Source organism: Geotrypetes seraphini, chromosome 4 (assembly GCF_902459505.1).
Source record: "Geotrypetes seraphini chromosome 4, aGeoSer1.1, whole genome shotgun sequence".
In the NCBI taxonomy this organism is placed as follows: Eukaryota; Metazoa; Chordata; class Amphibia; order Gymnophiona; family Dermophiidae; genus Geotrypetes; species Geotrypetes seraphini.
Window position 1 is genome coordinate 131,137,770 of NC_047087.1, and position 288,358 is coordinate 131,426,127.

The window sequence follows — 288,358 nt, forward strand, 5'->3', positions numbered from 1 at the left end:
GTTGGTCGAAGCATCTGTCATGAGGACTTTCTGATGAGGGGGTGTTTGAAACAGTAAACCTCTAGAGAGATTCTTCGAGAGAGTGGGTTGCAAGCCTGCGCCCACTGAGACAGCCGGGTCCACTGAGGAATTCGGAGGTGAAGTCTGGCAAAACGAGTCACGTGAATTGTAGAGGCCATGTGGCCTAGTAGAACCATCATGTGCCTTGCTGACAGCAAGGGGAGAGATGATACTTTGACAGAGTTGAAGGAGAGCATCCCGACGTTGTTGAGGAAGGAATGCCCTGTAGAGCTTGAGAGGGCAGTAGAAGGGACTTTGGAAAGCTGATCTCAAAATCCAGACTTGGTAGAAAACCAAATAGTCCATTGGGTCGCTACAATAACCCCCTGCTGCGACGATGCTTTGATGAGCCAATCGTCCAGATATAAAAAAAACCTGAAGGCCAGGGTTGCGCAGAGCTGCTGCAAGTACAACCAGGTACTTGGTGAAAACTCGTGGAGAGGACGCCAGGCCGAAAGGCAGGACTCTGTACCGGTAATGAAGATTCCCCACCCTGAATCTGAGAAACCTGCGAGAGGCTGGTGAATTGGAATGTGGGTGTAAGACTCTTTGAGATCTAGAGAGCATAACCAATCTCCGTAAACCATCAGGGGATACAGGGATGCTTGAGAAAGCATTTGAAATCTTTCTTTGACAAGAAAGTTGGTGAGAGCTCTGAGATCCAGGATAGGTCGCAGATCACCCATCTTCTGTGGAATCAGAAAATAATGGGAATAAAATCTCGTGTTCTGTTAAGCTAAAGGAAGCCTCCTGAAGAAGGCAGAATTGTGACACACTGGAAAGACACTCTCTTGAAGGGAGATCAGGTGGCATTTGAAGAAATTGAATTGCATAGCCCTCCTTGTTGATGGTAAGAACCCAGAGGTCTGATGTAATCTACTCCCATCGTTGATAGTAATGATGGAGACGACCTCCTATGGGAAGAGGAGAGGCCGGAGGCATGAAGATCGAAATTATGCTCAGCTCCTGATTGTCAAAAAAACTACAGAGGCTTAACTACAGCAGGAGTCTGGGGTTTTTGCTGATGGTGTTGCTGAGGCTGTTTCCGAGGTGGAGGCTTGGAACAAGCCGGAATAGATGTCTGTGGATACCAACGTGGAAGAGACTTATAAGGCTTAACCACCGGCGGTTTAGGCTTAAGACGAATCAGAGAGGCAAAAGATTGCTCATGCACTGAAAGGCATTGGGTAGCAGCCTCAATGGATTCATGAAACAACTCATTTCCCTGGCAGGGAATATTGGCCAGTCGGTCTTGAAGATTGGAATCCATGTCCACAATCCGCAACCAAGCCAGATGCCCCATTGCCACAGAAAAGGCAATGACTCTGGATGAAATTTCAAAAGCATTGTATGCTGCTTGGACCATGTGTACTCGCAACTGGAACAGGGTATGGTGCAGGTGTTGAAACTCAGGCAAACGATGTTCCAGCAAGTCTGAGAAGAAATAGGGCATGGTGTTTATGCAATACTTTAAAATAAGAGGTGAAGATAAAGTTGTAATTCAAAAACCTAGTTTCCCTCATGGAAGTTTGATAAAGACGACGGCCAAATTTATCCATGGACCGTCCTTCTCTCCCAGGAGGGACTGCAGCTTAAACTTGAGTGGGATGAGTCTTCTTGAGAGAGGATTCCACCAGTACGGGTTGGTGGGACAACTGAGGCTGTACAGGATTCCATTTTCGAGGGTATAGCCTGGATGGAATAAGGTATCTCCAAATTCCTTAAGAAAGTCGGACACAAAACAGGATTCAAAGGAGTCCGGAGCCTCGAAGAGCCTCGAGGTGGAGTGGAATGAGTCTGACGAGGACGTCCATCACAAGACCCTGTCTGGGCCTGGAAGGTTCCCCCAATAGCCTCAAAGCACGAGGAGGTGTGAGATCCATATCCTGCCTCGAAGAGAGGTGCCTCAATGGAGAGGAGTACTTCGAGGAGGAAGATCAAGGCTTCTTGACTGCATCGAAAGCTTGACAGCTAGAGTACGAGGCCTGGATTGACGAGGCGAGGACTCACTTGCGGACGAGGCTCACAGGCTTAGCAGGTTGTGCCTCGAGTACATGCTCAGACTGGCTTGCAGAGGGCAGGGTCGAGACCGGAGCATATTGAGCAAACATAGTGCTAAGCTCCTTGTGTAGAATAGCTTCCAGCATGTCCTGGAAAGTGGCATCGTAACTAATGCAACTGGTATTGAAGGTGCAGCAGTGCACTCCATAGAGGGCGACCTCGAGGATGAGTATTCCCTATTATTGGAGGCACGCTTTGAAGGAGGTCTTGTAGAGGCCGGCACGACTGCACTCGTTGCCTGGATTGCCTGAGACTCTGGTTGAAGGGTTGGAAGCTTCCTAGTCAGTGAACCTGATGAGGAAAAAGGAAACTTGCCTGAGGACAAGGTCTTCGGAAGAGCAGGAGATGATGACTTCCCCAACGAAGGAGACTTGCCCGAGGTCAAGCGTTTTACCAACGAGGCCGCTGATGGGGTCGAGGACGAGGCCTTTTTAGCAGACGGTTCCATGACCCCGAAAAGTTGCTGAATCTGGACCTCACGTCTCTTGAGAGCCCGTTCCTGAAAAGTAGCACAGCGGGCGCAGGACTCAGGACGGTGGTCAGGTCTTAAGTAGTTAATACACCAATGGTGTAGCTCAGTGAGAGAAAATGCATGGTTACACTGACTACAGCGTTTGAATCCCGTAACAAGCAGGGACATGAAAGAAAACGGCTGCAGCCGAAACGAAGACTCACGGCTAGGGTCGCAGTCCAAGCCGGTCGACGGAAGAAAGAAGAAAAAAAAAGGTCTTTCTTTTTTTTTTTACATACGCTACACGACGACTTGAAAACAAAAGAAATAAATAAAGAAACAAAGCTGCGGTGTGAGAAGGCAATGGACAATGGGGCAGAGCTAGAAACAGGTGCTTCTCAGCTCCGCGGAAAAATAACTGAGGAGACGAGTGCCCTGACTCGGGCGGGAAGGCACTTGCACATGCGCGGTGTAGCACTCGCGAACTTTGAAGTTCTACAAGCAAGTTGCTTGCGAGGCTCTCCACTATGGGGCTCCATGGATGACATCACCCACATGTTGATAATATGCTGCCTGCTTGTCCTGGGATAAAGAGGGCACATGATGGAAGGAGAGGATAAATAAAAAGAGGGCACTTGATGGAGGGAAGAGGATTGAGTTAGTAAAACACTGGAGGGGGTGAGAGAAAGAGGTGGCAAGCTGTAGGTAAACAGTGAAAAGGGAAATTGATGGCAGGGTAGTAAAAACAATCTAGACAAATGCAGAAAATAAATTGAGAAGGAAGATGAGGGAAGAAAAGGAAAGGGAACATAAGAATTGCCGCTGCTGGGTCAGACCAGTGGTCCATCGTGCCCAGCAATCCGCTCACGCGGCGGCCCTTAGGTCAACAACCAGTGCCCTAACTGGTACCTGCGTACGTTCTGGTTCAGCAGAAACTTGTCTAACTTTGTCTTAAATCCCTGGAGGGTATTTTCCCCTATAACAGCCTCTGGAAGAGCGTTCCAGTTTTCTACCACTCTCTGGGTGAAGAAGAACTTCCTTACATTTGTACGGAATCTATCCCCTTTAACTTTAGAGAGTGCACTCTCGTTCTCTCTACCTTGGAGAGGGTGAACAACCTGTCTATCTACCAAGTCTATTCTCTTCATTATCTTGAATGTTTCGATTATGTCCCCTCTCAGTCTCCTCTTTTCAAGGGAGAAAGAGCCCGGTTCCTTTAATCTCTCACTGTACAGCAATTTCTCCAGCTCCTTAACCATTTTAGTTGCTCTTCTCTGGACCCTTACGAGTAGTACTGTGTCCTTCTTCATGTACGGCAACCAGTGGTGGACACAGTATTCCAGGTGGGGGTGTACCATGGCCCGGTACAGTGGCATGATAACCTTCTCCGATCTGTTTGTGATCTCCTTCTTAATCATTCCTAGCATTCTGTTCACCCTTTTCGCCGCCAGGAAAGATGGTTGAGACATTGATAAAGGACCGCATCATTATCACCTTGACAGACATAATCTGATGAGGACCAGCCAGCACGGCTTCAGCAAAGGGAGATCTTGCTTGACGAACTTGCTGCATTTCTTCGAGGGAGTAAACAGATAGACAAGGGTGACCCTGTCGACATTGTATATCTGGATTTTCAGAAGGCGTTCGACAAGGTCCTGCATGAACGACTACTTCGAAAAATTGCGAGCCATGGAATCGAGGTTGAAATATTCATGTGAATTAAAAACTGGCTGGAGGATAGGAAACAGAGTAGGGGTAAATGGACAATACTCTGACTGGAAAAGCATCATGAGTGGAGTGCCATAGGGTTCGGTGCTTGGACCCGTGCTCTTTAACATATTTATAAATGACCTGGAAATTGGTATGATGAGCGAGGTGATTAAATTTGCAGATGATATGAAGTTATTCAGAGTAGTGAAGACACAGAAGGATTGCGAAGACCTGCAACGTGACAAATATGCACGAGAAAGGGGCCGCAACATGACAAAGGAGGAGTGTGTGGCGCAGTGGTTGGATCTACAGCCTCAGCACCCTGGGGTTGTGGGTTCAAACCCCGCGCTACTCCTTGTGACCCTGGGCAAGTCACTTAATCCTCCGTAGCTCCAGGTACGTTAGATAGATTGTGAGCCCACCGGGACAGAGAGGGAAGATGCTTGAGTACCTGATTGTAAAAACCGCTTAGATAACCTTGATAGGCGGTATATAAAATCCTAATAAACTTGAAACAAATAAAATTTAACGTGGATAAGTGTAAGGTGATGCATGTCAGTGACAAAAATCTTATACACGAACACAGGATGCCCGGTGCAGTACTTGGAGAGACCCCCCAGGAAAGAGACTTAGGAGTTTAAATAAAAGAAAGCAGATACATTTTATATTAATGTTTAATTTGCTGATTGAAACAAATCATGGTACAAATATACAGAGGAGTAGCAATACTGGTTTCTTTTTCCATTTTCTCCTAGGCACTTATGGTACTAAATTTACAGTATTTCCTTTCATTCTACATGTCTAGCCAATTAACCCCCTCCTTTACTAACACGTAGCGTGGGTTTTAACGCTGGCAGCGGCGGTAACGGCTCCAACGCTCATAGGAATTTTATGAGCATCGGAGCAGTTACCGCCGCTGCCAGTGCCCCACGCTACGTGTTAATAAAGAAGGGGGGTAAATGTTATCACAAGGTATTTGTATGGAACGATAGTGTACATATAAAAATAAAAGCTTCAATTGTTAAGGACAAACTGATTCAAATTCACCATCTCGGTACTTGAAGAAACAAGCCTATGGGAAAATACTGACACTTTATAACTGTATAATCTGTAAGGGTATTTCTTCAATACACAACTATTCAATTGATTTAGCTGAATTTTTTTTTTTTTTTTAAAGATCCAAATATCTAATTATGAAATGAGTCCCATTATTTAAAATCAAAATAGTAGACCCTTAAAAACGCTGGACATCAACCCTTTTAATTATTGTAACCACTACCAAAATTTAACTATTTTTTTTTAATGTAAAAGAGCCAGTAATTCAGAATTAGTTATGTCCATCTGCATTGGTTTTCTTGCTGTAAAGAAAGTTTGCATTTTGGTTCAGATGCTGCACATTAACAATAAGCCTTTCCTTAATAGTGCTACCAATGTCATATCAAAAAATAAATGTAACTAGCAGCAGTAAAAGGAGACTACAAACACCCGCATGCTCCCTACTGTCAGTCTTTCAGCATCATTCCTGAGGAATAATACAGTGTTTGAAAACCCTCTGTTTTCACTTCTTATTATGGCTTTCAGTGAACTGAGGCACTACTGTGTTCATAATGAGAAACCCATGTTACTCCCATCCTGAGATATCCAAAGTATGAATGTGTCTCTCAAGTTCAGCCTCAGAAAAAGGAGTGGTTTTAAACCAAATTACTACAAATCATAGCAAAAAATGTGCAACTGTTTTTAAAAATCACAAAGCGTGTAAAGACTACAGAAATTAAATAATTTTGTTAAAAAAATTTAGAACACATATTGGTAAAACAAGAACAGCCAGCAGATGTAGAGTGGGGGGGAGGGGAGGGACACAGATTGCTTAGAATGTTAGAAAAGTAGGATTTCATGGATCCTGAGGTAGTTATGTAGCAAAATGCAGAAAAATGGTCAGTGCTATTCATAGAAGCAGAATGATGATGAAGAATATCAAGGCTCAACCAACAGAAGAATCAGTGCTCAGTTGTCACCCCTCTATCTCCACCTGAAACTTTACTTTTATAATAGTGCTTATTAGACTATATTCTAAGGTCACTAGTCACCCATAACACTGATGATTAATTTTATGTCTAGGTAACTTAGCCAGAAACCTCTCAACCCTTTCTAGCAAGCATACTTAGCCAATTAGTTTTCCAGAAAAACAACCATGTGCATGCCTGAGATAGATACTCATACAATGGATCTTTACTGTATACAGATCTCACTAATGCATATTCATTGTAGTAGTCCTGGTGAAGAGGGCAACCTGCAATCAGATGGCTGGACATGTTGCAAGCAACCACCGAGATGACGCTGGAGACCTTACAAAACCGATTTCTTTTTAGATCGGTAACTCATCAAGTCACTAGGACACAAGCATGAGTCGATGGCACTAAAAGTAGTAGTAGTCCTAGAAAACCCAAATGGCTAGTTATACCTCCAAGAGAGGGTTGAGAAGCAATGGCCCACTAGATTGCAATATTGTTTTCTGTTTCATATAGAAGTACTGCAGTGCACCATCTTTGGGAACGGTTATCAGTGTGACTGCTAGGACCATGTGGTCTCAAACACCAAAAACTCAAATCCTAGAGCAGGGGTCCTCAAATCCAGTCTTTGAGGTCTACAACCCAGCCCGGCTTTTAGAATTTTCACAATGACTAGGTATGAGATCTATTTCACACAATGGAAGCAGTGAATGCAAATAGATCTCATATATTCATTGTTGAAAAACTGAAAACTGGGCTGGGTTGTGGACCTTGAGGAGTAGATTTGAGGACCCTGTCCTACAGTGTCATCTTATATGGTAGTGTGTCCTTCAAGGATTCTAGTTCTCAAGGACAAAGAGTTACCAGTTCTCTGCTCGGGTTACAAAGTGTATGCATCACTTAATGATTGGCAATTTGTATGTAAAAGCCTCAAAATTTACACTAAATAGATGGGTGAAGCAAAAACCTAAATAAGGGCTCAGTCTTTCCTCAAAGGCTGCTTTTATGTTATAAAGCAGTTTTTAAATGTTAGTATCCATCTTTTAAATGTTAAAAATCTTTTTTACTGAAAAAATACCACTTATGCTACACCCACCTGTTCGGGTTTTTACCAAGCATAGATTTTTGTGCTTCTGTATCCAAATTGCTCTTCATTAGTGACATGCCTAGAGACCTGGGGCAGTGAAGTAGAAGATTGGTACCGGTGTGTGCTGGTCAATGCAGTGAGCTATTCCACTGTGGTTACCAAGTGAGTGCTATAATTTGGAACAGCCTGAATTGGTCTTGATTTTAACTCTTTGCATTTTTAGAGCCAAAGATCTATTTCCTCTAGATAAAAACTATGCTTGAACTTACAATGGGATATTAAAAAAAGGCCATCTCCTGACTTTTCCTGCTAACCCAACATCCTCCTAATAAACTTGCTTCGAGACCTGCATCAGTGTGATGGAGGAAAACCTCATTCAATCTAGTTTCTGAACCTCCAGATAAATGAACTGTGGAATTGGTGGTCATTCTCAGCACTACAAGTAGCATGATGTATCAGAAAGAAAGGAGTGTCAAAAAAATTACAGAATTAACCTAAAGCCTCTATCTCAGCATCTGGATCCAATTCCATTTATGCACAAGATGCATTTGTTCTGTTAACATTCTCATGTACAAAGGACCCTCTGTTTGGATCATATTCTACCACCGGAAACTTTTATACCTTTCACTTTGGAATGTCCCCCAGTTGCATAATTTCATCTCATACAGATGAGCTCTTGGTTTCCTTATACATTATTTAAAATAAATCTTATAAAAACTTTGTTACTATCCTCTCAAGGTAAAGATTTGATGACACTTAGGAGTCCTGTGCTCAAAGCAGGTCAGGAGCAATTACTACAGAGTTATAAATTTTTGTTTTCAGTCACTATAAAAATGTAAAAACCTAAAAATGCTACGGTCAGAAAACAGAGTCAGTATAATTTGTAAAAGCACACAGTGGTCAATAGCCTTTGGTCAACAGCCTTGGAAAAATTGTTGAAAGTCACACATTAGCCATCAGCAGCATTTGGAAACGGGACCAGTGTCGAAAAATCCTCCACATCCAGTTTCATCTGTTTGCCTGTTAAAATGGCAAGAAATGCAGAGCTTAGTTTTAGCCACCCATGTGAAAAATAAGATAGGTAGCGTCATAGAATATTACAGAATAGAGAATGGCAAAGTACGCTACACTTAAGTACAACAGGAATTTTCTTTTCCCTTTAAGGGCTTGCAATTTAATGGGAATATTCAGCTTCCACTGTCAGCATTCTTTTTCTGGCTCTGACAATCGAAGAATCTCTGGATATTATGTGCCACTATCTGGGCAGTGACTAGTGGTGAATATCCAGATAATATGGGTCCTTGTCAAAATTTATTTGCAATATTCACAGACTGCTATTCAGAGAACTTACCAAAGCAAAAAGGTTGTCTTAAGTTACCTGGATAAGTTATCAGGCTAGCAAGCAATATTTCCACTATTCAGAAAGCACTGAGGCAGTCTAAACAAATATTCAGATGTATTATCTGGGACAGTGCTTCTGAATATCCATGTTATACATATATTGCTATCTGGATATTTGCTTTTGAACACAGACCCATAGGTTTTGTATCTGAGGCAATGGAGGGCTAAGATCAACAGTGGGATTTGAACCCTGACTTCTCTGCTTTTGCACTCACTGCAGTAACGTTTAGGCTGCTCCTCCTCCTCCAATATGCAAAAGGACTTCTGCAGCTGGTGACAACCATTATCAGTCCTTGTGATGGATTTCCCCATTCATGGGATGTCAAAATGTTGGCCCTATGTTGATCAAATTCTTTTATCAAACGGATTGGGTATATCTGGGATAGTTTTGGATTAGATTAAAAGGTTCCTGGAAGAAACATCTTATGTCAGTAAAAAGGAAGATATTTTTCTCCGTCATGGAGTCCTGTATGTGGGTCCCCCCCCAAGACTCCCTTTTATTGCCTATGCTGTTTAACATTTTCATGCTGTCGCTAGGTGCTATTATGAAGGGAGAAGGTGATTCAATTCTTTCCTATGCAGTTGATAGTCATATCTATGATGTTGACAGCCAGTTCTACCATTAATGAATCTTTTGCCAACATCTTTAACAGCATTAGGAATGTAGAACATTAGGCCATATCTAATATACCAAAACTGAATACTTCCAAAACTAAAATATGACGACTGGGTAATGGCCCTAGGCTAATACCTGATACTTTGCCATTAAACATTTAACAATTCATTTAAAACTGAGCATTCCACCAGAAGTATTAGAAGCCATGGAGGACTCCTCACTGACTGATTCTCCAGTTAAGAATTTATATAAAATATTTTTCTTTAAATTTAAACAGCTGAGCTAATTGATTGATTGATTTTTTTTTAAATTAGTTTGCTTCATTGGTGCAGGCACTAATCTCAATCAGATGGATTATTGCAGTGCTTTCCATGCTGGCATTTCTACTACTCTAGTAAAAAGGACCCAACTATTACAAACCACAGTGGCCAGCTTAATCTTTAGACAAAAGTTATTATCCCTAAATCTCCACTTACATCAAGAGATGTAAGGAAATTCTGTTGATACCACAAGACTCTATACCTCCGATCACTCGAGTTTATTATCTACCCCAGTGCATCAAGGCTTACTAATGTGCCTCCTAAGATTTCAGGTGTGCTGGGGCATACTGGGGTTGAGGAGACTGTAGGCTGACTGCCTATAGGAGGCGCCTCTCGCAGCAAGAGGTACGTCCTGTAGGCAATCAGCTGGCACTAGCACCTCTCCTTCTCTCTGGCCCTTTTCCCTGCTTGCACCTCCCACTGGCATCTTGGGGCCCGTCTGAAGGGCCTTTGCACATGCGTGATGTCTTCAGTGATGCCTGTGCACTTCAGGGTGCCTCAAGCTGCAATCACTACTTTAGTGTGCCGCAGCTTGAGAAAGTTTGCGGGACACTGCAAATAAAAAGAACTTTTACAATCTCAACCTGCTTTAGATCCAGCTCTTGAGACTGATGTTCTAAATGTTTTATATTTTGGAGACCTCGGAGACAGTTGGTGATTAAAGCAACTTTGGTGGTCTCTTTGGCATTGCCATCTGATCAGGAATAGCTTCTATGATTTTTTTTTTTTTAAACAGAGGTATCCTTTTGGGGGGGCAGATGTTCAAAAGCCTACCATTTGAGTAAGGCTGGTTTTAGCCAATCTTGCATGCGAGTTAGTTCAATCTCCAAATGAGCATAAGGGTTCTCAGTGGTTTTTACTGATAGCGGTATCAGACACTGAGAATCTTATGCAAATGCATTATAAGGAACTCAGTATTAAAATAAACACAGCAAGGAATGCTCACCTTTTACTGTACAAACTTTTCACGGCAGTTCTGAGCTCTTGTAGCCTTACTTTCCTGTCAGTGCCTGTGCACTGATTAGCTTTAATGCAAGACTTCTGGAAGGGAGCTCCAGGATGCGAGTCTACTCTGGAAAAGGCTTGTTGATAGGTGCCTTAAAAGAAGCTCTGCATTGAGAGGTCATTGGATAGACTCTGCAGTAATTTAAATAAATATTTATTTTACGGAAAGGGTGGTGGATGCATGGAACAGTCTTCCCATGGAGGTTGTGGAGCTGAGACCTGTAGCTAGGGAGAGGGATTGTAGAAGTTAGATGGGCAGACTGGTTATGCAGTCATTTTCCATGTTTTACTTAAGGTCTGGAGTTATTTTTATACTGGAAAAACAGAACAAAATCACAATAAAGAACATTTTCCTCTAAAGGGGAGATTTTAGATATGTGAAAGACAAGCTTACCTGCATCTGTTCATAAATCCAACTCAAAAAGTAGGTCACATTCCCATAAACGCCAGGCTTGTTTATACTGGCACAGCCAATTCCCCAGCTGGTATCACCTACCAGCCACCACAAGGAGTTTAGATCTGTAACCAGGGGTCCTCCACTATCACCCTATGCAAAACATGAGAGAGGAATTAATGGCACCGTTAGTAAAAGGGAGACCAGGTCAAACATATCTAAAGCTGGTTTCTAGTAGAATGGATGTGAACATCCTGACTCCCTCTTCACCCATTAGAACAGAATTTGGAAAACCACAGTAATAACAGGCAAAGTGAAGTTGTCTAAATCCTTTTTAAGCCCAGCTATACTAATCGCTCTGACCACATCTTCTGGCAACAAGTTACAGGACTGATAAAAATCTACCACCAGAGGCTGGATCCCATCCCACAAACTGTACCTCATATAAGGTCCTCTTGTAATCTGCATAGATTTGGGGATATATGGAATATAAATGCTTTAAATAAATAAGCTTTATTTGAATTATATTTCTCTGTTTTGTTAATGTTTCACTACTGGAGATTTAAAACCTTCACTTCTGTCAAAATACTATTTAAGATGAAACTGCACAAACAGTTCTTGGTTTTCTCATACACTAAACAGTTTGCATATTGAGTTAAATAAGATACTTACTCTAAATTCACTACCTGTTTCATCAAGTGTTTACTTGTCATAAGTATATTTAAAAGGGTACACAATCATGCAAGCCTAGCACTTCCATTAGGCAAATTAGATGGTTGCCTAGAATGCTGAAATCTGGGGTGGGGGACGGGGAGCAAAAGTCAGCAGCAACTTGGACAGGTACAGTACTTAAAATTTTGTTCCTCTCTATTTTCAATGCGCATGACAGCCAGAGCTGAGCAGATAGACTGGCAGCTAAACAAGGAAATGCAAGGCCTTAGCCCCATATATGTTAAAGGTCTGCCACGTCCCTTATCCACCCACTCCAAACAAACTTACTGTTATAGAGAGGGTGGGGATGCAGTAGGCCTTCAGCATGTATTGAAGCCCCATGCTTCCTTGTTTAGCTGCTGGTCTGCTACTGATCTCCAGCTGTTCTACTCACAGCGATATCAACTGAGCAACAAAAGACAAAAAGGAAAAAGAGGAGCTGCTGGCCCTCCAGATGAAGAGACGGGGTATGCTGGAACATGGGCGAGATGCTGCACTGGTGGAGGTAAGGTGAAAGGCATGAGAAGAGAGGAGAATGCTGGTGCATGGGTGGGTGAGAGAAGAATAGGAAGATGCAGGACTTTAGGGGCAGGGGTACAAGTTTAACAGTTCATCTAGGGCAGAGGTGTCAAACTCAATCACATAAGGGGCTGAAATCTAAAACATAGGCTAAGTCGCGGGCTGAATTTTTCATTAAGATAATTTAGGGTCATTTTATTAAGGTACGCTAACTGATTTAGCGCAAGCTAAATGCGCACCTTAAAGACTTTTCCTCTCTCTTTTAGGGCCTAGTTCATGCTTGCTGTCTAACACCAGCTCAGGCAGGATACACATTTCAAATCAGATGTATTGTAATCACAAAACAGAAAATAAAATTATTTTTTCTACTTTTTGTTGCCTGGTCATTATTCAAATCATGTTGGTCCCAGGCTCTGGCTGCCTTCTGATAACTCGCTTGCCAGCATCTCCTACCCATTTGTCGTCGTCTTCTTTCTCCGTGCTAACCATCCATCTTCCATCTCTGTCCTCCCCTTCAGTTTCCCTTCCCTCCCCCGAAGTCTGATTTTGTCTCCATCCCCGCAGCTGCAGCGATGGATCTCACCATCCCCAGATCCACCATCTCTCCTTTTCACAACTACCCTTTCATCAACATCTCTCCCTCCTTCCCCGCCACCCCAGGGTCCACTATCTCCCCATTCTCTTCCCAACTACCCTCCTATCCAGCATCTCTATCCCCCCTCCACACCATCCCTTGTGTCCAACTTTTCTCCCTTTCTGTTCCTTCCCTGGTCTCCTCTTCAAAGCAGTCTGCAGAGGATTGCCGGTCGGCTGTAGCGAACCTCACAGGCTGCCTCGGCCTCTGTAGCACATACCCTCTGTCACGATTCCTTAAAAGTTCCCGATATAACATTTTTCCAGACAATGTTGGAATAATTGAAATCAGCAATTCACAAATATATACACACACTCAGTTATTTAAACCTTAAATTATGAGTTTTTCTTACTCTGCCAACAAGCCCTACTAAAATACTTTGAAAGACCACTACCACAATTTTAAATAAAAAGTGGAGAAAAAGATCTCGGTTAAACTCCACTTCTTAAAACCTAGTAATATTAAAGTATGGCTGGCATTAAGGAGAAAGCTCAAAAGCTAGGTCGAACCTCGCAGGCTGCCGTCCACCTCCACAGAAAGTTCCCTCTACCACGATTCCATACATAAGAGGATGTGCGGGACCACAGCAGAGAGAACGTGCTGCGGAGCCGAGGCAGCTTGTGAGGTTCGCTACAACCAATTGGCAATCCTCAGCAGGCTGCTTAGAAGAGGAGACTGGGAAGCCGGGATGAAGGGAGGGAAGGAACAGCGGGCCAAATCTCGGGATAGACCACGGGCCACATTTAATTGTCCTGCTGGGCAAATTTGTCCCGTGGGCCAGAGTTTGACATCCCTGATCTAGGGTGCCTTGGATCTTTGCACTAGCCCTTTCTACCTGTTGCACCCCATTCATGCTTTTTGTAAAACTTAATCATATACACTTCCAACCTTCTCTAAGCTGGAGCTCTAACCTTAATTAGCCTTTGTTTCATGGGGATGTTATTCCATTTTCTTTATCATTTTGGGTTACCTCTCTTTTCCATACCTTTCCTAATTTCACGTGGATGTCCCATCTATTCTTAAAGTCAAGCACGCTGGTGGCCCTGATCACCTGTACCGGAAGTTTGTTCCAATGATCCACCACCCTTTCTGTGAAGAAGTACTTCCTGGTGTCACCACTAAATTTCCCTCCTCTGAGTTTAAGCGGGTGCCCCCTTGTGACCGAGGGTCCCTTGGGAACGAATATGTCGTTTTCCACCTCGACACGACCTGTAACGTATTTAAATGTCTCAATCATGTTACCCCTTTCCCTGCGCTCCTCTAGAGTATAGAGCTGCAATTTGCCCAGTCTTTCTTCATATGAGAGACCCTTGAATCCGGAGACCATTCTAGTGGCCATCCGCTGGACCGACTCGGCTCGAAGCACATCTTTACGATAATGTGGCTTCCAGAATTGCACACAGTATTCCAGATGAGGTCTCACCATGGTTCTGTAAAGTGGCATTATGACTTCAGGTTTGCGGCTGACGAAGCTTCTCTTGATACATCCCATCATTTGCCTTGCCTTGGATGAGGCCCTCTCTACTTGTTTGGCAGCCTTCATGTCTGTACTGATGATTACTCCCAAGTCTCGTTCTTCTGAAGTCCTAGCTAGTGCTTCTCCATTCAAGGTGTATGTTCTGCGACACTCCACTAGACCACCAGTTAGGATTACCAGATTTTGTCCTCAATAAAGAGGACATGTGGCCCTGCTCCGCCCCCAATCCTGACACCACACAAACCTCATTTTGGGGCCGCATCTGGAGGGTATCTGCTTATGTGTGGATGAGATGCGATGATATCATGTGCATGCACGTGACATCATCATGTCGCATCTGTGCATATGCAGATACCCTCTAGACGCGGCCCTGAGCGCAATGGTTTTCAATAAGGGGACATGTCTGGGTAAATCCAGATGTCTGGTAATCATACCACCAGAACTGTTTTTACACTTATTGAAACATTTAGGCAGATAAAGACCAAATGGCCCATCTAGTCTGCCCAGCCGCAGTAACCATCGTCTCCTCCTCTCTCTGAAAGATCCCACATGCCTATACCAGGCCCTCTTGAATTCAAACACAGTCTCTGTTTCCACCATCTCTTCTAGGAGACTGTTCCACCCATCTACCACCCCCTTCTGTAAAAAAAGTATTTCCTCAGATTACTCCAGAGCCTATGTCTTCCTATTCTATCAGCTCTTTCTTCAGGTTCGCCCCCATTTTACTAAAGTCCGCATGTTTAAAATTCAGGACTTATTGAGGTTTGTGTGGCTGCTTTCCATTTTAGATGTTATATCAAACCAAACTGTTTGATCACTACCTCCCATATGGGCACCCACATGGACTCTAGAGACACTTTCCCCATTTGTGAGCACCAGATCTAGTATCGCTCCTTCCCATGTGAACTGTCACCATTTGTCCAAGCAAAACATTTTTAAAGGCATCCACAATCTCTACTTCTTTCCAATTCTGCAGATGGAACTTTCCATTCAGTATCCGGCATGTTGATATCACCCAACAGCACCTTCCATTCCTTTCCTAACATAAGACAAAAATTGTTTCCAGGTATATTAGTGAAAGAAGGAAGACAAAAAAATGGAATTGTGAGAGTGAAAGAAGCTATGAACCACTATATAGTGTGTTATGAGGAAAAAGTAAACTTGCTAATCAAATACTTCTATGTTCACAGAAGAAAATTCTGGAAAAGGGCTATGATTGGCTGGCAAAGTTACACATGAGAATGGAGTAGATAAAACTGCACTGTTCACAGAAGAAAGTGTTTATAAACAACTTGAAAAATTGAAGGTGAACAAAGCCACGAGACTGGACGGGAACCATCCCAGGATATTGAGGGAGCTCAGAGGTTCTGGTGCGTCCTCTTAAAAGATTTGTTCACTAAATCCTTGGAGACAGGAGGGATTCTATGGGATTGGAGAAGAGCAGATATGGACCCTCTTCACAAATGTGGTCACAGAGATGAAGTGGGAAACTACAGGCCAGTAAGCCTCTCTTTGGTTATTGGAAAACTAAAGTAAGCGTTGCTGAAGGAAAGGATAGCAAATTTCCTAGAATCTAATGGGTTACAAGATCCAAGACAACATGGTTTTACTAAAGATAAATGCTGCCAAACCATCTGATTGAAGTCCTTGACTGGGTGGCCAGAGAATTAGATTGAGGACATGCGCTAGATGTAATTTACTTAAATTTTAGCAAAGCCTTTGACATGGTTTTTCATAGGAGGCTTTTGAATAAACTTGATAGGCTGAAATTAGGTCCCAAAGTGGTGAACTGAATTAGAAACTGGTTGGTGGACACTGGACCGACGTTAGAGGGTGGTGGTTAATGGAATTCACTCGGAGGAAAGGTGGGTAATGGAATGCATCAAGGATTGGAGCGGGGGTCAATTATGTTCAATATATTTGTGGACAACATTGCCAAAGGGTTAGAAGGTAAGGTTTGCCGTTTTGCAGATGATAACAAGATTTGTAACAAAGTGGATAACCCAGAGAAAGTGGAAAACATGAAAAAGGATCTGAAAATGTTAGAACTTTACAAAATGCAGGCCTTAGATTATTGGGTAGGCTTCAGCAGAGGGATTCTGTTTGGCCTATATATCTGCAATATTATTGGCTTCTTCTGGAGTTTCAACCAATCTATAAGTATTTTTTTTTAATTCATAGGGTCATTTATGGTCTCAACTCCCCTATCTGGAAAGTATTTTAAAAGCTTATTTGCTAGTTAGATTTTTGAGATCTGCAGATTTCTATCTCTTAGCTTTATCCCTAGCTAGGATGGCGAGATTAGTGGCTATAAGAGAAAGGGTGTTTTATTGGAAAGCTCCTATGAATGGGTTACCAGTGGAATTATGTAAAGAATAGTTATTGGTTAATTTTTAAAAAGTTCAAATCTTACCTTTTTAAACAAGCACTTGATAGAAGGAACTGATCTGACGTCAGCCATTCTCTCTCTTTCTTTTTAATTACTTGAAAATCGTATATTATGTGTTATAAATGTATTTTAGTGATTTGTACACCATTCTGATAAAATTTTAAAGGGTGGCATATTAAATGTATTAAACTATTAATGCTTGGCAACTAAAATTCATTATAAATAAGTGCAGAGTGATGCACTTGGGGAGTAGAAATCCAAGGAGGTTGTATGTGCTAGGAAGTGAGAGGCAGATATGCACAGATGGGGAGGGCCTTTGGGTGATAGTGTCTCAGAATCTGAAGGCATCAAAACAGTGTGACAAGGCGTTAGCTGTAGCCAGAAGGATGCTGGGCTGTATAGAGGTATAACCAGCAGAAAAAAAAGAGGCATTCATGCCCCAGTATAGGTTGTTAGTGCAGCCCCACTTGGCTCAATTTTGGAGGCCGTATCTAGCTAAGGATGTAAAAAGACATGAATAGGACCAGAAGGTGGTGACAAAAATAGTATGGGGCTTGTGCCAAAAGACATAAGAGAAGAGACTGGAACATCTGAACATGTATATGCTAGAGGAGAGTGGAGATATAATACAGTATTTGAAAAGTATTAATATAGAAACAAATCTTTTCCAGAGAAGGGAAAATGGTAAAACTAGAGGGCAAGAATTGGGGTTGCAGGGCAGTAGACTTAGGAGTAACAATAGGAAATTATTTTTCACAGAGACAGTGAGGGGAATGCCCTCCCAAGGGAGGTGGTGGAGATGAAAATGGTGATGGAATTCAATAAAGCATGAGATGAACACAGATGATTTCCAATGAGAAAACAAATGGTATAAAATGAAGAACTAAGGCTGGTACTGGGCAAACTTGCATGGTTTGTGTCCCATATATGGCAATTCGGTTTAGGATGGGCTGGGCAGGGCTTTGACTCTAGTAATTTGCAACTCGAGGACAGTGCTGGACAGACTTTTATGATCTGTATCCCGAAAATGACAAGATGGTTTGAATAGGCTGCAGTGAGCTTCGATGGCCAACTCCAGTAGTTGGAATTTAAGAACAGTACCAAGCAGACTTCTATGTTGTATGATCCAGAAATATCAAAGAAAAGGAGAGACAATGTAACCATGAATTTATAACGTGAGTAACTATTGGGCGGACTAGATGGACCGTACAGATCTATATCTGCTGTCATTTACTATGTTTGTTCAAACATGTGGTGGAGCAATTCATAAGGACTTTCTGGATGTGGAACTGCTGCCATCGTGCAATCTGAGGTTCTTGGAGAAGTGCTGCAGGGGATGAGAAGACATGAATGATTTCAGGCAATAGAGAATAGAGTAAAGGGCAGGGCAAGGCAGAGCAGGAGAGGAGAAGCAGGGAGCAAAGAAGCTCAAGCTGGTAAGTAGAGCAAGTATGGGGGTTTTAGGCACCCTGCTTCCAAAACAAAAGTCAAACTATACATTGGGAGAAAGAAGTGAAGAAAAAAGATGCGAAGAGGAAGACGATATTAAAGGGAGAAGAGAAAGTGTATGGCATGAGCAGTTTAGGTAGAGAAGAGGAACAATTGAGGACTGGCTGGGAGAGGGATAATGTGGGTTGAAGAGATGGGCCAGGATGGACTGGAAGGCATGGCATGAGTGTGGTGTAGATGGGCTGGGAGAAGGTTGGTAAGCTATATGGATGAGTTATGGTTAGGGAGGAAGAGAGACTAGTGGGACCTGTTTCGCTTTTTCTAGCAAGTACTTCCTCTGTGTGCACCAACTACTGTGCTCTACATCCTTTTAGATTTGGTAATATGTGCTGTGTTGAGCACCCCCAATCATTTTGAAAGTTGACTCCTATGGACCAAGGTATACTTAAGGTTACCATATGGCTCCAGAAAAAAGGGGATGGATTGAGACATCCGGGTTTTACTTTCATTGAAAGCAACCAAGATGTCTCAATCTGTTCTCCTTACTTCCATTGCTTTCAATGGAAGTAAAACCTGGATGTCTCAATCTGTCCCCTTTTTTCTGGAGCCATATGGTAACACTAGGTCAGGGGTGTCCAATGTCGGTCCTCGAGGGCCGCAATCCAGTCAGGTTTTCAGGATTTCCCCAATGAATATGCATGAGATCTATTTGCATGCACTGCTTTCAATGCATATTCATTGGGGAAATCCTGAAAACCCGACTGGATTGCGGCCCTCGAGGACCGACATTGGACACCCCTGCACTAGGTATACTTGCAACTGGTTTATAACTCCACACCTTCTTACTTGAATTGGTGTCAAGACAATGCTACCTAAGGCGTTCAGAAAATAAGTACAAGCTAAGCCCAATCAACAATCTATCAGGGAGCATCTCCAATTAAAAAAAAGGGGAAACATAGTAACATGGCAAATGTTGCCAGATAAAGATCTGCAAAGTTCATCTAGTTTGCCAAATAAGGTGGCCAGAGTTGAATCTGGTACTCTCCACAGGTTCCACTTAATGATTTAATTTGGGACACCTGGTACCGGTCCTACTTCCCAAAGATAATAAGCAGGCACTGCACCTACAGTTATACAGAAGCAATACATTTGATTTGCAGGTACTTTCTCTGTCTCTCAGTTTTGTACCTGGGGCAAAGTAACTTGCCCAGGATCACAAGAACTAACAGTGGGAACCCCAAGTTCTCAGCCCATTGCACTACATTAGGCTACATAGATAAAAATGAAGAAAATTTCTAGAGGAACAACTGTTTTGAAAATCAGCTGCAATCACCCTGTCAAGGCATCATGCAGCAGGAAACTAGTTTGCTCTGAGGGGGAAATTCTGTATGGGATGCCTATTTCTGCAGCCACCTAAGCAGCGGCTGAGAATTGCACATTGGCCTCCTATACAGAATCACGTCTGGCCTAAGGGACAGACACCTAACCCTGCCCGATTCTCTAACCGGCTCCCATGTCACAGGTGTTGGTTAGAAAACTGTGCCTGATCCCGGCAAGGGAATCCCCCTGCCGCGATCAACTGAGCGGTTGTGGCAGGAAACCTCTGACTCTCCCCCCCCTCACGAACTTGGCTGGCAGGAGAGATGCCCAATTCCTCCCACCACCACCCCGAACCCCCACCTAACACTGTCCACAGCAGAAGGGATGCCAAATCCCTCTTACCGCCACCCCTGAACCCCCCATTGAAGTCCCCCGGCAGGAGGGATGCCCACTCCCTCTTGTTGCTGGCCCAATCAATCCCCCCAAACTCCTGACACTCCCCAATATCCACCTGACATTCCCCAATGCTCCCTGATACTCCCCAACACCTCCCATGGGAGGGGCCTTTGATATCTGGCCAAAAAGAGTCTTAAGCCACTCCCAGTGCATCCCAGAATGCACTGGGAAGGAGGCCTGACTCCGGTTGGCTCCTATGGGAGGGGCCTTAGGCGCTTGGGCCACTTTGAGCCTTAAGCCCCTCCCTGGTGCATCACAGAATGCACCAGGAAGGGGAAGGCCTGCCATTTTGGAAGAGGCAGGCCTGCCGGCAAAACAGAGTGGGCATCCCTCTTACCGGCCATCTCCTAAAGGTACTGGGGGGGGGGGTTAGAAACATAGAAAATGATGGCAGAAAAGGGCCACGGCCCATCTAGTCTGCCCACACTAATGACCCACCCCCTAACTTCCTCAATGAAGAGGTCCCACATGCCAATCCCATCTTTCCTTAAAATCTGGCACGCTGCTGGCCTCAATTACCTGTAGTGGAAGATTATTCCAGCTATCAACCACCCTTTCAGTGAAGAAATATTTTCTTTTGTTGCCATGAAATTTCCCTCCTCTGATTTTCAACGGATGCCCTCTTATTGCCGTGGGTCCTTTAAGAAAAAAGATCTTCTTCCACCTCGATATGGCCCATGACATATTTGAACATCTCTATCATGTCTCCCCTCTCTCTGCTTTCCTCGAGTGAGTATAGCTGCAGCTTACCCAGCCGAGATGTCGGGGAGTGTCGAGGGCTGTCAGATGAGGAGTGTTCGGGGGATCGATGGGGCTGGCAACAGGAAGGAGAGGGCATCCCTCCTGCCAATTGGATGTGTGTATGTGTGTGCACACGGGGGGAGGGGGTGTCATCAATGTCAGAGGTTCAAGGGATCGACGGGGTTGGCAGCAGGAGGGAACGTGCATTACTCTTGTCATGGACAGTATCAGGTAGGAGTTTAGGGGTATTGGCAAAAGGGAGTGGGCATCCCTCCTGTCAGCTGACCTTGCAGGGGGCAAGTTCCCTGCCGCAGCCCCCTGCAATTGATCACAGTAGTGAGATTTCTTTGCTGTGTTCAGCATAGCGGCCACGTCTATTTGAATTGTAGACCAGTTTTTTGTTGGCCTACATTTTAGGTGCTTATCATGGCCCTAGGGAAACACATAATGCAGCTTAAGCTTGCCCAAGGCCACTTCCAGGCAAAATCATGCCCACACCTAGCCTTGGACGAGCTTAAATGTCCCTAGGTGCCTCCCCACACCCGTGACAGATGTAGGTGGCCTGCCTCAGTGTTTTTTTAAAGAAAACATGCATCCGCGATTAGATGGTTAGACAGCGGTAGGACGCCTACCGCTCCCTACAATCGGGACACCATATATAGAATTTGCCCCCGAGTGTTTATTTTGTCTGACTTTAGATTCTTGTTTCATCTTCCGTAGAAGCTACAAGGAAGGACTATGTACAAGGCATACATTGCACTGAGTATTTCCCATTTCTTCCGAGTTTGTCATGGTGTCTGTGTGTTTCATTCACTTTCAACGTATTGTTTCCCAAAGGATTCTACAATATCTCATAGTTACAAAACAAAAATAAGAGGCTGAGGAACAATCCTTAGGAGGCATCACTGCAGCAACAAGTAGTAACCTGGCAACACAGGACAGAAAAGTAGGCTTAGCTCAGACCCAGGAACTCAAGGGACGCTTTTCACCTTCAACTGAAATATTACGTTGTAAAAGCTTGCAAGTTTAATTTCAATGGCACTGCATCATTATCTTTCATGCCAGAGCACTGCAGGTGGCGTGGAGAGGAAGGGCAGAGGGTGATGAAGAATTATTAAAATATTAAAGGCAATCCATAGGAGGATAGCTCATTTGGATTATGTCTAAACTAAACTATAAACCCTTGAAGAGAGACTTAAGAACCTGAATGTGTATGCTCTAGGAACAGAGGTAGGCAGATTGTGATAGATTATATAACTGATGAATAAAAGCTTTGAAGAGGTAGACCCAGGAATAATGCCTCAAAAATGTATTCCAACATCACTATCCAGTGTATTGGGTAAAGGGCAAATGGGATTTGAGACACCATCTTTTAAAGGTACAATCAAAGCAGTTTACATTTATTATATGCGGATACTTTCTCTGTCTCTAGAGTGGAATACAAAATTAGGTTATTCGCTTATGATGTGATAAAATTGATGACCAATCCTGGATTGTCTCTACCTAATATTATAAAGGATTTTGAAAGGTGTCAGAATTAAAAGTTAATTACGCAAGTTTGAGGTTCTAAATGAGTCTATAGGAGAGGTATTAGCTACTCTATTGGGGGTCCATCCCATTTCACTGGACAAAGAAGAGTTTTAGATATTTTGGAATCTGAGCCTCAGCTAGAATGTTATATGAGGTTAATTATTCCACACTGATACAAGGGATATGCCAAGATCTGGAGGTATGGAGTAGACTGTTCATCTCATGGATTGGAAGGATTCATGCCTGCAAGGTACTAGCTCAAATGCAGAAGAAATTGCTCTGCTTCATTTGGAAGGGGAGGTTTTCTAGTGTGTCCTCTAACTCTGAGACAATGGGTGTCCTTAAAGTTGAATGTCACTGTAAAACATTCCAGCTGAGTGCTATAGTGGAATAGGATAACTAATGGCTTAGGTAGGCGTTTAGAGGTTAAGATTCACTTGGATTTGATTCCATGGGTGCTAAAGGGAGGGGTGGTATCTCATATCCTTTGATTTAGACTACATATAAGGTCTGGGGGAACAAAGAGGTATCTTGGAAATAATCATTTATATCAAGGCCTTCCCTTGAAGTTATATAAGCCTAACTACTACTACTACTACCATTTATCATTTCTATAGTGCTGAAAGGCATAGGTGGTGCTATACATTTAACATCCAAGAGACGGTCCCTGCTCAGAAGAGATTACAATCTAATTTGGACAGACAAGACATCTCAGGGTTGGGGAGATTCTGGTATTAGAAATGATACAATGGGTATAGGTATCTGACAGCAGTGAGTGGGAGTTAAAGATTTTAAAACAGTTTAAAAAAAATTGGGCTTTTAGCTTGGATTTGAATACTACTAGAGCCTAGAGAATGACACGGTGAGCAAACTCTGTGGGAAGCCGTAGTGAGCTGCGGTTTGCCTGAGGGCCACGGAGATGCTACAGCCTGAATCGCCGCAGATGCGGGAACAAAACTTTTCACTGCCCGCAAGAACGGTCAAAAGCTTTGCCCCATGGGTAAATGCACCCCCTCCTTTGTTCTCGTATTTTACTGTGGCATCAACTGGTCTTCAAGTTCTGGCGGCCATATTTTCTGTTGTCTTCATTGCCAACTCGCACCATTTTGCTGTTGACTCTGCCCCCTTTAGTGTGCCTGCTCCCAATTGGGTCTTCTTCTCCTGCTCAAGCAGTGAGGGAGCCAATCGCTACTGCCACACACGATCTTGAAAACCCCATTTAATAAGTTTTAATAAGTTTAGCTCTATCCAGCACCGTAAATGGGGACAAGAAGGTCAAATTTAAATAAAATCCAACAGCCCTACACTAAAAACCAGGAAAAGACTGTACAGGCTTACCATCTCCAACTGCTGGAGACTGAGAGCAGACTGATTGTACTTGGGATTGCACAGCCCACTTATACTAAAGCCAAAAGTTTGTGTCTCAGTGTCCACCTGCTGGTCATGGTGAGCTATTACCAGTCAGTTTCTGTGCCAGTCTGGAGGGAAGATAAAGAATGGACATGTTTTCTATTAGATTTTTGTGTGTCTTCTGCAAAATGTCTACACTTGGATTTAAGCAAACAAACCAAAACTGCAGACTTGTACATGGTGCAGGCAAATTTTATTTTGACAAATAAATCTTAACTAAAAACCTTTTACCAGACAGGGGACCCAACACAGTCCGTGTTTCGGACAAACCTTCATCAGGGGTACTAATAGGTACAAATACAATATTAAAACAACCATATAAAAATTAAGATAATAAAAGTGCTATATATGAATATTGTATGTTTTGATGATCCTACTTATATTTAAGATAGGTGTTTGGGAAAAAGAATTATAGATGTGTGGAAAGAAAAAATGGAAGAGAGAAAATTCATGCATAGTAAAAATGTAAAAAAAATTTTTGAATTTAATATGCATAAACATGTTGAATGTGAAAAACAAATGAATATAGAGTGAGACCAAGATTAACCAAGTGTGAGAGAAAGGGTGAAATGTAGAACAATATAGGAGAAAGTAAATATCCTTGAAATGTGATAAAGACAGAAAACTAGAGTTAGAAAAAGAGAAAAATAGAAATATATTATAAATAATCAATACATACCATGGTAATAAAGATAAAAAGAAATATATCACAAAAAGAAGCCTGGAAAAATAGCTATCAAGGAACATAAAAAGGAGACATATAAACATGAAATAATCTTAAACATATATCATAAATAAAAGAGTAAATAAATGAATAAGAATAAACAAAACTGAACAAAATGTAATATACAACTTGGTGATAAGCAAACATCATGAATTTCTATATAAATTTTTCCAGTAATTTAGAAACCAACGATACATATCAAGTGATGTCTGTAATTTACAATAGAAAACAACACAGCCAATAGACAATTTGAAATGCCCACCACATTAAAAATGTAAATGGTGTGAGATATAAAAGGGCTCCCCAAAGGCTATTTGCAAAATAATACTTTAAATAATTGAATGCAGCAAAAAAGAAATACCAAACAAGGATATAAATTTATAAATTTAGGGCTAGCTCCAAAGGATTCTTAACCCTGCAATTGTAATCAAAGAAGGTTACCACATAAATCAAAAAAACGCTGAGCATTTTATAAGAGGGAAAAGAACAAGAGAAAAGAGAGCATGTAATTTTTAAAGCTAGCTGCAAAAATTGCATTCATAGTTAAGAAAAGGGGGGGGGCCACATGGATCAAAAAACGCCAAGCAATAACCAGAGTGTTAGGGCAACAGCCAGATAAATCAGGGGGAAAAGGCAGAAAAGTAAAGAGAAAAGTAAAGAGAAAGTGAAAACACCAATTTAGACATCATATTGAAAATGCCCCTCATCACCAAAGTGAAACAAAGTTAAAAAGGTTTGCAGTAACCTGGTTATTACCCGGCAGGAGTCTTTCCCTCCCTGAAGGTAACCAGCACAGATCATGGAGGCAGTGATGAGGCCATCATACACAGATCTTGCATTACATCGTGAGGGACTGATCAGTGGTACAGAGACAGCCAATAAAACAGGAGAGCCTTTGTCTGTGAAGATAAATCAGAGCTATTAGCTACATATCACAGCTACATTTATTAAACACAATCCATCAAACCAGAAAAGGCTGAGATATGAACATGAACTAAGACCATGTATTTTTACTGTTCATTATCACGGAGACTGCCAATTATCCGGCTCAGAAAGGAAGACTCAGTTGTATTGGGTCATTAGAATTAACACTTAAACATTTCTGCCATCTAGAAGTTTCCTGCCTGAAATGCACCTAAACATCTGATGTTGAAGAGCAAATGTGCCTCCTTAAAAATTGCTTATTGCGTATCTAAGCTTTCACTTGAGGTGTTGGACTGAAAAAAGAAATGTGCTGATAATTAGAGAATACATTCACCAATTATATCATCTGGATAAATGCAAAATGTTCAAATATTTTTGGGAAGCCTCAGTCCCACCACTCCACCGCTAAATTATCTTGTATCTGTGGGAAGAATTATGTGGTGCCTCATCATTGGCCTTCCATTTAAATATAGTTCAAATGTCCTTTGTGCAACTCCAATATTAGTATTTAAATGAAGAATAAGTATCCAATTATTAACGACTCCCAGGTTTCGGCTGAACATTAAGTTAAGTACTTAAGCACTTTACATTTATATATTTATAAATTGGATATTTATTCTTCATTTAAATACTAATATTGGAGTTGCACAAAGGACATTTGAACTATATTTAAATGGAAGGCCAATGATGAGGCACCACATAATTCTTCCCGCAGATACAAGATAATTTAGCGGTGGAGTGGTGGGGCTGAGGCTTCCCAAAAATATTTGAACATTTTGCATTTATTCAGATGATATAATTGGTGAATGTATTCTAAGTATAAGCTGGATAAAAATCATAGGTTATAAACATATTGCCAGAGAGTGTTATGCTTTAAGTGAAGATAATTAGAGAATGACACAGGAAAAAAATCTGTCCCTGTCACTGCCCTATCCCTGGACCACCATCCCCTTCACTGCCTCGTCCCCACCATCCCCTTCACCGCCCCATCCCTGTCTCCGCCCCGTCCCCATCCCCGCAGCATCCATACAAGCCTCAGTACTGCAATATTTAGCTTATTCCTTCCTTATAAATCAAAGTTCTGGCCGCTGAACTAGAGAAAGATGTTCAGCTGGCAGGGCTTTGTTTATGAATTTTTATCAACACAACTAATATAATACTTTATCCTGAACCGCAAGGTAATGGCAGAATAGAAATCACAAATGTAATGTAATGTAAAGCAAAAAAAATAAAATAAAATAAATAAATAAATATAGAAATTTTTTTTCTACCTTTGTTGACTGGTTTCTGCTTTCCTCATCTTATCATTCAATTCCTTCCATACACTGTCTGTCTTCTCTCTGCATCTTCCATTTGCTCTGTTATTGTGCCTCTCCCTTCACCCTCACCCCCAACTGGTCTAGAACCCATCTTCTTCCCTCTGTTCCCCCCCATAGTCTGGCATCTCTGTCTTCTTCCCTTCCAGCGTCTTCTCCCCACTCTCTGTTCCCCATTTCCCTTCTGTGTCTTCTCCCCACTCTTTTCCCCATTTCCCTTTAGCGTCTTCTCCCCACTCTGTCTTCAACATTTCCCTTCAGCATCTGTTCCTCTCCACCCTCCTTCAGCGTCTGTTCTATTCCTTTCCACCACCACCCTTCCCTCTCGCCATCCTCTTCACCATCTGTTCCTTTCTACCGCCCTTCAGCACCCCTCATGCGGTCCGACCATCTCCCTCCCTTCCTCTTACCTTCGTGGCGCATTACAATGTAATTTATGCAAGCCACTGGAGCCTGCGAGCTTGGTCCCCGTCCCATCCCCACAAACCATCTCGCTTCTGTGTTCCTATTTTCCCCATTTCTAATATCTCCCCTATGTATCTGGCATTGCCCCCCCCCCATGTCCATATACCAACCCCATGTATGCCTCCTTTATGTCTCTGCCCCCATGCAAATAATCTCCTCCCCTCCCCATTTCTCTGTCCCTATGCCCCATGCACATAATTTCCCCTCTGTTTCTGTTACCTTCCTGTGTCCAGATTTCCTCTCTTTTCCACTTCCACACCAAAGTGTCTCTTCTCTGCAACCCCATCTAGCTTCTTTCCCTCTTCCCCCCCCACTGCTACCAGCATCTGGCTCACCTGCCTGTCCTCCCCTTTCTTTCCTACTGTGGGTTTGTTTATCTCCCTCTTCATTCCCTTGGTCCAGAATCTCTTTCCCTTTCACTCACTCCTTCCTAGTGTGAGCCGGGAACATGCGCGATCACGACTGTGCGGTCCAGCAGCCCCCTCCCGCCCGATCACAGCATTCCGCCATCTCCCTCCCTCTACCTCACCTTAGGTGCCGCCTTTAATTCTTTTTCTCCCAGCCGCACGTGCGGCTGCTTGAATTGTTGAATTTTCTCCTCTGACGCAACTGGAAACAGGAAGTTGTATCAGAGAAAAAGATTCAACAACTTGTGCGGCTAGGAGAAGAATTAAAGTCAGCACCTAAGGTGAGGTGGAGGGAGGGAGATGGAGGAACGCTGCGATCGGGCGGAAGGGGGGTGCTAGACCGCATGATCCGTGATCGCGTATGTTCCCAGCTCACACTAGGAAGGAGTGATGCGACTATCGGGTGGGGATGCTGGACTACGCGATCCGTGATTGCTTCAATGTGGAGACAAAACCATTCACCGCTCCACGAGGTGGTGAATGGCCTTGTCCCCGTCCCCGCAGCGACCACTATTTTTTCTCTCCCCGTTTCGGCAGGTTATCCGTGGCTAGCCGCCGGTAACAACCACCGTGTCATTCTCTACTGGTAATCTAGTATCTAAACAGCAGCTTTGCCTTGTGCTTAGCAGCTGAATATTTTTAAAATCTCAGCAAGTGATTTATAGTTTATACTGTCTTAACTGCTGGAGCAGAGCAAAGTGGTACACAACCTAAAACCAAGAAAAGGGAAAGAAACTACAATATAAATAGGACAGAATATCATGTATACAACAGGTAAAGGATAGAGAAAAGATAAGAGAAAACAGGCAATTCAGGGGCTGGTCACTCTATGGTCAGAATCAGCAGATGTTATTACATGCTTAGTTGAATAACCAAGTTCTCAGCTCTGACTTAAAGCTCTTAAATGATGCATTACTGCAGATGTGAAGGAGAAGATTGTTCCAGATGTGAGGATATAGGAAATAAAAAAGACACAGTGCCTTGTAGATTCTAACAGGGTAGCACTTAGGATGGGTAGTACTGAACGTGGACACTGAGGCATCAAAACTCGGTTAGGAGTATAGGAAGCCATGGGATTTGATAAGTAACCAGGATCTTCAAGGCTTTAAAGGTAAGGATCACAATTTTGAAGATAATTTGTTGCTCTAGTGGTAACCAATGGTAGAGTTTCAAAAGAGGCCTAACATGATTAGTTCAGCTTGCATAGCAAATAAGTCTGATGGCGATTATTTGTAAAGTTTAGAGTTTCTTAATTGACACTTGAGGCACATATAATGTTGCAATAGTTGAGTCCTGAGACAAAAAGAGAAGATAAGTGTGTGGAAATTTTTCTGTGTGAAGAGACATCAAATGGCACGCAACCGGCGGAATAACAGGAAACTAATTTTTGACAGATTAGATATCTGTGGATGAAATTACAGCACTGAGTCCAGAAACACTCCAAGATAGCAAAAACTACTTACTGTTGATCTGAGTTCTAAAAAGGTTAACAGAGATTATGGGATGTGAAAAGGTATCGTAAACCAGCAAGTGATTGTTTTTTATCTTGTTCAAAACTAGTCTATGATCTGAAAGCCAAGCTGCTACCTAATTTCAACAAGCTTGCAAAGGATACATAAAATGGTTGGAGATCTCTTCAACATCTTTATAAACGATCTGGACATTGGTACAACGAGTGAGGTGATTAAGTTTGCGGATGATACAATGTTATTCAGAGTAGTGAAGACACAGGGGGATTGCAAAGATCTACAAAGTGACACAATCAAGCTCGAGAAATGGGCAGCGACTTGGCAAATGAGGTTCAACGTGGATAAGTGTAAAGTGATGCATGTCGGTAAAAAAATATCTCATGCACGAATACAGGATGTCCAAGGCAATACTTGGAGAGATCTCTCAGGAAAGAGACTTGGGAGTTCTGATCGACAAGACTATGAAGCCATCTGCGCAATGTGCAGCAGTGGCAAAAAAGGGCGAACAGAATGCTAGGAATGATAAAGAAGGGGATCACGAACAGATCAGAGAAGGTTATCATGGTGCGCCCTCACCTGGAATACTGCATCCAGTACTGGTCGCCATACATGAAGAAGGACACGGTACTACTCAAAAGGGTCCAGAGAAGAGCGACTAAAATGGTTAAGGGGCTGGAGGAGTTGCCATACAGTAAGAGATTAGAGAAACTGGGCCTCTTCTCCCTTGAAAAGAGGAGACATGATCGAAACATTCAAAATACTGAAGGGAATAGACTTAGTAGATAAAGACAGACTGTTCACACTCTCCAAGGTAGGAAGAACGAGAGGGAACTTTCTAAAGTTGAAAGGGGATAAATTCCATATGAACGTAAGGAAGTTCTTCTTCACCCAGAGAGTGGTGGAGAGCTGGAATGCTCTTCCAGGGTCTGTTGTAGGGGAAAACACCCTCCAGGGTTTCAAGACTAAGCTGGACAAATTCCTGCTAAACCGGGACGTACACAGGTGAGGCTGGACTCATTTTAGAGCACTGGTCTTTGACCTGGGAGCCGCCGTGTGAGTGGACTGCTGGGCACAATGGACCACTGACCCAGCAGCGGCAATTCTTATATTCTCATGTCTACATTATAAGGTGTACAGGGACAGGTGGAAGAGGGAAGATATGATAGAGATGTTTAAATACCTATGTGGCATAAATGTGCATATCTCTCTCAATTGAAAGGAGACTCTAGAGTGAGAGGGCATAGTATGAGGTTAAGAGATGATTGGCTCAGATGTAATATAAGGAAATACTTTTTTACAGAAAGGGTGGTGGATGCATGGAATAGTCTCCCAGTAGAGGTGGTGGAGGCCAAGACTATCTGAATTCAAGAAAGCATGGGCCAGGCATGTGGGATCTCGGAGAAGAGATAGTGGATGCTGCAGATGGGCAAACTGAGTGTCATCTGCACAAACATAGGCTGAAATTCTGGTAGATTGAATTAGGAAGGCCAAAGGGCTCAAGAAAATATTAAAAAGTGTTCAAAGAATTGAACCATGGGAACACAACATTTTAGCTCTCATTTCTTTAAAGTGGAAGTGGAAGTGAAAACCTGAAAAGAATGGTGAGTAAGGTGAAGAAAACCAGGAGAGTACTCAACCAGACTTGATAGGTTAAGTATTAGTTGGTGGTCAAGCAAATCAAATGCTGCCGAGAGATCGAGAGAGACAACTAAGATGATCCTGTGTTTGTCTGGAAAGGAAGTTCACTTGAGAGCTACAAAGACAGTTTCAGTGCTGTAGTGCGATTGCAATCCTAATTGCCTTGGGTGTAGGGCTAATAATTTCTCAGAGTAAGATGATAATTGAGTAGATAATTTTCTCTAGAATTTTGAACATGAAACAAGTTTGAAACTGGCCAATAATTACTGGGGTTGAAGGGACATGAATTGGTTGGGGTTTTTTTTGTTTTTTTTAAGAATAGGATGGGCAATAGCCATTTTCCATAAGACAGGAAAGCAACCAGTCTCCAGACTGCAATTTATTATATTTAGAAGATTGGGTAGTAAATTTAAATTCAATGCTTTAACCAGGATGAAGGGAATAGATCAAATTGAGCAGTAGGCAATCTTTGTAGTATTCAGAGTTTTAGTTAAACAGATCAATGATTGGGTTTGGAAGGAAGTCAGGTGAGTCAGGTCAGCATCATTGGTGGAAGGTAAAACCATTTGGATTACATCTGGACTATTAGGTGAATAACTTATAAAAATATATTTGAAATGTCAAAAATATTACATCCTTTGAATTTATCTTAATAAGAATCTGGGTGCCCTCTCCACACTAAACTTTGGCCAGAAGCTAGGTGGAGTCTCAATACATCATTTGATTCTTATCTTTTCTCTTAATACTGGACACACTGTCATTATCACTGCAGGGGCTTTTCCAGAGGATTGCTGTCTGGGGAGGTCTCTACCCCCCCCCCCCCCCCCATCACTTCTGCTAGCTTTTTACTCCCCATTCTGTCCCCTTGAGCCACCCAGCAATCAACAGAAATCATTTGCTTCGTCCGTCTCTGGCCATGCCCTTCGCAGGACAATGGAAACGCAAATAAGGACTCTCTCTCGCTTTGTGCCCCTGGCACGTCTCACACACACTTGCAGAGTGTTGACAGAAAGCAAACAAACACCCAAATATAAAAATAAAAACCAAAAATATTACATTGTATATTCCAAAGCAAATAACTTTTTATCCTAGTAATAAGTATTATAGCAGCATTTGTCAAATCAGAACTAAATCCGTTTGGACATAAACAATTTAGAGAAAAAACCTCACACAAACAGTGCTGGCATCTGTAAGCATGGTGCAGTTTCTCTAAAGAGACTGCCAGAGCATGGGGGTTTTTATACAGAAAGTATCTCTTTCTCAGATTCTTCCGCTGGCTGGGAATATGTATCACCCTATTGGATAATCCAAATGCATATCTAACTCCCTCTTCTAGTCCACGCCTCCATTCTTCCCTGGGGGGCCCTGGACAGGCATAGTGCCTAGAATTTTCTTCTTCTTCTTGAAATTTCCATTCTTCACACGGGTACAGCAGGACCTCAGCGCATTAGCCTGGCATCACGTTATCAGTTCCTCCTGGATGGAGTGTCTCACTGACTTGCATTTTTGTTTCCTTTCAGCACTGTTCATTGTCTTTCCAGCACTGGCAGTGGCCTTGTGAATTTTCACAGCAAGAAATCTACACACTCACATGCCACACATTAGTATCTCAGCATCTGAGGTGATGAGGACTGTGTATGAACCATATTGCTGCAGGGAGTATGAGATGTAAAGGATAAATGGTCACTAGGGTATGGACTTGAATAAGCGGGTCAGTAGAGTGACAGTATAATTACAATTATACTTAGGGGTCAGAAGACTTAAGAGGGTGGGTAAATAGTGTGGGCAGACTTGATGGGCTGTAGCCCTTATCTGCCGTCATCTTTCTATGCTTCTAAATGCTGAAAATAGGCGCTCAGGGGTCCCACAAGGAGTTCAGTCATTAGCTTATAATATTCAGGACCAAACACATCAGGGCCCGGGGACTTGGCCAATGTCAGTTTCTTAATCCCCAAGCGAATTGCCTCCGGTAAAATAGGAGCATTCAGCATCTTTGCCTGCTCCACAGTAAGCCGCGGAATAGGAAAGCCCCTAAAATTATCCCGCTCTTCATTAGAAAAGTCCCTTTCTGCATACAGAATGCGATAAAAGTCCATGAATTGGTCTCAAATTTGAGATTCCCAGGTAAAGCAAACTCCCTGAGTATTTTTCACAAGCCAGGAAGATGTTTTTTCCAGTGCGGGCGCACCAGGTGGGCGAGGAGCTTGCCCGCTTTACTACCCCACCGGTACAATTTAAATTTCTGGAAACAAATATCTTGCCTCACTTTCAGATCTAAGATAGCATTATTCTGGGTATGAATGGATTTAATTTGTTGAAGCTCAGGAGCTGCCAAGCGCGTCTTATGGATCTTTTGTAAAGCGGTCAATTGAACCAACAGATCTAGAAAGGAAACTACGAAGCGATGAGGGTAATGATAAGGAAGAAACTTAGGAACATCTCAAAGAAATGGCAGACTGTAGAGCAAGCCTGATCTTTATTCAAGGACACAGTGAGCAAAACGCAAAATCTCTATATCCCCAGATTCAGAAAAGGGTGCAAAAAGAGCCGAACAAAAGACCTGGCATGGATAACTAAAGAAGTGAAGAAAGCGATAGGTGATAAGAACTCATTCAAGAAATGGAAAAAGGGCAAAACCGAGGAGCACTGGAAAGAACACAGGAAGTATTAAAAAGAATATCACCTTGTGGTTAGAAAAGCCAAAAGAGAATATGGAGAGGCTAGCCAGGGAAGCACGAAATTTCACACCGTTCTTCAGATATGTTAAAGGAAAACAGCTGGCTAGGGAGGAGGTGGGACCGCTAGATGATGGAGATAGGAAGGGAGTGGTGAAGGAGGAGAAAGAAGTGGCGGAAATACTAAACATGTTCTTTTCGTCAGTATTTACAAAAGAGGACACATCCAACATACCGGAACCTGAACAAATCTTTAAAGGAGACCAAACAGAAAAATTAACATCCATGGAAGTAAGCCTTGAAGACGTACACAGGCAGATATAAAAATTAAAAACTGACAAATCACCAGGCCCAGATGGAATCCACCCTAGGGTACTGAAACAACTAAAGGAGGAAATAGCGGAACTACTACAGCAAATCTGTAATCTATCCCTGAAAACAGGCGTAATCCTGGAGGATTGGAAGATAACCAATGTTACGCCCATCTTTAAAAAGGGATCAAGAGGTGACCCGGGGAACTACAGACCGGTAAGTCTGACCTCGGTTCCAGGGAAAATGGCAGAAGCACTGATAAGATAGCATCGAGGAGCATCTAGAAAGGAATAAACTTATGACAACAATCTGCAAGGGAAGATCGTGCCTGACAAACTTATTGCACTTCTTCGAAGGAATCAACAAATGGATGGACAAAGGGGACCCCATAGTCATCGTATACTTAGACTTCCAAAAAGCCTTTGACAAGGTACCCCATAAACGCCTACTTCGGAAACTGAAGAACCATGGGGTGGAAGGAGACGTACACATATGGATCAGGAATTGGTTGGCGGGTAGGAAGCAGAGGGTAGGAGTGAAGGGCCACTACTCGGACTGGAGGAGGGTCACGAGTGGTGTTCCGCAGGGGTCGGTGCTTGGACCACTGCTATTCAATGTATTTATAAATGATCTAGAAACAGGAACGAAGTGTGAAGTAATAAAATTTGCAGACAACACCAAACTATTTAATGGTGCTAAGACTAATTAGGACTGCGAAGATTTACAAAGGGACCTGAACAAACTAAAAGAGTGGGCAACGAGATGGCAGATGAAGTTCAATGTAGAGAAATGTAAAGTCTTGCATGTAGGAAACGGAAATCCGAGGTACAACTACACGATGGGAGGGCTGGTAATGGCTGAAAGTAGCCTAGAGAAGGACTTAGGGGTACAGGTAGACAAGACAATGAAACCGTCGGCACAGTGTGCAGCGGCCTCTAAGAATGCAAACATAATGCTAGGTATTATCAAGAAATGTATTACAGCCAGAACGAAAGAAGTTATCCTGCCGTTGTATCGGCCGATGGTGCGCCCGCATCTGGAGTATTGCGTCCAATATGGCGATACTCGTGAGGGTTCAGAAAAGAGCGACGAGATTGATAAAAGGTATGGAAAACCTTTCATATGCTGAAAGATTGGAGAAACTGGGGCTCTTTTCCCTGGAAAAGCGGAGGCTTAGAGGGGACATGATAGAGAATTACAAGATCATGAAGGGCATAGAGAAAATGGAGATGGACAGATTCTTCAAACTTTCGAAGACTACAAGAACAAGAGGGCATTCGGATAAATTAAGAGGAGACAGATTCAGAACCAATGCTAGGAAGTTCTTCTTCAACCAGAGGGTGGTGGACACCTGGAATGCGCTTCCAGAGGGTGTGGTAGGACAGAGTACGGTATTGGATTTCAAGAAAGGATTAGATGTTTTCCTGAAGGAAAAGGGGATTGAAGGGTATAGAGCAGGGGTGCCCACACTTTTTGGGCTTGCGAGCTACTTTTAAAAAGACCAAGTTAAAAAGATCTACCAACAATAAAATTTTAAAAAACACAAAGCACACACACAGAGAAAATGTTAATTATCATTTGTATTCAGGGATTTTTTCAGAGGACTTTAAAATATGCAATGTCACCTCAGTAACAACTATACAAAAATAGACAAATATACCACCTCCCTTTTTACTAAACCGCGATTGTGTTTTTTAGCACAGGGAGCTGCATTGAATGCTCTGCGCTGCTCTTGATGCTCATAGACTCCCTGCGCTAAAAAACACTGTTGCGGTTTAGTAAAAGGGGGCCATGGTGCAAAATATAGACAGCAGTTATAAATTATCAAAAGGGACACATTTTGATCACTAAATTGAAAATAAAATCATTTTTCCTACCTTTGTTGTCTGGTGATTTCATGAGTCTCTGGCTACACTTTCTTCTTCTGACTGTAGAGCTAATATTTCTTCCCTTCTTTCAGCCTGCTGTATGCTTCCAGACGTTATTCCCTCTGCCAACTTTTTCTTCCTCTCTCCCTGCCCCCTCCCCTTTCTTTCTTTCTGTCTCCCTGCGCCCTTTCCATTCTTTTTTTTAAGGCTGGATGCAGGGCCTAGCATTTTTCTCTTTATCTCCCTCTTTGTCCATTTCACCTCCCATTTTGAGTCCAACAGCAGCTCTCCCTACTTATCTCCCTCCTTCCCTGATCTGTGGCCCTATGAACTTGCTATTTTTGCCATAGAGGCAGGGTTCCTCCAGGCCAGCCCTAGGGGCCTGTCATAACTTCCTGTCAGGGCCAGCAGTGCAGCCACACAGGACACAAGTAAGGCCGGGACTTCAAAACTGTGTCTTGCCCATTGCCTTCTCTGCTTGGCTGGGGTGGATGGGGTGGGGTGGGGCTCATGTCATATCGGCCACGTTTCCAGCTTGGGACGATCTTGCTTCATGTTGCTTTGTAGGCTGAAAGGTCCAAGGCCAGCTGGAGGTAGCATAGACAAAGCGTTTGTTGGATCATGGAGGGGGTGATGCTGGGCTATAGGGAGCGGGGATCGGATGTCAGGGAAAAGGAGCTGGCTCCAAGAGAGTGAAAATGGCAAAGACACAGTAAAGCTGCTGGACTGGGAGGAAGAGGCAATGCAGGATGAAATGCATTTCTGTCTCGGTCTCTTCGCTGCATTTTAGGGGGGGGGGAGTTTGACTGTGGTTTTCGGCAGGGTCTTGCTGTAGCCAGGCAAATGGCACTGAAAGTTGCAAAACAACGAGAAGGGCGGAGGCTGCGACTTCGCTGCCATCCACCAGGGATTTGAGCATCACTGACAGCCAGAGGGAGGGAGCAAGATGTGCATCGATCGGAGGCCGCACCTGTTGCCCCGATGCTCAACTCTGTGTATGTGTCCTCGAGCCGGGGCTGGAAGTCCTCGGGCAAAGACCCCCACAAGCCCAGCCCGAAGGAGGAGCTGGCTTGGGGCAACGGCGCGAACAGGGTGATGCCATATTTCCTCTCCCCGACATCATTTCTGAAGTCGGAGAGGAAGTTCCAGGCCAGCCAGGCAGCGATTGGCTGGCCCGGAACTTCCTCGCCAACTTCAGAATTGATGTCGGGTGGGGGAAGTTGGTTGGCTCTGCGCTTCTGAGTTGAGAAGGAGGCAGAACGCGAAGGCAACGCGATCGACTTGCGTTGCCTTCGCGATCTACCGGTCGATCGCGATCGACCTTTTGGGCACCCCTGGTATAGAGGATTAATATGCAGGTCCTGGGCCACCGCGTGAGTGAACTATTCGGCATGATGGACCTCTGGTCTGACCCAGCAGAGGCACCGCTTATGTTCTTATGCATCCCCTTGTTTCTTACGTTTAGAGGCTATATATTGAATTATATGACTGCGCAGCACCGCCTTGGAAGCTTCCCAGAAAATTGCTGGGTCCACGTTGGGGGTGTCATTATGGCTATCATAATCGACCCACCAGGCCCTTAAATAGGCATGAAACTCCTTATCATAATATAATGCAAGAGGAAACTGCCAGGTGCACTCCCCTCCCTGCTCCATAACTCCTAGAGCAAGAACCACCACGGAATGATCTGATAAAGGTGTTTCTTCTATAGTTTCCCTGTCCACCCGGGGGGAAAGGATATGAGACACTAAGAGATAGTCTAGTCGAGTATATAATTTATGGGGATTGGAATAGAATGTGAATTCCCTATCGAACTGATGAAAAACCGTCCCAAGTGTCAACCACCTCCAACTTCCAACACAAAAAGTTTACCTCCTTCTGATCATGGTTATGAGATACTGGCTTGGCAGGAAAACAGTCCATACTAGGGTCTGCAGTGATATTAAAATCCCTTCCCCCCACACACACATCAACTGGTAAGTTGGATATTGTGCAATAAGATCCAGTAACCCCGAGTAGAATTTGTGGTTAAATATGTTAGGAGCATAGAGATTACAAAAGAGAAAATGAAAGCCCCACAATTCACCCAATAATAGGGCATAACGGCCATCTTTATCCTGAATGACCTTGTGCACATGCAATGGCAGCTGTTTATGTACTAAAATGGCAACCTCTCTCTAGCGGCCATTGTACGTGGAATAACCCACTTCGCCTACCCAATCCCTAAACAGCTTCTCATGTTCAGGTGCAGTGAGATGAGTTTCCTGAAGATACACTATATCAATGTGATGCTGCTTAAACCATGTTAATATTTTCTTGCGCTTTACCGGTGAATGAATGCTACTGTCAATTTAATCATAACTACTAAGCAGAAAAAGCCACCAAAACACCCAAAGGATTGATATTGTGAAGTGTACCAGTGGACAGACCCCCCCACCCCCAGCTAGGTCCGTCCCCAGGAGACAGAAACTCATAATCGTACTGGTTCCCTGCAGTCATAGAAAACATAGAAACATAGAAGATGACAGCAGAAAAGGGCTACAGCCCATCAAGTCTGCCAACTCTGCTTACCCACCCCCTGTCTATGCCCTAATGACCCAATTTTCTTATCTTGACCCTCGTAGGGATCCCACATGGGTATCCCATTTATTCTTAAAGTCTGGCACGCTGTCTTCCTCGATCACCTGCACTGGAAGCTTGTTCCAATGATCAACCACTCTCTCTGTGAAGAAATACTTTCTGGTGTCGCCATGAAATTTTCTGCCCCTGAGTTTGAGCGGGTGCCCTCTTGTGGCCGAGGGTCCCTTGAGAAAGAAAATATCATCTTCCACTTCGACATGTCCCATGAGGTACTTAAATGTTTCGATCATGTCTCCCCTCTCCCTACGTTCCTCGAGAGTGTAGAGCTGCAATTTGTTCAGTCTCTCTTCATACGAGAGACCCTTGAGCCCCGAGATCATCCTGGTGGCCGTCCGCTGAACCGATTCAATTCTGCGCACATCTTTACTCTAATGTGGCCTCCAGAATTGCACACAGTACTCCAGATGAGGTCTCACCATGGCCCTGTACAACGGCATTATGACTTCAGGCTTTCGGCTGACGAAACTTCTATTGATACAACCCAATATCTGCCTTGCCTTAGATGAAGCCTTCTCCACTTGATTGGCAGTTTTCATATCTGCACTGATGATTACTCCTAAATCTCGTTCTGCTGAAGTCCTAGTTAAAGTTTCTCCGTTCAAGAAGTACGTCCTGCAATGATTTTCTGCTTCTGAGGTGCATGACCTTACATTTCTTAGCATTGAAGCCTAGCTGCCAGGTTGAGGACCAACTTTCCAATGTAAGCAGGTCCTGTGCCATATAATTCTGTAAACTGCATTCACTTACTATATTACATAGTTTGGCGTCATCGGCGAATAGTGTTATTTTACCTTGAAGCCCTTGAGTCAGATCCCCTATGAATATGTTGAAAAGGAGTGGACCCAGGACCGAGCCCTGCAGCACTCCACTAGTCACCTCCGATGTTTTAGAGAGGGTACCATTAACCACCACCCTCTGAAGTCTGCCACTCAGCCAATCTTTGACCCATGCAGATAGTGTCTCTCCTAACCCCATCGATTCCATCTTGCTTAGCAGCTTGCGGTGTGGGACACTGTCAAAAGCTTTACTGAAGTCCAGGTACACGGCGTCCAAAGACTCTCCCAAGTCCAACTTTCTTGTTACCCAGTCAAGGAAGCTGATGAGATTGGATTGGCAGGACCTACCCTTGGTGAATCCATGCTGACTGGGATCCCGAAGATTCCCTTCATTCAAGATCGTGTCCAATTTGCTTTTAATTAGTGTTTCCATGAGTTTGCACACTATTGATGTGAGACTCACCGGTCTATAATTCGCAGCCTGTGCCCTGCAACCCTTTTTATGCAGAGGAACGACATTAGCTAATTTCCAGTCCAGGGGAACTTTCCCCTTACTTAGGGAGAGATTGAATAGCTCAGCCAACGGTTTCGCCAGGACATCGCTCAATTCTCTGAGAACTCTTGGGTGCAAATTGTCTGATCCCATGGCTTTGTTCACCTTGAGTCTTGCCAGTTCACTGTAAACTTCACCTGGTGTGAACTCAAAAATTCTGAAATGGGTCTTCTGTGCTTTGTGTTGGCTTCAACTGCGGACCGTGTCCCGGTGCCTCACAGGTGAAGACTGAGCAGAAGTATTCAGTCCCTCTAGTCTCCCTTCTACCATGAAACCCACCACCCTCCTAACCAAGCTGCCCTACCTCACACAGTCCTACATGCATCCACAGCCACACCACACATACACTTCCCCCCACTAACCGTCCCCCCTCCCTCCCCAGAAGCCCTCCCCCAGGCATCCATCCCCTCCATTCCACCCTGTATTCCATGCACTCAAACCACCCGACTCCCCCCCTCCCCCAAGAGAAAACAATAGAGGAAGCCGCTCTACAAAAAGATGGTCCCCAGAAAGGCAACCTAATACCTTCTGGTCAAAGACGTGGCTACCACACCAAAACAAAAAACAAAACAACATTGTCAACAGGAGCAGTATATACCTTATTAATGTAGTACAGAATAAGCCAACCCACCCACAAGCAATACCATCAGTCCTCCTGCACCTTCCCCCACCTCCCTTAGAACAAGGTGTGCATTCCCTTCCCCAAGAGCCCCAGACCATATTCCCACTAAATCTCCCCCCCCCTACACACACACCAAAAAAATAAAAACCCAGCCCCAAAGCCCTGATCACCCATTCTTATTAACCAGTAAAAGGATCAACAAGTAGGGGTAAGGAACAACCCCCATCTCCCATTTCCCACCCCTCCAAAACCAACAGAAGATAGATAATAACAAAGCCCAAACACCGTGCTCATCCACTGCACTCGGGGAGTTTCTCAGACTAAATCAGGATGACAAAATACAGCGCTCCCCACACGATCCATGGGCTCCCCAGTGCGAACAGTCTACAGTCCAAGCAATGTCCTCCAAAAGCAGTCCAGGGCACATGGTAGGGCTTCCCTGGAAAAGGTCCCTAGTCTGCCAAAAAAGAAAAATGGGAAAGATGGAAACAAAAAGAAAGGAGGGAGAATGCAGGTAGAGAAAGAGAGAGGAAGGATTAATAAAAGTAAAGAAATAAAGATCCCCGGGCTACTGGCCCGACCTGTGAAAACCGTTAGCAGGCCCAAGGCAAACAGTGGGCTTGAGAACCAGAGTCACCAGCAAAGATAAGGGCTACCCCAGGCCCCTCATCGAAAACATGAGCCGGTCACTCAGAAAAGGCCAAAAGCTGGCCACCGTCCAGGGATGCTGGCTAATGTTTAGCGTAGGGCCCCTGTCGCTTAGCCAGGCAGGCCTTCCAGGAAGGCATGAATCTGCTCCGGCATTGTAAAGTATATCGCCCAATTCTCGTGGTGCACCCAGATCTTAGCTGGATACTGCAGGGCAAACCTGATCTGGCGCTGGTGGAGTTGGGTGCAGTAGGGTGCCATGGCTCACTGTTGCTCTGCGACCCGTGCCAAGTAATCTTGAAACATCAGGAGACGCTGGTCATCATAGGAAAGTGTAGTTTTTGTTTTATACAGGGGCATGAGCTTGGGATTCTTGGCATAATTGAGGATGCGGGCAATTACAGGTTGTGGCTGCCGGTCTCCTCGTCGCACCCCGATTCGGTGCATGCACTCAATGAGTAAGGGAAAGCCGTTAGTGTCCACACCTAGCTTCTTGGGCAACCCCATAATTACGACTGACCCCAGATCCTTGTCTAGTAAAGACTCTGGCAGCCCAATCAGACTGATATTGTTCCTGCGGCTGCGGTTTTCGATATCTTTGGCTCTCTCCTTTAACCTCCAGCATTTCTCCTCCAAAGCCTGAACACTGGCCGTCATCGCCACCGCTTGATCTTCATGGGCGGACACCCTCTCCTCCACATGCTGCTGCCTGCTTGCTTGCCGCTCCAGATTATCCTTGATGCCATCAACGGAGCTCTGTAATTGGGTAAGCTTGTCATCTAAGATTGTTGCCAGATGTTTTTTGAGTTCCTCTATGGACTCCGCTTGCAGGGTAATCGTCGGGCTGGCCAGCGATCGAGGAGGGGACGTCAGAGCTGCCATCTTAGCCGTGGTTTGGCCTCCCAGTAGCTTATGAGTCTTTGATGTGCGAGCCAGCATGCCACCAGCACAGGCCAATGGTAGGTATGGGCTTATAGCTCTCCAAAAGCTCTGTCCAATTTTGGAGCAGTGTGTTATCGATAAAAAGTTGTAGGGTCGGGAGAGGAGTCCAAACCCGTCTTCTCAAGTCAAGTGCATCATGTGACTCCCCCTGAATATTTTCTAATTGCTGTTCACATGCAAAATGCAGAATATATGTAGATCAGTTAACAAACTTCTATTTTAATACATTTTGGATTGTATATTTTTTTAAATAGCAGAATGTGAAAAACATACAAGGACATGACACTGTAACATAGCATACAATGAACCCAATTTAATCACCTTGGTAAAGTTATAGTTTCAAAACTGTGTTAGCTGATGCACTTGTTTAAAATATGCCTCTTGACTTCAGGAAGGGACATTTACTGACAGAATCTTGTTTTTACCTCTACCAGAAGTGTCTCCCCATCCAGATGTCCAGCACGGTTTTGGTGCTTCCCATGGCATCCCAAAGTTGGGCAAGCAAATCGGTTTTATATTATCTATAAAAGAAAATACTTTATTGTTAAGTCTGTACTGGCCATTGGAAATACTGATCCTGGAACAATCTGGGTTATGCAAATTATCACCGGAGGCCACTGTCAACACCACCAATACAAAAACACTAGGAATTAAGGAAAACATCTTGTTTGGTGCACATACATGAACTAGTGGGGGGGGTGGGAAGGGAGGGGGGTCAATTCTATAAAATAGGCACTAAAATTTACACATGCTACACATGTATAGATTTGCTGCCTAATTGGCATTCTGTAAATATGTACAAATCATGCACAGCGTATATTTACATGGGGTGAGGGAGGCATACACAGGGAGAGGACTCACCTATGCATGTAACTTAGAGAATACTATAGGTTATGCATATATCTCAGGCATTTAGGCACTAATACACTAGCTCTATGGCTGGCATAAGTGTTGCTCCTAAGCACGTAGGCACATATCCACCAGAACGTGCTAGCACTCTATATAAAGGAAAGTAGGTACCTTATTGTAGACTTGTTCTAACAGAGTACTCACCATTAAATGATATTGGAGAGCGGAGCTTCATGAGGGCGATGTCATTGTTCTTGGTTTCAGAATCATAATTCTTATTGAAGATGATCTTATCCACTCGATACCAAGAAGCAGATGTACTTGGGATGTACAGAATGCCTGGATAAACCTTCCAGAGGGCTGCAATGCTTAAGTCTCTACAAGGAACAGAGAAAAGTCCAAAACCGTCTTTGCAACTTCAACATTCAGATGGCCAACTGTATAAAAGTGACACACCATTTGCATTCGTAAAAATCAATCATCGGACTGTCCAAACACTGGAAACATGCTCAGCAGAATTCTATAACATGAAAGCATATATATGCACATGCAGTATGTTGTACAGATGTATATGTCCTGAAAAGAGGCATTTTTGGTGCAGAGTGTAGGTTTGTGTTGAGCAGGACCAGCAACCTAGTGTGCAGGATATATTCCATAATATTGAGTGCACCCAAATAAACACCTTCTATAAATAGTGACTAAATGGCAGAGAAAATGTTTTATTTTGACCCAGAGTATTGGTTGGTGCTTGTTCTGCTGGTATCTCAGTGTGTGGTCAGGCCTCATCTTTCTCTAATTAGCTATCTCTTTGCACTGATATAATCCTCTATGCCTAAACTCCCACTCTGCACTCTATTGCTCTTTCCCTACCATGTTCTCCTACTCTCAAACATCTATCCTCTTTCCCCAGTTCCTCTCTCCATCTTTCTATGCAATATACAGTGTGTGTATTTGTTTATTTGGGTGTGTTTGTGTGTGTATTTATTTGGGTGTGTCTATCTACCACATTTGGTCTGTGTCTGTTTAACCCTGTACTATAGTTGGTGTTAAATGGGTATTATTGGAGGAAGGTATAATAAAATTGCTCTTGTTCACAGGAGAGAAAGGAAAACAGAGGATGACTCCTGGGCAGGGTATATAGGTTCATAATCCAGTTTATGGACATGACAGAGGAGCAGAACATGTGCAGGTTCAGGTTTGATAAGGAGACTATGGTGTATCTACGCAACTGGATGGAAGACAATCTAGAAACTAATCCATGGAAGATTGGTTACCACAGAGCCTTAGCATATTGTGGCACTAATAGGTACCAACCAGTCACCTGAGGAGCTGAGTTTCGGTAGGTCAGGGGTATCAAAGTCCCTCCTCGAGGACCGTAATCCAGTTGGGTTTTCAGGATTTCCCCAATGAATATGCATGAGACCTATTTGCATGTACTGCTTTCATTGTATGCTAATAGATCTCATGCATATTCATTGGGGAAATCCTGAAAACCTGATTGGATTGCGGCCCTCGAGGAGAGACTTTGACACCCTTGCTGTAAGTCTTTCTCAAGAGAGACACTTTGCTGAACATTAGCAGTTGCAACATCAAACTGTAATAGAAACTGAGCTGGTATATTTCCCCTTGGCAGTAGAAGCCACAGACTGCACACATTGCTATTACACCATCTGCTGACAAAGAGGCAATTTATAGAAACTATAAGTCCTACCATTCTCTCATAGTAACATAGTAGATGACGGCAGATAAAGACCCGAATGGTCCATCCAGTCTGCCCAACCTGATTCAATTTAAATTTTTTTTTTTAAATTTTTTTCTTCTTTAGCTATTTCTGGGCAAGAATCCAAAGCTTTACCCGGTACTGTGCTTGGGTTCCAACTGCCGAAATCTCTGTTAAGACTTACTCCAGCCCATCTACACCCTCCCAGCCATTGAAGCCCTCCCCTGCCCATCCTCCACCAAACGGCCATACACAGACACAGACCTGCAAGTCTGCCCAGTACTGGCCTAGTTCAATATTTAATATTATTTTCCGATTCTAAATCTTCCGTGTTCATCCCACGCTTCTTTGAACTCAGTCACGGTTTTACTCTCCACCACCTCTCTCGGGAGCGCATTCCAGGCATCCACTACCCTCTCCGTAAAGTAGAATTTCCTAACATTGCCCCTGAATCTATCACCCCTCAACCTCAAATTATGTCCTCTGGTTTTACCATTTTCCTTTCTCTGGAAAAGATTTTGTTCTACGTTAATACCCTTCAAGTATTTGAACGTCTGAATCATATCTCCCCTGTCTCTCCTTTCCTCTAGGGTATACATATTCAGGGCTTCCAGTCTCTCCTCATACGTCTTCTGGCGCAAGCCTCCTATCATTTTCGTCGCCCTCCTCTGGACCGCCTCAAGTCTTCTTACATCTTTCGCCAGATACGGTCTCCAAAACTGAACACAATATTCCAAGTGGGGCCTCACCAATGACCTGTACAGGGGCATCAACACCTTCTTTCTTCTACTGACTATGCCTCTCTTTATACAGCCCAGCATCCTTCTGGCAGCAGTCACTGCCTTGTCACACTGTTTTTTTGCCTTTAGATCTTCGGACACTATAACCCCAAGGTCCCTCTCCCCGTCCATGCATATCAGCTTCTCTCCTCCCAGCATATACGGTTCCTTCCTATTATTAATCCCCAAATGCATTACTCTGCATTTCTTTGCATTGAATTTTAGTTGCCAGGCATTAGACCATTCCTCTAACTTTTGCAGATCCTTTTTCATATTTTCCACTCCCTCTTCGGTGTCTACTCTGTTACAAATCTTGGTATCATCTGCAAAAAGGCACATTTTTCCTTCTAACCCTTCAGCAATATCACTTTCAATATGCAAGTGGTTAATAATGCCTCCATCATCATAACTGCTACCCAGGTTCCTGTCATGATACCTAAGTTATGCCTCAACCTGGCATTTACAACTACTTTAAAAGTAGCAAAACCACCATGGGATGGATTCTAGGTGAGCACACACCCATCCAAACCCTTTAGTAGGATAATATGGTATTGGCATGCCCAACATTTAGGCACCACAATCCAAACTCCAAAAAAATACTGCAGCCGATACTTAAGATAAAGTAAAAAGCAGTAGAAAGTCTAATAGACTCTCAGAGCGATCTGCCCTGCCTAAAGCATTAAATACTAAATATAATGTGTGGAAAGAGGAGTCCTCAGTGTGAAAGGTAAGCGAGGGGAGAGAATTCTCCAGCGCTTTACACAGAATGGTAAAGGTCCAATGACCTCCACCTGCACCTCCACCTCCACCATCACTGGATCCCTCCCATGTGCTCAAATAAATCAATAACAATAATAAATATAATTTTTATTTAAGGTGATATAAAGTAATTAATCACAAGTACTAAAGTGAAGGCAGGACAAATCGCTCTGAAAATCCTCCAGCCAGCCCCTAGGTGAAAAACATGACTTAGCTTGAAAACATAGTCCAAGAGACTGGAATCAAAGGCGGGGCAGGAATCCATCGCCGAGTAGTCGGGTTCTAGCAAGCCCGGTTTTAGAGACTCTGGGTCCCTTCCTCAGGAACTTGTTACCAGCAAACATAGCGTGAGCAACATAGCCATGAACGGCACAGAGATAAGCCAGCCAGCAGGAGAAGGGGCAGGGTGCAAAGGCGCACTTAAAAACTGAACAAAACAGCAACGTCATGAATTAAGAGCCAATCACAGCCCCAAGAGCGCAGCCAGTCAGCTACACGATGGCGTTCCACTCAATACATTCACTGAGGTCGTGTGGGTGAACAGTGTTTAATTCAAAAATCCAGAATTGCTCCAGTAACTTAATATGGGCCAATTTATCTCCTTTAAAGTCCCAAGGAAGTTGTTCGATGATAAACCAGGGAATATCTTGAAAAACATGGCCCTTCTCCAAGCAGTGCGGTACCATAGGAGCTGGCTGAGGGATTTTCAGAGCGATTTGTCCTGCCTTCACTTTAGTACTTGTGATTAATTACTTTATATCACCTTAAATAAAAATTATATTTATTATTGTTATTGATTTATTTGAGCACACGGGAGGGGTCCAGTGATGGTGTGCAGGTGGAGGTCATTGGACCTTTACCATTCTGTGTAAAGCGCTGGAGAATTCTCTCCCCTCGCTTACCTTTCACACTGAGAACTCCTATTTCCTCACATTATATTTAGTATTTAGTGCTTTAGACAGGGCAGATCGCTCTGAGTCTATTAGACTTCCTACTGCTTTTTGCTGTATCTATCAACATTTAGGCACCTGCAGTTATACCAGCCATAGATTGACAACCTTCTCAATATGGCGGTCAAGAGCATTAACTGGGGGCCTAAGCAATACTCTGCCAACATGTACACATCCTTGCAAATACCTGCTTAACTTACAGAATAGCACTTAGGTGCTGTGCTAACACTTATATTCTAATGGTCTTGAAATTTACATGTGCAATAGGGTTTACAGAATATAGAATTACCCTTAAAACTCAAGACAATCACACCATGGATCACTACAGAGGCATCAATTATATTCTCCATCTTGTTCCTTTCTAAATAACTCCTAAAATTCTGTTAACAGTTTAGGACCCTGCTGTACATTAAGCTGATGCTTTCAGTACTTATCCCACTAGTGTTTCAAGAATTCTTTGCCAATTGGTAGTGCCTTTATGGAACACAGCTCAGCTGCATTGGGTGTCGAGGCTTTGGGGATCTCGATGTTGAGGCACATCTCAGAGGAGACACCATTTGCAGCCATGGCAATTGGGCATCAATACTTGGAATGTGTTGATGTAGATGACACATGAGATGTTGTTGATGCATGCTTTGAGGGGGAAATATTTGTGCTTCTTAGTTTGCTTAGGTGGCTCCCCCAATGACGGTAGCACCGACGACAACGAGGTAGAATGATCCAGATGAGAGAGACAAGATGGCGATTTGAGCAGACACGTGTGTTTAAGTTCCCACTTAACATAAGAACATAAGAAGCGCCTCTCTGGGTCAGACTAGAGGTCCACTGTGCCCAGCAGTCCACTCACGCAGCTGCCCAATAGGTCCAAGACCTGTGCAGTATTCCTCTATTTATACCCCTCTGTCCCTTTTTCCAACAGAAAATTGTCCAATCCCTTCTTGAACCCCAATACTGTACTCTGTCCTATCACGCCCTCTGGAAGTGCAATCCAGGTGTCCACCACATGTTGGGTGAAGAAGGACTTCCTAGCATTTGTTTTGAAGCTGTCCCTTTTCAACTTTTCTGAATGCCCTCTCGTCCTTGAGTTTTTCGAAAGTTTGAAGAATCTGTCCCTCTCCACTTTCTCTATGCCCTTCATGATCTTGTAGGTCTCTATCATATCCCCTCTAAGTCTTCTCTTCTCCAGGGAAAAGAGCCCCAGTTTCTCCAATCTCTCAGTGTATGAAAAGTTTTCCATACCTTTTATCAAACGTGTCACTCTCCTCTGAACCCTCTCGCGTATTGCCTAATCCTTCTGAAGGTGGGGTGACCAATATTGGATGCAGTACTCCAGATGCAGGCGCACCATTGTCCGATACAATGTCAGGATAACTTCTTTCTTTATGGTTGTAATACCCCTCTTGATTATACCTAGCATTCTATTCACTCTCTTAGCGGCCGCTGCACACTGTGCTTTCTGCTTCATTGTCTTGTCCACCATTACGCCCAAGTCCCTTTCTTGGGTACTCTCACTCAATAACATCCCTCCCATCGTTTAGCTGTACTTCGGGTTTCTGCTTCCTACATGCAATACTTTGCATTTCTCTACATTGAACTTCATCTGCCATCTCGTCGCCCACTCCCTTAGTTTGTTCAGGTCCCTTTGTAATTCTTGGCAGTCCTCTTTAGTCTGAGCACCACTAAATAGTTTGGGGTCATCTGCAAATTTTATTATTTCGCACTTCGTCCCTGTTTCTAGATCATTTATAAATATATTATTGAAAAGCAGCAATCCGAGCACTGACCCCTGCGGAACACCACTCGTGACCCTCCTCCAGTCTGAGTAGTGGCCTTTCACTCCTACCCGCCAATCAATTCCTGATCCATCTATGTACGTCTCCTTCCACCCCATGGTTCTTCAGTTTCCGAAGTAGACGTTCATGGGGTACCTTGTCAAAGGCTTTTTGGAAATCTAAATATATGATGTCTATGGGGTCCCCTTTGTCCATCTGTTTGTTAATTCCTTCGAAGAAGTGCAATAAGTTTGTTAGGCACGATCTCCCCTTGCAGAAGCCATGTTGGCTTGTTATCAGAAGTTTATTTCTTTCAAAATGCTCATCGATGTTGTCTTTTATTAGTGCTTCTACCATCTTCCCCGGAACCGAGGTCAGACTCACCGCTGTAGTTTCCAGGGTCACCTCTTGATCCCTTTTTAAAGATGGGCGTAACATTGGCTATCTTCCAATCCTCTGAGATCACGCCTGTTTTCAGGGATAGATTGCAAATTTGCTGCAGTATTTCCGCTATTTCCTCCTTTAGCCCCCAACTGCTAAATTAATACTTCTGCTCAGTCTTCACCCGCGAGGCGCCAGGACTCGGCCCTCAGCTACAGACAAGGGTTGACGCAGTTGACCCGTTTAGTAATTTCAAGTTTACACCGCGTGGTGTCTACTGCAAGCTGTACAAGCTTAAGGTTAACAATGCAATGGGACCTGACAACCTACACCCCAGGGTGCTCAGGGAGTTGTGTGATGTCTTGGCGGAACCGCTATCCGCGCTCTTCAATCTATCCCTTAGTACGGGCAACGTCCCGTTGGACTGGAAGACGGCTAACGTCATTCCACTCCACAAGAAAGGATCCAAGATGGAGACGGCAAACTACAGACCAGTGAGTCTAACATCAATAGTGAGCAAACTAATGGAAACTCTAATCAAACGCCATTTGGATACGATCCTGACCGAGGAGAATCTACGGGATTCCTGTCAACATGGATTTACTAAAGAGAGATCCTGCCAATCCAACCTGATCAGCTTCTTTGACTGGGTGACGAGGAAGCTGGATGTTGGGGAGTCCCTGTACATCGTATACCTGGACTTCAGCAAAGCATTCGATTAGCGTACCACACCGCAGGTTGTTGAGCAAGATGAGTTCTATGGGATTGGGTGATACATTGACAAAATGGGTTGGGAACTGGCTTGGAGGTTGGCTTCAGAGGGTGGTGGTGAACGGCACTCCCTCCGAAACGACGGAGATGATCAGTGGGGTGCCGCAGGGCTCGGTCCTGGGCCCAATCCTTTTCAACATCTTTATAAGAGACTTAGCGGAAGGGCTGCGAAGTAAAATAACATTATTCGCCGATGACGCCAAACTGGGCAATGTAGTGGGCAAAAGCAGAATGGACATAGATTCAATGCCCGACAACATGATGCACGACCTACTACTACTGGAGTGCTGGTCTAGGTCCTGGCAACTCAGCTTCAATGCCAAAAAATGCAAAGTCATGCACCTGGGCAACCAAAATCCATGCAAGACTTACACCCTTAATGGTGAGATCCTAACAAGAACTGAAGCAGAACGAGACTTAGGGGTGATCGTCAGTGAGAACATGAAGACTGCCAATCAAGTGGAGCAAGCTTCATCCAAGGCAAGGCAAATCATAGGTTGCATACGCAGGAGTTTCGTCAGCCGTAAGCCTAAAGTCATTATGCCATTATATAGATCCATGGTGAGGCCCCACCTGGAGTACTGTGTACAGTTCTGGAGGCCGCATTACTGCAAAGATGTGCGGAGACTTGAGTCGGTCCAGAGAATGGCCACCAGGATGGTCTCGGGACTCAAGGATCTCCCGTACGAGGAACGGCTGGATAAATTAAAGCTATACTCACTCGAGGAACGCAGAAAAGGGGTGACATGATCGAGATATTCAAGTATCTCACGGGACGCATTGAGGTGGAAGAAAATATCTTCTTTTTCAAGGGTCCAGCGGCAACAAGGGGGCATCCGTGGAAAATCAGGGGCAGGAAACTGCACGGGGACACCAGGAAATTCTTTTTTACTGAAAGGGTGGTTCATCGCTGGAATAGTCTTCCACTTCAGGTTATTGAGGCCAGTAGTGTGCCTAATTTTAAGGCCAAATGGGACAGACACATGGGATCTATTCACAGAGAAAGGTAGGGGAGGGTCTTTGGGGTGGGCAGACTAGATGGGCCGTGGCCCTTATCTGAAACATAGAAACATAGAAATAGACGGCAGATAAGGGCCCACGGCCCATCTAGTCTGCCACCTTAATGTCCCTCCCCTACCTTTGCCCTGTGAATAGATCCCATGTGCCGATCCCATTTGGCCTTAAAATCAGGCACGCTGCTGGCCTCAATCACCTGTAGTGGAAGACTATTCCAGCGATCAACCACTCTTTCAGTGAAAAAGAATTTCCTGGTGTCACCTCGTAGTTTCCCGCCCCTGATTTTCAACGGATGCCCTCTTGTTGTCGTGGGACCCTTGAAAAAGAAGATATCTTCCTCCGCCTCGATGCGGCCCGTAAGATACTTGAACGTCTCGATCATGTCCCCCCTCTCTCTGTGCTCCTCGAGCGAGTATAGCTGTAATTTGTCAAGCCGTTTTTCGTATGGTAGATCCTTGAGTCCCGAGACCATCCGGGTGGCCATTCTTTGCACCGACTCCACTCTCAGCACATCCTTGCGATAATGCGGCCTCCAGAATTGCACACAGTATTCCAGGTGGGGCCTCACCATGGATCTATACAATGGCATAATGACTTCCGCCTTACGACTGACGAAACCCCTTCGTATGCAGCCCATGATTTGTCTTGCCTTGGACGAAGCCTGCTCCACTTGATTGGCAGACTTCATGTCCTCACTGACGATTTCTATGTTTCTTGGGTGAATTCTGTCTGGACCCAGGGATTTATCAGTTTTTAATTTTTCTATTTGCCTGCGTACGTCTTCGAGGCTTACTTCCATGGATGTTAATTTTTGTTTGGTCTCCTTTGAAGATTTGGTCAGGTTCCGGTATGTTGGATGTAAATACAGACGAAAAGAACATGTTAAGTCTTTCTGCCACTTCATTCTCCTCCTTCACCACTCCCTTCCTGTCTCCGTCGTCCAGCGGTCCCACCTCCTCCCTAGTTGGCTGCTTCCCTTTAACGCATTTGAAGAACAGTCTGAAATTTCGTGCCTCCCTGGCTAGTCTCTCTTCATCCTGTCTTTTGGCTTTTCTAACCACAAGATGACATTCTTTTTGATACTTCCTGTGGTCTTTCCCATACTTCCTGTGGTCTTTCCCGTTCTCCTCAGTTTTGTCCTTTTTCCATTTCCTGAATTAAGTCTTATTATCGCCTATCATTTCTTTCACTTCTTTAGTTATCCATGCCAGGTCTTTTGCTCGACTATTTTTGCACCCCTTTCTGAATCTGGGGATATACAGATTTTGCGCCCCACTCACCGTGTCCTTGAAAAAGACCAGGCTTGCTCTACCGTCTGCAATTTCTTGGAAGTGTTCCTAAGTTTCTTCCTTACCATTCTCCTCATCGCTTCGTAGTTTCCTTTCTTGAAGTTGAAAGTTGTCGCTATGGTTCTCTTTCCCTTCTATATTCCTACTTCAACCTTGAACTTGATCATATTATGATCGCTGTTTCCCAACAGTCCCATTACTTTCGCTTCCTTTGCAGTTCTTCCTATCCCACTTAGGATTAGATCCAGAGTGGCATTCCCTCTTATTGGTTCTCTGACAAGCTGCTCCATGAAGCAATCCTGCGTGGCCTCCAGAAATCCTATCTCCCTAGCACATAATGAGCTTCCAAGACTCCAGTCTATCCTGGGATAATTGAAGTCTCCCATAATAACCATGTTACTGCTTTTGCATTCTCTCTTCAGTAACGTATTTTTCCTTTAAAAGATATTACTACATACTTGAGATGCCTAAGAGAAGGGGAAGGCAGAGAAGTATCCCTCTTTCTCTGTCAGCGTCTTCAACACCGCGACAGACTGCCATTACATCTTATGCAGTCTCATTAGCCTCGGCGTTGGGCGTATCCTCAGCTGAGCTCCAAGAGTGACTCAGCATGGACGGTGAGACATTGCTGAGCTCGTTGGGACCTGACCCTCCTCCACCCCCGGGAGTAGCAGAGGCGATTGACCTTTGTGAGGAGGGACCTCAGGAACAACTGAGTGTGGAGGTGATACCATTGCCAGTAACCTCGGGGGAAACATCGAGTGGAGGAGAAGCACTGCAGACGAGTGCTGGTGAGCTCAGGGGAGAAGAGATCTGGGAAGTGGGGAGGACACCCGAGCAATAACTTTCTCAATTACCTGAGCTCAAGCCCCTTGTCAAACCAGCAGTGGTTACTCTGGACTCACTCTGGGGAGCTATAGAAAACCTGCAATTGGTATGTACTGGCTTCATTTCCCTTATGGCTAATGTTTCAACTAAAGGGAAACAACTTGACACTGATATACAGGATCATAAAAAGAAGATGGGGGAGATTCAGAAGACTATAGTGGAGATAAAATCTTCAACTAAACAACAAGCAGTGGATACAATTTTTCTTCTGCGTAAAATAGAAAATCTGGAAATCAAAATAGGAGTTTCAATCTTAGGTTTTTGAATTTTCCTATGCCTAAATTTAAAACACCTAAGGAGATTCTTCATGATTTTCTAATTTCCATACTGAAAATATCGGAAGTGAACCTTCCTCCCTTACAGAAGATTTATTTTTTGAAGAAAACTTTAAAAGAAATGAATGTAACCACAGATCAAGATATCAGCAATCTTGGAATCATCAGATATTGAGTTATCAGGACGGGCTACATTAATAGTTTCCTTGGTTTTCCATCAGGATAAAGACTTGATTCTGAGGCTTTATTATAATTAAAAGCAAGTTACTTATTTAGGAGAAAGAAACACAAACATCATGGCAGATAAAGGCCAAATGGCCCATCCATTCTGCCCATCTGAAGTAGCCATTATCTCTTCCTCTCTGTAAGAGATCCCATGTGCCTATCCCAGGTTTTCTTGAAATCAGATGCCTCAATTCAGACTGGTGAAAGTGACAGAAGACAACCCTCTCAAACCTTTCAGTGTGACGATCCAGAGGTAGCAGGCCATTCTCTCATGCCTTACCCTTCCACACAATGAGCTGCTGTTAATATCCAGTATGGAGTAATGATGGAGCCACCGCACAAGTGTTTCCAATTGTATTGGAGGCTGACCTGCCACGGCCACTGTCCCAAAGAAGCTTGTGATCCGCCCACAATTCTGTTACTAGCTTTCTGAGATGATGTGCCACAATCTGCAATTTGCAAGAACCAGTAACAATGGGTTAGTACTACTACTACTACTACTACTACTACTACTACTACTACTAGTACAGTAGAACGCTGATTATTTGGACTAACCTCAGCAGAGAGCAGTCTGGATAATTGAAAATCCAGATGATTGGACATTTTTTTGTTTTGTTTTTAATAATAAATTGTTACAAAATAGTGTCAGCGTCTCCCTCCCGACAAGAAAAGGCAGTGTTCCCCCTCCCTCCCTGAACAAACACTACCACCCCCCTCCTGGACCAAGAGAAAGGACACCAGACTTACCTCCTTTTCCTGGTGATCTAGCAACTTGCTCGGGCAGGAGCAATTCCCATTCGCTCCTGTCCATGTTCTTTCAGTGACAAAACAGCTGCCGAGACTTCCAGCAGCAGTCTCGTGAGGCTATGAGTAGCCCCGCGAGATTGCCACTGGATGTCTTAGCAGGTATTTTCGTTGCTGAAAGAGCGTGGGCAGGAACGAGTGGGAATTGCTCAGGCCCCAGCTCGCCGCTAGACCGCCAGGGAAACAAGGTAGGCCTGGGGTTCTACCTCTGGGTCTGGGAGGGAGGTTGATGGGAGTCTGTTCAGGGAGGGAGAACACACTCTTTTCTTGTAGGGGGCATGTTGATGGTGGAAGAAATCTTGCGATTCAGGGGTTGGGGCGCTGGGCTGGACTGATGGCGCCGGCAGCAGAAGCAGAGAAGGAACACTAGTGGGAGGGTGGGTGATAGGGATGGTACTTCAGGGGGAACTCAAATATAAACTGAGACCCCTAAAGCAATATGGATAATTGGATATCCAATCAGTGTTCTACTGTATTTATTATTTATAAAGCGCTACCAGACACATGCAGTGCTGTACAACAAACCCCAGCAAGGTGCCAGTTGTTCCAGGTACCTAGAGTGACTGCAGATAACAGTGTACTCAGTCATACCCAGACATACGAGGGGCTGTTATGTATTGAGCCTAACCCATATCTCAGTGACATCCATGCCATTAGTTATTATCTTGCCCTGCAAGGTATGAACACAAGCTATGAACACCTGTGGCAAAATCATTAGGGACAGAGACAGGGACAAATAGTGGCAGGGAAAAGCATGCAGTCAGCAAATTGTCTAAGGTGCACGCTGAGCCAAGCCCTGTCACTAAAGAGAAGACCAGTAAAACTGACACTAAGAAAACTTGAGGCTTCAAAAGTCAGTGATGTCCCTGTATAAAGAGCTTATTTGTCTTCAGGTGAGAAGCCTGTGGGTCAGCAATTAATTCCAAAGCCCACTTCTCCTCATAAAGGGAAAGCCCAGAGGGGGGTGGGGTGGAAAAGCACAGTTACTTACCGTAACATATCTGTTCTTGAAGTATTTAGGTAACTCACCTATAGAATCTTAGTCCACAACTACTGATCCCCAGAAATGTTAATCACTAACCCTTAACTTTGTTAAATCTACTCAATCTGTAACATCTTTTAATCATTGTAAACCGCATAGAACTTCACGGTCCTGCGGTATATAAACTGTTATTATTATTAGCATCCAGGGACAGCAGGCAGATATTCTCACTGATGGGTGACGTCACCGAAAGAGCCCCGGTACAGACACTTAAAAAGTGCATTGCCACTTTAAGAACTTAGAAACTTCACGATAGTCTGCACCGCGCATGTGCAAGTGCCTTCCCGCCCGACATAGGCGCGCAGTCTCTCAGTTAAAATAAGTCAGCTAAGAAGTCAACCCGGGGAGGTGGGTGGGTTATGAGAATATCTACCTGCTGTCCCTGGATAACACCTGTTATGGTAAGTAACTGTGCTTTATCCCAGGACAAGCAGCCAGTATATTCTCACTGATGGGTGACCTCCAAGCTAATAGAGATGGGATGGTGGGAGAGTTGGCCAAAGAAAAATATATATTGAAATATAGATTGGCCGAAGTGCCCATCCCGTCTGGAAAAAAATTCAGACAGAAGTGAAAAGTGAAGGTATGAATTGAGGACCAGGTGGCAGCTTTACCGAGTTCCTCAATGGTGTAGATCTAAGGAAAGCAACAAAAACTGCCAGGGCTGTAACTCTGTAGGCTGGGACACGACTTTCTCGTGTCAAGCCAGTCTGAGCATAGTAGAACAAGATGTAGGCAGCCAGCCAGGCAGAAATCGTTTCCTTGAATACAGAAGACCCTAACTGGTGTGGATCATAAGAAAAGTTAGGGAGAAGTTTAGTGTGGCTTTATCCGGTCAAAGTAGCAGACGAAAGCCCATGTACAGTCCAAAGTATACAAAACAGGTTCTCCAGTAGGAGAATGAGGTGAAAAGTGAAAATTGTAAAAGAAACTTTGGACGTGTATGCAGAACCACCTTGTTATGATGAAAACTGTGAAGGATGAATCTGCTACTAATGTTTGGAACTCACCAACCCTCCTGGTAAAGGTGAGAACAGTAAGGAAAAACTACTTTCCAGGCAAGAAGCTGAAGAGGATCTGTGGCCATTGATTGAAATGGTAGCCTCAAACAAACTGGAAAGAAGTACAGTAAATTCCCAGACGACATGAGAAGACTGCAGGGGTGGTTTCACAGAGAAAAAAACCTTACAGAAACCTGAAAACCAAGTGAAAAGGGCTACAATAGGGCCCAAACAACAGGAAAAAACAAGAGGTGAGGTTCACATGAAAAACCCATGTCATGAATCTGGAAACCAGAGGATAAGCAGGAAGAGGGAGACCCTCGACTGACAAAGGGAAAAATGCAATAGCACATAAAAGAAGTCTGAGAGATATAAACTCGAGACTAAAATCAAATAAAAGAAGAAAATAATCCATAAGCAAGTCCCACTATATAGGAATGTGGAACATGAAAATAAAGAAGACATCAAGAAGAAAAACTTAGACCACTTGTGATGGAAACATTTTTGAGTGGCTAGTTTCCTGGAGACATCCAGTAGATAACAAACAGGCTGAGAAAGACACAGCCTGAGAAAAATCAACTGAGAAGGAACTGAAAGGGACCATAGCTAAACTGCTTCAACTAATAGCCAATCTGTCGACCAAAACAGGAAAGATTCTGAAGGACTGGAAGGTGGCGAATGTTATGCCGATCTTCAAAAAAGGTTTGAAGGGCGATCCGGGAAACTACAGAATGGCGATTCTGGTCTTAGTACTGAGAAAAATGGTAGAGGCGCTGATAAAGGACCACATCATTGATCACCTTGACGGACACGGTTTGATGAGATCCAGTCAGCACGGTTTCAGCAAAGGCAGATCTTGTTTGATAAACTTGCTGCATTTGTTCGAGGGAGTAAACAGGCAGATAGACAAGGGCGACCCGGTCGACATTGTATATCTGGACTTTCAGAAGGCATTCGACAAGGTTCCGCATGAACGACTACTTCAGAAAATTGCGAGCCATGGAATTGAGGGAGAAATACTCACGTGGATTAAAAACTGGCTGGAGCATAGGAAACGGAGAATGGGGGTAAATGGGCAATACTCGGACTGGAAGAGCGTCACCAGTGGAGTGCCACAGGGCTCGGTGCTTGGACCTGTACTCTTCAACATATTTATAAATGATCTGGACATAGGTACAACAAGCCAGGTGATTAAATTTGTGGATGACACAAAGTTATTCAGAGTAGTGAAGATGCAGGGGGATTGCGAAGATCTACAACGTGACATTATCAGGCTCGAGGAATGGGCATCGACACGACAGATGAGGTTCAACGTGGATAAGTGTAAAGTGATGCATGTCGGTAACAAAAATCTCATGCACGAGTACAGGATGTACAGGGCGGTACTTGGAGACCTCCCAGGAAAGGGACTTGGGAGTTGTGATCGACAAGTCAATGAAGCCGTCTACGCAATGTGCGGTGGCAGCGAAAAGGTCAAACAGAACGCTAGGAATGATAAAGAAGGGGATCACGAACAGATCGAAGGAGGTTATCATGCCGTTGTACCGGGCCATGGTGCGCCCTCACCTGGAGTACTGGTCACTGTACATGAAGGACCCGGTACTACTCGAAAGGGTCTGGAGAAGAGCAACTAAGATGGTTAAGGAGTTGGAGGAACTGCCGTACAGCGACAGATTAGAGAAACTGGGCCTCTTCTCCCTCGAACAGAGGAGATTGAGAGGGGACATGATTGAAACATTCAAGGTACTGAAGGGGATAGACAGGTTGTTCACCCTCTCCAAGGTAGGGAGAACGAGAGGGCACTCTTAAAGTTGAAAGGGGATAGATTCTGTACAAACGTAAGGAAGTTCTTCTTCACCCAGAGAGTGGTAGAAAACTGGAACGCTCTCCCGGAGGCTGTCATAGGGGAAAACACCCTCCAGGGATTCAAGACAAAGTTAGACAAGTTCCTGCTGAACAAGGACGTACGTTGGTAGGGCTAGTCTCAGTTAGGGCACTGGTCTTTGACCAAAAGGGCCGCTGCGTGAGCAGACTGCTGGGAATGATGGACCACTGGTCTGACCCAGCAGCGGCATCTCATGTTCTTATAAATCATTGCAGATTGGAATGAATCAGAGACTTCTGAGTCGAAGTGAACCGAGTAGGAAATATCATCACCATTCCCTTCCCCACGGATAACCGTGGGAAATAATCCCATGTCATTTTCTAGTGTCTATTTCAACTTCAGTCCTTCTACACCAGCATTCTTCAAAGCAAGGCTTGAGGGTCAGTGGTTGTGGCCAGTCATACTCTGATTCTTCTCTCTCTCCTTAAAGAATGACATGAAGATGGTTTCCCATGGTTATCCGCGGGGACGGGAATGGTGATGAATTTTGTCACCGTGTCATTCTCTAGCTCAGACCACTCCCTGAGGGAAAAAAACAGCCTTGATGAACCAGACGTTCAGAAAAAGAAAAATCCTGAAGGCCCTGGAATCAAATAAATGCAGCCATCAGAATCAGATATGTCGTGAAGACTCTGGGAGAAGATGCAAGACCAAAAAGAAAGACTCTGTACTGGGAATGACAACAACTGAGTTGAACTCAAAGATATATTTCGAAAACCATAGAAACTGGAATATGTGTTACGAGTGAATATGGCCAACTATCGGGGTTTAAAGCTAATTTAAATAAGACAGAAGTGATGAATATTTCAGCATCAACAGAGAGGATTATGGAATTACAAAGATCAGTACCCCTGAGATGGGTAAAGGGCCCTATTCGTTATCTGGGAATAAGTTTGGGAACAGATTGGACACTCTTGTTCCAACAAAATTATATACCATTGGTAAAGGATATACAGAAAGATCTAGATAGGTGGGATAAGTTATTCATTTTTTGGTTAGGCCGCATGGAAGTGGTAAAGATGATGATACTCCCTAGGTTTCTTTACTTATTCAAAGTATTACCGATAGAAATCCAAAAACAATTTTCAAAAATGGAATAATACGATATTGAGATTTATATGGGGAGAAAAACGACCAAGGGTCGGAAGGCAGGCATTGTTTAAGTCTAAGGCGGAAGGAGGACCTTCTCTGGAGAATTATTATAAAGCAGCTCAGTCAAGAGATATAGTTGGATGGCATTCCTCTCCTCCTAAGCTCTGGGAAAAAATAGAACAAGCAATGCTAGATATGAAAGAAGGTATAATAAAATTGAAATACTTACCATGGCTGGGAGAAAAATATTTAACAAATATAAATAATCCTTTTAGTAAATGTTCCCTGAAAATCTGGAAAAGGATTAGGAAAAAACTTTTAAGTAGAGAAAAAGGTATTTTTTCTCCTCTATATTATTTGTACAATACTTTACACTAGATAGGGAGGGATGAGTTTTTAGGAAGTGGGAGGCAAAAGGGTTAGTATGTTTTGGCTAACTAATTGAAGATAGGGAGGTTAAAGCCTTCACAGATATTCAGGATCAATTTCAACTAGAAACAAGAGATCTTTTCCTTTACTTACAAATAAAAAATTATATATTAACACTTAAGATGAAGAGTGATGGAATCTGAATTTGAAAAAAGGCTAGGAGAACCAGTAGCAAAAGGGTGCATTTCTTGGTTATATAAAATTATAAATGAAGATAAAATAACCAAAACATCATATATGAAAACATGGAAAAAAGACTTGGGGAAAGAATGGTCCACAGATGAGTGGGGGATAATAATATCACATTTTTCAGACAGCTAGGGCCGCCACTTTGGTGGAAAATGCTATTAAACTCCTAGTTTGTTGGTACACCACCCCCGTCCTAATTAGTAAATGTACCAAGCAGAGTGATGCTACCTGTTGGAAAGGATGTGGTGGGAATGTCAAAGGATCCAAAAGTTTTGGGAGCAAGTTTTTGATTATGTAAGCAGATTAATTCAGACACCACTTAAGCTGAATGCTGAAAGGGCACTGCTGGGAGTAAGAATAGAAGGTTTAACACTTTCTCAATCTAAACTTTTGGACCTGGCATTTATCGGTATAGCTGCTAGACTGACATTAGATCAGCAATGGCGTATGTTAAATGTACCCACTCTGAGGGATGCAAGGGAACATTTAGGAATAGTTTGTGAAAAATATAGACTTTCAGTCCTTTTAACCTAATCAATGGGCAAAATTTAATGACATATGGGAGACTTATATAGAGCTGGAAAAAGAAGCCCTATGAAGAATTCTCGTATCCCTAGGGTTTTGGAACCAGATTTCCTGGGAGGGGGGGTATGAGACAGGGGATAGGGGATGGGATTATTTTAACTGTAATATTAATAAGATGTAGTACTCATTAGTTTACTAAGTTTATGAATTATATTTAATGTTAATTGTGTATTTCACTGAGATTATTGTATTAAAATTATTAAATAAAGGATTAAAAAAATAAAAAGAAAGAAATTGGAATATGCGAAGGCTTCCTTGAGATCCAGGAAGCATAGGGAGTAGGTCGGAATGAGGAGAAACGAGTGAAATACCTCCCGACCAGAAAAATGATGAGAGCTCTGTGGTCCAGGAAAAATCTCAGCCCTCCAGTGTACTTGGGAATCAAGTAGAAATGGGATAAGAATCCCGGACTCCACGAATCAAAGAGGATCTTTTGAAGGCAATCAGCAAAAGAAAAAAAGGGAGGACAGTGCAGAATCTAAAACAGACTCTCTGAGAAATAAGGTCTGAGAGCAGAACAGAAGGCAGATGCCACCCTAAGGGAAGATTGGCAACGGGTGGGGGGTACCCAAGAAGGATACCGGTTTATAGTCAATGGGCCTGTTATTTAGAGAGAGCCTGGAAGGAGAACAGGGGGAAGAAAAACAACAACTTATGGTACCTCAGGGGTTTAGAGGAGTGATGAGAGCAGCCCATGACCATCCCTTGTCAGGGCATAAGGGGGCTGAAGCCACCTGGCAGCAGGTGAAGAAACGGTTTTGCTGGCCAGGAGCACGTCAGGAAGTGATAGACGTCTGCCGATCATGCCGTGTGCCAGAAACTATCCTTGGCAAAACCTGCTAGAGCTCCTCTTATTCCTATTCCCATAGTAGAAGGACCCCTAGTGCGTAATGCTATGGATATTGTGGGACCCCTGGAGAAAACCCCGAAAGGGAATAATTTCATCCTAGTAGTAATGGATGTCACTACCCAATTCCCATGGGCATTTCCTTTGAGGAAAGCAACATCAGCGGCTATCATGAAGGAACTGTTGGGACTCTTTTGTATGGTAGGATTTCCTAGGGAGGTTCTTACTGTTCAGGGGAGTAATTTCCTCTCCACCGAGATGAGGGCTTTCTAGGAAGGCTTTGGTATACGCCATATTAAAACTTCTGCTTACCACCCACAGGCTAATGGCACACTTGAATGTTTTAATCAAACATTGAAACAGATGCTAAAGAAAGGCATAGGAGATAACCCTACAGACTGGGATCTGTTCATACCATTGGCCTTATTTGTAGCTAGAGAAAAGGAATTTACCCTAGTCATAGACCATGCTGCCTTAAAGTGGCTAAACACTATGCGTAACAATACCACTCGTCTGACACGCTGGTATTTAGCATTACAATCCTTCAGGTATCATATGATACACCGCCCAGGAAAGCTTAATACCAACGTAGACATTCTTTCCAGAATACCTGAGAATAAGGGACACCCTCAAAGTCTTAAGGATAGTCATCCTTTAAGTAGGGGGGACTGTGACAAACCCTTAGCCAGCTTTGTCCCTGTAATGGATAAAAGCAGAGCAAGGTCCCTGGTCAGGAGAGCTGACCAGGTTAAAAGTAAGGATAGGGAATTGGCTGACTACCCCTCAGACAGTGAGGTAGAGCAGGAAAGGTATGAGCCTAAGAATATCTAGCAGAGAGTGCCATATCAGAATAAGTACACCCAAAAGCTTGATGGGACTTTTACTGAGAAGTGGAGACATAGTCTTGCAAGGTATGCACATTATCAGCCTAGGAGAAACCAGAGTTATTTCCCTAGGGATTTCCTGCCCAACCCCCTTGCTCCTAGGAGAGAGGGGTGGGGCTTCGACACACGTAAAAGCAGAGCCCTAAATCACAGAGGGCAGAGCAGGGACGGAGGTGGAACTGAGGAGCCCAGGCAAAGGCACGACCAGCAGCATAGCAAAGCAGCAGATGAGGAGAGAAGCCCTCAGTCATACAGCTAGCAATGGGGACTCACCCTTAATGCTCCAGCTGCTATATGCATACACCCAAAGGGATGTTATCTGTGAAACATATCTGGGCTATCCCGTGTTAAATCAAAAAGTGATAACTAATCTAATCTAATCTAAACCTTAGGTTTGTATACCGCATCATCTCTACATTCATAAAGCTCGACATGGTTAACAAGAGTTAAGGTAGAAAGGAACTCCAGTGGAGGGAAGAGGCAAAATGAAGAGAAAATTTAGAGGACTAGAATAACCAGAGAGGGAGGAGGAGTTACATTTTTGAGAATAACCAGGTTTTCAGATGTTTACGGAAGAGTTGGAGGGAGCTCAGATTCCTAAGAGGGGAGGTAAGGTTGTTCCAGAGCTGAGTGATTCTGAAAGGGAGGGAAGAACCTAGTTTTCCTACAAGTGAAACGCCTTTTAGAGAGGGAAAGGAAAGTTTCAGTTTTTGGGTGGATCTGGCAGAATTGGGGTTAGAGGAGTTCCAAGAAAGAGGAATGAAGGGAGGGAGAATACCGTGTCGGATCTTGAAAGTGAGGCAGGCACATTTGAAGTGGACTCTGGAGATAATCGGAAGCCAGTGGAGCTTGGATAAAAGCGGTGAGATGTGGTTGAATTTGCTTTTTGCAAAGATAAGCTTAGTAGCGGTATTCTGAATCCGCTGGAGTCTTTGAAGGTTTTTCTTTGTTAGGCTAAGGTAGATAGAGTTGCAGTAGTCCAGTCTGGAAAGGATGGTGGATTGGACAAGGATGGCAAAGTGTTTTTGATGGAAACAGGATCTCACTTTTCTCAGCATGTGAAGGCTGAAGAAACATTTTTTTACTAGGGAGTTGAGGTGATCGTTGAAGGAAAGTGTAGAGTCAATGATGACTCCCAGAACTTTACTAGAATATTCAAGATGCAGAGTGGGGCCAGAGGACAGTGGGATGGAGGTGGGCAGTTGGTCCAATTTTGGACTAATGCACAAACCAGTGTGCTAATAGTGCAAGAAACAAAGTGAAAGCAACTCAATAATAATACTTGTTAGAGCTGCCTCTGCCCCTCATCCAGGGGTACAGGAGCATCCAAAATCAACCAAGCAGGCTAGGATGGTTCATAGTCAAGCGCACGAGACAAACGAGCGCCGACAATTCAGCGCAGGACTTCAGCGCGCTGCAGGAAAACCTTCTTTTAAAGGGCTCCGACGGGGGGTGTTGGTGGGGAACACTCCCCCCCCCCCACTTTACTTAATAGGGATCGCGCTGGCGTTGGGGGGGTTGTAATCCCACATTATACTGGAAACTTAACTTTTCCCTATTTTTTAGGGAAAAAGTTAAGTTTTCAGTATAATGTGGGGGGTTATACCCCCCACACACCCCTAACATGGCAGCGCAATCCCTATTAAGTAGAGGGGGGGGGTTCCCCTACACACACCCCCGGAGCCATTTAAAAGAAGGTTTTCCTGCGGCGCGCTGTAAGTCTTGTGCTGAATTGTTGGCGCACGTTCGTCTCGCACACTTTTGTCCCATCACCGGCTAGGACACGAGCTAAACAGTCTAATGGAAGTACTTTGCTTCTCTGTAGAAAAGTAGATGTAGCCATCCAAAGTAAAGCTCATCCAACGTGGCTCCATTTTGAGGGTAAAACCCCCTTCCTCACAAAGCCGGTTCTTGAGGAAGGAGGTTTTACTCTCGAAACGGAGCCCCATTGGATGAGCTTTACTTTGGCTGGCTACATCTATTTTTCTACAGAGAAGCTAAGTACTTCCATTAGACTGTTTAAGCTCATGTCCTAGCCTGCACGGTTGATTTTGGACACTCCTGTACCCCTGGATGAGGGGCAGAGACAGCTCTAACAAGTATTATTATTATTGAGTTGCTTTCACTTTGTTTCTTGCACTATTAGCACACTGGTTTGTGCACTAGTTATCACTTTTTGATTTAATACGGGATAGCCCAGAGATGTTTCACAGATAACATCTCTTTGGGTGTATGTATGTGACAGCTGGAGCATTAGGGGTGAGTCCCCATTGTTACCTGTGTGACCGAGGGCTTCCCGTTCACTTTCATAAAATTTTGTGCGGTAGTTTGTTGTTCAAGCTGTCTCTCCCCCTCACCCTTCTGTTTTGGGGTCCTGGGGAGATTTGTTCACCAGGATTTAACCTAAACAGCAGATGGGCAAGATATAGACCTAGTTTCTTTATCTGGGAAAAGTGATATTCAGCCAGAGCACAACGAGTGCATGAGTGAAGGGAAATGTGATACAACAAGCATGTTGAAAGATAATGAAATGCAGTGGAAGCCAGTGAACTAAAATTTAAGAAACGATGTGGTGTTGTCTGAACATGTATTACAGGTTGTCTGAACATGTATTACAGGGAGAAACACTAAAGAGTAAAGCCAATACATCTCAGAGCAGTTTCAGTTCCCATAAGATGATTTACTGTGGGAGAAGGGATCCTTAACTTTGTCCCTCTCTAATTGACAAATACAGCTGATAAAGCCCTAATCTTAATTGAAGTTCACTAAGGGGTTTGTAAAACGTGAGGGATACAACCAGGCAGAGTTCAGGCAATCCCAGTAAAGGACTGAGTGATTAGGAGAGCTTAACAGCGGAATATGTATTGACCCGCTTACCCTCTATTACCCCCACCCCCAAATCACCCCTTCACCAATAACCAAACCACACTCTGCTTGTGGATAAATAGCCACAGCTCTGTTTATTAACAAACAATTAATTTAACACACTCGCATAACAAAACGGTTTCCCGAGCTACACCTTAAACCATTACCAATAATATTTGGCCCCCGACCCTGCCATGCCAGCAAGAGGCTTGGGGGGGGGGGCTTGAGCCCCACTGTACAGTAGCTCGAGATAGCCGCAAACCCCAACCCTACCTCAGTAACCTACTGAACCATAAAAAAGGGGTGGGAGGGTGGGCAGGAAAAGCAGCCTCGGAGGACCCAGGAATATCCCAGGTCCTCCGAGGTCCCGGCTTTATAGGCTCCGCCCAACTGTTGCCCTTTCCCTCCTGCATCCACCCACTCATGCAGCTTGCTTGTCCCCATGGGAGGCAACGCGGGTCCTCCATCTCCGCGTTACAGCTGCCCATCTAGACGAGGGCTCTCCTTTAGTGCAAAGGCAAAAACTATGCAAGCATAATTCAAGCATAATTAGCAAAGCCTATAATGAACTGTCTGAACAGCACCAGTGCATAAAGTTTGGCAGAGAGCCACTATATTTGATGGACCAAAGACTCATGGGAGTTGTCAAGTTGCTGAATTGAAAGTGGATTCAAGAGGAAAAGTAAACCTATATCTGTATTACAGACTGTGTTGGTAGCAACTTGCCTTTCATTTGTGACAAAAAGTTAATGCTTTGTTTTGAAGAAATCAGTGCATGGTGGAAACACTGGACTGAACTCGATTACACTTGCTTCACTTTTTGGAGTTTGGAATCCACTTGGCCACTCCAGTAAACCACTAGGTTGGTGCAGTGCTGAGGATTAGAGTCCAGCTGCCTACTGTCCGTACTCCCCGCCACTAAATACATTTTATACACACACACTCTTATGGCTTAATATCTTGTTACCTGCTCAAATAAATGATTAAGAATAACTGATATCATCCATAGCAAGGCAATTAAATACCTTAGATCTTAGGATGGTTCTTTTAAGAACTGGCATCCCATCAGCACAGGTAATGTTTCTGTTCAGTTATCCTGTATTAAGAAATTATAAAACCAGCCTCTCTCCCCGTAAGGATAATATTGAATAGATCATCGTGTCTTTTTGCCCTCATGTCCTCCAATAGTATGCTAAATCCTTTCCCAACCCCACATCTTCCACTTACTCACTTACCTATGCAACGTAGTGTTACCACAGATCCAGAGGCACAGGTTTTACTATTTTAAAAAAACACAAACAAGCAGAACATTTGATTTTCATGGTAAAAATGTCTTTTTTTTTAACTTACTAGAGATAATAAATAATCTTAAATAAGTGCATAGCAGCCTCTCATTGAATAAGCATTTAATAGCTGTTCAGGTGAAGGAGTCTGGGACTGGTTTTCCTGAGATTTGAACTAAAGTTTTCTCCTTAATAAAATGCTGAATTATGTTTAATTGCAGACCTGACTTATCTCATTTTCTAGCCTGCCTACACTGGGTTTTTTAGCTTGGGTGTTTTAGCTTCTTATGGTATCTCAGCATACACAATATTGTATTCCGCCCTCTTGGACATGTAACAGAAAGACTGCAGGGCTTAGATAAGTGATCTGCTAGTGACCTACTTAGGATCAATGATTGTTAAGAAAAGTAACATGTAAGAAGTTTTTTCTAGCATTCAGTTGTATAGCCAGAAAATTGTATAAATATCACTAACTTCCTGGTTTTGGGACTTCTGAAGCTGCCAGCTTGGGGGCTCAGGAGTCCGCATATGCTGAATAAAATATCTGTGCTTTCTTCAAGTCTCTAAGTTTTGTGGCTGACCAAAGTGACCTTTCACATGGAAAATGAGCAGTTACAATGTGGCTGTGTGTGCTGGAAACAATAGCTTGCAAAATTATAGGTGGAGTGAGTGGGGTAGGTGAGTGGAAGTGGCATTCTGGTACACCAAGCCATATAGGCAAAGGCCTTTCTGCAATGAGACACCAGCTGTGTGTGAGGTTTTTGGTGGTGTTTTTTTCTTTATAAGAAACTTCTTAATATTAAAGTCATACTGGTAAAGGTAGGACTTTTAATACCATTTCAAGCCAGCAAAAGAAAAATTTCAATTTGGAGTATCTCAAAAACAAATATAGAAAAAAAAGAAGCCTTACAAAATTGTAGTTAACCAGGTCTAAAATGTAAATTCATCTTTATTTCTTCTTGTGTTTCCTGAAGTTTGCTGCTCAGTTTTATAATTTATGTTGCCCCCTGCTTCCATTAGATGTTCTCCACATTCAGGGAACCCATGTTTACTAACACACTTTGATGAAGTCATTCAAGGTCAGTTTTCAAAGAAGTTGCATGTGACTCCTCTCCAGTCTCTTTGAGACCTGCTTTGCTCATACATCAGCCAAGTGTAACCTTTGACTCTATAGAACCCCTAGCAGCTTGGGTGGTCCTCCACATCCATTTTGTGGGGAAAAAAATCTCTCTATCTTTGTTTTGGCATTACAAGATAAAGTCATGAGTCTCAACTTTCCCCTTTCACTGTTGCAAATTTGTTTTTGTTTGATTTTATAAGTTTGACATTCGTCAACAGTATCGTTCATCTACAATGGAGACAAATCAGACAGTTCAACAATAATCTTCATGTAGTAAGTCTTTTCTTTAATTATCTGTATGAAACTTTTTGAATGTTAAACTGATATCCAATTTAATATGGTACTGGAAAAATGCAGTGTGAGATCAGAAGAGATAGAACCATTTTGAATGGTATATTGGACTTCCTTATCAACATATAATTTATCTGATGGACATTGTGTTTGCATTTTAGATAGGCTTAAGAAGAAATTGGGGCTTACCTGCTAATTTGATGTTTATTAAATACTCTTGTTTCTACTGTGAATGCTGTTCAACACTGTCATACTTTTTTTTTTTTTTAGCACTCTTACAAGCATATGATCTGGTGCTTCATTCATAAGGACTCCCGAGGCAAGCTCTTTTGCTGAAACACAACTCATGTTTAATCATATGAATGTCTTATGAATTTTATGTATGTTCGATATATGGTTGTCATTAAAATTAGTTTGGTTTGAAGACCTTGCTTTCTCTGCTCTTCTTGGACTTTCTGGTATTTGCGCAGAGATTGACATTTCACTTCTTTGGTGCATAAGGAAGCACTGCCATTTTTTGTTCTGTCGCAGAATTGTCCTTTAATGGTTGCTGGCTGTTGCTGATTTTCTGGGTCGAGTTGTCCATAAGTTTTAGGGCTAGAGAGGTAGCCTTTCTGCTATAGCTATTAGCAAGAAATGCGTCCTTGAGGGTTTCTTTTTCTTTCTGAAGGCTGCCTGGATCACAAACTCTTAGCGCTCTATTCACTAGTGTGCCTCTCTTTTTGAGGATGGGTGGTGATAGGACTCTGCATTTAGATAACAGTTGATATGGGTGGGTTTCCTATATACCGTGTGTCCCAGGCTTCCATCTGACCACTTTCTGATCATCACATCCAGAAAGGAAAGGCATCCTCTCTGTCTTCATGGTGAATTTTATGTTGGAGTGGCCATTGTTCAGATAGTTTAGAAATTCACTGAGATTTTCCCATCCGTGGAGCCAAATGACGAAAGTGTCATGGGAGTGGCTTTAAGTATCTGGCCAATTGGAGTCTTAGGCCATTTCCAATGCATCCCAGAATGCACTGGGAAGGATGCCTAAGACTCTGGGAGAGCATCTAAGCCAAACAGGGTCTTAGGCCCCGCTCCAGTGCATCCCAGGATGCACTGGGAAGGAAAAGGCCTGCCATTCTGAACAGGCGGGCCTGCCAGCCAGAGGGAGTAAGCATCCCTCTGGCCAGCCTTGCTTTTAAAGGTTTAGGGGTGGGGTCCAGGGGAACTTGGGAGGGGTTCGGGAGAGAGGTGCCGGCAGGAGGGAGTGGGCATCTATCCTACTGGGATGTTGTGGGGGTGGCGGTGTTCTGGCAGGAGGGGGAATCCTTCATGCCGGTGATTGTTTCACAGCTTGCAGCAGGAGAGAGTGGGCATCCCTCCTGCCGCGAACAATGGGGGGGGGGCTTTGGGGGTGATTGGGCATCCCTCCTGCTGGCCAACTTACGATGGGGTTCGGGGATTTCGTGCCACGGCCGCTCAGCTGATTGCGGCAGGGAGATTTCCTTACCACGATCAATTTAGTGGCTACATTTATTTGAAATGTGGGCAGCGTTTTGCTGGCCTACATTTCAGGCACCTATCGCAGCCCTAGGGAGATGTTTAGAGCCGCTAAAGCTCACCTAACGCAACTTCTGGCCAAAACCACTTCAGGATGAAACCAGTCTTGGGCAAGCTTAAGTGTCCCTAGACACCTACCTGCACTCGTGACATGTCCCCTGCAGAGTAGGTGGCCTGTCTCAGGTAGTTTGGTTTTATTGTTGGTTTTTTTTTAGTAAACATGCGTCCCAATTGGCTGGTTAGACAGCGGTAGGGCGCCTACCGCCACCTACAATCAGGACACCGTTTATAAAATATGTCCCATAAATCATAGAACTGAGAAGGTATAAACAGATCCCGTTACAATGGGTGGAGCATCGCAGGCATTGAAAAGGGTTAATTTTGAGAGGATCTATTCTGTCAACACCTTAGTGCTGTATTTACAAAGTATTGATTTCAACTTTGGATTGGATGCAGAATAGCAAACAGAAAAGTCAAAACTGAACACATACACACAAGGTAGAGAGCACAATGTGGCGGTTCAAATTGAAACGCAGTAAATCCCAAAAGCAAGAAGGGAATACTGCAGGCCAAAAAAGCAATGTTACTTACCGTAACAGTTGTTATCCAGGGACAGCAGGCAGCTATTCTCACTAGTGGGTGATGTCATCAGACAGAGCCCCGGTACGGACGTCTCACAAGCACGTGTTGCTTGTAGAAACTTAAAGTTTCTAGATGCCCGCACCGCGCATGCGCCGGTGCCTTCCTACCCGGAGATCCGGGCGTGTCTCCTCAGTTCAGGTAGCTAGCCTGAGAAGCCAACCCAGGGGAGGTGGGTGGGACGTGAGAATAGCTGCCTGCTGTCCCTGGATAACAACTGTTACGGTAAGTAACATTGCTTTATCCCAGGACAAGCAGGCAGGTATTCTCACTAGTGGGTGACCTCCAAGCTAACCTCAGTGGGATGGAGGGGGAGTTGGCGACTTAAGAGAATAAATTTTTCAATACTGTTTGGCCAAACTGTCCATCCCGTCTGGAGAGGGTATCCAGACAATAATGTGAGGTGAATGTGTGAACCGAGGACCAGGTGGCGGCCTTGCAAATTTCCTCAATTGGTGTTGATCTGAGGAATGCTACTGAGGCTGCCATTGCTCTGACCTTATGGGCTGTGACCTTACAAGGGAGTGATAGTCCAGCCTGGGCATAGCAGAAAGAGATACAAGCCGCCATCCAATTGGAGATGGTGCGCTTCGATACGGGTCTTCCCAACTTGTTAGGATCGAAGGAGACAAAAAGTTGAGGAGTGGTTCTATGTGGCTTGGTGCGATCCAGGTAGAAAGCCAAGGCACGTTTACAGTCTAGAGTGTGAAGGGTCGATTCTCCGTGGTGAGAATGAGGCTTAGGGAAGAATACTGGAAGTACAATGGATTGGTTGAGATGAAATTCGGAGACCACCTTAGGCAGGAATTTCGGGTGAGTGCGGAGGACCACCTTGTCATGGTGGAATACTGTGAATGGTGGGTCCGCCATCAATGCCTGTAGTTCGCTGACTCTGCGAGCGGACGTAAGGGCTACAAGGAAAAGCACTTTCCAGGTGAGATACTTCAGAGGGGCCCTGTTGAGTGGTTCAAACGGGGGCTTCATGAGATGGGAAAGGACTACATTGAGGTCCCAAACTACTGGAGGTGGTTTGAGAGGCGGGTTAACATGGAAGAGTCCTTTCATAAATCTGGCGACCACCGGATGGGCCGAGAGGGGTTTCCCTTGTAGGGGCTGGTGGAACGCCGCGATAGCGCTCAGGTGTACTCGTATGGATGTGGACTTGAGCCCAGATTGAGATAGGTGTAGGAGATAGTCCAGCACGGAGGATAAGGAAGCTCGCTGGGGTTCCTTTGACTTGGAAACACACCATGAGGAGAATCTGGTCCATTTCTGGGAGTAGCATTGCCGAGTGGCGGGCTTCCTGGAAGCTTCCAAGACCTCCCTCACTTCTTGTGAGAATTGGTGAGGGGTTACGTTGAGAGGAACCAAGCTGTCAGGTGGAGAGACTGCAGGTTGGGATGAAGTAGTGATCCTTGATGTTGAGTAAGTAGTGAAGGAAACACTGGAAGTGGTACTGGTTCCCTGCTGCTGAGTTGAAGTAGGAGGGAGAACCAAGGTTGTCTGGGCCACCGAGGAGCTATTAGAATCATGGTGGCCCGTTCGAGTTTCAGCTTGACCAGAGTCTTCTGGATCAGCGGGAATGGTGGGAACGCATATAGAAATCGTTTCCCCCAGTTCAGTAGAAAAGCATCTGCCTCGAGGCGATGAGGAGTGTAGATCCTGGAGCAAAACTGAGGCAGTTTGGCGTTGTGGGGAGCCGCAAAGAGGTCTATCTGAGGCGTCCCCCATTGCGTGAAGATTTGGTGAAGGGGGCTGGAATGGAGAGTCCATTCGTGCGGTTGTAGCAGACGGCTTAGTTTGTCTGCTAAGACGTTGTTCTCCCCCTGGATGTATACTGCTCTGAGTAGGGTGTTGTGGCGCACCGCCCAGTCCCAGACTCGTAGAGCTTCCTGGCAAAGGAGGGCCGAGCCCGTGCCTCCTTGCTTGTTGATATAATACATGGCGGCCTGATTGTCTGTGCGAATGAGGATTACCATGTCGTGGAGTAGGTGTTGGAAAGCTTGGAGCGCATTGAAGATGGCTCTGAGTTCCAGTAGATTGATTTGGTGTAGTCTCTCCGCATTGGTCCAGAATCCTTAGGTGCGGAGACCCTCCAGATGGGCCCCCCATGCGTAATTCGACGAATCGGTCGTGAGAACTTTCTGATGGGGGGGAGAGTGCATCAGCAAACCTCTGGATAGATTCGAAGAGGTCATCCACCAAAGTAGAGACTGCCGAAGAGCAGGTGTGACTAAGATGCGTTTGGATAGTGGATCGGATGTCTGGTTCCACTGTGATGCCAGGGTCCACTGGGGGATCCTGAGGTGGAGTCTGGCAAAGGGTGTCACATGTACTGTGGAGGCCATATGGCCCAGGAGCACCATCAGTTGTCTCGCCGGTAGGGTTTGGCGAGTAGACACCGACTGGCAGAGATGAAGAAGAGACTCCATGCGTTGCCGAGGTAGGAATGCTCGGAGTCGGGTGGTGTCCAGGACCGCTCCGATGAAGGGGAGGGACTGGGTGGGTTGTAGATGAGACTTGGAGAAGTTGATCTCGAAGCCCAAATTCTGGAGGAAGTAGGTTGTAGCCAAGGCCACCGAAGTGACCTCTGGGGCTGACGGGGCCTTGATGAGCCAGTCGTCGAGGTATGGGAATACCTGTAGACCCCTGTCCCGGAGTGCTGCGGCCACTACCACCAGGCACTTTGTGAAGACTCTGGGGGACGAAGATAGGCCGAATGGTAGCACTCGATACTGTAGGTGCAGATTTCCCACCCGAAATCTGAGGAACTTTCGGGAGGCCGGGTGAATGGGGATGTGAGTGTAGGCCTCCTTGAGATCCAGGGAGCATAACCAGTCGTTCTGCTCGAGGAGGGGGTATAGAGAAGCCAAAGTCAACATGCGAAACTTCTCTTTGACCAGGAACTTGTTGAGGGCCCGAAGGTCTAAAATGGGTCGCAGGTCGCCCGTTTTCTTCGGGACGAGGAAGTACCGGGAGTAAAACCCTCGGTTCAATTGGTCTGACGGGACCGGCTCGACAGCCCGAAGCTGGAGTAAGGCTTGGACTTCCTGAAGAAGAAGGGCGGTCTGCGTCGAGCTTGAAGGATACTCTCTTGGGGGATGGTCCGGGGGGACCCGGTGGAATTGAAGAGAGTATCCTTCTCTTATGATGGTGAGGACCCATAGGTCCGTAGTTATGGCCTCCCATCGATGGTAAAAAAGATGGAGGCGGCCCCCTATGGGAGAGGCCGAGGTTATGCTCCCGGGGGGGGGGGCGTCAAAAGGGCTGGGGAGCCTTAGGTACAGCCGGTGGCTGAAGTTTTTGCTGAGACTTCTGGGGAGGTTGTCTCTTCGCAGGCTGTCTCGCAGCAGGCGTTTATCTGGGCATGTAACGCCGCTGGTAAATCAGGGGTGGCCTGGAAGGTCGAGACTGTTGAGGTTTGGGTTTGGGCCGTAGGATGGATTGAAAGGATTTTTCATGATCCGACAGCTTCTTGGTAACAGTTTCGATAGACTCATCGAACAGGTCAGCTCCAGCGCATGGTACGTTGGCGAGTCTGTCCTGTAGGTTGGGATCCATATCGATAGTACGGAGCCATGCCAGGCGACGCATGGCTACCGCGCTTGCGGCGGCGCGTGCCGAGAGTTCGAATGCATCGAAGGAGGATTGCATCAGCTGGAGGCGTAATTGGGAGAGGGAGGCTACCACTTCCTCGAACTCGAATCGAGCTTGGTTGTCTATGAACGGAGTGAACTTGCGGAGCACCGGCAAGAAGAACTCCAGATAGGAAGAGAAAAAGAAGTTGTAGTTTAGCACCCGTGACGCCATCATGGAGTTTTGGTAGAATTTTCTACCAAATTTGTCCATCTTTCTCCCCTCTCGGCCCGGCGGTACAGAGGCGTAGACCTGGGAGGGATGAGAGCGTTTTAGGGAGGACTCGACCAGCAGGGATTGGTGGGAGAGTTGAGGGCCCTCGAACCCTTTATGGTGCACGATGCGGTATCGAGCATCGAGTTTGCTGGGGATCGCCGGTATGGAATACGGCATTTCGAAGCACTGCATGAAGGTCTGGTCCAGTAATTTATGCAGGGGGAGCCGAAGCGACTCCGTTGGAGGGTTAGGTAAATGCATGGTGTCCAGATACTCTTTGGAGTATCGGGAGCCCGTGTCAAGGGTCACGTCCAGATCATCCGCCATTTGTCGGAGGAATGATGAGAAGGACAATTGTTCCGCCAGCGTCGGTCTGTGGGACGGGCTGGCGGAGGAGGAGGCCTCCAGGTCCGTGGACATCGGGGAGTGACAAGGAGAATCGGGCACCGGTGTCTCCTCGTACTCCGGGCCCCTCGGAGGGGACGCCTCTGATGAGGAGTATCCCCTACGTTGCAGTTTTTTCTGCGGTGACACCTCCGAATGGCGTGAGGAGTGCCAGGATGAGTGTCTCGATCGGTGCCCGTCTCGGTGGCGGGACGGGGATCGGGATCGTCTGTGCATCGCATGGTCTCCCGAGGTCCCCAAGTGGATAGGGCTGGAAGCAGTGGATCGCCACTGGGTTTGCGATGCGGGTTCCTGCGATGCTACCCAAGTCTGGTAAGGAGTACGGAGGAACTCTTCCTGACTATGCCCAGGGCTTCGAGTATCGATCGGGGGTCTGGTCCCATGTTGGCGCGGAGGCGTAATGGGTTCTAATGGCGGCATGTCGGTAAGCGAGGCTTGCCGCGTGGGTATCGCCGCCCTCCCTCGTTCGTCCTCGTCGGTTGTCGAGGTCGAACGGTGTGGGGGAGGGGGAGGGGGCGGACCGCCCCTTTGGACCGGTACCGGGAGGTCACCCTGTATGGCAGCGATGAGCCCGGGTCCGATGGTCTGCATGAGCTCAACGAATTGAGCTTCCAGCACGGACCGTAGCGAAGCCGATAGGGAGGGATCCGCACCGAAAGGGGGTCCTCCTGCACGGGCATCGCGCTCCTTCGAGGTCGAGTGCTTCTGCTTAGTAGCTTTCGGCACTTTGATGACCATTGGTGGCACTGTGGAAGGAAGAGGTACCTGAACCGAGGAGACCGGGGCAGGCGCCGACGTCGAGCTCGTGGATGGTGTCGGGGCGAGCGATGCCGGTTTCACCGCACTCGATGCAGGAGGAGTCGATGCCGGTTTCGCCCGAACCGGGGAGGTATCAGATGAAGTGGAGGCTGAGGGATCCTTAGCTGCGTCCATCTTGAACATCGATTCCCACAATAGGCAACGCCGCTTGAATGAGCGTGCCGTAAGGGTAGAGCAAGGCCCGCACGATTTCGGGATGTGGTCAGGGCCCAAACACTGCAAACAGCGCCAGTGAGGGTCCGTGAGTGAAATCGCGCGTTGGCACTTGCTGCACTTTTTAAAACCGGTGATTGGCCGGGACATAGGCCGGAAAATCTCTGCCGCGAGGTCGAAGCCCGTGGGCCTGAGCCACGTGGCCGGCCCGTTCGACCCGCCGGAGGAAATAATCTTCTCTTTTTTTTTTTTTTTTTTTTTTACTGAAAAAGAAAAGAACTGTTAACTGTAATTAAAAGAAACGAAAACGCGGACAAGGAAGGCAAATTTAACTGAATTCAGCTAGCGCATGAAGAAGTTGAACTTCTCAGCTCCGCGGAAAAGAAAGAACTGAGGAGACACGCCCGGATCTCCGGGTAGGAAGGCACCGGCGCATGCGCGGTGCGGGCATCTAGAAACTTTAAGTTTCTACAAGCAACACGTGCTTGTGAGACGTCCGTACCGGGGCTCTGTCTGATGACATCACCCACTAGTGAGAATACCTGCCTGCTTGTCCTGGGATAACAGAGTGCTATGTAGAATATTTTTGAACCATTTGGTAGGAATTCTTACGTAGGGTCATGCACAGATGGATGTGAATCTTTGACAAGATATAGAAGGGAAATATGTTCAATAATTTTTATTGAGTTATACCATGTTTCCCAGAAAATAAGACCTATCCCGAAAATAAAGCCAGTTCTGAAGTCGGGGGAAGGCTTATGGGCTGGCGACATCCAATCGCTGCACGCTGGCCCTTAATAACATAAGAATTGCCGCTGCTGGGTCAGACCAATTGTCCATCGCATCCAGCAGTCTGCTACGCAGCAGCCCCCAGGTCAAAGACCTGTGCCCTAACTGAGACCAGCCCTACCTGCGTTCATTCCGGCTCAGCAGGAACTTGTCCAACCTTGTCTTGAATCCCTGGAGCGTGTTTTCCCTTATAACAGACTCCGAAAGAGCATTCCAGTTCTCCACCACTCTCTGGGTGAAGAAGAACTTCCTTACATTCATACGGAATCTATCCCCTTTTAACTTCAGAGAGTGCCCTCTCATTCTCTCTAGCTTGGAGAGGGTGAACAACCTGTCTTTATCTACTAAGTCTATTCCCTTCATTATCTTGAATGTTTCGATCATGTCTCCTCTTTTCAAGGGAGAACAGGCCCAGCTTCCCTAATCTCTCACTGTACGGCAACTCCTCCAACCCCTTAACCATTTTAGTCGCTCTTCTCTAGACCCTTTCAAGTAGTACCGTGTCCTTCTTCATGAACAGCGACCAGTGCTGGACGCAGTATTCCAGGTGAGGGCATACTATGGCCCGGTACAGCGGCATGATAACCTTCTCTGATCTGTTCATGATCTCCTTTTTAATCATTCCTAGCATTCTGTTCGCCCTTTTCGCTGTCACCGCGCATTGCGCAGACGGCTTCATTGACTTGTCGACCAGTATTCCCGGGTCTCTCGAAGTACCGCCCCAGACATCTTGTATTCGTGTATGGGATATTTGATACCAACATGCATTACCTTATACTTATCCACGTTGAATCCACGTTGAACCTCATTTGCCATGTCACTGCCCAATTCTTGAGCATGGTTATGTTGCGTTGTTCACAATCCCCTTTCCCTTCCTGGAGTTGCGGCGCAGCAGTGGCGGCAGACCGGGGCAGAGGAGGAGGAATCGGTGGTGGGTAGGCAGGCTTCGGCACGGCAGGGAGGAAGGAATGACAAAGGCAGGAAGGCTGTGAGGGGGAGGGAGCACGAACTTGGGACATGGGAGGGAGGGAATATAAAGGGACAACTGTTGGGCCTGAGTGAAGAAAGAAAGGAAGGAAGGAGACTCATGAAATCACCGGACAACTAAGGTAGGAAAAATGATTTTTATTTTCTATTTAGTGACCAAAGTGTGTCAGTTTTGAGAATTTATTTCTGCTGTGTGTATATGAAAAATGAAAGGAACAGCCTGGCAGGGAAAGGGGAGACAGGGTGCAGAGCCTAGCAGGGAAGGGGGGCAGGGTGTAGAGCCTGGCAAGGAGTATGTGGCTGGGTGTAGAGCCTGGCAGGGAGAGTGAGGGGGGCTGGGTGCAGAGCCTGGTATATATTAGTGAACAATTTGGTTCCGAATGGGGGGGGGGGAGTTTCTTGTTTTCCTACTTTAATCTAGGGTGTGTCTTATAGTCCGGTGCATCTTATGAAGCGAAAAATACGATAATCAGGTTTTCTATTCAGCATTTACTTATTCAGTTCAAGGTTGGATTACATTACACAAGATTGGGTCAGTTACCCAGAAAGTTACAATGGAGAATTTGACAGACATTCAATAGAGTTGCTAGTACAGGTAGATCAGTACAGTTATCAATATAGTTAGGTTATAGATACAAGTTCAAGTAGGTCATCACTGACTCATCGTTATGTCCAAGGAGTTGCATTAGACAGTTCAGAAATGGGCTTTTAAAATACCATTTCAGTTACTTCAGGGTTAGCACTATGTCTTAGTACAGAAATTGTTTTAAAGGTTTTCTGAACTTGAGATAGTGGTCACAAGATCATAGTGGATCGTAGTTTAACTTTTAAGAAGCATACGGATTCGTTAATTTAAAAAAGCTATGCAATTCTGTGGAAATTGAAGACCATTAAAAAATATTTTAATATAGAGTCCTCTCGATTGCTGGTCCAGTCTACTATACTGTCAACTGTGGATTATTGTAATATTGTTTATTTGGGGCTATCAAAAAAGATTCTATTATGGCTTCGATTAGTTCAGAATGCAACAGTTCGTTTAATCTTTGGTCTTAAGAAGTCCTTTTTATGCTAGACTGCATTGGCTGCCTTTTGAGGCCAGAGTATTTTTTATCTGTTATAAGGCTCTTTTTGGTTTATTACCTTCCTATTTGGTATCTTACCTGAAACTGTTTAATTCATTAAAATTTACCAGAAATTCAGGTATGTTCCTTTTCCCTACCCCAAGGGCCTGTTGCTATAAGACTTTTTTGACAGGACATTGGAATATCAGGCGGGGAAGTTGAACTCCTGGATGAGTTCGCTGATTGTTCAAGCCTATTCTTAACTTACATTTAAGAAATTATTGAAAACTCACCTATTTGATAATCAAGAATGTTGATATTTAAGAAGGTATTTTTTATTAGGCTCTGTATTTTAAATGTACTTTTTATCTGATGCTGTATTTAATGGATGTAGTAGTTATAATAGTTGTGTTTTTTGAAATTGTATTTTTTAACTGAAATGTTTCAGTTCTTCTGTTGTGAACCGCCTAGAACTGCTGGTGGGGTACAAGAAAATAAAATTAGTAGTAGTAGTAATTGGTTCCAGTATTTTGCTAATTGATATTGGATGGATAAGATAATTTGCCTGGTAGACTTTATATTGTTAAATGCTGGGAATTTTAAGTGGAAAAGATTTCTGGTGGAATATCTGTTGGAGGCACCCTGGAATAGGTAGACCGGGGGAGGGCATTCCCTCTCAGGATCTTAAAGGCAGTGATGCCTAATTTCAAATTGATCCTTGCAGTTATGTGCAGCCAATGTAGTTTCATATAGTAGAGCTGTAGGTGTTCCATTTTCTATAGTCTGTATATGAATCTTACTGCTGAATTTTGAACTAGTTGTAGATGCAATAACAATATTTTAGAGCAAAGGACTAGTGTTACATTACAGTAGTCTAGTCAAGATAGGATTAGGGATTGCACTAAAATTTGGAAAGCCTCTGTTTTGAAGTATTTTCTGACAGATCTTAGCTTTAATTATCACAAGGAAAGATTGTTTTATTATTGACTGTATGTGGCTCTTCATGGATAGGTGGTTATCAATTTCTACTCCTAAGATTTGGGATTGTAGTTCTAATGGAAAGTCTGTGTCGCCTACTTTAATCCTTAGAGTTTGGTGTGGGTCAGTCGAGGGTCTTAGTCAAAGGAATTTGGTTTTGTTCTTATTTAGTTTGAGGCAGTGAGTTGATGTCCAGTTTTCTATGATGTGGACACTTTTTTTGACAATGGTGAGGGTGCTGGCTAATGCAGCCATTATAGGTAGCATGATTGTTATGTCGTCTGCATAAGTGAAATATTTTATTTGTGCGAGATCTGGGTTGGCTCTCAAGGATTGCATTAGAAGGCTGAACACTGATGGTAAAAATGGGAATCCTTAGGGTATTGATCTGTGAAGTGGTGTGAGAACCTGAAGAGCTTGGTGGGTCTGGATAGTGCGTATGAGAAGCAGTGAAGTTGAAACCCCTTACGCAACAACCAGAGTGAAACGGAGGGTTCCCCGTTGGGTTCAGTGGCTGCAGGGCCCAGGAGGTGAAGGACAGAGATCCTGGATGCCAAAGCAGCTAAGTTGTTCTCTTTTTTTGCTGTATTCCACGCTGAATCCTGGACTACTTTGCTACAGTGCCGATTTACCCATTTTTTTCACAATTGAGGGCTATGTGTCCCGGTGTGTTTTGTAACATCTCCCTGCAGGCTACCATAGATCTTTTTCTACTGGTTCTATATTTTGGAGTACAGGGTTAGCCTTGAAAGGTGAAAGGTGGAGTTTTTTGCCAGATGAAGCTGAACTGAGGCTTTTTCTCCACCTTTCTTTCCTTTCTTTTTCCCTGTTACTTCCTGTTGTGTGATTGGCTTGTGTGTGTGTGTGAAATTAAAGCCTGTTAGTGTTGCACAGGGGAGGTTTGTTGTCCATATGGGGTTCTGATTTAGAGGTAATATAATTGGAGTTTAACTGACCCTTTTCCTGAGAGTATAGTATTAGTGATCCTTAGGGAGCCCCACTGGGAGGGTGGCAGCTGCCAAAGTTCACTATCCTTATGTACAGCATAGTGCTGAGTAGATAGGAAGCCTTGGAACCAGGAAAGGATTGGGTTACTAAATCTGAAATCACTGAAGATCTCAGACACTTGATCAAAGTCTACTAGGTTAGATTAGTGCTGCAACCACTGTCTCAGTGCTATGATTTTTCTTGAATCCCAATTATGAAGGATGGAGAATACTGAAGCATTGAGAGTAGCATTTGAGTTGTCCTGTGACATATCTCTCCATCATTTTGATGAATAGGCGGATGGAAGTTACTGGCCGATAATTAATCACATCAGAGGGACTGAGTTTTGGGTTCTTGGGAATGGATGTTAAGATAATTCCTCCTCCTGACTTGGGGAAAAGGAAACTTGGGTTATTTTTCCTATGGTTGTTGGGATGACTGCTTTGATCAGGTAAGGTGGGCAGGTGTCGAGACTGCAGTATGTTTTGGAGTATTTTAGGAGAAGCCGTTTTGTGTCTTTCAATGTAATCTCTTTAAAATCATTCCAAGATCTGCCTGCTGGTATTTCCAAAGGTGGTTTTGTTGCAGTGGGTCTAGCTGCATTGGTGGGGGGTAGCAGGTCTGGTAGCCCCTCCCAAGCAAAAACTCAGGAAGGACTGCAAATTCACCTCCATCCCCTCATCTCTCTTGCTACCTACCTCTAGCCTTCCCATCACACATTTAGTGTATGGGTCAGTGGGTCCTCCTCTTCTGTTATTCCGCCAGCGGTTGGCGTACCCCAGGGTTGTGTCTTAGGGCCTCTTTTCTCACTTTATACTTCCTCCCTCGGTGCCCTGATCTCTTTTCATCACTGCCAGTATCACCTATATGCTGATGACTCCCAGATTTACCTCTCTACATCCGAAATTTCACCTAAAATCCAAGAAAAAGTCTCAGCTTGTTTGGCTAACATTGCTGCTTGGATGTCCTGCCATCATTTGAAACTAAATATGTCCAAGACTGAGCTGCTCCTCTTTCCTCCTAAACCCTCTGCTCCTCTCCCTCCGTTCTGTCTTTGTAAGTAATACCATCATCGTCCCAGTCTCCTTTGCTCACAACCTTGGAGTCATCTTCAATTCTGACCTCTCATTTTCTATGCACATCCAACAAACTGCTAAGGCCTGTCGCTTCTTTCTCTAAAGCATCACCAAAATTTGTCCCTTCTTCTCCGAGCACACTACCCAGACCCTTGTCCTCATGCTTAGCCTACTGCAATCTACTAACTGGTCTCCTGCAGTGCTGCCTCTCCCCCCCCCTTACAATCTTTGACTCATTTTCCACCAACCTCGCTACACTCATGTTACCCCTCTCCTTAAATCACTTCACTGGCTCCCTATTCACCTACAGTTCAAACTCCTATTACTAACTTACAAGTGTGTTCATTCTGCTGCCCCTCAATCTCTTTTCTCTCTCTTTATACACCTCCCAGAGAACTCCGTTCCTCAGATCAGCTGCTCTTAGTTGTACCCTTCTCCTCCTTTGCCAATTCCAGACTTCATTCCTTTTGTCTGTCTGCCTCGTATGTCTGGAATAAGCTACCTGAGTTTTTCCACCATGCCTCTTTTCTTACCTTGTTTAAAAGCAGACTGAAAACCAACCTTTTTGATACAGCCTTCAAATCCCTAACCCTACTCCCCACTGCCCATCACCCTAGCCAGCAGATTAACCATTCCCCCCCTAATTGTATCTATGGCATACTGTTTGCCTGTCTTGTCTGTTTAGATTGTAAGCTCCTTTGAACAGTGACTATCTCCTTCGTGACTCTGTACAGTGCTGCATATGTCTGGCAGGGCTATAGAAATAGTAGTAGTAGTTTGCTTTAAAATAGTTGGCTAGTTCTAGAGCTGTTGGAATAGCGGGATTGTTGCCATTTCTGATCTTGTTTGTGTTGGTTAGGTTATCTAATATTGAGAATAGCTTGTTGATTTTAAGATTATCTTCTGTGCCGATCTATTTAGAGTAGTACTTTTCTTCTTTTGTGTCAATAGTGATTTATATTCTAGGATTTTATGGCACCAATTAGTCTTCCTGTCTGGGGATGGGTGTTTATGCCAGTAGTGCTCGGCTTGTCAGCAAGCTCTTCTAGGGCCACAAGTGCCGAGTCAAACCACTTCTCTGAAGTTTGGATTCTTTTGCTGCATTTGAGCGGAGCTAGTTTGTTACAGATTTGTTCATCGATCATTTTTCAATGGTCCAGGGATAACAACGAGTTATCTAGTTAACTGCAGTATTATTTAGGGGCTTTCTTTCTATAATAAGAGGCTGGGGGGGTCAGTTTAGCTATTGATATCTCTTTCCAGAATATGGTGAATTTTATGAATATGTGATCTGATCAAGGTACTTTGGATAGGGAGTTAAATTATAGGTAGCTTGTGCTTTTTGTTGAAGAGGAGGAAGTAAGTAGATGTAACTGATGGCCCTTTTCATGTGTGGGTTGTTAAAACAAGAGTTTGAGGTCTAGCTCATTTAAGAGTTCAAGGAATATCAGGGTTTGAGAGTTTGAGGTTGAGTCCAAGTGGAAACTGAGGTCTTCTATGATGAAAAGTATAGTCATATTGTACTGTGGTTCTTGAGGTTATTTCTGAGAACTGTGGTTCAGCTTCCAGACACTTTCCAGGAGGGATGTAGAATAGTATGTAGCAGACAAGATGTTGGGAAGAGTTGCTGTTTATTTCTACCATTAGTAGTTCTAATGAGGTGAGAGTTAGAGTCCATGATTCTGATGTGAAAAGATGATTTGTGCAGTTATTACCAGATCACCGCCCCTGCGACCAGTTCAATAGGTAGGTGATTTTGTAGTCTAATGAGTAGAGTAGTTGTAATCTGCGGTCATCTTGCATTGGCATCCTTTTCGGTTAGGAATAGAAAGCCGGGTTGTAATTCATTGAGCACATCTTTTATAATTTCAGTCTTGTTGACCACTGATCTTGTGTTAGCATATTCACATTGTGTAGAATTATTGGATAGAATAGCCCCTAAGAAGAGTGTGAGGGTTAAACAAAGGGAAAATAGATGATTTGAAAATGGATTTAGAATAGATGATAATAGAATGAATTGGAGAAAAGCAGTTGAAAATTATAAACAGGCTACATCAATTGCCAAGCAGAGTTATTATTCCACTATCACTAATAGAGATATTTCTCACATCAATAAATTTTTCAGGTGGAATGGGGCAGGGCAATGCACCTGGGTTTTCCCATCCTTAAATATGGTAACCCTAGTTAAATTGGTCCAAAACACATAAAATAACGGAAATAGCAAAAGGTGGCTCCTACCTGTTGTACAGCTTCCGATATAAATCTATATTTTCAGAGCTTGTATTCAACAACATGAAGCTCGTAGCAGTAGAGGCAGAAGTTCCTTGACTCATGTATGTGTCTCTAATAAACATCCACAAAGCAATAGGGTTGAGGGTGTTTAGTCATCATTCCTTCACAAAACACAATATGCACCAACACAGAATACAAAAAAAGTCTTTTAAACTGCTATTGTTATTCTTTGGGCTTCCAGCTTTATACACAGTATAAAACATCTCCTCTATATCCAGTCTCACTCAGTCATCAAAGTAACAGTCATATGGCCAAAGTTCATAGCTGAACCTCAAATCTGACCACTAGATATTTCCATTTAACAGCTGAACTATTCACCACCGCAAGGATACGATTGTCAGATACAGATCATTCTCAGCATGGGCCAGCATAAGGAGCAAATGCCAACAGGGATATCAGACCCAGGAATTTCCTTATAATGGAATATGACCCCCTAGCAGTAGGCAAGTGAGACTGCTGCTAGGGGCGCAATTTTGACAGACAGATTGGGCAATACTCATGGCCAATCCCACAAAACACCAAGGAATTTTAAGGTAGCTCCTATAGGGGTTGGGGGTGGAGGGCAGGTGGAGGTCAGTACGTGGAGGGGTTGGGTCCGGGGGGGGGAATTAAATGACTGTGGCCTGATGTTCCTGGGCCATAGGAATAACACTGCTTGAGAGGTGGCTTGCAAGCGGCATTATTCCTATAATATGGGCTTCAGCAACTTAGTATTGGGATACCATGGGTTGCTGAATCCTGTGGAGCTTCAAGGTATAGTACTGCAATATTGCAGTAATCTAATTTGCTTAATACATATTGCAATAATTTAATTTAACACAACTGATTGGACTATTAATCTAAATTACTCATTAAAATATTTATGTAATCTTCTTAATTTTCTCATTACTCAAAAGCAATTTTTGGTTAAATGATTTATTTGTTCCTCCATGCTATGCATTCCTGAAGATTTTATGGATTGTTCCAATTTATATTTTATACCTTTTGATCTGTAGCCTTTGGTAATAATGCAATTTTTTTACAAAATTCAATTGTAAATAATTGCTTTTCATCTGATTACTGATGAGAGACATACATTTAGCAATTATGGGCAACAGATTCCCATGCTGAATTTATTTAAGATGATATCATCTGAATAAATATAAATTTGAAAACTAATTCTTCCAATTAAAATGACCTAAAGATGACATTAAAAACATTGAAAATAAAAAAAACCCCCAAACACAAACTATTGACAGTGGAGACCCCTGGGAGACTCCCTCTGCATTTTAACATACATGATCTACCGGTATTTGAGAAAAATCTTCTAACCCAGTTTAACACTTTACCAGAAATACCTATACTATCCAACTTGCTCAGATACACTAAATCAAAAGCACTTGAGATCTCTAATTACCATTAAGAATGTTGGTTGCCATTATTCATGATGCTTTTAACTTGTGTTATCAATGTACACAGCAATGTTTCTGTGCTATGCAATATATGAAGTCCAATTAAAAAGAATGCAAGAGAATAAAGTGTTCTAAATATCCCTCTAAATAGCCAATAACTAATCAACCTAGAATCTTATCAAAATAAGATAACAGGTATAGTTTAAGTGGGTAGAAGTCTCTCTTGCCTGCTAAAACTAGGCTGAATATATACCCCACAATTTATAAAAACTCAGTTTAAAAAAGTGAAGAGGCAAGTTCCATGGCATAGAGCCATTTGTGCATGCTAACTATCGTATGGTAAGTCCAGGCTTATTTCCCTGATCAGTTTGCCTCAGAACTGGGCACCTTAAGATGGAGATACAATCCAGGTATGAGACATTCCCCAATCATTGCATAATAGCACCACTTAATGCCTAGTTTAGTTTACATTTGCATCTGGTTCTACAGAGAACTACAGTCTATATGTATCAGAACAGTTGGGAATCTCTAGGTAGCTGCAAATGAAAGCTCACACAGTTTGAGGCAGGGTCCAGCTAAGGTAGAAACTCAAAAGGCCATTTTCATGTTACTACTACGAACTACTGCTAATCATTTCTAAAGCACTGCTAGACATACGCAGCACTGTACATTAAAATATTCAAGAGCTTACAATCTACTTAAGACATGCTTGACCAAATAGGTGGTTGGAGGATAGGAGTTAAAAGCAACCTCAAAGTGGGTCTTGAGCCTGGATTTGGATACAGCCAGGGACGGAGCTTGACGTAGTGATTCAGGGAGTTTGTTCCAGGCATAAAGAACAGCAAGAGAGAAGAACGGAGTTTTGAGTTGGCAACAGTGGAGAAAGGTACTGATAAGACAGACTTGCCAATGAGTGGATCTCGCAGGGTGGAGTATAAGAAGAGATATAAGTGAAGAAAGATATTGAGGAGTTGAACAGTGAATGCATTTGTAGGTCAATAAAAGGAGTTTGAATTGTATGAGGAAATGGATGGGGAGCCAATGGAGTGATCTGAGGAGAGGGGTGATATGGGTATATCAACTCTAGTGGAAAATAAGTTGTGCAGCAGAATTTTTGAGTTGGTTCCGAGGAAGACATGTGAGAAGCAAGTTGCAGTAGTCAAGGCGAGAGGTGAGTTTTGGTAGTCGGCTGGATTTGTGCAGAGAAGGAAAGGGGTTGCAAGCTGACAAGACAGAAAGGATGAGAGCACTATTCACTGAAATAGAGAGTGGAGGGGATGGGGGACAGGAAAGGTAGATTTAGGTGGAAGAATAAGTAACTCAGTCTTGGCTCTATTCAGCTTTAGGTGGCAGTGGGTCATCCAGGAAGCAATGTCTGACAGAAGATTTCTGGTATGGAGAGGTAGATCTGGGAATCGTCAGCATAAAGGAGGTACTGAAAACCATGGGATGAGATCAGAGCACCAAGGGAATGATGGAGAAGATGAGGTGTGATTTCTTGAGATTCTGGTTTAATTTATGTTTATCATTTTTGGCCAGTTATTATGATTTGGCATTTGTGTTCTGTGTGTGTGACCAAGGTATTCTGTTAGGAGGAATTTTCTATGTAACATTCAGTTTTCCTGATATTGTGAGGGGAGATAAGTTTTGTTGATCCTTTTCCTGTATTTGTGATTTATAAAATGATAGTTGTACAGCATATTGTTCCTTTTTATACTTTAATAAAATGATTTCAGTATAAAATAGCTATTCAAGACTTGTGTGGATGGGATCAGTCACAGTCCATGGGGACAGAGTCTATGGGGACAGGGATAGGGACAGAGTCTATGGGGACAGGGCAGGGACTGATTTTTTCCCCCACGTCATTCTCTACCCAGGACAGAGCCCTGGGTTACCCTGACTGATAGCAGGATAATATTGGGGAGGCTCCACCACTGTATACACTAAGTGCTGGATTCTGTATAGGATGCCCAATCTCAGAAGCCACCTAAGCGGCTTTGAGAATCACACACGGGTGTCCTATAGATAATCGGGTCTGTCTTCATGGACAGACGCCTAAGCCCACCTAATAACCCAATTCTTTAACAGGTGTCCACAGGCGCCGATTAGAAAATCGGGTTGCCTCTGAGCTTATTGCAGCAAGGAATCTCTCTGCCGTGATAAGTTTAGTGGCAACCCATTCCCCCCCCTGAAAACTACCAGGAGGATGGATGACCAGTACCTCCTGCTGGAACTGCCCCCAAACATCATGGGGATCCCCTCGACCGGACCCCACCAGCACACACACCCCCGGAACCCCCCATACCTTAAATCGTTGGCCAGCCAGAGGCATCCTTCCTGCCTCCAGCTGGATGGCCCACCATCTCGTGAATGGCGGATCTGCCCCTTCCCGGTACATTGTGGGATGTACCAGAAAGGGGCCTTAGGCCCTGATTGGTCCAGGCACTTAAGGCCCCTCCCATCTGGGCCAACCAGAATCTTAGGTCCCATTTGCAGTGCATTCTGGGACACACTGGGAGTAGTCTAAGATTCTGATTGGCCAGATCCCTGTGTCTGGGTAGATCCGGCGGGGGGATGCCCACGATGCTTAGGGGGGTTCCCAGCAGAAGGGATTGGGCATCCCTCCTGACGGTGATGTACGGGGGGGGGGTCCAGCAGGGACTGGGCATCCCTCTTTCTGGCGATGTACGGGAGGGACGGGCGGCCACTAAACGTATCGCACAGGGAGATCCCTTGCCGCGATAAGCTCAGCGGCCATGTTTGCTTACATTGCAGAAGTCTACTGCGGGTCTAGGGAGGTGCATACAGCTGCCTAGGCTTGCCTAAGGCTACTTCCGGGCCAAGGCATGCCCACACCTAGCCTTATTTATTTTATTTATTTATTTATTCATTTATCCATCCCATCCTTCCAAAGGAGCCCAGAACAGGTTACAAAGGTACCTTCATAGTATAGAAGGACAAAATTATTGAAAGACATTTTTGGAAAACATAGCTTAGAAGAATTTTTGGCATTTGTAGAAGATATTACATGGTAAAGTATAGATTTAGGGCAGCATTCACTGTACTAACAGAACAAAACATAATTGTACTAAAGTTTTAGTGTTGTAAGTGAGTACATGAATTGGTGGTCGGTAGTTAAGGTCCTTGAGTAGCGTCGGTCATTATGGAGTTTGTGAGTAGCGTTGGACATTAAGGAGCTGGATTTGTGAAGAGGAAGATTGTCATGGCCTTTTTGAAGTTCCATAGATTGTCTAGCGATCTAATAGATGTGGGGATGATGTGCCAGAATCTGGGTATAAACTGTGAATAAGAGCATTTGCGGGCTGTTTCAGTTTTGAATGAACGACCACGTGATAGTGTGAGCCGTCTCTCTGTTTGCGATCTCAGTGATCTGTTTGGAATGTAAATTTGTAGTTTTGATGTCATATAGTTCAGTGTCAGTTTGTGGAAGGTCTTGAAGGCTAGGAGCAAGGCTTTAAAGGCGCAGCACTTTTGGATAGGTAACCAATGCATGGATGTTAATGTTGGTGTGACATGGTCTCGGAAGCCTAGGATTTTCAGGAGTCAGATGGCTGCATTTTGTACACCTTGGAGGCGGGAGAGGGTTTTGTGGGTAAGCCCACTAGTAGTGCATTGCAATAGTCTAAGCGATATAATACAAATGCATGCAGTAGTAGGGCAAAATCGGTTTCTGAAAAGTAAGGACGGATACACCTCAGTTGACGGAGGTAGTAGAAGGATGAAGACACTAAGTTTGATACGTGATTTTGAGAGTGATAGATTTGAGTCCAGGATCACTCCTAGGCAAGCTTAGGCATGCTTACACGTCTCTCTAGGCTCCCGGAAGCGCCTACAATGTAGGCGGCCTGCCTTGGGAGGTTTAAAAAAAAAAAAAAAAGTGCGTCCTGATTGGCTGGTTAGGCAGCAGTTGGCCACTTACAATCGGGATGCCGTTTAAAGAATTTGGTCCTAAAAGGTGCAGTGTGATAAATAAGAGTGGAACCAAGTCCTGACATTCAAGTGAGGACAGCGTACCATGAAGAAGGTGATGTTTACAGCAGGGGTGTCCAACCTGAGGCCCAAGGGCCGTATGCGGCCCCGTGAAGTGTTTTGTGCGGCCCAGGTCAAGGGCGATGCAGTGTTTTTCTCTACTGCCCCCGGCTCCCTCCTCTGTCTTGCTGCAGTGTTTGCTTTGCGCATTTGTATGGCCCCAGAAACATTTTTTTCAGCCATTGTGGCCCAGGGAAGCCAAAAGGTTGGATACCCCTGGTCTACAGTGTTGAAGGCAGCGCAAAGAAATAAAAACATTACTGTTCAAAAAATATCTCCCATCACTCTAACCACCACCCAATGAGCTCCCAATCAACGACTTCGGAAATACCCACCTATATTATCTTTTTATCTGTGATCTAGAATGTACTGTAATTCTTCTACACTACACCCGATTTAACCAATCGAGTTGACATGTATTTCCTCTGTAAAATGCATTATCTTCTGTTATATGTATTATCTTCTGTAATAAGTATTATCTTCTGTGAAATTGTAGTAACATAACTCATTACTGTTCCTGTAACTTACTCTTATCCTGAAATGTAATTCTACTGGAATGTCCCAGATATTTTCTATACTGTAATCCGCCTAGAACCGCAAGGCACAGGCGGAATAGAAATCCCTAATGTAATGTAATGTAATGTAATTGAGAAGGATGAGGATAAAATAGAGCCCTTTGGATTTGGCCAGGGATAGGTCATTAGAGACATTAGCAAAGGCATTAGTGAAGGGAGTGAAAGACTGATCGGAGTGGTCAAAAACAGTTAGAGTTGACAAGAAGTTAAGGCAACGGCAGTGAACAGCATGTTGAAGTAGCTTGGATAAGAAGGGGAGGAGGAAGATGGGATGATTACTGGACAGCCAGGTAGGGTCCAGTCAGTGGCATGGTAAGGGTGAACGGTACCTGGGGCGGTGGTGCCCCTCCCCCGCCCTCTTCCCCACCCCCCTGCTGCGCGTGCCCCCCTTCCATTTCCCCGTACCTTTTTAACTTCTCTGGTGTGAGCAGCATGCCCATGTCAGTGTTGGGTTCTCCTCAGACATCACTTCCTTGGTGCGGGTCCCAAAGTGACGTCACAGAGAGTGCCAATGCCAATGTGGGCAGCAACCTCGCTTGTGGAAGTAAAAAAGGTATGGGAGAAGGCAAGGGGTGCATGGCTAGGAGGAGGGGTGTCGCACCCTTAGGAAGACCACACTCAGGGTGGACCGGCCCCCGTACTATACCATTGGGTCCAGTGATGGTTTTTGAGGGTACCCAAAAAGGCCATTGTCATGCCTTTCCTCACCTCTTTCCTCAACAAAAACAAGTGGATGTAGGACTCTGGAAAGAAACAATCAATCACTTACATGTTGTATCCAATGTCTTTACAGGTTTGCCTCCCATAGGCATCGTTCCAGTTGTCCAGGCACACAGGAAACCAGTCTTCCTTCTCTGAGAAGTATGCCTGCAGCATGAAATTAGGTCCATAGAGTCGCACTGCAATGAAAAGAGTTGCTCAAAGTTGATTGTACAAAGTACACTGATTTTAAATGTCAGCAAATGGTTGTGTAACCCCTGGCCTCCTAAGGCTGGTTATGTGCACAGGAGGAAGGACAAAAGAACACTATCAGGTAAAAAGAGAGTAAATAGGTCAAATAGAAATTCCCCCTTACCAGTATATTCAGGGCTCTGGGACACTGATCCCCAGAGCTATATATAAGTATATAAAGCTCTGGGGATCAGTGTCCCAGGAGGGGGAGAGTGCCGATAAGGTTAGTTCCCTATCTAGTGCTGTTATATAGTTAACCACTGGCACGCACGGGGATCTGAGGCCTCTCCTCTATAAAGAACTTTAAATGTGTGATTAGTGGAGATAAGTCTGATATGAGAAAACTTCTCAATGTTTCTAATCAAGAATTTGAAAATTGAATAGAAGGGAGGTATTTTGGTGGATTTATGATTGATCTCTCTTTATCCTATATACATTGTTTTGGATCTATAGTGTCCCATCTAAAATATGGAATCCTCAGACTCCAAAAAATTCTGCAGAGTGGTCCGAGTCACAGCTTTCTTGTTTGTTCTGTGAGCAAGTTTGATGTTTTAACATTTGTTTATATTTTACTATTGGCCTGGATGTTGTAGAATTTTCAATTTGTGTCAACTGGACTGATCTATGGAAAGTAGGTGATTTCTGTGTAGCGTTTTCTCAGGATCTTTTCTACTTTCAGGTGTCAGCTTGAACATTGGCAGGTTTGGCAACTGAGTCACTATCAGATAGGACTCTTTTGCACCAGCGGTTTGATAGCTTGTGCTTGTCTGGGATGCCTAGAGCCCTGATCAGTACTCTGTCCCCAACTTGTAACACTTGGCTTTTGACTCAGGCATCATAGTGTATTTTGTTTGTCAGCTGTCACCTGAGCTCCTCGATATGCAGCATTGAGTTGCTGCTTGAGATTCTGGATGTTTTTGAGATAGATTCCTGAAGAGTGTCCATCTGGTGTGACCCAAAAACATACATCCACAGATAGTCTAGCTTCTCAGTCAAACATAAGATAATAAGGGGAATACCTAGTGGTATTGTGTAGTTGTACGCATGTAACAATCTGCTAACATGTTGACTCCATTGTTGTTTCTACTTTGGGTCTAAGGTACTGTATATATAAACAGATTCTTGGGCCAAAAAAATGGCCCCAAAATGGGGGGGTGTCTCGGTTTATATTTGAGTCTACACTTGAGTACTTCTCTAACTAAAAAAGTGATAAGTGATACGATGTGTAATGGGTAGCCAATGCGCTTCTTTCAAAAGAGGAGCGACGTGGTCATATTTCCCTAGTTTATATATAAATTTTATTGCAGTTTTTTGGATAAGCTGAAGATGTTGAGTTTCCTTTTTAGGAATTCCATTGTAAAGAGAATTACAATAATCAAGGTGCGAAATGACTAGGGAATGAACTAGGGTCGTGATTGCTTCAGTTTCAAGGATGGAGGTTAATGATCGAATAAGTCGTAGTTTGTAGAAGCAGGTTTTTACTACTGAACTGATATGATCATGAAATGTTAAATCTTTGTCTATGATGACCCCCTAATAATTTTATTTTTGTTTCCATTTTTACAGGCTGAGATTTAAGGTAGATTTTTCCTGTTACTGTTTTGTTAGGGTTGGTTGAGAAGAGAATACCATAAGATTTATTAATGTTGAGGGAGAGTTTGTTAGCAAAGAGCCAATCACTTATTTTATCTAGTTTTGAATTAATTTCCTATATATCGGCGATGTTTGTGGAATCTATGGGGTGAAGTATTTGGATGTCATCTGCGTAGGCAAAAATTGTGAAACCTATAGATTGTGCTAAAGTGAGAAGAGGGGACATGAATATATTAAATAGCAAAGGGGATAGAATAGAACACTGTGGAACACCGTAGGTTTGAAATACAGGTGAAGAAGTTTTGTTGTTTGAGTAAACATTAAAACAACGATCGGTAAAGTATGAGGCGAACCATGAGAGTGCTTGGCCAGTAATACCACAGTCTCTAAGGCGGTCGAGGAGGAGAGAGTGGTCAACAGTGTCGAAGGTGGCAGAAAGATCGAGAGAGATAAGGAGAACAGATTTTCGATGATCAAGGAAATAGCATATAGTAGAGAGAAGTCCTAGTAATGATAGTTCCATGGAATAAGATGAGCGAAAACCAGTTTGATTGGGATGTAAGGCATTGGTTTTGTCAATGAAATCGGCTAGTTGGTTGTATATGATTTTTTCCGTTATTTTAGAGATGAGAGGCAGATTAGCAATTGGGCGGAAGTTTGATAATGAAGTTGGGTCTGAGTTGGGATTTTTTAATTTTGGGTAAACAAGAGCCGATTTCTAGGCTTTTGGAACAAAACTATTAGACAAACTGTTAGTCACCATTTCCAAAAGAAATGGCCCAAAGAGAGGGAAGAATTTTTTGAGAATTAAGGGGGGGATACTTTCTATTGAATTGTTAGATGCATTTGTAGATTGTAGTGTTTTCTGAAGGTTTGCTAGAGAGGGAGGAATAAAGTTATTACAGGTACTAAAAGATAGAAAAGTTGACTGGTTGATGACATCTTGAGGGGGAGTGTGGATAGATTGAGTGAGATCTGATCTGATCTCTTTAACTTTATTATCGAAGAAGAGGGCAAGCTCAGAAGCAGGTGGTTGTATGGGTAATGGGGAAGGTTTCTTGTTAGAATAGGGGGATAATGATTGAACTATACTAAAGAGGGATGAAGAGTTGTGAGTTGTGGTGATGTATTTAGAGTAATATTCTTTTTTTGCTTATTGTATGGCATTTTTATATTGGGTAGCTTTTTCCTTGTATAACATGAGAGAATTGTTTGATTGAGATTTCCGCCATTTATGCTCTGTAGACCGGAGGTGTCTATGGAGGAGAGCGAGTTGGTCATTGTACCATGGTTTTCTATTTGGTTGTGATTTTAATAATCTTTTCTGAGGGGGGGCAATGGAGTCCATTAAGGACTTTATTGACGTGGTCTAAAGAGAAAATAAAGGGGGAAAGAGAAAGAAAGAGAAGATGCTGGAAGGGGGGTAAAGCGGGAAGAGTTATTAAAAAAAAAAACCTGGAGAATAATAGGATGAGGGAGATGGAAAGCTGCAAATAGAAGTAGATAGAGATGCAGAAAAATAAATGGAGGAAAACAGAAAATGTTAAAAGTCAGAGATGGATGTAGGAGAAGAAAGTAGATAGACTGAAGACCATGAAAGAAAATTAAGAAAGAAGTAGATTCTGGAAACTAGGATAAACATGAATAAAATAGCCAGACACCAAAGGTAGAAAAAAATCATTTTATTTTTAATTTCATGAATAGTACTGTAAGTTTATACTGCTTTTATTTTCAAAAGTGTACAGTGCTGTTCTCTCTCTGGTGTTGAACTGCATATGGCTTCTTGAGGTTTAAGTTTGATTTTTGCCTACTTTTATTTAAGTTTGTGGTTGCTTGTAGTTGCATTTTCTATGTAGGGGCCTTGTGAATATGTTAGCTTTGGGATATTTGCATCACAGATATTTGTATTATGTTTAGTGACTTAGGAGACAGCTGATGAGGAAGAAAGATGAGCAGTCTTTATAGATTGACTCACCATGATAAACCAAATTTCTAACCAGTGTAAATACTCGAATATAAACTGAGGTACCCTTTTTTTCTCTCCAAAAAGGTTTTTGGAGGGGAAAAAAGGATACCTTGTTTTATATTTGGATAAGTTTATATTCGAGAATATACGGTTCACAACATGTTTCTATTGAATCTTTCTACTGGATCTCCCTGTGGATGGTACGGTGTGGTATGTGACTTTTTGATGCAACAAACTGCATATTTCTCTGATTAACCGACTTTCAAAATCTCTCTCTCGGTCAGAGTGGATTCTGTTTAGAAATCCATAGTGTACAAAATATTTCTCCCATAACATTTTTTTTTGCAACTGTGTCTGCTCATTAATTTTCAGTAGGACAAGCTTGGGCATACCAGGCAAAATGCTCAGTGACCACCAAAATATTATCAGCGTTTCAGCTGTTGTTTTCCAAACACAGGAAATCAATGTACACTAGGTCTAGTGGTCCATTGCTGGTAATGTGTATTAGAAGTGCAGCGTGAGTAGGCAATGTTTTTCCATAATACCACTTCCCACATGGCTTAACATACTGTTTGATAAGAACAGAAGAATAGCCTTACTGGGTCAGACCAATGGTCCATCAAGCCCAGAAGCCCATTCTCACGGTGGCCAATTCAGGTCACTAGTACCTGGCAAAAACCCAAGGTGTAGCAATATTTCATGCTACCAATACAGGGCAAGCAGTGGCTTCCCCCATGTCTTTCTCAATAACAGACTATGGACTTTTCCTCTAGGAACTTGTCCAAACCTTTCTTAAAACAGCTACACTATCCGCTCTTATCACTTCCTCTGGCAACATATTCCAGAGCTTAATTATTCTCTGAGTGAAAAAAAATTTCCTCCTATTGGTTTTAAAAGTATTTCCATGCAACTTCGAGTGTCCTCTAGTCTTTGTAATTTTTGACGGAATGAAAAATCAATCCACTTGTACCTGTTCTACACCACTCAGGATCACTTTTCTGTGCCTTCTGCAGGTCAGATTTACTTAAATTAAATAATCTTCACTTAGGCTGGTGACATTGGTAATTGCTTTGCCCTCACTAGTAGGCTGGCACAAGGCACTTGACTCCAATTTCTAATACTTGCACCCATGGGTCATAAGAATTGCTGCTGTATGTTCTCCTTGTGCATCAGCATTAATGTTTACTTTTCCTGGGTGGTATTTCAAACTGAAATCATATGCAGCTAGTGCAGCAAGCCACCTGTGACCAGTAGCATTGAACTTGGCTGAAGTCTGCACATATATAAGTCAAGGATATGGCCTTTTTCATCTGTTGGACCGGATATTTTGAGATCTACAAGGTGCTAACCAATCGTTTGAGGAATTCAATTGTAAAAAAAAAAAAATTGCTTACCAAAACTCCTAGTTTCCACTGTCTCCTTGACGTTTTTCCCATGAGTCCATGCATCTATGGAAGTCATCTTGGGTGAGTGCCTTGAGGACCTCCTGCGATTCTGCCTGGATCTCTTCAATTGTATTAAAAAAGCACCCTTTCAGTTGTAATTTCATTTTGGGGAATAGGGAGGGAATAGTGTGTAATCACTGTAATGTTTCTGGAAGTTCCGAACAGACAAACACAGTGGGCCTTCTGTTCACCAGTTAGCAGACTTGGCACAAATTTCGCAGAAATGCGTTTCATGTTCAATTCGTCTGACAAAATTCATTGAACTCTCCCATATGACTGTCCTACTGTCTCAATAATCATGGATAGTTTGCCTATGATCTGTAAGGATAGTCTCACAAAATTTTGCTAAGGCTTTCCAGTGTTGTGCTGGATGATAGTCATCCGACAGATGTTCATCCATCCTTGTTGACAGTCGCAGACAGATGTTCATCCATCCTTGAAGCTTTTGTACCATGTGTCCAGAGCGTTTGCTTTGGCACATGGCATTATCTCCAAAGGCTTCATGGAGCATACGATTCGTTTCTGCAGCAGTTTTTTTAAAGTTTGAAAAAAAATTTGATGCAGATTCGTTGCTCAGTAAAATCCATCATATCAAAATCTGCCGAGTCAGTAAAACACAACCTTACAAAACTGCACAGAACAAAACGCGACCATTCAGCCGCACACCCATTGCATATTGATTCACAAAGCATACTGCTAGACACCTCTAGCGGTGGAAGGGCATACGTGCCCTGTTCACATTACTCGAACTTTTAGGTAGCACCTCATATTTGTCAGTCTTCAAGCAGCATTTTGAAGTAGTGGACAGCATCATCATCAGAGGCTTCTAGGGAAAAATTTATGTTGTAGTCTGCACATATGTAAGTCAAGGGTATGGCCTTTTTGTGCATTGGACTGGATGTTTTGAGCTCTATTTGGCAGTCTTCAAGTAGTGTTTTGAAATAGTGGACAGTATTATCATCATCAGAGGCTTCAAGGGGAAGATTTAGAATATAATTCATTATCCAGCATCCTAAACGAGCAATTCCTATTTGCTTCTAGGGAGATTAATGTAGGATGAATAATATGCATCTCTCCCAAAGAGGATTTCTCTTGGATTTTGGTTTCTTTTTAAAAATGTATATTATATTATGGGCAAGTATGGAGCTTTAATTTAACATGACTTCATATACTTTGTAATGTACACATTGTAAGTTGTTGTATGCCATTCAGAATAGTTAGTAAAGACAGGGGAGTCAGCTCTATAAAGTAATAAATGAAAAGAAAAGAAATATTCCTTATGTTCCAGTAGAATAAATGGAAGAGGGTATATGTTACGCTCAGGGGTCTTGGTAATTTTGGAAACTATTGCTCCATACAGCTTGAGATCTGTATTCATTGGCATCCTGTGAAGTACAACACAAACCTTCCATCTACAGAGCTCATTTGGAAGTTGCAGTGGCAATGTGGTTGAACTTCATATTGTCATTAATCTTGTTTGTTGTTTTTTTGATTAAGTGGAATAGAAGCTCATCGAAATAAAGAAATGTTGAATAGTAGGGTTATATGATGCCTCAGAGAGTTGGTACTGTTCCTCTTATAGTTCAGTTTACTATCTGACTGGCCAACCGAAAGAACCTCAAGCTATTCATGACAATTTTTCCCCAACTATATTTTACAAAGCATAAGTAATGGATAATGGATCACGACTACGGTGGTATAGTCATGAGTGAAACACGAACATTTTCAGGTCAAAAGCAGAAAGGGAAACTTTCTCCTTTGGAATTTTACACCAACTAGGGGTGGCCCTAGGAGGAATATAAAGCTATGTGAAGATGGAAATGAGGCCCTATAATGAGTTTTAAGTCAATAGGGACTAAAAAGTAGGAAAGAAAAGTGGGCCTACGTGCAGCAAAAACAGAATCACTCATTGGTAGAGCTATAGCTGCCCAACACAAATAACCTTTACTTTTTATATCATATTTTAAATGATTTTCTTGTGATTTTGACACTGATTTTATATTAATTCTGCAAGATCTCACCATTTTTCATGGAATTTCGTGGCTAAATATGACAGCAAGTGTTCTTACTAAACGCCTACAGGGGTTGACGGTCATTGCAATTTTACTGGTCAGAAACAGCTTCTGGCTGGTTAAGCCATCTATTCGGGGTAACCAGTCATTTTCTGAGGTACTTAACCTGTTAGCATGAAACTCAAAACCAGCTATTTGGGGGGCATCCAGTTAAGTACTGATATTAAGAGCTTAACCAGACAGGTTAACATCATAAACAGGACCAAATAAAAGTCAGTCCATTCTTTATGTGGTAACCCATAGCCAGTTAAGTATTCAAGTTTCAAGTTTAATGTTCATTTGATGAATCGCTTATAACAATATCTAAGCGATGTACAATTTAAAAACCATCAGAATGTGGTAATACAATTAGAGTAACAAAAAATTTTAATCAAAAGACAAATAACATTGGACAGACATGAGAGGTTGGGGAGGAAGGGGAAAGTTACAATTTTTATATTTAGAATTTAACATCAATGGGAAAATACATTGGGTAGTAACGGGTTTTAATAAAAAGAGAAGAATATAGAAACCTGGTAGAAACCGGGTTTTAATAAAAAGAGAAGAATATAGAAACCTGAAATATTACTTTTCATGCATCAAATGCATCTTGAAATAAGTATGTCTTTAAAAGTATTGAATATCGCACTTAACTGGCTATGTGTTAACCAGCTCTATAAAACCCAAAATTTGATGCCGGTGCCCAGAAATGGCCTGGCATTGAATTTCCAGGTTTAGTGTCAGTCAGCAAAACACCAATTGCCACCGGCTGGATATCAGGTCCTAAATTAATAAATACCAGCTTCTTCATAGGAGTATGAAGTTTACTGCTTGATGAAAGTGCCATCCTACTTACTGCACTGGCTCTCATCCTCTCCATTAGGACAATGGGGGATCCCATCACACCACTGAGAGGGTTTGATGTTTGAACCCGAAGAAGAGCAGGTGAACAGGTGGTTGTTTGTAACTGAGAGAGAAAAAAAAAAAAAGACAGGGCTCAATGTAACATATATAATGTACTATATTATGAGAGAACATAAGAATAACATTACTGGGTCAGACCAATGGTCCAACTAGCCCATTAGCCCATCCTCATGGTGGCCTATCCAGGTCACCTGGCAAAAACCCCAATAGTAGCAAGATTCCATGCTACCAATCCAGGGCAAGCAATGGTTTCCCCCATGTCTGTTTCAATTAACAAGCTATGAACTTTTCCTCCAGGAAATTGTCCAAAACTTTCTTAAATCCAGCTACATTAACCACTCTTACCACAACCTCTGGCAACGTGTTCCAGAGCTTAACAATTCTCCAAGTGAAAAAGTATTTCCTCCTATTGGTTTTAAAAAGTATCTCCCTGTAACTTTATCAAGTATCCCCTAGTCTTTGTAATTTTTGACAGAGTAAAAAATTGATCCATCTGCCAATGTTCTACACACCTCAGGATTTTGTAGACTTCAATCATATCTCACTTCAGCTGTCTCTTTTCCAAGCTGAAGAGCCCTAACCTTTTTTAGGCTTTCCTCATACAAGAGGAGTGGCTCCCCCATCAGCTTGTGATTCTATGTTTCCATGTCACTTAGTTCTGGAGAGCCACTCCTCATTTTTACCTCACAACAAATACGGCAAGTTACTCGTGCTAATGAAATCGAAACAAAAACTACCCACTCTTACGAGTCAAGGAAAAGCTAGGAAATACTGAAATATAAATATATACACCCAGCCATACACTTGCCCCCCTCTTTTACAAAGGTGCGCTAAGCTTTTTAGCACGTGCTAAATATTAGCGCGCACTAAACACATTGAATGCTAACGTGTGCATGTTATCCTATGGATGTGTTAGCGGTTAGCGCACGCATTGATTTAGCGCGTGCTAAATCCATGCTAAAACGTTTAGCGTGCCTTTGGAATAAAAAGGGCCTTAGAGATAAACATGTAGCTAGTCGGAAGGTTTTTTTGGTCACTGGCAGTGTTATGTCTAGATATTCAGTACTGGGCCATGCTTGGGTACTAACTTTGACTATCCAGGTTAGCATGGCCATCTTTCCCTTATCTGATTACATTAGAAGTAGCCTAATGGTTAGTGCAGTAGGCTGAGAACCTAAGTTCAACTCCCACTGCAGCTCCTTGCGACTCTGGGCAAGTTACTAAATCGACCATTGCCTCAGGTATTTAAAAAAAATAGCCTGTAAGCCAGGGATTTCAAGTAAAGCCTGAAGGGCGCTTGAACCCTCCTGTCCAGCAGCAACATTGAATCTTCTTCAATAAAGATCAGTTTTTACACCTTCTACATCGTATCTGCAGTTTTTCTTTGTTAAGGGCTGAATATGACTTTAAATTGGTAAAGGCTCGTGAATTTTATATTGCCTTTCTGTGGCACACCCAAAGCAGTTTATATGCAGGCACTTTTTCTGTCCCTAGTGGGCTTACAGCAGGGTCTCGAAGTCCCTCCTTGAGGGCCGCAATCCAGTTGGGTTTTCAGGATTTCCTCAATGAATATGCATTGAAAGCAATGCATGCACATAAATCTCATGCATATTCATTGGGGAAATCCTGAAAACCCAACTGGATTGCGGCCCTCAAGGAGGGACTTCGAGACCCCTGCTGTAAGCCCACTAGGGACTGAAAAAGTGCCTGCATATAAACTGCTTTGGGTGTGCCACAGAAAGGCAATATAAAATTCACGAGCCTTTACCAATTTAAAGTCATATTCAGCCCTTAACAAAGAAAAACTGCAGATACGATGTAGAAGGTGTAAAAACTGATCTTTATTGAAGAAGATTCAATGTTGCTGCTGGACAGGAGGGTTCAAGCGCCCTTCAGGCTTTACTTGTTTTGTCAGTGTCTCTGCGCCTTTGCATAGGCCTGAGGAAGGAGTGTTTTCCGAACACGGACCGTGTCGGGTCCTGTGGACTCGCACCCGAGAACCTATATATTTTATTATTTTGAATGCTACATTGAATCTTCTTCAATCAAAATCAGCTTTTAGACCTTGTTTATCGCATCTGCAGTTTTTCTTAACCATCTAAGTGAAACTGGATAAAGCTAGCACTGAGTTTTATGCCAACTGTTTTGTCCAGTTAACACTTAACTGCTTAAGTGCAGACTCTGCTCTAGAATCCCCACAGAATAGCCAGCTACAGCTTTAGCAGTCAGTGTGATTTGCTGTGCTATAAATATTGGAGCTTTTTTTCTTTTAGCATTGTACATCACTTCAGCTTGTTGAATGAAGTGGGATGTCAAGTGGCAGTAAACTATGAACTATTCAGCAACACTAGACAGCAATAGTCCCAGCAGGAGTCTGGTTAAATTGATCTGAATAAAAATCAACCTCTTTCATTTCTACCACATTTTTTTTAAAATTAGATATCCATTTTCAAGATTTAAGCAGGTAACTCTAGCTTTTACCTGCCTTATCTCTGGCACTTTAAAAATATTTGGCCAGCTTCGTGCATGGGAGGCCAGAGGCCATCGGGACAGAAAGCCATCCCATGTAAATGCAGATTTTCTGCTGACTGCCCAGCTCAGGGACCATTCTATCAGGGGAAAAAGCCAGGCACATCCAGCATCTGCCTTTCCACCTATGTCCACTACCACCAGTTCCTTCTTTGTACCTCCGCTCTCCCCCTTCCCCTTCCAACTGCTTCACACCTCTACCCCAGGCTGGCAACCCGACTTCCAGAAACAGTCTACAAGGGAGGTGGAGGGGTATGGCAGAGTCTTCAATGCAGATACAGGATCAAGGCCCCACATTTCCCTTCTATGGTATTGCAGCTTCTGATGATCTGGATGTAATGCAGCTGCCTCCATTCCATGCCTCTCTCATGCATAATAAACCTGAAAATAAACCTGAAATATCTGAAAACCCAATTAGTCAACTGTCTCCTAGGATAAGTCTGGGGACCACTCATGTATATCAGGGGATTTGGTAATCCTTCACAGGAAAATGGCAGATAATCAGCATGAGCCTCTAATCATCCCCTTCCCCTGTGGTAAGCCTCCAATCCCTTCCTCAAATTTTAATTACAGCAATGGTAGTACCATAATGATAAGTGAGTAAGACTATTAAAACAGGCTCACAGGCTTGGAAGATCACAAGAGAAGTATGTTTGAAGGTAGATATTAGCAGGCATGATTTTGACTTCACAAGAAAAGATTAGATTGCAATAATGGCTGATCACTTTCCTCAAGCATGATTACATCAAGAAAATGGCCACTCCATTGGTTTCCCGCTATCGCCATACCAGATTATGGGGGGGAGGGGAGGAGTTTCTATTTGTCAGGCATGCTAAGTTTTCTTTAGAAGATGTAGCAGGTTGAGTTTGCCACTTAGCTGGAAAAACACTACCGACCCCTGGTGTAGATATAATTTTCCCTGTTATTTTGGATGTCACTAGTCAGTGAACTGAAGTGTTTCTAGACCAACAATGATCAGAAAATGACTTCCCTACCCTATTCCCAGTCACAAAAGTGTTAAAAAAGCCAAAATCCTTACCAAAGTACCAAATGAGCACAGCTGCAACAATGGCAATAGCAAGTATTACCACGGAAGACACCACAATGCAAGTAATCTTCTTGGTCTCTGCAATCCAAGGGCCAAGCAAAGGTTTTGTTATTTATCATGTTAGCTGGTGGAATGGAAAACATGGATTAGCCTAGTGATAAAAGCTCATAAAAGGTAGGAGGGCTATCAGAGAAGGGGGTGATCAAGAGGAAGGGTCTAGAGCTGGATCTAGGACTGGCACTAAGTGGGAGGGTCCTTCTCATATGCTGCCTATAGACACAGAAAGAGAAAGTAAAGTCAGAGTGGACATAAGAGCAGAAAACAATTGCTGTATCCCTTTTTACCCTCTCCTGTTTCTCATCACATGCAGTCTGCAGTGTCAACTCCATCTTCATAGACTCCACTGAGGATAGAGGTGAAGCTGGAGAAGACAGTGCAGAGCAGAACGCAGTGGTTGCCAACCAGCCAGCATTTAGCCAAGTCTGACTAGTTTTCAGAAGGGGTGAACAGTATTACAGAAAATTGGTGACTGCAAGTGCTGATTTTCTGCTGGCAGCTGAAGAGGCCGCTCTAGCCCACAAAAGTCAATCTAGGTAACATCCTTCACAATTGTCCTACTCCCCAATTACAACCACCACTGGCAGATTATTCTAGGACTTGCAACAGTTGTGATGAGAGAAAGAAGTATGGAGTCTTCACTCCTTGTGCATGTTGATGACTCTGCTGCATCCCACCCCCTCGAACACAGGACCTCCTGAATCTATGGGGGCAGGATGCTACAGGGTTTTCAGCCTGTGCTTCCTTCCATTGGGCCCCAGAGTAAATGATAGCAGACACAGACCATTTAGAAGGAAGCTTCTGGGGAGGAAAGACAGATCATTTTATGAATATGGTAAAATAAGGACCCAGAGAGGAGATACTGGACACCTGGGAAAGGGAATAGGGGCATAGAGGGAGGTAGAAGAAAGGGGAAACAGAGAAGGGATGCTGGACCATAAGGGAAGGAATAAGAAGAGAGAGCAGAAACATTGGACACAATAGGTGAAGAAAGAGATGATATGCTAGACACAGGTAATAGGGTGAAAGAGGCAAGATGCTGGATGAGAAGAACTCTGGACATGGGAAAGAGGGGCTTGGGGAAGCAGTGGAAAAAATGACAATATATAGAGGAATAACAGGCGAGGTATGAGTGAGGATGGGGAGAAAGGCATAAATGAGTCTAGTAATACACTGCAGAAAGAAGATGAAGACTTTAGTGGGAGATATTAAGAGATGAAAGAGGCCTGAGGGTGAATACTGGGAAGGATAAATGGAGCTGCGGTGGCTGGAGGAAGGTTCAATGATGTACAGGACCCCAGGTGAAGAAGTCAGGCCTAGGGGTGAAATCCCTGGGAAGAATAAGTGAGACTTAAGGGAATACTCAAGGTAGCATAAGTGAGGGTTGAGAGGAAGTATGAGTAAGTACAGAAGAAGGGAGGTAACAGATACTGAGAAAGGGAAATATGTAAAGGGAGGAGGGATCCTTAAACCTTCAACAAAACAAGCAAAGAATATTTCAAATCACAAAGACAGCCTTAATCCCCAAAGAGTTTGATGAATGGGATACAAAAATAGTTTGTTAGCAGTCTGATCCTTAACGATAGTACCATAAAAAGATTACTGCTAGAAGACCGAGGCTGCCTTTTGAGGAAGGGAGCTCTTGGGGCAGCAGCACTCTAAGGATCGCTCCTGCTCCTCTCCCTCAAGGTGGGATAATTAGGGGCAGAATTTTAATTTTTTTTTTTTTTTTTAGAAAGCACTAGGCCAGCTCTTTTTAGAGGCAATAAACACAGCTTGGTGCCTTCTAACTGTGTTGCTGTAGCTGGAACTTGTGATATTCAAAGCTGCAGCAAGACAAAACAAAAAAATAATAATGCAGGATTCATCAACTACTGCATACTGAGTTTCAGTCTATGAAAATTTAATTTCAGTAATAGTCATTGTGGATATTCTGACAACCCAACTGGCCGTGGAACCCCAGTATAGCTTGCAGAACTCTGTAAAACATGTGTGGGATGTGACTGTAGTACTTTTAAACCAGAGAATGAAATGACCTGGTGTAAGAAAGGTTGAAGCACCAGTCTCCACCTAGTGATTGCCTCTAAAATGTAACATAACATAGTAGATGACGGCAGATAAAGACCCGAATGGTCCATCCAGTCTGCCCAACCTGATTCAATTTAAATTAAGAATAATAGATATACTGCATCTTCCTCTCTTGCTGGAAAGTATGAGATTCATATTCAAAAGCACTTATGCTATCAGGTATCAGGTGCAGGCCACAAAGCTTTGATGTGGAAATCTACTGGCAAATAGATACATTTTGGCCATATAAATGCCCAAATATCATCCATGGAACTTAAGGAGTATGTCAAGGATGGGCTGCAATTTACACAGATTTGATTTAAATGGATGTCTGAATATAGAAACCTCAATCGTATCTGTAAAGTTATTGACTGAAAAGTTGGTCATCCCAACCAAAAAAGAGCACGACATGGATATGGTTCAATCAATATCTGAAACAATGTCAACACATAGATGGCCTCTTTTACTGCCCCGAAGACCTTTAAATCTCTATGGGCTTCGGGGCCATTAGCGCAGCGCAGCCACTAGCGCGGCTTTGTAAAAAAGAGGCTGATAATTTTATTTCTGCAAATTGACATTTAATGAAATAAGATAACACTCTTTTCAGCTACAGTTGCAAAATAATGCTCAGAATTTAGGAAGTTGGTTGGTTATGCTGAGAACGTTTCAGCACCCCCTTGTACAGATAAGCTATCCATACATTTTTAAGCAGCAACCATGCTGCTAAATATTAACACTATTTCTTTTCCTTATTTGGATTTTGTTCATACCTTTTTGAGAGACACTTTCATAAGGGAATGTAGCTAGTGAAAAGCAATTTTTCCTAAGGGTTGGGTAAAGTAGTCACTGGGTACAAAAGAATAGTGCATAGAAAGACATGCACATACAGAAGTACAATTTATAGTCAGAAAACTTGATTTTGACCAAGACCAGGGTCTTTGTCTAAAGACAAAGAATAAGACATTCCAAAAAAATACAGCATTAGAATCTTACTTGGAGTGCATAAAGACTTTGAATCGACTGGCTCAGCAGAAGGCAAAGAGTGATGGGCAGACACCCTAGGGAGGGAGGCTGGCCCTGCAAAAGTGTACGGTTGAACGGGATAGTTCGCATAGTTGGTATTTTCAGGATGTCTGTAAACATTGTATTCTGGCTGAAAACCACGATTATCATAGTAGGGACCACCCTGGAATCCATAAAGAGTGAGAGAGAGGAAAGAAAAAGAATGGAGTATTGTTAATAAAAGCACAGCTAATCAACACATCCAAAACTGCCATAGTTTGCATTCTACTACTATTATTTCTATAGTGCTACCAGACATATGCAGAACTGTACAGAATCACAAAGACATGTGTGGCCCTGCTCGAAAGAGCTTACAATCTAAACAGACAAACAGGATGTCATGGATATAGTTAAGGGGAACAGTTAATCTGCTGGCTGGGTTGGTGGGCAGTAGGGTTATGAAATGAAGGCTATATCAAAAAGGTGGGTTTTCAGTCTGCTTTTAAACAAGGGAAGGGGCTTGGTGGACAAACCTGGGTAATTTAGGTCAGCAATAGGAACTGTGTTAAGGTAGATAGGAAGCCAGTGAAGTGATTTAAGGAGAGGGGTGACATGAGTGTGGCAAGGTTGGTAGATGAGTCGTGCAGCAGAGTTTTGCATAGATTGCAGGGGGAGAGGTGGCCATGCAGAAGACCAATTAGAAGTAGATTGCAGTAATCTAAGCGTGAGGTTACGAGAATGTGGACAAAGGTCTGGATAGTGTACTCAGAGAGAAAGGGGTGAATTTTGGTGATGTTGTAGAGATAGAAGCGATAGACTTTAGCAATTTGTTGAATGTGCATAGAAAATGAGAGGTTGGAATTGAAGATGATTCCAGAGTTGCAAGGAGAGGAGACTGGAACGATGACAGTATTATTTACAGAGACAGACTGAGAAAGAGAAGCGGATGGTTTAGGAGGAAAGAGGAGCAGCTCAGTCTTGGACATGTTTAAAGAGACATTCTTCAGGTATTCCCTGTTATTAATAAGGAGATAGTTAACCTCCTATTAAGCTTTTTAAACCATAGAAATATATGCTGGCAGACTCAGCAGAGATAGCAAGGCTCACCACCAACTATATGTATAGGAATAGAAAACCTTCCCTGCTCATTCCCCTACCTGCTCAGTCATCCTAATCTGTCCATTACCCTCACCTTTCAACATACACATCACCCATTATACTTTCAACCCCACTCCTGCTTCGTCGTCCCTCTATATCCCTTCAGCATCAGTGGTCTGATCCACTTCTGCTGCTACTTCTTAAATTTATCTGCCAAACCCACCATCTCTGGTTGCCTTGTTGGTGGCTCAATATATAATATAATAACAACTTTATTTTTGTATACTGCAGTACCACAACAGTTCAGAGCGGTTTACAGAGGAAGAGACTGTACCTTAGCAAGTCAAGAGTAGTCAGGTATATCCTGAGGCATATCAGAGATACAAGGCAGGAAGGGAGTCAGAGAAATTTATCAAAAAAATAGATTTCGATTGATTTCCTAAAGGTTTGGTAGGAGGGTACATTTGAAATGAGGGTGGTTAGACATTTATTCCATTTGCCTGCTTGGAATGATAGAGGAATCTCTTGTAGATACTGCCCTTTAAGGACGGGAAGGCAAACAGGTAGGCACTACGTGTGTAGGTGGGGCCTGGAAATTCAAAGTAGTGCGACAGGTAGATTGGGGATGAACCTGTTAGGGTTTTGAAGCAGAGGCAAGCAAACTTGAAGATGATCCTTGCCTCATACTCATAACTCTTCCTGTCCCTCCCCATTGAATTGATCAAAACACATTCCAGCCTGCATGACACTTTTCAATGGGAAATGCTATACAGTTTCCCTTAGAAAATCCACTAGTTGGCATACTTTGTAGGTGTGTTGTTGGCCACACAGGATACAAGTGACACATCTGCCTCGGTCTGTGGCAGATGGCCATCACACAAGCTGTTTATATGCAAATTTCTCCCAAGCAGTATTTTGGCCATTACCATTTGCTTCTCATCACAAAACTTAAGATTTATAAATTGTGCCTAGTCATTTGTTGTTGCTAACTGGACTGCCCATGAGTGGGTATAGTGTGACCTCAGTCCCACTCTTCAACACACAATGTGGTGGCTAGTGCAAAAACAAATTCAATTGTGCTCAAATATTACTGTGATAAGAAGCTTAAATATTTAGCTGACTTGAACAACAGAAAGTTAAGACCTATCACGAGTTTTCAACTTTATCTGTAGATTCAGCAATGCCATCCATTTAAACTAAAACCATTGAATACGTGTTTGATCATAGATTGCACCAGCACCTCTCTGTTTAATGTTAAGTCTGCTCTTCAGCAGGCCTTATTTTAACTACACAAATTATTCATTTAGTACCCTATTCTAAAGACACCTACAGTTAGGTGTCTACATGGGTATGCCTAACTTAATTTTTTAAAATTGGCTTAATCATTAGAAACCAACAATTAAAAAAATTAATTTAAAACTCCCCTGAGGTTGTCACCCAAAGAACTACCATGCTGTTAACTCTAGCCTTGGAGAGTGATAGGGAATTTATCCTTCGCTTGTATTTTCGTCATATAAACGATATGTTTTTAGGCTCTAATGTTCGACTGTTTCCAGATTTGGCTCAGAAAACCCAGAGACGTAGGAAAGAGTTCTTGACCTTGAAGTCAAGAACTCTTGCTTTGGGGGTTTCATTTCTTGTTAAATTTCCTGCAAAGTGTTATGTATCTTCCCAAGATAAGAATTTTCTCTTTTCTTTGAGCCTAAACAACTTTTAGAATTTATTGAATCAAAAGAAAGGTTGGTAACCATGTCTAGTGATGTATGACCTACCATCTGGCTGTAATTCGGGAATCTAATGCCGTGACCTTAAGTTAATTTTTGTTATTTCTGATGGAAGTTTATTTCCTTTCTTGATCCTCATTTTTGTGGACTACATAAGAACATAAGAAATACCAGCACCGGATCAGACCATGGGTCCATCTAGTCCGGCGATCCGCACACGCGGACTAAATAAGAGATAGTTACATGTTTTATTGAATATAATTTTCTGGATCTGTAGCAATTTGCAAATGCAATACTTGTATTAAAAATTGAAAATCTTATAAATAAAAAAAATTAATAAATAAAAAATTAATTTACTGGTAGGCACTTACCACGTCGAGGTAGGCATCTACACAGAGGCGCCCACCGACAAGAAGTCATAGTTAAGGGAGAATTTGGGGTGGAGTTTGAACATGAATTGACTTAAGACACCAGTAGGCACCTACCTTAGTCATACTTATTTTGGCCAAGAAAACCCTGGCCTAAATGGCAGTGCACATAAGGATTCAATGCCGACTAGCACCTAAGAATGCATTGGCATGATTCTATAAACAACACCTAGCAGTTGATTGACAACCATGCCAAACGGTGCCTAAGAGTTAGATGCCGTTTATAGAATTAGGGCCTAAGTATCGAAATACCACCACTGAACATACGAGTGAAGTGAAGGAATGGACTGATGAGGACCAGACAGCTGCTTTGGAGAAATTGTCTAGGAAGTGAGGTGTAAAGAGGGGAAAGGGAAAGGGATTGGAACTTATATACCACTTTTGGCAGGGTTTACAATCACACCCAAAGCTGTTTACATACATAGCATTTTCCCTATCTGTGGACTCACAATCTATCTAATGAACCTGGGGCAGTGGAAGATTAAATGACTTACCCAGGGTCACAAGGAGCAGCAATGGGTTTGAACCCACAACCTCAGGGTGCTGAGGCTATTGCTCTAACCCAGGGGTGCCCACACTTTTTGGGTTTGCTAGCTACTTTTAAAATGACCAAGTCAAATCTACTAACAATAAAAAAAATTTTAAAAAAACAAAGTACACTGTACGCAGAGAAAATGTTAATCATTTATATTTCAGGGTTTTTTCAAAGAGGTCAAGGCAGATGGCTCTATGCTCTGTCACCTCAGTAACAACCATACAAAAAATAGACAAATATACCCCCCTCCCTTTTTACTAAACCACAATAGCAATTTTTAGCACAGGGAGTTGCTCTCGACGCTCATAGGCTCCCTGCGCTAAAAACCGCTATTGTGGTTTAGTAAAAGGGGGCCATAGTGCAAAATATAGACAGCAGATATAAATTCTCAAAAAACGGACACATTTTGATGACTAAATTGAAAATAAAATTATTTTTCCTACCTTTGTTGTCTTGTGATTTCATGAGTCTCTGGTTGCACTTTCTTCTTCCGACTGTGCATCCAATATTTCTTCCCTTCTTTCAGCCTGTATGCTTCTTCTCCTCCAGACCTCATTCCCTCCCCCAACTTTCTTCCTCTCTCCCTGCCCTTTCTTTTTCCCTTTCTTTTTCTCTCTCTTCATGCCCCCTTTCTTTCTTTCTTTCTTTCTTCCTGCACCTTCCCCAAGCCACTGCCGCCGCCATCAGGGAACAGGCCCCCAAGCCACCACCACCCCAAGCTCTCCCTGCTTCCCTCCGTTGGGTTGACCAGCATTCCTCTCCCCAACGTCAGGCAGTGATTGGCTGTCCTTGAACTTCCTCTCCGACGGCAGAATTGACATCGGGGAGAGGAAGACTGATCGGTCCGGTAGATTGTGAAGGCAACACGAGTCTATCACAGAGCCCAGGATGGGCTCCGCGATCGATTCACTTTGCCTTGGCGATATACCGGTTGATCGCGATCGACATATTGGGCACCCCTGCTCTAACCACTACACCTCACTCTCCAGGAGTAATAGTGACTTTGATCTGCCGATGCTGGACTCCCTCTGGTTAAGGAAATACTAGTCTGATCATAACAGAATTAAATACATGGCACTGATCAGTTAACTAACATATATATCATCACTGAAATACCAAGTCTGCTGGAATCAAAGCAAGAATAAAAAAAACTGCACTTTTTATATATATATAATCTATTCCAAACTGCTCAGCTAATAAGCAAAAGCCCAGTTAGAGTCTTGAGAGTTTTGTCATACTATGCTCATAATGCTTAAGAATACATATGGCTTGGTGATAAGTGCAGCACATGTTACATCAACAACTTTATTGACAGCAAATAAAAATGAACTGTTTCTAATACTGACTGGAGTGGCATTGCAATCAATAGTTAACTGGAAAGACTTTACATTTCTAAATTATCATTTTTGGTGGGAGACAATATGTCTCTTTTACAGATATAAAGATAATTTAGCTGAAAAATCAGGAAACATGGCCTCATTTAAGGATGTGTGGAGCTCTTTAAAGGATTCTGTTAAACAGTATGTGCGATAGTGTGAATGACCTGCCAGACAAATGGAAGGGAGAGAGGGTTGGAGGGTGGGAGGTGGGGTTTGTGTAAGGGAGGGAAGTGGGGATAAAATATTGATGTTATTGTTAATAATTTTCTATTGTAAGTATAAATATACTAGTCTTATAGCACGTTACATTAACGGGTGCTAGAATATATATGTATGTGTCTGTCTTTATTTTTTTCTCTCTCTCCTTAGCCGCTTTCTATATTTCTGTCTTTCTTTTTTTTTTTTTTCCTTGGCTGTCCACCACCACCCCTTGCCTGCTCCCCCTGTCCATTCTTCCTTCCTTTTACCTTCCCTGTGTCCTCCACCACCCCATCACTGCTCACCTTATCCAGCAGCAGCCCTTCTCCCTTTGTTTTACCTCCCCCCTGTCCATCATCACCTCCATCCTGCTCCCCCTAACCAGCAGTAGGCCTGCCTTCATTTTTCTGCCCCCACTGTCCATCAGCACCTCTTCCCCTGTCCATCAGCCCCTTTTTCCTGCTCTCCCTGCCCAGCAGTATGCCTCCGTTCCTTTTTCTGCCCCTCCATTTCCCTGTGGTGCAGCATTTCCCTCCCACCCCACTTCCCTTTGACTAAGAAGGTAAGGAGGAAAAGAAAGAGACACCCTGGACCATGGAAGCAAAGGGGGGAGGAGACAGACATCCTGGACCAAGGAAGGAGGGGGGGAAAAACAGACAGATGCTAGACCAAGAAGGGAGAGATACATATACCTTGGACCAAGAAGGAAGACAGAGAGATTCCTTGAAATAAGAAGGGAGGAAGAGAGAAATCCTAGACCAAGGGGAGAGAGAGAGAGAGAGACCCTGGATCATGAAGGGAGAGGAAAGAAAAGAGATGCTGAACTATGGAGGGGGGGGGGGGGGGGGGGGGAGGGGTTGGTGGTTGCATGAGGAAAGGAAGAGATAGAAGAGAAAGAGAACTTGGGAAAGTTCAGGAAAACAGCAAAGAGATGCTGGGTATGGAGGGAGCATAGAAATAGGGACACAGAGAGGCAATATTGGGCACAAAGTGAAGAATAGTGGCACAGAGGGGAATGCTGGACAGAGTAAGATAGAGACACAGAGAAGAGATACTGAACATGTGGTAGGCTAGGGAAAGAGATACAGTTGGAAAACATTGAATGGATAGGGATGCAGAGGATAGATTTATAATTAATTGCCGATGCCGGCTTCAGGTCTTCCTCTCTGGCGGGTCCTGTCTACTTCATGAAAACATGAAGTAGGCAGGACCTGCCAGAGAGGAAGGCCTGAAGCTGGCAACAGCAGCGAATTTTAAACACTGCTGCTGCCCGAAGAAGCCAGGCCTTAACCACAAAGCTGGGGGGGAGGGTTTTAAAAGGTACAGCGGCGGTGGGGGGGGGGGGAGGGGTTTGAAAAGCCATCGGTCATGAAGTATGCCGCCTGCATACTTCACGGCCGATAGCTTTTCAGGACTTTAAAAACTTGCCTGTTTTATTTTTAAATGCCTTCTGGGCTCAGCCGCCACGGCCTGCAGCCGCCGACAGCCGCCGCGGCCTACATTCGCCTCGGGGGGAGGGAGGGAGAGAGAGCTTCACGCGCATGCGCACTCCTACCGGTGCCCTACATCGCACAGAAAACACAACACGCAGATGGAGTGCGCATGCGCGGCTAGCGTTTTATTATATTAGATGGTATAATATTTGTTTATTTTGTAATGTGTTAAAATTTAATAAAGATTTAACTATAAAATTTTTTTCAAAAAAGAATACATGTTAGACAATATTTATGTGTAAAGGTGTGACTATCTTTGGTAGAACTCATGATAAGCATGTATTATGATTAAATAGTATGTAAGGCTTATACATGACTATGGCTTGAAGATCATTGATTCTTCTAGGTAGTCAAGACAACTGTATGAAACAACAACCACAAAAAGAACTAGCAGGGAGAATAATTTTTCTAACAATGAGGATTCTCTCAGCTGAAATGGTGGTTTTATCAGTCCCAAGGAACTAGAGGTTTCAGTTAAATTTGGATACACTGGGATACTGGAAAGCTGAAGTCCAATTTATTAGAACATGGTAGACAAAGCACCAAGAGATAGTAGTTATTGGAGCATGATATTCTAAGAAAAGGATCTTGGCCTTGTTTGAATTGGATGATCTTTTTTCCATTTGCAGACATATGATCTACTTGTGGAAGGTGTCTGCTACTTCCAGAATATATTGGATTGGAGTTGGCAGTTCCAAGAAAGCAACAAGGCACTACTTAATTCCCATGTCATCAGGGCTAAGGACATTATATCAGTGCACAAACCTCCACTGAGAGAGAATCAAGAGTTTGACAAAAGAAACCAGTTTTGCTGAGGCTAGTTCGGTGTTATGAGAATTACTGTACTTGACATCTTTTGGGATTTCTGCAGTGTTTTGGCTATCAAGGGAATGGGTGGGCAAACAGAAGAAGCAGTAAATCCAGTCTATGAATAGTGGAGCTGCCATTCTCTCCCTCCCTACTAACCACTAATTTTCCTTGTGGTGTACTACATAAGCTTCTTGTGTAAAATTAGCAGCTTGTCTCCTGAAAGACCTGAAGGCTTGAGTTGTGTCTGATTCTCTACAGTTCTTTATGCTGAGAAAAGCATGATGTATAAAGTGTCTAAATGGGACGTATTGTATGATGTAATGCAATAGGTACATAACTTCTAATCATTGCAAATCAACTATAAATATGAAAAAAAATTCAGTACTATAGATCCTGTTTCACTGCTCTCAACCTCCAAAGCATTAATTCAGAGTTTTTCTCAAAGTTATTTCTCCAACTTTATGAATTTGATGAGTATCATGCTTGTCCCATAAGATCCACATACGACACAGGATCTTGGCCAACAGCAATAGCATGGCTCAGAGAATCTTCAAGACAATGTCTTCAAGACAATCTGTACACTCATGTTTGGGTGAGCCAAAATATTTTCAGCAACTGTACTCTCATAGATGATGCCAGCTGCCACAAAAGACAAAGGCCAATCTTATCCACAGCAGCAGCCAGTCAAAGAAGAAGTCAGCAACAATCAGCTACCATTGCCTCCAGGTACATCATTTGATAACCTAGTTGCCATTCTGCTTCAGAAGATTAGCCAAGTAGGAGGTAGCTCAAGAATCTTGCAATTTTTTGGAATCAATCCTCTAGAAACAAGGACAAGCAAATATAGTAGTGCCTTTTTGGCCTCATTATGGCTCCCAAACACCCTTGTGAAGAATCAATATATCTACTCTTTTTTGTTAGCCTTTCTACCAGCTAGCCAGTCAAGTTTAATTATGAACCTCTGTACCTATCAAGCTACTATCATAAGCCTTCAGGCTTACTTGGCAGCACTGTCAGATCCAAATGCAAAAAAGGCATTATAATATGAAAAAGCTTCCAGAATCCGTTTCCATCATTAAACCAGGACAAGCATTTCATTGAGTGGAAGGGATAAGAATCAGCCAGAACCAAAAGAGAAGCCCCCCTCCCCACTCTTCAAGGAATTAAATCAGTAGGTGAGGACCAACAAGTGGAAAATGCATACGAGGTGCTACCCAAATGTTCGGGGAATTCAATTGTAAAAAAAAAAAAAAAAAAGAAATTGCTTACCGAAACTCCTAGTTACCACTGTCTCCTTCGAAGTAGTCCCCTTGAGAATGTATACAGCGATCCCAGCATTTTTCTCATGAGTCCATGCGTCTATGGAAGTCATTTTGGGCGAGTGCCTTGAGGACCTCTTGCGATTCTGCCTGGATCTCTTCAATTGTGTTAAAAACGGTGCTCTTTCAGTCATAATTTCATTTTGGGGAATAGGAAAAAAAAAAAAAAAAACTCACAAGGGGCAAGGTCAGGCGAATAGGGAGAGTGCATAATCATTGTAATGTTTCTGGAAGTTCCGAACAAACAAACACAATGGGCCTTCTGTTCACCGGTTAGCAGTCTTGGCACAAATTTTGCAGAAAAGGCGTCTCAAGTTCAATTCATCCGACAAAATTAGTTGAACTGTCCTGTAAGACTGTCCTACTATCTCCCAAAAATCTGGGATAGTTTGCCTATGATCTGCAAGGATAGTCTCGCAAAATTTTGCTTTGATTTCTGGTGTTGTGCTTGTTGACAGTCGTCCAGAACAGTCATCGTCGTGGACAGATGTTCGTCAATCCTTGAAGTGTTTGTACCAAAGAAAATGCCATGTGCCAAAGCAAAACCTATCTCCAAAGGCTTCCTGGAGCATGCGATGGGTTTCTGGGTTTCTGCAACACTTTTTTAAAGTTTGAAATAAAATTTGATGCAGATTCTTTGCTCAGTAAAATCTGTCATATCGAAATCCGCTGAGTCACTAAAACACAACCTTACAAAATCGCACAGAACAAAACACGACCACTCAGCTGCGTGCCCGTTGGCACACTGATTCATAAAGCATACTGCTAGACACCTCTAGCGGCGGAAGGGCATACTATATCCAGTTCGCACATGCTGTTCATATTCCCTAACTTTTGGGTAGCACCTCATAAGTACAGCCAGAAATGTAAACATTTACTCCAGGAACATTCTTTGATCAGCACTGCAAATGAATGTTTAGAAAGGTAAACTGAAACCTAAGGAACAATCATCAGTAGTTGCAGTCCAAGACAGTGGATCAAATACAAGATGGTTTACAGCAAGCATAGAAAAAAAAAACTGGTGCTACAAACATTTGAAGATTCTGTAAGAGCTGAAAATGGTTATTCAACCTGAAGCTTGACTGTGAAAATCTAATGGCAGAAAATATCTGCATAGAAAGGCACAAGGTAACACGTCTCAACCATTGTAAACTTTGTAAATACTATGACAAATCGCTGTTGCAAAAAAACATTGGAATCACGACCCTTAGAGAATCATGGAGAACGAAGAGGTTATGATCACCAAAGACATCCCCATTCCAACAGATAAAGTTGAATGCCAGAAAAAGAGAAAAACATCATATACAGGGAAAAGATCTTCAAGTATCAAGAAACGCAGTACGAGAGCAAGAAAATGTAGAAGGAGGATATACAAGTATTTCCCATTGTTCTCAGTGCCACAGGCTGAAAATTTCCAAGCGCACCTGGATAAATTGCCTATACGTTTTATTCATGTTCGATTTGTTGTACTGTATGTGATTCTATTTGTGTATGTATTCTATTGTGACTATACCTATTTCGATATCAGTCAAATGACTATTTACCCCTAACCACAAAAATTGATGAATTTAGAAAAATCCTTTCTTCATTTTGTATATTGTAGAAATCGTTATAATAGAAATCACTAATGCACCAAACATATGTTATTTACTTTGGGAATATAAAAACTTCAAGTGATAGCAGCTGCCTGATGGTAAGAACTAGTCTTTATCAAGATTGCCTATTGCGAGCTATCATTGGTTCATTATTTATCCTAATATACTGACTATACTCATAGTTTACATTTCTTTTTGATTTTTTATATTTTTTCTTTCATAGAATATTAGTCTTTATCTTTCATAGACTAAATCACCTTCATATTTTTAAAGCTGAAATATCATTCAGTTATTATTCATGGGTTGCCACTGGCTTTCTAGCTCTATGTACTTAGCTTATACAGTATAGATGCCTGAGACTCCCATCAAAGGTGACTGGATGATCTGTTTGTTTGTTTTTTTGATTATTGATTTCTGATTGCTTAGGTGGTGCCCAGCTTGCTCTCCGTTTCACTCACAACTGAGCTTCTTCAGGAGATGGTTGAAATGGGCATTTATTCAAATCCACCATTCTAGCATACATAAAAACCTTATGTTATTACAACAGAAAGAATTTCTCATTTCAAAAGGAACTCTGGGTCGAGGCTTCATGCCTAAATTTTTTAACTTTTAATCTTAACTCTCTCATCATCAATTACTACACTAGGCAGACCTAAGCGATTTACAATCTAAAGAAAAGAGTACCAATGCACAGATAGGAAAGTAAAATACCAGTCGTCAAGTATTCAGAGTGGAGCAGAACATCAATCATTCAGTATACAAAGTGGGGTAAGAGACATGAGATTGGGGATAATGACTGCTTGGGTGGTCTAGTTGGCATTTAAATCTGTATCCCTATGCTATGCAGATGAGAAGTTTTGCAGGAATAGCCATGTGTTGAGGGCTAAATTCCTTATGGGAGGGGATCTTACAGATAGAGGGAGGAAGAATATTCCAAGTAGAATGGCCTATAGAGAAGAATGCTCGGTGACAAGTGGACTCACCATGTGCTTGTTGTGATCCAGGCAAAAATCGTTCAAGGCGTGTAGAAGGACTAGACTGTAAGGGATGGCGAGACAAGTAAGATAATCTGGGGACCCAAATCAATAAGCTTTGCAAGTCAGCAGGAGAATTTTATAAGTGATCTTCTATTTAACTGGGAGCCATTGTGAGATTTTAGAAGACTAGTTACTGTCATACCTACCAGCTTTAAAAAGAAGTCTAATGGCCACATTTTGGAGAGTTTGTAATCTTTTTATAGTGTGGTCTAGGAGCCCTGTATAAATGATGTTACAGTAATCCAGTTTTGAAACAAAGAATGATAGGATTAGAGCCTGAAAGGTGTTGTGGCTGAACAAGCGACCAACTGAGCGGAGCTAGTAAAAGACAAAAAAACAACAAAACACACAAAAAAAAAAAACCCACCTTGCCAGGCCTGAAATTTGGGTAAGAAAAGGATAGTTGAGAGTCCAGGATTAACCCCAAGATTCAGAAACTGTCAAATGGATTGATCTTGTTGCAAGAGCAAAGATATGGGGACAAAATTTTCCCCATCCCTGCGGGAAATCATTTTCCCATCCCAACTAGATCTTTTCCCGTCCCATTTCTGCAAGCTCTGTCCTCATCTGCACAAGCCTCAAACACTTTAAAAGCATAAGTGTTCGAGGCTTGTGTGGTTAAAGCAGAGCTTACAGGAATGGGGCAAGGACAGGAACAGGGACAAAACTCACAGGGATGGGACAGGGAAATAATTTGTCTCCATGTCATTCTCTATTTTGTCATACCAGTGTGGTTCAGGAAGCACTGTGTGATTTCATCTTTCCCTAGATTGTATAATTTTCTTAATCTATTTTTGTACTTAACTATTTATGTTGCCTCTTTCTCTCACACACATACTTAATCCAAAATATTTACAGTCACACATCTTCTAAAGATGATTCTAAAAAAAAAATTTACATTGTATTTTTTTAAATTGTGTTAATTAAAATTATTAGAACAAAACTCATGATGTATTTTTATTTGCATTTATGGTATCTAGCATCTTGCTGCAGATCCTATAGACCAATTTCATTATTGGGAACAAATTACAAACTTTTTAATGAAAATGGCCACCAGACTCCAAAAATGTTGAATGCCTCAAATAATAGCTGCAAATCAAGCAGGGCTCATCGGGGGGAGCCAATTTGACATTAGGAGGACCCTACATGTGATTAGCCATGCTACAAACATAAGGGTCCCATCATTAAGAACATAAGAATAGCCTTATTGGGTCAGACCAATGGTCCATCAAGCCTAGCAGCCCGTTCTCATGATGGCCAATCCAGGTCCTTAGTACCTAGTTAAAACCCCATGTCTTTCTCAACAACAGACTATGGACTTTTCCTCCAAACCATTCTTAAAACCAGCTATGCTATCCGCATTCCAGAGCGTAACTATTCTCTGAGCGAAAAAATATTTCCTCCTATTGGTTTTAAAAGAAGTAAATTTCCCTGTAACTTTGAGTGTCCCCTACTCTTTGTAATTTTTGACGGCGTGAAAAATCAATACACTTGTATCCGTTCTACTCCACTCAGGATTTTGTAGAATTCAATCATATCTCTCCTCAGCTGTCTTTTCCAAGCTGAAGAGCCAGCAGCGTACCAGATTTTAAGAAAAGATGGGATTGGCATGTAGGATCTCTTCATGGAGGTAGTTAGAGGATGGGCCATTAGTGTGGGCAGACTAGATGGGCCGTGGCCCTTTTCTGCCGTCAATTTCTATGTTTCTATGTTTAATCTTTCCTCATACGAGAGGAGTTCCATCCCCTTTTATCATCTTGGTCGCTCTTCTTTCACCCTTTTCTAGTGCCGCTATATCTTTCTTGAGATAAGAAGACCAGAATTGAAAGCAATACTCCAGATGAGGTCGCACCATGGAGCGATACAGGGGCATTATAACATTCATAGTCCTGCTAACCCATTCCTTTTTTTAATAATTTCTAGCATCCTGTTTGCTTTTTTGGCCACCAACGGACATTGGGCAGAAGGTTTCATCGTATTGTCTATGATGATACACAGATCCTTTTCTTGGGCGCTAACCCCCAAGGTAGACCCTAGCATTTGGTAATTGTGTTTTGGGTTATTCTTCCCAATGTGCATCACATTGCATTTTGTCCACATTAAATTTTATCTGCTACTTGGACGTCCAGTCTTCCAATTTCCTAAGTTCTGCTTGCAATTTTTCACTATCTGCATGAGTTTTAACACCTTTGAACAGTTTACTGTCATCTGCAAATTTAATCATGTGACTTGTCATCCCAATTTCCAGATAATTTACAAATAAGTTAAATAGCACCAGTCCCAGTACAGATCCCTGTGGTACTCCACTGTTTACTCTCCTCCATTGAGAAAAATGGCCATTTAACAGTACCCTCTGTTTTCTACCCATAAACAAAAGGCCTTTGATGGATTCTATTGGCCTTATATGTTTGCTGTGTTGGGTAAGTTGTATTTTAAGGGTGAGTATTTAACCTGGATTCAGTCTCTGTATAATAAGCCCCTGGCAAGTCTTAAGATAAATGGCTCATACACACAGCATGTTGTTTGAGTTACTAAGAAGAATTCAATAGGATTGCACCTTGTCATAAGAACATAAGAAACGCCTTCACCGAATCAGACCTTTGGTCCATCCAGTCTGGTGACCCGCACACGCGGAGGCCAAGCCAGGTGTTCCCCGATGAAGACCTGTTTATCTGTATCCATCAATGTGATTTTCAAGAAGGTGTGCATCCAACTTGCCCTTGAAACCCAGAATGGTGGTTTCCATCACAACCTCCTCCGGGAGAGCATTCCAAGTGTCCACCACTCGCTGCGTGAAACAGAACTTCCTGGTATTTGTCCTGAGCCTGTCGCCTCTCAACTTCAGTCCATGGCCTCTTGTCTGATTCACATTTGACAACGTGAATAACAATGCTTCTCGCTCTATTTTGTCAAATCCTTTTATTATTTTATAAGTCTCTATCATATCCCCTCGCAGTCTTCTCTTTTCAAGGGTGAATAAGCCCAGTTTTCTGAGGCGTTCTTTGTAGCTCAAATTTTCCATACCTTCTACTAGCTTCGTAGCTCGCCTCTGCACCCTCTCCAGCAGTGTCACATCCTTCTTTAGGTAGGGAGACCAGTGATGGACACTGTACTCCAGGTGTGGTCTGACCATTGCTCTGTAAAGCGGCATTATGACGTCCGCCGATCTACTCATGATTCCCTTCTTTATCATGCCCAACATCCTGTTTGCCTTCTTTGCCGCCGATGCGCACTGCGCCAACGGCTTCAGGGTCCTGTCAATCAGTATCCCCAGATGCCTTTCTTGTTCGCTCTTGCCCAATATCACACCTAACATTTTATATTCATGTTCCTTGTCTTTCCTTACCAGGTGCATCACTTTGCATTTCTCTATATTAAACTTCATCTGCCACTTTTCCGCCCATTTCTCTAGCTGGTTCAAATCTCTTTGGAGTTCTTCAATGTCCATTAGTGACCCAACTGTCCGGCATAGTTTCGTGTCATCTGCAAACTTGATTATATTACTTGTTGTTTTCTCTTCCAGGTCATTTATGAAGATATTGAACAAAATGGACCCAAGAACCGAGCCCTGGGGCACACCGCTTGTCACCTTTTCCCAGTCCGAGAACTTCCCATTTATGCTTACCCTCTGCAATCTTTTCTCCAACCATCTACCTTATTTTTGCCTATCTATAAAACCTTACGCCCAATTAATTATAATGCATGAGGGCATCATCTGTGGGGGTATGGTACATAGGATTATGCTTTTCACCGACATTTTACCGATTCTCTTAATCAGGATGATCATTACCTTTTAACATAGAGGCCCTACAGTGATATGGACAGGTATCAGGATTCCCAAACATGACCAAATCAGAGATACTCAGTATAACTACAGATACAGCAGAAGTACAATGGTTACAACGAATGTACCCTTTTTGCTGGATCTCAAAATATATTAGGTGTTTAGGGATCAACATATCTGAATCACATACAGAGCTCTATGAACTCAACTATCCTTCATTTATAAAGAAGTTTTACAGGAATTAAGAGTGCTGGAAAGAGCTAAACCCATCATGGCTGGGACTAATACGTGCCATAAAGATTATAGTACTATCCTACTACTTACTACTCATCGCTTATATAGCACTGAAAGGTTTATACAACACTGTACGTTTTGACATTTATAGACAGTCCCTGCTTGGACAAGCTTACAATCTAACTTGGACAGACAGACATGACATATAGGGTTGGGTATGCAAAACCCAAGGTGAGAGGAGTTAGGAGTCAAAAGCACTCTCAGCTTTTAACTGGGCCTTGAACACTGACAGAGATGGAGCCCGCCACATGGATTTGAGCAGCTTGTTCCAAGCATATGGTGCAGCAAGGTAGAAGGGACGGAGTCTGGACTTGGTAGTTGAAGAGAAGGGACTTACCAGTTGAGCAGAGCTCAAGGGGGGGATCATAGAGAGAGATAAGTGAAGAAAGATAGTGAGGGGTAGCTGAGTGAGTGCATTTGTAGATCAGTAAAAGGAGTTTGAATTGTATTCAGAAACAGATGGGAAGCCAATTAAGTGATTTTTGAAGAGTATAGCGGCTTTCCCAGAATATAAGTCATGCAGCTGAATTCTGGATGGAATGGAGGGGAGCGAGATGGCTAAGCAGACGGCCTGAAAGCAGTGAGTTGCAGTAGTCTAAGCGCAAGGTGATGAGGGTGTGGATAAATGCCTTTTTCAACCAGTTCCTCTATATCACAGTTGGAATAAATTAAGCAATTCTTCAGGGAATTCTTCTTTCTATACAATCCTTGTTCTTTCCAAATTGGATTATTGTAATACCCTGTACTTGGGGATGATCCAAGCACGTGTTAAGGCATTGCAGGTGATTATATCTTTTCATGGTACTGCCTATACCAGTAGTCTTCTCTATTTTTAAGCTGGAGCCACTTTGGATCCAAAAGAGCTGAAGGAGAGCTCCCAAATATCTCCCCATGCAGGGCTACACACTGTTGACCAGTATGTGTCAATGAAAGCTAGCCCACCTTCAAATTTTTCATGAGGGTATCCTGAAAAAGGAGAGCATTTCCACATGATTCTTCTTTGTCTACTCATAAATGTCTTATCCTTCAAGAACATAAGAATTGTCATACTGGGACAGACCAAAGGTCCATCAGCCCAGTATCCTGTTTCCAACAGTGACCATCCCAGTTCCCAAGTACCAATCACTTTTTCCCCATCCACATCCTCCCTTCTGTTGCGAGCTTGGTTAGAGAGGCAGATAAAGAGCAGAGAAAAAAAAATCAGAAAGATTACAGGGCTGTCCCAGAGGTCTCCAGGGATTGCCACTGGCTCTAAGGCCTTGCGTTGAGAAAAACACTAGCCTATACTATGTGGGCTCAATTAATTTTTGTCTACATATTTCTATTTTTAGTTTGTGGTTACTTATTCTGTACTGGGTGAGGGTGTATCTGTGTTGTCTGTGTGTTAAAACACATGGTTTGCTATTGGCATTGACTGTGCAGGATCAATCTGTACTAATTTGACTTGCTTAGTTTTATAATGAGTGCACTGATGTTCTCATGCTCACTGCAATGTCTAAGATGCTGCCTTTTCCCAGTACACTCTTGTTGTCAAAAACATTAAGTATGCCACTGAAGAGAAGACCAAAAACAAGCAGACACAAAATTGAAGTTAAACCACAGACACAAAAGTTGGGAAATTATCTGTTTGGTAAAAAATGTCTGTAATAGCCAAGTTATGTCAAGGGTGGAGAGCAGCTGGTATTCTACCTATTTTTATTCCCGCCCTTTGGTCACTAAGATAAATAATTTTATTGGAATGACATGCGGTAATAAAGAGGCTATTGCACATATCATATGATAAGAACAGAGGGGATAGTCAGGAGAAGGCTAAATTTGATGACTCTTTGATCTGCTATTATCCTAAGTAAAAAGCAGAAAATATGTTGCCTATTGTTAAAAGACAGCAAACAACACACCTAAGGATGGATTACTGGAAAAGCACAGTTACTTACCGTAACAGGTGTTATCCAGGGACAGCAGGCAGATATTCTTAACGTATGGGTGACGTCACCGACGGAGCCCCGGTACGGACCTTTTTAACTAGAAAGTTCTAGTTGGCCGCACCGCGCATGCGCGAGTGCCTTCCCGCCCGACGGAGGAGTGCGTGGTCTCCAGTTAGGATAAGCCAGCTAAGAAGCCAACCCGGGGAGGTGGGTGGGTCGTAAGAATATCTGCCTGCTGTCCCTGGATAACACCTGTTACGGTAAGTAACTGTGCTTTATCCCAGGACAAGCAGGCAGCATATTCTTAACGTATGGGTGACCTCTAAGCTAACAGAGAGGGAGGAGGGATGGTTGGCCATTAGGAAAATAAATTTTGTAACACAGATTGACCAAAGTGTCCATCCCGTCTGGAGAAGGCATCCAGACAGTAGTGAGTAGTGAATGTGTGAACTGAAGACCAAGTGGCCGCCTTGCAGATTTCCTCAATAGGAGTGGAACGGAGGAAAGCCACAGAAGCAGCCATAGCTCTGACCCTGTGGGCCGTGACAGGTCCTTCCAGTGACAGGCCGGCCCGAGCATAACAGAACGCAATACAGGCAGCAAGCCAATTGGACAGCGTTCGTTTAGATACAGGGTGACCCAGACGATTAGGATCGAAGGTCAGAAAAAGTTGAGGAGAGGAACGGTGAGCCCTGGTACGGTCGAGGTAGTACGCCAGGGCACGCTTACAATCCAGCGTGTGAAGAGCCTGTTCCCCAGGATGAGAATGGGGTTTAGGGAAGAAAACAGGCAGCACGATGGACTGGTTGAGGTGAAAGGCTGAAACCACCTTAGGAAGGAATTTAGGATGGGTACGCAGAACCACCTTGTCATGGTGAAAAACAGTGAACGGTGGATCGGCGACCAGTGCATGTAGCTCACTAACCCTCCTGGCAGAGGTGATGGCAATGAGGAAAAGCACCTTCCATGTGAGAAGTTTGAGCGAGGTAGTAGCCAGAGGCTCAAAAGGAGGTTTCATGAGGGCTGACAAAACCACATTGAGGTCCCAGACGACTGGGGGAGGCTGAAGAGGTGGTTTGATATTGAAGAGGCCTCTCATGAACCGGGAAACCAGAGGATGAGCCGTGAGGGGTTTTCCAAGGATAGGCTCATGAAACGCAGTGATGGCACTGAGGTGGACTCTGATTGAGGTCGACTTGAGGCCAGCGTCGGATAGAGAGAGCAAATAGTCCAGTACAGTTTCCACCGCCAGAGAGGTGGGATTGTGATGATGAAGAAGACACCAAGCGGAGAACCGGGTCCACTTCTGATGGTAACATTGGAGTGTGGAGGGTTTCCTGGAGGCATCCAAAATGCGACGGACTGGCTGAGACAGGTTTTCTGGAGAGGTCAGCCCGAGAGAAACCAAGCTGTCAGGTGGAGCGAAGACAGATTGGGATGTAGTAGAGACTGATGTTGCTGTGTAAGAAGAGTAGGAAACACAGGTAGAGGAATGGGATCCCTGGAACTGAGCTGAAGCAGGAGGGAGAACCAATGTTGTCTGGGCCACCGAGGGGCGATGAGAATCATGGTGGCCCTGTCCTTGCGGAGCTTGAACAGGGTCCGCAACATCAGAGGAAGTGGAGGGAAGGCATAGAGGAACCGATCCGTCCAGTCGAGTAGGAATGCATCCGGGGCCAGACGATGTGGAGAGTAGAGTCTGGAGCAGAACTGGGGCAGCTGATGGTTGTGAGGAGCTGCAAAGAGGTCCACCTGTGGAGTGCCCCATCGAGCAAAGATGGAGTGGAGAGTGGGAGGATCCAGGGTCCACTCGTGAGGTTGAAGGATGCGGCTGAGCTGGTCGGCCAGGGAGTTCTGTTCGCCCTGGATATAGACCGCTTTGAGAAAAAGATTGTGGGCTGTGGCCCAGGTCCAAATTCGGAGGGCCTCCTGACAAAGGAGACGAGATCCGGTGCCGCCTTGCTTGTTGATGTAGTACATGGCGACTTGGTTGTCCGTGCACAGGAGAAGAACCTGAGGATAGAGAAGGTGCTGGAAGGCCTTGAGAGCATAAAACATGGCTCTGAGTTCCAGGAAATTGATGTGATGTTGACGCTCCTGAGGGGTCCAGAGTCCCTGAGTGCGTAGATCCCCTATGTGAGCTCCCCATGCATAGGGGGAGGCATCTGTGGTGATGATCATGGAATGAGGGGGCGGATGAAGAAGGAGGCCCCTGGAAAGATTTGAGGAGTTCAACCACCATTGAAGAGAGAGCTGAAGAGATGATGTCACAGAGATGGGATGAGAAAGAGGATCCCTGGTCTGCGACCATTGGTTGGCGAGGGTCCATTGCGGTATCCTCAAATGGAGTCGCGCCAGAGGAACCACATGGACTGTTGAGGCCATGTGACCCAGAAGAATCATCATCTGGCGAGCAGGGATGGATGGTTGGATGAGCACCTGTCGACAGAGGTGAAGCAGTGTCCGGTGCCGGTCGGCAGGAAGGAACGCTCTCATGGAGTTGGTATCGAGAAGTGCTCCGATGAACTGAAGGCGCTGCGTGGGAAGCAGATGCGACTTGGGATAATTGATCTCGAACCCCAAGAGATGGAGGAAAGAGATGGTGTGGTGAGTGGATTGCAGCACAAGTGGAGCGGTCATTGCTTTCACCAACCAATCGTCCAAGTAGGGGAACACTTGTAGGTTGTGGGACCTGAGACAGGCTGCTACCACAATCAGGCACTTGGTGAACACCCTGGGCGAAGATGCGAGACCAAAGGGAAGCACTTTGTACTGATAGTGGTGATTGAGTATCTGGAATCGGAGGTAGCGACGTGAAGCCTGATGAATTGGGATGTGAGTGTAGGCCTCCTTGAGGTCCAGGGAACATAGCCAGTCGTGTTGAGACAGAAGAGGATAAAGTGTGGCAAGTGAGAGCATTCTGAACTTTTCCTTGACCAAACACTTGTTGAGGTTCCTGAGGTCGAGGATAGGACGAAGATCTCCTGTTTTCTTGGGTACCAAGAAGTAGCGGGAGTAAAATCCCTGACCTCTTTGGTCTGGTGGAACTTCTTCGATGGCATTGAGAAGGAGGAGGGATTGGACCTCCCTGAGGAGGAGAGGAGTTTGGGAGGAGTGAGAAGCAGACTCTACGGGAGGATGGTCTGGAGGAAGAGTCTGAAACCTTAGTGAGTATCCGTGACGGATGATGTTTAGAACCCACAGGTCTGATGTGATGGCCTCCCAGCGTCGTAGAAAGATGGAGAGGCGGCCCCCGATAGGTTGAGGCAGAGGCAGCGAGGGTTGGAGACTGGCTATGCCCTGGAGAAAGGAGTCAAAAGGGCTGAGGAGGCTTAGTTTGAGGGAGAGGCTTAGCTGTCTGGTGAGATTGCGAGCGAGCCTGAGAGTGTTGTTGCTGTTGTTGGCGAGGCCGACGAGATTGCTGTTGAGGAGGATTCAGCGGCCTAGCAGAAAAGCGACGTTGGTAAGAAGACTGAGGTCTGTATGGTCGTGTCGGCGGAGTCTTCTTTTTAGGCTTAATGAGGGTGTCCCATCTGGTCTCATGAGCCGAAAGTTTTTGTGTGGTGGTATCTAGAGACTCCCCAAAAAGTTCATCACCAAGACAGGGCGCGTTGGCAAGGCGGTCTTGGTGGTTGACATCCAGGTCAGATACTCTCAGCCAGGCAAGGCGTCGCATAGCAATTGCCAGAGCAGAGGCACGGGAGGAGAGCTCGAAGGAGTCATAGATTGAGCGTACCATGAACTTCCTGAGCTGAAGGAGGGTGGAAATTTGTTGTTGAAACAAAGGGACCTTGCGTTCAGGGATGTACTTTTGCAGAGCAGAAAGTTGTTGTACCAGATATTTCATATAAAAAGAAAAATGAAATGAATAATTGTTGGCTCGGCTAGCCAGCATGGCATTCTGGTATAGGCGCTTTCCAAATTTATCCATTGTTTTACCCTCTCTGCCAGGAGGGGTGGAGGCATAGACACTGGAACCATGAGATTTCTTGAGAGTGGATTCTACTAGGAGGCTCTCATGTGGCAACTGGGGTTTATCAAATCCCGGGATAGGGATGACCCTGTATAAACTGTCCAGTTTCTTAGGGGCACCTGGAACAGTAAGGGGGTTCTCCAAGTTTTTATAAAACGTCTCCCGCAGAATATCATGGACGGGGAGTTTGAGAAATTCCTTGGGGGGTTGGTCGAAGTCCAAGGCTTCTAAAAAGGCCTGGGACTTCTTGGAGTCGGACTCGAGTGGGATGGAAAGAGCCCCAGACATCTCCCGAAGGAATTTTGTAAATGAGGACTGCTCGGGCTTGGAGGTGGATTCAGCCATGGAGGGTTCCTCATCAGTGGAAGAGGCATCCTCCTCGGTACCGAGGGGGGATTGCTCCCATAAGTCAGGGTCCCTGATGGCCGGCTCAGCATGGCGGGTTTTAGAAAGGGACTTGCCAGATCTCATGGATACGGTGCCGGGGGATGAAGACCGGTGCCGATCTCTGTCCCGGGAGGAGTGGTGTCGATCCCGGTCCCGAGACGATCGATGTCGATCTTGGGTTCGGGATGGGTCCTCCGCCGTGCAGGTCTGTAATGTAGGCTGTGCCGATAAGACCGGCATCGAAGTATTCATCGGTACCGAGGGGGTGGCCACTGGCGTAGTGGTGCGAGGCTCGGGCCGGACCGGTACCGGAAGGAGCGGTGCCAGCAGGGTTGGGAGCAGTTCCTGAAGCTGGTGCTCGAGTTGCTCCTGTAATTTAGTTTGGAGGATGGCCGAGATACGGTCCTCCAATGGGGGCACCGGTACCGTTTTACTTTTCTTCGGTACCATAGGTGCCGCTCTACGCTCCGGTGATGAGGAGGCCGATGAAGAGGCACTCACCGTTATCGGAGCGGAGCGTTTACGGGACTTGCGGGACGTCGGAAGGACCGGTGTCACCGCCGTGGCTGGAGGGCGCTCAAGGGAAGTGGAAGGCTTCTTAGCTGGCTTACCTGGCGCCATCGACCCCGCAGAAGGATCAGGTGGTGTCGATGTTGACGGTGCCGATTTCGGCGGTGCCGTCGACGTCGGGGTCGGATCCATAGCAGAACCGGTGCCGAAGAGGAGATTCTGCTGAATTTGTCTATTTTTAAGTGTGCGTTTTTGAAGAGTCGCGCAGCGGGTGCAGGTGTCAGCCCGATGTTCCGGACCCAAGCACTGTAGGCACCAGTTGTGTGGGTCCGAAAGGGAAATCGGGCGTGCACACCGCTGGCACTTCTTAAAACCCGGCTGAGGGGGCATGAAGGGGAATACGGCCTCAGCGAAATCAAAGCCGGAGGCTTGTATGATGGCAACAGGCCCCGCTGGGGCCTGTTGAAAAATAAAGGAAAAAATAAAGTTTTTTTTTTTTTTTTTTTTTTTTGTAAATTAGACAGAAAGGAAAAACCCGAAGGAAAAAAGCAGAAAAAATCAAAATAACGCGAGCGGGAAGGCAAAAAAGGAGTGTTCAACAGCCGTTGAATACCACATGCGTCTTCTTCGCTCCGCGGAAACGAAGAAACTGGAGACCACGCACTCCTCCGTCGGGCGGGAAGGCACTCGCGCATGCGCGGTGCGGCCAACTAGAACTTTCTAGTTAAAAAGGTCCGTACCGGGGCTCCGTCGGTGACGTCACCCATACGTTAAGAATATGCTGCCTGCTTGTCCTGGGATAAACAAATATTTTACTCTACAAAGTAATCCTAGCAATTATCACAGATGACAGAAGAGGTATCATGAAAAGCAACAGAATAGAAAACAAAGGTGTTCTTTTACTAAGGCGCGCTAGCCATAAACGCTAATGCATTTAGCACGTGTTAAAATGGCTCGCGTGCCTTATTAAAAGGACCCCAAAGTTTCTTCAACAGAATGATGGATCAGGTCAAAGTGAATTAGTCACAACAAGCTGAATTCACACTTACAGGGTTTGTAGACATCCTCTATTCACTGGCAACTACTGGAAGGCTTGGATATTCTAGTGACCAGACAACCTAGAGATAAAGAGTAGGAGATCAAAAAAGGGTAAATGGTGAACAAATGCAGGAGTCAAGAAAGTTCATTGGTAATAATGGTTTAAAAAAAAATGCATCATTAACAACCATTTTGAAACGTCTCTCCTAAATGCAAAGTATGCAAACACAAAGTCAAACAGAAAACACATGTATACTTGCTAGAGATGTGCATTCATTAGCAAGCACTCAGCTATTTAAGGCATTCTAATTTTAATGCTGATTCTTTATTCATTTTTAAAACTACAATTGTGCACAAAAGATGATATAGTTACAAAGAAGATTAATTTTATAGCACAATACACTTTCAAAGTCAATAAGACGACTTATTTTCCCCCATCCAATTGGACAGCAAAATCTTTAAAATATATATAAATAATCCAACCATACTTTCTAATCACTCCTAGAGCATATCCTCCTTCCCAGGATGTGTACATTTTCCTTATTGATATAAAAATAATCAATCCTTATAATATTTAGTTAATGGTTCCCAAACACCCACAAATTTTTTATAACATCCTTTCTGAATGGCTGATTGATTTAACATATGAAATATAATGTGCACAATGAATTTCTATGCATTAAAAAGTTTTAATGTATGTTTTTTTGGGGTTTTGGGGTGTTTGTTTTTTTTAATTAACAAGAGAGTATGTGAGAGTATGTGAAACTAGCTTAAAATATTAATGAATATCTAGTGAAAATACCATATTTTCTAAAAAATGAACGGAAAAAAAGTTTTGCCCTTATGTGTCCTGCCCTTCGAGTTTACCCAATGGAGTACAAAGGTCCTGGAGGAGACTTTGCACCTGCTCTTTCTGCAGGCACACTTTTAATGGAAAAAATCTTGGAATGTGTGTCATGTTATTTTCCAACCCCGACTTCAAAATGCCTCCAGCAATATCTCCATGAACCCGACTAAAATTATATATATATTTTAGTTAGACTGAGTGGTGGAAATTCTTAGAAGGCTAATTTACCAGGGTATAATGCAGGAGTTCTTAACTTATGGGGCCCACATCCTTGGGGTGTGTGAAAAAAGGTCAAATGGGATGAGGAGAAAGTTTTATTAAATTGTGTTAAAAATGATCTAGGATGGGCCTTTGTTTTATATGCATATCGGGGATTCTATACATGAAAATTGGGGAGTAAACTGACAGAGAGTGCTGCTTTCTGCATGTTTTTTCTTGCCTGTCTTTTGTGACCATGGTCTTGTTAGGTCCTTGCTGGCTACATGCCTGGGAGGGGCTCACCCTTATCCCAACTGGCTGGTCCTTTTGTTCTTTCTACCTTCTTTCCAACCTGAGTGTTAGATTGTGTACTGCAGGGGTCTCAAAGTCCCAATCCAGTCGGGTTTTCAGGATTTTCCCAATGAATATGCAGCACAGTTACTTACCGTAACAGGTGTTATCCAGGGACAGCAGGCATATATTCTCACATGTGGGTGACGTCATCTACGGAGCCCCGGCGCGGACAGCTTTTCAAGCAAACTTGATTGAAGTTTCAAGTTTGCACACTGCACCACGCATGTGCGTGCCTTCTCGCCCACTAGAGGGCGCATCCCACCTCGTGGTCCTCAGTTCCATAACTAGCAAGGAAGCCATCCCCGGGGAGGCGGGCGGGTTGTGAGAATATATGCCTGCTGTCCCTGGATAACACCTGTTACGGTAAGTAACTGTGCTTTATCCCAGGACAAGCAGGCATGATATTCTCACATGTGGGTGACCTCCAAGCCAACCAAAAAAGGGTAGGTGGGAGGATGGCAATTTATGAAAACAGGTTACGTAACACCGACTGGCCAAACCGGCCATCGTTTCTGGACAAGGTGTCCAGACAGTAATGAGAGGTGAATGTATGAACCGAAGACCAAGTGGCAGCCTTACATATTTCCTCCATTGGAGTGGATCGGAGAAAGGCTATCGAAGCTGCCATTGCTCGGACCTTGTGCCCCGTGACTCGACCCGGGGGAGGAAGGCCAGCCTGAGCGTAGCAAAAGGAAATGCAAGCGGCCAACCAGTTAGACAGAGTGCGCTTGGAAACTGGATGCCCTAATCGATTGGGGTCGAAGGACAAAAACAATTGAGGGACCTTCCGATGAGACCTGGTGCGTTGAAGATAATATGCCAACGCCCTCTTACAGTCAAGCGTGTGAAGCGCCGTCTCGCCCGGATGGGAGTGGGGCTTCGGGAAGAACACAGGAAGGACAATGGCCTGATTGAGGTGGAAGTCAGACACAACCTTAGGTAAAAACTTAGGATGGGTGCGGAGAACCACCTTGTCGTGATGAAAGACCGTGAAAGGAGGGTCCGCAACCAAGGCTTGCAACTCCCCAATCCGCCTGGCGGAGGTGAGGGCAATCAGAAACACCGCCTTCCAAGTCAGAAATTTCAAGAGGGACTTGTTGAGTGGCTCAAAAGGGGGTTTCATCAGTTGAGCCAGAACTACATTCAAGTTCCACACGACAGGCGGAGGCTTAAGAGGGGGGCAAACCCTGATTAACCCTTTCATGAAGCGTGTCACCAAGGGGTGGAGTGACAGAGGGCGTCCCTCCAGAGGTTGGTGGAAGGCAGAAATCGCACTGAGATGAACCCGCACCGAAGTGGTTTTCAAGCCGGAGCGCGACAAGTGAAATAAATATTCTAAGACCGAGGATACCGGAACTGATACCGGATCCAGGTGAAAAGACGAACACCAGGTGGAAAACCTGGTCCATTTCTGCGCATAGCAAAGCCTCGTCGAGATCTTGCGGGAGGCTTCCAACACCTCCTTCACCGATTGGGACAGGTCCGGAGGAGTCAGGGAACAAGAAACCAAGCTGTCAGGTGCAATGACTGCAGGTTGGGATGTAACATGGATCCTTGACTCTGAGACAGCAGAGAAGGAGAGACAGGCAGGGGAAGAGGCTCCCTGGCACTGAGCTGGAGCAGCAGGGAGAACCAGTGCTGGCGCGGCCACCGAGGTGCTATGAGAATCATCGTGGCCGTGGACGATTTTAGGTGTACCAACGTTCGCATGATCAGAGGGAACGGAGGGAATGCATACAGGAACCTCCCTTCCCAGTCGAGTAGGAAGGCATCCGCTTCCAGACGGTCCTGCGAGTACATCCGAGAACAATATAGTGGTAGTTTGTGTGTCTCCGGAGAGGCAAACAGATCCACCTGTGGCGTTCCCCAGCGAGCGAAAACCTCGCGTAGAACTGCTGAGTGTAGAGTCCACTCGTGCGGTTGCAGAAGTCGACTGAGTTTGTCCGCCAGGCAATTCCGTTCTCCTTGGATGTAGACCGCCCGGAGGAAGATGTTCCGGGAGGCCGCCCACTCCCAGAGGCGAAGAGCCTCGGAGCAGAGGGGCCATGACCCCGTTCCTCCCTGCTTGTTCACATAATACATTGCCACCTGATTGTCCGTGCGGACGAGGACCACCTGGTCCTGCAATATGTGAACGAAGGCTCGAAGTGCTAGGAAGATGGCCCGCAGCTCTAGCACGTTGATATGACACTGACGGTCTTCTGCCGACCACAGGCCCTGCGTGCGAAGACCGTCGAGATGGGCTCCCCACGCGTACTCCGAGGAGTCCGTGGTCAGGACCTTGTGAAAAGGCGGAGTGCGGAACAATAGCCCCCTGGACAGATTTGAAGAGTCTGTCCACCAACGTAGCGATTTCCGCAAAAGTGGAGTCACCGAAATGAGGCGAGACACCGGGTCGCACTCCTGACGCCACTGGGATGCGAGGGTCCACTGAGGGATCCTCAGATGTAGCCTCGCAAACGGCGTGACATGTACCGTCGAGGCCATATGGCCCAGCAGCATCATCATGCGCTTGGCCGACACCTTCGACAGTTGAGAGACCTGGCGACTCATCCGTACCAAGGCTTCCAACCGCTGGGTCGGCAGGTAGGAGCGTAGGCGCACCGTGTCCAGCACCGCACCTATGAATTGAAGAGACTGAGACGGCCTCAATTGAGACTTTGGAAAGTTTATCTCGAACCCGAGAGTTTGCAGGAAGGTAATAGACTGTCGGGTCGCTGAGATAGCCCCCTCCCTGGTCGGGGCTTTGATGAGCCAATCGTCCAGGTAAGGGAACACGTGGAGTCCCCGTGACCTGAGGGCTGCTGCAACCACCACCATGCACTTCGTGAATACTCGTGGGGACGCGGCCAGGCCGAAGGGCAGTACTCTGTACTGGAGGTGGAGGTCCCCCACCTGGAATCGTAAGAATCTTCGACAGGCGGGGTGCACCGGTACATGGGTGTATGCTTCCTTCAGGTCGAGGGAGCACATCCAGTCCCCTTCCTCCAAGAGGGGATACAGAACCGGGAGAGATAGCATTCGAAACTTCTCCCGGGCCAGGAATTTGTTGAGCTTCCTGAGGTCCAGTATGGGGCGCAGGTCCCCGGTCTTTTTTGGGACCAAGAAGTAGCGGGAGTAAAACCCCGTACCCCACTGGTCCTTGGGGACCGGCTCGACCGCCCGAAGCTTCAAGAGGGCTTTGGCTTCGGTTATAAGGGTCGGTAGCTGCGAACGGTTGCAGGGGACTAAACTCGGGGGACTGTCCGGCGGCGAGGACACAAAGTTGAGCGAGTAGCCCTCGGAGACGATCCGGAGCACCCAAGCGTCTGAGGTAATCCCGGTCCATGCCTCCCGGAAGGACCGGAGACGGCCCCCGATAGGAAGGGGTTCCTGTGAAAGTGCGGAGGGGAACCGGCCCCGTCCGCTCAGCCCGTCAAAAGGAAGGCGCTGGCTTAGAAGGGCCCTGCGCCGGGGCTTGGGTTTGTCCCCCTCTGCCTCGCTGAGACGGACGTCTCGGAGGCGGTCTCGAGAAAGCCGGGGTCGACTTCTGAGGGTATCGGCGCGGCGGAGGCCGAAAGGGTTTCTGCGGCGGGGGCCTAGGTTTGGGGCGGACCAGGGATGCTAGAGAGCGCTCCTGTTCCGACAAGCGTTTGGTCGCCGCGTCCAATGACTCGTCGAATAACTCGGACCCCACACAAGGCAAGTCTGCCAGGCGTTCCTGCAGGTTTGGGTCCATGTCGAGGGTGCGAAGCCAGGCCAAGCGGCGCATGGCCACCGCGAGGGCCGACACCCTCGAAACCAGCTCAAAGGCGTCGTACACTGCATGGAATAGGTACAACCGCAATTGAGACAGGTTGGACATAAACTTGTCGAATCCTGCTCTTTGGGAGTCCGGTAACGAGTTTCGATATTGAGGAAGATCCTTCACCATACCCCGCAAATAGGAGGAAAAGGTGAAGGCGTAATTTAGAACCCTGGTGGCCATCAGGGAATTTGAATAGAGGCGACGGCCAAACTTGTCCAGGGTCCGCCCTTCCCTGCCTGGTGGAACCGTCGCAGAAACCCGTGAGGGCTGTGATTTTTTAAGAGCTGACTCCACCAGAAGGGACTGGTGTGAGAGCTGCGCCTTATCGAACCCTTTAGGAGGAATCGTTCTATACTTCGATTCCATTTTTGAAGGTACAGACGTGACTGTAAGAGGGTTTGACAAGTTCTTCAGCCAGGTCTGCAGAAGGACGCTGTTGAGAGGGAGTCTAGGCACCTCTCTAGGAGGAGTGGGGAGGTCCTGTTCCTCCAAAAATTCTTTGGAATACCGAGAACATACCATCTGGTCAATCCCCAGGGCTTGGGCCATGTCCTGAACGAAGGATGAAAATGAGGACGGCCTAGCCTGGGGAGACGGGGTTCTCGACCGCCCCACCGAGGAGAGGGGGGAGGCCTCATGGGAATAATGAGGATCCCTAACAGATCCCGAATCCCAGGATCCCCTCTCGAGGGCCCTCGAGGGGGAAGGGGAAGTTGTCCTCCTCGCAGAACCCTTGGGTGAGGAGCCCGGGGTTCGTGGGACACTTTCCCGTTTCCTCGGCGAGGCGGCCCGGGAAGACTTCCCACGAGGTGAGCGGAGGAGCCTCGGATTGTCGAGGCGCAACTCCGACACCTGCAGCGCCTCGCCCCCGAACGACGAGGAACGGTCGCGCCAAGGCGAGCCTCGAGGTCGCTTAGACTTCCTCGATCGACGCCCCGTCCGAGGTCGCGTCGAGGGCGAGGCGTGTCTGGAAGACCCGGAGGAAGAGGAGGAAAGACGGCGCACTCTGCGCAACTTTTCTTTGGGCCTTACACTCCGCTCAGGGGGTTCCCCCGAGGTCGAGGTCCGGGGCGGGGCCGAGACCGAGGTGAACGGGGTCACTGTACCCGAGACCGAGGTCGCCGAGGCCGGGGGTCCCGCGGTCGAGGGGGCCGAGGCCGGGGCCTCCGAGACCGAAGGCGCCCCGGCCGAGGTCGAGGCCGCCGGGACCGCAGCACGCTGCAACACTTCCAGGGCTCCCGATAGCTCCGATGAGATCAGAGCTCGGAGGAGATCCTGGAAGGCCGGAATCCCCACGAAGGTGGGGAGTTCCGAGTCCGGGGCACACTCCCTGGAGGGCGACCTCGGTCTCGAGTATTCCCTCGGGGTGTGCGGAGTCGAGGTCCGATGCGGGGCCGGGGTCGACCCACCCGCCTTGGCCTGACTCGAGGATGGCTTCTTTGCTGAAGGGGATGGAACAGAGGACTTACCCGAAGCTTGCTTCACTGACGACGCCTTCGAGGATGAGGGTCGGGGCGAGGCCGAGGCCCCTGAGGACGCCGAGGCCGAGGTCAAGGCCGGGGCCGAAGCCGGGGCCGACGTCGAGGCCTTAGGCGGCGCGTCGACGGCGAACAATTCCGCCATTCTGGCCTTGCGGCGCCGTAGGGCCCTGTTTTGGAAGGTAGAGCAGCGATCACACGACTCTGTCGGATGTTCGGGCCCAAGACAGACAATGCACCACCGGTGAGGGTCAGTGATGGAAAGCAACCTCTCGCACCGGCTGCACTTTTTGAATCCCGTAACAGGACGGGACATCCACGAAGAAAAAGAAGAAGGCCGGGAACGTACCGACGTCCCCGGCCACGGCTTCCGGGAGCCCCCGGAGCCAGATGAAAACGAAATACTTTTTTTTTTTTTTTTTTTGAAAAGAACCGAAAAGAGAAAAAACAGCACCGCGAACTAATTCGATGGAAAAACAAACTAAACGCGGCAGCTAGAAGGCAAAAACACTGGAGCTCAGATCCACAGGGCTTTCTTGCTCCGCGGAAAAATTTGAACTGAGGACCACGAGGTGGGATGCGCCCTCTAGTGGGCGAGAAGGCACGCACATGCGTGGTGCAGTGTGCAAACTTGAAACTTCAATCAAGTTTGCTTGAAAAGCTGTCCGCGCCGGGGCTCCGTAGATGACGTCACCCACATGTGAGAATATCATGCCTGCTTGTCCTGGGATAAATGAGATCTATGTGCATGCACTGCTTTCAATGCATATTCATTGGGGAAATCCTGAAAACCCAACTGGATTGCGGCCCTCAAGGAGGGACTTTGAGATCCCCGGTGTACTGTATTTTTCCCCCTGTTTCGGGATTTTGTTTGGTTGTATAGGCTTTGTTTGTTTGCTTCTTAATAAAAATGTTTCAAACCCAAAAAAATGGTCTAGAAAGATTCAAGTGTGACTTCTTTTGTGGCATAAAACTTTGTAGCACTGTAATTTTAGCAGTAGTGGACACATGGTTTAGGAAAGAGGTACAATTAAGAACATAAGAACATAAGCAGTGCCTCTGCCGGGTCAGACCACAGGTCCATCCTGCCCAGCAGTCCGCTCCCGCGGCGGCCAAAAACAGGTCAAGGCCTGTCTGAATCATCAGAAGGGGCTCCCTTGCCACCTTGGTTTCCCATTTAAGTTCTGCCCTCCTATCGAAGTCCTAGCCCTCCGGTCTTGCACATGCACGACCAGGTTGGTTTACTCAGTACCCCACGATCCCTCTATCCCTCAGGAATCCATCCAATCCCTGCTTGAATCCCTGTACCGTACTCTGCCTGATCACTTCCTCCGGTAGCGCATTCCAGGTGTCCACGACCCTTTGGGTGAAAAAGAACTTCCTTGCATTTGTTTTGAACCTGTCTCCCTTCAGTTTCTCAGAATGCCCCCTCGTATTTGCTGTCCCCTTCAGTCTGAAGAATCTGTCCCTATCCACCCTCTCTATGCCCCTCATGATCTTGAAGGTCTCTATCATATCTCCCCTGAGTCTCCTTTTCTCCAGAGAGAAGAGCCCCAGCCTATCCAGCCTCTCGGCGTATGAGCAGTGTTCCAGCCCCTTTACCATTTTCGTTGCTCTCCTTTGGACTCTCTCAAGTACCGCCATGTCCTTCTTGAGGTGCGGCGACCAATACTGAACGCAGTATTCCAGATGCGGACGTACCATCGCTCGATACAATGGCATGATGACTTCCCGTGTTCTGGTTGTTATGCCCTTCTTTATGATGCCCAGCATCCTGTTGGCTTTTTTTGAGGCTGCTGCACACTGTGCAGATGGCTTCAGTGATGCATCCACCAGCACACCCAAGTCTCTCTCGAGTCTGCTGTCTCCCAACAATACCCCCCCCAATTTGTAGTTGAACAACGGGTTCTTTTTCCCTATATGCATGACCTTGCATTTGTCCACGTTGAAGCGCATTTGCCATTTGTTTGCCCAGTCTTCCAGCTTGTCCAGGTCCCTTTGTAGGTCCTCACACTCCTCCCTGGTCCTAACTCTGCCGCACAGTTTGGTATCGTCTGCGAATTTTATAACCTCACACTTTGCCTCCTTTTCCAGGTCATTGATGAATATGTTAAAGAGTAAAGGCCCCAGCACCGATCCCTGTGGCACACCGCTCGTGACTCCCCGCCAGTCAGAATATTGGCCCTTTACTCCAACCCTCTGCAGTCTACCCGACAGCCAGTGCTTGATCCATCTGTGCACATCCCCTCCCACCCCGTGGCTCCACAGTTTCTTAAGTAGCCTTTCATGTGGCACCTTGTCGAAAGCCTTTTGAAAGTCGAGGTAAATGATGTCTATGGGCTCCCCATTGTCCATCCGACTGCTTATTCCCTCAAAGAAGTACAGAAGGTTCGTTAGGCACGACCTTCCCTTACAGAATCCGTGCTGGCTTGTTCTCAGTAGGCCATTCCTCTCGATGTGCTCGCAAATGCCGTCCTTGATCATAGCTTCCACCATCTTCCCTATTATTGAAGTCAGGCTCACCGGCCTGTAGTTCCCGGGGTCACCCCTCGATCCCTTCTTGAAGATCGGTGTGACATTTGCCAATTTCCAGTCCTCTGGCACCTCACCAGTTTTCAAGGATAGGTTGCAAACATGTTGGATTGTGCCCGCTATTTCCTGTCTTAGTTCTTTCAGCACCCTTGGGTGGATCCCGTCCGGGCCCGGTGATTTGCCGCATTTTAACCTGTCTATCTGTTTGAGGACATCCTCCCTACTTACCTCTATGTGCTCTAATTTTTCAGCCTGTTCCCCACTCATGAGCTCCTCTGAGTCCGGTATATTAGATGTGTCTTCGCTTGTGAAAACCGACGAGAAGAACGTGTTCAACCTCTCAGCTACCTCTTTATCCTCCTTAATCACTCCCTTCCTGTCCCCATCGTCCAACGGCCCTACCTCCTCTCTCGCTGGTCGCTTCCCCTTAACGTAACTGAAGAATGCCTTGAAGTTTTTCGCCTCCTTGGCCAGCCCCTCTTCGTATTTCTCTTTTGCTTTTCTAACCTCCCGGTGGCATTCCTTTTGGCATTCCCTGTGCGCCTGTCGATTTTCCTCTGTTGGGTCCTCTTTCCATCTCCGGAAAGATACTTTTTTGTCCTTTATTACCCTCTTTACTTCTATTGACATCCAAACCGGGTCCTTTGATCGCTTGTTCTTGCAGCCTTTCCTGAAATTGGGGACGTACATTCTCTGTGCTTCCTGCAGGGTGTCCCTAAATAGGGTCCAGGCGCTTCCCACAGTCTCCATCCTCAAGATGTTTCTGAGCTTCCTCCCCACCATTTCCCTCATAGCAGCGTAGTTCCCTTTCTTGAAGTTCAACGCAGTTGTTGCGGTCCTCCTAACTATGGGTATCCCTCTTTCTAATGTGAATCTGATCGTGTTGTGATCACTGTTGCCTAGTGGTCCTCCCACTTCTACCCCTCTTGCAGGCCCCCCTAATCCGTTTAGGATGAGGTCAAGAGTAGTACCCCCTCGCGTCGGTTCTTTGACTAGTTGCTCCATGAAGCAGTCCTTCACAGCTTCTACAAATCCTGTCTCCCTAGTGCAGTTGGAGTGACCCGTACTCCAGTCTATCCCTGGGTAGTTGAAGTCCCCCATCACTGTTACACTTCCAGTCCTGCACTCCTGTCTCAATTCCGCTTCCAAGTCGTGTCCGACTCCCTCTGGCGTACCAGGTGGTCGATAGTACAGCCCCAGTTTTATGCTCGCACCCTTATTTCCCGGTAATTGATCAGTTAAAGAGGTGTGGGAGCCAAAACAGGTTAAAAACCTCGGTATATTGTGACCAGGCAGACAAGAAGCATGCCAAGGTCCCAGCTAAGCCCGGAGGAAAAGTTAATAGGAAAACCCGGATGGGATTGTATAAAGGGTGTCCTAAGGGAAATAGGGATGATTTTCAGGTTAACCACCAGGGGGAGCCTGAAATCTCCAAGGATCTCCTGGATGAGCAGTATCTAGGTCACCACAGGAGGAGCCCAAGAGCCCCAGGCAGGTCTGCTGACTCATGTAGAATAGGGCGTGCCCCTAGAGTACAAAAACGAGCAGCTGAGAGCAAACAGACAGGCAGGCTAGGGAGAAGGTTCAGACCTTTCATTCCTGAGAGTCTCCTCGGGCCAAGCAAGGGTGATACAGCCTCACCTATGGAGGTGCAGGAAGCCGGAGAAATGCTGGAGGAAGCCTTTTCAGATTCTGATCTCCCCATGGAACTGGACAACCTGCTTGAGGGAATAAGTTTTGGTGAAGAAGCCATGGAGGTTGGTCTTTCCACCAGCTACAAGCCCCAACTGGATTGAATCAGTGAGTGTGTTTTCAGCTTGCTTTGTTTGAGAAAGGCTGTTTATTGAAGCTGAACCTTTTGGGATTTTTGCTTTTCTTTTCTTTACTGTTTTGTATTTTCTGTGAAGCTGATAGTGTCTGATTGGGAGAGGTTTGCTGTTACCTGGGAGGGCATTTTGAGGCTATATTATAGCAAGATAAAAAGCAAATCTGAGGCACTCTCCTTTTCCTGGTAGTGAAATGCATGGCTGCCAGAGGCTTCAGTTTGGAGTACTGTGAATAGGGTATCCAGTGCCTTAAACCCTATTGTTTGATGAACTGAATATCCTGCTTAGGAGCAGGCTGATTTAAATTCTGAGGTGAGCACAAACCTCAGAGGTGTGAAATAAGGAAAACACTTTGGACTTTATATCTGAACTGTTTATTGCTCTTACTTTTTAAGTTTGGACTGCTTGATGATTTATGGCCCACTTACCTATTGTTTGAATCCATGATTTTCCTGGTTTGTTTGTTTTTCTTTGTTTGGAGGAATAAAACAAAGACATTCTGATTTATAACCTTTTGAATAGATTGTGGGTTTTTCTGTTTTTTGATTTTCTATTGGTGACAGTCCAGGCCTGCAGGGTGACTCCAGGCCGGGTCACACGTTATGGCTGTTCGTTATTGTAACCACTAGAGGTGCTGTGGAGTCCCGGTTAGACCACAGTGGTGGTCACATAAATCATCAAGCAGTCCAAACTTAAAAAGAGCAATAAACAGTTCAGATATAAAGTCCAAAGTGTTTTCCTTATTTCACACCTCTGAGGTTTGTGCTCACCTGAGAAATTAAATCAGCCTGCTCCTAAGCAGGATATTCAGTTCATCAAACAATAGTGTTTAAGGCACTGGATACCCTATTCACAGTACTTCAAACTGAAGCCTCTGGCAGCCATGCATTTCACTGCCAGGAAAAGGAGAGTGCCTCAGGTTTGCTTTTTATCTTGCTATAATATAGCCTCAAAATGCCCTCCCAGGTAACAGCAAACCTCTCCCAATCAGACACTATCAGCTTCACAGAAAATACAAAACAATAAAGAAAAGAAAAGCAAAAATCCCAAAAGGTTCAGCTTCAATAAACAGCCTTTCTCAAACAAAGCAAGCTGAAAACACACTCATTGATTCAATCCAGTTGGGGCTTGTAGCTGGTGGAAAGACCAACCTCCATGGCTTCTTCACCAAAACTTATTCCCTCAAGCAGGTTGTCCAGTTCCATGGGGAGATCAGAATCTGAAAAGGCTTCCTCCAGCATTTCTCCGGCTTCCTGCACCTCCATAGGTGAGGCTGTATCACCCTTGCTTGGCCCGAGGAGACTCTCAGGAATGAAAGGTCTGAACCTTCTCCCTAGCCTGCCTGTCTGTTTGCTCTCAGCTGCTCGTTTTTGTACTCTAGGGGCACGCCCTATTCTACATGAGTCAGCAGACCTGCCTGGGGCTCTTGGGCTCCTCCTGTGGTGACCTAGATACTGCTCATCCAGGAGATCCTTGGAGATTTCAGGCTCCCCCTGGTGGTTAACCTGAAAATCATCCCTATTTCCCTTAGGACACCCTTTATACAATCCCATCCGGGTTTTCCTATTAACTTTTCCTCCGGGCTTAGCTGGGACCTTGGCATGCTTCTTGTCTGCCTGGTCACAATATTCAGGGGGTGTAACCCATGAGTGGGCCTGGGCCCACCCAATTTGGTCTCAAGCCTACCCAGCTGTGGTGCTCACTCAAGTTGACAGCATCAGAACAGAGAAAACAATCCAGGTTCTGTTGTGAAGGCTCTCGCAGTCCTGCAGCTCTCTCCCTTCACAGTGGCTAACCCGGAAACCTACTCTGCCATGTCCCATCTCCTTCTGATGCAACTTCCTATTCAGCCTGGGTGGAATGTGAAAGAAAGAAGGCTACGGGGCCAGGTGCGGGCAACATGTAGCAATTGCTGCCGCTGCTAGAAGAAAGAGAGGGAAGGAGCTGCAGGACTACAGCAGACTCCCTAGCTAAGCCCAACTTGCTTCTCCCAAACCAGGGGTATGCTAGAGAAAGGCTGGGCAACAAGAGGGAGAAAGAAAAAAAGAGGGAAAATTGTTGGAAAGGAAGGGGGAAGGAGGAGAGAGACAAGGAGAGGTTTGGGTAGGAAAAGCTTCATTGTGAGGAGGGGCAAAAGAGGTAGAAATGCTGGACATGACCAGTGTTCCCTCTAAGGTGAGTGCATGAGCGATCGCTGACTATTTTCAGTGGCGTCGCTCATACGCTTTCCTCTGTCGCTCACTCGAGGGCGGGAGGAGGTGAGAGGAGGCGGCGGCGGCCTGTATTTTAAAGTTAAAAGATGCAGCGGCGGCTCCTCTCAAGATCCCCGACTGCATCGGACTTCCGACACAGGTGGGGATTCGTGAGAGGAGCCGCTGCCACGTCTTCAGTGTCCTACCAAGGGGGGGGGGGCAGTCCGCCCCGGCTGTGCACCCGCCCTAAGGCTGCAGTCGGAGAGAAAGTTCGGGCCAGCCAATCGCTGCCTGGCTGGGCGGAACTTCCTCTCCGACACCAGAATTGACGTCGGGGGAATGCTGGTCGGTCCAGTGGGAAGCAGAGAGAGCTTGCGGCAGCCGTGGTGGTGGCTTTTGGGCCTGTTTCCCCTGATGGTTGCGGCGGTGGCTTTGGGGCCTGTTTCCCCCGATGGTGGCAGCAGTGGCTTTGTAGAGGGTAGGGAGAAAGAAAGGGGGCAGGCAGGGAGACAGAAGGGAAACAGAAAAAAAGAAAGGGGGCATCAAGAGGAAAAAAAAGAAAGAAAGGGCAAGGAGAGAGGAAGAAAAAGTTGGGGGAGGGAATGAGGTCTGGAGGAGAGGAAGCATACATGCTGAAAGAAGGGAAGAAAGATTGGATGCACAGTCAGAAGATGAAAGTGCAACCAGAGACTCATGAAATCACCAGGTAGGAAAAATGATTTTATTTTAAATTTAGTGATCAAAATGTGTCTGAATTTATATATGCTGTCTATATTTTGCACTATGCCCCCTTTTACTAAACCGCAATAGTGTTTTTTAGCGCAGGGAGCCTATGAGCGTCGAGAGCAGCGCTGGGCATTTAGCGCAATTCCCTGCGCTAAAAACTGCTTTTGTGGTTTAATAAAAAGGATGGGGGGTATATTTGTCTATTTATGTATGGTTGTTACTGAGGTGACAATGCATAGAGTCATCTGCCTTGACCTCTTTGAAAAAAAAACCCAGAATAGGAATGATAATTAACATTTTCTCAGCGTATAGTGTGCTTTGTGTTTTTTAATTTTATTGTTGGTAGATCATTTTGACTTGGTCATTTTAAAGTAGCTCGCAAGCCCAAAAAGTTTGGGCACCTCTGAGCTAGAGCGTTGAAGCTGTGTATTTCTATTTTATCCCCCCTTTTACAAAACTGTGGAGCGTTTTTTAGTGCCAGCCATGGTGGTAGCAGCTCTGATGCTCAGAATTCTATGAGCGTCAGGGCTGTTACCACTGTGGCTAAAATCCACACTACAGTTTTGTAAAAGGGTGAGGGGTTAGTTTGTGATGACATATTCCATACTAGGCGAAGGTGTTTTCTGTGTTCTGTGTGTTCGAAAGACATGGTTTTCTGTTAGGATTGACGGTGTAGGATTGATCTGTGCTGGTCTGGCTTGTTTAGTTTTACAATGGGTGTATTGATGTACTGCTCACTGCAATATGTAAGATGCTGCCTTTTCCTAGGTACTCATGTGTGACGTGTGGTTTGTTACTAAAAATCATGTTTTTCTTACAGATGGGGGGGGGTGCCAAAAAATGATGGGCCCTGGGTGTTACATATGCTAGGTACGCCACTGTATGTAAAGATATCAAAGCTGGCGTAGCAAAAACTTTAAGTAAATTGTTATTCTTCTAAGCTTTGAGTATTTAACCCTCCTACAATCTCATGGGCACTCGTTTCAAGTTTATTGAGATTTTGATTTAAACGCAATATCAAATATTTTCAATGCGTATAACAAAAATAAATTTGGGAAAATAAATAAAACCATTTGAACAATAAACATACAAACATATCCATAGATGATTAAAATTACATAAGGAGTACAATGATAAACTATATTTGTTTAAAAATGCGTCCTCCGCGCCTGCTCATAAATTTGTGGAGTATGTAACTTGTCGCTCATGCATATTTTTTTTTGCACACACCTCATCAATCCTTAGAGGGAACATTGGACATGACAGTGGAGGAGAGGGAAAGAGCTACTACATGGGGTGAGGAGAAAGACTTGACAGAAAGAGGTGGAGGAGGGGAAGAAAAGCACAGTTACTTACCGTAACAGGTGTTATCCAGGGACAGCAGGCATATATTCTCACATGTGGGTGACGTCATCTACGGAGCCCCGGCGCGGACAGCTTTTCAAGCAAACTTGATTGAAGTTTCAAGTTTGCACACTGCACCACGCATGTGCGTGCCTTCTCGCCCACTAGAGGGCGCGTACCACCTCGTGGTCCTCAGTTCCATAACTAGCAAGGAAGCCATCCCCGGGGAGGCGGGCGGGTTGTGAGAATATATGCCTGCTGTCCCTGGATAACACCTGTTACGGTAAGTAACTGTGCTTTATCCCAGGACAAGCAGGCATGATATTCTCACATGTGGGTGACCTCCAAGCCAACCAAAGACGGGCAGGTGGGAGGATGGCAATTTAGGAAAACAGATTTCGCAAAACTGACTGGCCAAACCTGCCGTCACTCCTGGATAGGGTGTCCAGACAGTAATGAGAGGTGAATGTATGAACCGAAGACCAAGTGGCAGCCTTACATATGTCCTCCATCGGAGTGGATCGGAGGAAGGCTATCGAGGCTGCCATTGCTCGGACCTTGTGCCCCGTGACTCGACCCGGGGGAGGAAGGCCAGCCTGAGCGTAGCAAAAGGAAATGCAAGCGGCCAACCAGTTGGACAGAGTGCGCTTGGAAACTGGGTGCCCTAATCGATTGGGATCGAAGGACAAAAATAATTGAGGAACCTTCCGATGAGACCTGGTGCGTTGAAGGTAAAATGCCAACGCCCTCTTACAGTCGAGCGTGTGAAGCGCCGTCTCGCCAGGGTGGGAGTGGGGCTTCGGGAAGAACACAGGAAGGACAATGGACTGATTGAGGTGGAAGTCAGAAACCACTTTAGGTAAAAACTTAGGGTGGGTGCGGAGAACCACCTTGTCGTGATGAAAGACAGTGAAAGGAGGGTCCGCAACCAAGGCTTGCAGCTCCCCAATCCGCCTGGCGGAGGTGAGGGCGATCAGAAACACCGCCTTCCAAGTCAGAAATTTCAAGAGGGACTTGTTGAGTGGCTCAAAAGGGGGTTTCATCAGTTGAGCCAGGACCACATTCAAATTCCATACGACAGACGGAGGTTTAAGAGGGGGACAAACCCTGAGTAACCCTTTCATGAAGCGTGTCACCAAGGGGTGGAGGGACAGAGGGCGTCCATCCAGAGGTTGGTGGAAGGCAGAAATCGCACTGAGATGAACTCGCACCGAAGTGGTTTTCAAGCCCGAGCGTGACAGATGGAATAAATAGTCCAACACCGAGGATATCGGAGCTGATATCGGATCCAGGTGAAGGGACGTACACCAGGTGGAGAACCTGGTCCATTTCTGCGCATAGCAAAGCCTCGTCGAGATCTTGCGGGAGGCTTCCAACACCTCCCTCACCGATTGAGACAGGTCCGGAGGAGTCAGGGCACAAGAAACCAAGCTGTCAGGTGCAATGACTGTAGGTTGGGATGTAACATGGATCCTTGACTCTGAGATAGCAGAGAAGGAGAGACAGGCAGTGGAAGAGGTTCTCTGGCACTGAGCTGGAGCAGCAGGGAGAACCAGTGCTGACGCGGCCACCGAGGCGCTATGAGAATCATCGTGGCCGTGGACGATTTTAGGTGTACTAGCGTTCGCATGATCAGAGGGAACGGAGGGAATGCATACAGGAACCTCCCTTCCCAATCGAGGAGGAAGGCATCCGCTTCCAGACGGTCCCGCGAGTACATTCGAGAACAATATAGTGGTAGTTTGTGTGTCTCCGGAGAGGCAAACAGATCCACCTGTGGCGTTCCCCAGCGAGCGAAGACCTCGCGCAGAACTGCTGAGTGTAGGGTCCACTCGTGCGGTTGCAGGAGTCGACTGAGTTTGTCCGCCAGGCAATTCCGTTCTCCTTGGATGTAGACCGCCCTGAGGAAGATGTTCCGGGAGGCCGCCCACTCCCAAAGGCGAAGAGCCTCGGAGCAGAGGGGCCAAGACCCCGTTCCCCCCTGTTTGTTCACATAGTACATTGCCACCTGATTGTCCGTACGGACGAGGATCACCTGGTCCTGCAATATGTGAACGAAGGCTCGAAGTGCTAGGAAGATGGCCCGCAGTTCTAGCACGTTGATGTGACACCGACGGTCTTCTGCCGACCACAGGCCCTGCGTGCGGAGACCGTCGAGATGGGCTCCCCACGCGTACTCCGAGGAGTCCGTGGTCAGGACCTTGCGGGAGGGCGGAGTGCGAAACAGTAGCCCCCTGGACAGATTTGAAGAGTCTGTCCACCAACGTAGCGATTTCCGCAAAGGCGGAGTCACTGAAATGAGGCGAGACACCGGGTCGCACTCCTGACGCCACTGGGACGCGAGGGTCCACTGAGGGATCCTCAGATGTAGCCTCGCAAGTGGCGTGACATGTACCGTCGAGGCCATATGGCCCAGTAGCATCATCATGTGCTTGGCCGACACTCTCGATAGTTGAGAGACCTGGCGGCTCATCCGTACCAAGGCTTCCAGCCGCTGGGTCGGCAGGTAGGAGCGCAGGCGCACCGTGTCCAGCACCGCACCTATGAATTGAAGAGACTGGGACGGTCTCAACTGAGACTTTGGAAAGTTTATCTCGAACCCGAGGGTTTGCAGGAAGGCAATCGACTGTCGGGTCGCTGAGATAACCCCCTCCCTGGTCGGGGCTTTGATGAGCCAATCGTCCAGGTAAGGGAACACATGCAGTCCACGTGACCTCAGGGCTGCCGCAACCACCACCATGCACTTCGTGAATACTCGTGGGGACGCGGCCAGGCCGAAGGGCAGTACCCTGTACTGGAGGTGAAGGTCCCCCACCTGGAATCGTAAGAATCTTCGGCAGGTGGGGTGCACCGGAACGTGGGTGTATGCTTCCTTCAGGTCGAGGGAGCACATCCAGTCCCCTTCCTCCAAGAGAGGATACAAAACCGGGAGAGATAGCATTCGAAACTTCTCCCGGGCCAGGAATTTGTTGAGCTTCCTGAGGTCCAGTATGGGGCGCAGGTCCCCGGTCTTTTTTGGGACCAAAAAGTAGCGGGAGTAAAACCCCGTACCTCGCTGGTCCTTGGGGACCGGCTCGACCGCCCGAAGCTTCAAGAGGGCTTTGGCTTCGGTTATAAGGGTCGGTAACTGCGAACGGTTGCAGGGGACTAAACTTGGGGGACTGTCCGGCGGCGAGGACACAAAGTTGAGCGAGTAGCCCTCGGAGACGATCCGGAGCACCCAAGCGTCTGAGGTAATCCCGGTCCATGCCTCCCGGAAGGACCGAAGACGGCCCCCGATAGGAAGGGGTTCCTGTGAGAGTGCGGAGGGGAACCCGCCCCGTCCGCTCAGCCCGTCAAAAGGAAGGCGCGGGCTTAGAAGGGCCCTGCGCCGGGGTTTGGGTTTGTCCCCCTCTGCCCCGCTGAGACGGACGTCTCGGAGGCGGTCTCGAGAAGGCCGGGGTCGATTTCTGAGGGTATCGGCGCGGCGGAGGCCGGAAAGGTTTCTGCGGCGGGGGCCTAGGTTTGGGGCGGACCAGGGATGCTAGAGAGCGCTCCTGCTCCGACAACCGCTTGGTCGCCGCATCCAATGACTCGTCAAATAACTCGGACCCCACACAAGGCAAGTCTGCAAGACGTTCCTGCAGGTTTGGGTCCATGTCGAGGGTGCGAAGCCAGGCCAAGCGGCGCATGGCCACTGCGAGGGCCGACACCCTCGAAACCAGCTCAAAGGTGTCGTACACTGCATGGAAAAGGTACAACCGCAATTGAGACAGGTTGGACATAAACTTATCGAATCCTGCTCTTTGGGAGTCCGGTAACGAGTTTCGATATTGAGGAAGATCCTTCACCGTACCCCGCAAATAGGAGGAGAAGGTGAAGGCGTAATTTAGAACCCTGGTGGCCATCAGGGAATTTGAATAGAGGCGACGGCCAAACTTGTCCAGGGTCCGCCCTTCCCTGCCTGGTGGAACCGTCGCAGAAACCCGTGAGGGCTGTGATTTTTTAAGAGCTGACTCCACCAGAAGAGACTGGTGTGAGAGCTGCGCCTTATCGAACCCTTTAGGAGGAATCGTTCTATACTTCGATTCCATTTTTGAGGGTACAGACGTGACTGTAAGAGGGTTTGACAAGTTCTTCAGCCAGGTCTGCAGAAGGACGCTGTTGAGAGGGAGTCTAGGCACCTCTCTAGGAGGAGTGGGGAGGTCCTGTTCCTCCAAAAATTCTTTGGAATACCGAGAACATACCATCTGGTCAATCCCCAGGGCTTGGGCCATGTCCTGAACGAAGGATGAAAATGAGGACGGCCTAGCCTGGGGAGACGGGGTTCTCGACCGCCCCACCGAGGAGAGGGGGGAGGCCTCATGGGAATAATGAGGATCCCTAACAGATCCCGAATCCCAGGATCCCCTCTCGAGGGCCCTCGAGGGGGAAGGGGAAGTTGTCCTCCTCGCAGAACCCTTGGGTGAGGACCCCGGGGTTCGTGGGACACTTTCCCGTTTCCTCGGCGAGGCGGCCCGGGAAGACTTCCCACGAGGTGAGCGGAGGAGCCTCGGATTGTCGAGGCGCAACTCCGACACCTGCAGCGCCTCGCCCCCGAACGACGAGGAGCGGTCGCGCCGAGGCGAGCCTCGAGGTCGCTTAGACTTCCTCGATCGACGCCCCGTCCGAGGTCGCGTCGAGGGCGAGGCGTGTCTGGAAGACCCGGAGGAAGAGGAGGAAAGACGGCGCACTCTGCGCGACTTTTCTTTGGGCCTTACACTCCGCTCAGGGGGTTCCCCCCAGGTCGAGGTCCGGGGCGGGGCCGAGACCGAGGTGAACGGGGTCACTGTACCCGAGACCGAGGTCGCCGAGGCCGGGGCTCCCGCGGTCGAGGGGGCCGAGGCCGGGGCCTCCGAGACCGAAGGCGCCCCGGCCGAGGTCGAGGCCGCCGGGACCGCAGCACGCTGCAACACTTCCAGGGCTCCCGATAGCTCCGATGAGATCAGAGCTCGGAGGAGATCCTGGAAGGCCGGAATCCCCACGAAGGTGGGGAGTTCCGAGTCCGGGGCACACTCCCTGGAGGGCGACCTCGGTCTCGAGTATTCCCTCGGGGTGTGCGGAGTCGAGGTCCGATGCGGGGCCGGGGTCGACCCACCCGCCTTGGCCTGACTCGAGGATGGCTTCTTTGCTGAAGGGGATGGAACAGAGGACTTACCCGAAGCTTGCTTCACTGCCGACGCCTTCGAGGATGAGGGTCGGGGCGAGGCCGAGGCCCCTGAGGACGCCGAGGCCGAGGTCAAGGCCGGGGCCGAAGCCGGGGCCGACGTCGAGGCCTTAGGCGGCGCGTCGACGGCGAACAATTCCGCCATTCTGGCCTTGCGGCGACGTAGGGCCCTGTTTTGGAAGGTAGAGCAGCGATCACACGACTCTGTCGGATGTTCGGGCCCAAGACAGACAATGCACCACCGGTGAGGGTCAGTGATGGAAAGCAACCTCTCGCACCGGCTGCACTTTTTGAATCCCGTAACAGGACGGGACATCCACGAAGAAAAAAGAAGAAGGCCGGGAACGTACCGACGTCCCCGGCCACGGCTTCCGGGAGCCCCCGGAGCCAGACGAAAACTAAATACTTTTTTTTTTTTTTTTTTTTTTTTTGAAAAGAACCGAAAAGAAAAACAGCACCGCGAACTAATTCGATGGAAAAACAAACTAAACGCGGCAGCTAGAAGGCAAAAACGCTGGAGCTCAGATCCACAGGGCTTTCTTGCTCCGCGGAAAAATTTGAACTGAGGACCACGAGGTGGTACGCGCCCTCTAGTGGGCGAGAAGGCACGCACATGCGTGGTGCAGTGTGCAAACTTGAAACTTCAATCAAGTTTGCTTGAAAAGCTGTCCGCGCCGGGGCTCCGTAGATGACGTCACCCACATGTGAGAATATCATGCCTGCTTGTCCTGGGATAAATGATGTTAGCTCCGGGGGCAGAATATATTGGAAGGAGACATGCAGGACTGTTGAAGGGAAGAGGGAGAAATGCTAAACTACAGTGGAGAGTAGTGGGGTAGGGTAGGAAGGAAGAAGAAGGAACAGGAAGATATCAGGTGCTGAGCTAGAAGGATGGAGGAATCATGTGGGAGAGACAGGAGGGGATGAATGAGAGGAAGCTGGTGATTGCATGGCGTAAATATGGTAATGGAGAGGAGATTATAGATGAAAGGATATGAAAGGTTAGGGAAGGAGCGTTATGGGTAATAAGGAACATACAGCAAATACGAGGAATGGTCCTAACTTTGGTCGCTTATCAACGCGGTTGCCAGCACAGAGCACTCACTCGCACAGCCTCTGCATAGTGTCTGAAAAGTGGTTGAGCTCCTCTTCCTTCTACCATCCCCCCAGCCCCACTTACACTGCAACCAGGCCCCCTTCTCCAATGAGGTGGGGACCTAAAACATACCCTACCTCTTTAATCTTTCTGGTGATCCATATATGGATGGCTGACCTCTGAAGTTGAGTGTTTTCTCAGGTCTACTTTGGATGAAGCAGAGGCAGAACTCAGTACTCACAGCACGACTGGCAAGAGGCATAACATACATCTGAACTAGTCTAGCAGGGAACAGCAGGGTTACATTAGCATCAGAAAAGTTTTGTTTTGACCAATTTTATGGGAATGCACTAGCTTAGCTTTGCACTGCTGGGGGAACGATTGGAAGTTCTGGGGATTCATATGAGGAATCATATAGATGTTGAGGGGACCAAGCAGGACTGTGGTTCAGTGGGAGCCGAAGAATGCAACCTTTAGCAAGAGCTTTCTCCCTGCTGCCACCAAAGCTTATACTGCTGCCCTCACTGCAGTTATTTATTGGCAGAAGGAGAGGGGAGGAACATGTGCAACACAGCAGGTGGATTTATAAGAACATAAGAAGTTGCCTCCACTGGGTCAGACCGAGGTCCATCTCGCCCAGCGGTCCGCTCCCGCGGCGGCCCATCAGGTCTGCGACCTGTGAAGTGGTTTCTGACCACTTTTATAACCTACCTCAAGTTCTATCTGTACCCCTCTATCCTCCAGAAACCTATCCAAACCCTTCTTGAACCCCTGTACAGAGTTCTGTCCTATCACTTCCTCCGGAAGTGCGTTCCATGTGTCCACCACCCTCTGCGTAAAAAAGAATTTTCTAGCATTTGTTCTAAACCTGTCCCCTTTCAATTTCTCCGAGTGTCCCCTAGTGCTTGTGGCTCCCCTCAGTTTGAAGAATCTGTCCTTATTTACTCTCTCTATGCCCTTAAGGATTTTGAAGGTTTCTATCATGTCCCCTCTAAGTCTCCTCTTCTCCAGGTAGAACAGCCCCAGCATTTTTAACCTGTCAGCGTATGGAAAATTTTCCATACCTTTTATCAGCTTAGTCGCCCTCCTCTGCTATCATTTTTAAAATGTTGGTCACCCTAGGCAACACAATTGCAAGGATTAAAATATAACCAACTAAATATACTGAAGGTGTGTCCTAATGATAGCATAATCATTGACAAGCTAAATTGCACCATAAGGACTAGTGAGAAGATACTGACAGTTTTTGAGCTTAGTTTCTATGGAAAGAATTTGCCCGCAAACAGCAGGTACAGTAAGAAGTAACGATGATTCCCAAGGTCCCCTTTTCAAATACCCTTGTGTTGTGGATTCCTGTCTTAATTATTTAAATTATGATCAATATTCTACCTCAGATACTATTTATTTATTTTTTTATTTATTATCCACACTAATTAGTTTTATAACTAAATACAAAACAGGAAACATTTCAATTATACTTTTTCTTGTTACTTGTGCACAGTTTGTGCATAAAAAGCCGATAATCGTGATTTTATTTTTTTACACGTTCTCCCAAGTTCCTGTCTTGGAGAATATTCATCTACATTTGCATTGACTTGAGAACCTAGTTGTCTGCCTCTGTTTGCTGTTCTTGGGACTTTTAGGGAAATTTCCTGTGGCTTTAGCAGAGAACTTCCGACTGCAAACTGACAATCCCCAGTGGGACTCATTTGCTCATTTTCACATGACTAAGCTTTAGTTTTCAATTTGCCTACTTTACATGCTGTTTCCCCTGATTTGCATGCGCGGTTCGGATTGGAGGGGAGGATGACCGGCCACGAGGTTAGTAAATCGGGTCGGAGGGAAATCGGGTCGCTAAGTGGTCACAAAGTGTTTGGGACTTGATCGATGGGCTTAGTGAATCTAGACCAAGGTTCCAGCCACAATGGAAAATTTTAGAGAGCCTCAACTTAATGGTGAAATATCTTTATTAAGTCATCAGAATTAACAAGAACAAGGAAACAGCAAACACAACTTAATGCACTTACCCCCAAATTCTGTATGCAAATTGGTGCACACAGCCATTTTGCATGCATAACTGGACTGGCCTAATTGGCACCAATAATTGGCAACATCTCGTAATTGACACTAATTGGTACTGTAAATTCCAGACTAGTACTAATTGATCTAAAGCTGGCATCATTTTGAATATTTGTCATACAACAAAATGGTGCCAGTCAACCAAGGAGAGTTCATGTTGAACCCTTACAGTGCTCCCTCAATTCTTCTGGCATCTTTCCAGATAGCACTCGCAGCACTAGTCACTTCCAAATTTCCTGGAGAAATGTCTAGAATACTTCTAGGCCAGAGATTTGTATGCACCCCTGCTGGCAAATACCACCCATTGGATATACTCAAAGAGGAAGGGGCCTTAAAAGTTGTGGCTCAGAAATGGGTCCTGAAATGAAAGTTTCAGAACTGGTTGTTGAGTCTCTCAGCCTTTAACCTTCCCAAGGTCAGTACTATGAAGATAGGAGAAACCTGTGAGAATGCAATATGACTGTGCTAACAAATGCATGAAAAGTAGTAGATACAGAAAATATTAAAACTACTTCCTTATTTGCTTTATAAAAACCTTATAGGTTAAACAAGCAAATTGATACTTGAGAACTCAGTCTGACAATAGATAAAATATTTGCTATCAACACAGTGAGCTCTGTACCTGAGTCATCATTTCTCAACCAAATCTATAAATGGCATGCCCTGGCAATCTGACCTATTTTTCCTGTGGCTCATATGATTACATTGCTACTACTTTTGTACCAAGCATTGGTCTTTATATCACAGACGTCACTTGTGACCTATGGACCTCTTAGGAGGAATAACTGAAAAACTACAGCCAGATGGGATTCAAAAACAGTCCTAGGTTGGCTGTGAATTATGCCTAAGATTACCTTTTAAGCAGTGGATCAGGGCTGCAGCCAGCGAAACGCATGTGCCGACTCTGTGCATAGAGTAAGAATAAAGCTAACATATCAGTGGGAAGATGCTTAGTCAGTCCTGAGTTTCCATCCGTTCCAAGTAAAACCAGATATGGTCCCAACATTAATTAGGAAGAAAAAAGTTCCAATGTGTGTATAAGGGGCATAGGACTTTTAGAACATTTCAATGCCTAAAGACGGGGCATAAAAATTATTAAATAATTACCTCTTATTTTACGTATGTTTTTACTGATGTAAGCCGTTTAGTTTTTTGTAAATGGTATAAAAAAAAAAAGTTTTAAATAAATTTTACATTCTGTTCAAAATTGTAGCCCTTATTTTTAGTGCTTTGAAGAGTTTTGGTCAGGAACAGGCACAGTTTCTCCCTGGGACAACAATTGTGAGTACTGTCTGTAATGTTCTAAAGACAGAGTTCACATGCGCAAAAGGTTTTTTGCACGAGCAAAGGACCAGTTGATGTGAGCAAATATATTCTGTTAACACCTGGTGTTATACACACTGTACATTACAATTTAAGAATTACAAATATACACACTTTTTTTTTTTTTTTAACAAAACAGAAACACGGATTTTAGCACCAGCTATGGCTGTAACAGCTCCAATACTCCTAGAAATTCTATGAGCGTGGGAGCTAATACTACAAACCACATTACAGTTTTGTAAAAGGGAGAGAATTAAAATACTGAAAATAAGATGATTTTTATTTTTTTTTTATTCTTTATTCATTTTTAAACTTTCATCAAGTGATTTATAATACAATCATATACACTTTAATATCACTTGTTGATCAAACATAAATTGAATCATAAAATAATTCCTCCCTCCTTCCCTTCTCCCATATAAACATCCTAGTTTCATATACCTTAAAATTAAACCCACCCTCCTCCCACCTATACTTCAATAATTAAAAGGGGAAGAGATAAATTATTAGTTATAATCAATCTTTACAATAATTTGTTAATGGCTCCCAAACATCATTAAACTTTGTACAACGTCCCTGCTGAATAGCTAATATTCTTTCCATTTTAAAAATATGGCATAATGAATTCCACCCAAAAATATAACTTAATCTATCATAGTTTTTCCAATTTTTTGTAATATGTTGGATGGCAACTCCTGTCATTGAGTAAAAGTTTGTTTTTAGAGGATATTTGGCTCTTTGCCCTCATTGATGTACCAAATAATATTGTATCATATGAAAGCGCTACCGGATTCTCAAGTAAATTATTAACTTGACTCCAAATAGATATCCAAAAGCTATGTATTAGAGGACAAAAAAACAAATGATCCAATGCAAAACATTTTTCAGTTACCTCTCAGAAGCCAACACCTCCTTCCCTAGGTCCAGACAGTAAGCTGTCCTGACCTGAGAAAGGAGGTTTTGATCTCTGACAGTTGGGGCTCCTTTTACAAAAGGTACGCTAGCGTTTTTAATGCACGCACTGGATTAGCACGCAAAAACTACCGCCTGCTCAAGAGGAGACTGTAGCGGCTAGCGCGCACACTAAAACCGCTAGCGCACCTTTGTAAAAGGAGCCCTTGGTCAAAAAAGTATCAACATTAGTTCAATGAAAAGGCATCAGCTTAATTCTATCTTCTATTTATATTTATTAAACCTTTATAAATACAGATACTACACTACTTTATCCTGATCTTTATGTTCTGGTGATTCACTTCTCTAGTTTCTGCTTTTCTCCATCTTGTAAGTCTCTTTCCAGGATTTTTCTCCCCTCCTTTTCCTTTTAGCTATCTTCAATTTATTTTTCTACCTCTATGTCCAGATTTAACTCTAATCTTAATATCTAGTCATCAAGCTCCCTCTTTTTTATGGACTACCGGCAGCTTTCCATCTCTTTTCCTCACCCCGGTTTTCCTATTTTACTTCCCCTTATTCAAAGTCTTTCACTAACTCTGCTCTCTTTCTCTCACTGTTCTATCCAGTGCTTTGTCAGCTATATCTACCCTTTCTTTCCTATTCCACCATTATATCCCTCCTTTCTCTCACCCCCAAACAGCTCATTTCTCTTCCTTCTTCCATCCAGCATCTACCCCCTTCTATACAAGGTCTGCCTCCTCCCCCCCTTTCCATCCAGCATCTCCTCTTCTATCAATATCTCCCTCCTCTGTCTCTTCCCCCTTCCATACAGTCTACCCCCTCTCTTTTCACTTCCATCTTCCATCATCTCCCTCCTGTCTCTCTCCTTTTCCAACCAGACTTCAGTCTCCCTCCTTCTATACAGCTTATCCCCCCCTCCTTTTTCCACCCTGCATTTCCCCTCTCCCCTTCTATCAGTATTATCATCTCCCTCTTCTGTATACTCCACCTATCAATATCTGCCCTCTCCCCCATGTTCTATCCAAAATCTATCTTCCCACTTCTATACAAAATATATCCCCTCTCTCTCCTTACCCCAAACCTTTCCACCAGCATCTGCCCCCTCTCACCCACATCTGCCAGCACCAGCTCCCTCTTTCCCTCAACCTACATCCATCATCTACTCCCTCTCTCCCACCACACATCCACAAGTATTTGCCCCTACTCCACCCCACATCCATCACCATTTGCCCCCTCCCCCCCCACTCACATCCACCAGCATTTGCTCCCAAACATCCCCACCGATGAAGCTGCTGTACCAAAGCAGCAGCAGCAAACTGAAGCAAACCGGCTGCAGGATCTTCCCATACATATCCAAGGGTGCTGAAGGAACTTAGGGAAGGTCTAGTGGCTTTGATGACTGGCATTTTCAATGCTTCTCTAGGGTCGAGAGTGGTACCAGAGGACTGGTGGATGTGGCATCAAACTCTAACCCTTTGCAGGGCCACATTTTGGATTTGTAGGTACTTGGAGGGCCTCAGAAAAAATAGTTAATGAGGTAAAACTTTTTATAGTTTATAAATCTTTCCTTTTGGCCAAGCCTTAATAATAATATTGTCATTTATAGCTAAAGAGACATATGATCAAGAAACGGTTTTATTTTACTTTTGTGATTATGATAAACATACCAAGGGCCTCAAAATAGTACCTGGCGGGCTGCATGTGGTCCCTGGGCTGCGGTTTGAGACTACTGCTCTACACAAAAGTAGAAGTAGGGAATTACAGGCCAGTAAGCGACTTCTGTGGTAAGCAAATGAATGGAAACGCTTGTAAACAGAAAATGGTGAAGTTTCTGAAATCCAGTGGATTAAAGAACTGGAAGTAGTTCTTGTCAGACAATTCTGATCAATCTATTTGACTGGGTGACCAGAGAATTGGATAGAGGGAGAGCGCTAAATGTGGTGTATTTATATTTTAGCAAAGCCACACAGACGTCTAATAAATAAACTGAGTGCCCTCAGGATGGGCCCCACAGTGACAGGCTAGGTCAGGAACTGGTTAAATGGAAGACAACAGAAGGTAGTGGTCAATGGAGATCACTGAGGAAAGGGATGTTAGTGGTATGCCTCAAGGTTCTGTTCTTGGGCCTGTTCTTTTTAACATTTTTATACGTGATATTGCTAAAGGGCTGTCGGTAATATTTGCCTCTTTGGTAATGATACCAAAATCTGCAATAGGAGTAGACACCCCGGATGGTACGAGTAACATGAAGAAAGACCTAGCAAAGCTTGAAGAATTGCCTGAAATTTGGCAGCTAAAATTTAATGCTAAAGAATGCAAGGTCATGCATTTGGCATGCAAAAACCCGAAGGAACAGTACAGTTTAGGTGGTGAAGAATTTATGTGCACGACAGAAGAGCGGGACTTGGGAGTGATTGTATGTGATGATCTTAAGGTGGCCAAACAGGTTGAAAAGGTGACGGCATAAGCTAGGAGGATGCTAGTGTGCATAGGAAGAGGTATGGCCAGTAGGAAAAAGGAGGTATTGATGCCCCTGTATGACTAGTGAGACCTCATTTAGAATATTGTATACAATTCTGGAGACTTCACCTTCTAAAAGATGACAGCGAAAGCTAGAAGGATGCTAAGTTGCATAGGAAGAGGTATGGACAGTAGGAAAAAGGAAATAATGATGCCCCTGCATAAGACTCTGGTGAGACCTCATTTAGAATGTTGTGTACAATTTTGGAGACCAGGATGAAGTTGGCTCGGAGGAAGGCTACTAAAATGTTGGCGTGGTCTTCGTAATAAGGCATATGGGGACAGAGTTAAAGATCTTAATATGTAGATCTTAAAATGCTAGCAGGGCTCAACTTGAATCTCCTGCTTCAGAACAGCAGGGATCTGAATCGGGATGGTTTGGGAGACGAACTCTGCCTCCTGACATCCCTAGCAGGGCTCTAAACTTGAATCTCCTGCTTCAGAACAGCTCCACTACCAACGGGAGCTGCCCGACGCCTCAGCACACCTCCTCACTGCAGGGATCTGAATCGGGACTGTGTGGGAGACGAACTCTGCCTCCTGACATCCCAGCAGAGCTTGGGAAAAAAAAAAAAAAAAGACTGAACTCTGATGCTATACGATCCCTCACTAGAAACTATTGTCTACCTCTAAGTTTCACATGAAACTAACACCTATTAAGCTGTTAAACTGCAAGTAATTGTCTTTGCTCTTATCTCACTAGCAGCAATTGGTGCTCAGTCTTCATCCAACCCAGCTTGCTTGTTTTCTGTTTGTTTTTCCTTCTCTCTCCTCCAGTTGTCTCACTAGTAACAATTTGGCACCAAGCTCCCATCTTAGCTCTGTCATACTTGACCTTCCATTAGGCTCCAGCTGCAACGGTAGGGCTGGCCAGGACCTGATAGTGAGACCCTCTCGAAACTCTTCCAGCCCAGCTCCTCAATCCCCCCATCCTATCATGCCCCCAACTCTCCAGGCCACCCCCTTCCCCACACCCTCTTCCCCACCTCCCCAACACTCTTTACGACACTATACTTCACCATCCCCATCATTACAGGCCAAGGCAGATACAGTGATCTTACCTCCCAGCACAAAAAAAAACACACCAGGAACCCTGCCAACCTCATCCCCATTCTACCCTCCCCACCAGCCCCCGCCAGCAATACTCTCAAACTGGCACACATCAATGCAAGATCAGTTAAAAACAAGACCTTCCTCCTACACGACCTCATCCTTGACATGATCACTGAAACCTGGCTCCAAGACAATGATGGGATAGCACTAGGCGAACTATGTCCTCCAGGCTACCAGGCCCTAACCTGCTCACGTACCTCTGGGAAAGGAGGTGGAGTGACTACCATCAAGACCTCCACCACACCAAAACTGATAAACTCTATCAACATTCCCTCCCTAGAAGCTCTTGCCTTCACCATAGGCCACAAACACAAAATCGCCCTCATACTCCTCTACAGAGCCCCCAACTCCCCAACAGATACCCTAGAGATCCTCCTCTAATTCATCACCGAGCTGTCCATCTCCCACAAACATGTGACCATCCTGGGAGATTTCAATTTCCCAAACTACCTCAACACCTCAGGACAAAGAGACAGCTTCCTCTCCTACCTGGGAATTCATCAAGCTATAACCACCCCTACACACTCAGCAGGCAACATCTTAGACTTAATCTTCACCCTCAGAGGACCATCTGCAGAGCACCAACAAACAATCTACACCACCACACCTGTCCCATGGTCAGACCACCACCTCATTGAATTCCAACTCCCACTCGAAACTACCCTAGCCCCACGTAAAGACCTTAACCCTCCCACCCTACACCAACTCCCTAACTCAGTCAGCCCTCCAGCCATGGCCGCAGGCATTCGCACCCTGAATGAAACCTGCACCCAACATCCCCACTCCATCGACCTAGCAGCCTCCACGTGGCACTCCAACATCCAATCCCTCTACAACAGCCTTGCCCAGACAAAAACAACTCGAATAACCACCAATAAAACACACCAGTGACCTCCGATCCATAAAACGATCTCTAAGGAAAGCAGAAAGGAATTGGATCAAACACCCAAATTCAGAAACCAAAGCCCACTGGAAAAGCACATCCATCACTTACAAAGCTGCCATCCTAGAAGCGAAGAAAGCCTACTACTCTCGCCTCCTACAATTAGCTCCTGCTAGATCCAAACAACTATTCACCCTCACAAACCAATTCTTCACCAGTGCCCAAGGAAAAAGCCACAACAATCAAACAGAACTTGATAGTGAGACTCTCTCGAACTTCTTCCAATCCAAAGTACAAACCATTCGCAACAATCTTGACACCAACACCAACCCCACTCCTGCACACCCCCAGCCTAACCCAACTACCCCATCCTCTACCACTCTCCCCCAATTTGAAATGGCCACCCATGCCGAGGTTCTCGAAACTGAGAGAACCCAAACCCTCCAACACCATTCTCGATCCCTGCCCATCCAGCCTCCTGCTGTCCACAGAAGACGCCATGGCAGAATCCATCCTCCCCATCATTAACACCTCCCTCTCCACAGGGACAGTTCCCCTCAGCTGAAAATCAGCTATTATCAAACCCACTCTCAAAAAACCCACCCTTGATCCTAACGAACCCGGCAACTATCGCCCAGTCTCCAACCTCCCATTTGTCTCTAAACTCCTAGAACAAATTGTGCTCCGCCGACTACACCCTTTCATAGAAGAACAAGCGGCCCTGTCCCCTGCTCAATCCGGCTTCTGAACAGGCCACAGCACAGTCAGTACTCCTAGATATCATCGATGACAGCTGGTCAATACTCAACAAAGGCAGCAATGCCCTACTAGTCCTACTTGACCTCAGTGCTGCCTTTGACACGGTGGACCACCACCTCCTCATATCCAGACTCTGACCTTGGAATCAAGGATTCTGCCCTCCAATGTTTCACCTCCTTCCTCCACCAAAGGACCCAAACTGTCCTACTAGGGACGCACAAATCTAACCCCAAGCCTATCAAATATGGCATTCCCCAAGGCGCCCTTCTATCCCCGTTCCTATTCAACCTCTACATCAGACTTGTCATTGATATAGCGCAGAAGTACAACATTAAAATCCACTCTTATGCTAATGACATCCAGCTGCTCCTCCCTCTAGGCGAAAACCGATCGTCCCAAATTGCTAACCTCCAACACTGCCTCTCTGACATGAAAACCTGGATGACAAACAACAAACTACAACTGAACGCCTCTAAGACCGAACTCTTATGGATCAGGAAAAAAAAACCACCAAATACACACGCCCAACACTATTATGGGACTCCATTCTACTAACGGCAACAGATCAAGTACGCAGCCTAGGAGTAACCTTAGATGGACACCTATCCCTATCCACCCACATATCCCAAGTAGTCTCTACCTCCTTCTACTACCTCCGCCAACTGAGAAGGATCAAACCCTACATCTCCACACCTGACCTAGCCCAACTCCTCTACGCATATGTCCTCTCCAGAATGGATTAATGCAACTTCCCTATTTAATGGAATAACCAAAAAAGATCAAGCGCCTCCAACGAGTCCAAAATGCAGCTATCCGCCTCCTACACAGCCTCAACTACCATGATCCCATCTCCCCAGCACTTCGCGCTGAACACTGGCTCCCAATTAGCCAACGCTGTGCATTCAAGGCCCTGGCAATAGCACACAAAAGAATTTATGCCACCACCCCCTCCTACATAAAATCCAAGCTACCCATCTACATCCCCACCCGCACCCTCCGCTCAGAAATGGAGATATGCCAATGCATTCCCCCCGGAAGGTCCCTCCTCTCAGAAATCACCCGCAAACGCTCCTACAGCCACTTCATTCCCCAACTCTGGAACCAACTCCCCCCTCAACTCAGACTACAGAACTCACTAATGACATTCTGGAAAATGGTAAAGACCCTACTCTTCAACTAAAGGTCACCCTCAGTCTACACCCAACCCCCTTAAACCCCACCTCTACCCTTCTTTCTCCATTCTAATCTTCTGCCTAAATCTCTGTATAGTCCACTCTCAGCCTATATTCAAATAACTTATATCTAAACTAAACTACTTATATTTAAACTACTGTTCTTAATTTGCTGTATAGTCCCTATATCTAAACTGCTGCATAGTCTCGTATGTCCCAAGTATTTAAATCTACTGTATAATCTTGTATGTCCAATTCACTCCATTGTGAATGTTTACTTGTAAACCGTTCTGAGCTACTGGGAGGACGGGATAAAAATCTAAATAAATAAATAATTTGGAGGAAAGGCAGGAGAGGGGAGAAATGATAGATAGAGGAGATAAAAGACGTTTAAATACCTACATGGTGTAAATGTGCACAAGTTTCTTTCATTTGAAAGGAAGCTCTAGAATAAGAGGGCATAGGATAAAGTTATGAGGTAATTGGTTCAGGAGTAATCAAAAGAAACTTTTTTTTTACAGAAAGGGTGAAGACAGAGACTGTGTCTTAATTCAAGAAAGCCTGGTATAGGCTCGTGGGATGTCTTATAGAGAGGAAGAGATGTGGATTACTGTGAATGGGCAGACTGGATGGGCCATTTGCCCTTTATCTGCCATCAAAGCTGCTGGCTTTGCTCTATAAGAAGTGACAACGAAGAGGGTGGCAGCCGCATGAATGTTTGTTAAGGTCCCGCAGCCGGTTTGTTTCAGTTTGCTGCTGCTGCTTAGGAAAGCAGCAGCAGCACAAGATAGAAGAGCGATACTGGAAGGGTGCTGGTCCCAACTCCACCAGCTGCTCAGTGGAGCTGAGCTGAAAGTTTGTGTGGCCTCCTGCTAAAAGGTACGCGACCACGCAGCCATGCAGCCTGGAGGAAATATTGACTGTCTGCTCCAAAAGACACCAGATGATTCCCAAGAAGGACCTAATGCAACCCCTTCTCACAACCCCTGCGGAAAGCATCTACAGATGAGTCCTCATGGAATACAAAAGAGAAGCAAAGGAATGAGGTAACAGAAGCATGACTATTTATTTTAAAAATTTATATACCATTTAAAACTAAATGGTTTACATAATTTACATACATACATATTTAAAATAGACACACGACAAAACAAATACATAAAAAATAGACATGCAAACAATCCTCAGAAAGATACCATAGTTTAGAAAATAAAAATCGTGGATAATTCATCAACTTTACCAGAAATAGTTTAAAAAAGTCATCTACAAATAACTGCGTCTTAACTAGTTTTCTAAACCTACCCTTTTTCACAGCAATTTCGGATCTGACCCAAGGAGTTCCATAACTTAACTCCTGCACAACAGAAAGTCATTTTACCAGTCTCGACAAGTCTTGGCTTCACAGACATCATCAGTAAAGCTAAATTCTCAGAACGCAAAAATCTTTTTGGTATATAGCTAAATATGTTATTTTTAAACAATTCTGGGATGTTTCCATACAAGAACTGATGGCAAATCATACTTCTTCCTGCTTTCTGTAGTTTCCAAATTCTGCCTTATGCTTTCCACTACCCATCCAGGCCCTAGGTAAACATATATGTGAGCCACTGTACTAGGGCCACACCCAAACTAATATTTCACCTCTACAACAGAAGTAGCAGGGAAAAGTACAAAGCCTAGCTGTTGGTATGATAGCAGTAATAGTTTTGAGAGTGAACATGGGGACAATGCAAGCACAAGCTTTTAATGGAGAAGTTTAATGGGTAGCTGGAGAGCAGCCAAGTTACACGGTTCAAAAGGGAAACTCAGTCCTGGATTTCTGCAACCCTACTCTGGTACATTATGAGACCTGTTGATTTCAATTGGCAGTATCAGGTACTACAAAGAGAACACTGAATTTGGATACAAGTTCAAAAACAGGTCTGACTAGGGTTGCCAGGTGTCCGGGTTCTCCGGACATGTCCTCTATTTGAGGACTCTGATGGCAGTCCAAGACAGCTTTTTTCTTCTTTTTTTTTTTTAACTATTTTTGTCCGGGGAAACCTGACATCTAATAACCTTATAGCAGTGGTTTTGATTCCAAGGCCCACAAGCCCATGGCAGCCCAAGGAGACCTTCTGGGTGGCACACGGACCTCTCTGGAGTCCCCTCCCTCCCTCCCTGTGAGATCCGGTACTTTTTCACTGTTCTTATTCCCAGTAGCGCTGCTGTAACTCTTCAGGCCGCTGACAACATGCATGAAGTAAATTCACTGCCTTCGGCGACCCAGAAGCTTTTCCTCTGTTACTGCTTCCTGTCCCTGCATAGGCGAATCGCAGTATCAAAGAGAAAGCTTTTGGATCACTGATGGCAGCGTGTTTACTTCACTCATGCTGCCAGGGGCCTGAAGAGTTACAGCAGCGCCTCTTGGAAGAACAGTGAGCAAGCACCGGATCCCATGGGGGGAGGGGGAAATAGCATGGAGAGGGTAAGAGTTGCTGGACCACAGGGACGATGAGGAAAGGGGCAGATAGAGATGTCAGACCACTGAATGGGGAAGAGAGGGGGGGGAAAAGAGAGAGATGTCAGACTACTGAAAGGGAGGAGGAGGAAGGGATTCCAGACTAAGGCAGGGGGAGGGGAAGGGAAAGAGATATGCCAGACCACTTAGGGGGAAGAAGGGAAAGGAAGGAGGGGGGAGAGATATCAGACTGTGGGAAGGATAATATTTACTTTTTTTTTTTTTTATGCTTCTATGACTCCCTGTGAGCCTTTGTATCTATGGAGGACCCACCCTGGTCGTGACCCCACACACAGATTTTGTTACCCTATTGGGGTAATGATTGGAAAGTTCTGCTCTAGGTCATTATCGACCTAGCAATTAAGAGAAAACGTGTAGTGTGACTTCTGGATGCATCTTTCCCTTCTACTGCCCGAGGCCTGATTTGACTGATTCAAAACAACATTCAGGGAATTACTGTTTCTCCCCTAAATTAGACCTACCCCAAAAATAAGCCCTAGTTAATATCCCTCCCACCCATCCCTTTATGCACTGGAACCCCACCGACCCTCCCACCGTGAGCCTTACATAACTATGAAGCATCCAAAACAGCAGCGGTGGCAGCACTCTGAATGGGCTGCTTTGCGGCCTTCCCAACCGGCATTCCCTTTGCCACGTTATCAGTGACATGGCAGAGGGAAGGCCCCAGAGGAGAAGATCGCGACGCATGCCCGTTCAGAGTGCTGCCACCGCTCTTTAGCTCCTTTGAGGTACCAGTAGTTAAAAATCAGGTTTGAGCCCTTCAGGCAACGTGGATCTCTGGCGAACCACGCTAATGCTTCTACCGCAGGGTCAGCCAATGAGGGCCCAGTTCAGGACAACATTAGTGGGAGTGCACTGGGCCTGTATGAAGGAGATGTGGTCAGCACACAGTTGTTGCCGCGGTGCGTACCTGCCTCCAGCTTCGGACCCCGATTTGGTTGGTAGTGACTGTTTCTGCCATCTCTGGGCGCCTGGCATGACATTTCATGGGAGTTTGGAGAGCCTTGCATAGGGGAGGGGACTCGGCACATTCTCTTCCCCCTCATGTTTCCTGCTGGGCACAGGTCCCTTTTTTACTTTTCGGACTGAGGGGGAACCTTTAATCTCGAGCTGTTCTTGGGTCTGGTCTTGTTTAAAAAAAAATGAGAGAGAAAAAAAGGGATATCCTGGCTTCTAAACACGGTAAGTGTCAAGGGTAGATTATATGCATGCTATTCATTTGGAGCAGTCCCAGTAGAAGGGGGAGGAACTGTGCCTGGTGTTTGCTCAGAAGAGCAACCACTAGCACAGCTCCTCCTCCTGCCTATCTGAAACTCTCCTCCTCCTCCTGCATGCCTGAACCAACAACTCCTGCCACTGCTCTCCTGATCACGGCAGGGGAACCTCTGATCATTTGAGCCAGTAGGACTCCCCAAAGCCGCCGGCTCAGCTGATCAATGATTTCCCTGCTGTGATCAGATGAGCTGGCAGGAGAGCAGGACTATGGACTTTTTTTTTTTTTTTAATGGGCACAGCTGTTGTGCATGTGTAGCACATGCACAACTGCTGCACCCATTAAAATCATGGCTCCACTACAGCTACCTGCAGCCGTAGAGCTGCAGGAAAATAATTCCCAAAGGGGGGCGTTCCCTTTTCAGAGTTCATTTAAATACTAATGAGCTCCTTATGAAGCATTTGCATACGTTTCTTAGCAACTGCTATGAGGACCACAGAGAACAATTTTGATCATCAGGAGGAGGGTTTCCGTGCCAGTAAGATTGCTTTAACGAGTCTTACTGGCATGGAAATCTTTTGTGCATAGGGTCCTCCTCCAGTCTTTAGTGCTTTGTGAAGTCAACATAGGATCTTAAGATTTTACTCAGCTCAACAGTAGCAGCCAATGTAACGAAAACAAAATCAGTGTGATGTATTCAAATCATCCTATTCCTACCAATATCCTTGTGGCGACATTTTGAACCAGCTAAGACCCACAACACCTAGGTTGGCAAACCCAGATATACATCATTACATTGGTCCCCATGTGTGATCACAAATGCCTGTGCCACCATCCTGAAATTATGAGTCTAGAAAATATTATAAGCTACATATCTATAATTTATTTACTACTGTCCTTATTTGCATTTCAACAACAGGAAATCTAGGACAATTTATTAGGTGCCATCAACCATGTTCGAGTCCTAGCGACTTATTGATCATCAAGATATCATGGCAGAATACAGAAGTAGATTGCCGGGCCTTTCTTCTGCGTAGTATAAATTTGATGTTATTGCCGTTGTTGCAACAAACATGATCCTCTGCCTCCAACACTGCCCAGATGGGTAGTACACTGTTAGCCCGACATCTCTGCTGAAACCTTCTGCCTTGGGAGGCAATGCTGGTAATGAAACTACCAATGGCATAGCTTTTGACTTCTCAGATGCACACAAGCCCCAGCGCACAAGTTCATGTTTCAGGACAATTTAAGAGTCTGATATTCATCCAGCGGGGGTTAGTGGGGGTTTTGATTTGGTTTTTTAAGCACCAGCACCAAGGTCTCAGAAATGTGCTGGCTACCAGGAATTATGCAGGTCTTAGCCAATATTCGTTTGGGACTCTCATAAGGGAAGGACAACTGTCCCCCCCCGCCCCCCCCCTCCCCTCCCCGATCTGTAGCACAGTATCTATTCTTTGATTCCTCCTACTACACCAGCACCCTCTCTGAAAGCACCTCCCTGGTCAACAGTGGTCTTCTGGGTAGCTCCAGCCACCAAATGGTTGCCATGATCTCTAGCAGGAGTCTTGGTGGTTTTTTTTTATCTATTTATATTCTTCTAAAAATTGTTAAACAACAATTTAACTGGAAATAAACAATTGAAATAAGAAACAAAACAAATTATAAAATAATTCCACATTAGTAACCAATATCAAAGTCCACAATATGGGGAGAGAGAATCCATCACCTCCAAGGGAAGTTGGTTTTCAAGAATAATTCAAAATTAAATCACATTACAGAGTGCAGTTGGATTCAATTAACTAACGGCCTGGTTGAGAGACTCCATGGAAGCCTCTGAAGTTCTTCCAGCTGCCTTACCTTCAAGAAAAAAGTTTAACTGATAAGGTTCATAAAATATCATATATAATAAAACGCTAAGCGCGCATGCGCACTCGTGCCGCATGTTCCCTGATCTGTCACGGCGGCACGAGTGCGCATGCGCGCCAGACAAGCTTCCCTGCTCTCCACCTCACAATACGGCGCTATGGGTCGAAGTGTCTTTAGACGCTGCCGCGGCAAGGCAGTGCGGAGCGGCGGCTGCCAGCCTCTAGCACCCCCTGCCCTCTTCGTCGCGGCTCAGGAGAGACGTGGCAGTGCAAGGCCTGGACATCACCGCCGTGCGATGCGACGCCTGCGCGCTGCAGTAGGGACTCTAGAGGAAGTGGCTAGAAGTGCAGACACCAGCTCCCCGCAACACGGCAGAGGCCCCGCATCAGAGTGAACTCATGCTGCCACCCAGAACTCCCCCATCTCTGCTGACCCTTGCCCCTGCCTGTCCCACAGGGCACCCCTGGCAATCCTGGCCCACAATGGTCGGCCCAGACCCAAGGCAGAGGAGACAGTGGAACACCAACAATGCAACAGGTACTCTAATGATGCTGGATGGGGTGGAAAAAGGTGGAATTAGGAAAGGGAAAATGGGAATATTGGTAGGTAAAAAGAAGGCAGAAGGGCTACTACTGGACAGGGGGGAGAGACAGAAAGAAAGGGGGGCTGGGAGAAAGAGAAAAAAAGACACACATACAGAAAGAGAGAAAGAAATGCCTAAGTCTACACATCTATTCTAGCGCCCGTTAATGTAACGGGCTAAAAAACTAGTATATCTAATATTCTGATAGATAATGCAATATTTACAAGGAAAACGTAACTGAAAAGTTGCTCCCATACTCAAAGTTGACTGACGATAAGCCAGGAATTTCTTCCATCTGGTTTGCGTCCATTTCGAAATATCAGGAAACATGGAAATTTTGAATCCATGAAATTCCACATTATCAGTCCTATAGAATAGATGGAGAATTGCCTCCTTATCAGGAAGAAAAATGAAGTTTGCCAATAAGGTAGCTCTAGTAAGTATTTCTTCTTGTTGAGATGTTTCCAACATACTAGTGAGATCCAAATCTCCTGGTACTGTTCCTTTGCCTTTATCCTCTTTAGGAATATTCAAATAACTTTTGTAGTGGTGGCATGGTTATTTTCAGGAAATTTCAGTACTGATTTTAAGAAGGAATGAAATAATCTCTCTCTGTTTGAAATTTGGAATAGGAAAATTTAAAAGTCTAAGGTTCAAATTCTATTTGCATTCTCCAAATTTTCCATTTTCCTAGTAAGCAAACACTTTTCCTTCAGTTGTAAATTAGTGGAAACCTTCACTTTTGCCATTGATTTTTCTAAATTGTTCATTCTATCGGATTGTTTTGGAATTTCTCTTCAAAAGTTTTAAATTGAGCGTTAGTATTCTGTACTGAGGTATGTAGAGATTCCAATCCACTCCATATCGATCACCTCAGGTCTTGTTAAAGGAGCAGGAAAAGATATTCCGGGAAACTCCCCAATGGGTTCCACCTCCTCCTTCCCTGGTTCAATGCAGGTTTCGGTTCCTCCAACCTTCGGTGTTGGCTGTAGAGAAGTCAACAAGCTGTGAACCATATCTGGGGTCAGGGGTGAAATCTGCAATGAAGACGGAGACATCAACTCCGGTGCTTCCTGCGCTGCTGATGGCGTCCCCGACATCCTCCCGGGATGTGGAGGAACTCCAGGCCCCAATGGACTAGGCGACACCTCGCCCTCCAAGACCGAGGTCTGCCCACCTCGTACAGCGGATATGCCCACTCCAACCGGGACGCCGTAAGTTGTAATTGCCGCTTGCTGCATCAACGAGGTTGCAGAGAAGGCTGGAAAAGCACCCTCTGCTTACCCTTGTGCTTAGGCATAGCAAGAGGTAAAAGTATTTAGTAGAAATGTAAAGTCGCCAGTAAGGTGCAGGAGCCTCTTGCAGACGCAACTCACTCCATCGCCATCTTGGATCATAGAAACATAGAAAAATGACGGCAGAAAAGGGCCATAGCCCATCAAGTCTGCCCACACTGATAACCCACCCCCCTAACTTTGCCCTCTTAGATATCCCATAGCCCACATTAATGACCCACCCCCCTAATTTGCCCTCTTAGATATCCCATAGCCCATCAAGTCTGCCAACTCTGATGATCCTCCCCAAAATTTACCCTCTTAAGAGATCCCACATGTGCATCCCATTTATTCTTAAAATCTGGCACGCTGCTGGCCTCGATCACCTGCACTGGGAATTCATTCCAATGATCAACCACTCTCGGTGAAGAAATACTTCCTGGTGTTGCCATGAAAATTTTCCACCCCTGATTTTTAGCGGGTGTCCTCTTATGGCCGAGGGACCTTTAAGAAAGAAAATATTATCTTCCTCCTCGATATGACCGGTGATATATTTAAACGTCTCAATCATGTCTCCCCTCTCTCTACGTTCTTCAAGAGAGTACAGCCGCAATTTAGTCAGCCTCTCCCCGTATGAGAGATCCTTGAGCCCCGAGACCATCTTGGTGGCCATTCATTGAACCAACTCAACTCTCAGCACATCTTTTCGGTAGTGTGGCCTCCAGAATTGTACACAGTATTCCAGATGAGGTCTCACCATGGATCTGTACAAAGGCATTATGACCTTGGGCTTCCTGCTAACGAAACTTCTACGGATACACCCCAGCATTTGTCTAGCCTTGGATGAAGCCTTCTCCACTTGATTAGCAGGAGTCTTGTATTACAGTACCATGAGAGTGCCACTAGAGGATGCACCAGCCATTTTGAAGCAGAAGCTTGGCAAGGACAGGAGTAATTAGGGTTCAGAACACCACCAGGGAAAATAAAGATAGGCATGGGGGGGATGCTCAAGTGGTGATGAGGATACTTCAATTCCGGCACCTGTATAACTAAGTAACCATAATTAGGAAAGTTTATAAGGTTGTTCTGTTTGCTGCCTGCATACCTCCCAGCCCATTCACTGCCCTGTTTCCATTTCAGCAATTAGGGTTTAAATTCAGCAGCACAGTCTGGTTAAGTGCCACCTATTATCGGTGGCAGGCCTGCTGAGTGCGATTTAACCTAGCAGAAGCCTTTCCTGCCCACTTACATCACTTTGAATCTTGACCCCCTTATGTTCCTTATCAATAAATTAGAATCTCCTAATCAATTTTCTGACCATTCCATCCTCTCACGTTTTGAGATTTCATTACTCACGTCATGTTTGCTTTTCTTGTCAAATTCCCATGCTCTTAAATTCCTTGCCTGCATTTTTGCTGGGACAACGTTACTTCAAACTTTAAAAAAAAAAAAAAAAAAGGCATTAAAATCTAGTTATTTGAATAAACCTCATCTGGTTTTTGACCAAATTACTATTACTTTTATTTTATAGCTGTCACTGTATGTTTTGTTTTGCAATACTGTTCATTAGGTTTTTGAAATTTGATATAGGAATGGGAGATAGAGAGAACTGTCCAGGATCCTGGATGAACTTTCCAAAACCCACCAGTTTGTCCAGGTTTTAGAAAGCCCCAACAAGTTCCAGTCACATCTGGAGGGCATCTGAATATGCACAGATTACATCATGCACATCCATGCATGCTCCAAGCCCTCCAGACGTGGCCAGAGCTAAGAGAGTATGTTTGGGGGGGGTGGGGCTGGGGCAGAACAGGACAGAGCCAAAGGCAGAACAAAACAAGGCCGGGGCTGGAGACGGAACAGAGCGGAGCCATGTGTTCAGATTTTTGCGGCCTAAAAATGGTAACCCTATATATCATACAATGATGAAATAAATAAACAAACCTTCAAAGATTGAGTGATTAGGATTTGGAAATATTAACTCTATTTTCACTACATTTAATTAGAACCTGTTCAACATCCACGATTGCATGTACTGTGTTCCCACAGCTACAAACCCCATTAGCCCAGTATTCTGGACTAATTGTAGACGATGTAACTGGCATTTTGGGAGTCCAATGAGAAGAGAATTGCAATAATCAAGTTTGTTCAAAACAAGAGAATGTATTAGAATATGGAGTGAACTTTGCTGAAGAAATGAATGAATGGATCGAATTTGGCAGAGAGCCTTGAAAGATGAGGAAACAAAACTTAGAAATGTGTGAATGAAAGTTAAGGATATTATCTATTGTTACACCCAGAATTTTGGTTTTAGATGAGAATTGTAAGGGGACTCCTTTCATTTTTTTTTTTTCTTTAATAATTTTTATCACAAAAGAAAAAAAATTTAACATAAGAATATAAGAATTGCTGCTGCTGGATCAGACCAGTGGTACATCGTACCCAGCAGTCCGCTCATGCAGCGGCCCCCAGGTCAAAGACCAGTGCTCTAAATGAGTCCAGCCTCACCTGCATACGTTCCAGTTTAGCAGGAACTTGTCCAACTTTTGTCTTGAATCCCTGGAGGGTGTTTTCCCCTATAACAGACTTCAGAAGAGCGTTCCAGTTTTCTACAACTCTCTGGGTGAAGAAGAACTTCCTTACGTTTGTAAGGAATCTATCCCCTTTCAACTTTAGAGAGTGCCCTCTCATTCTCCCTACTTTGGAGAGTGTGAACAGTGTCTTTATCTACTAAGTCTATTTCCTTCAGTATCTTGAATGTCTCGATCATGCCCCTCTCAAGTCTCCTCTTTTCAAGAGAGAAGAGGCCCAGTTTCTCTAATCTCTCACTGTATGGCAACTCCTCCAGCCCCTTAACCATTTTAGTCACTCTTCTCTGGACCCTTTCAACTAGTACCGTGTCCTTCTTCATGTATGAAGACCAGTGCTGGACGCAGTACTCCAGGTGAGGGCGCACCATGGCCCAGTACAGCAGCATGATAACCTTCTCTGATCTGTTCGTGATCCCCTTCTTAATCATTCCTAGCATTCTGTTCGCCCTTTTCGCCGACACTGCACATTGCGGACGTCTTCATCAACTTGTCGATCAGAACTCCCAAGTCTCTTTCCTGGGAGGTCTCTCCAAGTACCGCCCCAGACATCCTGTATTTGTGCATGAGATTTTGTTACCGACATGCATCACTTTACACTTATCCACATTGAACCTCATTTGTCATGTCGATGCCCATTTCTCGAGCTTGATTATGTCACGTTGCAGATCTTCGCAATTCCCCCTGTGTCTTCACTACTCTGAATAACTTCGTATCATCCGCAAATTTAATGGACCTCACTCATACCAATGTCCAGATCGTTTATAAAGATGTTGAAGAGCACGGGTCCAAGCACCGAGCCCTGCGGCACCCCTCTGGCTACACTTTTCCAGTCCAAGTATTGTCCATTTACCCCCACTCTCTGTTTCCTATGCTCCAGCCAGTTTATAATCCACACGAGTATTAAACCCTCCATTCCATGGCTCGCAATTTTCCAAAGTAGTCATTCATATGGAACCTAGTGGCTGAGAAAATAAAGGCAAAAGAGTTGGCGTTCATGAAATATAAAAAAACCCAAGAAGAGGAGAGCAGAAAGGACTACAGGGTGAAACTGAAAGAAGCCAAGAGAGAGATACGTTTGGCAAAGGCAGAGGCGGAAGAACAAATGGCTAAAAATGTAAAAAAGGGAGATAAAAATTTTTTCAGATATATTAGTGAAAGGAGGAAGATAAAAAATGGAATTGCTAGGCTAATAGATGCTGGGAACAAATATGTGGAGAGTGATGAGGAAAAAGCAAATGTACTAAACAAATACTTCTGTTCTGTGTTCACAGAAGAAAATCCTGGAGAAGGACCGAGATTGTCTGGCAAAGTTACACGAGAAAATGGAGTAGATTCTGCGCCGTTCACGGAGGAGGGTGTTTATGAGCAACTTGAAAAACTGAAGGTGGACAAAGCGATGGGACCAGACGGGATCCATTCCAGGATACTAAGGGAACTCAGAGAGGTTCTGGCGAGTCCTATTAAAGACTTGTTCAACAAATCTCTGGAGACGGGAGTGATTCCTGGGGATTGGAGGAGAGCGGATGTGGTCCCTATTCATAAAAGTGGTCACAGGGATGAAGCAGGAAACTACAGGCCGGTGAGCCTCACTTCAGTTGTTGGAAAAATAATGGAAGTGTTGCTGAAGGAAAGGATAGTGTACTTCCTTGAATCTAATGGGTTACAGGATCTGAGGCAACATGGCTTTACAAAAGGTAAATCGTGCCAAACGAACCTGATTGAATTTTTTGATTGGGTGACCAGAGAGCTGGATCAAGGACATATGCTAGATGTAATTTACTTGGATTTCAGCAAAGCCTTTGATACAGTTCCTCATAGGAGGCTGTTGAACAAACTTGAAGGGCTGAAGTTAGGACCCAAAGTGGTGAACTGGGTCAGAAACTGGCTGTCGGACAGACGCCAGAGGGTGGTGGTTAATGGAAGTCGCTCGAAGGAAGGAAAGATGACTAGTGGAGTCCCTCAGGGTTTGGTGCTGGGGCCAATCCTGTTCAATATGTATGTGAGTGACATTGCTGAAGGGTTAGAAGGAAAAGTGTGCCTTTTTGCAGATGATACCAAGATTTGTAACAGAGTAGACACCGAAGAGGGAGTGGAAAATATGACAAAGGATCTGCAAAAGTTAGAGGAATGGTCTAATGCTTGGCAACTAAAATTCAATGCAAAGAAATGCAGAGTAATGCATTTGGGGATTAATAATAGGAAGGAACCGTATATGCTGGGAGGAGAGAAGCTGATATGCACGGACGGGGAGAGGGACCTTGGGGTGATAGTGTCTGAAGATCTAAAGACAAAAAAACAGTGTGACAAGGCAGTGGCTGTTGCCAGAAGGATGCTGGGCTGTATAAAGAGAGGCATAGTCAGTAGAAGGAAGAGGGTGTTGATGCCCCTGTACAGGTCATTGGTGAGGCCCCATTTGGAGTATTGTGTTCAGTTTTGGAGACCGTATCTGGCGAAAGACGTAAGAAGACTTGAGGCGGTCCAGAGGAGGGCGACGAAAATGATAGGAGGCTTGCGCCAGAAGATGTATGAGGAGAGACTGGAAGCCCTGAATATGTATACCCTAGAGGAAAGGAGAGATATGATTCAGACATTCAAATACTTGAAGGGTATTAACGTAGAACAAAATCTTTTCCAGAGAAAGGAAAATGGTAAAACCAGAGGACATAATTTGAGGTTGAGGGGTGGTAGATTCAGGGGCAATGTTAGGAAATTCTACTTTACGGAGAGGGTAGTGGATGCCTGGAATGCGCTCCCGAGAGAGGTGGTGGAGAGTAAAACTGTGACTGAGTTCAAAGAAGCGTGGGATGAACACAGAAGATTTAGAATCAGAAAATAATATTAAATATTGAACTAGGCCAGTTACTGGGCAGACTTGCACGGTCTGTGTCTGTGTATGGCCGCTTGGTGCGGGATGGGCAGGGGAGGACTTCAATGGCTGGGAGGGTGTAGATGGGCTGGAGTAAGTCTTAACAGAGATTTTGGCAGTTGGAACCCAAGCACAGTACCGGGTAAAGCTTTGGATTCTTGCCCAGAAATAGCTAAGAAGAAATTAAAATAAAAAATAAAATAAAATAAAAAAAATTTAAATTGAATCAGGTTGGGCAGACTGGATGGACCATTCGGGTCTTTATCTGCAGTCATCTACTATGTTACTATGTTGTCAAACGCCTTCTGAAAATCCAGATATACAATGTCTACCGGGTCACCCTTGTCTATCTGCCTGTTTACTCCCTCGAAGATGTACAGCAACTGTGCTGGCTGGTCAAGGTGATCAATGATGTGGTCCTTTATCAGCGCTTCTACTATCTTTCCCGGTACCGAGGTCAGACTCACCAGTCTGTAGTTTCCCAGATCTCCCTTCAAATCTTTTTTGAAGATCGGCATAACATTCGCCACCTTCCAGTCTTCCGGAATCTTTCCTGATTTGATCGACAGATTGGATATAAACTTTATGGGGAAAAGAATAATAAGTATAATCTCTTCTTAGTGTATGTAAAACCCGACAACCGTCAAATACATTTAATGTTTCTAAAAGTTTTTCAACTGTCTCCTATCCTTTTTAGTTCTATCCCCTTTAGTGCTTGTAGTATCCCAAGCTGGGTCAAGAACCAAGTTAAAATCCCCTCACACCAATAACAGGCCGTCTTGATTCTTCAAAATTGTACTCAAAAGTTCTTAAAAAAAATTTCCATTGATTATTGTTAGGGGCATACAAATTCACTAAGGTCACTTTTTCCCCATTCAACTCCCTTACCCATATAATTTATCTCCCCTCATCATCCTTACATTCAGCTTTTGTAAGAACTTTCAGTTTTTTATTAAATAATATTCCCACCCCAGCTTTCTTTTACTCCAATTTATTAGAAGCCCATATTCGTACCGGGTATTCTTTAAAATGAATCATCATGTCTCCTATATTTTTTTTGTAAATGTTTTTCTTATACATAGCAAATATCATACTTTTCAACTCTTTTAAAAATAATTGGCGTTTCCGAGGTATACCATTCACATGTAAGGAGACTACTTTCATAGTGAAATGTGAAGTATTTTCAGGTAAATTCTTTGAAGAGAAAAGCAACACTGGTGTCTTTTGCCGTTAACAGGTTAGGTACTAAAGTTAGGATAGCAAAAAGGCTGTTCTAACTTTTTAACAGAAAAAAGTGCACAAGCCTACAGAACTGGTCTCAGTTCTGTAGGCTTATGCCCTTTTGTGTGTGTTATTTGCTTTTGTGTATATTTGTAGATCCCTTTCCTTGTGTTGTTTTAACTTTTAGCCATAAAACTAACCGGGCACCAGTCTGAATTTTGGTAGGTGCCCAGTTAGTTTCTGGGTTGCTGCACAAGTTTTTCTGCTGCCCGCCCCCCTCCTTCCCCGGACTTAGATAAGAATCAGTAATCCACTCCCACACCCCTGTAAGCTATCCCCCTGGACCTACCTGTCAATTACCTTTTGATTCAATGGGGTCTTATGGACAGAAGCAACAGCCCACTCGCTCCTATCTGTCATCTAGTGACCTTCCACTTGACCTGAACCAACACCCCCCCCCCCCCTTACAGTTTTAAGTTTCCCCTGGTTGTCTAGTGCCCTGCCCTTTTGCCTCAAGTATAAAAAATTAAAATCCCTCCCATCCTCTACCTAACACACATAGTAGGAGAGGAAGAAGCAACACTCATTCAGTTTTCTGTTATATGGAAGAATGCATCGCACAGGGAAAAGCACCACCATATTTTTTTTGTTTTAAAAGATGGAGGTGGTAAAAGCAGGAGCATGCAGGCATCATTCCTGCCTCTATTAGGTACATTGGGCTAGTAGACACCAGGAGCCAACAGGTCCTTTCTGGGGGGAAAAAGTGGAGAGGGGAGATGAAGTGGGTTGGTGCCAGTCATTGCAGGAGTGAGAGGGACACTAGTCAAATAGGGTTTTGTTGTTTTTTTGTTTGGGTTTTTTGTGGGGGTGGGAGTAGGAGGGAGCAGGGCAGAAAGGGTAGGGAGTTGGAGGCAAATCAGAGCCTGGTGCAGATCATTGGCATTTTGGCACCTTTCCTGACAGTGGCTGAGCCAATTATGCTCAGCCACTGACAGGAAGGGTGACATTTGGCACTGCCATAATCTTAACGTGCCAATAATTTGCATGCTCCATTTATTATAAGCCATGGCAATTGTTTTGTGGGAACCTGTGTGTCTTGCCAATTTGGATTTAGACCAAATTTTAGTACTAAATCTTTACTAGTCTCACTAATTTCAAAAGTCCAGCAACTTCATTCGTATGACACGTTTGCAATTTTGCTTCAATTTGATCTATCTGTGGCTTTTTTTTTTTTTACCTGCTTCTTATTATTATACTTTTAGAAAATTGGTAAAAACGCAGCTGTTTGATTGATTCATATCCTAAGGTTTTATCAGTTTTAACTTCATTTATCTCTTAATGTATTTTTATTCATTGTATTTTTTTGATCAATTGTTCAGTACTTCTTGTTGTAAGCCGCCTTTAACTATCACGGCTTTGGCGGTATATAAAAATAAATTATTATTATTATTCAGCAGCTCTAATGTGCTGCTTTCTGCATTGGCCTGTCTTTAAAGAAAAGGAATATCTCTTGTATTAGAGCTGTGTGCCAACATTAGCACAGTGTATCGTAAACTGTGTGCCTCCTGAGATTTCAGGTGTGCCGTGGCACACTGGGTAGAAGGACAGGTACTGGCACACTGCCTACAGGACAAGCCTCTCGCAAAAAGAGGCACGTCCTGCAGACAATCAGCCAGCACCAGTGCCTCTCTCCTCTCCGGCTGGTCCTTTTCCTTGCAAGTTCCCCCCCATTGCTGGTACAAGGCCCATTGGAGGGGCCTTTACGCATGTGCGTGACATCATCACAGCGATGTCGTACACTTCCGGGTGTCTCAAGTCGGAGACACTGGGTTTAGTGTGCCCCGGCTCGAGAAAGATTGCGAGACATTGATTTAGCATATGGCTTCCTAATGCAAGAGTAATGCCAAAGTTTTGATCATCAATGCAGTAACCAAACAAATATGAAAACTGTCCCCGAGCAAAAAACATGCAACATGGTAGAGCACAATAAATGCACATACAGGTCTGCAACAAACACCAGTTATGTTTTGCACACAGATTAACATCTGCAGTTATATGCACACATCTGCACATGCTGGAATACTATTCTTGCATAACTAGTCTGCCTAATTTTCAAACAGTTGTACAAGTATATATAGTATTTACCCATTATTTGATTACTGTAACTCATTTGGTTTGCCTAAAAAAAAAAAAATTTAAGAGCTTTACCAACAGCTCAAAATGTTGCCGCTTGTTTAATCTCAGGAAGTCCTTAAGCCATTTCATTTATTGCCTATTCAATGGCATATTCGTTTTAAAAGTTTTAATGCTAATTTTTTAAATTCTTTATGAACCACCACCACTTGTCTGCTGCAACCCTAAAGGTTTATGTGCCAGGACATTCCCTTCGTTCAAGTAATCAGGCACTACTTGATGTTCTAGATTTTAAGCAAATTAGACTGGAGATGTATAGGGACTAGATCTTTATGGATACTAGATCTTTATGGTCGTGAGACCTCAGTTATAGAACTCCTTTCCAAAGGAATTAAGATCGAGTCCTTGAGTTTGTTTAGAAAACTTTTAAAAGCACAACTGTTTTCTCAAGCATTTTTATGAATTAAAACAAATTTTAGACAATATTCAGATTTTTGAATCCTGTTTATCTTGAAGAGTAGTATGTTTTAATGTTATTTCTATTATATGTATGTATGTAGTAAATCCCTTAGATTTGTAAATTTGCGGTATATACCGTATTATTCGCTCCATAAGACGCACCTGACCATAAGACACACCCTAAATTTAGAGAAGGAAAACAAGAAGAAAAAAAAAACCCCCAACACATTTTGAAACAAATTCTTCCTGCCAGGCTCTTCACCCAACCGTACACTCCTTGTCATGCTCTGTATCCTGTCCCACTGTACTGCCCTGTCCTGTAACCTGTCCCCCTGTACCTTTTTTAATTCCCCCTCTCTTTATGGTACAATATTTATTGGTTTCCAAAAATAAATTACAAACAGGGCATAGCCCTAAACAGAAATAAGTCCCAAACAAAACTGGAACAATAATCAAAAATACCAGCATGAACCCACACACCCTCCGAGAACAGGGAGCAACCTCCAGTATGCAGAACAATGAAACAAAAATTAAAAACCTTTCTTAACCCCCATTCCTTTTTAAAAACACCCCTGTCCCGTAGCAAAGATATAAATTTTTAACACCTCCCCCCGGTTGGTCCTTTTAAAAAACACCCCCAGTACCTTTTTAACCCTCGTCCCTTTTTAAAACACCCCCTGCCCAGTCAAGTCCATCTTCAAATCTCCCCCATTGCCTGGTGATCCAGCAGTGCATTGGCCGGCAGGTGCGAGCCCTCCACCCGCCAGCCTGTTCCCGCGCCGTCTCTTCCCATCCTGTTCTGCACCTCCTTAAGCGTCTTCCATTGCCTGGTGGCTCAGCGGTGTCAGCGCTGCCCTCTGAATGGTGTTTTCAGTGTCGGCCGACAGTCGTGAGCTTTCCACCCGCCTGCCTGGGCCAGCACCACTCTCCGAATGCCTTCAGTTCTCGCGAGACTCAGATGTTGGATCCGGAGGTGGTGGAGAAGGAGAGAGAGATGTTGGATAGAAGGGCATTTTGATGGTGGGGAAATCAGTGGAGGGATGTGAGAGAAGAGAAATTGGGGGCCCACCTTCTTAACTTCTGCCCTATGTCCCAGCATGTCTAACACCATCCTGCTAAGTTCCAAGCTAAATCTTTTTTATGCTTCCTCAGACCTAGTGTGATCAGCCTTTTGGTTTCCTGTGTACTTATCTGCATCTGTGCCAAAAGCCTCATTGGTATGCATTTACATGGGCATGAACTGTACTTAACACCCAGCATACACAACAAATGTGGATCTCAATCTACACAAACTGTGCAAAATTGTGGCTGCCCTGTGTGAAAACAAGACTTTCCCTCGTGCCCCATTCACTAATCTCTCCGTGCATGCAAATAACTAGAAACACTTGCAAAGTAGGCAGGGATAAGATTCACAACACAAAATTCTCAAACCGACTGGGCTGGCCAATCAACTGAAGAAGCAACTGCTGGGGACCAGTCGAAAACGTCTTTCTGACTATGGAAGCCCTGCTCTCTGCCATCTCCTGCCTGCTCGCCGCATCGCCGCCCCAGTTCTCCTGCCCTGACTTCCCTGAAAATCTCCTGCCCTTCCCCGCGAGCCCATTGTTTTAACCTGTGGGTTTAAAGCAGGTAAAAACTACGGGCTCACAGGGCTAAAAACTAATTAAAAAGTTAAGTTAAAAAAAAAAGATTGCGGCTCCAATGGGCATGCACAGACCATCTACAGATGGTCTGCGCATGTGTGGGGATCGCAGAAAAGTGGTCCGTGCCCGCAGATGGAAAAATTATGTTCTTACCTGTTAATTTTCTTTCCTTTAGAAGCAGCAGATGAATCCAGAGACAAGTGGGATAGCTCACATTGACCAGCAGGTGGAGATAGAGAAACTGATTAACAGGTGGTCTTATAGACTGGTATTTCTCCTGTCCATTCAGTTATGCTCCTTGCCCAAGCATCCCAAGATATGAGAATGAGCAATCAAAACTTCTTTCCAGTATCGAATTGCAACAAGTAAACTAAAGAACAGAACTACCAACGCCACACAAAACAGACAGATCGTTCCCAGAAAGGGTGGGGCTCTGGATTCATCTGCTGCTTCTAAAGGAAAGAAAATTAACAGATAAGAACATAATTTTTCCTTCCTTAGCATAGCAGCAGATGAATCCATAGACAAGTGGGATGTAGCAAAACAAAACTCAAACCGGGTGGGAAGCTAACGCCGTCTCCGCAATAACCGAAGCGCCAAAACTAGCCTCCGCACGGGCCGCCACATCCAATCGGTAATGTTTGGAAAAGGTGTTCCCAGACGACCAAGTAGCCGCCCGGCAAATCTCCTCCAAAGCAAGACCTCCGGACTCCGCCCAAGAAGTAGCCAATGCTCGAGTCAAATGAGCACGAAGCTGCTTCCCCGCTAGCAAATAAGCCGAAGCAATCGTCTCCTTGACTCAACAAGCAATGGAAGCCTTAGATGCAGCCATACCCTTGTTCTTGCCCGCGAACAACACGAACAGGTGATCGACCGAAGAAAGTCGTTAGTCACCCCCAAATAATGCAGCACAATCCGGCGTACATCCAGGAGGCGCAACGAAGAGAAGCGTTCCCCCCAATCCTCCCGCCGAAACGCCGTGAGGAATAAACACTGGTTCACATGAAAGGAAGAAACCACCTTAGGCAGAAAGGACGGCACCGTCCGAACAGACACCCCAGCATCCGAAATGCGCAAAAACGGATCCCTACAGGACAGTGCCTGTAACTCCGACACCCGCCTGGCCGAAGCCATAGCCACCAAAAACACCGTTTTTAACGCGACATCCTTCAGAGTGGCCGCAGACAAAGGCTCAAAAGGTGCCGCTCACAATCCCCCAAGGACTAGTTTAAGACTCCACGCGGGACAGGTACGCTTGACAGGAGGCCAGATACGATGAACCCCTTTGAGGAAACGAACCACGTCAGGTTGCGACACGAGCATAGAACAAGAGACCCGGCCCCTGTAACAAGCAATGGCCGCCACCTGAACCTTCAGGGAATTATAGGCCAATCCTTTCGTTACGCCCTCCTGCAGAAAGGACAGAATAGCCGACAGAGACGCCTGGAAGGGAGAAATACCCTGCCCCACACACCAAGACTCAAAAATTCTCCAGACCCTAGCTTAGGAGGCAGAGATAGAAATCTTTTTAGCCTGAAGGAGAGTGGAAATAACCTGCTCCGAATAGCCCCGACGTCTCAGCCGCGACCGTTCAAGAGCCAGGCCGTAAGACCAAAGTGGGACGGATCCTCCATGGCGATGGGACCCTGAGTCAGTAAGTCCGGAGTCACCGGGAACGTCAGCCGATCGCCCGCTGACAACAGTATCAGGTTCGCGTACCACGGCCGACGCGGCCAATCGGGAGCCACCAGGATCACTCTGCCCCGAAAGAGAGAGATACGGTGCAACACCCGACCTATCATCGGCCAAGGAGGAAATACATAAAGAAGGCAACCCGGAGGCCACGGGAGGGCTAACGCGTCCACCCCCTCTGACTCCTGTTCCTTGCGTCTGCTGAAGAACCGAGGAAGCTTCGCATTGTGGGACGAGGCCATTAGATCCATTTCCGGAAGACCCCACTGTAGGACCAGCAGATCGAACGCCCGAGCGGACAGCTCCCACTCGCCTGGATCGAGAAGATTTCTGCTGAGAAAGTCCGCCTGAACGTTTTCGTGACCCGCAATGTGTGCCGCCGAGAGAAGAGGAACATGTGCCTCCGCCCATCGAAACAGAACCATCGCCTCTTCGGCCAACTGAGGACTCCGGGTACCCCCCTGGCGATTGATATACGCCACCGCCGTGACACTGTCCGAAAAGACCCTGGTCGGACGGTCCTGAATCATGGAGAGAAACACCAGAAGCGCAAGCCTGATCGCCCTTAACTCCAGCATATTGATCGACCACTGGGCCTCCTCTGAGGACCAAACACCCTGCGCCGAAGCCTGCAGGCACTGAGCTCCCCAGCCCAGAAGACTGGCATCTGTCTTAATCACAACCCAATCCGGCATCGCCAGCGGCATGCCCGGAACAGATTGGACTCGCTGAGCCACCACCGCATGCTGCGGGCCGCCAGAGGACTCCACTGGAGATGCCGATCGTAGTCCTGAGACACCTGGGACCACAGGGAAAGGAGAGACTTCTGCAACGGCCTCATGTGGAACTGAGCCCAGGGGACCACCTCCAGAGCCGCCACCATCGATCCCAGAATCTGTACATAATCCCAAACCCGAGGTCTGGGCGACTTGAGAAGCATACGAACCTGAGACTGCAACTTCTCTCCCCGGTCCCGGGGCAGAAACACCTTCCCCAGACAAGTGTCGAACCGCACTCCCAGATTCTCCAATGACTGGGACGGGGACAGAGAGCTTTTGGAAAAGTTGATGATCCACCCCAAAGACTGGAGGAGAGAGATCACTCTCCGAGTCACCGCCAAACTCTCCCACCTGGAAGAGGCTCGAATCAACCAGTCGTCCAAGTAAGGGTGCACACGAATTCCCTCTTTGCGCAGAAAAGCTGCCACTACCACCATCACCTTCGAAAAGGTGCGAGGAGCCCAAAGGGCATTGCCTGAAATTGATAATGCTGGCCCAGGATCGCAAACCGAAGAAACCGCTGATGCGGAGGCCAGATCGGAATATGGAGGTACGCCTCCTTGAGATCGAGGGACGTGAGAAACTCCCCTGGTTTTACCGCCGCAATGACCGAGCGAACTGTCTCCATACGGAAATGGCGAACCCTGAGAAATTTGTTGACCCTTTTGAGATCCAGCACAGGCCTGAATGACCCCCCCTTTTTTGGGCACAATGAAGTAAATGTAATACCTGCTGAGACCCACCTCGTCCGGGGGCACCGGCACCACCGCCCACAGATCCAGAAGAACCTGAAGAGTCAGGTGGACCGATTCCCCCTTGGCCGCCCCATTGCACGGGGACACCAAGAAAGAATTGGCGATGGGAGAGGCGAACTCTAACTTGTAACCGTCTTTAATAATGTCCAAAACCCACTGATCTGAAGTGATCTTGGCCCACTCCGCCAGAAAGGCAGACAGCCGCCCCCCTAAAGGAATGGCGGAGGGAGCCGAGACCCCGTCATTGGGGAGTGCGATTTGCTGGAGCACGGGCTGGCTGACCTGCCGTGGGCTTCGCTGCACGAAAGAAACTCTTTTGAGGAAATCTAGGTCTCGCAGCAGAGAACGAACCATAAGCGGGCTGGAAGGAAGGCTTACCAGGCCTATATCTCTTAACATCTCGGAAGCGCGGTCTCGCAACCGAGGTCTTCAGAGGGGGTCTAGACCTATCCTCTGGCAAGCGTTGCGTTTTGGTATCACCAAAATCCTTCACCAACTTATCCAAGTCTTCCCCAAACAACAACCGTCCTTTAAAAGGGAGTTTCACGAGACGAAGCTTGGACGCCGCATCCGCCGCCTAATTACGAAGCCACAAATACCTGCGAGAAACCACAGAAAGAGCCATTTGCTTGGCAGAAGCACAAATAATATCATACAAGGCATCTGCCAAATACGCCAGACCAGATTCCAGATCAACCATCTCCGCGGGAACAGACCCCCGGATTCCATCATGTTATCCGCCATGAGTTGCGACCATTGCAAACAAGCACGCGCAGCACAGGAACTGCAAACCGCCGCTTGCAAGGTGACTGCCGCTATCTCAAAGGACATTTTAAGCGACGACTCAATCTTCCTATCCTGAACATCCTTCAGTGCAGCACCCCCCTCCACCGGCAGGGTAGTCTTTTTGGTGACCGCGGCTACCAACGCGTCCACTCTAGGCAACTTAAACTTTTCCAGTTCCGCAGGAGCACTAGGATACAACTGTCGCATGGCTTTCGACACTCGCAAACTTGCCTCCGGCGTGTCCCATTGCGTCGTGATAAGCTCCTGCGTAGCCTCATGCACCGGAAAGGATATAGCCGGCTTGCGAGTTCCCGCCATAAGGGGGTTCGCAGACCCTGACACTGGCGGATCCTCCTGCGAGATGTTCAAACCTTGTAAAGCCTTAGAAATTAACAAGGAAAGTTCCTCCCTGTGAAACAGACGGAGCGCAGAAGGATCATCCCCGTCCCTACCCGACAGCTCCTCCGCGTCTAAATCCGGGACCTTACCATCCTCCAACTCCTCAGGAAGGGTCAGAGATACGGGGGAGACGGGGATAGTCTCCCCCTCGTCCGCCGTTGCAAGCCTGCGCCGCTTGGCCGCCTGAGCCTGCACCGGAGGAGCGACCTTAGTAAAGGAAGCAGGCCCCGCCGAATCAGGAATAATAGGAGAAGCAACAGAGTAGGCAACAAAGGCAGCCCCAAATTCACTGCCTGAGCAGGTTGAGAGCTCTGTAACACAAAAGCCCTGTGCAACATCATAATAAACTCTGGCGAAAATGAGCCGAGCCCACCTTCTGCCTGTCCAGCCTTGCCGGTCCCGTGGGGCAAAAACGCGGCCTCCCCCAGCGCACCAACGCATCGGGAGCCGCCGCACTCGCTTCAGGTGTCCGCGTGGTCGGCAACATGGCCAACGTGACCGCGCGGGGAGAGGAGCCTGAGCGCGCCTCTTCAGCGCTGGAAAACTCCCCCAGCTGCGAAAACAAATCCTCTGCCTGCGCGTCTGCACATCCTGCAGAGCACAGACCCGCCGGTGTCCTGCGCTTCCCAAAGCGTGAACACCGCTTCACTGTTTCTGCAGCCATGGGGACTTTTTTTTTTTTTTTTTAAACGGAGAATCCCGCCAGAAACCACCGACGCAGAACTCCCGAACTAACCCCTCGAAACGGCCCAAATCACATGCCAAACTCAAAATCCAACTCACCTAACACAAGCACACATTCAACCGAAGAAAGGTTATAGCTGGCAGTTACAGGCTGAACGCTGACCCGGAGGCACAGCACAGAAAAGGCTCTGACCCTGTTTTTTTGTTTTTTTAAACTAGAAAGAAGAAGAACACAGAGCCAAATGAAACCCCTCAATCCAATGGAGGGGAGGGTGGAGAAGGGACCTGGGGGGGCCCAGGTGTAGCTCCCAAAGCTGGCACCGCTCAGCCAGACACCCCTTTCTTAACTGAAGAGAACTAGTCTCAACAGAAGAATATAAAAGTCCCAGAAATTTATTCCTGCACAGCCAGAATCCAGGAGCTAGAGGGAGAGCTCCAAACCCCTGCTGGGAGATAGAGCAAACTGAATGGACAGGAGGAATACCAGTCTATAAGACCACCTGTTAATCAGTTTCTCTATCTCCACCTGCTGGTCGATGTGAGCTATCCCACTTGTCTCTGGATTCATCTGCTGCTATGCTAAGGAAGGGGGCATTCCTCCGATCGCCCCCATCTGCATATTTTAGCTTTCAGAATTAGTCGGACCTGCCCGGATCGGGCCGGTTGATGAATCTAGCCCTATGTGCTGAAGCCAGGCTGATAATAACCTGGGAGAGAGAGGGCGGGGATATCCAGGGCTGGTCAATGTGATTAGTTTAAAACTGAAAAATAAAGTAAAAAGAATAGCAATTGCTCAGTGTGAAAAAAGATCCTCCAGAAGATTAAAGAATTTAGAGAAAACCCCATGAACCTGCACAGTTTTAGTCTGTGTTTAAATTAAGGATTTAAACCCTTTGTTCTAAGGAAAATGGACTAATTTATTTTTTGTCAATGAACAAGCAAGAGGGAAAACATTTAAAGGGTGTATCAATTTTATTAACACATATACCTGATACTGTGCTCTAGCCTGTAGAGGAAAAATCCATTATACAGCACAAATACCATAAACTGATCAGTGCCAATGATAGAATAAATCATTATTTGGAGAAAAAGTGATTTTTTTTTTAACAAAATTAATTCACCATTTTTAACTAATATCCATTTGAAAAGAGTTATATGAACAAAACTCAAAACATTTACTGGTATATTTAACAGCATAAAAGTACAATTTGAATAATGCCTACCTTAATTTGGATGAGATCGGGCAGGGTTAGATCAGGGTAGGATTTCATTTAAATCTCCATAATGCACACAATGCACTTTGTACCTGCTTTGAAGTGGGTAAAAAATCCCCCTCCCCCACCCCTCACCAGCCTCCATAGTCAGAGAGACACCACAGGGAATTTCCTTCCCAAAATGAATACAAATAGCATCCTGGTCTGCAAATACTGTGGGAAGTCAAATTGACTTCCATATAGTGGTGTGGTATAGAACACCAGAAGTGATGGAGAAAGAAAAAGTCAAGGGGCATACCCATTGTGGCTGGGGAGTGCAGTATCTACCCCAAACAGACTTTAATTGAAAATAATTTATTAAGCAGCCATCACACGCAGGTCAAGTATCCTGCAAAGTTTGACTAGTGCCTTACCTATAGTATCTGCAGAAGTCACGTCTCTTATACTATCCAGAAAGAAACTGACAACAGGTTCATCCTCAGTTTGAACTGAAGTCATATTATTTATTTACTTATTGGGATTTATTAACCACCTTTTTCATGAAGAGATTCATTCAAATCATTTTACAATACACTGAATAGTAATGAGTTACTCTCTTGAAAGCATTGTCCCTATTTGGCCTGGCAATGGAGGAATTAAGTAACTTGTTCAGAGTCACAAGGAGCAGGCTGGGATTGAACTCAGAACAACCTCAGGATGCAGAGGTAGCAGTTCTAACCACATTAGATCTTAAGACCTGACTAAGGCCCAGATGCACCAAACTTATAAACGATGCTCTAACATCGGGCCTTTTCTCCTCCGAAATGGGACATATTGCACTAACCCCTCTACTGAAAAAGACCGACCTTGACCCCTCTATTCCCTCCAATTACCGTCCAATAGCAAATATCCCTCTCCTAACCAAGATGTTATAATCCATCATATCCACTCAACTCTCATCCTACCTAGAAAGATTCTCTATTCTCCTACCCCACCAATTCGGCTTCAGACCCAACTTCAGCACCGATTCCCTATTAGCCTCACTAATCTCTAAGGTACAACAACTTCATTCTCGCAATAAATTCGCTGTACTTCTACAATTCGACCTCGTCCATCATAATATCCTAATCTTCCAACTCTCTGAAATAGGCATAAGTTCCACAGTCCTAGACTGGTTCTCGAAATTCCTACGCTTACGCTCCTACACCGTTAACATAAACAGTACCTCATCCCCTCCCTGGAAGCAGATATGTGGAGTCCCGCAAAGCTCACCCCTCTCTCCTATCCTTTTCAATATTTACATGTCCTCTTTGAAACTCCTTCATCTATCCGTCCTGGAAACTCTCTACACCTATACTGATGATATCCTCATCCTCCTTGAGACCGACACGAACCTCACTAACCTCGCTGAGAACATATCCGCATGTATAATGAACCTTCAATCCTGGGCACATTCTGTATAAATGAAATTGAACGAGTCCAAAACAAAACTACTTTGGCTCGGCCCAATATTAGGTCATTTACCCACCTCCATCTCATTATCTTCCGGCTCCACTCTTCAGCTTGAGTTTTCAAGCAAAGTTCTTGGCATCATCATAGACTCCTCTCTCTTTCAATGACCACCTCAACTTCTTGGTAAAAAAAATGCTTCTTTAGTTTTCATATGCCAAGGAAAGTGAGATCGTACTTTCATCATTCTCACTTCGTTGTCCTTGTTCAATCCACCATCCTCTCTAGACTGGATTATTGCAACTCCATCTATTTAAGCCTAACTAAAAAAAACAAAAAAACTCCCTAGACCTCAGCTAATCCAGAATGCCGCGGCCAAGCTTATTTTCGCTAAAGGCAAGTTCGACCACGTCTCCCCACTCCTGTCCAAACTTCACTGGCTCTCAGTTCATTCCAAGAGTCCTCTTTAAATGTGCCTGTTTAGCTTTCAAGATCCTACATGGCATCCTCCCTCCCGTTATCCCACTCTTCTGGAACTCCTCTAACCCTAATTCCACTAGATCCTCCCAAAAACTGAAACTATCATTCCCCTCTGCAAAAGGTATATCCTGCGTAGGAAAACTAGGAACATCCCTCCCCTTTAGAACCACAGAACTCTGGAACAACCTCACATCCCCGCTCAGAATTTCAAGCTCCCTCCAATCCTTCTGCAAACACCTGAAAACTTGGCTCTTTTCAAAAATCTAACACCTCCTGCTCTTTGGTACCCTGTCCCTCTTTATCTTCCTAGCTCCTTTCCTATAACCCTTCATTGTAGCTCCTTTTCAACCTAACCCTGTAAACCGTGCCGAGCTCTGCGCTTGTGGAGATGGTGTGGTATACAAACCTAAGGTTTAGTTTAGTTTAAAAATGATCGTTAAGTGTGTGAGTCGCTGTGGGCCAATTTTTTGTCTGATTTTAAAATGGCAATCAATTTTCCAATGACTTTGCATGCAACTTAGTTTCACAAAGGTCTTTTCATAATCCCACCCCACCAGTTGTTGGAAAACTGACTTTGATACATGCACAGAGCCGGTAAGGGAAGCCTGAACATCTGAGCTTCAAAAGAAGCCCCAAAGCAGCTTCCTGCCACTCAGGTGATCGGGGTAGGAAATTTTATTTATTTATTTTTATTTTTTTTTTAATGGGCACAGATGTGTGTGTGTTACACCCATACAATATCTGTCCCCATCAAAAAATAAAAAATTTGTTCCCCCCTCCCCCAAACACCATGATACAAAAAAATAGAGGGACAGGAGGAATGCCCACTCCCTCCTGTTTCAGCCACCCGCATCCCTCCACACTCCCAATACCCCCACCCCCAATGTCATGCCAGCTTGACCCCTCCACACTCCCAACTGACCCCCCCCATACACACACACACAAGAATCACATAATCAGGACCCCTCCACACTCCCAACCCGCCCCCATGCGTGCGATGTCAAGATTTTTTTTCTTTCAAAATAAAGGCAAACATTGAACATTTCAAGCACTTCAAATACAAACTTGTTCACCTTAGAGCCTGCATCGGCTGACATGTCCCTGCCTCAAATGTTCATGTAGGATAGATATAAAATAAAATATAGGAGTGCACATCTCAACAATTTTCCAACACTGCAGCTGATGAACGAGCACCATGTTGTTTATGGGGAAAAAAAAAAGTGTGCATATCCACCTCAAGAACTTCTGAAAAATCATGTCTCTGCACTATTCAAAGGGTCCCTTTTACGAAGCGCTACTACAGCTTTGTAAAAGGGCCAAAAGAGTGTGCATAACTGGGGAAAGAGTCACAAACATTATACATTTCAAACACAAACTTGTTCTAAACATAGTCCTTGGTCACACACAACCACATCATCTTCTGTCTGAATTCAGCTATCTGACAATGGTGCAGGAACAGCAGTAATTTATATACCGCCAAAGCCATAGTAGTTAGAGGCGGTTTACAACAAGAAGAGCTGGACAGTCAGCGAATGTAAATAACAATGGAGATTTTGGATACAGCGAGAAGAAAAAAATAAGTAAGGATTTTTGTTACATAAATACACAATGTGGGGAAACAAGAAGATATGAAAAGGGGTACAGTAGAGGGTTTAAGGGTTCTTGGTTACAAATCGGTTGAACAGGTTTGTTTTAATTAGTTTTCTGAAGTTAAGGTAGGATGAGGAGAGTTTAATGAAGTTGCCTAGCCAGTTGTTTTGTTGACTTGCTTGGAAGGCTAGCGTTCTGTTTAGGAATCTTTTGTATTGGCAGGTTTTTATTGAAGGGTGGCTGAATAAACGTATTCTACGTGTGGGTCTGGTGGAACAATCGAATTTAAAGTGGGAGACCAGGTATATCGGGGCCATGCCAAGGACAGATTTGAAACAAAGGCAGGTAAATTTGAACAGCACTCTTGCTTCTAGTGGCAGCCAATGGAGTTTTTGGTTTTCTTAAGACCGATTCCAATGCCATCTGTCCAATTAACAAAGGTTTCTGTTTCAGCAGTCTTTTTGATCGAGAAGACTGCCAGAATCTCATGCTCACTGATCGACTGATTTCTTCAATTTTCTATACTGCTCTCTCAGGAGAGCTCAGAACGGTTTACATTAGTGCAGTTGTTCAATATAGTGATTTTTTTTCCTCTGGTGTTCAAAGTCTTCATCATCACTAGTATCCTCAAGCTCTTCTTTTAATGCCATTTCAGCAATCTCGCCATCACTGAAGGAACGCACAACAGGTGCTTTGTCATCATTATTCAGCACTTCATTAATATCTGTTCCCTCTAACTCAGGGGTCTCAAAGTCCCTCCTTGAGGGCCGCAATCCAGTCGGGTTTTCAGGATTTCCCCAATGAATATGCATGAGATCTGTGTGCATGCACTGCTTTAAATGCATATTCATTGGGGAAATCCTGAAAACCCGACTGGATTGCGGCCCTCAAGGAGGGACTTTGAGATCCCTGCTTCTAACTCATTAACATTTTTAGATGATGGACTTCTGGCATAAGTAATGAGGTTTGATATCACCACCATTTCATCACTGACTTGCAAACATTCAAAGTCTTCCTCTGCAGGTTCATTTTCATCAAAAATTGTTGATGGACAAAGGGTATATACCAAGCATTTTCTAATGCTGATTTAGTTGCATTGGCAAGTGCATAAATTTAGTTGCATTGGCAAGTGCATCTTAAGACTGAACTCCTCTGTTAATTGCATCAAGCATGTCATTTAGAAAGCTGTCTTCATACTTGGTCTTCATGGACTGTAAAATTCCTTGGTCACAAGACTGTACTGAGGATGTGACATTGGGTGGGAGGTAAATGGCAGAATCATCATCTTTCACAAGAAGTTCTTGAGGTGGATGTGCAGAGCAGTTTGAACATAAGAATTTCCACTGCTGGGTCAGACTAGTGGTCCATCGTGCCAGCAGTCCGCTCATGCGGCGGCCTTCTGGTCAAACACCAGCGCCCTAACCGAGACTAGCCCTACCAGTGCCCGTTCTTGTTCAGCAGGAACTTGTCTAACTTTGTCTTGAATCCCTGGAGGGTGTTTTCCCCTATAACAGCCTCCAATAGAGCGTTCCAGCTTTCTACCACTCTGGCTGAAGAAGAACTTCCTTACGTTTGTACGGAATCTATCCCCTTTCAACTTTAGAGAGTGCCCTCTCATTCTCTCTACCTTGGAGAGGGTGAACAACCTGCCTTATCTACTAAGTCTATCCTCTTCAGTACCTTGAATGTTTCGATCACGTCCCCTCTCAATCTCCTCTGTTCGAGGGAGAAGAGGCCCAGTTTCTCTAATCTTTCGCTGTATGGCAGCTCCTCCAACCCCTTAACCATCTTAGTCGCTCTTCTCTGGACCCTTTCAAGTAGTACCGTGTCCTTCTTCATGTACACTGACCAGTGCTGGACGCAATACTCCAGGTGAGGGCGTACCATGGCCCGGTACAGCGGCATGATAACCTTATCTGATCTGTTCGTGATCCCCTTCTTTATCATTCCTAGCATTCTGTTTGCCCTTTTTGCCGCCACCACTGCCACACATTGCGTGGACGGCTTCATCGACTTGTCGATCAGAACTCCCAAGTCCCTTTACTGGGAAGTCTCTGCATGTACCGCCCCAGACATCCTGTATTCGTGTATGAGATTTTTGTTACCGACATGCATCACTTTACACTTATCCACGTTGAACCTCATCTGCCATGTCGATGCCCATTCCTCGAGCCCGATTATGTCACATTGCAGATCTTCGCAATCCCCCTGCGTCTTCACTTCTCTGAATAACTTTGTATCGTCCACAAATTTAATCACCTCGCTTGTCGTACCTATGTCCAGATTGTTTATAAAGTTGTTAAAGAGCACGGATCCAAGCATCGAGAACCAGTAAATCTTTACACTAAAGAATGACATGGGGACAAATTTTTCCTGTCCCTGCGGAACCTCTCTATCCCCATTTCGTCCCCACGAGCTCTGTCCCTATCCCATTTCTGAAAGCTCTGACCTCATCGGCACAAGCTTCAAACACTTTAAAATCATGTGTTTTAAGGCTTGTCCAGTTAAGGCAGAGCTTGCAGGAATGGGACAGAGATATTGAGATAACAGTCCTCTTTTGGTCCAGCTTCTCTACAGTGAGCTCTTGCTGCTGGCACAAAGTGGTTATGGAACCAATCACTAACAGTTCCTCTGGTTACCCATTTTTTCTTGCTAGCATAATAGTTCATATTGGAGATGTTGGCATTTTCCAATCGCTGCCAACTTTTAAAATTTGTATGCCTGCAACATTGCTACATGCAAGAGCAATTACTCTGTCCTTTGTGTCCTTAAAAAACAATCAATGGCATGTGTTTATGCCTTCTTTGCCAAACCAACTCAATCAGCACACGATCTAAATTTTCATTTTTTACCCTATGCAATGGTTTTCCGATTTTCATTCATTTCTGGTCATCGCTCTCATTGTGAAACTTCAACAACATATCCGAGTGCAATCCGCATCTCTCTAGGCCCACAGGTGTTAAACTCAAGGCCTGTGGACCGAATACGGCCTGCAGTCCGATGTCCCCAGTGTTATCTTGTGGCTGGCTCCCTCCTCACAGCCGCAGTGGCTCCTCACGCTTCCCGCGCCTCATCCACAAGCATTCCTTCTGACATTGCAATGTCAGAGAGAAAGCTTCCAGTTCAGGCACAGAACTTGCGAGGAGCCACTACATGCAGCTTCGTGCACGCTGTGAGGAAGGAGCCTGCCACAAGATAACACCAGGGGCATCGGATCATGGGCCACATAAAAAGGCCAGGTGGGAGCCAGCCAGAAAGTAAGACACCCACTGGAGGGAGACACAACATGGAGGGAGGGAGACAAAGGTAGGGGGAATAATTTTATTTTCAATTTAGTGTTTGAATTGTGTCAATTTTGAGAATTTTAACCTGCTATTTATATTTTGCACTGTTCAGAAAGAAATACATTTGTTTCTTTTTCCCTGAGGGGTGTACTGCATGCAGAGTCTTGAATCTTAGAGTTTCTTTTTTATTTATTTGTACTTTTAGTTTTTGGTCCCGTATTTGCATAGGGGTTATCTGTGCTCTGGTAGGAATGAATGCTGAGAAACATACAGTGTGCCTTGTGTAGTTTAATTTTGTGGTTAACCATTATGTGTTAATCAGATTATATTGTGTATGCATATATGAAAAACGAATGGAAAAAATGGTGTTATAATTAGTACTATTATGGGGGTGGGGTCTGGCCCGTGACTTAGCCTGCATTTTGGATTTCGGCCCCTTAATTTGATCGAGTTTGACACTCCTGCTCTAGGCCATTTTCCAGCCCTTCAGCCACTTCTGCTTCTCACTGCCACCTTGAGTGGAATCTGCAGCTCTTCTTTGCCACTTTCCAGCTCTCCACATCTCTTTTGCTACTTTCCAGACTTCCGACTAGACTGGACATGTCCAGAAATCCTCTTCTGTAATCCGCCTTGAACCGCAAAGTAATGGCGGAATAAAAAATCACCAATAATGTAATGTAATTGTGCAGAGATCAGGAGAAACATATGCACTTGCATTAGTTTCAGCATGTGTGACTACCGACGTGTGCAGTTTTCAGAATTTCAGATAAAACATCTTGTGCCTGCTCTGTATTCACTCATCCATTCCAGGCTCAAAAGTTCATAAATCTTATAAAAGCACTTTTTTACTTTTCGGTACACTAAGTAATGGTAGAAAATAAATTTGTATAATTTTCTTTCCATGATGGATATAGGAGCAGACCAGTGTACTGCAGAGTATTTCTCCTGTCAAGCCAAAAGGTTAATCAAAGGGTCAATCTGGACTATCTATTCTATATATATATATCGGTATGCCCTTTAGAGCAAAAGAAGCCATATCTACTCCAGCTATGAACTAATTCAAACCTAACCAAATCTTTAGGCTATAGAAACTATGAATCAGTGCAGAGTTGAAATACAAATCATATGCATTTTTAGCCACCTCTTAACTACGAAAGTAACTGGACTTAGGGCTGAGCTATGTTAAAAGAAATCAAACCAGTCTATAGAATTCCATGCACAGGCACAGAAAAAATTCAGATTGTGGATCATACACACTTGTCATGCTGAGCCCATGCAAGCCAGATGAACTTTCAACTTTACATCTCCTCTAAGCCAGGTCTTAACGAGTTCATTGTATTTAGGAGCCAGCAGCTCAGATCTCTCTCAATCCCTCCTTCCTTCTCCCATCACCATTGTCTCTTCTAAAATGAGGAGCTTGGGGGGGGGGGGGGGTTTGAAGAAGAAACTACTGTATTTTAATGTCCCTGTAAGCTCCATTAGGATCTTATTTACTAAGGCTGTTTTCATCTTACTTGTACAAAGGAAAAAGCAAGCTTAATAAATGCATCTCAGAATACCATTGGTACTATATAGCTGCAACCTTCCTCCCTATCTGGTCATCATCCAGACTCACTCTCTCTCCATCCACCCCATCATATGCTGTGTCCTTTTGTCACCCAATCTTTTAGTCCATTCCCTCTCACCAGTCTCCTTTCTCCTTACAGCAACCATCCTAGCCCCATCCCTCACCCCACCTAGGGGCAGATGCACAAACTCCGGCACCACAGAGGAATGGCACCTAGGGATACCAGCCATCCTGATTTCCCTGGACATGTCCTCCTTTTGGCAGTCTATTGGGGCATCTGGGCAGCTTTCTTATTTGCCCTCATTTGTCCAGGTTTCAACGTTTAGGGGGGGTGGCAGTGGTGGAGGCAGCAATGAAGGGTAACTGTGTGGCAGGCCAAGACCCGCCGACTGACCCCCGACTCTCCCCCCAGTAAGATCTTAATTTTTGGGCCTCCTAAAAGCAGTGGTGAACAGGCTGCTACTGGCCTGCTTGCTGGGGCCTTCCCTCTGCTGCATCACTGATGACGCGGCAGAGGAAAGTCCTGGAGGGCAGGCCGGGAGCAGCCTGATCTTAAAGTGTAGGGATATTGGCAGCAATTTCCACACTTTGCCTGCTGCTGACCCGGAAGTCTCTCTGCGGCAGAGGGGAGACTTCTGGGTTAGAGGCAGACAGCATGTGAGTCACTGCAGATACCGTGACAAGAAAATGCAAAGCTGGTGGCACAGGGGGAGGAGAGATTGAGAGAAAGATACACAGGAGGTGGAAGGGGAGAAGGAGGGAGATGGATTCGGGAGTAGAATGGCATGATGGAGAGATGCCTGAAAACGGGAGTGAGTGAAGAGAGTGGGGAATGCAGCAAGGAAAAGATAGGGAGATGTCGGGCTACGAGGGTGGGGAGGGGATGCTGGGTATAAGGGTGGAGGAAGGATGATGGTAAGAATGGTAGAACACCAAGGGGAGAGAAAATGGATAAGATAGATAGATTTATATAACAAAGGGTAGAAATATGTTAATGGAGGTACACTGAAGATGAAAGGGAATGGGAGAGATGGAAATTTTGATAGGTAGCTGAAAAATGGAAAAGAGGAGAAAGGTAAGAAAGAGGCAGAAAAGACCAAAAAATGAATGATCAATTTGTCTGAGGCAAGTGCAGTGAGGGAATAGACAAAAGAGAGTAGAAAAGACCAATGGATAGCAACCTCTTGAAGGAGAATTAGCAGACGACAGGAAAACAGAAAAAAGAAAATGGAACTAACATAATGGGAAAATAAAACATCCAGACAACAAAAAGTAGAAGAAACACATTTTATTTTAACTGTTTAAATGGAATATGGATAATAACTATAAAAAATGTTTATATTTTAACAAATAAACTTGCAGAATTTGTTCATTTTGTGCGCAGAATTTTGAATTTTTTTGTGCAGAATTCTGCCAGGAGTAACCAAAGAGGTAGAAAATCTTGCATATGGTGGAGGCGAGTGAGACATACGTGGATAAGAGAGAGAAAAAGAAATGTTGCACATGATAATGGAGGTGAGGAAGGGAGAGATGCATGGGGCAGAATAGAGGGGTTTGACCCAGGGCATGAGAGGGAGAAGAATGGTAAACAGTGGGAAAGAAAGAGAAATGTTGGATATAGCAGAGTAAGGGAAGCTACAGAAACGAAAGATGAATGGTGAGCATGAAGAAAGAAGAAAACGTCAAATGAGCAGGAGATCCTGGTGAGCAAGATAATAGATGACAAACACATAACAGATCCTGGGACCAAAATGATTTGAATAAGATGACCAGACAACGAAAAGGTAGATAAAATAAATTTTTAGTTTTCTATTTTGTGATTACAATATGTCAGATTTGGAAAAGTGTACCCAGCCAGAGCTGGTGTTAGCAAGCATGAGCTAGGACTTAACAGAAAGAGGAAAAGTCTTTATTTTGTTTACACCACAGCACCATGAGGATTGGAGAGAGCAAAAAAAAAAAGGGGGGGGTGAAGAGGCTACAAAAAATAAACCCACAGGCCGTTTAAAAAAAAAAAAAAAAAAAAAAATTTGCCCTATTGGGCAGGAAAAGTGAATCAAAAAATCAATTCAATAGGGCAAATCAAATCTATTAGAAAATTTTTTCCCTGAATCGGGCAGCACTAGCCTGGAGAGGAGGGCAACAGGTAAAAGCAGTCCATGCTAAATTGCTAATACAATGTTAAAATTTGTGCTGTCTGATTGCTGAGTTACTCTAAAACTAGTTTTGTTTTGTCTCCTTTCCCTTCTCTCCCCCTCACTTAAGGGTCCAGCATCCATCCAACTCCCCTCCCCTGCTGGACCTGCTAAATCCTCACCCCACACACACTTCTGGTGCACCTCCCTCCATGCGGATCTGGCCTCCTGGACCCCCCCTCCCCTCACTTACCCAAAGTGGCAGTGGCAGCTGGTCAGCGTGGTAAACAGGCTGTTTGCAGCCAACCCCGGCAAGGCCTTTCCTCTGCTGTGTCAAAGTGATGCTGCAGTGGAAAGGCCTTGATGCAGCTGACCATGAGCAGCCTGTTTACAGCGCTGCCTCTGCTGAGTGGCAGCCGCTTCAGGGCCTGTATGGAGGTTCAGAGGGTGATTGATTGGTCAGGACCGCTGCTGTTGCTACTTCGGAGGCTGGAGGGAGGGACAGGGGGTGGGTGGTTGTGGATGCAGAACCCAAAGCGAGAATTAGGAGTTGAAAGCACTCTCAAAGAGGTGGGGTTTTAACTTGGACTTGAACACTGCCAGCGACAGAGCACGTCCTAGGGATTCGAGCAGTTTGTTCCATGCATTCAGCACAGCAAGATAGAAGGGACAGTCTGGAGTTGGCAGAGAAGGAGAAAGGCATAGATAGGAGGGACTTATTAGCTGAGGGGGGGGGAAGAATATAGGGGGAGATAAGTGAAGAGAGATAGTGAGGGGCAGCTGAGTGAATACATTTGTAAGTAAGTCTGTAAGAGGAGTTTGAATTGTATTCAGAAACGGATGGGAAACCAATGAAGCAACTTTAGGAGAGGGGTAACACGAGTATAGCGGCTCTCACGGAATACGAGTCGTGCAGCTGAACTCCGGACAGATTGAAGGGGAGAAAGATGGCAGAGCAGAAGACGAGAGTAGCGAGTTGCAAAAATCTAAGTACGAGGTGATGAGGGCGGGGGGGGGGGGGGGGGGAGAAAGAAGGCCATGCTGGATAGATGGGGATAGAGGGTAGAGTTAGTGAAAAACAGGGGAATAAGAGGAAGGAAAATGAGAAGTGTGGTGTGAGAGACAAGGGATAGAAAGCAGTAGGTAGACAGTAAAGAGGGGAAAATTGAAGACTATAGAGCAGGGGTGCCCAATATGTTGATCGTGATCATCCAATTGATAACTCAGGCAACCCGAGTCAATCGCGGAACCATGCGGTTTCCCTTCTCTTTTTTCCCCCTCCTGACCGGTATGCAATTAATCCGCCTCATGGAGAACACCAGCCAATCATAATTCCCTTCTCTTTTTTTCCCCTCCTGACTGGCGTGTAATTAATCTGCCTCTTGAAGAACGCCAGCCAATCAGAGTGCTGGCAGGGCGGGGTTAGAAGGTCAGCGGGGGATGGAGCTTAGCGCCCTACTACAGGGGACAGAAGCAGTGCACTGCCTGTTATGGTAAGAGCCGAGGTTGGGAATAGTGCTGCCTGGATCATCAGTGCTGCCTCTTGCTGGCTGGCTGCTGCCACTCCTGCTTTAGAGGAGAAGGGGGGGAGGGTCTGTTGGGAAGTGCTGTGGTGTCCAGCTTTCTCCCTTTACCTAATTCCAGCAGTGAGCAACCTGCAGAGAGGAACGCCGGTACTTTAGTGATCCTTGCAGGTTGTCATAAGCCTCAGGAGCCGTCTTCCCTCTGCCACAATCCTGCCTCTGACTCGGAGGAGGGGGCAGGACTGCGGCAGAGGGGGTAGTCCTTCAGGGGGAGGGGGGATGGTGCAAGCCTTCAGGGGAAAGGGGGACAGTGCAGGCCTAGAAGTACACGGAGGGAGGGAAGTGGGGTTCAAAGAAACGTGCATATGGGGGGGAGAAATAAAGGGTATAAAAGCAGAAGAGAGGGAGAGAAATGGTGGACAATGGGATTTAGGGAGGGAAGGAACAGAAAGGGAAGAAGTTGGACACAAGGGATGGTATGGAAGGGGGAGATAGAGATACTGGATAGGAGGGTAGTTGGGAAAAGAAAGGGAGAGATGGTGGACCCTGGGATGGTGGGGAAGGAGGAAGAGATGCTGGATAAAAGGGTAGTTGAGAAAAGGTAGATCTGTGGATGGAGACGAAAAAAAGGAAAGATGCCAGACTTCTGGGGGAGGGAAGGGAAACAGAAGGGGAGGACAGAGATGGAAGATGGATGGTTAGCACGGAGAAAGAAGAAAACAAATGGGCAGGAGACACTGGCAAGTGAGTTATCAGAAGACAACCAGAGCCTGGGACCAAACTGATTTGAATAATGACCAGACAACAAAGGTAGGAAAAATGATTTTATTTTCAATTTAGTGATCAATATGTGGCCGTTTTGAGAATTTTTATCTGCTGTCTATATTTTGCACTATGGCCCCCTTTTACTAAACCACAATAGCATTTTTTTTAGCACAGGGAGCCTATGAGTATAGAGAGCAGCGCATGGCATTCAGCACAGCTCCCTGCACTAAAAAAACGCTATCGTGGTTTAGTAAAAAGGGAGGGGGTATATTTGTCTATTTTGTATAGTTGTTACTTATGTGACATCGCATAAAGTCATCTATCTTGATCTCTCTGGAAAAAAAAAAACCCCGGAATATAAATGATAATTAACATTTAGTCTGTGTACAGTGTGCTTTGTGCTTAAAATTTTATTGTTGGTAGATCATTTTGACTTGGTCATTTTTAAAGTAGCTCGCAAGCCCAAAGAGTGTAGGCACTCCTGCTATAGAGTAAGAATGAATGAAGAGAGAAATAAATAAACCGAAAAACACTGAGAGGAAAAACCAATGTTAGAGATGGATGTAGTAGAGGAGATGACGAAGACAGGAGGAGAGAGAAAAATGACAAATGAACAAAAAATACCCTGGTATGAGAGTTAAGAGAAAAACAGAGGAAAGCAGAAAGCAGAGACTGAGACCAAAATGATTAGAAAAGTAGAAAAAAGGATTGTATTTTTAATTTTGAATAAAGTACAAAACTCACAACTGAAAGTCTGATATCATAGGGAAAAGGTGGGAGCAGTGCAAGAAAGGATGGGGTGCAATTATAGTTTGCTACAGATCTGACCACACAGCAGGCAACCGCCTAGGGGAGGGGCAAAACTAGAGCGTGTCCGGGATATGGCCATGTATTCACAAATATAGCAACCCCAATGGTACCAGAGAAGCACTAGTCTGCTTTTAGCAACCAATGCACAGTGTTGTTGAGCATTGGTCACTAACTCTTATGTGCATGTCAAGGGAATCCCTGATCCTACCCTACACTAAAAATAAATAAATAAATAAATAAAAACCACAAGTGGTCCACTTGACCCCCCTCCCCATTCTAAATTATCCATAGTGCTCAGGTCGGACCGGACCTTGCAACTAGATGACTCATAAGAACATAAGTGCCATCTCCGGAACAGACCCTAGGGTCCATCAAGTCCGGCGATCCGCACACACGGAGGCCCCACCAGGTGTACCCTGACATAGTATTAGTCCCCATATCACTCTAAGCTTCTCATAAGAGATGCGCATCTAGCTTATCCTTACCTATGTCACATTAAGTCACTCATAAGGAGGTGTACATCTAACTTACCCTTAAACCCTAGAACGGTGGATTCCGCAATTACCTCTTCTGGGAGAGCATTCCAGGTATCCACCACTCGTTGCGTGAAACAGAACTTCCTGATATTTGTCCTGAACCTGTCCCCCCCTTAGTCCATGTCCTCTTGTCTTTGTCACATTGGACATTGTAAATAGTTTTTTATCCTGCTCTATTTGGTCTAATCCTTTCAGTATTTTGAAAGTCTCGATCATATCCCCTCGCAGTCTCCTCTTCTCAAGAGAGAACAATCCCAGTCTCTTAAGTCGTTCCTCATATTCCAAGTTCTCTGCTCCTCCCCACTCCCCCTGAGCTCAAACAAGTGTCAAAGGTCCAGGCCAGCAGGACAAATCTTCCTCCCCCAAAGCTGGATGCACTTGATTTTCCACCTCCCTTATCCTCCACCATACCTTTTCCATAGCACAGCAGGAATGATGCCTACTTCCTCAGAGCCTCACTTCCATCCAAATGTCAGCACCTTTTATGATGTTTAGGCCCCTCCTAGTGTATCTCAGGATGCACCGGGTGGGGGGAGCAGGTGCCATCATTTTGAAGAGGCAAGAGGGAGTAGGTCATCAAGGGAGCCCTACCTGGCCCAGCCCACCCCTGGATAAAACCAGGTCTAAATAAAACAATGCCAGTATGATGGACTTTGTGCATCTGCCCCTAGTCCTCACCACCCAGGACAGTCAACCACCCTCCCCCCACCTGTGCCATAACAAGCCAGGTAGCTCCTCACCTCTGCCCCCAGCCTGTACCTTAACAAGCTAGGTCAGCAAGCTTCCCCTCCCGACGCTCATGTCCCTATCCCCAGCAAGGCAGTCAGACTCTGTCCTCCCCCATTAGCCCTCAGTGTTCTTCCTTAATGCTGCTGTCAGAACAAGAACTCATTTTCTGTGCAGTTAACGCGCATCCTGGCCTCATGAGGTTAGGGATGCCAACCTGGACGTGGTGGCAATATCCGAGACTTGGTTCACGGACGCACCTGGGTGGGATATGGCTATACCGGGGTACAATCTACTTAGTCAGGACAGAGAGGGCAGGTTAGGTGGAGGGGTAGCACTATACATTAAAGAGGACATCAAAACCACCAGGATCACTGATGTCAAGTATACCGGGGAGTCCCTCTGGGTAAACCTGGCAAGAGGTGGCAAAAAATGCCTGTATCTTGGTGTCGTATACAGACCTCCAAGACAACCGGAAGACATGGACGCAGAATTAATTGAAGACATAGAGAATATAACTCTATGGGGCGACACTGTACTGCTAGGAGACTTCAACATGCCCGATGCAGACTGGAACACATTTTCAGCAGCAACCAGCAGCAGCAGGAGGCTTTTGACCTCCATAAAAGGAGTACATCTCAGACAGATGGTAACGGAGCCCACTAGGGACCAGGCGATCCTAGACCTGGTACTCACCAACGGGGAAAGCGTCTCAGAGGTCTCGGTAGGAGATACGCTAGCCTCCAGCGACCATAACATGGTATGGTTCAACCTTGGGAAAGGATCCCCTAAATCAATTACAAAAACAAAGGTGCTCAAATTCCGGGGCACCGACTTCGCACGCATGGGAGATTTCATTCATCAGACGCTGCAGGACCAAGCAGAGACCGGCAATGTGGAAACTATGTGGTCGTACCTGAAATCATCTATACATGAAGCAACTAATCACTACATAAAATCAGTAGATAAAAAGACAAAGAAACAACAAACCCCAATGGTTCACTGAAGAGATCTCGCACCTCATTAAGGAGAAGAAAAAAGCATTTCTTTCCTACGTACGCAGAGAAGAGAAACTAAAGTAGAATACAAGATCAGATCTGCAGCGGTCAAAACAGCAGTTAGGGAGGCCAAACTTCGAGTGGAAGAAACTCTGGCAAAAAACATTAAAAAAGGGGACAAATCCTTCTTTAGGTATATCAATGATATATCAAAGCACCACTCCAGAACAAGGATAAGTACACATTAAAATTAGAATCTGCATGTTTACACTGCATTTACAATTGTATACTGCATGTTTATTACTGGACCTGTTAGTGCATGACCTGTACAATTAATGCATGAATAATTACTATATGTTACTACATGACCGGTACTACAGGCACAACCAGCCACAACCGTCTTCCCCACAGACTCTACTGTATGATTATCCTACTATTCATAGTTAAGATCTCGCTACCCCTCACCGTAAGTTCCTCCCATACCCAACCCGCTCTCACAATTCAACTCAGTCCCCTCACCCAACTTACTCGTCTACAAAACCAGTTTCACCCCCACCACTACCTCTCTAGTATCTGCTGACCCAGCCACACCCAACCAGGCAATAGTCCTCACTTATCACAACCCGAACCACTCACCTTACCACACAACATGGCAAGCTGCAACAAACAACAACTACTCCTAGGGATTCTATACCTATGCCTATTAAGCTCTAAATGCTGGGGCAATGAAGACAACCTCCCCCAACCTATGCACACCTACCCCATCTCCTGGCTCAGACCAATCGAACTAACTAAGCCCTCCAACCCTCTCCAACTCCTACAAAACCAACCAAAACAAGACCTTCATCAAATCACAGTACTAAACACCACCCGCAAACACCGCAAACCACACAAGAACAAGCTCTGCAACAGAAACATAAAAAAGATAACATTTTCGGAAATCCCTACAGCTAACAGTTACGAAAACATTAAGGGATATTACCTAAACACCCGTTCTGTGAGAAACAAAGCCCACATAATAAATGATTGGATACTACAAACAAAACCCGATCTCCTGTTTCTGACAGAAACATGGATGATCTCTGACACCGACACTATCATGAGAGAATTTCTACCTCAGGGATATAAAATTATCCCACTATCAAGAAACTGGAAAAAAGGAGGAGGACTAGCGATCATCCTAAAAGATCACTACAATTACACCATGACCGACTCCAAATCTTCAGATAACCTCGAAATACTAACCTGCATAATCACTAACGCACAGTTAGAAGAATCATTAACCACAACTCTATTCTACATCCCACCCAAAAAATGGTCAAGCGCGAAAGAGGAATTCGCCGAATTCCTTACCTTATCTAACCTAAAAGGCTCATACAACCTGCTTCTGGGTGACATAAACACTCACCTAGAACAAAAGACAAAACCAGAAATAACTGAAATCGCCAACCTCCTTATGTCACTGGACTTTCCAAACCCAGACACAGAAATAACCCACGAAAAAGGACACAAACTAGATCTAATCACCTTCTCCCACAAAGAAATACTAACCCCCAAAATACAATACCACTCAGGTCCCTGGGAAAAATGTATCTGGTCAGACCATTTCATTGGCAAGTTCAATCTACATTGGCAGAAACAGAATACACATCAAAAACACAAAAACGCAAAAACGCAAATTTGAACACAGTAACCACCCGTGGCATTATTAACCCAACCGAATTCTGGACCCATTACGAGTTACAACCCATAAACAATTAAATTCAAGACTTCCCCGCATCATGGGAAATCTACAGCAAAGAACTCTTAGACCTAATAGCACCATATAAAACATACAAAAAGAAAAATAGACCACCAAACGAATGGTTTGACTGTGAACTTCTAACCACCAAACAGGAACTAAGAAAATTGGAGAGAATCTGGAAAAAAACAAACAATGACTCAGACAAGACAAACTGGAAACAAAAAATGAAAATATACAAAAATCTGATCAAAGAAAAACGCACTAAGCATTATGCAAATAAAATCGGTACATCAAAAATAAACAGCAAAGAATTATTCAAACTAGTAAAAACTATAACCGATACAACACAAATACTGAAAAAGGATACTGAGCAAACTCCATCAGCACAAACCCTAGCCAATTTCTTTCAAAACAAAATCACCGAATTAAGAGCAACTCTACCCACATCCACAGCAAATGCTCTCCAATTCCTGGATCCCCATGACCAAGACACCAGAGTAGACATGTTATGGGACCACCTCGAATACCCAAACTGGCAGCAATTCCTAAATTTATTTAACAAGTACACCAAATCTAACTGCCTACTTGATACATGTCCCTCTAAAATCATGTCAACTGCCCCCCTAGAATTTAAAAAGGAACTTTTCACATGGCTAACATTCGCCCTTGCAAACGGAACACTAAACAAAAAAATGGGACATATACTAATCACTCCAATCCCCAAAGATCAGAAAGCCTCCCCAGCACTGACATCCAATTTCAGACCCATAGCAAGCATTCCCCTCTTCACAAAGATACAGGAAGGATTGGTCAACCTTCAACTAGTCAATTACCTAGACAAATTCAACCTCCTTAACGATCACCAATCAGGATTCAGAAAAGGATACAACACAGAAACTGTCCTAGCCTCCTTGCTGAACCACCTTTATGATCTCTTTAGCAAGGGCAAAAGCGCACTGATCCTACAATTAGATCTCAGCAGCGCGTTCGACTTGGTAGACCACGAAATCATGCTACTGTGCCTTGAAGCAATGGGAATCTCGGGAAAGGCAAAGAAATGGTTCCAAGAGTTCCTAACAAATAGATCCTACCGAGTAATCAGCAATGGAAACTACTCTAAACCATGGAAAAACCCTTCAGGCGTACCTCAAGGTTCCCCCCTATCCCCCACACTTTTCAATATCTATATCGCCTCCTTAGGTCACCTACTACAAAAACTAAATTTAATATACTACATTTATGCGGATGACATATCCATCCTCATACCCTTAAACGACATCACAAAAGAAATTATAGACAATCTCTCAAACACAATGACCGAAATCGATAAATGGACCACTAATTTCAAACTAAAACTAAACGCAGAAAAAACAAAAGTCTTTCTGGCTAGTCCCAATGACAAAATTACGAGAACATCGATAAAAATAAATAATCACGAATACGCAATTTCCAAAAACATAAAAATACTAGGCATCACTCTTGACACTCACCTAACTATGACCGACCACACAAACTTACTAGTGAAAAAATGCTTTTACACACTATGGAAACTAAGAACCATAAAAAAATACTTTGACCCTTCTTCATTCAGGTTGCTGGTACAGGCACTGATCCTATCCCTCCTTGACTACTGCAACATCATCTACCTAGGCATCCCACAAAAAACAATAATAAAACTGAGACTAATACAAAACACCGCCGTTCGCCTAATTTTTGGGCTAAGAAAAAACGATCACATCAGCCCCTACTACAAAAAACTACACTGGCTTCCAATAGAAGCGCGAATTCTATTCAAATTCGCTTGCACCTGTTTCAAACAAGCCTGGGGACTAGCACCTTCATACCTACAAACTCACTTCACCCTATACAACCCCACAAGAACGACCAGAAACAAAAACATCTTTGCATACCCAAAGATTACAGGCTGCAGATACAAATCCTTCTTGGACAGAACCTTCCAGTTCCAAGCGAACAGACAGCAAACCTGGCTGAAAAACCACATAAACGAACCAAACATGACTTATAATACTTTCCGCAAATCGATCAAAACCACCCTATTCGCTAAATTCATCGGCTAAAACGGTCCCTTCCCCACTAAGACCCCTCTCACGGATGTTCTAAATCTTTCAGACACTCATTACCCTTAGATCTCCAATTAATATGTAAGTTACCATTTAGACTATTGTACTGCATCTAGTCTCTTTATTCGGTACTGTATTTAAACTTATTGTATGTTTTGAATTTGGACTCACTCTACTGTATTATATGTGAATTTATTGTATTGTATTAGTATTGTACTGTACTTGTTATTCGCTGAATGTCCAGCCTTCTTACAATGTAAACCGCCTAGAAGTCGCCTGACTATGGCGGTATAGAAAAATAAAGTTATTATTATTATTATTATTAAAAGGAACACAGATGGTATAGTACGCCTTAGACAATCGGACGGAAACTACGCGATGGCGGATTCAGAAAAAGCAGAACTACTAAATGAATATTTCTGCTCAGTCTTCACCTGCGAAGCACCGGGACACGGACCACAGTTGATGATAAAACAAGACATGGATGACCCGTTTCAGAATTTTGAGTTCACACCTGGGGACGTCTACAACGAACTGGCAAGGCTAAAGGTAAACAAGGCCATGGGACCGGACAATTTACACCCAAGAGTGCTCAGAGAATTGAGAGATGTTCTGGCGGAACCGTTGGCAGTGCTCTTCAATCTCTCACTAAGTACGGGGATAGTTCCGTTGGACTGGAAAACAGCCAACGTCGTTCCTCTACATAAAAAGGGCTGCAAGGCTGAGGCTGCGAACTATAGACCGGTAAGCCTCACCTCAATAGTGTGCAAACTCATGGAAACACTAATTAAATATAAATTAGATACGATCCTGAACGAGGGAAATCTCCGGGATCCCAGCCAACATGGATTTACCAAGGGTAGGTCATGCCAGTCCAATCTAATCAGCTTCTTTGACTGGGTAACAAGAAGACTGGACGTCGTGTACCTGGACTTCAGCAAAGCGTTTGACAGCGTCCCACACCGCAGGCTGCTGAACAAGATGAAATCGATGGGATTAGGAGAGACTCTAACTGCATGGGTTAAAGATTGGCTTAGTGGCAGACTTCAGAGGGTGGTGGTTAACGGTACCTTCTCTAAAATGTCGGAGGTGACTAGCGGAGTGCCACAGGGTTCAGTCCTGGGCCCACTCCTCTTCAACATATTCATTGGGGATCTGACTCAAGGGCTTCAAGGCAAGGTAACCTTATTCGCTGATGACGCCAAACTATGCAATATAGTAAACGGCTATAATCTACAGGATGCTATGGAGCAAGACCTGCATACTTTAGAAAGATGGTCCTTGATATGGCAGCTGGGCTTCAACGCCAAGAAATGTAAGGTCATGCATCTCGGTAACTGAAATCCTTGCAGAACCTACACCCTGAATGGAGAAACTTTAACCAGGACTACGGAAAAACGAGACTTAGGAGTAATCATCAGTGCTGACATGAAAGCAGCCACTCAAGTGGAGAAGGCTTCATCTAAAGCACGGCAGATGATAGGTTGTATCAAGAGAAGCTTCGTCAACAGGAAACCTGAAGTCATGATGCCATTGTACAGAGCCATGGTGAGACCTCATCTGGAATACTGTGTGCAATTCTGGAGGCCACATTACCGTAAGGATGTGCTCAGAATTGAATCGGTTCAGCGGATGGCCACCAAGATGGTCTCGGGGCTAGAGGGTCTCCCGTACGAAGAAAGACTGAGCAAATTGCAGCTCTACACTCTCGAAGAGCGTAGGGAGAGGGGAGACATGATTGAGACATTTAAGTACATCACGGGACGGGTCGAGGTGGAAGATGATATCTTTCTTCTCAAGGGACCCTCAACCACAAGAGGACATCCGCTCAAACTCAAGGGAGGGAAGTTTCGTGGAGACGCCAGGAAGTACTTCTTCACGGAGAGAGTGATTGAGCATTGGAATAAGCTTCCAGTGCAGGTGGTCGAGGCACGCAGCATCCCAGACTTCAAGAACAAATGGGATACCTATGTGAGATCCCTACGAGGTCATGCCAAGGGATAGGGTCACTAGGACTTGAATGAGCGGGTCAGTAGAGTGACAGTATAATTACAATTGTACTTTAGGGGGTCAGTAGACTTAAGAGGGTGGGTAAATGGTGTGGGCAGACTTGATGGGCTATAGCCCTTATCTGCCGTCATCATTCTATGTTTCTTTCTTTCTATGTTTCTATGAGATGAGCACAAGAGATCCTGCATTGTGCAGTTCAGACTGTATCACATGATTCTGTGTAAGTGAAGATGAATTTTCTGCTTCAGTAGGAAAGTGAACCACAAAACACAAAAATCCCAGGCACCAGGGGCAAATTTTTAGTTGCCATGGTGACCTGGTGTCTGAGATTTAATTGAGCCCGCTTTAGGCTGCCAATCCCTCCCCTCCCCCCAATTAAATAATTATAGTAAACCTATTGCTACCTCTCCCAGAATGAGTTAAGAGAGTTAAATAATCACAGGAAGAGAAATGTTATTTGTTTTTCAGGTGCCTTAGCTTGCAGGGCAGGCCAGAGTGCAGAGGTTAGTTAAAGAAATGTGAAAGGAAATAACGTAATATCAAACTCCTAGGTAAAAATAGCCTACCTAATTAACATTCAAAAGCAGTTCAAGGACATTGGACAGGTAGCTACATCTGATCTTTACAGAAGTTCTGTCTGTATAAAACAGAGGGGCAAAACGAAAATGGCTTCAAAAGAACTTTTAAAATTCATGCTAAAGAATGGTACAGGAAGATTTGGGGTTATGAGCCACTGGGTATGTACTAATGGGATGGCTCAGAACCCATCAATAGGAGGATATTGAGCCTCCAGCCTTTGTTCCTACTTATACCAACATTTACCGTAAACTAATCAAGGTAAGAAAGAGGCATACAAACAAACACAGGTGAGGTAAACAAGCTAAGCCCTGAAAAGGATAAAAGCACAAAAGAAAAATCAGGCACTAGAAAGTAAAGGAGAAATAGGAAAACAAAAGAAGATTATCTAGCCTCTATCTTAAATTGCAGACCTGTTGGCCACCATGACAGAGGCAAGCTTGGTAAACTGCATTCACTCACTTATGGTAGAATAAAATTAGCAGGCTGATTCTCAGAACTCTTTGTGGTAAAGCCAATAGCACAGCTGCTTTACCACCAGAGTAGCACAGAAATATAGCTCTCCAATGATAAAAAGGAAATGATATTCAAATTATATGCCCATTGTTAAAGCAAAAGCAAGGGGAATAGCCTGTGCAGATGAGTTTTGTAGCTCTTGTACGTATTTGCCAGGCAAACTCAACTGTAAACACATACACTGGTGCCACTCTTCTATGGGGGGGGGGGTGTTTTTTACTTGGAAGGCTTATATTTAAGCTTATATTTAAGCACAGAAAACAGGCACTAATGTGTGCTTTCACTTTCAGGTTCGCTCAGACTTGCACATATTTGTTTTTCAGTACCAACACTTACAAATTTGCACGAGCTTTCTTCCAAAAGAAATCCATACTGGCAGCTTTTAAACTGAAAATCAAAAGAAATCATCTTTCCAAACCTTCCGTCACCAGCTCTGAGCTGGCATTATTTTTTTGTGCTAAGAGCAGGGTTTGTGCACTCCTTTTCTGATTAAATCTCACTGGCTCCTGATTAACCACTGTATTACTTTTAAAATTTTACTCTTAGTATTTAAAACCCTTTCCATTAATGTACCTCAATTTATTAATAAATTACTTATCCCTTATAGTACATCACGTTCTCTCCGGTCCACTAATAGCAGTTCCCTCTTTGAAAGTTATCGGAACTCAACGACATATGTTTTCAGTGACGACTCCGCAACTTTGGAACTTTGCCTTAGTATGTAAGAGAAGAAAATTATCTTAGTCGTTTTAAAAGTAACTTAGAGTTTCCTTTTTTAAAGATGCTTTTAATCTTTAGATTATGCTTAAATTTTATATTAAATTTCCTTCCTAGTTTTTACTTTTCCCACCCTAATGTTTTTTCCATCCATGGTTCTCCTCTGTACTTTAAAGCATTGAATTGTAGTTCTGTCCATTTTTACCTTGTGTATTGATTAGTCTGTTGGTCTAACCCATCATTTTTAATTTTAAATAGTATGTCTAAAATATGCCACATAATACGTCTCACCAGAACTCCCCTGCAGATCATGGTGAGTCCCCAAAACCCATTATACCCATCTGTCTACAACCTTAATAGCCCTTATGGCTGTAGGTGGCACCTATATGGCAGTACAGTAGGGTTTGGGGGATTTGGGTGGGCACACATTTTTCACCATGAATGTAGTGGTTAGAGTGGCTTATTGGCCAGCGTCCTCTTCTCTATGGTTCACTAGCCCGGGAACATTGGGGAATTAGCTCCATTATTTCAAGACATCAAATGAGAAATATATGCCTGAGTGGAAACTTTCCCAGAGATTAGTTTTGCTATTTTCTTCACAAGTTCTACATGTTTTGAACTGAAACTAATGTTTCGCCTGTAGTTGTAGCTATTTCAATTTGTTTTATACAGGTTTAATCACTGATTGACACAACATATTTAACAGAAGATTTTTTTGAAAAATTATTTATGAAATGGCTGAGAGTAAGAAAATTTATAAATATGTACGGAGTTTTTTTTCGGACCAGTGATGAAACGTGAGGGTTTGGGTACTGTGTAGTCCCGGCCAATCGTGGATGAGGCCCGTTTTTCTCCATTTTTCATATTCACTGTTATTATTTGGCTTCTGTGTTTGTTGATTTTTGATCAAGTGCGAGTGTGATTTTTCTGTTAAACTAGTATACAGTATGTTTCTTTTTTTGATTTTTCACTAGCCCACCCCCCAGACTACTTAAGCCACCTCTGTGCAGCTCTACTAGGCTTTCCTATGCCAAGTGCTAATGTTCCGGAGGCAGGTATGTACGTTTTTATTTTGAACTTTGTGGGGGTATGGCTGTTTCAATGAACCAGGGGGGGGGGGGTAGGGAGAGGGAGGGAGTCTTTACTTTGTTCTTGCAGTGGTTATCTGGTCACTTTGGGCAATTTTGGGCACTTACACTTGGTTTAAGATCGCCTAAGTCACAAGGTATAAGTTCCATCTAGGCAGCCTCGTCAAACTTTCCCTACAGTACGACTTAAGTCTAGGTCGGCCCACATCCCACTCTAAACACTCCTCCAAAATCACCCCTTTCAGTTCTGGATGCACAGTGAGATTCAGAGGCCTAAAAAGTCTGGATACTTCTAAAAACCCGTTTCAATTATCGGCACTTGGACGACCTGTCTCTTAGATCGTCCAAGTGCCCAATGACTTTGGGCAGGTTTTTAGATGTATTTTTGTTTCTACTATGAGCCCTTTACCACCGATTTAGGCCTTTAAAATGTATTGTTTTCCTTTTCTCTCCATCCTCTCACCCAGTTTCTCTCATCCTTTCTACCTGTCCCTGGTAGTCTCAACCTGTGTTTAGTCTTCCCCAGTCTCTAATCTTCTCTCACCTCCATTCGCAGACTAAACCCCTCCCTCCTCCACCAGTTCCCCCTTTTCTCACTCCTCCCTCCCCAAAGTCATTCCTGTACTCATGCTTTGACAGCCATTCTCTCTAGCTAACAAATCATCTACCCTTCACTCCCAAGAAGTCCTCTCACCAGCAGTAATATGTTATTAGATATACGGAAAAGGGATGTAATAAAATATGCAAATACAAGGAAATCTTGTTTTTCGGTTATGGAATACAATTTTGTGAAAATGTCTTACAATTTAGGAAACTGCTTAAAACATACTTCTTTGTCCAGGCTTTTACTTAATATTGATAGTTATTTTTAAAAGTGAGATGGTGGAATTAGAACTAGAAGACAAGAGATTAAAGCAGGATTTTAAAAAAGTGTTGTTTGGTAAAGTCCAATGGAATGTGGCTGTGTCTAATGATATTGTGAGTCACTTAGTTTATTAAGCAAATTATAAATATTTTAAATAAAAATAAAATAACTTCAACCTTCCCTCCCAACCAACTTGTCAGCAAGCCAGTCACTCATTAACTGGTCTGAATCAACTATTCCTCCCTCGTTAATGTTCCTGCATGACACCTGCTACTTATTAACTATCTTCCTTCCTGTATCTACATGAGTCAGGTTTGAACATCACAGTACTTGAAATCCCAAGAGGTTCTCTTGAGACTAGTGCGAGAATCCCAGGTACCACAGCAACCTGGCACCTGGGAGTTGAGTCCTATTGTTATGACTACTTTGCAACATAAGCTTTTGAGTATCTTTTTGCAGAATGCTGTGTTACTTCATAGAGTGCTTGGTAATCAATTTGACAGCAACATCTGAATATTTATTTTATAGTGAGGTGTAAGGGGGCAACACCCTTGCTCTGCTTTACACTTGCTAAGGTACCAATGTCTATAAAAGCAAAGCATAGTTACAGAGCTAGAAGTACACAATTCATATTGAGGTTCCGTTCCTTCCATTATAAAAGCTCAAAACCCACATAGAATTGGTTGCAAGCAGAGCTGTGGTATACCAAAACTTTGACTCCGACTCCTATATTTTTCTACTGTCCAACTCAAAGACTATCAATATTAAGCTTTTAATTTTTTTTAATCTGGAACTAAAAGTACTGGTAAATAAAAAATAATTTAAATATATGGAATTTTTTTTTTTTAATTTAGAAACTGGAGTCTTAGGACTCCTTTTACTAAGCTGCGATAGCGGTTTTAGCGTGCACTGAATTGCTGTGTGCACTAGATCTTAACGCTGGCATTAGTTCTAACAGCATAGCGCAGGTTTAGCATGCGCTAAAATCCTGCGCGAGCTAAAAACGCTATTGCAGCTTAGTAAAAGGAGCCCTTAGTCGGTACATTTTTACTGACTCCCAACTACACCCAAAATTGCTTCCGACCAACTCCACAGCTCTGGTTGCAGGGTAGAAAATATTTAGAAAAGTAGGACACATTCTCACATGCCACTGAAAAAGTGTCACCTGGGGCACTGTTATAATACTCCTGCACACCAAGTCATTCTTTCTATAGCTCTCATTAGGGCACAGCCTGCTAAAGGAAAGAGTATGAGATAGTGCTGTCCAATTTTTTTTTTTTTTACTAGCATCAAGTGAAGATTAACTGACCAGCTTTTGCTGAAGATGTGGATCTACAACATCAGCACTGTCATACAAGAGGAGAATGAGACTTTGGGACAAAGTTACAGTACACTATATCAGTGTTCTTTAACCTTTTTATACCTATGGACTGGTGGAAATAAAATAATTATTTTGTGGACCGGCACCGGTCCACAGACCGGCAGTCGAAGAACACTGGGCTAAGTCGTGGACCAGACACCACCCATCTCCACCCCCATAATAGTACTAATTGTAACACTATTTTTTCCTTTTATATATATATATATATATATATATATATATAAAAATGGAAAAAATAGTGTTACAATTAGTACTATTATGGGGGTGGAGATGGGTGGTGTCTGGTCCACGACTTAGCCCAGTGTTCTTCGACTGCCGGTCTGTGGACCGGTGCCGGTCCACAAAATAATTATTTTATTTCCACCAGTCCATAGGTATAAAAAGGTTAAAGAACACTGATATAGTGTACTGTAACTTTGTCCCAAAGTCTCATTCTCCTCTTGTATGACAGTGCTGATGTTATATTAACAACACATAATGGTTAACCACAAAATTAAACTACACAAAGCACACTGTATGCTTCTCAACATTCATTTCTACCAGAACACAGATAACCCTTATGCAAATACAGGACAAAAAACTAAAAGTACTAATACAGTAAAACCTTGGTTTGCGAGCATAATTCATTCCAGAAGCATGCTTGTAATCCAAAGCACTTGTATATCAAAGCTAATTTCCCCTTAAGAAATAATGGAAACTAAGACGATTTGTTCCACAACCCCAAAACTTTAATACAAAATACCATACTTACTTGTATTGCAAGACCGCGCTCATTTAGAACAGTCACTACACTCCTGCAGCGTCAGAGAGAGAACCATTGGCTCAGTTGTGATGATGTGACGCGTGTATACTGTATGTACTCGTATTGCAAGACAATATTGTCTTATTGTATATCAAGTTAAAATTGAATCAAATGTTTTGCTTGTCTTGCAAAACGCTTGCAAACCAAGTTACTTGCAATCCAAGGTTTTACTGTATATACAAATAAACCCTAAGATGCAAGATTCTGCATGCAGTACAACCCCAGAGAAAAAGAAACAAATGCATTTCTTCCTGAACAGTGCAAAATATAGACAGCAGATGAAAATTCTCAAAATTGGCACAATTCAATCACTAAATTTAAAACTAAAATCATTCCCCCTACCTTTGTTGGTCTCCCTCCCTCCATGTTTGTTTTTTTACTATATTTCTCTCTCTAATTAAAGACAAATAGTACATGACCAACTATACTTCTGCCTTCTCTTTAACCGTTTACAGGGAAAAGGAGGCGATTTTAACAAAAGCTCTGACACACTGAATCAGACAATTTTGTCTTACTCAGTTAATGCTTCGTTTTGTGGATGAACATTATGTAAAAATGTGATTAAAACTTAAATTAATGATCGTGATATATGATTTATCCACCATGTTCAAAATCAGCAGGTTAGAAAATAGGGCAGTGGAAAGCTAGCCTAGGATAATATTTAAAGCAGTGAGGCCTCAAAGAGCAGGTTTTTTTTTTCATTATACACATGCTGTGTATGCTCCATGCTGTGCCTTACCTTCTGGCCTGCTCCTGCCTGCTCGTTTTATGCCGTCCCAGTGTTATCTTTGGGCCTGCTCCCTCTTCCTCACTGAGCAAAAGAAAGAGAGAGAGCAAGAGAAAGAAAGAACAAACAAACAAGAGCAACCAAGAGCAAGAGCAAGAAAGGGAAAGAGAAAGGGAAAGAGAGAGGGAATTTATATCAGCTGTCTATATTTGTCTATTTTTCTATAGTTGTTACTGAGGTGATATTGCATATTTTAAAAAGTCATCTGCCTCGACTTCTGTGCCCTGTCCCTGCCCGCCCTGTGCTCTGTCCCAGCCTACCACTAGACCACCAGAGGGGGACAGGGGACAGAGCCTGGCATGGAGTGTGGTGTTGAGTGCAGAGCCTGTCAAGGAGAATTTGGTTCAGAATGGTTTTTTTCTTGTTTTCCTCCTATAAATCTAGGGTGTGTCTTATGGTGCGACAAATACGGTAATCTTGTAGCATAATTAATTAACATCTGCAATGCCCTCAACTTCCCTTTAGTAACTCTCAGGTAAAATGAATTATATTAATCCACTCTACCCAGGATTAATGCTTGCACCATGCTATGGAAGTCAAATGCTGGCAGCATTGGTTTCAATCTATAGAGTAATTGCATATAACCCAACCGGATCGTTTTCACTATCTGATTTTCCATTGTCAGACAACTATCTAAACATACTCCTAGAATAGCCATCTCCCTTTTTTACTGGTAATCTCTCCCCATCACAACCACAGTTTCCATCTCAAAGTTATCTCTTTGGCTTTTCATCACCATTACCTCCATTTTGTTAATATTTAATTTCAAATCATGCTCATCCATCCAACTCACAATCATTTCCATGTATCTTTGCAATCACAGATCTGTGCTATGGATATCGCTTATTGGGGAAAAAAACTGAATATCATCAACGTATATTCTGTATTGCACTCCCATCTCCTGGATGCTGTAGGCGATTGCTTCCTGGAACAACTCGTTAAGGAAAATACGAGAGGAAATGCAATTCTGGACTTAATTCTAAATGGACGACGAGGACCAGCGCAAGACGTAAAAGTAGAAGGGACACTGGGAAGCAGTGATCACAATATGATCCGCTTCAACCTGGACAAAGGGGCAAAACAATCGATCCAGAACGATGGCCACAGTACTGAACTTCCAAAAAGGGAATTACGAAGGAATGAGACTCATGGTGGGGAAGAAGATTAAGAAGAAGATTAAGCACTGTAAAATTGCTAAGGACAGTCACCAAAGCGCAAAATCTATATATACTGCGTATCAACAAGGGATCCAAGAGGAAAAAGAACAAGGAACCGGCGTGGCTCACTGTAGTGGTGAAGGAAGTGATCAGAGACAAGAAGACTTCGTTTAAGGAATGAAAAAGATAAAAAACGGACGAGAACTGGAAAAAGCACAAACAAAGTAGGTGCCAATAAAGTAGTAAGAGGGGCCAAAAAGAGATTACGAGGAAAAAATAGCCAAGGAGGCAAAAAAAACTTCAAGCCGTTTTTTCTATATATTAAAGGGAAACGACCCACGAAGGAAGCGGTGGGGCCACTGGATGACCATGGAATAAAGAGAGTGCTAAAGGAGGACAAAGCCATCGCCGACAAACTAAACACATTTTTTGCATCTGCATTTTTTGTTGGATTGGCAACCAGTGCAATTGTTTTAGCAATTGTGTCATTGTGGGGGTACCTGTGATCAACCTTGCTGCAGTGTTAATCAGCGCGCTCATCTTCACTAGATAGGTTAATTGGTCTTTATGTGCCAACAATGATTGTGTTACTCTAGGAGCAGGAATACTAGAAGGTTTGCAATAAAACCTAACATGTTGTGTTTTATCTACTCAAGTAATATCCAACCTGAAGTCTATAGGGTCATCACGGGTGGGGGGTGTTATATTTATTAAAACATTTATAAAAACCACACTATTTAAAAATTCTAGGCGGGGTACAATATTTAAACATACATAAAATCAAAACAAAGATACAGCAGCTATCCTCAGCTTTAAATCACCATCGATACATCCTCTTACAACAGGCCCAAGTAAAGAGGTGTGCTTTAAGCAGTTTTCTAAACTGCAATATAGATCTCATACTTCTCAAATCATATGGCAGAGCATTCTAAAGTTAGGCTCCTTCAACCTGGAACATTGTGGACCGGTAAGTATCAACTCAAATTATGTAAAAAAAAGTTTAATCAATCCACAGGATTTAAACAAAAGAAAAAACAGAATTCTCTGCAAGAAACTACAGTAAAATCCCAGTTAATTGGTACTAAACCAACCAGCACGCAACTAATTGGCAAAAAGAAATTGCTGGCAAAAAAAAAAAAGGAGTCCTCCCTCTAGCCCCCAAAGCTAAAGCGGCAGGAGGTCCTGACCTGACAATCCCCCCCATCCCCGATCCCTCCAGCCCCCGAAACAGCAGCAGCCAGTCCTGACCCGATAATCCACACTCCAGCTTCTGAAGCAACAGTTGCAGCCGGTCAGCAGAGGCAGCGCTGTAAACCCCAGCAAGGCCTTTCCTCTGCTTCGGGAGAGCTGCAGGTAAGAGATACTAGCTCTACCTGCACAGAGAGAGGTAGGGCAAGCCAAGGGGGATGGGGGGGAGGTGGATCAAAAGTGTGGGGGGGGGAGGAAGGGACATGGATGCTGGACCTGCAAAAGAGAGAAAGAGACCCCAGGCCAGAAAGGAGGGTGGGAAGGGAGGAACTGATGCTGGACCTGCAAAAGTGGGGGTGGGGGGATGACAGCGAGAGGCAAAGAGTGACTCAGACCAGAAAGGTGAGGTGGGAAGGGAGACAAAGCTATTTTTAATAGTTAACTCTAAAGCAACCAGAAACTACATTTATCCGGCATCTATCAATCCCCACAGATTGTAGGATAACTGAGAGCTATGGACAGGAGCAACAGCAGCCAAAACATTAGGGACATATAGAGATTGCTTGACCTGAAGCAGGAGCATGAACAGCATGAAGCAGTGTGATTCAAAGATTGCCTAGTAATGCAAAGTGCATTGTAAAAAACTAAAGATAAGATAGTATTTTGCATTTACAGAACTAGGTCATGAGCAACTTATTAGGGCCCCTATTCATGTGATGGTGTCCCAAGTTATTCATAGAAACATGACGGTAGATAAGTCAATTGGCCCAACCAGCCAACCATTCACAGCATCCACCATCTCCTCCTTTCACTCCTTTCCATAGGAAAACACACTTGCTTGTCCCTTGCATTCTAGAGAGTTGCAGGGGACAGAAATCCCACCCGTCCCCGCCAGGATCCTCTCCGTCCCCACCCGTATCCTCTCCGTCCCCACAAGGAATTACCTCCATCCCCGCCCGTCCCCATAAAAAGCAGCAATTACTTCTGACAGGATCATCAATTCCAGTTTTTGTGTTTGTGCTGCTGTTTTCCTTGTGGAATCTCTTTAGTGGAACCTTTTGTTTTCTGTTCACCCTGCTTCCAAAGCCTTCCATCCCCGTGGGAGTCCTGTTGGCTAGAGAGGGGTCCCTGTGGAAGTCATGCGGGTTAGTGAGGGGGATTCCCGCGGGACCCCTGTGGGACCCGCGGGATTCCCGCAATCCCCATGCAGATCTCTAATGCATTCTTGAATTCAGATAGTACGTCTCCACCATCTCTGCTGGGAGACTATTCCACACATTTACCACCCTTTCTGTAAAAAAAAAAAAAAAAACCCCACGAAATATTTCCTTAAATTACTCCTGAACCTATAACCTCATCTTATTCTAGAGTTTCCTTTCAAATGAAAGAGACTCGCCTCATGCATATTTATGCCATGTATGTATTGAAACATCTCTATCATATCTCCCCCTTCTCTTCCTTTCCTCCAAAGTCTACATATTGAGATCTTTAAGTCTGTCCCCTTACATCTTATGATGAAGACCACTGACAATTTTAGTAGCCCTCCTCAGGGCCGACTCCATCTTGTTTATACTATCTTTCTGAAAATGCGGCCTCCAGAACTGTACACAATATTCTAAATGAAGTCTCTCCAGTCTTTCACAGAGGCATCAATACCTCCTTTTTCCTACTGGCCATACCTTTCCCTATGTACCCAAAGTATCCTTCTAGCTTTTACATAACATAAGAACATAAAATTGCCGCTGCTGGGTCAGACCAGTGGTCCATCATGCCATCAATACGCTCACATGGTGGCCCTCTGGTCAAAGACCAGTGCCTTAACTGAGACTAGCCTTACCTGTGTACGTTCCAGTTCAGCAGGAACATGTCTAACTTTGTCTTGAATCCCTGGAGGGTGTTTTCCCCATATAACAGCCTCCGGAAGAGCATTCCAGTTTTTCACCACTCTCTGGGTGAAGAAGAACTTCCTTACATTTTGTACGGAAACTATCCCCTTTTAACTTTAGAGAGTGCCCTCTCGTTCTTCCTACCTTGGAGAGGGTGAACAATCTGTTTTTATCTACCAAGTCTATTCCCTTCAGTATCTTGAACGTTTCAATCATGTCCCCTCTCAGTCTCCTCTTTTCAAGGGAGAAGAGGCCCAGTTTCTCCAATCTCTCACTGTACGGCAACTCCTCCAACCCCTTAACTATTTTGGTCGCTCTTCTCTGGACCCTGTTGAGTAGCACTGTGTCCTTCTTCATGTACAGCGACCAGTGCTGGACGCAGTACTCCAGGTGAGGGTTTACCATGGCCCGGTACAGCAGCATGATAACCCTCTCCGATTTGTTCGTGATCCCCTTCTTAATAATAATAATAATAACTTTATTTTTGTATACCGCAATACCACAAACAGTTCAGAGCAGTTTACAATGCAGGGGCCTGTACATTTACATGGGTGTTTACACAGCGAAGATACAATGCAGATTTACAATGCAGGGGCCTGTACATTTACAGCGGATATATTTATTCAGTGAAAATACAGTGCGAGCGACATAACATTCTGTTCACCCTTTTCGCTGCCGTCACCTTTTCAACCTGTTTAGCTACCTTTAGATTATCACATAGTGTCACACCCACGACCCCTTTCATGCACAAAAGTTCTTCACACCATAAACTGATACAGGATACAGGACTGAATATCAAAGTTGGCTCAAAGCTACCTTCTAAATGACTACCTAAAAAAGATAAAGTTTGACATTAGTTTGAATTTCTTAGTTCTGGATAGAAGCCACATGAATTTCAGTTTCGGCTTCAGTGACAAAACAGGGAGTTTGTCCCATCAGCTACAAAGTGCCACTGCGACTACTAGCCTGAATGAGGAAAGTATAATGGGGAGATCTAGAACAGCAGTCACAGCTCTATATGTGTTACCCTCTCCCGATTTTTCCTTTTCTTCATAATAATTCTCAGTCATTTTCATCTGAGTGACCTTGCAAAGGACTAGAATGTAGAGAAGCCAAATGGGGTCAGGATGATCTTAATCTGACTAGCTACATGGACTAAAATGCAGTTAATAAGTTAAAAAAAGTTGATCATCATTTTGGTCCCAGAGGTGCCAAACAAGTCAACCCCATATATACCCAAAAAAAAAAAAAAAAATTTTTTTTCCTTCCATATTTTGCTAAAGCCAGATGGCGCAAGATTGGTTGAGCTATGCTCTTGGTGACAAACCTTGCACACTGCCTACAGTTAAAATATATATTAGACAATTTTGGTTTTCTTTTTAAGACAGTATAGATGGCAGCTAACTCCCCCTCTGAGACGCCTTGGTTCAGTTCCCACGTACCGGTTCAATTACTTAAGCTGGCTAGGGTAGAGGATTCTATGGAAGCAGTGCTCACAGCCCCCTGAGGCAGGATGGATCAATTATTAACAGTGACATCTGGTGAGCAGGAATAAGGTGTGCATGTACTGTGTTCCATATGCTAAGGGCAGTGGCCCCTAGCCAGAGGGCTGTCATTGTGATGGCTAGGCTATGGAACCACAGAAGCTATAAAAATAGGATAAAGTTACAGGATTAAAAAAAGTCCCAAAGCCTAGTATCATTTTTTTTTCAATAAAAACCTCTGAGCTTTCTATTCATATCTGGCACAGCAATAATGTGGTTCCTTATTTCTCACGCTTAATAAAAAGCAAAGCGACCACAGTTAATTTAAATTATCAATTATCCTTTTGCTGATGCATCAGCCTATCCAAATGCACTTGAACAATTAGGCATATTTTTAAACAGAAATTATATGCTAGATAAAAATCTAGCTATACTGAATTTTAAAAAACAAAACCACCCAACGTGCTTTCATTTAACAAAAATATTGCATAATATAATAGCACAGTAAGTGACACCAGGAAAAGACCAAAACTATTTTAATCTAGCTATTTGCCTGGAGGAGGGGGGACCTGGCTGGGGGGTCCTTCTCCCACAACATCTGGGATAACAGCAATTTTTCATTTACACTGATGGGCGAGTATGGTTAAATTAACACTTTCAACACTTAACGTGGATGGGATCCACTCCCCTATCAAACGTAAGAAGGTGTTGAACTGGTTTCGCAAGAAGCAGGTTGATATTGCATTCCTACAGGAAACCCACCTCAACACAGTAGAACATGAGAAACTAAGAAGGAACTGGGTTGGAGAGGTGTATTTCTCCTCCTATAGTAGCCATCAATGTGGGGTGGCCATTTTGGTTCACAGGCAGCTACCCTTTTGTATGCATAAAGTACTTCAAGATAAGGAAGGTAGATTGGTGCTAGTTCTTGGGGAGCTTTGGGGACATAAGCTATTGCTATGTAATGTGTATGCCCCTAATATTCACACATCGTTTCTTTTCAGGGCTGCTGGCAGGTCTGACACAATACCCGGGTTACCAAATCATTCTGGGAGGGGACTTTTAATATCACGGCTGATCCCACTCAGGATTGTGCTCCCCGAAGAGCTTTCCCCAGGGCCACGACGGTAAAGGGGTAAATTTTTTGATCCACCAATTCGGGCTTTTGGATATCTGGCGCTTGTTGCACATACTTGTACCTTTTTCTCTAGTTCTCACAATCTTTATACTCATCTAGATTACTTTCTATTATCCCCTTCTTTGCTGCCTACAGTAGCGGACACATTGTCTAGGTCCCCCTGTTGGATCACTCCCCCGTATTGTTTTCTCTCCAGATAACAGTCGATCCTACTGAAAGGATTTGGTGATTCCCTTGTTATTTATACAAGGACCAGGCCTTCCACAGGTATTTGTGAGGCAAATGGTTAGAGTACTACAGCAATTTTGCACCCGATATAGACCCAGGCCTTTTTTGGGAGGCCTCCAAAGCAGTAGTGCGGGGAGCTGTTGTTTGGGTAGCTGCACCTGCTGCGTAGGCGACATCAACGCAGTCTCTGACGAACACAGACAGATCTAGACTGCGCAACTATTTCCATCACTATAAGCTTTACTGATGGGGGGGGGGAAGGCGGGTAGCTTATTGGCCAAGTTGGTTCACCTGTCTCGTAAGCGCCAGGTGATGTACTTCTATCATGGACCAACACAGTCATACGCACACAACGGAAGCTACTATTCATCAGCAATTTGTGACCTACTACAAAGAGTTGTATGCTCACAGGCTTTATATGGACGAGGATAGGGACAGGTTCTTTCAGGATGTATTACTTCCTAAACTTATGTCAAACAGCTCCAGGGTCTGAATGCCCCCATTACACGCTTGGTGTGGAGGCAAGTATCAAGGGGCTTAAACTAACTAAATCTCCGGGCCTGGATGGTTATGGCCTGAATATTTTAAGATTCTTTCGGATATTATCTCACCGTCCTTGAGTGCGGCTTATAATACCATGCATTCCCAAAAAGGCTTGGATCGTTCCAACATGGCCCATGTTGTTTTATTGACCAAACCAAACAAGGACCCCTCTCAGGTGGGCTTATACAGACCTATCTCGCTTCTTAACCAGGACACAAACTACTGGCTACGCTGCTCGCGAAACGATTGAACACCTTTCTACATCTCCTAGTCCATGAAGACCAGGCAGGCTTCGTGCCTGATAGATATTCTTCTATGAATCTGACTAGAGCATTGATGGCTATCTACTCTCAGGGAGGGTAGGGGGGGACAGCAGGGCAGCTATCGTGGGCTTGGATATGGAGAAAGCGTTCGATAGCATCTCCTGGTCCTATCTCATTTGGATCATGGGACGCTATGGTTTAGACGGCACTTTTTTTAGAGTGGATCCGTAGTTTATATTTGGCTCCTCAGGCTAGGCTCATTGTCAATAGCCACCTCACTTCTCCCTTTCCTCTGGAACGGGGTACGGATCAGGGATGCCCATTGTCCCCGCTTCTTTTCCTCCTAGCTACTGAGCCATTGGCAGTTAATATACAAATGGACCCGGTTCTTTTGGGTATCAAGATAGGACCCCGGGAGAGTCACATTAACTTATTCGCCGATGATATCCTTTTGTATTTGGATGATGCCCACTTACACCTACCGCGGGCTTTCACTATGGTGCAGGCCTTTTGGATTTTATCAGGCCTCTGTGTCAACTGTGCTAAATCCGAACTGCTACTCTTGGCTTCCAAGAGACACGAGAGCTGGCATGACAATCTCCCTATTTCCCCTGTATGGTAGCTGATGCATTATTTGGGGGTTTATTTGAGTACCCAACCTGCACTCCTGTATCGTTGCAATGTCCTTAATCATATCGAGGCTATCCGCACTCTATATCAAGTGGAAGGACTTGCCGCTTTCTCTCTGGGGCCGGGTAGCTCTGTTTAAGATGGTCTTATTACCCAAACTTCTGTACCCATTACAGATTGTTCCCCTGTGGATCACTACTAAAGATGAAAGGGCCTTTAAATCTATATTATTCTCTTATCTGGTTAACAAGACGGCCCGGATAAGCTCCGCTACTTTCTCCCTGCACGCGCGATGAGTCAGATTGAACCTACTGGATGTTCGTTTGTATAATGTGGCTGCCCTGATGAGGTTTGTGCATGAGGGCATTACGGGTAGCCACAAATTTTCCCCCTCAGGGTGGATGACGGCATGGTGCACTCCCCATTCCTTTTTATCTTTATTGCATGTGTCACCACAGCAGATCTCGCCCTCGACTTCATTTTTTACTCCCTTTACACCTGGCGTGGTGGTGGTGGTGACGGAGACAGCAGCGTTTCCCGCAGGCTTCTCCTTTCCTCCCTTTGGTAGGGAACGTTGACTTTACTCCGGGGATGAGCAGCGCAGAGTTCCGATTTTGGGAGTTCTGGTGCTGTGTCAGTCTGCGGCATCTCTCCGAGGGGGGCGTGGGAGATTTCCCTACCTTTGCACAGCTACAATCCAAATGGATCTCCCTACCACTTAGTTTTGGGTCTATCTACAAGTCAGACATTACTATTCAGTGTTCTCCCTAGCGCCTTTCAGCCGGGCGCCCCGCCCGGCTAGATTAGGTGAGCGCCCGGCTGTCATCTTGGCTACAAATTCGCCTCCGCCTGACTTTTTTTTTTTTTAAGCGCCAGAAAAAGGTTTTTCAGCTTTACTTTTGTAAACAATTTTCCTACTGCTGGTCGATTTTTACAGTCGCAGTTGGAAGCAGGGGCTGCAGGCTCATTATGACCCAGTGTACAAACAGGAAGAACCCCGACGTCGTGTTTACTTTTGTTCTGCAGCTTATCGCACAAGACGCTCCTGCACAAAGCGAAACCAATCAGAAAGAGGAGAGGCGGAAGCTCGCAGCTGCGTGCTTCAGTAACTGCTGCTGGCTAACGGAGGGAGAAGATACCTAAGAGAAATGAAGAAGGTCCGAGAAATAGATTCGCTACAGGCTAAGGCGGGAGATAGGGCAGGGAGAAAAGCTTACAACTTGGTGTTCTTGCTTGCTTCGGGCCTTCCTCGCTGCCGGGTCCTGCCTACTTTCTGTTTCCATGAAGGCAGGACCCGGCAGCGAGGAAGGCCCGAAGCAAGGAAGAGCTCCAAGTTGTAAGCTTACCTCCGTCGCTGACCTATCTCCTGCCTTAGCCTGTAGCGAATCTGCCGACCGAGGCGGGGGGGGGGGTTGGAAAAGTGATGGGGGGAGAGAAATGCTGTTACTGCTGCACCCAATTAAGGGGGAGAGAAATGCTCCTGCTGCACCCAATGGGGGGGAGGAAGACCAGGGAAAGGAAAGGAGAGGAAAGAGACCATAGGAGGGAGGGAAAGGAAAGGAGATACCAGACTATGGGGAGGGGGGAGAAGGAGACAGATGCCAGACCAGGGGAAAGGAAGGAAGGAGGGAAAGGAAGGAGTGGAGATGCAAAATAATGGAGGGGGTGGGGGAGCGGAGAGAGATGCCAGGGCATAGGGGAGGGGAGGGAAGGGAAACTAAGGAGACAAATGCCAGACCAGAGGGAAAGGAATGAAAGGTGCCAGAGCAAGGAAGCAGAGGGAGACATAGGAGAGGAGAGAGATTCCAGGGCATGAGGGGAGGGATGGGAAGAGAAATGCTGCTGCAGCACCCAATTGGGGAGGGGGGGAGAGGAAGAGAAGTGCTGCTGCTGCACCCAATTGGGGAGAAAGAGGGGAAAAGGAAGGCCAGAGAAGGGAGAGGAGAGGAAAGAGATGCCAAGACCATAGGAGGGAGGGGAGGGAAAGGAAAGGAGCTACCAGACCATGGAGGGGAGAGAGATGTCAGGGCATATGGGGGGAGGGGGAAGAAACAGATGCCAGACCAGGTGAAAGGAAGGAAGGAGAGAAAGGAAGAAGAAGAGATGCCAGATTATAGAGTGGAAGGGGGAGATGGAAGGAGAGGAGAGAGATGCCAGGGCATGGGGGGAAAGAAGGGGATAGAGGTGCCAGAGCATAGGGGAAGTGGTGGAAACAAAAAAAATGGAGAGGGGGTGAAGCTGAAATGGAGAGAAAGGGCACATGAGTACAAAGGGCACAGAGTACAAATGAGAAAAAAGGCAAAGGATATACAGTTTATTGAAGGGACATAGAAAGAGGGAAGATGCCATATGGAATAGAGAGAGGGCGGACACTAGATGGAAAGGGCAGAGAGGGTGGACAGTAGATGCAAGGGGGAGAGAGGGCAGATGTTGCATGGAAGGGAGCGAGGACAAACGCTGAATAGAAAGAAGAGAGTGAAGAGAAGATAATTAAAGCAGAAACGACAAAAGGTGGAAAAAAAATTTTGTTGTTACTTTACGTAGAATCAAGTAGTATTGTAACTGTATTGATTAAAGTTTATCAATAGGAAATGGAAATAAGGCAGTTTTTTTGGGGACTAAACCCCTTTCCTCAGGTCAGGACAGGATACCATAACAGCAGTATATTGTACTGTCTTGAAGAAAGATTTGGCCTCTGAAAGCTAATTACTACTAATTGAAAAATGGATTAGTCCAATAAAATGTTATTTTCTTATTTCTCTCTTCCCTGTTTTATTTATATTTGTTAATTTGTAAAGTGGTGATTGTTATGTACTGTATTTTCACGTAGATAACGCGCACCTGTGTAAAACGCGCACACGGGTATAGCGCGCGAAAACCACAAATTTATGTACAGAAATTTTTATATACCGCGCACACCCGTATACTGCGCATGCTGCCCGACTCTCCTTTCGCCCGCCCCAACTCGCCTCTGGCCACCCCGACTCTCCTTTCGCCTGCCCCGACTCTCCTCTCCCCCTTGAAGTCCTGTCCCCACCCTGAAAGCCTGATGCCCCCCCGACATCCGATTCACCCCCCCCCCCCCGCAGGACCGCTCGCACCCCCACCCCGAAGGACCGCTCGCACGCACCCGCACCCCCACCCCGAAGGACCGCTCGCACCCCCACAGCCTCCCTACCCCCCCATCATGTAGAAGCTCCTACCGGTGTCCTGCTGCTTCCTCTTGGCGGTCCCGACTCCCCGACACAATCGGGGCAAGAGGGAGCTCAAGCCCTCTTGCCCCAGCCAACTGCAGCACCCCCGACACGATCGGGGCAAGAGGGAGCTCAAGCCCTCTTGCCCCAGCCAACCGCGGCACCCCCGACACGGGGCTTATTCTGATTGGCCCAGGCGCCTTAGGTCCCACCAGTAGGCGGAGCTTTGGGACGGATGGGCCAATCCGGCCTCATTCCGTCGTTGGCTGCCTGCCGGACAGGCGAGTTTGACTCCCGTCTGTCCGGCCAACTACACAAAGATACGGGGGTGGGGGTGTTGTGGGGGTCGGCCAGGGGGGTCGCGGGTCAGCTGGGGGGGCGGGCGGAGGTTCTTGGGGGGGCGGTCGTTGGGGGGAGGGGGGTTTGCGTCGAGGGCAGGAGGGCCTGGGATCCCTCCTGCCCGTAATGTAGTGCGGGGTGGAGATAGGGGGTCGCCGTGGCCAGGAGGGTTTGGGCTCCCTCCTGGCCCGAACAACTAGCGGGGGGTGGGGGGGGGGTCACCAGGGCCAGGAGGACTTGGGCTCCCTCCTGGCCCGATATTGTCGGGGAGTTGGGGAGTCGGCGGGGCAAGAGGGCTTGGGCTCCCTTTTGCCCCGATCGTGTCGGGGAGTCAGGGGGGCAAGAGGGCTTGAGCTCCCTCTTGCCTCGATCGTGTCGTGGGTGCCGCGGTTGGCTGGGGCAAGAGGGCTTGAGCTCCCTCTTGCCCTGATCGTGTCGGGTGTCAGGACTGCCAAGAGGAAGCAGCAGGACACTGGTAGGAGCTTCTACATGATGGAGGGGGGTCGGGAGGCTGTGGGGGTGTGAGCTGTCCTTCAGGGTGGGGGTGCGGGTGGGAGTGCGTGCGAGCGGTCCTTCGGGGTGGGGGTGCATGCGAGTGGTCCTTCGGGGTGGGGGTGCGAGCGGTCCTGCGGGAGGGGAGGTGAATCGGACGTCGGGGGGGGGGGAACTATGTAAAAAAAATTTTGTACAACGCGCTCACGCGTATAACGTGCAAGGGTATGTGCGGTACGTAAAAACCACGTATAGCGCGCGTTATATGCGAGAAAATACAGTACAGGTTTTTTCAAATTTACATCTACTGTCTTTATATTTTGCACAGTATTAGGGTACGTGTCACTGTTTCTGTGGTGTTGCATTGTATGCAGAGTCTGGTTTCTTGGCGTTTCAGTTTAACTTTTTTCTACATATTTCTATTTTTAGTTTGTGATTATTCCATATTGGGCGAGGGTGTATCTCTGTTCTGTGTGTATGAAAAAGACATGGCTTTCTGTTAGCAATGACTGTACAGGATCAATTGACTGTGCGGGATCTGGCTTGTTTAGTTTTATAATGTATGTGTTGGTGTTCTAGTGCTCACTACAGTGTTTAAGATGCTGCCTTTTCCTAGGTGCACCCTTGTTGTGTAACTCATGGATTATTACTAAAAATAACTATTTTTATATAGAGGAAGGGGTTATTAAAAATGATAAGCACTGGCTGTCATATATACTAGGTACGCCACTGGATTTAATGACCCTATGCTAACTTGACTGTTGAGGTAGGTGTTGTTCCTCTCCCCCCCACACACACACACACACTATAAATTAAAGCTGTATTAACATCAAACAGCTTTCAAATGACATTATAAGCAAATAAAAATAAAATATTTTAGTACATTGCTAATTATTACCTGCATTTTTACCTCAACTGTTTTGCCTAGCTCTCACTTTGATTTTTATCTGCTACTTTTTTATTTTGCTGTAGTGCGATCATACAGGTCTCCTTCAAGGCTCAGTAACACCTCTCCATAAATTATGTGGAAGAGGTTTGGAAGTGGGGATCACATCTATTTCATATCGTCAGTGAGACCTCAGGAAGGAATCTAGTGATCAAAATATTATTAGAGGTGCTGGATGAGCTATATTTATCTTTTTTTTTAGTTGTTTAAATTCAAGCAGAAATAAATGGCTAGATTGAACCTGATTTCATTAACGCACTTCCCTTTTTTAAATCTCTATACCATTTGAAAGAGGGCGAATATCTAATTATTCACTTCTAGAATTGGATACTTCTTAAATTTAGTAAAAATATTCTGGCACAAGTGTCAAACCTTAAAAAAAGGAAGTCATAGTGAGTATTGAAAAATAATAATTAATAAAAATAGTACACATTTAGGGCTCCTTTTACAAAGGTGCGCTAGTGTTTTTAGCGCACACACCGGGTTAGCGTATGCTATCTAAAAAACTACTGCCTGCTTAAGAGGCGGTAGCGGCTACATGCGTGGCAATTTAGCGCACGCTATTCCGTGCATTAAGGCGCATCTTTGTAAAAGGAGCCCTTAATTTTCCCCACCACCAAATTTCCCGTCTCGCCCACTCCATCCAGCTACTTTTTCATGCCACCCGGCTGGAAAAAATTTCTGGGGAGAACACTGCTATTCCTCCCTAGTGCAACAATGGGGGGGGGGAGCAGTGGTCCTTGAGCAGATTAGATGCATAACTGGTGTTGGTACCTTCACAGATGAACAAATTGGCCATGTGGTAGAGTACTTAAGCTCGCCCCTACTGCTCCATACCTTGAGAGGGTAGCTCGCCAGTGGTCTAGCGATCTGGCGGTTGACTACACCAGAGCCCAATTTTTGGACCTTTATGCTAATATTTCTCTTCTAGTGGGTTCTACAGACCTTAGAGAGATGCAATTTAAGATCTTGCACAGAGCTTATATCTCATGAACTCAGGGTAGGGTTATGGGTCTGTGGGAAGACTCTACCTGTTCCCACTGCAAGAAGTCCACAGGAACTTTGGTCCATATATTTCTGGAATGCCCTCATGTGGCGGTTTGGCTCCATATTCTATCTTTCCTTGATGGGGTGGCGGGTGCCCCGGTATTATGGTTTCTTGCTGCTGGGGGATCAGAGTAAGCTCCTCCAGGGGGGGATTTGCTCTCATATATCGTAAGTTTTTATATACTGCTCTCCTGTTAATAAAAAAGCTCCTGCTACAGCATTGGGTGGATTAGACACCTGCATCTTTCCCCGCAGTGGTTGCAAAGGATGAAGGAAGTAGCATCTTATGAGATTCGCACTTATCACTCTGCCCTTTCCCACGATAAATATCTTTATGTCTCACTGTGGAAAGCATTCCAGCTAGCGGCTGAGGCGGCTGTTTCTTTTACATCGTTGTGATTTTTAGCTGTGTAGGATTTCTGGGGCCTGTGGCTCTCTCTCTGCTCTCAAGCCAGTGTGAATGGGAGGTGTATGGTGGGGTGTCTGGAGATTTTGGGGGGGGTCTACTTGGTGTGGTCAGTATGGTATGTATCGTTGGTTGCTGCGAGTTTGTTGGTATGGATGTGGTGGCGCGTGGGATATAGGGTCCCTTTATTATAAATAGTTAGTGCAGCTATGGTTCGTTTTCCAGGAGGATGCCCTCTTTGCACATCTGCTCCACTCCCCTTTCTAGGTGCATGGTACGAAGTGTGCACAGCTATGACGCTGCACTTTTGTATTTTGTGAACACTGCCTTTGCTTACATTTTCACTTGCTCCCAGGTGGTGTTTCTTTCTGTTATCCTTCCTGGACTGTTTGTTCAGTTCTTGCCTAGTGGCTCCTGTTTACTTGTTTTGTTGTTGGCTGCACTATCAATAAAAATTATTAATAAAGAAAAATAATAAAAACACGAAACACGAAACTAAAGGGCACAAAAAGGTAGTGGTAAATAGAGATCACTAAGGAGAGAAAAGGTGATTAATAGGATGCCTCGGGGATTAATGTAAGGGCTAGTTCTGTTCAACAGTTTGTGAACAAAATTGTGGAGAGGTTAGTTATAAGAAATTTCTATTTTTCCAGATGATTTAGGAATTTACTCCCTCAGATATCTACAGTAGAGTGGAGACAGAATGAGAAGAGATTTAAAATCATCTTGAAGAATAACTAAACATTTAGCAATTAAGATTTAGTACCAAAAAGAGCAGCCACATTTGGGATGCAGAAAACAACAGGGCAGATGATCTGCAAAATCCAAAATGGTGGTCAAAACAGCTGCTCAGCCAGAAAATGTGAAGGCCAAGAAGAATTTATTGCTTTGCCGACAAAATAAATGTAAAAAAAAAAAAAAAAAAAAAAATACACCCCAACAAAGGCTGCGTTTCGTCCACAACAAGGGCTGCATCAAGGGTTGATATAATTATAAAACAAAAACATAATTACAAACTACTACTACTATTAATTATTTCTACAAATTTATGTTAAGTTAACAGGGAAAATTAGGGTGCCTATCCAGGCGCTTCCACAGCCAAACTGTATGCATACTTTCTGTGCATCTCATTTGCATTCAGTTTCCTCTGAACTAGAAAATGAAACGGGAACAAATTTGTCCCCATACCCACAGGAACTCAATTTCCCTGTCCCATTCCTGTAAGCTCTGCCTTAACCGCATAAGCATAAAGTGTTTGAGGCTTGGTGCAGATGAGGACAGAGCTTGCAGGAATAGGCCAGGGAAAGGAAAAGAACCTGCAGGGACGGGATAGGAAAACAAGTTCTTGTGGGGACGGGGAAAAAATTTGTCCCCATGTCATTCTCTACTGCATCAATCACTATTTCTTGTCTGGCAAGTTACACAACTGCTATAAATGTATATAACTATAAGTATCAACTTGGGACATAGAAACATAGAAAGTGACGGCAGAAAAGGGCCACCGTCTCAACAAATCTGCCCACTCTAAGGACCCTCCCCCTAAGTACTTCCTTGAAGTGAACCCACATGCTTATCCCATTTTTCTTAAAATCGAGCACGTTGCTTGCCTCAATTACTTGAAGTGGAAGGTCATTCCAATGATCAACCACCCTTTCTGTGAAGAAATACTTCCTATGCTCACTTCTAGAGACCATATCTCAAAAAAAAAAAAAAACCCCAAAAAATAAACATGGAAGTCTATACCAAATATACATATCAGATGAGGCTTGAGGACCTAAATATGTACATCTTTTTTTTTGGGGGGGGGAGGGGGGATATGATCATATTTTATTATCTAAAAGAAATAAATATGCAAACAAAATCAACTTTAACCACCGAGAGTCTACTATGATTTGGAGTTGACATTTGATAAACAACTTAATGTAGTAATTAAATCATGCTATTTCCAACAGCATAACATCCATCAGCTGCGGTCACTTTTGACCAATGAGAATCTAATGAAGTTAATTTTTGTATTTGTAATTCGTAGACTAGACTACTGTAATGTGTTATATGTGGGCCTTCCCACGGTTTATCTTAAAAAGGTTCATGTGGGCCTTCCCACGGTTGATCTTAACATCTAAATTTCATTTAAAAAGAAAACAAAATCATATTACACTTCTCCCTCCATATCCGCGGTTTCTTTATCTGCGGATTCGTGATTTTTCGTAAGCTGACTCCGCCCCCCAAAATTACATCATTACAATTCTTTTTCCTTTTACTATATTGATAAAAAAGTGTATCGCTTACCATTCACTCTGAAAATCACTGCTACCATGCTTTCTCCCACAATTTGCTGCTTTCATGCTTCCCAGTGTGCACTAAGAAAAATGCTGCTTCCAGCATGCCTGCCCAGAAAACACTGTAGAAAAGTTATTCGCGGTTCCAATAATAAAAATGGAAGGCTTTTCCTAAAAACCACGAACATTTAAAAAAGTTATTTGCGGTTTTTCCGTATTCGCGCCTCTGGTCCGCCCGCATCCCCCGTGAATTTGGAGGGAGAAGTGTACACAAATTTTAAAAGATCTGCACTGGTTCTCAGATCATGACAGAATATCATTTAAAAACTTTTGTGCCTTGTTGTCAAAGCATTTCAGGTCTTACAGCCAGGCTATCTTAGGGAGAAGTTGAAAGAATTAACCTTGCTGTATATGCTGTCCTTGCATATAATACTGCTTAGTGAGTATACTTTATGTATTAAGTATATGACTATATGGCTTTATGATTTTACTTTATACAGCGGTGTGCAATGGATATGTATGTACTGTTTTATAAAATGTTAATAAAAATTTATTGAGACAAAAAAATAAAGATACTTGGGATATCATGAAGCAGCCTTGCTACAGACTGTAGGGCTTTTGGGGATGATTCAGTCATAAGAGCAATTAAATGACTTCATTGTGCTTTATAGAAAGACATGGGAGTGACCTGTTTAGCACAGAGCAGTAGTTTTCTTTCTAAGTCAATAAATAAAAAAACAGAAAAAGTAATTCAATCCTTTTTTACTGGACTAAAGTAAATGCATTTGTTGAATAGCTTTCAGAAGCCCAGCATGCTAGAGTCCGAATAGAATGAGCAAAATTGGCAATGTGGGAACATAAGTGATAGTCTAATGCAGGGATCTCAAAGTCCCTCCTTGAGGGCCGCAATCCAGTCAGGTTTTCAGGATTTCTCCAATGAATATGCATTGAAAGCAGTGCATGCACATAGCTCTCATGCATATTCGTTGGGGAAATCCTGAAAACCCGACTGGATTGCGGCCCTCAAGGAGGGTCTTTGAGACCCCTGGTCTAATGGGAAAAGGTAGACAGAAGGGGAGAAGGAATGTTGGGTATCATAAGGCAACAGGCAGAAGAATTTTATGACTAATAAATATATTAGAAGCCCAACTTTTCATTAAGGTATTTATTCTTTCCAAGCCAAAGGAGGAATAAAACCATTCATCAAGAGGTCGAGAATGTCTCTCCATCTGTCTGTCAGGAACAAAATAAACTCTCCAAAATTTTAGTAGAATAAGAAAAAAAAAATAGGTGTACAAAATTTTTAGGATTTGCAATTTTATGAAAGACTAAATCTCACCACCTGCTGCTGCCCCTACTCTTCTTCAATCACTACACCAACAATAATAGTGAGTGCTTCATGTTGAGCATCCCACTTCTATCTCCCTTTCCCTTCCCTCCTCCCATCCAGCATCTCCCTATCCCCCCATGTCCTTAATCTCCTTCCTATGATCCAGCATAGCCCTCAACTATATCCACCACACCCACTCCTCCTCTCCCTCCAGTGGTCCAGCATCTCCCCCCTCCCAACACACCATCTTCTCTCCAAACTCCCATCCTCTGTCCAGCAGCACCCTTCCCAGTGGACTTCAGCTGCCACTAGCTCAGCCTGAGGCCTGCAACAGCAGCAATAAGACAAAGAGGAAGAGCAGGGCTTTCTGCCTGTGAAATGTGCTAATAACTCTGCAGCATCTCATCCCCACAAAAACAGAAGTGGTAGTCAGGAAGGGATAGGAAGGGGTAGGACGCTGCAGAGCTAGCAACACATTCAGAAGTAGGTGGCCTTGCCTTTCTTATATTATTGTTTCTACTGCAGGTCTCAGGGTGATCTGGTGGTAATGAAGTGGCCACGGAAGGAGGAGGAGATCGGGATAATTTTGGAGAGCCACCTCTAAATCTAAAAAAAGCATATCAGGTTTTGAAAATGGGTCAGATTGGAGCAAGAGCTCCCGGAGTAGAGAGCTGCATGGGAACAGGGGAAACGGGGATCTCGCGGGTTCCCCCCTCGGGTCGCAGGGATCCCCTTAGGGATGCCCCCCAAGTCACAGGGATCCCGTGGAGTTGGAGGCAGCGAGAGGCGAGAGGCACCTCTTCGTTTACTACCTGCAGCACACACACATAGCCGACTGGAAGTCTAACCCCCAACGTCAGAGCTGGCATCAGAGAGAAGGCTCCACATTAGTCAAATGCAGCGTAGCGGGCAGATCTCTTCCTGGCTGAAGAACACTGTCGCCTCTGGCCGGCTCATGGGGGGGCCGCGTAGTCCTTCTCATCCAAGAACCAGTAGTTGAGGTAGGCGGGCACCTTGATCACCCGTGAGCAGTGGAAAGACTGGTCGGAGGCGGCATACTTGGGAGCTCCATAGAGCGGGGGAGCAGTGGTGGAGAGCAGCGCTTACAACCCTCCACCCCCACCCCACCCCACCCCCATCTTCCGAATGGTTCTGCCCACTGGAAGCTGAATGTGTTCAGAGCCTTGCAGCCCTGCCACACCCATTCACAGATGGACTGGCATGGCAGGATGGCCTGCTCCAGCACCGTGCACACCAGGGCGTACATGGAGCAGATGAAAAACTTGAGCCCCGATGAGCAATGCACCTTCACCAGTGGGTAGAACTGGTGCACCTCCAGGCCAGCATCCTCCTGGTTCGTGTGGCCCAGCTCTTCCAGTTAATTACCAGGTAACAGTACCTGGAAAGGCACCAGAGAATTTGCTAGCCTGAAACCCAACCATACTTGGTATGTTTGGGCTTTTACTGCTTTATTTTGGTGATGACAGTTATGGAAAAATGCTCAATATATAGGGCCATGATGGTCTGGTTGTAGGCGATGTCCATGCATAGAGGGATGGAGATAGGCTGGCAGAAGCCATGATCCTGGATGGAGATGCCCCTTTCCCTGTGGAACTGGCACACCACCCAATAGTTCAGGAAGGGCAGCAGCGGAGAGGCTAGACGGTGCCAGACGCCGGGAACAGGCATGGTGGGTAAATCGTTGCAAAAAAAAAAAAAAAAAAAACAACCTTGAGGGGGGGGGGGGAATCCTCAATTCTGTGGCTTGTGGAGACCAAACAGATCCGCCGTGCAAAGAAAGTTTTCAGGACACAAGCTCATGGGTGCTCAGTATTTCCAAATAGGCCCTGCATGCTCTCCGACGTCAGCTCCGACGTCGGGGGAAGACTTCCAGCCGGCTACATGTTCGTGATGTAGGCAGGAAAAGAAGACGAGCCTCTCGGCTTGAGCTGCTTCCAACCCCTGCTGTTATCTGGATGCAAACACAGGACACAGAAGGGGGGGAAGGGAGTGTGGTTTTGGACACAGAACCTCAAGGCATGAACTTGGGAGAGAGGATGGAGGAAGGTAGGGAAAGAGATGCTGAGGTGGAGGGGGAATAGAAAGGGAGAATTGGGTGTGGGTGTGTCAGTGAGAGGGAAAGAGATGATTGTGTACATGGGGAATGAAAGAAAGGAGAATTTTTGGTCATAGGGAGAGAGGGAGGTACAGATGAGAGGGAGAAATGCGGTGGAAAAGGAACAGTGGGATAGATTGAAAGGGATGCAAGAGGGAGGAATGTTGCACATAGTGGTGAAGAGAATGGAGGGAGAGATGTGGCATGGTGCTGGAGAATGTTGGGCAAGGGCAAAAGATGATGCACATGGTCCAGGGGATGAGAGAGGGATAAATGCTGGACCATGGTAGGAGGAACCAATGGACAGCAACAGAAGAATTTACAGAAGATGGGAAAGCAGAAAAAAGAGAAACTGGGATCAACTTGATGGAAAAATAAGTCTCCAGATAACAAAGGTAAAAACCAGAATTTATGTTAGCTTTGGGAAATGTATATAGCAGATGTCTTTGTATTGTTTTCAAAAGAAAAGCATGTCTGGTTTTATTTCTACAGTGTTGAAGTGCTTGCTGACCCTTGCTGTGGCTGGTAGGGATCCCCAAGCATCGCCAGCAGAGGACCTCTTCTAGAGACGGCCAGAACTCCCCTCCACCAAGCGCAGCAGTCGAGAAGAAAGAGACAGAGAGAAAAAGAGACAGACAGAGAGAAAGAGAAAAAGAGACAAACAGAGAGAAAGAGAAAAAGACAGACAGAGAAAAAGAAAGAGAGAGACAGAGAAAAAGAAAGAGAGAGATCTCTTGCCATTAGCCATTCTATCTTGAGCTCATCTCCTGCCGCCAGCCCTTCCTCTAACCACCCCTAGCCTTCCTTCCTCCTGCTGCTGCTGATTTTGTCTGTGTTCAATGATGCTTTTTTCAGAGTAGAATCCATCCTCCTCCTCAGTACATGCAATCAGCAGCTGACCAAGGCCAGAATAGGCCCAAGTTCCAACTATTAAAGCCATGTAGGAGTTAAGCATGATGATCATAGTGGTTTTCACTCAAGTCAGATACAGCTCTGGCCTCAGCCCTTAACCCTTTCAGGACCATAAGGATCGTAGGCCAATTTTTGTGGTTTTGACGACATTTTTATGGTAAAAAGGGCTTGCAGATGCCAAAAAATTGATTTTTTTTTTGTGAAATATTATTTTTATTTAAAAAATCACACTTCTGGCTTATGGACAGTGTGGCAAGTGAATCTTCTCGTCAATCTGGCAACGACGCTAATGAATGAATGTCGGAACCAGTTTGTTTACATAAAGGCAGTATCATATGGAATCCGTACATATTAAATTTAGAACTGTAGACTATCCCAATCAAAATTTATAGGATTTTAAAAGTTATGGGACAAATATGTCCCTTGGTCCTGAAAGGGTTAAGTGGCAACTGTCACTGATGAAGAAGCAGGCTACAATGCCAGTGCTGCCACTATTAGATCCAGTACTGAGGTACAAGCAGCAGCCAGGGCAGTATGTTTGATCTTCAAGGCCCTTAAAGGGAATGGGCCAAAGGAAGAACAGGATCTCCATCCATATACCTCCAAGGTCAACTAATGGTCCCTCAAGGAGTATCCTTAATCATACCCTCTCCACAGAATATGACACGCACCAGACAAGCTGGAATATGCACTCTGGAATATGCACTCTGGAATATGCACTCTGGAAGGCTTCATTCAACACAAGACTACGGGCTAGATTCACTAGGGACATGATCAGTGTCCGGACCAGTTTGCAACCCGATTTTCCTCCGACTCGATCCCAATCTGTCCATGCAAATGAGGGGAAACAGCACGCAAAGTAGGCAAGCAGCGATTCACTAAACAAATCTGGAACACCGACTGGGATGGCCGATCAACAAAAGAAGCGACTGCTGGGGACCAGTCGCTCATGTGCTTTCCAACTGCATCTCCTGCTCTTTGCCCCAATTCTCCTCTCGCCACCCTGCTCTCTGCCCCAACTCGCCACCCTGCTCTCTGCTCCGACTCACCGCCCTACACCCCAAATCTCCTCTTGCTGCCCTGATTCGCCTGCCCTTCCCCCGCAGTGCGAGCCCGTGGTTTTAACCAGGTTAAAAATACGGGGTCACAAAGTATTAAAAAAGTATATATTTTTAAAAAACACAGCTCTGTAAGCATGAGCAGACCATCTACAGACAAAGATGATGGCCTGCGCATGCTTCAGGATCGCTCACTAGCAATCCGTGCGATCGGTGGAGGTTGTTCCTCTGATCGCCCCTATTTGCATGCTGACTCATTGAGAATTCGCCAGCCTGCTGTGGATCACCCACAGATCGGGCAGGTTAGTGAATCTAGCCCTATTTGTACTTCAGGAAGCAGGTAAAATTTTGGCTGTTCTCCTAAGCCTTTAACAGAAGAAGCAAAAAATTATCTGCTCCTAACCCTAAGTAGATAAACTGAGATTATAGTCATGCACCTAACTTCATGTGCAACTTTCTTGAAATTAGTCTCCTTATTTTCTAACTCCTTGTTTCCCTATCTTATCTGTGTTCCGTCATCGCTTACACCCTAAACTAATAAAATGTTTTATTGCATTTTGTGTTGATACTATACAGTCATGTGAAAAAAATTAGGACACCCCATGAAACATTTAGTTCTTTCTTACTAAATGTTCACATATCAATGTCAAATCTTTTTTTATCTCTGGGAAAGAAAATGTCATTGCAGGTAAACAACAAAATTTGTCCTTGGCCAAGAGTGAGCAAGAAAGGGACCTGGGAGTACTGATAGACAGGACCCTGAAGCCGTCGGCTCAATGCGCAGCGGCGGCAAAGAAAGCAAAACAGGATGTTGGGCATGATAAAGAAGGGAATCACAAGTAGATCGGCGGATGTCATAATGCCGCTTTACAGAGCAATGGTCAGACCACACTTGGAGTACTGTATCCAACAATGGTCTCCCTACCTAAAGGAGGATATAACCCTGCTGGAGAGAGTGCAGAGGCGAGCCACGAAGCTAGTAAAGGGTATGGAGAATTTGAGCTACAAAGAACGCCTCGGAAAACTGGGCTTGTTCTCCCTGGGGAAGAGAAAACTGTGAGGGGATATGATAGAGACTTAAGATAATAAAAGGATTCAACAAAATAGAGCAAGAAACACCGTTATTCACGTTGTCAAAAGTGACTCGGACAAGAGGTCATGGACTGAAATTGAGGGGCAACAGGTCCAAGACTAAAGTCAGGAAGTTCAGTTTCACACAACGAGTGGTGGACGCTTGGAATGCTCTCCCAGAGGAGGTTGTGATGGAGACCACCATTCTGGGATTCAAGGGCAAGTTGGATGCACACCTTCTTGTAAATCACATTGAGGGATACGGGAAAACAGGGTCTTTATCAGGGAACACCTAGCTTAGCCTCTGCGTGTGCGGGTCGCCGGACTTGATGGACCTAAGAAGTGCCTTCACCGAATCAGACCTTATGTTCTTATGATTTACTCATGAAATAAGATATCCACAAAAATGTGCATTCCGAGGAATAAATTAGGACACCCCTTCATATCCTCCCACTTAAAGTAGCTCAAATCACACACAGATGTATCACATCAGGTGCACATGATTAGAACATTACTACAAAGGAGGTTTGCCCTACTTAAACCTCAGACATTTAGTTTGTTGTGCTCATGACTGCTGCTATGAGAGTGAACACTATGGCGAGACTTCAGTAGTTTGAACCTAAGCACAGTATCAGGCAAAGCTTTGAATTCTTGCCCAGAAATAGCTAATAAGAAGAAAGGTTGGCAGAACAGATGGACCATTCAGGTCTTTATCTGCAGTCATCTACTATATTACTATGTAAAAGGGCTGTCTGAGGCCTTCAGAATGAAGACTGTAGCAGCTTATAAGTCTGATAAGGGATTTTAAAAAAGATTTCAAAATAATTTGACACTAGCCATTCCACGGTCCGGAAAATAGTGTATAAGTGGAGGATTTTCCAAACAACTGCCAACATGCCCAGGTCTGGCCATCCAAGCAAGTTAACCCCCAGAACAGACCGCAAAATGCTAAAAGAAGTCTCCAAAAACCCTAAAATGTCATCACGGGACCTACAACAGGCTCTTGCTGCTGTTGATGTGAAAGTGCATGCCTCTACAATCAAAAAGAGACTGCCAAATTCAACTTGCATGGGAAGTGTGCAAGGAGGAATCCTTTGCTCTCTAAGAGAAACGTAAGGCCAGAGAATGTAGACAAACATCAGGACTTCTGGAATAGTGTTCTATTGACAGATGAGTCTAAAATTTAATTATTTGGACACCAGAAAAGAGGACATGTTTGGCGTACACCAAATACATCATTCCAGGAAAAGAACCTCATACCAACTGTGAACCATGGAGGTGAAAGTGTCATGGTTTGGGGATGCTTTGCTGCAGCAGGACCTGGCTAGCTCACCATCACAGAACCCACCATGAATTCTACTGTGTATCAGAGGGTGCTTGAGGAACATGTGAGACCATCTGTAAGAAAATTAAAACTGAAGCGGAATTGGACCATGCAAAATGACAATGACCCAAAACATACTACTAAATTCACTAAGGACTGCCTGAAAACTAAGAAATGGAGAGTCCTGGAGTGGCCGAGTCAAAGCCCTGTTCTTATCCCATTGAGAAAAAAAAATACAAAAAGAAGTCATAGGGATAGCTGTGTGGAACCATTGCTAGTAAACTTGTCACACAGACATCTCAGCTGAGTAGAGGGATGCAAGTACAGTGGACTTCACATAAAAGGACCCAGGTACACATCCTACTTAATACCCTTATTTTGTATTGTGAGCCCTCCAGAACACCAAAAAATCTACTGTACACCACTATAAAAACCCTCAGGTCTGCAGGTGCCTCCTATCTATAGGTACAGTTGATATTTTGTGAGTTTTGGAAAGCTTACAATTTCTACAAAAGTGTACTAGTTAGAGTGTGATAGGACCTAGGTCTATTTCTCTACAGTCCACTACACTGACCACTAACCTACTCCTGGGTACATGATTGCTGCTCTAACACTTTGTGACTTAGTCGTGATTGAACCAGGTCCAGATAAAAAATAAGTCTCAAATTTTTGCCCTAAATGGTTTTATTTTGTTCCATTACCCTGGAAAATGGCATTTGATATACCACATTGGCAAAACACCTATGCAGTTTACAATTAATTCTAAAAAAGCTAAAATAAAATGGAATAAAAAAAAGATAGAAATACAAAATTAATATTACTATACTAATCATTTAGCACTATATTATATGCAAGTGCTTTCTCTACCTCTAGTTGACTCACAATCTTTTTGTATCTAGGGCAATAGAAGGAGGTTAAGTGACTAACCCAGGGTCACAGAGGGCTGCAAGTGGGAATTATGATTTTTGAAACCTGGATTTCAACTTGAATGTTTTCCTGTAAACACCCATTTAGCACTTTATGCTGCTTTTGAGACTTTTTCTCTTTTAAAAGTGGTGCAGCACCATAGTGCCTTGCAGTTCACAATGGACTTTATTTGAAAATGTCAAAGTTCCAAAGGTACACTGAAATCATCCACATAAAAATAGGTTATCCACATAAAACTCTTAAAGGACCTAGTCCACTAGAGATACAGGACCCAACACCTTTAAGGCTTTTATGTGGATGATAAGTGTACCTTTGGAGCTTTGACACTTTCAAATAAAGTCCAGAGTTTGTTTTTTTTTGTTTTCTCTGAATTTTCTTCTCTGTAGATATTTTGGGGTCAATTCCTTTCGTTTTGTGCCTTGCAGTTCACACTACAGCAGTCAGAAAGGAAGCAAAAAACACAAGCTTAGTCTCCAAGCATTTTTTAAAATTTCTCATCCAGAAAGCAGCTGGAATCATAAGAGTGAACAGGTAGAGTAGGGGTTCATATTCTTTTTTTTTTTAAATTCTTTATTCATTTTCAAAATTACATTAAGTGTTAAATATATTCATTCAGATTAACATTAACTACATCACTTACAAACAATCATTGATATATTACATAAAAACATATCCCTTCCCTTTTCCCACCCCATCCACCCTTATATTCCATTATCATATAAAACATGTAATAATAAAATTCCCCCCTCCCTACCCCTTAAATCGATAAGTATAAGGGAAACAATTTCAAATTAATCTTTACTTTGTTAATACTTTGTTAATGGTTTCCACACATCCTGAAACTTCTTAAAGTATACCCGTTGCAATGCAATAAGCCTTTCCATTTTATAAATATGGCATAAAGAGTTCCACCAGAAGTTACAATTTAATCTCCTCCAATCCTTCCAATTATATGTAATTTGCTGAATGGCAACACCGGTCATTATAAGTAGTAATTTATTATTATTCACAGAAATCTTGACTTTTTGCTCTCATTTCCATACCAAATATCACAGTATCATAGGATAATGCCACTGGGTTATCTAATAAATGATTAATTTGCTAGGGGTTCATATTCTAATCCATGAGGACTACATTACATAAAGTTCCTTGACAGACAATATCCTTTTGTTGTCCTGGATTTCCCCTAAATAGTTGGAATTACAAATCTCTCTCTCTCTCTCTCTCGATATATATATACAAGGAGAGAAAGATTGGATCGACCTTTTCAGTGGACCTGGGGCGTTTCCAACACCTTTTTATAGGAATAACCGATTTTTATTTTTTTTTTTTTTGTTAAAGCTTCATTCAGAAAGCAGTTAGAGCAGTGTAACCGTCAAGAATTAGGCAAACCCTGGTTTACATTCCCCCAAGAGTTCAAGAACCGCTCTCTAACCTGATCAGCACAGGCTGTCTTTTTTTTTTTTCCTAGAACAAAACTGGCAGGATCTTTTGCACATGGATACTACCAGGCAGCACAAATCTCTCGATCAGCTCGTTCAAAACATTGCCTGGATAATAAACAGCTAACATAAAGGGGAGATTGTCTTTAAATTAAGCGGCTTCAGAAAGAACAATGATACGGATTAGCATTATTCACCTGGGGTGTAATATCAGAAAATGAACAGTATGAAAAACAACAACATCCAACCCCTTTCATCCCTTAGCTTAAATGATGATGTAAGAGGTCTTTCTATCTTATCCAGGAGTGCACAGGCAGCCCCCAAACTTCTTTACCCGCTTATAAAGCACAAGGCAAGAGCACAATCTACCAACCTGTACTCCTGCAGCCCCCAAACCCATCTTTAGGACCTGAGATAAAAGCCCCCCTTTTTTTTTATTTGGCTCAGGCAGCCCTTTGCCCTCAAGACAAATTCCTCCCACCTCCTCACAGCTTCTACCTATACAGTATGGAGCCGAGAGCTCGCTAACTCGTGCCCCTGAGCTTGCAAATTTACACTGCTCTCAGCAACGTCTGCAAAGCAAGCCACCTTCACTACCATACGATTAACACTTTACCTGAGGGTTAGAAGGAAACCGGTCTTCCTAAATTGCAGGGCTGTAGCGGAAGGAGGAAGGCAGGCGAGTTCACGTTTTGACCTTTAAGCCCTGCAAACACCTTGCTTTACAAAAGGTAAGTCGGTTAACTGGAAGTCCCAACTCCCCCGACGCCTTCCTCTATGAATAAGAATCAAGTCACGATTTTGCATACCTGGCTCTTTACACGGGGGGTTTTCTCCCTGTAACAGCCCCGCCCCTAATCCCTCCTCTTTCACACTGCAATCTCTGCCGCCTAATTAGCAGAGCATTTCCTCAAAGAATGCCGGAAGGGAGGAGAAACAGAAATGAATCTGATATTTAAGAACCCTTTAATTTCCCATCTTTGGTTATATTGAAAGTTCGATTTGGAATGAAAAAATTGCTTAATTTCTGAGAGAAGAATCTGGGACAAAGTTGTGCCACTTCTGTATGGCAGATCCACACGAAGGGTACCATCCCAGCCCTTTTCCTTCAGGGAGAAGGAAGGAAGAGGAGGGGGATGGGCTGGAGCAGAAAATAAGAGAAAAGCCATTTTTCTTTCTAATCTAGTCCTGTTCCTCCTGCCCTTAAGAACAGATACAAAGAGATCCATAATAATCTCTGTTTAAATTGCTGTTTTACTTTTGATTTTTCCAGGCTAACTTTACTTCTAAAGTAATAAGGGTTTCAATACCAAAAATACACAGTAAACCCCTCACACTAAAGCAGGGGTGTCCAATGTCGGTCCTCGAGGGCCGCAATCCAGTCGGGTTTTCAGGATTTCCCCAATAAATATGCATGAGATCTCTATATATGCTAATAGATCTCATGCATATTCATTGGGGAAATCCTAAAAACCCGACTGGATTGCGGCCCTCAAGGACCGACATTGGCAACCCTGCACTAAAGGTTTCTGTGGTTGGCATACAAATTTGATGAATTGGAAATTGCTCTTATGGTATGTTGTTTTTTTAGTTACCTTTTAGTGCAGCAATCACAGTTACTTTTCTGTAACAGATATTATCTGAGGACGGCAGGCAGATATTCTCACTTATGGGTGATGTCATCCGACGGAGCCTCGGTGCAGACCTTTGAAAGTGCGCTAAAACTTTAAGAATATCGGACACACCCATATCTTCCCCCGTCTTGTGATAGCTGCAGTTCAGTTGCAAGCTAAGAAGCTATTCAATAAGGGGAGGCAGGAGGGTTGTGAGAATATCTGCCTGCTGTCTTCAGATAACACCTATTACAGAAAAGTAACTGTGCTTTATCAGTGGCGTACCTAGCATATGTGACACCCGGGGCCCATCATTTTTTTACACCCCCCCCCCCCATCTGTACGAAAAACATGATTTTTAGTAACAAGCCATACATCACACATGAGTACCTAGGAAAAGGCAGCATCTTACATATTGCAGTGAGCAGTACAACATCAATACACCCATTGTAAAACTAAATAAGCCAGACTAGTACAGATCAATCCTACACCGTCAATCCTAACAGAAAACCATGTCTTTCGAACACACAGAACACAGAAAACACCTTCGCCTAGTATGGAATATGTCATCCAGTGGCGTACCAAGGGGGGGGCGGGCGGGAGGGGCGGTCCGCCCCGGGTGCCAGCCCTGAAGGGGTGCTCCCGGCCTTGCCGTTCAGTCCCCCCACACCCCCGAAGGACCGCTCGCCCCACTGACCTTCCTGCACCACCTGTGAAGCAGCAAGCAGCAGGATCGCGAGGTCAGCTATCCCTGAGCTGCTTGGGCGCTGCTTCCTGCGCCGCGGTCCCGCCCCTCCTCTGACATCAGAGGAGGGGCGGGAACGCGGCGCAGGAAGCAGCGCAGGGATAGCTGATGTCGCGATCCTGCTGCGGCTGCTTCGTAGGTGGTGCAGGAAGGTCAGTGGGGTGAGCGGTCCTTCGGGGGTGGTGGTGGTGGTGGTGGTGGTGGTGGTGGGGACTGAACGGCAAGGCCGGGAGCATAGGTAGTGCTGCTTCATAGGTGGTGCGGGGAGGCCAGGGGGGCGAGCGGTCCTTCGGGGTGGGGCGGGTGGGCAGGCAGGCAGGCATTCAAGGGGGAGGGGGGTGACAGGCAGGCAGGCCTTCAAGGGGGGGACAGGCCTTCGGGGGGGGTGTGCAGACCTTCAAGGGGGAGGGACAGGCCTTCAAGGGGGGGGCAGGCAGGCCTTCAAGGGGGGACAGGTCTACAAGGGGGGACAAGCCTACAAGGGGGTGGGCAGGCCTACAAGGGGGTGGGACAGGCCTTCAGGGGGGGTGCAGGCCTTCGGGGGGGGTGCAGGACTTCGGGGGGGGTGCAGGCCTTCAAGGGGGGGACAGGCCTTCAAGGGGGGACAGGCCTTCAAAGGGGGGACAGGCAGGCAGGCCTTCAAGGGGAGGACAGGCCTACAAGGGGGGGACAGGCCTACAAGGGGGTGGGACAGGCCTTCAAGGGGGGGACAGGCCTTCAGGGGGGGACAGGCCTTCAAGGGGGGGGACAGGCAGGCAGGCCTTCAAGGGGGGACAGGCCTACAAGGGGGGGGGGGGACAGGCCTACAAGGGGGTGGGACAGGCCTTCAAGGGGGGACAGGCCTTCAGGGGGGGTGCAGGCCTTCAGGGGGTGCAGACCTTTAAGGGGGGGGACAGGCAGGCAGGTCTTCAAGGTGGGGGGACAGGCCTACAAGGGGGAGGGACAGGCCTTCAAGGGGGTGGGCAGGCCTACAAGGGGGTGGGACAGGCCTTCAGGGGGGGTGCAGGTCTTCGGGGGGGGTGCAGGACTTCGGGGGGGGTGCAGGCCTTCAAGGGGGGGTGGGACAGGCCTTCAAGGGGGGGACAGGCCTTCAAGGGGGGGACAGGCCTACAAGGGGGGGGACAGGCCTACAAGAGGGTGGGACAGGCCTTCAAGGGGTGGGACATGCCTTCAAGGGGGGTGCAGGCCTTCAAGGGGGGACAGGCAGACCTTTAAGGGGGGACAGGCCTTTGGGGGGGACCCTGGTTTAGAAGTACACAGAGGGAAGGGGGTGTTCAAAGAGACGTGCATATGCCAAACTTTGGGGGGGGGGATGAAGAAATAATGGGTCTGAAAATAGATGAGAGGGAGAGAAATGATGGACCATGGGATTTAGGGAGGGAAGGAACTGAAAGGAAGAGAAATTGGACACAAGGGATGGTGTGGAGGAGGGATAGAGATACTGGATAGGAAGGTAATTGGGAAAAGAAAGGGAGAGATGGTGGACTCTGGGGTGGTGGGGAAGGAGGGAGAGATGCCGGATGAAAGGGTAGTTAAGAAAAGGTGGATCTGTGGAGGGAGATGAAAAAAAGGAAAGATACCAGACTTCCTGGGGAGGGAAGGGAAATGGAAAGGGAGGACAGAGTTGGCAGATGGATGGTTAGCACGCAGAAAGAAGAAAGAAGGAGACCCTGGCAAGCAAGTTATTAGAAGAAAACCAGAGCCTTGGACCAACAAGATTTGAAATATAACCAGACAACAAAAGGTAGAAAAATTAATTTTATTTTCTGTTTTGTGATTATAATATGTCAGATTTGAAATGTATATCCTGACAGAGCTGGTGTTGGACTGCAAACGTGAGCTAGGATTTAACAGAGAGAGGAAAAGTCCTTTTTGTTTCTTTATTTTATTTACACCACAGCGCCAGTGTGGTTAGGAGAAGCCAAAGGGGGTGAAAAAGCTATAAAACCCACCAGGAGTTTTGAAAAAAATCACCCAACTGGGCAGGAAAATCAAATTGAAAAACCAATTCAATAGGCTGAATCGAATCGAAATTTTTTTTCCTGAATCTGGCAGCATTAGTTTGCGCTACTGTCTTAGACTTTAGGACCTGAGATTGGGGAGAGATGGCATCCTCAGTACTTTATAATGCAAGTGAAACGAGGATTTGGTCAGACTTTTGAAGGGTCTGCAGAAAAAAAATATTGTATAGGCCGGGGACATGAAACAGCAGGAAATGGGAATTTTTCTTCCTTCCATTTTTGTGAATGGAAAGGCTGAGGATGTCAGAGAGTTCAGTTAAAATATGTGCTTTATAAGAAAATATAATAATGTGTTTTATAAAGTTTATAGCATAGCTGGCCTACCCAGTGAGGTGTTTCTAGTGGTGGTGGTGGCAGCGTGTCAATGTGTTGAGAGGAAGAGGTGGTCTGGGAAATTCTGCTGAGCAAACTCCGGGCCCATTTCCACCCTCCAGTTAGTCCACTCCACTCAACTGGTTCACACACTGAGTGGATCATTGGGTGTTGTGTTGGGATCTCTTCCAGTGGTTTATCAGTATCTCCTTCTGGTCCAAGGAAGGAAACTTTGTTATCCTTAGCATTGACCTACAGAATATGTTTGTAACAGCGCTGCTTGTGTGGCATTAGGCTATGTAGTGATCAAAAGAAAAAAACAGACCTTTGCACATTTTTGCACTATATGGTGGGTGTATGAGGAGATTCACATTTCCTGCACAGCTAAGTCCATGTGAAGTTACCTTGTGCTGTATTTGACATCTAGCAAGGTCTCTGTTTGAAAGGAAAGATCTAAACTTAAAAATGAAGTGGCCAGAAGTTATGGTAAAAGCAGATAGTGTAGCTGGTTTTAAGAAAGATTTGGACAAATTCCTGGAGGAAAAGTCCATAATCTGTTATTAAGACATGGGGGAAGTGTCTGCTTGCCCTGGATCGGTAGCATGGAATGTTGCTACTCTTTGGGTTTTGACCAGGTATTAGTATCCTGGATTGGCTACCATGAGAATGGGCTACTGGGCATGATGGACCATTGGTCTGACCCAGTTAGGCTATTCTTATGTTATGTTCTCATCTGTAGGGGCCTTTGTTTTCACTTCTTATTTTAATGTATTTGTTTTCTGGGAACTTATCAGTGTTTTTTATAATGGGAACAAAAATGGAAGAGAATTAATGTGTGTGGGATGAGGGGGTAACTAATTTCTTCAGCTAAATAATTCAATCCACTTCAAACAGACATAGGAGAACTCACGCACCATTCACACACCCTCCAACCAAAAACGTCAAAAGGAAAAAAACTGTTCGACAACCTCCTAGCCATTCGAGCTGCAACACTCGACCCCCAACCCTACAACCAATTGACATCGACCACATACTGCAAAACCTTCAAAAAGAAATAAAAACCCTTCTATTTAAAAAACACATAAAACCGAACTAACACAATCAGAACTGTCCCAAGCATCACCTGCAACTACTCCATATGTACTTCTGATGTCATGACAATTCAGACATAATTTATGTTATGTTATGTTATGTTATGTTTGGAATATAAGAAAATTTTCACTGCATGTTTCTATTCTGACCATTTATTCCGTTTCATGGTCATTACAAAAAATATTTTTTTACATGGGGGGGGGTGTCAAAAAATGATGGGCCCCGGGTGCCACATACCCTAGGTACGCCACTGATGTCATCACAAACTAACACCTCCCCCTTTTACAAAACTGTAGTGTGGATTTTAGCCACAGTGGTAACAGCTCTGACGCTCATAGAATTCTGAGCATCAGAGCTTCTACCACCACGGCTGGCGCTAAAAAACGCTTCACAGTTTTGTAAAAGGGGGGATAAAATGAAATTACTTACCTGTAACGGGAGTTCTCTGTGGACAACAGGATAAGTCAGCCACACTTTTGGTGACATCATCTACGTTCCCAATTCGGACTTGCTCTCCCAGAGCTCAGGTGAGGCTTTTGGGAGCCTCATATGAGCATGTGCAGGTAGCCCTATATATACCTGTGCTGGCTCTCACTAATCCAATGATTTCCCTAGCTTGAGTCTTATTGCAGTGTCACCCCTTAGGGGAGGAGGGAGAGTCAGTGTGGCTGACTTATCCTGCTGTCCAAGGAGAACTCCCGTTACAGGTAAGTAACTTCGCTTTCTCCATGGACAAGCAGTTTAAGTCAGCTCCACTTTTGGTGACTCTCCAGCTGCGGGGTGCAGAGGGGGTAAGAGGACGGGGTCCCCATCGGGGGATGGTCCTCTCTTCGTCTCCGCTACCTTGCTGCGGTAGGGTGAGGCTGCATAAATGTCAGGTGAGGGACAGAGACAAAAATAAACCCCAATTACTGAGACCAGTCAGAGGTTATGTGTTGTAAACAATAGGAACTTTATTTTGGTCCTTAGAACTGGACCAACACTCCCTTTCTTACCAACATGGTAGATAGAGTATGTATCTCAATAACAAATAACTGCAAAATGTGCTAACTTGTGCAAATTGTGCCAACATGGCAGAATATGATCTGTCTAACAGTCTCTTCTATCTGATTCAGGCTAATAGTCCTGTTCAGCTAGATCAGGTGTCGGTGTCCTTTGCTGTGTCTGTTTTGGTTACCATTCGTAATATGTTGAGGCCAAAGTCATTGGAGGTCTGCAGCGGGCGATCCAGGCAATAGTGTCTGGTGAAGGTGTGTGGAGTAGACCATGTGGCTGCTCTGCAAATGTCCTGAAGTGGCGTGTTGCTGAGGTTTGCCAATGTTGTGGCCATGGCTCTTAGTTGGTGTGCTGTGGCCTTTTCCTCAAGGGACATTCCCTCCTGCTCATAGCAGAAGGCAATGAAGTTTGAGATCCAGTTGGATATAGTGCGTTTTCCCACTGGTGTTCCTGGCTTGTTGGGGTCAAAGGAGACAAATAGTTGTACTGCCTTTCGCCAGGGTTGTGTTCGTTGAATGTATAGGCGAAGTGCACGGGTGCAATCCAAGGTGTGTAGGACTTGTTCCGTGCTGTTGGTATGTGGTCTCAGGCAGAAGAAGGGAAGCACTATCGATTGGTTTACATGGAAAGGTGAGACTACCTTTGGTAGGAACTTTGGGTGAGTTCTCAGCACTGCGTGATCATGAAGGATCTGTGTATATGATGGGTATGTCACCAGGGCCTGTAGCTCGCTAATGCATCTTGCTGATGTGATGGCGATGAGAAAAACTACTTTCTAGGGGAGGAATTTGATTGGCGCCTCCTCCAATGGCTCGAAGGGGTGCACTGTTAACCTGCGGAGGATGATGCCCAGGTCCCATGCAGGCGGCGGGCGGCATACTGGGGGGTGCAGGTTTGTAAGCCCTTTCATGAACTTGGACACTAGCGGATGTGTGGCTAGGGTCCTGTCCTCAAAGCGGTTGTGGAACACTGATATAGCGCTCAGGTGGACCCTTATGGAGGATGTTCTGAGGCCTGTCGTGGATAGGTTAAGTAAATATTGGAGTACTGCTGGGACCTGGCAGTTCAGTGAGTCTTCTCCTTTCGAGACAAACCATATGTGGAATCTTTTCCACTTGAGCCTGTATGATTTTCTAGTTGACGGGCGTCTGGCTGCTAGTAGTACCTCAGTCACCCCTGTTGACATGTGAAAAGGGTCCAGGATTAGCCGTTCAATATCCATGCTGTAAGTGCTAGTGTTTTCAGACTGGGATGCAAAGTTTGTCCCTGGTCCTGGGTGATCAGGTCTGGTCGCAGTGGTAGGCTGATAGGCGGCCGTGTCTACAGCTGATGTAAGAAGGGGAACCACACTTGTCTCGGCCAGTAGGGCACAATGAAGATCACTGTGGCTGCCTCCTGCCTGATCTTTTGGAGCACTCTGTGGATGAGTGATATGGGGGGGAAGGCGTAGAGTAGGTGTTTTCCCCAATGTATGGCAAAAGCGTCCCTGGTTTGGCTGTATTGTGCTGGTCTTTTGGAGCAGAATTGGGGGCATTTCTTGTTGTCCTCTATTGCGAAGAGGTCTCTTGTTGGGAGGCCCCACTTGTGGAAGTGGTCCTGGGTTACCTCCGGGTGGAGGAACCATTTGTGGGGGTCCAGCTTACTTGGAAGCCAAACTCACTTTTCTTGAACAAAGATGGATCTACTTGTTGGATTCTGTAATACCGAAAGGGCTCAATTTGGAGCTTGAGTGGAAATCCCTCTGGTGAGGTTTCACTGGGTCCCCTGAGCTATAGTGTTTTAAAGGATTGATAGTAAGGAGTGTTTACCTGTGTTTAACCTTGACTGGTTCGGGTTTTCGGTTTTGCCTTGCTGAAAGGATGACGTCAGCCCCAGCTGAGCTGTAGAATATTTAATGAGCTCCAGTACACGCCGCGGCCATCTTGGATCAATCATTCGGGTGGTCACGTCGTATAGAGTTACACAGTTTTGAGGTAAGCTGCATTTTCAGTTGTTTGTGGTTGATGCAATGGGTTTTAGAAGTATCTAATATTTAAGTTATGCTTTATTGTAGGGATTGTGCCCTGAGGAAACCTGGATAGGGTGAAACATGTTGGCAGTACTCTGTCCCTCTTGGCTGAACCACCCAAGATAAGTGTAACAAATTTTACTAACTATTTATTGAATGAACACACAAGCAAACTATAGCATTGCACAAAAAAATATCTCTAAAAATTAATGACCCGATGATGATAGGGGGCGTAAAGCCAGTTGCTATGAGATATTATTGAGCATCTGGTGGCACCTCTGAGGGCCTGAAGGTTCTGGTTATTGAGCAGTTGTGGCATAGAAGATTTTGTGGGGAGGGTTATAGTGAAACCCTCTCTTTAGGTTGTTACTACTTCTGATATTGCATCTCAATTTCAGTTTTATCATATATATATCAGGGGTTCATTCCTTATATATATATATCAGGGGTTCACTCCTTTTTAGCTCGACTTAAGCCTCCTGAGATGGATCCTACTGCCCTCCAAGCTCTAAATCCTCCTATCACAGAAGCAGGAATTCATCAAGCTATTTGAAATCTTAAACCTAGGAAAGCGCCTGGAAATGATGGTTTCCTAGAATATTCTACAAGACTATGGGGAAGCCTCTGGCCTTTAAATTATTGCATTTATATCAAACATTCATAGGCACTCAGACCAGCCAAGGCACATTTACAGAAGCATCCATAATTGTATTTCTGAAACCAGGTAGAGACCCCCTTCTTACCAAAAATTATAGACTTATCTCATTAATTAATTACAACTGTAAAATCTATGCTAAGATTCTAGCTCATTGTTTAGCGCACTAATGCCCACACTCATTACTACATCCCAGAGTGGCTTTATTAGAGGCAGAATGGCGTTAGACAATACGAGAGTACTGAGCCATGTCCAACATTTTGCTTATAAAGCTAAGATTCCTATGTGTGTAATGGCTTTAGATGCTGAAAAAACTTTTGATTACGTGGAATGGAAATATCTATTTGAGTCTATGTGATGGTTTAATCTAGGTGACACTTTTATCAACATGGTAAAAATTATTTATCTTCATCCTTTAGCGAGAGTGTCCATTGATGGTTACATGACCTCCTCCTTTATATTGTCTCAGGGCACTCAACAGGGTTGTCCTCTCTCTCCCCTACTTTTTAAATTTAGCACTTAAGCCTCTTTTACATACCTTGCAATTTTCTTCTAAATTTCATGGTATTGCCATACTGTCTCAAAAAATCAAAGTCTCGGCCTTTGTGGATGATGTTCTGTGATATATGAGTCATCCCACAAACACTGTACCCAAAGTCTTACAATTGCTTAAATCTTTTGGCAGGTTATCAGGCTACTCCATTAATTGGGATAAGATGGAGGTCGTGCCCTTAAACCACTATTGCACTAAAGACATGTTAACTCCATTTGGTATCCATTGGTGTACTACTGAACTTAAATATCTCAGAATTAAATTCCACCACACCTAGGAGGAAACCTTAATATACAACTTACTCTGTCGCATTTATGGGATCTCTCCAATACCTGGTTGCTTCTGTGGCTCACATGGTGGGGATGACTTGAAGCTATCCAGATGATCGTGGCCCCTCAAATTCTATTTACTATTCAAATGCTTCTGGTGTTGTTCCCCTCCTTCTTCAAAATATTAGACTCGATTCTTAGCAAATTTTTGTGGAAAAACAAGACCCTTAGGATTTCTCGTAGAACCCTCAAAAGGACCCGTAGGATGGTGCAGTGACATTTCCCAATTTCTATAAATATGCTCAAGCTACTTTCCTTCGTAGCGCATGCTGGTGGTTCCAAGACCCTGTCCCCCCAATAACTCTAATTATACCTTTTTCTTTTTATAGCCTTTTGGGGGCTGGTAAACATCCATTACTGGACCGTAGTCCTATTCTTGCTGCTACTTGTAAAGTATTACATACCCTAGATGCTCTTGTACCCACTACTAGAACCCTTCCTCTTTGGGGTAACATTTATTTTACCATTGTTCAGTAACCACTCTTTTGGAAACAATGGGCACTTAAGGGGATTAATACATTCTAGAACCTCTGGGTCATCAAATATGCACAACAAAGTTTTTGCTTCCTGAACACTGCTGGGTGTTTCTTATAGAATTTTGGGTGCTGATCATGAATATTACATCAAAAATTACCCATCACGTACCATTTCAGAGAAATCTTCAATTTTGTCGTGATTTTTTCTTATATTTGGATGCAAACAATTTTTTCTCCCATAAGTGTCTTATCAACAACGGTTTGTGCCGCCTGGGTATGTCCATGCATAAAATCTAGCCAGGTTGGAAGCTGTTTTATGGAAGATGACATCCTGGGCATGTCTGGGCAGGTCTGAACGAGCTTGCGCTGTCTCACCATGCTATAATGGTGGCTTCCATACACCGATCCTGCTCATTTGGTTAATATAGATAGTCCGTGTGTGTATATAGTATCAGTATAGTAAAGTATAGTAGTATAGTAGCTGTAGCAATATAACAGTAAGTAAGCTTGATGCTATAGACGTTTTGGTGTCGGGCAATATGTCTCGTCGGTGTCGTAACAGCCGCGACACATTCTGCTATATCTGTGGGGAATATACACTTACGCCTCAGAGACGTTCGATGACTGCCCTTGTAAAGAAAGCCTATCATCTGTATTTTGGCTGCAAAATAGGTGATCAAGACAAGCAATGGGCGCCTCACATTTGCTGTGCGACATGTGCTGTTAGTCTGAGAGCCTGGCTCAGAGGTACTCGAAAGACGATGCCATTTGCTGTTCCGATGATATGGCGAGAACAGAAAGACCATGTGACGGACTGTTATTTCTGTTTGACTAATGTGTCTGGTTTCTCTGCCAAAAACAAGAAGTCAATTGAATATCCTAATCTGCCTTCAGCAATGAGACCCATGCCACATGATGACAGTCTTCCAGTTCCGAAACCACCAGAGGATTGGACCTTAGACGAACCAGATGAAGAAACTGCAGTGCAGGGTTCTAACACTGACATTGACCCGGATTTTGAACCATCCTCATCAGGCGATCCACATCTGATAACACAGTCCGAATTGAACGATTTGGTCAGAGATTTGGGTCTGTCAAAAGCAAAAGCTGAGCTGCTAGGTTCGAGACTGCAGGAATGGTGTTTGCTATCACCAGGTACGAAAATTTCTGTGTTTCGAGACCGGCATCATGATATAACCAAATTTTTTGCACAAGTCGACAGTCTCTGTTTCTGTTGTGACATTGAAGGATTGTTCTCGGTCTTTGGTTGTGATCACAACCCGGAAGAGTGGCGTCTTTTCATTGATTCGTCAATGTTAAGCCTGAAAGCTGTTCTGTTGCACAATGGCAACGTTTATCCTTCAGTACCTGTTGGCTATGCAGCACATATGAAAGAAACATATGAGAATATGGAAATGTTACTAAAGTATGTCCAGTATACCAGGTATAACTGGAATATCTGTGGAGACCTCAAAGTCGTTGCTCTGTTACTAGGACTGCAGCTTGGCTATACAAAGTACTGCTGTTTCATCTGCGAATGGGACAGCCGAGACAGAGAGTCGCACTATTCTAGAAAGAACTGGCCACTCCGTAAAAAGTTAGTTCCAGGACAGAAAAATGTAGCACATGAATCGCTTGTTGACCCGACAAAGATATTTTTGCCTCCTCTTCACATTAAACTGGGACTCATGAAGAATTTTGTGAAAGCAATGAACAAGGAAGGGGAAGGTTTTCGTTATTTAAGACAGATGTTCCCAAGAATAACTGATGCCAAGATCAAAGAGGGTATTTTTGTTGGCCCCCAGATCAGACATGTTATGAGTGACAAGCGATTTGAAGATCTGTTAGTTGGGCCGGAAAAAATTGGCTGGAAAGCCTTGAAAGACGTTGTTGACAATTTTCTGGGCAATTACAGAGCCCCAAACTACATTCAGCTGGTAGACAAACTTCTCAAAGCATACAAGAGAATGAAGTGCAATATGTCACTCAAGATTCATTTCCTCCATTCACACTTGGACTTCTTCCCCGCAAATCTCGGTGCTGTGAGTGACGAGCACGGTGAAAGGTTTCATCAAGACATAGCTACGATGGAGAAACGATACCAGGGCAATTGGAATCCGTCAATGCTTGCCGACTATTGTTGGATGCTACAACGTGATGCACCAGACACTGAATATAAAAGAAACTCGGGAGCAAAACACTTTTAATTCTGTTTCATTTAGTCGCTTGTGCGAAACGTAAACTTGACTATATATTTTATTGTCAGTAAACATAAAAATGTCTATTTCTCATAGTTCTTACGTGATGCAGTAAAACCAAAACCATATTTGAGCATACCAAGTTGGTACCTGTCATAATCACCAAAAACTTTTCAGGAATCAAGACTTAACCAAAAAATTGTTGTGCAGTTATAATCATTTGCTTATTTGCAAACTAAATTTGGATTGCTTAACACACATTTATTTCAATATCTCCAACTTAGGTCCTGCATATCAAGTTTTATTTAAAATTTGATACAAACGCTTATCAAAAATTTCTAAGCAGTGTACAATATTAAAAGAACTGGAACATAGAAACATACATATCAAAATCACACATAGACAGACCAGACTCGACTAACCCATAAACATGAGGTAAAATAGGGAAGAACTACAAAATGTATAGGACAGGAAACAATTTTACCAACTGTCACTTCTATTTTAAGTTCTGGTTTATTGGTCCTTCATGTGACCTCACTAATTTATTAATTCCTTTTATCTCATCAACCAAGCACTCCTCTTTCCATACACTTAATTTGGGAGTATGAACTTGGTACTCAAATGTCTAAAACTCAATGGATTTACTTTTGGAATATAGCCAATAGGCCTCTGCATTCTGCTGCAATTTTACAATCTATGTATTATTTAATGCACAAGGCTAGGGTTACCATATAGCTCCAAAAAAAGGAGGACGGTTTGAGACATCTGGGTTTTACTTCCATTGCTTTCAATGAAAGCAAAACCCAGATGTCTTAATCTGTCCTCTTTTTTCTGGAGCCATATGTTAACCCTACACAAGGCTATTTGGACACCTATTAAAAGTGAGCATTGTAAGGGATCTAATTCTTCCTTATGTTGGTCATGTAATCAATATCCTGGTACAATACAACATATGCTGTTTCAATGTTCATCTGTTAGTTACTCAGTATTGGCATGATGTTTGGGATGTTCATTCAGATCTCGTCATGGTCTTCTCCACGATCCTACCCACAAATTAGTCTGAGATCAGCATCAGCTCCCTTCAATTTCCCTTCAGAGCATTACAGATTATTTGATATCCTTCTTACTGTTACGATTAAGGTGGTGTTACTGCATTAGAAAAATACTGCTTAAGCCTCAGTTCATCAGTGGTGGCACTACGTTTGGCTTATTGCTACATATGAATTCCACCTAGCAGAGCATAAAGGTGTTTAACAAAGCTACTGCTGCACATGGAATATTCTTTTACAGTATTGTGATTATCAAAAAGTAATACTTGCCAGGAATGATTCCTGCTTACGTATACCTTAAATACGTACTTTTTTCTTTTTGTACAACCTTTGATTTGTATTATACTCTACTGATATTCCTCAACTCAGTACTATGTTTTCTATATTGTTGCATTCATGCTTTGCACAGGTGTTTCATGACGGCCTAGTTACTCTATATATTGCATTCTTCAAAGCTGTATTGTTTACATATTGAAATGCTAATAAAAATGGTTGAACAAAAACAAAACAATAACACCTTTTTATTTTCTTCAACTATACTCCTCCCTCAATATTCACGGAGGTTAGGGGCAGAGCCGGCCTACGAATATTGAAAATTCATAAATAACTTTTGGGAAGACTCTGACCCACCCCCACCTTCCTCCCGCCTTCTCCCCCAGCATCCCGGACCTTACCTGGTGGTCTAGTGGTCTTTCGGGGCAGGAGTGATCTTCCTACGTGGCTGCCCCATGCATATCACTCATCCAAAATGGATGACATGAGTTCCCATAGTCTCTTGAGACTATGACAGGAACTCATGGCAGCCATTTTGGATGAGTGATCTGCAAGGGCAGGCGTGTAGGAAGATCACTCCTGCCCCGAAAGACCACTAGACCACCAGGTAAGGTCCGGGGAGGTCTGGGAGGTGGGGGGTGATTCCGGTTTTAGGAATTCGCAAATAATTGAAATCGCAAGTCCTAAAACCATGAATCGGGAAGGGGGAGTATATTGTTTTATGGCCAGAAATCAACATGACATTTAACATGTACAGGCTCATTTTCTAAGAAACCTCAACCTCAACCTTCATTGGCTCCATATCCATTTTCACATACAGTTCAAACTCCTCTAATTGACTTACAAGTGCATTAACTCTGCAGCTCCTCAGTATCTCTCCTCTCTTATCTCTCCTCATACTCATCCCCGGGAACTCCATTCATTGGGTAAGTCTCTCTTATCTGTACCCTTCTCCTCTACTGTCAACTCCAAACTCCGTCTCTTCTATCTTGCTGCACTGTATTCCTGGAGCAGACTGCCTGATTCAGTACGTCAAGCTCAGTCTCTGGCAGTATTCAAATTAGAAAATGACATGGGGACATATTTGTCCCCATCCCCACAGAAACTCAATTTCTCCATCCCCACAAGTTTTGTCGCTTTCCCTGTCCCATTCCTGAAAGCTCTGCCTTAACCACACAAGCCTCGAACACTTATGATTTTAAAGTGTTTGAGGCTTGTGAAGATGAGGACAAGGCTTGCAGGATTGGGGGCAGGAACAGGAAAAGAACTTACCGGGACAGGACAGGAAAATTAGTTCCCGCAGGGACAGGGAAAAATTTGTCCCTATGGGGACAGGGAAAAATTTGTCCCCGTGTCATTCTCTAATTCAAATCTAGGCTAAAAGCCCACTTTCAAGGCTGCATTTAACTCCAAACTCCCACTTACTTGTAAAGTACCCATGTTTGTTTTATCATTCCTTCTGTGAGAAATTTCCTAACCCCTAGTTGTCCTGTTTGTCTGTTTTAATTAGATTTAAGCTCTATTGAGCAGTGATTGTCTTATATGTTTAATGTACAGCAGTGCTATAGAAATAGGTAGAAGTAGAAGTGTCTCTGCATGGGAGGGATGGGGCAGAAGGAAAGCTTCAAACTGGTTTGCTTATGTGAAACACTGCTGCTGCAGAGACTAAAAGAAGACCACCTATAAAGTAGACTGGCATGAGAGGGAGGTGATGTTAAATCATGGCCTCCCATGATTTAACATCACTTCCCTCTTATGCCAGTTTTAGTTGCACGCGGCTGCCCCAAAGATTCTCCTCTGATGCAACATCCTGTTTCCGCCTGGGCAGATCGCGTCAGTGGAGAAGCTTTGCGGCAGCCATGTGCTACTTGTGAGAACGGCTGCCGCCTCTCTGAGAGAAAAACTTTGATTTTGAAAAGCGCCACTAAGGTGAGGGCAAGGGAGGGAGATGGCTCAACAATGAGAAGAGATGCCTAGTTCGTGTGGGCCTCTGCAGCTACCCTGTTTGCCCTCCCCTAACGCCAGCCCTACTTACATATGCATGTCTCTGTATATATGTTTGTTTTAAATATTTTATATTATTTGATATGTTTATTATTGATTTTTCTGAATATTTGTTTGACCTGGATTTAATTGTTTTAACTACAGTTTTGCCTCTGATGAAGCCTTCAGGCGAAATGTGGCCACATCAGGCACTTGTAGTATTAAATTATTTTGTTTCACATATTTGTTTGGTTTGCTCTTTGATCTGCTATTATTTCATCATAGATCATCTGCCTTTCTTACGGCCCCTTATGTTGGCCCATTGAAGGGTTCTGCCATCTGCCATCTGCCATACTGTCTGAAAGAAACCCAGCTAGGTTGACTGAATATTGACTGGCTGGAAACTGTGAACATACTGGAAGTGTGCTGTGCTCTAATGAACAGCTAAAAGCAGGGCTTCTGAAATCTATTTTGGTGACTTTGGATTAATAGGTACTAGCCCTGTGGGTGTAGTGGCTGTGAGGCATCCACAAATTCCTTTATTGTTTCCAGAGAGTATAATTGGTATTTGAGTTCCACCGTCTTAATCATTTTGAAAAGTTGACTCCTCTGGTTGGACTGCCATGATACCAACCACAAATATGCATGAGATCCATCTGCATATACCAGGGCTCCAATGTATTCAGATTATTCTGTCTATTATTCAAAGCAATAAATGGCACAGCCCCCAATTACCTAAACAACCACCTGTACCAAAACGCCACCACTAGGCAAAGAAGAACTAAGACCCCTTTTACCTACCCCCCACTCAACGGCACCCAGCGCAAGAAGATATTTGACAGTCTGCTGGTGACGCTTGCAGCGAAACTGGACCACACTATCTCCAACCTGCTGATAACAACAAACGACTACAAATATTTTCGCAAAGAAATCAAAACCCACCTATTCAAAAACTTTATACAGATGGCTTAACCCCAACCGGACCCCCCTCAACGCAACTACCCCCTCTTCACCAGTTCCCTTCTCTTTAGCCTCAAGCATGTCAACTGCTTCCCTAACGGTATATATACTGGATCTGCACTATTTCCTATTTGTACAGCATCTTGTAGATCTTGAAATATACAGCTCCATTATTCTTGTAACTTCTCCTGGAAATGACCAGAATTCTCTCTGTAATTATCCTGGAAATGTCCAGTTGTCTCTTTTGTAATCCGCCAAGAACTGCAAGGTTGAGGCAGAATAGAAATCAGTAATGTAATGTAATGTAATGTAATTATTCCATATATATTCATCGTGGATATCTTGAAAACCCTAATACAGGGGTTCTTAACCAGTGCTGCTTGCACCCCCTAAGATATGTGAGAAGAGGTCAAACAGGGTGCAGAGAAGGGTCTTGAAATCTGAGGCAATGTATTAAAACTTTCTAGACACAGTGAAATCAGTTTTTAAAAATGTTATTGGTAATATAACTGTGTACTACTATAATTTTAGTGACGTTGGCTTTGAGCACTGTTAGCAGCTAACAGCGAAATATGTAGCTGTCAGTGGTCACTTGTGGACACATTGAGAAAGGGGGTGCAAAGATTTCATTGATCAGTTAAAGGGATGTGAGAACCCCCCAAAAAAACATTAAGAACCCTGTCCTGCTTGCTGAAAAATTAGCTAGACAGATTTAGAAAGCTCAGCCTTAGAGGGAACATTGTCCAGGAGCTCAAGCAAAAGTAATGCCATGGTGAAGGGGGAGGCGATTTCTAAGGAGAGAAAATATCTGTGTGTATTTCTCTGCTGAGAGGGGAGTTCTGTCAGTCTAGGGCAGTGGTTCTTAACCTGGGCTTGACTGAACCCCAGGGGTTCAGTGAGTCAGTCTCGCGGGTTTGGCGGAGGTCAAAACACACCTCCGACTCATATAGCGCTTCGGTCACGTTCAATCATCTATCAGTTATTCAGTGATTTTGATCAAGACTGATCGTGTACTCAGTTTCTTGATCTATCAATCTGTAACTAACGCCTTATATACATTAATCAATTCCTGATCAAAGTTTGTGATTTAACTGCTAGATGATTGAACATGACCGAAGCACTTATGATTCGTGATGATACGCCCCGCTTGTCCATAATTGGCTGCAGGTGATCATGCAACATCGCTTGGCCTATCTGTGCTGCAGGGGATTTGATGCGCACAGTAGTTGAATTGTAACTGTTGTGATGGTACGTCGTGTGATACCTATCTTAATATTTTAATCCCTTACTAACTATGTCGAGCAAAATACGAAAGCGGTCGGACGAATATGTACAATATGGATTCACATGTATAACGGAACGTGATGGGAGTCAGCGTCCTAATTGCATGATTTGCAATGCCAAGTTGAGTAATTCTAGTCTAGCTCCGGCAAAACTAAGGGAATAAAGAAGGGTTCGGTGAACACGCATATGAAACTGGTGGGGTTCAGTACCTCCAACAAGGTTAAGAACCACTGGTCTAGGGTTACCATACGTCCAGATTTACTCAGACATGTCCTCTTTTTAGAGGACTGTCCTGCTGTCCAATTTACTAAATTTGCGGCAGTTGTCCAGGTTTTGGCCTCTCTCTCTCTCTCCAGTCCCCACCCCTGAGTTGAGTATGGCTCTCCCCTGTCCCCCAACTATTTCTGTGGAACTGGAAAAATTCCACCTTAGAAATATACTTATGTTTAAATGTTTGTATTCATTTTCAAAATGCAGACAAATCAGAGAAAACAGATCATGAATAGCATAGTAATAAACAATTCTATAGTACCCACCCCAATGAAATATACTTATTAATGTATCTCTAGTATTAAGCTAGGATTATTCTGGAACTAGTAAGATGATTAACTACATGCACTATGTATGACCTCTTTGCTGAAATCTGCATCTCACTGCCCTTCTGGAAAAACATAAGTCACGTATCTTGGGAGTGACCAGTATATAACCCTAATAAATACTAGGCATCCAGGTGATCAAGAGTATCATGGAAAAGCAAACTAACCCGTGCACCTATAATAATTAATCTATTTTATGTATTCACGTGATCCCTTTGTGTTTAAGATGCTGGCTTTTGTCCAGAATTTAGAACATACTATGTCTGCTTTTATGACTTATGTGTCCTCAATATATCAATATAATAATAAACAATTGTTAAACTAAGCACAAGCTAGTGTTTATTTCCACATCTCCTCTGCCTGCTGTCTTCAGCCTGCCCTGGAAGCCTCCTTTCCTTTTAAAACTTCCTGTTCCTATGTAAGTGGGATGCTACAGAGAGAAGGCTTCTAAGGCAGGCCGAAGGCAGCAGGCTCACCTTGCTGACTCAGCCAGTGGCTAGAAGATTGAATTGCAGTGGAAGAGGTAGATGGGGACAAGGGAGAGCCATACCCAACTCTAGGGTGGGGACTGGAGAGAAAAAAGCCACACCACCTGATTCTGCTTGGGAGGGTGTTGAGAAAGCACCTGTGGGAGAGGGAGGTTGGAAGGAAGTAGAATGAGAGAGAAAGAGAAGCATCCACAGGATGGGGCGGGGAGTTGGAAGGAGAGAGAGAAAATAAAGCACTCACATGAGAGGGTGGTTGGAAAGAGACAGAAAGAAAGACCCACAGGAGGAGGCTCAGAAAGAGAGCGAGAGAGAGAAGCACCCATGAGGGAGGAGGGTTTGGAGGGAGAGAGAATCACTGAAAGGATACAGAGGATGGGAAGGGGGACTAAGGAAATGGGTGAAAGGTGGGGAGTGAGGCGGGGCAGGGCAGGGGCGAGACTGGTGGGCAGTAGGGGCAGGGCAATGTGGATGAGGCATGGATATGGGCGGAGCTGGGGCAGGGTGGGTGGGCAGAGGGGGGCTAGAGGCAGGGTCATATGTCCTCATTTTTTACTTCACAAATACGATAACCCTATATCAGTGAAGACAAAACACAGATGAGAGAAATGTGAGATTTATTCATCTAGGTTTTGTGCCAATCCTGAGGGAAAGGGAGGAACATCCTACCCAATAATATCCTTCCACTTTGGGTGGGTGCACTGGATACTAAATATATAGAGATATAGACAGAGCTGGCCCCAGGGACTCCTTTCAGGCCAGCTAGCCTCCTTCCTCAAATACAGGGAGGCATTACACACAGAGCACTGGATCAGCCAGGAAACAGAGGTAAATAAAAAGTTGTATGAACCAGAGTTGGAAGACAGTGATTATATGAATTCTGCTTTTAAACTATTTTCAGAATTACCAGACTTTTAACATTTTGAAATTGATAAGAAATTGAAGTTAATTTTGTTATAAAATTAAATTCATCAAGGTACAAACTATATAGTGGCTGATATTCAAAAGAATCGTCTTAAAGCCATTCACTTCAGTTGGTCACTGCACCAGCTGAATATTGGCCCCATAGATTCTAGAGTTCCAGGAGTGGCCACTTCTGATTTTGAATGTACAGTATATGCTAAGATAGGCCCGGCAGGTGTTTGCAGTTTCTGATTCTACCCAATTAAATCAGTGCAGCAGGTCCCATAATGCATCAGGATGGGAATATTAAAAATCCAGGATTAGCCCAAAATCTCCCTCCTAGAGCTGGATAAATTGGTAGATGTGGGATTCTAATACAATTGAACTCTGGATAGAGAATGACATGGGGATAGGTATAGAGAATGGTGTTGATGATGAAAACAGGGAAATTGGCACAGGGGAAATACTAGAAAGAGACATATAGGAGACACAGAGAAGGGAGATGCTGAACATGGGGAAAAATACATACAGAGATGGAAGCTGGATGGTTAGCATGGAGAAAGAGGAAATGCCAAATGACCAGGAGACCCTGGCAAGCGAGTTAAGAGAAGACAGAAGAAAACTAAGCCTGAGACCAACATGATTTGAAGAATAAAATGATCAGACAACAAAAGGTAGAAAAATAATTTTATTTTCTGCTTTGTGATCAAAATATATCAGATTTGGGAAAAGTTCTCCTACCTTCGGATATCGGTGAGAGGAACAGGCAACAACTTGGTCATCGGGCTACTGAGGACTATCTGCTATTTAGCCCAACCCCTACCACAGAATTGCAGGAAGCTCTCCTACCTTCAGATATTGGTAAGAAGACAGGCAACAATGTGGTCAGTTATCTATTTGGGCTACTAAAGAATATCTGCTATTTAGCTCAGCCCCTACTGTTGAATCACAGGAAGCTCTCCTATCTTCAGGTATCAGTGAAAGGAACTAGGAACAACACGTTCAGCTATTTCATCAGGCTACTGAAGACCATCTGCTATTCAGCTCAGCCTCTACCATGGAACACAGCTGCAGACATGTGTCCATGGAAGCGTGCACGAACCTCTTTGGTCACGTCCATTCAGAGCCATCGGAGGAGCCCAGAGTGGAAGTAATTGATCTCCATGAGAAAAAGGAAGATCAAAGGACCTGTGAAGAAAACAACTCTGGTTCAGGGTTCAATGAACCAACATATTAGAATTGGTCCAAGTGGAGTTTTGAATGCTACTTCTTCTCTTGTGGCAGCCTCATTTTCTATGGGTGAATGTACCCCACCCCCTCAGCCTGCAATGATATTGTAGGAATTGGCAGTTCCAGTTAAAGAAGAAACTGCATTGGTCAGTACGGTGAGTGCTCCAACAAGTGACATAGTAAGGGGGCCGGGGGGGTGGACCATCCTTTGGTGGGGGTACAGACACTTCTCTTTTCTTCCCTCTGCTCTTGCCCCATACCTCCCACCACCATGTGCATGCCTTCTCTTCCCTGCCATACCTCTAACTCTTCACCAGTGCAAGCAGCATTTCCAAACTGCTGCTCATGCCAGCCTTGGCTCTCCCTCTGAAGTCACTTCCTGGTTGTAAGATCAAGAAGTGACATCACAGGCAGAGCCGAAGGCGGCACGGGCAGCAGGTTGGAGATGCTGCTTGCACTGGCAAAGTTAAAGAGGTACGAGGGAAGGGAGGTGCACGTGGTGGGGGCAGGGAAGGAGAGGGGGCAGAGAGAAGGGTGGGCTGCCCCCACCCCAGGTACCTCCTACCCTCTCTACACCACTGGCTCCAACTGATATTTCTCCAGTTTTCTCATTGGGGGACTTAATATTTTTCAGTAATGCCTGCAGTTAAACAGCCTGCTGTTTCTTTATTGAGTTCTGATAACTCTGATAAGATTCTCATAAGTGCTGTTTCTCCTATTACCTTGGAAGATGTTTTGAAAGCAGTAACCAGAATGGAAAATAATCTAGAAGAAACTATGTATCAGCTTTGTAAATTCACATAGGTTTCTTCTGTGAACTTGGCAGAACATGAAGATAAATCCAAGATCCAAAGTATTGAATAGCAACTAGTTAAAAGTGATTCTAAGATGGTTAATATGAGATAATTTGTTAATTCATCTATTAAAGATGGTTTGACCATTCATTCTAGACCAGTGGTCTCAAACTCGCGGCCCGGGGACCACATGCGGCCCGCCAGGTAGTATTTTGTGGTCCACGGTCTGTATTAGTGCTGTCTGTACTAGTGCTGCCCACTCTTTGCAGCATCCTCTGGCTTCTCTTCTGGCCTCCTGCTCTTATCTTCAGATAATTACCACAGCCTGCAGAGAGGATTGCCAGTGCTGTAACGATCCTTGCAGGCTGCCATTATCCTCAGCAGCACGTTCCCTCTGCCGCGATCCTGCCCCTGATGTTAGAGGAGGGGCGGTACCGCAGCAGAGGGAACATGCTGCGGAGGCTGATGGCAGTCTGCAAGGAATGCTATAGCACCAGCGATCCTCTCTGCAGACTGCGGTAATTAGCTGAAACTAAGACCGGGAAGCCAGGGGGAAGCTGAAGGATGCTGCAAAGAAGGAGGGGGAGGAACATGCAGGCTTTTAGGGGGGAGGGGGAAGATTTATAAACTATAAAGAGTTTTACCTCATGCAAAATTGTCATTTCTTTAATAAGACATTAACTATTTTTTTCTGTGGCCTTCCAAGTACCTACAAATCCAAAATGTGTCACTGCAAAGGGTTTGAGTTTGAGACCACTGTTCTAGACTAAAAGATTCATAGAATAAATCAAGGGCAAAAAAACTTAAGGATATTGAATTTTCCTGTAACTCATTTCTTAGCTCCTCAATTCGAAATCCCAGATTCTCTGGGGGAGTTTGAATGTTATTTACTTACCCAGAGGATTGAAAGATATCAAAAAGGAAGGTGCCTTTGATTCTATTATTTCTCCTGATAGTCTTGATATATCAAAATTCTTGGAATCATCACTTGATATGATAGTCAAGAGAGCCACATTGTTAGTTATCCCTTTAGAAGCAAGTTCTTCTAAAATCTTACTTTCCTAAGAAACAAATGTTCTGTGGTCAGGCTGTCCAAATGTTTCCTGACGTAGCCAGATCTACTCAGTTGAGCAGAAAAGTCTTTTTGCTACTGAAACCAAAGGTTTTAGCTAAGGGGGCTACTTTCTTTTTACAATTTCCTCTTCATTGAATGGTTACTTTTGAGGAAACTAGATATTTTTTTGGGGGGGATCCCCTACATTTGGAAAATTTCTTGAAAGATAAAGTGGTATTATGATATTTCTTTATTTTACCTTTATTTCTAATGGTTTGAGGTTAGTATAGATCACACAATGAACACAATTTACAGAAATTTAAAAATAGTTTAAAATGTTTCTTTTTTAAAGATTCCTACAATTGACTATTCGTTTCAAGTCCAGTTACTCTTGATTTGATTTTTTCCCGTCCCATTGTTCTTTCCTTTGCTGTATCTTTTCTTAATAAATATTGTAGTTCTCCCCCTCTTTTTCCTATTGTGTCCTTGTAGATTAATAACAAAAAACAAACAAACAAAAAAAAAACCCCCCCGAAGTATGTTAAGATTGTTAGTCTCTGTGTACTTTTGTTAATGTTTTAATTATTATTGTAAAACGCTTAGTATTTTGGATAGGCGTTTAATCAAATAATCAAATAAACTTGAAACCTGAAATTTGATCAGTGGATTTCACTAATTTTTCAGCGAGGGACGTTTGGGTCCAAAAGGGCTGAAGGAGAGCCAACAAATATCTTCCTACTTGGGGTCATGATGCCAAAAGCTTTATTCAACATTCATTCCTACCAGAACACCTGGCCTTGGTCACATAGTAAGAACATTAAAATTGCCACACTGGGATAGACAGAAGGTCCATCAAGCCCAATAACCGGTTTCCAACAGTGGCCAAGCCAGATTCCAAGTACCTAGCTAGATCCCACATAGTAAAACAGATTTTATGCTGCTGATCCTAGGAATAAGCAGTGGATTTCCCTAAGCCATTTCAATAATGGCCTATGGACCACAAACTAAGGGCTTCTTTTACAAAGGCACGCTAGCGGTTTAACGTGCGTAATAGTGCGTGCTAAACCGTCGGACGTGCTAGCTGCTACCGCCTCTCTTGAGCAGGTGGTAGTTTTTGTCTGATGCAGGGGTTAGCGCATGATGAAAAGTCACGCGGTTTACCCCATTAGTGCGCCTTTGTAAAAGGAGCCCTAAAAGTCTGAAACAACTGAAACACATGATGCCAGACTCTGCATGCAGTACACCACCAGAGAAATAGAGAAAAATGCATTTCTTCCTAAACAGTGCATGATGTAAACAGCAGATGTAAATTCTCAAACCGACATATTTAATCACTGAATTGAAAATAAAATCCATTTTCCTACCTTTGTTGTCTGGTAATTTTATTTTTCTAATCACCTTTTCCCAGGCTCTGACTACACTTCCTTCAGTTTGTTTTCTTATCCATTTACTGGGTTTTTTCTCCTTCACTTTCTGCCCTACATCCATCTTTGATTGCAAGAAAAAACTGACTTCACACGAAAAATTGTCTATGGAGAGTGATCAATTAATTGTATAAAATGCTCAGAGACATGAAACTCTGAAGGGAAGGCTAACAAACCCCCCTGTGATAAAAGTTCACCTTCCAGTCATAGCAACTTCATAACTTAATGATCATGCTCCAAGACATGGTGAACAGTTTGTATAGGTTTCAAAAATGGTTTAATACATCAAAATTTGAGAGTAATATCTTCTCTGCATAAATCATAAAACAACCATCATTGCATGATTAGATGGAATAATGTTCACTTAGCTTATAAACATGATTTGAGGGGTCCCATCGTGGCCCCGTTTCAATCTCTGCTCCAGGAGACCCGATACTAAATATTCAAAAAGAGCTTGTTTCTGTAATGATTCTGTGAGTTTCGTGATGTACAATCTTTTCACTGCTGGATTGTACATCACGAAACTCACAGAATCATTACAGCATGAAGTTCTTTTTGAATATTTAGTATTGGATCTCCTGGAGCAGAGATCGAAACGGGGCCATGTTGGGACCCCTCAAATCATGTTTATAAGCTAAGTGAACATTATTTCATCTAATCATGCAGTGATGGCTGTTCACCGTGTCTTGGAGCGTGATCATTAAGTTATGAAGTTGCTATAACTGGAAGGTGAACTCTTATCCAGTGGTGTACCAAGGGGGGCGGGGAGGCAGTCCGCCCCAGGTGCACGCCCCAAGGGGGTGCACAGCTGGCCACCCTCCAGTGTTCTCCTTAGGCCGGCAAACTGCGGCTCGTGAGCCACATGCGGCTCTTTAGCCACTTGAGTACCACCGCCACCATCGGGAACAGGCCAGCTCTTCCCCACGGGGCCGACCAACTCTCACTGCCCAATGTCAATTCTGACGTCAGAGAGGACATAAGGGCCAGCCAATTGCTGCCTGGCTGGCCCAGAACGTCCTCTCCGACGTTAGAATTGACGTCGGGTGGCAAGAGTTGGTCGGCCCCACGGGGAAGAGAAGCAGGGCGAACTCGGTGCCGGCCTGTTCCCGATGGCAGCAGTGGCAGCCTATTCCCCAGTGGCAGTGGCAGCATTTTCCCAATGGCGGTGCCATGGGGGAGGGGAAGGAGAAAGAAAGAAAAAAAGGGGGGGGGGACAGGGAGCCAGAAAGAAAGAAAGGGGGGCAGGGTGAAACAAAGAAAAAGAAAAAAATGGAGCATGGAGAGAGAGAGAGACAGACATAGAGAAAGAAAGGGGGCATGGAGAGAGAAAGAAAGAAGGGGGCAGGGTGAAAGAAAGAAATAAATGGGGCACAGAGAGAGAGCAAGACATGCAGAAAGAAAGGGGGCATGGAGAGAGAAAGAAAGAAGGGGGCAGGGTAAAGAAAGAAAGAAATGGGGCACAGAGAGAGATAGAGAAATACATACAGAAAGAAAGGGGGCATGGACAGAGAAAGAAAGAAGGGGCAGGGTGAAACAAAGAAAGAAAGGAATGGGGCACAGAGAGAGAATGACAGACATACAGAAAGAAAGGGGGCATGGAGAGAGAAAGAAAGAATGGGCAGGGTGAAAGAAATAAATGGGGCACAGAGAGAGAGCAAGACATGCAGAAAGAAAGGGGGCATGGAGAGAGAAAGAAAGAAAGGGGCAGGGTGAAAGAAAGAAAGAAATGGGGCACAGAAAGAAAGAGAAAGACATACAGAAAGAAAAGGGGCATGGACAGAGAAAGAAAGAATGGGCAGGGTGAAACAAGGAAAGAAATGGGGCACAGGGAGAGAGAGAAAGACAGACATACAGAACGAAAGGGGGCATGGAGAGAGAAAGAAAGAAGGGGCAGGGTGAAACAAAGAAAGAAAGAAACGGGGCATGGAGAGAGAGAGAAAGACAGACATACAGAAAGAAGGGGCAGGGTGAAACAAAGAAAAAGTTGGGGGATGGAATGAGATGAGAGATGGGGGAATGGATGGAGAGGAAGCATACAGGAGGCTGAAAAAAGGAAAGAAATATTGGATGCACAGTCAGAAGAATAAAGTGCAACCAGAGACTGATGAAATTACCAAAGGTAGGAAAATAATTTTATTTTCAATTTAGTGATCAAAATGTGTCCGTTTTGAGAATTTATATTTGCTGTCTATATTTTGCACTATGGCCTCCTTTTACTAAACTGCAATAGCAGTTTTTAGCGCAGGGAGTCTATGAGAGTCGAGAGCAGGGGGTGCAATCAGCGCAGCTCCCTGCACTAAAAACCTCTATCGCACTTTAGTAAAAAGGGAGAGGGTAAATTTGTCTATTTTTGTATAGTTGTTACTGAGGTGACATTGCATAAAGTCATCTGCCTTGACCTCTTTGAAAACCCGCGGAATATAAATGATAATTAACATTTTCTCTGCGTACAGTGTGCTTTGTGTTTTTAAAATTTTATTGTTGGTAGATCATTTTGACTTGGACACAAAGGTAAAGGGGAGGGAGGGAGGGAAGCTGCTGAAAGACATCTAGTAATCCTTGCAGGCTTGACTGTGCAGGGAATTATTTTTGTAAAATTATGTTTTGTTAAGTGACTGGCATTATTTAGACTTTAATTTCTATGAATGAATACAATGAAAATGATATAATATTACTTGCTTGTTTTTATGTGCATGCACTGAAGAAAAGTGGAGAGAGTGGGCTGAGGATGCTAAAGGGAAATGGGGAAGAGAGAGTGGGGAGAAGACGCTGATTTATAAAGTGACAATTGTACAGAATATTATTTCTTTTTATACTTTAATATAATAAGTTCAATATAAAACAATTCAAGGCTTGTGTGGATGGAATCAGGTGGTTTGCAGGGATGGGGACTGAGCTGACTGGGAGGGGACGGAGACAAATTTTTTCCCCCTGCCACGAATTGATTTCGACTACGTGCGGATGTGTGGGTTGTCAGTCGGGTTGACGTAGCCGTCATAGCACAAGCGGGCATGGGGTATGGCTCTGAAAAAAAATCTTAATTGTTGTACTGCTGATTTTGGCTTTTTTGACTAATGAGTTTGCCTACCATTGCCCTAGGGCCTTTTAGCTGGGCGCTGCACCTGGTAATTTAGATGATTGCCCAGCTGCCATCTATCGCGAATCCTGCTGCTGCTCAACATTTTTTTAAAAAAACAACCCCCGCCTCTCACCGGTTTGGCGATTTCCCACCTTAGCCCGTAGTGAACTCGTGCTTCGGGGCTTTAAGGTGTGCATGCCAGCTTCCCTTCTCTTCCCTCCGAAACCGGAAGTTATGTTCCGGGGGGGAGGAGAAGAGAAGTCGGCACGCACACGTTCGAGCCCCGGAGCATGAGTTCGCTAGGGCTAAGGTCAGCGAAGGAGGGAAGCTAAGGGAGACAGGTCAGCGATGGAGGGAAGTTAAAACTTGTCTTGCTGCTCTTCCTTGATTCGGGCCTTCCTGGCTGGCAAGTCCTGCCTATTTTCTGTTTCTGCGAAGGCAGGACCCGGCAACGAGGAAGGCCCGAAGCAAGGAAGAGCAGCAAGAGGTCAGCGATGGAGGGAAGCTTGCGACTCCGCTGATGGGAAGATAAATGCTGCTGCTGCTGCTGCACCCAATGGGAGGAGGGGGGAAGAGAGATGCTGTTGCTGCACCCAAGGGGGGGGGAGGAGGAAGAGAGATGCTGCTGCACCCAATTGGGGAGAGAGAGGGGAGAAGGAACACCAGGGAAGGGAGAGGAAAGAGATGCCAAGACCATGGAAGGAAAGGAAAGGAAATGAGCTATCAGACCATGGGGAGGGAGATGTCATGGGGGAGGGGGAGGAGGCAGATGCCAGACCAGGTGGATGGAAGGAGAGAAAGGAAGGAGAAGAGATGCTAGATAATGGAGTGGGAGGGGGAGATGAAGGAGAGGAGAGAGATGCCAAGGCATGGGGGGAAGGAAGGGAAACTAAAGGAGACAAAATGCCAGACCAGAGGGAAAGAAAGGAGAGGAGGTGCCAGAGGGAGAGATAGGAGGAAGATGCCAGGGCATGGGGGGAGAGAAGGGTAGGAGATAGAGATGCCAGACCAAGGTAAATGTAGGGGAGTGTCATTAGGGTGGGCAGACTGGATGGGCCGTGGCCCTTATCTGCCATCTATTTCTATGTTTCTATGGGGTGGAGTGGGAAGGAAGGAAGGAGAAGAGAGAGATGCCAGAGCATAGGGGAGGGGGTGAAGCCAAAATGAATCATGTACAAAGGAGAGAAAGTGCACAGGATATATAGTTTATTGAAGGTACATAGAAAGAGGGAAGATGCTATATGGAACAGAGAGAGGTTGGACAGTGGATGCAAGGGGAAGAGAGAGGGTGGACAGTGGATGCAAGGGGCAGAGAGAGAGTGGACAGTAGATGGAAGGGGTAGAGATAGAGGGCACAAGCTGGATGGAAGGGCAAAGAGAGGGCAGATGTTGCACGGAAGGGAGAGAGGACAAACGCTGTAAAGAAAGAAGAGAGCAAAGAGAAGATGATTAAAGCAGAAACGACAAAAGGTAGAAAGATTTGTTTGTTCCTTTACTTAGAATCAAGTAGTATTGTAACTGTATTGATAAAATTTTATAAATAGGAAATGGAAATAAGGCAATTTTTTGGACTAAACCCTTTTCCTCAGGTCTGGACAGGATACCATAATAGTACTGTTCTGAAGAAAGATTTGGCCTCTGAAAGCTAATTGAAAAATGGATTAGTCCAATAAAATGGTATTTTCTTATTTCTCATTATTTGTTTTATTTTTATTTGTTAATTTGTAAAGTGATGATTGTTATGTATCAGTTATGTATCTCTAATCCCATTCCAGCCGACAGAACCTGGACTGTCTTTGAGCTTGTCTCCGAATCACAAGTTTTCAAACTCTGCCTCAAACTAAAAACTTGCAAGTGTACCTTGGATCCTTTCCCCTCCTACCTATTTGAGAATATCTCTACACAGGCCATCGCTTCCCTCACCAATCTTATAAACTCTGCCCTATCATCAGGCCTTTTCTCCTCTGAAATGGGACACATTGCTCTGACTCCCCTACTGAAAAAGACCGACCTTGACCCCTCCATACCATCCAATTACCGTCCAATAGCAAATATCCCTCTCCTAACCAAGATGTTAGAATCTATCATATCCACTCAACTCTCATCCTATCTAGAAAGATTCTCTATTCTCCTACCCCACCAATTCGGCTTCAGACCCAACTTCAGCACCGAATCCCTATTGGCCTCACTAATCTCTAAAGTGCAACATCTCCATTCTCGCAACAAATTCGCTGTGCTTCTACAATTCGACCTCTCCGCAGCTTTCGATGTCGTCCATCATGATATCCTAATCTTCCAACTCTCCGAAATAGGCATAAGTTCCATAGTCCTAGACTGGTTCTCAAAATTCCTACGTTCCCGTTCCTACACCGTTAACATAAACGGTACCTCATCCTCCCCCTGGAAGCCGATATGTGGAGTCCTGCAAGGCTCACCCCTCTCTCCTATCCTTTTCAACATCTACATGTCCTCTCTGAAACTCCTCCAGCTCTCCCCCCTTGAAACTCTCTACACCTATGCCGACGACATCCTCATCCTCCTCGAGACTGACTCGAACCTCACTAACCTCGCTGGAAACATATCCGCATGTATATTGAACCTCCAATCCTGGGCCCAATCTGTACAAATGAAACTAAACGAGTCCAAATCAAAATTACTTTGGCTTGGCCCAATATTAGATCATTTACCCACCTCCATCCCACTATCTTCCGGCCCTACTCTTCATCTTGAATTTTCAAGCAAAGTCCTGGGCATCATCTTAGACTCTTCTCTCTCCTTCAATGACCACCTCAACTCCTTGATAAAAAAATGCTTCTTTAACCTTCATATGCTGAGGAAAGTGAGATCCTGCTTTCATCATTCTCACTTCGCCGTCCTTGTTCAATCCACCATCCTCTCTAGACTGGATTATTGCAACTCCATCTTTATAAGCCTAACTAAGAAAAACCTCTATAGATTTCAGCTAATTCAGAATGCCGCGGCTAAGCTCATTTTCGCAAGAGGCAAGTTCGACCACGTCTCTCCACTTCTGTCCAAGCTTCACTGGCTTCCAGTACATTCCAGAATCCTCTTTAAATGTGCCTGCTTAGCGTTCAAGATCCTACACGGCATCCTTCCTCCCGTTATTCCACTCCTTTGGAACTCCTCAAACCCTAACTCCTCCAGATCCTCCCAAAAACTGAAACTATCATTCCCTTCTACAAAAGGTATGTCCCGCGCAGGAAAACTAGGAATATCTCTCCCCTTTAGAATCACAGAACTCTGGAACAACCTCACCTCCCCGCTCAGAAATTCAAACTCCCTCCAACTCTTCGGCAAACACCTGAAAACTTGGCTCTTTTCAAAAATCTAACACCTTGCGATCTCTGGTACCTTGACCCCTCTCTACCCTCTTAGTTCCTTTCCTATTACCCTTCTTTTCTGGAGTTCCTTTCTATCCTAATTCTGTAAACCGTACCGAGCTCTACTCTTGCGGAGATGGCGCGGTATACAAACCTAAGGTTTAGTTTAGTTTAGTTTTAGTTTAGTTTTTTCAAATTTACATCTACTGTCTTTATATTTTGCACAGTATTAGGGGACATGTGTCACTGTTTTTGTGGTGTTGTGGTGTTGCATTGTATGCAGAGTCTGGTTTCTTGGCAGTTCAGTTTAACCTTTGTCTACATATTTCTATTTTTAGTTTGTGATTATTCCATATTGGGCGAGGGTGTATCTCTGTTCTGTATGTATGAAAAGGACATAGTTTTCAGTTGGCATTGACTGCAGGATCAATTGACTGTGCAGGATCTGGCTTGTTTAGTTTTACAATGTATGTGTTGGTGTTCTAGTGCTCACTGCAGTGTTTAAGATGCTGTCTTTTCCTAGGTACACTCTTGTTGTGCAATATGTGGATTGTTATAAAAAAAATCATATTTTTCATATAGATGAGGGGGGTCAAAAAATGATGGGCCCCGGGTATCACATATGCTAGGTACGCCACTGTTCTTATCACAGGGGGGTTTGTTAGCTTTCTTTTCAGAGTTTCATGTCTGAGCATTTTATACAATTAACTGATCATTCTCCATAGACAATTTTTCAAGTGAAGTCAGTGTTTTCTTGCAATCAAACATCTTTCTGACTTCCTCTTTTGATAATTAATATCCCTGATTCTCATAAGGAAACTACATCCATCTTTGGCATTAACTTTTAACATTCAACATTCTTCCATTTTTCTGCTTCCTTCTCAATCTGTCTATTTTCTACGTATTCCCCTGCTATCCATCCATGTGTACCATCTCCTCCCTCTCTCTGCCCTTCTCCTCCTCTCCATCCATGTGCACCATCTCCTCCCTCTCTCTGCCCTTCCCTCCCCATCTTTCTTCCCACCGAGGTCTGGCATCTTCTTCCCTTTTCTCTCTCCCCCACTCTCCCTACCCCATCAGGAACCAGCACTGCAGTCCTGCACTCTTTGGGCCATGGTCAGTGTGAATGAAGTAAACATGCTGCCTTCATCAGCCCTAGAAGCTTTCCATCTGCTACAACTTCCTGTCTCCATAGGCCTTACAATGAAGACCAATGGTACAGATAGAGGGTATGTAGATATTGGCCTGTATCTCACTTTGTTTAGAGATATTATGTATATGTATTTTCTAATGTTTAGGGATTAGGAACTTTCCTATAATGTGGATTTGATGCATGATTTGAGGATGTATATCAGATTTGAAATGACATAGCTGGGGACCACAAAGCCCACTACAAAGCTGTGCCTTCTTCTACTTCTAGCAAGCTTAGAGCTCTTTCTGGCCAGGGGGAAGTTGACCTAGTTGCACTCCCTTAACACTATTCTGGCCATGTATGATCTTTACATTTTGCACAATTTAGGAGGCAATGGATCATTTTATTTCTTTGATGTTGTACTATACACAAGGTATGGCTTCTTTGGATTGTGGTTTAATTTACTGTATGTTTAGCATTTTTGGTCAGCTTTTATGGATTTGGCATTTGTATTCTGTGTGTGTGACCGAGGTATTCTATTAGCATAATTTTTCTATGTAGCATTCTATAGTGAGGGGAGAAGATGGGAGATGGGTTTTTTTGATCCTAGTTCTGTATTTGTGATTTATAAAATGACAGTTGTACAGAATATTGTTTCTTTATATACTTTAATAAAAATGATTTCAATATAAAATCATAACTATTCAAGGCTTATGCAGATGGAATCAGACAGAGTTCGCAGGAAGGGGGCAGGGACAGAGACAGAGTTCACAGAGACAGGGTGGGGATGGGGACAGAACTCGTGGGGGTGGGCAGGGACAAGGACAAACTTTGTCCCTATGCCATTCTCTCTGGAACCTCAACATGTTTCAGAAACTTCACAAATTACCTGTTCATTGCATAAATTTAAACACAATTTTAAACTTGTTATTCTAGAGAGAAGTATGTTGTTTGTTTGACCTCTCTAGGTATGTAATTTGTGGAATTTTGATCAGGGTTTTAGTTCCCTGTGCTTATTATTATTTTAATTGAGTCTTTTGAGCTCACTTACTCACTCTTCTGGCACATTAGCACAATAAATATGCACATTATATGAGTGTTTGTAAGAGTTCCAAAGGAACTATGCTACCATCCAATGGCCAAAGCTGGAAGCAAGTTAAACACATTTAAACTTTATCAATCAAAAATTCTGCCATCTAGTGGCCAATAAAATTTAGCACTATTTTTCTGCACTTCAAACAGTTAAATCAAGTACTGTATTCTTCTTTTCTTAATCACATACTGTATAGTACATTATCTTCTTCATTCTAAATACTACTTGCACAGGAAATACATCCAACCAGCATTTTAACTCAAAACAGGTAATATGCAGTTTCTCTGGAGACAAGCAGGGGAGATGCAGGCACACTTCTTGGTGAAGACCTCAGACTGATCCTATGTGTCGGTGCTCTCCCTTAGCAATAGTAAGCTTTTGACTTACTGGGCATGTACAGGGATTCCTGCCTTCAGTGGCTCTTCCCCTTTCGACAGTGTTGCCAATTGGACTACTTTTTATGTCCTACGGCGGGAAATAAAGGGCTTGGGTGGGTGGCGGGTTTTGGGGCTTTCCCTTACCAATAGTAAGCTTTTGGCTTACTGAGCATGTTCAGGGATTCCTGCCTTCAGTGGCTCCTCCCCTCTCAACTGTGTTGCCAATTGGGCTACTTTGTATGCCCCACAACAGGAAATAAAGAGCTTGGGCTGATTTGGGGGGCTATTTTCTTTCACAAATGGGCTAGTTTGGGCAGGTATTCTGAGTAACGGAGTTTTCAGATTTTTTTTCGTTGGTTCTGCTGCAGCACAATGAGCCAATCACAAATGACCTTAGAAACTCTGAGGTCGTTTGTGATTGTGCCGCAGCAGAACCATTGTGCCGCAGCAGAACCAATGAAATTTCATGATGAGACCAATCCAGGTCCGGCGCTGCAGCGGAAACATACGCCACTGAGAGCATTGCTGCTGATTGATCAAGAGGTGTCACATGCAAGACTGGAGTGGGTAGACTGTTTTTTGGGAGCTGCCCGAGCCCCCCCCCCCCTTGGAATGCACACTGGAGGGAAAGTTGCAGCTTCACGGAGAGACGGTAGGAGATGCTGGATGGGGAGTGATGGGGTGAAAAATGCTGGCTCAGGGGGGATAGGAAAGAGGGTAAGAAATGTTGGCTGGAAGGGGACAGGGATGATTGAGATGCTGGCTGGGGGTGGGGGGTACAGGGATTAAATTCTGACTTGGGGAGGGTGTACAGCTTGTTGGGGTGTACAGGGATGAGAGAGATGCTGGCTGGGAGGGGGTATAGTCATGAGAGAGGGATGAGTGAGAGATGCAGACTTGATGGGGTATATGGGAGAGATGCTGGCTCAGGGGTGGAAGATCCAACATACCAAGAAGAGCATAACATACAGAAGAGATTCTAGATGGGGACTGAGTGTATATAGAGGGACACTGAAGTAATGCTGGGCACAGAGAGGAAACCAAAAAAACTCTGTGGACACAGAGAGGGACAGACATGGAGAAGAATACTTGATGAGGGAGATAGAATTGAGACAGGGGCATAAAAGGACAGCTAGACATAGGGACATTGCTTGAAAAGGGGTGATTCTGACAGAGGGATGATGGAAGCAGGGAAATGGAGAGGAACACAGAGGAGAGAAGCGCAGGATAGAGACGGGAAGGAGAGAGGACAGATGTGGGACGGATGGGGACAAAATGTAAAATAGGTGATCCTGGGACAGTTAAAAAAACAATAACCCCAAAAAGCCAAAGCAAAGCAGAAAAGGGAATCTGGGACCTAAGTGAATGGACTGGGCATCCTTCCTGCCAGGGGATGTCTAAGGAGGGGGGGGGGGGCAGTGGTGATAGGATGAATAGGACACTTCTGCTGCAGACTTTCGGGGTGGGGGTGGGGAGCTTTGGGAGTTCCGGCAGGAGGGACTGGGCTTTCCTCCTGCTAGTCATATTCTTGGGGGGGGGAATGGGTTCCCTGCCATGGCCGCTAAACTAATTGTGGCAGTGAGATTCCCTTGCTGCAATCAGCTCAGCAGCAACCCAATTCTCTAATTAGCACCTATGACATGGATGCCGGTTAGAGAATCATGGTGGTTAGGAAAGCTTAAGCATCTGTCCGTGAGGACAGACACGATTCTATATAGGACGCCCATGTGCGATTCTCTAAAGCCGCTTAGGCGGCTTCTGAGACTGGGTATCCTATACAGAATCTTGCCTGTTATGTCCAAATGATTTAATTTGGGGATGAACTTTTACGTTAAGTGCTTGTTTTTATTGTGTTTTTCTTGAATGTTTTGTATTTGAATTGTGGTCTTTTGTACACCATTATGGACTGTTTGGGATATTGCAATGTATAAATAAACAGTTTGTATTTATATGATGTATTTGTTTGATAAATTAGAGGTGTTTCCAGCGGCAATTGTTTGGGCTACTCCGACATAAGTTGAGCTACTTTTTGCCATGAGTTGGGCTGGAAATTTTTTTGCCATCTGGCAACCCTGCCTCTCGAGCTCATTTTTTTCTTCATCTGCTCCGAAATTCATAGCTCTCCCCTCAGTCTCTCACACACATAACAGAAAAATTTCTCAAATTCTACTAATAAAAAAATGAAAAGAAAAACAGGGAACAATTCTACTACAGAATATTTACAAAAAAGCTCTATGAAGACACCAACCTCTTCGGAGCTGACAGCTCTTCAGTCCACTCAATATTTTATCACCTACACACTGGCTAAGACTTTTTATCACCTACACACAGGCTAAGACTTTTGTGATTATGATAAACATACCAAGGGCCTCAAAATAATACCTCCTTTGTCCTACTAAACATTCCTCTTCCTATGCACCCAAGCATCCTTCTAATACTTCTTTTGAAGTGACTCCCATCCTAATGTTTTTGCCACTCCCCATTTACCATCCTTTTTAAATTAATTTTACTTCAATGTATTTTAAACAACCTTGCCCTCCCCTAATTTCCTTCTGTTTCATGTACGTTAACCTAAATTTTTCTGGTGTTCCAGGACTACTCTGTTCGGGTGTCGGAACAGCGTTGTGCAATGGCGCCCTATTGCACTCAACTACACCAGCGCCAAATCCAGTTTGCGCTCCAGTACCCTGCACGGATAAGGGTGCATCATGAAAATCGGGCTTTCTACTTCAACATCCTGGCGGAGGTCCACACCTTTTTGGAAGGCCTGCCTGGGTGATTGCTGGAAGTTCCCTGCCGACTGGACTTCTATTGGGGAGAGTCCTGGATGCAGCTCTTCTCTATTCGATGCTGGAGGTGCATCGGGGCCTCCCCGCGGGGCTGGGTGGGTCACCTCACCCTCTTCAGGACCTCCCAGGGGCAACGCCCTGGTGGGCCTTTGGTCTAGTTATTGAGGTTTGATAACTTGAGCTATACTATGGGGCTATGTATCTTACCCTTGCTTCTTTCTTTCTTTGCCTCCCTGGTTTTCCCGTTTTCCTTCTCTACCTTTCTGGGGCTTTCGGGTTCATTTCCCTTTTTTGTGCTGAGCCCTGTTAGAGGCTTCTGTGAGACTAACCTTGGCCCTGTCCGACTCCGTTTACTGCTGCGGCCATGGTCCTGTACAATTCATTGGAGGAGGACTCCTATTTTCTTATTTCTGCCCTTTGAAGAGATAGCTGGGACTTCGTGCAGGACCTAGCCAGCTGGCTGCCGTTGGAATTGGTTTATTGCTACATTCTACATGTGTAACATTCTGGGCAGAGGGATTGTTTACGTTGTTTGAGCTATTGGGCTTTTTGGCATTAGGCCTCTGGGGGGCTTTATTCCTGCTGTTGCTGTTTCTTTTCCCTTCTCTTAACTTTTGGGTCCTTGTGTTCTGCTCAGTGACTGGCCTTCTCCTGCTCTCAGTATCCGGTGTTGAGGCTGTCTCCTCCTATGAGGAGCCGGGGTCATTTCTGGGATTTGCCGGAGGGGGAAGGGACTATCAGTTTCAGCCATTGGGATGGGGAAAGGGGGGCAGAATCGGGTATCAGGAGACACCTGGTTGGCGTTTCCACAGGGGACTCTCGTGTTTTCTTTTGGGGGGTAGGACAGGGCCCACTTTTCTTACATGGCACCCCTGTGGTTTCATTGAGCAGTGGACATTAGGGGTCTGGTTTACTTTTGGGCTGGTATAAGCCTAGGTGGATTCCACCTGTCTTTCTTTTTTCGTTTCACGGAGAGGGAGGGGGAACGGGCGGTTAGGGTGCATGGAGGTTCTCACAAGTTGGGGGAGTTGGAAGTTTGGGGGAGGGCTTCCTGGTAGGGGGAGGAGGGCAGTGGGGGTTGGTGTCTGTGTGTGGTATGGCTGTGGTTGAGTGTTGGGATGTGTTTGTGGGGGGATTTTTTGGCAGGAGGGCGACTGGGGGAGCTGTTGGGAACATATATGCTCATACTGTACTACCTTCTGGACATGGGCCTAGCTGGGGAGCCCAGACTCCAGTCTGTTTTGATTGGACAACCCTTTGGGTGCTGTGGTGGCTTTTTCTGCTTAGTAGCTATGGTTAACCTGAATGTGGCCACCTTCAATGTGGATGGCATTCATTCTCCAGTGAAACGTAAGAAAATACTCACTTGGCTTAAGCAGCACCAGATTGATATTTCATACCTTCAGGAACCCACCTCACAGCATCAGAACATGAGAAGTTGCGTAGAGATTGGATGGGTGAAGTGGGCTACTCTGCATGTAATGGTAGACAACAGGGGGGTGGCCATCCTAGTACATAAACAGCTACCCGTACATATCCATATAATCATCCAGGATAAAGAAGGCTGCTATGTCATCCTGTTAGGAGAACTGTGTGTGTGTGTGTGTAGGGGGAGGTTTCCATTTCCTCTTCTGTAATCTTTATGCCCCTAACATTTATAGTCATAAAATCAACTCGGAGCTGCTGGGTTTGATAACACAATATCCTACCTACCAGCTGGTTGTTGGAGGAGATTTTAACATTATGGCTGACCCTAATTTAGATTGTTTCCCTGCCAAGCCACAGCCTCGAAATCATGATCAGAGGGGTGGTGGTGAATTTTCTATGTGGTCACCTGGAGGTGGTGGACGCGTGGAGAACACTTCATCAGTTTGATCGTGAATTTACGTTTTTCTCTAATCCTCACAACATGTATTCGTGCCTAGATTATCTTCTGGTATCATCTTCTCTTTTTTCTTGGGTTGATAGAGTCACTATTGAAGATAAGCCGTTATCAGACCACTCGGTAGTGGTTCTTGCTTTGGGGGTTACAGATCAGTGAGGAGAGCGCTTCTGGTGCTTCCCCACCGCCTTATATTATGACAAGGAGTTTCACACTTATCTCAGAGCCCAATGGCTCAAATATGATTCTCACATTCGCACCCCGGACATGGACCCTGAAATCTTTTGGGAGGCATTTAAAGCGGTTATGAGAGGGCATATCATTCAATATGTAACTACCAAATGTAAGAAGCAGGGTGCGGAGCTTCTGGCCATTTCGGGGAAATTGACCGCCCTGCGTCAGTGTCACCACATGAGTTTGAATGCATCTGAGTTCAGCAAATCAAATCTATTTGTCTTCAAATCAACACCATCCTTGATCAGTGGGCCCGACAAAACATTTACTATCAGAAATTTAGACTCTATCAATGGGAGAGCAAAGCGGGCAACCTCCTCGCAAATTTGGTATGCCCCTACAGGAAAAAAACAAATTATTAGGCTAGTGCAGAACAAGTAGGGAATGCGTTTCACTCTGGAGTCTCAAATTCGGGACCAATTTGTAGATTTTTATAGGTCCCTCTTTGCATGGCATGACTTCATGGAGGCGGAGAGGGATCACTTTTTTTGGGACCTCCCTCTTCCACAATTCACTGAGAAGCAGGCGGAGCAGTTGAATGTGCCCATATCGGCGGAAGAGATTCATCTGGGGATCAAGAAGCTGAAATTTGCTAAATCAGAAGGCCCTGACAGGTTTGGCCCAGAGTATTACAAACTTTTGCCTGATATCCTGGCTCAACCCCTGGGGGCCTATTTCCATTACTTATCTTCTAGTACCACGGGCCCTCAGAGCAACCTGGCTCATATTACCTTGCTCCTCAAACCGGGGAAGGATCCTACCCAGGTCAGTTCTTACCGACCTATCTCATTATTGAATCAAGATGATAAGTTACTGGCCTCTATTTTAGCGGCCCGGTTAAATCTGTTTTTGCCGCAGCTTATTGGGGAGGATCAGGTGGGGTTTGTTCCCCAGTGCCATGCCTCTATGAATCTAATCAAGGCGCTGTCAGCAATGCATGAACACAGAGGCAATGGCAGCACTTCCGCGATCGCTGCTCTTGATATGGAAAAGGCCTTTGATAGCATATCTTGGCAGTACTTGTTCTGGGTGTTACAGGAATATGGTATGGTTAAGAATTTTGTGCACTGGATTAGGGGCTTATACACCAAGCCGCAGGTTCGACTTCTTATTACTGGAGGCCTTTCGACCTGTTTTGAGTTATGTCGGGGGACTCGCCAGGGGTGCCCCCTTTCCCCATTGTTGTTCGTGTTGGCCCTGGAGCCTTTAGCTATCAAGATCCATGCCAGCACTAAACTGCGGGGGGATCCATGTGGGGAACACAGAGTGCCGTCTCATGCTGTTCGCTGACAACATCTTGCTCTTTCTAGATCAGGCCCCTATTCATTTACCGGTGGCTCTCTGCCTAGTTGCAGTTTTTGGTGTCATCTCGGGAGCGAGAGTGGGGCACTGGACAGACATCAATTCCAGTAGGCCAAGAGCAGAGCGGAAGAGAGAACGTGGTAAAAATCAGATGGAGTAAAGCGATAGGGCAAAGGAAGCAATTAGGATACAAATCGGTTGAATAAGTTTGTTTTTACTAGTTTTTTAAAACTTAGATAGGAGGAAGCGTGCGTTATTAAGATGCTCAGCTGTTCATTTGGACTGCTTGGTAAGCAAGTGTTCTGTCTAGGTATCTTTTGTATCAGCAGGCCTTTATTGATGGATGGGTGAACATATGGACTCTGTGTGTAGGTCTGCTGGGGCAGTCCAAGTTGAAATGTGCAACCAGGTATGTGGGGGCCGAGTTGGAGCTGTTGCCTCTCATGGGACTCGGTTGGGAGCCTTGGCATGCCCATCTGCCTCTACCTCCGGTGCACAAACCAATGCGATATCTTGGAATTTATTTACACCCTGACCCTTGGGTTCTCTACAAACATAATATTCTGGATGCCATAGAGAAAATTAGAGTTCTTTGCCAAATGTGGAAGGACCTCCCATTGTCTCTGCTTGGGCGGGCTGTTTCACTTAAGATGATACTCTTACCTAAACTTCTATATCCTTTACATTCTCCACGTTCGCTCATTTCAAGGGGCATTGGGAAATCCCTAATAACCAATTCTTTGCCTATTTGCAAGGCCAGCATTAATTATTGAGCCTTCAATAGCTGCATGGGCCGGAGTGGCAGTATGGGCCACTGGACGGCTTCGGTGGGTTCTCTCTCAGTATGGTATAAGGTGGCCAGCGCCATCAAATCCACAGGCTTCCTCTCTAAGCTGTGGGACACATGGAATCCTGATCTCTATGCTCACTATACGCCTGAGGCTTTTCAGGAGCTTTCCCACACATTGCATGTCTTTGTGAAGTCTGCGGCTTGGCAGGAAACTCAGTTCAAAGTTCTACATAGGGCGTATATTACTAAAGCGAGAAGAGCAAATATAAAGGGGCCCCTGGGATGCTCTTACACTCCTTCCTGGAATGACCCAAACTTACCCTGTGGAACACTTCTTTTGTGCAGCTTCAACTGATCTTGCAGAAAGATGTGGAGTGGGATTATAAAACGCTGCTCTTAGATGACTAGACGTTGCTGGAAGCTCAGGGCCTCACAGCACCCCAGAGGCAATTTATATACATGACCTTATTGACCGTCAAAAGAACCATATTCCAGCACTGGATACAAGACGGGGGAAGGGAGACAGGAAGGGAGTAGTGAAGGAGGAGAAAGAAGTCGCGGAAAGACTTAACATGTTCTTTTCATCTGTATTTACGAACGAAGACACAACCAACATACTGGAACCTGAGCAATTCTTCAATGGAAATCAAGCAGAAAAATTAACATCCATGGAAGTGAGCCTTGAAGATGTGCGCAGGCAGATAGAAAAATTAAAAACTGACAAATCCCCGGGTCCGGACGGAATCCATCCAAGGGTTCTGAAAGAATTAAAGGAGGAGATAGCAGAACTACTGCAGCAAATTTGCAACCTATCCCTGAAAACAGGAGTGATTCCGGAGGATTGGAAGATAGCCAACATCACTCCCATCTTTAAAAAGGGATCAAGAGGTGACCTGGGAAACTACAGACCGGTGAGTCTCACCTCGGTTCCGGGGAAAATGGCGGAAGCACTGATAAAAGAAAACATGGATGAACATTTGGAAAGAAACAAACTTATGAAAACAAGCCAACATGGTTTCTGCAGGGGGAGATCGTGCCTAACTAACTTATTGCACTTCTTCGAAGGAATTAACAAACAGATGGACAGAGGAGACCCCATAGACATCATATACCTGGATTTCCAAAAAGCCTTTGACAAGGTGCCACACGAGCGTCTACTACGGAAACTGAAGAACCATGGGGTGGACGGAGACGTACATAGATGGATCAGAAACTGGTTGGCGGGTAGGAAACAGAGGGTAGGGGTGAAGGGCCACTACTCGGAATATAGGAGGGTCATGAGTGGTGTTCCGCAGGGCTCGGTGCTCAGGCCGCTGCTATTTAATATATTCATAAATGATCTAGAAACAGGGACGAAGTGTGAGATAATAAAATTTGCGGACGACACCAAACTATTTAGTGGAGCTCGGACTAAAGAGGACTGTGAAGAATTGCAAAGGGACTTGAGCAAACTAGGAGAATGGGCAACGAGATGGCAGATGAAGTTCAACGTTGAGAAATGTAAAGTATTGCATCTGGGAAGCAGAAACCCGAGGTACAACTATACAATGGGAGGGATGTTAGTGAACGAGAGTACCCAAGAAAGGTACTTGGGGGTAATGGTGGACATGACAATGAAGCCGACGGCACAGTGCGCAGCGGCCGCTAAGAGAGCGAATAGAATGCTAGGTATAATCAAGAAGGGTATTACAACCAGGACGAAAGAAGTTATCCTGCCGCTGTATCGGGCGATGGTGCGCCCGCATCTGGAATACTGCGTCCAATATTGGTCGCCGTACCTTAAGAAGGATATGGTGTTACTCGAGAGGGTTCAGAGGAAAGCGACACGTCTAATAAAAGGGATGGAAAACCTTTCATACGCTGAGAGATTGGAGAAACTGGGTCTCTTTTCCCTGGAGAAGAGGAGACTTAGAGGGGATATGATAGAGACTTATAAGATCATGAGGGGCATAGAGAGAGTAGAGAGGGACAGATTCTTCAAACTTTCAAAAAAGAGGGGATTCGGAAAAACTGAAAGGGGACAGATTCAAAACAAATGCTAGGAAGTTCTTCTTTACCCAGCGTGTGGTGGACACCTGGAATGCGTTTCCAGAGGACGTAATGGGGAAGAGTACGGTATTGGGGTTTAAGAAAAGATTGGACAATTTCCTGCTGGAAAGGGGGATAGAAGGGTATAAATAGAGGATCATTGCACAGGTCCTGGACCTGTTGGGGCTGCCGCGTGAGCGGACTGCTGGGCACGATGGACCTCAGGTCTGACCCAGCAGAGGCATTGCTTATGTTCTTATGATATACCCCTGGAGAGTTGGTTGAGTCAGATGTCTGAATTGGCCCGCTTTGGGCTCTGTTATTACAAGCACTTTTTAAACCCTGAAGGGCTGGCCTATAAGGCACTATTGAAGGTGTTTCTGCAGTTACCTCTAGTCACCCGTCACAGTGGGGAAAGGGGGGGGGGGAGACTGAATGGGGTATGAGTCTGTGGTGTGTCTGTTAGTGTGGATGGATTGTGTTGTGTGGTGATCTCGGAGCAACCCCTAATGGGGAGTTGTTCAGGATAGGATTCCTTTTCTTTACATAAAAATGAAAATACGAGGGGTCAACTGGGTGAATTGGGATGACCTTCTTGTCCAATCCCCCTATATGGGGGTGTTTGGGGCATTACGTATTTTTGCACTTTCCGAGGTCAGGGAGCCAGCCCTCTTCTGCCTCTGCGTAACAGCTGTCTACTGGCATCAGTTTGCCGGGCGAGTCTGGACTCCCTCTACTGCTCTGTTTTACCTGTACCATCTATGCAGCTGTTGGTGGAGAGTATATTCTTTTCCTTTGTAATTGCACCGGTTATTTGTATTTGAATTATTGGTATTTGTGTTGTTCCTGTTCTCTTGTTGAACCCTTACTAATAAAAATGATTTACAAAAAAAAGAACAGTGTGTGGTTGTGCATGCTCTACCTTAGAGGGAACATTGCTAGGAACAGTTGGCCCTTTTGTTAGCTGGGAGCAGAGGTAAGCAGCAAGAATCTTAAAATTTACAAGTTCTGAGTTATATGCAAATCTGACTTAAGAACAGCTTTAAAAACATAACTTGTTCTTAACCTGGGAATTGCCTGTATATCTTTTTTTGAGATAAGGAGACCAGAACTGAACGCAATACTCAATGTGAGGTTGCACCATTGAGCAATATAGAGGCATTATAACATCCTTAGTCTTGTTTACCATCCCTTTTCTAATAATTTCTAGCATGTTGTTTATTTTCAGCGTATTGTCCATGATGACACCCAGATCTTTTTCTTGAGCGCTGACCCCCAAGGTCCATACTGGATCAAGTCGGTTTGCAAAATAAAACTAAACACAAACACAATTAAAGAAAAGAAACTCCATAATCAGTGCCCATATTCTGTATCATCATGGATATATCAGCTTGGGAAACCTGTGCTGAACTTTCAGGGTGTCACTGCACTTCCATGTAGAATTTTATAACAGTATTCAATAAAATGCATGTTTTGTTCTGCGCCTTTTACTGAAACTGCCATAAAATTTCATGTGAATATTTTGGCACAGATCCAGGTTTTTAGGTGCCATTAATAGAATTTACTACTAAATGTATAGGCACAGTTGTAAGGGGCGAGGGTAGTTAGGGGGCGATGGGGCAGATTGGAGATTAGTTTTGGGGGATAAGAATAGTTGGGGGGGAATAGGGCTATTTGGGGGAGGGCAGTTGGAAAGGAGTAATTCCCTAATTGCATATATAAGTTGTTATGCTGCAGAAGCTAAAAAAAACCTTCTCCCATAGAAATGCACAGCGTCACTGGGGGAGGGGTGTGAGTTCTCTCTAGAACTGACCCAGTCAGGCCCATTTTCAAATCCAATGTGTCTTATCAGTTTTCCTCACATGCCAAATTTGCTCACAATTATTATGATTCTATGAGAACTTGTGACCTGGCTTAGTTTGTATATAAGTACATAAGAATTGCCTTACTGTGACAGACCGAAGGGCCATCAAGCCCAGTATCCTGATTCCAACAGTGGCCAACCCAGGTCCCGAGTACCTAGCTAGATCCCAAGTAGTAAAACAGATTTTATGCTTCTTATCCTAGGAATAAGCAGTGGATTTGACTGGGTAACAAGAAGGCTGGACTTGGGAGAGTCCTTAGATGTCGTATACCTTGACTTCAGCAAGGCTTTTGACAGTGTCCCACACCGCAGACTGCTGAACAAGATGGAATCAATGGGGTTAGGAGTAACACTAACTGCATGGGTTAAAGATTGGTTAAGTGGCAGACTTCAGAGAGTGATGGTTAACGGCACCCTCTCCAAAACATCGGAAGTGACCAGCGGAGTGCCGCAGGGCTCAGTCCTGGGTTCACTCCTCTTCAACATATTCATTAGGGATTTGACTCAAGGGCTTCAAGGTAAGGTAACCTTATTCGCTGATGATGCCAAACTATGCAATATCATAAACGGCTACAATCTGCAGAATACTATGAAACAGGACCTCCGTACTTTAGAAAGCTGGTCCTCTGTCTGGCAGCTGGGCTTCAACGCCAAGAAATGTAAGGTCATGCATCTCGGAAATGGAAATCCATGCAGAACTTACACCTTGAATGGAGAAACTTTGACCAAGACTACAGCAGAACGAGACCTGGGAGTGATCATCAATGCAGACATGAAGTCTACTACTCAAGTGGAGAAGGCTTCATTTAAGGCACGGCAGATGATGGGTTGTATCAAGAGAAGTTTCGTCAACAGGAAGCCTGAGGTCATGATGCTACATTGTACAGAGCCATGGTGAGACCTCATCTGGAATACTGTGTGCAATTTTGGAGGCCACATTACCGTAAAGATGTGCTCAGAATTGAGTCGGTTCAGCGGATGGCCACCAGGATGGTCTCGGGGCTAAAAGGTCTCTCGTACGAAGAGAGACTGAACAAATTGCAGCTCTATACTCTCGAGGAGCGTAGGGAGAGGGGAGACATGATTGAGACATTTAAGTACATCACGGGACGGGTCGAGGTGGAAGATGATATCTTTCTTCTCAAAGGACCCTCGAACACAAGAGGACATCCGCTCAAACTCAGGGGAGGGAAGTTTCGTGGAGACGTCAGGAAGTACTTCTTCACGGAACGAGTGATAGAGCATTGGAACAAGCTTCCAGTACAGGTGATCGAGGCCTGCAGTATCCCAGACTTCAAGAATAAATGGGATACCTATGTGGGATCACTGCGAGAGTCATACCAATGAATAGGGTCGCTAGGATATAGACTTAATAGAGCAGGTCAGTAGAGTTAAGGGGGCCAGTAGACTTAAAAGGGGGTCAATGGTATGGGCAGACTTGATGGGCTGTAGCCCTTATCTGCCGTCATCTTTCTTTCTATCTTTCTTTCTATGATTTCCCCAAGCCATCTCAATATGGACTATGGACTTCTCTGTTAGGAAATTATCCAAACGGTTTTTTTAAACTCTGCTAACAGAGTTTAATTACACATTGTGTGAAGAAATATTTCTTCAGTTTGTTTTAAATCTACTACTTAGTAGCTTCATTGCTTCACCCCTGTTCTAGCATTTTTGAAAAGAGCAAACAAGCGATTTACATCTACCCTTTCTACGCCACCCTGTATTTTATAGACCTCTATCATATCCCCCCGAGCTGTCTCTTCTCTAAGCTGAAGAGACCTAGCTGCTTTAGCCTTTCCTCATAGGAAAGTCATTCCAGCCATTTTATCATTTTTGTCGCCCTTCTCTGTACCTTTTCTAATTCCACTATGTGTTTTTTGACACACAGTGTCATGTAAATCAAGATGGGAGATTACCAGCTTTTCAGTCCACACGGTCTACGAAATGAGACAAGATTCCATTTCAGTTGGATGTCCGCAGGATTCTAATATTGGAGTGGCCTTAGGGATCTGGCCAATTGGAGTCTTAGACCACTCCTAGTGCATCCTAGAATGTTGGGGATTGTTTTGAGGTTTGCAGCAGGAAGGATCAGGTATCCCTTCTGCCGCGGACAGTGT

General features: G+C 44.7%; 1 protein-coding gene across 5 annotated transcripts; it reads right to left on the bottom strand.

Annotated features, from left to right (window-relative positions):
• Positions 1-5,374: 5,374 nt before the first annotated feature.
• Positions 5,375-242,096, bottom strand: TMPRSS2 (transmembrane serine protease 2). 5 transcript variants are annotated; one of them, XR_004539250.1, is made up of 16 exons: positions 241,914-242,096; positions 169,626-169,705; positions 128,495-128,563; positions 104,948-105,140; positions 101,822-101,908; positions 98,186-98,296; positions 90,093-90,222; positions 83,254-83,358; positions 66,263-66,306; positions 53,685-53,853; positions 42,783-42,955; positions 42,155-42,250; positions 25,231-25,373; positions 11,115-11,267; positions 10,662-10,945; positions 5,375-8,398 (listed from the first exon to the last, which is right to left on the bottom strand). XR_004539250.1 is itself a non-coding variant. In XM_033942439.1 (14 exons), exons 2-14 carry the CDS (start codon positions 128,507-128,509, stop codon positions 8,387-8,389), a joined length of 1,431 nt encoding a protein of 476 aa, XP_033798330.1. In that variant the 5' UTR covers positions 128,510-128,563; positions 241,914-242,096; the 3' UTR covers positions 5,375-8,386. The 5 variants fall into 5 exon arrangements, 1 of the variants encoding a protein (XP_033798330.1); XR_004539249.1 differs by lacking the exon at positions 169,626-169,705; XR_004539252.1 differs by lacking the exon at positions 169,626-169,705 and having other exon boundaries at positions 25,220-25,373.
• Positions 242,097-288,358: the final 46,262 nt, after the last annotated feature.

Excerpts from the sequence above, each read along its gene's own strand:
- TMPRSS2 (XM_033942439.1), bottom strand. Across the intron at positions 101,909-104,947 it reads AAAGTCTTTATGCACTCCAA|AGACCAAGAAGATTACTTGC; the intron begins GTAAGATTCTAA and ends CTTGGATTGCAG. Across the intron at positions 66,307-83,253 it reads TATCGGAAGCTGTACAACAG|TAAAACCTGTGCCTCTGGAT; the intron begins GTAGGAGCCACC and ends TTTTTAAAATAG.